Source organism: Amphiura filiformis, chromosome 18 (genome assembly GCF_039555335.1).
Source record: "Amphiura filiformis chromosome 18, Afil_fr2py, whole genome shotgun sequence".
In the NCBI taxonomy this organism is placed as follows: Eukaryota; Metazoa; Echinodermata; class Ophiuroidea; order Amphilepidida; family Amphiuridae; genus Amphiura; species Amphiura filiformis.
Genome location: NC_092645.1, coordinates 6,892,504 through 7,162,359, shown reverse-complemented (window position 1 = coordinate 7,162,359; position 269,856 = coordinate 6,892,504). Strand labels below are relative to the sequence as shown.

Here is a 269,856-nt window from a genome sequence, read left to right as displayed (position 1 = left end):
TCTTCTACACGCTCGCTATTAAATGCTCGCCATTCGCAAGATGCTGTGAACTACCAAATTCACAACAGTTTAAAATATACTGCGCCAAAAGAGTATCATTACACTTGGAAGAAAAATCCTAATTTTAAAACTAAACCATATTTAAATGCACATGGATTAAATCTAATCCGGCACGTTATGACAACCTGTTGAATCCAATGTAACTTCAAGAAGCAACATTACAAGCAATAGACGAAGGTCCAGTTTTAAAAGTGACAAACTGGCCTATTCAAAACTCCACGGACTAGACATCTGGTTTGAGAGTGGCTAATTTATGCGTGCCTTTAATTTAAAGGAACAAAAGAAAACTGAAACAAAAGAACTGACAAATAAAATGAAAGTAACAACTGACTTAAAAACTCCTTTAAATATAACGCTTCATTGCAGAAACTATGTTGTCTCTTTGTTGCGTTTGTTGGAATCGTTTTGCGCCTTGTATAGGCCAGTTTGTCACTTTTAAACCTGGACCTTCGTCTATTCAATTATTTGTAACTTTACTTCTTGAGGTCACATTGGATTCAATATGGTGCAGATTAGATACAGCGTCTATTAAAAACATATTAACCCCACTATTGTTTGAAATTGTGATTGATTTTCCAAGTGTAAGGATACCTTTTTGGCGCAGTATAGTTGCTGCCCTTAAATGCTTCACTGGGAAGTGCAAATCTGGATAATTTTGAATTTGAAATACAAAAATCTGGATAATTTTGAATTTGAAATACAAATACAAAGTCGTTATCTTGCGAAATTTGCACATCACTTATCAATAGAAATGTATTGACCAAAGTTCAATTTTTTTTTTACAATAAAACTTAAATTTGAATACGTTATATATAATCTACATTTTCTTTTTCGTCTGCCACTTATTTAAAATCGTGTATCGCACACCCTTTGATATCCCCTCTTAATAAATCAATACTACGGTGTCCTATCGACGCCAACAAAAAATTAAAATTTAAAAAAAATCACAAGAAAAGAAATAAAATGTCGTCAAAAAAAAGGATTTTTTTGGGTAATTTTTGGCCTCGATGGGGTACCGTACAAAACAGAAATTCGATACTATATCAAATATGTGATGCGATCAAGCAAAACCAGTCGGAACTCGGAAATATAAATTTTTCAGTTTCTTATAGGATAGTAAAAAGCATTTACAAAGCTGTATTTTGTAGAAAACCCCATTGAAATTGAACAACCAGTTCCGAAGGTATGAGCAACTAAAGAGTTTCTAAAACAATAGGAAACAAAAGCAAATATTTCCTTTCTTTTGCTATATCTCAAAATCAATATCTCCGAGTTCCGACTGATTTTGCTTGATCGCATCACATATTGCTTTAAGGGATTGATCAAAGTCCAAATCTGATAAAAAAAAGACAAAGCCGATATTGTTTATAAAGGTTATCACACTGTGCGTGTTTATCAATTCGAAGTTCCTTTACTGTCTTCACCAAGTTGATACTAATGTGATAGGCTATTGTACTGCATCAAAGTTTGTGCGCAATTATACAGGTTTGTGTTACTATGTTGTATTTTGAAAACATTTTTGTGCTAATTATGGCTATTATTTACTGGTATTCATCTCCGGACAATCATCGGTTTGCTTTAACATGCTTATTGTACGGTGCTTATGAGCCTTACGCATAAGCCTGTGTAGCATAAGCCATGCAACATGGTAATGCTTTCTGTCATAGCTGCTATTATCTGTTCCAACTCCAGTGACACCTCATGCATGTTGCTCTTGGTAGAATTAGGCTATGTTCACTGGAGGGGCATGGAAACCAGCACTGTGACAGCCCTGTATATCGATGTTCCTCGCACGTAAACTGTAAGTACTTGATCATTGTCATTCTTGGCTCAAATGTTCTTTGGAAAGTTAAAATATAACATATTTGCACAACCTAAAGAGTTAAAGTTGGACATACTGCAGTTACTGTCTGTTTTTCTTATACACAATACACAGTGCTCTTTCCCATTGACGCGTGACCTCTACAAATAGCCCTACGTTAAAAGTATGGGGATATGACTAGTTAACGTCGCTGTGTGAAAAATAACCGGCCAATATTAAAAGTACTCTTCTAAAGTTCTAGAAAATATAGTTTTTTAACATGTCCTAAATTTTTAGCTAATTTAGATGTTTGGAAATATTCGTACTTTGGTGTTTTAGTTAATGTTATAGGTAATAGTACATTGCCTAGTTAACGTCGCTGTGTGAAAAATAACCGGCCAATATTAAAAGTACTCTTCTAAAATTCTAGACAATATAGTTTTGTAACATGTCCTAAATTTTTAGCTAATTTAGGTGTTTGGAGAGGGTCGTACTTTTGTGTTTTAGGAAGGATATGTAAACGACAGATAACACCAAAAATATGAAGAAATTATTTCCAAACCGTGTTAAGTCAACAATCATTATGTTGCTCATTTTCAAGAATGCTGGTTTACAAAAAGCACGCCATTGTCTCATTTCGTGAACAAAAGTACACATACCATTGTTTCCTTTCGTTTCCTTTATAATCGGTTACCCAACTGAAGCTATGATACAAACTTTATTGCGATATCGCACATGAAAACAGTCACATGTGCACAGCCAGAGAAGATCCGATTTAATCAGTTGAGCTGTTTCAATGAGTGTTATCTTGGTTTAATAGCTTTTAATGGGGTTAAGTCATGCAAAGGTCGAGATGAATTCTACTGTAGACATGACTGTATCATGAAAGCTTCCAATTGCAGAAATCAAAGTTTTCTCGGACAAACTGTTATTCATCTTCAGTGAAAGCATGAATAACATAACACCGTCGGATTATAAAATAAATAATGTGCACTAAATTTAATGAGATACACAAACTTTAGGAAGCGGTGAGCGAGTAAGAAAAAAGCGCCTATGATCAAACTTGGAATTGTGACATGTGGTTTTGTCACATTTATTAGGCCTTAAATAGCCCCCTCATTTGGCATCCTTGCTTGGAAAACTTTGTTCCTTAGCCTAATTTGCATGTCAATGTACTTCTGCTTTGTGTTCGTTCAACCCTGGGCAGTCACCATCTCACCTCAGAGGAGTCAAGAAGTGAAAAAGTTTACCGTATAAAGTATCTGGCCAGGGTAAGTTAACATTTCCTTTAATTATATTGTTTTTCATTAAGAAAGTTGATCAAGTGAAATAGCACTGTTTGATTCATGGTTTAGAGTAAATCAGTTAAAGTTTGGTTATTTTTACCACTATTTGTGTTATAATCTAAAACTTGGTGCTGAGTCATGTTGAAATCTGTTAGTATCAGATTTGCAAGATTTATAGTGAAAAAGTGTGCGCGCACGGTTTGTAAGTTAAAGATGATGATTTTGAATTCTAATTGCAAAATTAATCTAAATCATCAGATGCATTGTTTTGGAATAACAATGGTATTGTATTGTTTTTGAGTTAATAACCATGATCAAACTATGTGTTTCCACATGATCTTCCGTTAATTAATTGTGTATGTTAATTGTGTATGAACTTGGCCTAGTGCTTCGTAAAAATAGGCCTAAAGTATGTTTGCAAGTGTTTTGTAACTTACCAAAGTTAAAGTTATGAAAGTTTTTTATAATAAAAGATAGGCTAGCCCTATCTGTATATTATTTAGTGATTTTAACAAGGAAGTAAACATAGAATCTAGGTGTGGTATTATTGAGGAGCTGGTAATAGTAGTTCCAGATCTTTCACCCAAATCATGCCAAATTAGAGGTATTATTGTGAAGTAAGTTGTTCGATTAAGCATGTTAAACTAGTTGTTTACCATCCTTATTATGTTCCCAAATACTGAATTGGGCCTGAAACCAACGAACCGTAGCCCAATATACACCCAAACCAGTAGATCTTTTGAGTAAGATAAATTAGCATAATAGGTCTATTATGTCAAGATTTAGGAATTTTTAGCCTTTACAATTTGATCATTCTTGTGCAAACATTGGCCAACTCTTTTCATAGGATTTGCATATAACATGCATAATGCTACCTGTAGTATATACAGGGTGTCCCAGAATGATTTGTACCGTGTTTGCAAAAATAACTAAAAATAGAAGACGGGCAGTGTATCTATTTTTGATACATGCATTATAATGCTGGACATGTCTCCTACTTATTCTGTGAATTTCAGTACGCTACCTTTATTTGTTTTGGCGTGGCATGCAATAATGTAAAATCAATGAAAAACTGCTTTTCATTTTCAGCGCAAACGACTCGCATACCCTTGAAAATGGCACGATACGATTAAATAAAGAACGTGGGATGTTTGGCACAGCATTTCGACGACAACTACTGTTGGGGTTGGGCCCTAAAGCTTGCCAGACAGCTGCAATCTTCGCTCTAGTTCTTACAGTCTTACGAGCACCTGAAGCTTCACTCTGCCGATTCCTGACAGTTCTGTGCTCGTCAAACTTCTTTACGTTATACACTATCGCTCCTTTGACTGGAACGCGTGCTCGCGGAAATCGTCTAATGAATCTTCTTTGCGTCGCAACATAGCTGCCGGTTTGCCAGTAAGTTTTTGAAAGGAATCTATGCTGCTGCACAATAAATTGAGGAGCCATCTTTTCTGTACCACAACCAGTTCGACCTCTGCAAGCATTTCAAATTACATGGACCTCACACCACAATAACTAAAACTACCGCCAAAGAGAGAATGGGATTAGGCCGCAAATCCTTAATTCCATGTAATGATTGCTTCGTAACGTCATAAATAATAGATAGATATCGGCTATTTAGTGGAAATATGAACAGGGCACAACTAAAATACCTGCATAACTTTTTCCAAATAACTTTGTGCTGAACGGTTAGTAATGTTACAGATTTTCAAAATAGGTTGCGTTGTCAAAACTTAGAATTCACCATTTTTACGCAATCTTCTATAACTTCTACTAGAAACGTCAAATTTTTAAAATCTAAAAAATCTGAGAAAGCTAAATATATGTAAAACTTAAAATGTAAAACAATATGAACATTTAACATGCCCTTCATACCTAAAAAATTCCATCTTTCCCGGTACAGATCATTCTGGGACACCCTGTATAGGCAGAAACCAAGTGATTTTACTCATCATTATTTTGGAAAGTAAAAGTAGAAATATAAATAATATAATTGTATTATTATTGTTTATAGGCATTTCAGTAGATTTGTTTTAGGATATTAAGATTCCGTATCAAACCCTAAACATTCAGTGCTGAGTAAGAGAAAGGCCTATATAAAGAGAACTTTAAATTGATTTGTTTTTGTTAAAATCAAAGATCATGATGTTGTGCATATCTTAAGTCATGTCATGCTTTGTCATCAAGGTATAGGTAATGTGTTATTTGAGATAACTATGATTTAAGATTAAGATAATATTGCATTTTCTTTATTGTCTTTGTGACATTTGTAAATAAAAATACTAATACACCCAGGTGGATTTATGTATTATAATAGACTGTGATTGATTGTATGATAGCATAAGGATAATATTATAGGTTCATTAGGCTTTACACCCAATTGGCCATATTGATAGTTTTGTTTGATGAATGAAGTTCAATGTGCATGATATGGTACTAGTAGAATTAACTATAGTAGTATTTTAATTTATCATCAAAACATATTCATTTATTATGATTATATATATTAAAATCCAATTAGGCCTACAGTTTCTTAAACGATCCGTACTTGTATTTATAGCCGATATTGTTGCTTATTATTTTGCTGTATTCAAATGTAGTTATTCCGATAAAACAATGAATACCTGTAACAGAATTCAACCTTTTCAACTTCCATTTAAATTAAGGTATTTTCAGAAAGAATCCTTTTTATAATTTATCATAAACAGATGATAAAGATTCATTAACGATGAGTAAGCTAATGTTCCGATTGTGCTATATTGTGTTGTATTTGATTTCTTGTCAATAAAAACGTTTAATGCTTGTATTTAGAATAGTGTATTAACTGAGGTCGGCGATTGATATTTTCTGTATTCCTACTAGGTCTATATGAAACTGAAGACAATTGTGATAGTGATAATTGGTAGACTTTGTATTGTATGAATTTGGAAATATCATGATAATTAATATCAATAATTGCATGTTTGTCAGAGTGTTACGATTATTTGATTATTATGTTAATTCATGTTGTAATGCAATGATTATCGCTTGATTTAGAATATTGAACATATTATTGTTGATTTATGTAAATTGGTTATCGAGTTACATAACGTTCATTATATTCTTTTTTTATATTTTAAACCGATATGTCGTTTATTAGTATTTTTCGTGCATTTGTAAGCTTAAGGTTATCCTTACTGTATAATGAATTATATACATTTTGTATGCATATGCGTTGTTAAGTTTGTTAAGTATTTGTTTTGTATCACTACAGCTTTGCTCGACATGTAGACTTAACTTGTATTCAATTTGTTTTGTTTATTTTACAGGGTTTTTTATGCCGCATGTATAAAATAAAGAACACAAACAGATGTTAACGTAGAATGCTGTGTGCTGTTTTCATCCGTTACAGAATGAACTGCATTGATGCGCGCATTATGTAATCGTTAACTTCTTCGCAACCAGTCAACCGAATCAAATACAATTTGCGTACGTGATGCACAATAAAATAGGCTATGCACTACATTTTAAATTGTTTGATTCTGATGTCTACTTCTCGACTTACGTTCAATTTTATTCACTCGGGGATTTTTTCTGGGACACCCTGTATGTGATGCGATAAAGCAAAATCAGTCGGAACTCGGAAATATTAAATTTTCAGTTTCTTACAGGATAGTAAAAAAAACATTTACACAGCTGCATTTTCCAGAAAACCCCATTGAAATTGAACAACCAGATATGAGCAATTAAAGAGTTTCCAAAACAAGAGGAAACAAAAGAAAATAGTTTCTTTGTTTGGCTTGATCTCAAAATCAATATTTCCGAGTTCCAACTAATTTTGCTTGATCGCATCAGATATAGTCGCAACTTTTAACACAGAAAACATGTCTCTATGGTTCCATTATACTCCTTTACAACCCAAAAATCTCATTTGAAGCCAATCTTATTCATATAGTGATAACCGACGCGACGGCGTGTACTCGTAGAAATGCTATGACTTATTTATAAAGCTATCTATCATATAATTTATTTTAGAGTGTATACCGACTACAATGTTGACATTATTATTGAGCCCCTCCATTCCAAGATTATCACCTGCCCAAAAGTAATGGTCGCTCCAAATAGCTATAAAATGTTAATACCTTTTATAAATGCTAATACCAGGGCTACGACACTGGAAAATTTGCATAGCAAAATGACCCGTTTCCTCCGCAGCCAATTTGGTTTCGCTCTATCAAAATCAAGCTGGCCACGGAAGAGACTACCCTCCTTTGTGTTTGTTCATTTGTGTATGGAGAGCCATTTTTGGAGTCTATAATGACTTAGGCTACGCTCTCAGCTAGAGTCCGACGATGCATTGTACTAGAAATACCTTTTCTGTGACATCGCTGTAGAGCCAACCGGGAACACGTATTCATTTTGAAAATATAGCATTAAATTTAGTATCACACTTGTGACCAAAGTGCAGTGAAAAACCTTAATTCTTTCATTAAAAAGAAATAAAAAATAAAAAAAAAACACGGATCCACCTGTGCACCTATAAAATGGGCACATCAATTTGTCTCAAATATGAATGAATTTTAAGAAACATACGGGATATCATGATATGATGAACCATTGACTTGACGCCATGATAGTAGGATCTATTAGTCGTTTTATATACAATGTATATACCGTATTGTCATAATCCCAATATTTGTCATAATATATAATGAGTAATATTTAGCAACGTAAATGTGCAGTTCATATGCACAAACGAATACTGATCTTTATGATATTCAGGTTTTTGTACACCACGTATAACATGTTACATAGGAGGTCAAACGTGTTGACCTTCATCTATTGTATTTGTTCATTTGTGTATGGAGAGGAGAAACGCCATTAAACACCATTAAAACTCCATCAGTATTAGGGCGTAGTTCAGTGAACTCACCGGATTGCTATTCCAAGTACTTTGACAATACAGATTATATGTATTAATGGTTCGAGGCGATTGCATTGAAAAACCTAATAAATTATTCATATCAGTTACGTAATCAATCGATAGTGCGGACACTTTTCATTTGCAAACCACCAAAATTCGTGATCTTTAAGCGTTAGAAAAGAAACCACGTGAATAGAGTGCCCTCTCAAGAATAACTACTCTCTGCTAATACCACAGAGAACCTATTCTTGAGACGGCACTTTTAATGGCGTTTCTCCTCTCCATACACAGTTGAACAAATACAATAGATGAAGGTCAACACGTATGACCTCCTATGTGACATGTTATATGTGATATACAAAAACCTGAATATCATAAAGATCAGTATTCGTTTGTGCATATGAACTGCACGTTTACGTTGCTAAATATTACTCATTATATATTATGACAAATATTGGTATTATGACAATACGGTATATACATTGTATATAAAACGACTAATAGATCCTGCTATCATGGCGTCAGGTCAATGTTCATCATATCCCGTATGTTTCTTAAAATTCACTCATATTTGAGACAAATTGCTGTGCCCATTTTATAGGTGCACAGGTAGATCCGTGTTGTTTTTAATTTTCATTTCTTTTTAATGAAAGAATTAAGGTTTTCTACTGCACGGGGGCCACAAGGGTGATACTAAATTTTAATGCTATATTTTCAAAACGAATACGTGTTCCCGGTTGGCTCTATAGCGATTTCACAGAAAAGGTATTTCTTACGGAAGTAACTAAGGGCCATGCGGGTTGCTTTGTAACGCAACAAGTCAGTATCTTGTGATCACAAATCCCGACTTCTTGTGTTCCTGACTTAGCCAGTTTGAAATAAAGAGAAAGTAAAGATATCAAAATAAAGAAATAGTTAAGACAACTCAGGATCTCAAGAACTCATGAAATTTGTTCAATTTTCACGGCGTTAGTATTTCAAATGTAAGCCCATCCACTTCAGTTATCTCGAGATCCTATTTTCTTGACTTAAAGTCAGGAACTCCTGAACTCAAGCCACGCTTGAGTTCCTGACTTCCTGACTTCAAGTCAGGAACACAGGATCACGAGATCCTGACTTCATGACTTCAAAGTCAGGAACTCGTGAACTCAAGCCGCGCTTGAGTTCTTGAGTTCCTGACTTCATGACTTAAAAGTCAGGAACTCGTGAACACAAGCCGCGCTTGAGATCCTGACTTCACGACTTTAAAGTCAGGAACTCGTGAACACAAGCCGCGCTTGTGTTCACGACTTCCTGACTTTGAACTCAGGAACTCACGAACACAAGCGCGGCTTGTGTTCCTGACTTCCTGGCTTTAAACTCACGAACTCACGAACACAAGCGCGGCTTGTGTTCCTGACTTTCTGACTTTGAACTCACGAACTCACGAACACAAGCGCGGCTTGTGTTCGTGACTTCCTGACTTTGCCTGGACTTTAGCATGTGTGTTGCTAGCGCCATCATTTGATATTAAATACATGCATTTAGGTTCTTTCAGCCGGGAGGTGACACCGAACCAGAATTACAAGTATCGAGTCAGCCTGTATCGAGTTTCGCCCAACCATAAAGGAAGATGTATCAAACAGGTTTATGACCTGACGGGTGTGATGGCATGGCGGTATGTTTTGATTTGTTTGTTTGTTTTAAAAACGGTCGCTCCGTGTGGAGACACGCTTAGGTCCTGATGGGACCACGCTCAAACAAAATTCTCAAGCCAGGCTTAAAAGCCTATTTAAGCATGCTGGCCTGTATGAAAAGAGAAGTGAGAAACCGAGTGAATTTATTATAGCAGAAGCCCCCTCGGGGGGGGGGCTTTTTGGACGGTAGGCCTATAGGCCTATGTGCCTGTCAATAGGCCCCCTCTTTTGAAGTCAACTATACCCGATGACCCCTTTTTTTAAAAGTCAGACCCGATGACCCCCCCTTTTGTTTTTATAGTTGCGGCTACCCGATGACCCCCTTTTTTCTAGATTTCCTAGAATAGCATCAAAATTCAACAAAATAATGCCGAAACTTTCCAATTTTGCTCCATATTTTTGTTAATCATGCCGAAACTTTCAAAATATAGGCCTACTACCCAATGACTCTTTTTTTGAAATCTTATAGGCCTACTCAATGACCCCCCTTTTTCAACCTGAATATTATACTCAATGACCCCCATTTTGATTTTGTTTGTCAGTACCCAATAACGCTTTGTACCCGATAGGCCCTTAGCCCTATACCCGTCACTTCTAAGTTGAAAAGCTCCGGAAGATTTTGAATATTGAGGCCGTGGGTGGGGGGCGGGGTGCTCCGAGGTGCGGATCCTTCTTTTTTTTAATGCATAGGCCTACGCTTATTTTAGGAATTGTCGGCCTATGAAGTTATGATTTTTACCTTAATATTATAAATTTTATTTTAAAATTATGAACTTTTATCCTAATTTATGAATTTTATCCTAAAATCATGAATTTTATCCTAAAATTATGACTTTTACCCTGAAATTAGGAATGAATTTTACCCTGAAATTCAATAGGAATTTTATATCAGATTATGCTTGTGCCGGCCCCGCTCATCAAAATTATTGTGCAGACTGGAGGCGTTCCAATATCTGTGCTGGAGGGTTCTCTTCAGCTCTTTTTCGCAGAGAAATTTTATAGCATCAACCTGGCCTGAGCCTGAGGGTCAAGGTTTCCCCCAGTCAACCTCGAAGCTGCAGGCTAGTATGAGGAACTGGTCGATGGCATTGTAGGCTATGATACCGGTATAATTATGTGTCATATAAAACTTGAGTAGAACCTAAATGCATTTATTTAATATCAAATGATGGCGTTAGCAACACACATGCTAAAGTCCAGGCAAAGTCAGGAAGTCACGAACACAAGCCGCGCTTGTGTTCGTGAGTTCCTGAGTTCAAAGTCAGGAAGTCAGGAAGTCATGAACTCACGAACACAAGCCGCGCTTGTGTTCGTGAGTTCCTGAGTTCAAAGTCAGAAGTCACGAACACAAGCCGCGCTTGTGTTCGTGAGTTCCTGAGTTCAAAGTCAGGAAGTCGTGAACACAAGCGCGGCTTGTGTTCACGAGTTCCTGACTTTAAAGTCGTGAAGTCAGGATCTCAAGCGCGGCTTGTGTTCACGAGTTCCTGACTTTAAAGTCATGAAGTCAGGAACTCAAGAACTCAAGCGCGGCTTGAGTTCACGACTTCCTGACTTTAAAGTCATGAAGTCAGGATCTCGTGATCCTGTGTTCCTGACTTGAAGTCAGGAAGTCAGGAACTCAAGCGTGGCTTGAGTTCACGAGTTCCTGACTTTAAGTCAAGAAAATAGGATCTCGAGATAACTAACGTGGATGGGCTTACAATTAAAATACCAACGCCGTAAAAATTGAACAGATTTCATGAGTTCTTGAGATCCTGAGTTGTCTTAACTATTTCTTTATTGTTATATCTTTACTATCTCTTTATTTCAAACTGGCTAAGTCAGGAACACAAGAAGTCGGGATTTGTGATCACTTCTTTTGTTACAAAGCAAACTCACATGGCCCTTAGTTACTTCCGTAATTTCTAGTACAATGTAGCGTCGGACTCTAGCTGAGAGCGTAGCCTTAGTCATTATAGACTCCAATAATGGCTCTCCATACACAAATGAACAAACACAAAGGAGGGTAGTCTCCTCCGTGGCCAGCTTGATTTCGATGGAGCGAAACCAAATTGGCTGCGGAGGAGACGGGTAATTTTCCCATGCAAATGAGCTGAGTGTCGTAGCCCTGCTAATACCTTTAAACGCAGTGAGGTGTGTTTATGGAACTGCATAGCATGTGGCCCGGTTGTGCTTTGTTGTTGTAAAAAGGTAATGGTTGAAATAAAATCAATATCATCACAATTCGTGTCTAGATTCCAAACTTTGAGGCACAATGGGCCTGCTTGATTTTTCCCCGGCGTTGATGTCAGCATCTGCAGCTACCCTTGCAGTCATCTACATGTATCTGTATAAATTGAAACCAAAGAAACCCTTAAATCCAAGTTATGATTACATCGTCATTGGTGCTGGTAGTGCTGGATGTGTGGTTGCAGCAAGGTTGTCAGAAGACCCGACAAAGACCGTCCTGTTGCTGGAGGCAGGTCAAGAGGCAGATGACCATCGGATTAGTGTTCCTGACGCTTCGCCCACCTTGCAGCAATCAGATGTCGATTGGAATTATCAGGTACGTCCTCTATACCATTTTGCTCCTTTATGTGGCAGTGACATCAGTGCGCATGTCAATAGGCGCAGCTTCGAGTAGCTAGTGGACGCTGAAAGTGCTGGCGTACACACGCACGATGCGGACAAAGATACGGACAAGCTCCATTAACATCAACAGCGACAACTGATATCATATTATCACTGGTTTGGAAGCAAACCGTATTTCCAATATTTATTTGTAATCGCTTGACACAAAATCAAGGGTAAATATTTGATCACTTTAGCAAATAAAATGTGGAAATACCATCCGACAAATGCAACTAGTTGTTCATTTTGAGCATTGTCAAAGGACTAAAAAAGTATTTTATTTGGTTAAACCTGATAATAACGAAGCCACTGCTACCTCTCACTGATTTGTCTGGGCTAGGCCTATTATGAGATTCAAAGGGTACAAAACCCCCAATCTTTGCGGCGCCACACAGCGTCATCATCCCTATATCTTCGTATCAAAATTGCCGTAATAGTAGGTCGAATCCACTAGTTCTCCATCAGTCACGCGTGGCGATTTTGTTCGAGATAGGCCGAGCGACTCAGGCTAAGCACACCACAAATACGTATCTTTCCCACTACGAATGCGGTGATGCCATTCATCAGCTGAAATGACTCATTTTTAGACATGCGCAATCTCATTACGCTTTTTCAGCGTTTCAAAGTTAAGTAAATTCGATTTTGTCAGCACTGATAAGAGCTTACTAAATTATTTCAACACATATATTCAACTGCAAGTCCAACAATAGGTTTTTACATAAACTAAAAAATAACGGGATATATTCAAGTATTTGAGATAATAATCATTTTTTGAATATCAAAAGAATGTACATCACGTATGCATGTATTCACTAGCTTAATTCATCACAATACAAACCAGGATCTGTGATTACTATGTCCTTGAGAAATAGGTCTTTTGACAATTGAATTTTCAATTCTATACAGACATTTAGACACTCGACGTCTATCAATAGAATTTGTCATGGATATATTAAAAGACAACTCATAGCTGAATTAATTACATCCCTGAGCTAATAGCTATTGGTTTTTAGCCAATGATAGGTTTTAACCAATCGATTGCCGAGCGATGAATATAAATTCAGCTAATCTTGTAATATCAGCAGCGGCTGGGAAGTTTACAAAGACACGTACGTGCCTTGCTTCAAGTTATATTTCTATTGCTTCGTTTACCGCCAATACAAAAATAATTATTTACCTGGTGTGCCCGCTGTGCCCCGCTCATTCCATTAACCATTGAACAGCTAAATCACGCACAGACATACCACAAAAAACCTTCACTACGAGATTATAGTAGTTGTTACGAAAAACTACGTCATTAAAAATGCGACATCACTCCTTAAGGGTATACGAGTTATTGTTGGTCGAAGCAGCCAAAAAAAAATCGATATTCATTATCTGAATCAACATATTATTGACACTTTGGTGTTTTGCAAAAGTTCATTCTACAAATCATATACTTTTAAAACTTGCTTAATTTATTGTTGTTAATGAGTTATGTACGTTTTACAAAAGTGTTGTTGTTTCAGCCCTCTTTACAACATAACTCAAGAACCACAGTATCTACAACAGTATATCTGTGATATTTGAATTCTTCTACACGATCGCTACGAATTGTGCAATGCAATTATTACTAAAGCTCACAGCCATTCGCAAGATGCTGCGAACTACTTTTTTGGCTGCTTCGACCAACAATACATCGTATACCCTGAAACCCGTTTCATATTCGTTTATTTTATAAGCTTTGAAATGTTCTGCTTGTTTGTTTGTGTTTATTTAAACCCGGGATTTAAACCCCATTCTTCCTTTAGATAAAACCTCAAGAGCATGCCTGTCACGGAATAAAGGACAATTCTATCAAATGGCCTCGGGGAAAGGTAAGAGTCTCCGGCAATCATATAATTATGTCTTTTATGTTATTATGTTTTTGGATAATGAATCACGTGGTTTTATTTAAAACAAACTCATATTGACCATGAAAACGAATAAAAGCAGTCGGCTCTCAACACGCGATATTCAAAATTCCTGCGCCAAAGTTGTCTAAGTGCAATGATGTAACGGTTATTGTGCTAAATTGTCGTCATTTTTATTCGTTTTTATGGTCACTATACAGTGGACTTCGGGTATATATATAAATGCGCTTTTATAAATGCGCACGTGACATCTACAAGTCGCCATACCGTGTTCAACGATGTAAGGTACCCGGATGTGCACAAATTACACACGCAAAAGTATAGGCGAAAATGACATGTTACAAGGAAAATTGTTTTTGCAAAATAGTGGCATTGACTGCAAAGGGGAAAATAATTTGACCCGAAACATGAACTCTTTATTTGGATTTTCCATCACGGAAAAAAATTTATGACGGAAAAGCTAGATATAGCTGATTAAAAAACTTATATTTCATTATTTCCGTGCTAAATGGGCGTGGCAATTGGCCATATTGATGACGAAATGTGATTCTTACTGGCATTAAGGTCAGAACTGAGTAGCTGCCGATGATGTTATTTGAAAATTTTTGTACGTGATGATAGGGAACTTAGGGGGCTGTCATTTTTTCGGAAGGAATGGGTCATGGATTTATTTATTTGGGAGTCACGATAAATACCCCCCCCCCCGTAGTTCCGCCACTGAACAATAACTCTGACCCTAATTTTAACTCTAATTTTAACGTCAATTGACGAAACTATAACTTTAGCCCTTTTCGGAATAATGACCCTCTCGAACTAATAGGCTAGATGTCCCCGCCCGACCTCCTCAACCCTAACTTACTCATTCATTCGCTCGCTCATATGACAGATGCTCACATCAAAAATTGACAAAAAACTAATTCAAAATGTGTTTTTAAGCACCTTTTTGTGTCCCCCATGCTAAATCGGTGATCTGTACACCCTTTGACCATGTTGACGTACAATTTAGAGTATAAACACGTAGATGACTGTACATGATCTAATCATCCCGGCTGGAAGATGTTGAGGAAGACTCGTATATACATCACGCTCATACGTTATATGACAATTTGACGTACAATCACGTATGTGATGCATGGTTTGAGGTTTATTCAGCTAGTAAGTTAGATCTCGTCATACACATTATTGTCATGGTATTATATTGTATTTGTATACGTCAATTTTGTTCAGTTTGATTCAACCGGCTTATAAAGTTTTACTTTACACGGAAGGGGAAAGTTAGCAAAAAACAATTATTTTATGAGTGTAAAAGGGGGAGGGTGGTTTTGAGGGAAGGGGGGGGGGGCAAATAACATTTATAAAATTATAAGTAAGGCGAGAAAAAAAGAAACCCTAATCTACGGGCGGACGGACCTTTCAAGTAGGGTCGGTCTGTCGGTTGGTATTTTTTTAAAAATTTTTAAATAACCCAAAAAATCACAAAAATCTGTAAATAAATTTCAATTTGAGGAAATATCAAAAAAAATTATCCTGAAATTTCCGAAATTTGGGGTCGGCATTCATTTGTACAGGAAAAATTTGTTTCCCAATTTGTTCAACATTGTTCGTCGCCTAAGTACATAAATAAATAATTAATTAAATAAATAAATAAATAAATAATAGCCACTCCTTCAATGGTTGCCATTTCAGTGATTGACAGTGATGTAATGCAAATATGGCGCTGGCCATCTGGTCACGTGCGCATTTATAAATGCGCATTTATATATACAACCGAAGTCTACTGCTATAAGCAATTTTGTTTTAAATAAAAACCACGGATAAAACCACTTGATTCGTGCTTGATAATTATTTTCCCACATATAAGGCATAATGTTGTGATTGCCGGAGACTCCATTTAATAGTTAGTCTTATCCTTTCTTAAAAACATTGTCATGGTGATTGAGAGGGTATATCATTAGGCTATGCGTGTTTTGAAAAATATGCAGCATGATGCCACCCTCTCTCAGCCAAATCGATGGTATCTCATTGCACGCCTGCAGCTCCATACGCGATGAAGAGCTTTGTTTCAAAACCACTTACATCCACTTGAGCAATTTTGAGAAAACATCAATAAATCATTTAAAAAATTACTGATATATGGGGGTTTTCAACAAAAGCAGTTTTTGGCTTGGGTAGGTTGAGCATCCTGCCATAGACTGCTTTTGTTGAAAACCCCCTTATATCAGTACTTTCTTGATGATTTATTGATGTTTTCTCAAAATTGCTCAAGTGGATGTAAGGGGTTTTGAAACAAAGCTCTTCATATATTGGGCCAAGAAAGTATCCTTACACTTGGAAAAAATATCCTAATTTTAAAACTAAACCATATTTGGGTACATTTATTTGTTTAATAGAAACACTATTTAATCCGGCACATCATGACACCCCAGTGAATCTAATGTGACTTCAAGAAGCAAAGTTATAAGCATTGGGTTAGACGCAGGTCCAGTTTTAAAAGTTTTATTCTGAGCTCACCGATCGAGTGCTGAATAAATGATCGCCTACGTGTGTAGACATATTAAAGCTGAAAAAATGACTTAGTTCAGCTAATTAATATGCAAAATTGATGCCAATAGAAAACCGTACATTATATCAGGGTGCGGTTATTTGCACACATATGTATACAAAGTTATTTCAATTGATAACAAAATATACACAAAAAGTAATCAATTATGCAAATTAATTACAGCTAGTTATGTATTCATGATGTTATTATGTAAATAAGTAATTTAAAAAAAAATTTAATGAAAGTCTATTCATTCATCATAAATTTGTCAAGTATGAACCTGTTATGATGTTGAATAAAGAAACTGCAGTTAATTACTTAAAATAATACAAAAAAATAAAAGTCACCATTTCCTGATCAGGCAGTCGGACCGGACTGATGAGGTTGTCAATCAGGTTACCCACCTTTAAGTACTGAGACCGCTTTTGAGTGTATGACGGTTTTAATAAACTTTTTAATAAACTTTTGAGTGTATGACGGTTTTAATGAATAGACTTTCATTAAATAAAATGCCAAATCCGAAAAGTAAAAATAAAAATTCATTTGCAATGCGATCAGAAGCTATCAGTGAAAACTAACATTTAAATAGGAATCTATTTTTTTATGCAAATCACACATTATTGCTTTAAGTTTGTCGCTGTGCGTATGACTGCACAAAGTACATTTCGTTGACTATAATACGTAAATTTCTGTCACATCTGTAGGTGCTTGGCGGTTGCAGTTCAGTCAACGCAATGATATATATGAGAGGCCACAAAGCTGATTACGATTCGTGGGAGAAACTAGGTGCTGTAGGATGGGGATGGGATGACGTACTGCCATATTTCCTAAAGAGTGAAAATAATACGATGTAAGTTGAGTGGAGCTACAACACTATAGATGAGGTGACTTCTGACGTCAATGCCTGACAGTGTGCGCACACATCATCACAATTTCCATTGTTTTTTGCCTGAAAGTATGTGCGCGCATTATATTTTGTTCAGGGCTCGTGTTTTTAAAACTCCCGCCACATCACAACAATGCTATTGAACAGTGTAGTGGTTGCGTAGGGCTCATTCAAGCATATCGATATACCAGTCCCTTGCCTTTGTTGATAAACATTGAAGTCACCTCATCTATATAACAAACAATTCGCTGTAGAAATGGTGATAACAGGATTTTTTACTATAGAGTAATTTCAGCAGTTCAAGCTTGCCTTATCCGGAATCTCACAATGTATTACTCTAGTTTAAGTAATTTATTCGCATTTTCTTGATTTAAAGCTGCAAAGAAGTATGAACTAAATAATTTATTCATGGAGTAAATACATTGAGTGATAATTTTACTTAAGAAATGAACTTAATTGAAGTAAGTTTAAAATTTAAAAAACAATTAAAATGTGTTTTTTATTGAAATTTCTGTTTAGTTGGTGTGGGATCAAAGGATAATAATTGTAATTTTCTGTATGTTGTAATTTTTTCCCAGACCGAATCAAGTATCATCTCCATACCACGGTGCTGGTGGACCTCTTACCGTGACAGAACGTCCCTATACATGCGACATGTCTTTGCAATTTGTCTAAGCAGGTATATATATGCCTCATAGCGTTTGTTTATTTGTTTTAAAAAGTATCTTGCCGTAGGAACTCGACAAAAACTGTCATACACTCAAAAGCGGTCTCAGTACTTAAAGGTGGGTAACCTGATTGACAACCTCATCAGTCCGGTCCGACTGCCTGATCAGGAAATACTGCCGAGTCAGGCAGCATGTTGCTAGGCGGCGGATGACATGATCGAGCCGGCAACTTGTGAAACCGCCCGGCCGTATGGCATTTTCCAATATACTCGGTTAGTTTTGAGGGGTTCATTATCGAACCCCAACGGTTTTAGCTTGTATTTATATTATATATCAACATAGGCCTATTTGTTTGTGATATTTCAAGCGTTTTAAAATTTTAAAATAATCCCATTCAATTACACGGTTGACGATGAAAATATACTGAATTTAGATAATGCAATGCGGCCACCACGTGCATGTTGCCTGCGCAGGCAACATGGTATCCCACAATGCAATGCTCTATTTCAAATAGAGCATCTTGTAATATACGGTTATTTCTTGGTTTAGAGTATTTAAAAGAAGTAGGTAAAATATATAAAATTATCAATGGATGTACAATCAGTAGTATTTTTTCATCAATTTTAGTTAAAATAAAGGTAATTTGCATATTTAAATCAAATTTTAAAAAACCCGTCATTAATAAACACTGTAGACTACCAATATCACGCTGTATAAATGTCGGTAATTCCATAAGGAATTAGTTACATTTACAAAACAAAAAAACATTTACATGTTCTTTTTGCATGAGTGCTTGAAAGGGATGACATTTTTTAAAACTTAAAAGTTTTAAAGAATTTGATTTTCCAAATTTATCAGGTCACCTTCCTTTAACAGCAGATTATTCCACTGCCACAATGTAGCCCTTGTGGAATGCCAAGTTGGGTGACAGACAAGACCCTCAAGTTGAGATCAAAAAGAGATGCAGCCAAGAAGACATATCTACTTGTTAGAACTCACCACGCCAGAGAAGTGTGGAGAACGCTCAACACCCAGCTCAACGAGTCATATAGGGCTGATGAACTTGCCTCTATACACAGGCAGATGGAAGACCTGCAAGTAGCAAATGAAAATGGCAATTACAACACCACATGGAAAATAATCCATGACATCTCTGGGAAGAAGAAGAGATCAAATCCCAAAGTGAAGAAGAGAGATGGGACAATCCCCTCAAGTGACAAAGAACTACTTGCTAAGTGGATGGACTACTTCTGTGCCTTGCTGAACAATGACAATGGACCACCAACATCTGATCTCCCACCACCCGCCGACCAGGACTTGCCTATTTGTGCTGATCCCCCTACCTTGGAAGAGACAAGAAAAGCCATTAAAGCAATGAAAGCAAACAAAGCTGCTGGTCTGCGTAGAAGTTTTTACAAAGCTTACGCCACCGGAACAGTGGATTACCAATGTTATTGTTCCCCTTCCAAAGAAACGAGACCTCAGCCTCATGAACAACTATAGAGGAATCACACTGATGTCAGTTGCAGCTAAGGTGTATAATAGGATCCTATTGAATAGAATTAGGGACCATGTTGATCCTGTAATAAGAAGTAACCAGGCCGGATTTAGACCAGGCAGAAGCTGTGCACAGCAAACGCAATACCTCCGTAGAACCATGGAGGCTTTCCATAGTTACTAACTTCCACTATTAAACTATAACATTCATTGACTTCAAGAAAGCCTTTGATTCAATCAACAGGAAGATGATGTTTTCTGTTTTGCGGCACTATGGTATCCCATAGAGCATCGCAAAGGCAATACGTGTACTGTATACAAATTCGCAAAGTGCCGTATTGGTAGATGGCAACATCTCGGATCCCTTCCTAGTGACTACTAGAGTATTGCAGGGGGATGTTCTAGCCCCATTCCTATTCATTGTTCTCATCGACTATTTGGTGACGATGGCTACCGAGGTGACTAACAGTGGTGTTGAAACACACTCGCGTCGCTCCAGGCGTTATCCTGCCAAGGTTTTGAACGACTTGGATTTCGCTGATGATATTGCCTTGCTTGAATCTTCCAACCCGCGAGCACAGGCACAGCTGACCAGAACAGCGGCTGCAGCAGAAATCCTGGGTCTCGTCATCAGTGTTCCCAAAACTGAGTACATGACCATCAACTGCAATCCTCAGCCACCACTCCAAGTATTCGGAGAACCCATCAAGTATGTCACTGACTTCAAATATCTTGGTTCCATGATGGGCTCTAGCACCAGTGACCTCTCCCGACGGAAGGCGCTTGCTTGGTATGCATTTTGGAAACTGGAACACCTGTGGAGAAGTCCAACAATCACTGTTGCAACAAAAGTCAAGCTGTTTCACACCACTTGTGTTACAGTATTGCTCTATGGCTGCGAGTCCTGGGTGATATCTACTGACATGGAAAATAAGATCAACGCTTTTGGTACATCATGTTACAGGATAATGCTGAACATCAAGCGCACTGACCATGTTAGTAATGAAAGGGTCTATACCATCACCAACACTGTGCCTCTTATCAACTCTGTCAGATCACGACAACTACGATTCCTGGGACATATCCTGAGGATGCAGGAAGATGAACCATGCAGAAGATATGCTCTCTACACCCCATTACATGGTAAAAGAAGACCTGGAAGGCAAAGAACATCCTACTTGTCTTATGTGCAAAAACTGTTGGGGGATTTCGACAACTTTCTACTGCCAGATGCCATTGCCACTTTGGCCTCAGATCGTAGTACATGGAGAAACTTTGTAGTCGCCTGCTTCGCAGCCGAATGAAATGAATGATTGGTACATCAGCATCCGGTTTTATCAATATCACCGTGAACCTTCCTTGCTACAATAACTGACGAAAGCGTTCACATACTCGTTTCATTACATGTATTACCTTCGTACTTTATATGTAATTACTTCCCCTACCCCTGAGCCCGGGAAATGTGGGGCACGTACTGGTGGTGATTGTAAGCTGGTTTAGTGATTAACCTCTTGGTTCGCTCCAAGGGTAGAGGCGTGAAGCGTTTTGTACTTTTCCCGGGGGATTGGGTGGTAGAAACAATGGGATAGTGGGTCATGTACCTAAAGTTTCTGTAGATTAGTATTTATTTTCCATAAAATGTTAGATTTTACTGTCAGATAAGTCCCCTTTTAATTTTGAGCCGAACAAGTGAGGTAAAGCATAGAAAATTGGAATTTACTACTAGCGCCCATGCATGTTACTCCCGCGGTTGTAATACGATACGATCCTCGAGGTGTGTGTGTATGTGTATCCCGCACGCCGTGTACGTACTGTGCATACGTGTTCGACTAATATTTCCATCGTAATTCGCCGGTTACATCGTTTTATTCAAAATCTCGGATTTTGACAAAACTACAGCACCTAAAGTCTTGATTGTTGCAGAGTATCTTTATTGACTAAAGTACATTACAATCGTGTTAAAAACAGAATTAAAAAAGCGGATTAGTCCGAAAATTACACATTACAAGCCCCATCTTTTCTTAATTCCCCAGGATAAAGAATATTCACCAAATATTTTGCATTTGAGTGTTTCGCGCAGCAATTTGGAATTTTGTAGCAAAGAATGGTTCTTGAAGTGGAGTTATTAAAGGCCATCAGAATGTTCATAACATATAAATGATCCGATAAACCCCCCTTTAAAAGAGCAAGACTCGAAGTAATTCTTATATTTGCTCATATTTCTATTTATATACCATTATTATATGTGATTATAACTATTGTAAATTACCAAATACAATACCATATAAAAACCTCGTATACAAGCATATAGAGTGTTTTTGGTGAAAGCTAAATTAATATAAGACAGCCGTAAATATGCCAACACAATAGATTGGTCTTATAATAGTACTTGCATACATATGCTTGTATCAGTGGATGGCGTCTGCATTAATTTAGCTTTCATCGAATGACTGTAGACGAGGCTTTACGGTATTTCTTTTGGAAAATTTGACACCGCCAACACTGATTTCTTGTTGACAGGAGTTGAACTCGGCTATAACGAAGTGGATTTCAACACGGGCAACAACGTAAGTTAATCAGCATCTCAAAGGAGATTATCTTATATTTAATATTCTCGTAAAATGTGAAAGGTCGATCCTGGGGTCTACATTTGTAACTTGTGGACCATTGGTTGGTCTGAATTTCTGGATACACGTATTTTAGATATACGTTTATAGCCCTACACAATCCAGGTTCAAATTCAGGGTATATATATATATACATGTTACCTCTGCGTGTCCTATGTTTATTTTTTCACTTTCAAGCATGACAACCGTCTCAAAAGTTCGATAATAGGAAACTTTCTTTTCGAAGACACCGTGTCAAAAATGCCTATAAAGGTTGTCTTTGGCCTTTAAAAAGGTACCGCAATTTGTTGCCATTTACTGCTATTCCTTTTCTCTGATGAAGGCACCAGATGTATTAACTTTCCTTTTACGCGTTACTAACCAATCAAGGGTCGTAGGGAGTTTGATTGGCAGTGACGTCAGACACAAACTATTCTTTTTAATTCTATCCCAGATTGTAGTATGAAACGTATTGATTTTATCATTTTGCATTTTTCATAGATTGGGTTTGGAAGGACAAATACAACTATAACTGAAAAGGCTCAGAGATGTGACACATCAAGAGCTTTTCTTGAACCTGCCAGATCCAGACCTAATTTGACCATTGTGCCGAACGCACACGTAACCAAGGTATTCGACATAAGATCATTTATATCATGAACATGATTAAACGAACGATGTTATACTTTTTTTCTCGATGGAACCAATACACTAAATTTTCTCAGGTTTTTCTAGTTGAAGCATTCTGACACTTATGGTAATGTAGACTTCCAAAGTGAGGATGTTTTGAACAAATGTATAAAACACGCCTTGTCAGCATTGATGTAGAAAGTATTAATTGTTTAACTTTCAGTCACATGTTCTTCCTGTGTCTACACTTAAGATGCCAATAAGCATGGACTTCTATTCTTTCTGTAGATTGTTATTGAAAACAAAAAGGCTGTTGGTGTTCAGTTTTTAATGGGAAAAGAGGCGAAATCTGTGACAGTGACTAAAGAAGTGGTACTTTCTGCTGGTGCAATCGGTTCACCCCAGGTAAGTCCCTGCTATTAATAAATACGAAACACCTACTTCGTAGACTTGTCCACGGTCTCCATTCTTTACAGAGCTCTGTCCATCTATTGTCATTTGATCGTGCTACGTGCCATGTACCCTGCCCATATATATCTATTATTTTCTTGCTTTTTCGAATACTAGTAGTTCAGGGATGTTTTGAATATTGTTTGATCCTACTATATCCATTTGCATTTTTGGCACATTGGCATCTTATTTTTCATGATGTCGGGTTATTGTTTGATAATTGAAAATAATGCTGTAACTCAACAGCAAAAGAACACACTCTATCAAATAGCATATACATTCAGTAAAAGCATGTTTGATAGAGAGCTAACAATAATGCATATGATTACGCTCCCTATTAATGCTACAAACCATTTCCAGATCTTAATGCTATCTGGAATCGGACCCAAATCTCACCTGGAAGACATTGGTATTGATTGCATACATGATTTACCAGTTGGTGATAACTTGCAGGTAAGAAAACACAGCACTGTTTATTAAATTAAATTCACACATGCATATAAAACAGCACGCCACTTGCAATACTATTTCGAGGACATGAAAATTACGAAAAGTAGCCAAATGGATTATGTTCTTCGGTATGTTGTGAAGGCTTCACAAAATCGGTATTTCAGAAATACCTCATAAGGTAAACTCTAAGAAAGATACATGTAGCGACAGTGAGGGTACTAATGTATCGTTTTTTGTTTCTGTTTTTGTTGTTGTTATTGTTTAATTCCGAAGTTTTCAGATAACTTATGTTTCGAGGACCTGTGTTTAGGTCCTCGTCATTCTGGTGTTCCTCATTGAATATGTTTATTGGTACATGCCCAAGTCCTCGTAAGTAGTATCAATCAATACACACGCATCCCAACAACCACCAAATTGTTTTCTTAAAGAATACCAAATATCTCTTCAATTTCGTCGTTCAGGATCATAATGGAATACAAGTCAGAGCCGATGTAGACACGGATAGTGGTGCGTTGACAATAGCAGAGTTGGGGTCCATCGTAACAATGGCGAAATATCTATTTGGTGCACAGGTGAGTGTGTATTGTAATCTTTTTATCTTGTCAGGTTTCGTTTTCTGGTAAATGCCAAACTTCCCTATCATATGACGATACCCAAATTGACAGATCCCGGCTATGTACAAAGTAAAGGCTAAAAGTAGATTGTCGCAGAAATCACAAATCACATATCTAATCTATATATAGTTTGAACTCAATGTTACTTCAGTTGGAATATTTTTACAAAAGCAAAGTGGACACAAAAATTTATATCGATAGGCCTTAACAGCCACCTCTCTAAAACTCGAACTGCGATCAACGACCTACATGGTACATGTGGATAACAATGTATTTCACTAAAATTAGCGTGAGGTGGACATATATGCACCAAGCCATTTTGTGCGCATTTTGAACGTTTTAGTACACATTGGTACACCCAGGAAAAATAAGATGGTACAAAAGACAGAAGAGGAAGAGGGAGTAGAAGAACTTCGATTTACTAACTGTTTACCTTTATATTTGTAGAGTGTTCTTAGTACAAATGGCGTTGAAGCATGCGGATTTTACAAAACGAAAGTTGAGGTAACGTATAATATTAATTATTTAAATATGCTATTAACAAATTAAACCATAATTTACTTCTTTAACTCCAGAAGAGACTTAGTCTTCTGGGGTTTTTCCAAAAATACATTTATAATTGTATTATTACATAAATTCTATAGACGATTCATATGTTAGCTAAATTTATATGCAATTCAATATTTTGGTCACCAGACAATGTTAACAACGTGGTTGTATTTTAATTTTGCTTGTCTCAAGTTTTGTCCGTGCCGTATTGGGTGGGTTAAACTGAGTCTTTTCTACTTTTATGGTTATATTAAATAACTTCTTTAAATTAAATTGATCGCTATAATGTGGTATTAATTTATTAACATGATATAAAATCGTATCATCATTTCTTTGTCCAGGACGACATCGAATGGCCTGATATGCAGATTCACTTTGTGTCAACTTTTTATATCACCGGTGATGATGAAGAACAGTTTATACCATTGTCAAACAAGAAGTATGTTGACTACTTATTCTCTCTGTGTGTTTCTTTCTGTGTCGCTTTCGTCATAAAGTGCGTGAAACGAATAATAACTAGAGAGAGGTTGCGATTTCCATGTAGCATCGAACGTACGTGGAATCTATTCAAAATCCCGTCACAGGAGAGTGATTTTAAATTGATTCCACGTATGTTCAATACGTACGTACGTTTGGAAATCGCAATCTCTCTTTTATTTCTTTATCATCCTACAGATTTTATCCATTCTTTGGACATGATGTACCAAAGCGACAACGTCTGTCACGAGAAGGCGTTACATTTATCCCTACTCTCCTGCATCCACGAAGCAATGGTACCATCCGACTGAAGAGCAGTAACCCACTTGATCCTCCCACCATAGACCCAAGATATTTTAAAGATGACCACGATGTCAAAGTCATGGTGGAGGTAAATTGATAACATGTATTTTGCTATATTACGATCAGCTCGTAATAGGCGAGAATTATTCGTTTTTTGTTACTGCGCGAATCAATAAAGTACTAAGTTACTAAATTCACAAAGCACGCGTCAGTCACGCAATACGCAAAGATTGTGCCCAGCTGCATGTACGTCATTCTACATCAATCCACGATGTTATGAGTTCCGTTTATTACGAGCTGATTAGAGTATTAAATAGCATTAAAATCACTCATTGTTGTCCGTAACTTGAAAACCAAATATTAGGGAGCATGATAATTGCATAATAGTACCATCCTACAGGTATAGGTAATTTGTTGGCCAAGCTCGAACACTCGGATCGCTAGTGATCCACGATAAACATACGCGGATATAGCGCGGTACAGAAGAAAGCATGCGCGCCTTACATTGCGTACACGCTTAGTATGTTACATGGACGCAACAGGTACGTTCGGCAAATCGCACAAATTGACTGGGAGGTTGAGTGTGACTGTAAGGCATAAGGGAGGAAGCTTCATTGTTGGATTACTAAAGGATTACTATTGAAGTGGAAAACAGTTTTGTCTTGCTGATTTTGGTAACAAGATTTCGCGGGCCTGCAGTGATTTTCCCAGGCATTTGGCCCAAGGGCCCTTCTTATAAGTTTGATCAGCTTGGAATCGAAAGGCCTTATAACATCGCGGATTGATATCAATATATCTTATTTCGAGAATTGTCTTGTGATATCTCGCTAGATGTATCACGAAGTATTATACTTTATCTACTTTCTTTAACACGTAAAATATAGACCGGGCAAGTCAGCTTAAACACTCTTAACAAGGTCCTACTTTGTAGTGATAAAAGTCTAACAATTCCCGCCGATTACGAGCTGATCAAACCATAGTTCCAAGATTGTGCAATATTTAAATGCAACGGATCATGATTTGCTTTGGATTTCCAATGGTATAATTATTTTCATCTTGAACAGCAAAACGTCTCCAGATCTGTTTGTGATAGATATACCACAAATAATTATCAAACCATGTCAAATAATCATAGGAAATTGAATTGTTAGTACGTTTTGATATCATATCCCTTATCAAAACAGGTCTAACATCTAAAAAAGAGAATACTAAATCAATAAATGCTCAGCCAGTGCTAGGAAAAATAGTGTATTTCTATTCCTTATAATTAACTCAAAAGTAAAATATTGACATATTCCGAGTTTCCTAATATCTAATTTCACTTACGACCTATATGTACGTGTATGTTATTTATCCCTTGTTTTTCATATAGGGTGTTCGAATGTGCAAAAGGCTCGCAGAGACAGATGCAATGAAATCCAAAGGGTGAGTTGTATAGCTTAAGCAGTTCTGTACCTACAGTTTCGTCTGAAATATCCAATACAGCGTCCGTTAAGCCTAGAACTAAGAAGGGGATGGGTGTACCACTCCCAGATTTTTTATCCGTCATAAATAACGCGCCTGTTTACGCCCAAATGACCTGTGCTTATTGTAGATCCATCCTTGCACTCATTTCAGTGATGAGATTGTTACCTCAGCACCTTATCTGGGGGTAAGACCAGGCCATCAAAAATGACCATGGATGGGGTGAGGCCCACTATAGGTTTCTACAGTAAAATCCATGATTTTCTTTTAAACTTATTTGAAGGGCTACTGACATTTTACTTGTTAGTTACTTAATGTTTTGCAAAGAATAACACAAATAAAAATTTGACCGAAATCATAATGTCATATTATCAATATGGCTTTAATTGTGTACATTGTGTAGTTGTATCAATTGTATTTAAAAAAGCTTTTCGGGGACAAAGTGATTAGAAAAAAATCTCGTCACCTTTGATACCCTTAAAAGATGTAAAAACAACGGGATAATGAGGCATGTAACTTTTGTGGACCACAGGGTTCGGGGAACAAATGAAATACTTAAACAGTGAATATTATGCAGTGAAGAAAACCAGATTCCTTGTATTGGAGGTGGCGAACTAATCCCAGTCTCCTCTAGCAATACTGAGAAGTATATGTCCCAACGACGAAACAGTGATCTGGTCTGTAGCTGTAGCTGTCAATTGTTCTTTGTTAACAGGACTCAGATTGTAAACCTTCAAATGCCTGAATTGCCTGAAGACGATGAATTTTCAGACGAAAATCTCTCGGCATATTGCCGCCATTTTTGTTGTACCATATATCACCCGATTGGGACGTGTAAAATGGGTGCTGCTGATGATAACACGGCTGTAGTTGATCCACAATTAAGGTATGACTTGATTTGATCTTATTTGATTGAAAGAAGACTCGAATATAATTATAGGTAAATAGAAAATAAATCAACAACAACGACAACTTAACGTCATCAGATTATAACCGAACAAGTGTCAGTTCACACGTTTTTTATGACCATTGACTCTGTATTGTGGAAATGAATGACGAATAGAATATAAAGATATGAAAATAAAATATATAGAAGTGAACGTGGCATGGGTAAAAAGACGAAATGTCCTTATACCCTGTGGAATTCCCCAATGGAAAGCAAAAATGAATCCATGCCTCCATAAAAATCTTGATTGGTCTAATCTTGACCATAATGCAAGCTTCATATGTTCGTGCATATTGAGTGTACGTACAGTCCCCGCTTGAAGGACGCTTCCGCCAAACACTCCACTCCAGCACCCGCCCAGACCAGTAGCGTAGCCATGATTTTAGTGTGAGGGGGCAAAGCCAAATGTTCGTCCCCGTTTGTCAATTTTTGTCCTATTTTTAGTCATTAAGACACTTTGCCGTCCCCATTTTATCCCTGAAAAGTCGATTTGTTTATTTAATTTGCAATAGATGTAATTAAAGACAAGCGAAATCGTTCATTATGCATTTATGTTACAGAGTACACGGAATTGACGGGCTACGGGTGATAGACGCATCGGTGATGCCCCATCTCACGTCGGGAAATACAAATGCGCCAACTATAATGATCGGCGAAAAGGGAGCTGACCTGTTGAAAGATGAAGTTTACTAGTCTCTAATACCAGTAATACAGCAATGATGAAAAAACATTCGTGGTGGAACCAGGGGGGGGGGGGCGTCTAAAAATTCAGCCCAGAAAGCATCCGCCGTCCAAAACACAACGCTTGATGAAGAAACGTTTAAATTTGATTTTCAGTGTTGTCTTCAAATGTTCAAGAGTTTTCTTCTTCCTTTCTTTCTTGAGTTTTTGGCCGTATCAGCTACATGTCTCATTGGATTATGGAATACCACGAGAAAAAGAAACTCACATTCAATACAATGATCAAGATCCTATTCGCAATTTCTGAGCGATTCAACGTGAATCCATATCCCCGATACATACCGTATTACAGTGTGACCAAGATCAAGATCAAGATAATCAGGAAGATACAATGTCGCAAAAGATTATACCTTATATCACCAGTGATAGCCATTGTACTGTCTATTGCAGCAGATTTTACCATTGTTACCATGGTATTAATGTTACCCTGTCTCCATTTCGCATTATATTTGACTCCAAACCTGTAAAGACTCTAGATATTATGTCAAAAAATTGTGTGTTTGGTTTTATGCGACCGACCCTAATTTTGAAAAATGTGAAAAATGGTAATTTCTGAAAATCTAGAAACACTTTCTTTTTCCATTCTACATTTTTTGCATAGTAATTGACCAAAAGTACATGTTTTTAAACAAAATTTATCACTTAAAACCTGCTTTAGCATGTAAATTAAACCCAAGTATATTTAACCAGTTACAGATTTTACTTTATAATGTAAAAAACCGAAATGACCGACCGACCTTTTTTGTTAACGCCAAGTGAAGCCAAGCATACATTTTCGTGTTTTTTTTTTTTTTGGGGGTGGCTTGTTCCTAACACCATTATGTGTGCGGTTTTTGTACTGTTGTTAACTCTTTGTCTGATATCACTTTATAAAGTACACAATAATGACGAAAATTTCTCGAAAATACACACTTACACAAGTAGTGATACTGTTATTTTCATCGGCTGCAATTTTGTCTATAACATTTTTTTTAAATCATTGCTTGCATTGGAGCAATAATAATCGACAATGACTATTTAGTCTTTAAACTCAGTTATAAGTACGTTGTAAGCTGCTTCCATAAAGTTTTAAAAATCATTGATGTATTGGAGCAATTATAGTTATAGACAATTATTTGTTTTCAAACTCTTATAACGCTGTATACTTGCTCAACTGCTCAAGCTGATATTGATATATGTTGACATTAATTATGTGGTTCGAACTTACGGATACACCAATGGAAAGTTTATAGTTTTCACTCTGCTATTTAAATGTCGGTAATTTAACGTGTGCTACACCTAAGTACCAGCACACTTCAACAATTATTCCGCTGCCATTAGGATATATCAGAATCCTTTCCGCTTCCACAAGTCCGCAACTGATGCGCAGGTACTCTCAGCGACTTATATTGTGATTACCCCCAGCAGCTCCCCATTTTACACTTGGGTGGAGTGAAGCAATTGGGAATTAAGTCGTCTTGCTTAAGGACGCAACACACTGACCGTGGTGGGGCTCGAACCCGCAACCTTTCGATTATGAAGCTCGCGCCCTAACCATTAGGCCACCGTGCTATTTTAGCATTTCGGCCTAAAAAAAGAGTAAAACCCAGTGGCATACTGGAGGGTTCGGTCCATTATTTCCACTTCTGGATCATCATTTGTCCTATAAAAATGTTTCGTCAGCGTTGTCTCCTATATTTCAGCTATTAATGCCTAGATATGTTTGACATAAAAAATACTATTATCATATCGAAACAAAATAATTCGAGTGTTACAAGAAACACCTATGTGTATCTTCTTTGGCCAAAAAGAAAAGCCCCAAATAATTTCAATTGCCATGCGCTTCGCCATGCGTGGACTTTGCTCGGTCAACAGGACGAAATTACGTAGGGGATAACTTGACCTCGTAAGTCACGCTACATTAAGTGAGTAAAAAAGAAGAAAACCAAAACCAAGTCAAAACAGATAGCATTAGAGAAAAGTTTAAAAGGAAGTAAATGAACGATAAAAAGTATCTCAATTGAATGAACTAATTTTGGTAAACATTGATTACACTAACCAAAATTCGGCTGGAGTAAAATACAATTAACTTTGGTAAGATTTATGGAGATTAGTTTATATTTGTGTTTTATAAACATACTGTACGGTTTTTATCATATTTATGAAATGCTAGTTCTTATGTGCGGATGTGTAAAGATTTAGTTTTGGGGTTATTATATACTTGGTCTATAAATACTTAAAAAATAGGACATAATGATTAAAAGCAAGACACAGATCAAAAAACATATACTTAAGAAATAGGAGATAGTGATTAAAAGCAAGATACAGATAAAAAAGAACCTATACATTTCAATCACACAGAGTGCTATGTTTTGTCTTGATCTAATCATGAAACAGGTAGACAAAGTGTGTATTGCAGTAGAAATTGGAAATGCATTTTTATAAGCAATGGGCTATTCCATTAAATCCATAAACCCCCTATGGAATACACGATCTTAATCTTCTACACAGGGAGTGTGAATTTCAAACAGGATTACCTGAATGGGTGACTCCATTTGAAATCTACACCCCCTGTGTGGGGAGATTTAAGGTCATGTCTTTCATAAGGGTGTATTGATTTCGAATGGAATAGCCCAATATAGATTTAACTAAAGCTTTTGATAGCATAGGTCATGATATATTATTCTATACATGGACTATTAATCATGGTCTAGTACAGACTATTCACCAACAGTCAAATGCTGTTTGTGATTAGTCTGTGCCTCTTTAGTCCACGCATATAATACAATAGTATGCAGCTTTTGTTTTATACCAATCAGAAAAGCTTTGATAATTACACATATTATTCAAACAGAGAGAGAGAGGGTGGAGGGAGAGGGGGAGAGATGTGAGGGAGGGAAAGATGGGAGGGGGAGAGCGATGGGGTGGGGGAGAGAGAGGAGAGGGAGAGAGAGGGACGGAGGGAGACGGAAGAGAGTGAGAAAGGAAAAGGTGTGTGGTATGTGTATGTGTGAGAATAGAAACTGGGTTGATGAGAATAAAATGACAAAACCAAATGCATATGATATGACGATATGTTTAATTGCACGCATTTTCAGGCATCGTTCTCTGCCATGTGAGTATGGACATGATAATAGTTGCTGTAAAATCCCACTGAAGTCAAAAATACAAACAGGTTTTCCCCAAACAATAAGGATATATTCATTACTCAAACCTACCCATTATAATATATTGTCATAAATAACCTATTCTGTAAGTTCAGGTCAGGAACAGGAAATGTGAAACAATTTTGCTATTTATTACCGTCATTTTGGTAGCCTCCGTTTTTCTAAGGAAAAGGAAAAAAATAAATATATACACAATGCGACAATAACAGAAATGCTAAAAATAGATAGTGACGATTATGGCATGATTTGGCGTGTACACTGAACCGGCCAGTTTATACCCCTGGCTGTTGTGAGCTGTTAAAGCCAATGAAGAACATTAAAAGATGTCACTCAATGTATGCTCTTCAGATTTTGACCACTAAATTGAAGGATATTTCACAACAGGTTAATGTACTGCAATTTCCGTAAGCTGAGGAACTCTCTAATTTCTTAAAAGTTCTCAAAAGTATCGAGGTAAGTCACGTTACCTTTCTGTAAAAGTTACTGGTATTTTTGGTAAATCACGATGTCCCAGTGTTGGCTCACTGTTATGCACGTTAAATCCACCTTAATATTTAAACACTCTCCGTAATCGCTACGTTGACAGAACAATGGGCACCTACTAAATTGTGATGTATTTTTGGAAATTGTGTTTTCAGTTTAACCCTCTCCCCGCGGATGTCAATAGCAAGTTTTAAATTGCCTTAAAAAATTCAAAAATGTCTGAATTTAACACATTCATAACCATCTTTTGGAATCAGCATGAAAAATGCATTAAAATTGCTACAAACATGACCAACAAGTCTAGTATTGGTTCAGTGGTTTTTGAGATAGCTCTTGATATATCAACATTTGGACTTTTTATGTTGAAGCCTATATTACCAGCACACCGAGCATTAAAACAGTAAGGTAAGTTAGCCCGATATAATTTAATAAAACAATACGGTAATAGTTGTAAAAAAAGTTAAAAATCGACATAAATAATAATTTTCATTTCATGTTATTGTTTCCCAGATGGAGACCACGGATTCAGGATACAGACAACCCTTCCAACCATACAACAACCATGGTAATTCGTATTCAGCACTCATACTCGCATTCTTTCTTGGCAGCTTTGGGATTGCTATATATTGTGCCCCATTTCTCTTAAAATCCGCACCGGAGTTCAGCTTTTTCAAATACTACATCATTACCGCTACTCAGTATTTTGGCATCGTATATACCTTATGCCTGACCTGTCTCTTGTTGTGGTTTATTTTGAAACGCAAATATTTAGTGTGCAAAGGGTTGCTTTTGATGCCACACCGATTGCTTAACTCATATACTCCGTTATTAGACTCATATAATGACGAAGTACAGGTTCATGAACGTCATTTGTCATCCTTTCAAATTGTGTTTTTTGGCGTTGGTAGTGCTGCGTTTCTCATCAATCGACTAGTAAAAGAAATCTTTGAAGGCCATTTAGATGCAATTCATATAGGAAATATGAGTATGTTACTTATATGCAATATTGTATTAGTTATTTTTCTCGGAATGTACAATGGAGCTTCAATGCAAGGTTATAAATTGTTTCATTATACCATCGCGTTAGTGATTGGAGCTGAGGCTAGCTTGTGGATCGCTACCACTGTTAGCCCACTTTGGAACATTCAACAACACAACTCATCCACGTACCGAAATAAAACGTTTCACGATGACGACGAAACCCGTCAATTTGATACTCGGTTTTGTCTTCAAATGTTCGAGAGTTTTCTTCATCCTTTCTTTGTTGAGTTTTTGGCCGTATCAGCTACATGTCTCATTGGATTGTGGAGTACCATGAGAAAAAGAAACTCACACTCTAACAATGATCAAGATACTATTCGCAATTTCGGAGTAACTCAACGTGACACCTCAATCCATATCCCCGATACAGATTTACAGTGTGACCAAGATCAAGGACATGAAAATCAGGAAAAGACAATGTCGCAAAAGATCATGACATACATCGTCATTGTACTGTCTATTGCAGCCGGCTTACTGTATCTGCTTAGTTCGGTGTTAATGTCAACTCCATCTCCATTTCGCATATTTGACTCCACATCATCAAGCGTGCCAGATATCATCCCAAACACTATTTTGAGTGTGGTATTTATTCTTTTGCTTACTACGTGTCTAATATCACTTTGTAATGTACACAGTAATGAAGAGAAGATAGTGAAAATAAACACTTTAACAAGTAGTGATTATTTGCTATTGTTTTCATTGGCTGCAATTTATGTCTATAACGTTTTAAAAATCATTGCTTGTATTGGAGCAATTACAGTCACGACCCATGTTGATATACAATATTTAGTTTTAAAACTCGCGTATAACGTTGTAAGCTGTTGCAATGTATGGATTCAAACACAATTTATAATAACGGCTCACTATATTCATCGATCTGTGGGTAAACTTTCTCAACTGCTGACGCTAACATTGATATATGTTGTTTGCATCAACTTGTCTGATTGGTTGACAACTTCCATTAAGCATCAGTGGTTTGTGGATGACGCAAACATAGACATTTACTATGTGGAACTGGTTCGAACATTTGGATATAATAACGCAAAGATACTACTCTTTGTGTTTTTGCCGATCTGGAATGTTTACAGTTTTCATTCTGCTATTTTAGCATATAACGCACTTCGGCCTAAAACCAAGTAAAACATAGTGGCATATCGAATGGTAATACGTTTGCATTTTATGCTTCACCGAATTTTCAGACCTTATGTTTGTCTTTCTATTGTATTCATATGCCTTGTATTTATTTATTCCGGGATTTATTCATACTTTTCTAGCATTACATTAACGTTAACATTTGCAGCTTCATTTATAACTGGTTTATATCCCTCTTTTTCTTTTATCTGATATTTGCTGCAATATTAATATTATTTATCTTTTTTATCAAGTATACTTTCATAATTTTGTTACCTTATTTACACTTTTGTATATTGCAATAATAGACTTATTCTGTAACAACTAAATGGGTGCCACAACTCTACACACCTTGCGTTTCTGTGGCATCCACATCTCTCACGCCACATTATTAAAGTGTTATTTTGTAATATTAATATTAGTATCTCATTTGTATATTAATTACTTTGCATTGCAATGTGTATAATGATACTAATACTAATTTATTATAAATGTTGTCTTTGTAATATCGTCAGCCTGCTACGTTAATTGCCTAAGTCGTTTTTACATGTTTCTCATTTGCAATTTTGATTTTCTGAGTAATAAACCCATAATTAATCATTAATCATAGCCGCATTCTTCACTGGAATTTTTTTTATAATTATGGGTTTATTACTCAGAAAATCAAAATTGCAAATTTGACGATATATTATTCATTCATTCATAGGTTTTGTTACCTGGGAATGATAATCAGTTTCAATAATTATGAGTGTTGACAGATTGATAGTGGTGTGGAAGTTGAAGTTGAAGTTAGCAAGTTACATACTATCCATGAACAGATTTTGTTTTATGGACAGCTAGCTAGGTCAGTGTGCATGGTCAATATACCAAGTTACCAAATGTCCACATCCATGAACTTCTTAAATTGTGTCCTGACTGTTCTGGATTTGCCAGAAGTTCACAGTGGTCATCTCAACCAGACTATATACAGCGGTCATCTCATCCACACTCTACACAACAGCCTTCCACAGCATCATCTTCAAGACCAACATAAATTGGTATAGAAAAAGAAAAGCTGGACCAAAGCCCAGAATAGCAGCCACAAGGGTGCATAAATTCCACACTGTCCCACTGACTCCTACCTACAAACATGTATTACCACCGGCTTACATTGCACAACCATGTTTTCCAATCATGCCTGAGCACTCCCTTTTAAAGGGTTTATTATTGTGCTGGTGTTTTGAAAGCTGAGGGATACAGTTAGATCCCAGGGGTATATGATCAGATTGACACAGTGAACCGTATTTTTGATACAGCAAACTTTTGACACAACTTGCGGCTGTAACAGGTGGGATACCGAGACAAAATTGGGTGTCACAAGAAACTGCTATGCGGATTTTGCTCTTGATTGAGTCGGTATATAGCTTGAAATTAAAGGAGACCTGTATATCAAAAATATAAATTGTAATTCAAACTTTTGTAATGAAAGAAATTGCTAACAAAATGGTGAAAAGGGGTCCATTTTTTGCCAAAATGTCCAAAATCACAAAAAACATACATAAGAATTTCAAGAGATCATAATAGGTCAAAAACCAAAGGTCAGAGAAAAATGTTCTGATTCAAACATCCAACTTAGTAAATTGATATAATTTTTATGACGCATAAGTCATTTTTCAAAACATTTACTATGTAAAAATTAAATTTGTTGGTAAAACAATGCCCAAAAATCACCAAAAATGACATTTTCACCCATGAAAAAATTTCTGGAATTAAGTGATGGTTTTGTCTATATATGTTAAATTTCTATCTGTTAAGTATTCTGCACCAAATATGATGTTTTTACTCCATTTTATTTTAATGAAATAGCTATTTAAAATGTGACATTTTGGGGGGAAATGACAAACATCCTTAAATTGTGTGACCGTTGCTATGAAAACGGAATAGAACGCGCGGGCTACTAAGTTGACAACATGGTAGAAACGATTCTCCAGAAACTACTGAGCATTTTGACATATGACCAACATCTGTCCAAAGACGCAGAAATGTCATGGGGCTGGCCCCTATATTGATACACTAATTTCGGGCGGAATTTTTCTGGTGGAATCTCTCAATTAAACGCCAACCAGACTAGATGAAACTAGACGATAGATGCCAAATGATCAAAAATTCAACATAGGTTGACCTGAGACTTTTCTTGTTTTAACGCACAATATAACTGTAATTCTTAGTCAGTGGGAGTGGTCTAGTTCGTAGACACATTTCTGATTGGACAATCGCATGATTTCGGGTGCCGTCTATCAGGCCGTAGACGACCCCACGTCATCATGCGTCTTGATAATGCTTAACACTTAACAATGCTGCGCAGGCATCCACTACTCAAAATATTGGACCTGCCTGTCGTCTATCACACGGTAGAAATTAAAAATAAAAATTCCTATCGTTTATTCTCTCAATAATGGCAGTGCGCCCTCGAAGGTTAAGTTACATTTAGGCAGGGCGAACATTTACTAAAATCAGATGCTGTGAGGATGACGTTTGGTAATTTCTAAACAAACATGTCATACAATGAGAACAAAAATACCATTTCAAAGCATCAAAACCCAATAAGTACTTTTTATGCTATGGTCAATTTCAGGGATTTTAAAGCAGCTTTTTCAGGCATATTAATGGTATAACCTATAGGATGAACAGTGTACACAATTTTAAAAACAAGGAGTTACATGTCTAAGGCATGCAATAGAGAAATCATGACCAACACTGTCTGCAGTTTTTAAATTTTTAAATGTAGAGTGGTTTGATAACATCCACCACGCACTTCAGATTTCAAGCTTGAAAAATGTTCATAAACATTATGGTATCAGTATGTTGACTTGATGTTGTGTTGATTTGTGTGCTATCACCATGGTCACAGAGAAAGAAACATTTGTGAGAAATCCGCTTTGAAACTTTTCATTGTGTCCAGTGCTGCAGAGAAAGAAAGCTCAAGATATAGCATTTTTTAAACTTCTGTGCCAGCACAGAAATTTTTATTTAACAGTAGTGTGGTCAAGTGGTGGGAAACCACACATTGCGTGTAAAAATTTTTGTTTGTTCACTAACATGTCTATTAACAAAGCAAGAATTGACTAACCAACCTTGTTTATAAAGGAGAAACAAAGTGTAGTGATACCGTATTTTAACTACCAGCCGCCTTTAGAAAAAAGTATTTGTGATATATGTAAAAACAAACAATAACATCATCCTTTATTTACTGCAGATATCTCTCATTTTTTTATAAGTTTATATTTTTCCTAATAGAAGAAAAAGGATATCGAAATATTTGACATCTGTATATAAACTTTGATGACCTTTTCCCACCATTTTGGAAAGAAATTGTTTGTGGTCCATACTCCGAATTTTGTAAGCATATTACGGGATGGGGTATGAGCGTTTGGACAGTATTTTTTGTGGGATATGAGAGCACATCAGACATATGGTAATGCATTCGGAATACGAAGAATGTCAAGCTGAAAAGCCGACGATCAATGGAAAATTTTGACCTTTCGTATTGAAGATATGGATTATTTCCCCCAATACACACAAAAACCTTCAAAGGTCAAAATTTTCAATTGATCATCGGCTTTTACTCCCAGATATATACACTTTAAGTACATATCATTAGATTTATAAAGTTTACTTCGAGGACTGTTGTATATCAAAAAACTTTAAAATGTCAATTTTTAATAATTTGTCATAAAATTTGTATTGTATCGTGAATTTCAAAATATGAAAATTATTTGATATCAGAAGGACATTCTTCATATTCAGAATGCAATTCAATATGTCTGATGTGCTCTCATGTCCCAAAACATACGGTCGAAACGCTCATTCCAGAGTCCTTTTAAAAAAGCTACATCAGTGCCAAATTCTGTGCTTTTCTGGAAGAATGCAGAATAAATTTGATATGCTGCTCCATTTCAGCACTACTACTTTCTAGTGTGGCATATGACGTCCGTAAACAAAGATCCCTTATATTTGTTTACATTTTTTTTTGGATTGCAACATTTTTGAGAGATAATATGTATTTATTGGATAATTTCAAACTTATTCACACAAGAAATTTGAAAACTCAGTCAGAAGTTTTCGTGACTCATCCGAGTTCACTTCTTCAGCTATTGTGACTGTGACGCTAGCGGTACTGATGTCACGTGATTGATCATATGATATCGATCCATGTGACTAGCATTCCGTAAGAAAAGTGGTGTTTTGCATGTATTGTTAATATCATGCAATGTCTAACAATAATCGCGTGATACTTGACAGGTATACGATAACGCACTTAACTTATTTTCACATTAATTTATAGTCCGGCTGCAAACCATTGTTTAATCTGTTTAGATTGTTTTGCAAGTTAAAGTGTTTTTCTTCACTGATTAATAATCTATAGGTGGTACAAAATGAGATTGTGACGGTGTAAAAATGTCACCCGTATGCAATTCGAGATTTCCAAGGTCAAACACGGGAAAAAAGTCGAAACTGGTCAATTATTTATAAAAAACCCATATAAATATGTTCCTCTGATCATAAGGATTCAGAAAAAGCACTGTTTTGGAGTTATAAGCCAAAAGGTAAAAGGTTGAAGATTCATTGGGGCTAAAATATACAAAATGCTCCAATTTGTATGATCCAAATTGTTGAATCTCTAATCTCAATTCTAATGCAGAATAGCTATTACTACCTGTAACGACTTATTATCTACTGAGTAGGTAACCGTTAATGGAAGTAGGCCATCATCAATAGTACTCAAGGCTATTCTTTATTAGAGTTGTTATAAATGAAAGAACACTTTGAGACGATTTTCATCAAAATTGGAGACTATTTATATTTTAACTCCTGTGGAGTTCCCTATTTAAAATTCTACTTTTTTGCTCATAACTACGACAAGATCTACGATAAGTGATATATAGGTGAAACTGTATTATTTTCAAAATCCTTATGACGAGAGGAGTAATTTGGAATATGTTCAGAGAAATTTGGACCAGGTTTAATTTCGACCCATGTATAAACTTTGACCTTGGATATCTCGAATTGCCACTTTGCAAAGGGTGACACTTTTACACCACTCATTTTGTACTACTCAGAGAACAATGATCAACAAAGAAAAACACTTTACCTGGCAACACTAACCACCTCAAACTCCTGGCCCGGACTATTATTATTGTACCATATTAATGCCTTATTAAAATTAATAACTTAGATTTGCAAATGTATACATCTTGTAACGGCTGACTGATATCTGTTCTGTTTGTGCAACAAAGCAAACACACATAGTTTCGAGATATTACCCGCTATGTGCCGATATAATGTGCAACATGGAAAAGTGGTGTTTTGTACAAATTAGAAATTATTTTCTTCTTTTTGGGGGGAAGAAATTATAAGGTGAATGGTCATAACATTCATATACTAGGAGCAACTAGGACGTATTGACTTTAGATAGCCATTAACCAATGTTTTCTTTCGAAAAAGAACGTCGACAAATAAACCATTATGCTGCACACATAAAATGTTGAAGTTCAAAGTTCGTTAAGTGAACCTTCCTACACACAAAAAACAAACTTCGTTATGTACGATATTTTCGCTACGCATTTTCACAATCAACGAGCTTCGTGTATAGTTTTGTTTCATATACATTGTAATTATGACTTCCGTATGTAGTATAAACATTGTTATAAACTGTTTCTACAATTAGTTTCGTATGTAGTATGACAATCGTTAATCTCAAAGTAACAATATAAAGATGAAGCAAAGTTAATCCAAAAGCGAAAATTAAGAGCATAAAAATTGCATGTATATTCTTGGGTGATATTAGTGAACACGTAGACTATACCATTGAATTCGATTTTTGTTCCACACTGCCTGCCATATTTATAGACGAGGAAGTATTTAACACATACAAAATTAAGTAAATCATAAGACTTCATGCTGATTCATTATATTGCTTGAAATGTTGTTCAGGAGGAAGTAATGAATAGGCCTATTATTGAAATCATGTGAGTGCCAGTATTGTCACCAGTTGTAATAATTCAAAATTGTACCTTTTATATTATTCACATTTTATCTTCGGAAGTATTTTGAATACCACTGTAAAAAACGTGAGTACCATTCTCTTCAACAATGGATGAAGGGCCACAACTGTTCAAAACGTTCGTGAATCGCAATCGACACAAGTTACCAGTAGTGGTCCAAGTTCAAGAAGGCATCTATGGCGACCAGGAACTTGATTCTGAAGTTCAGGATTTCTCATGCGGAGATTACCTACAGCTACAGAAGTTAGTTGAAGAAGTCAACGTGACCTTTGAAAGCTTTTACGATCAACCTAGTCACCAAGGTCAAATAACGCTTCCGATCGATTATGAAGGGAATTTGGAAATCCAATCACGGTTTCCGATAGGTCACGTGTTTCCAAGAGCCGCTGACGTCCTGAAAGATTGTGTCACGTATGTTTACCCCCAGCTCCAATTTGAGGCACAGGACAGTATCGTTGTGAAACCAGGAGATCGATTACGTGTATTAAAGAAGGTAACCCTTCCTAAAGGAGATTACCTTCTCTGCATGCTCGTCAGAGAAGACAGAAATGTCATGGTACCGTTTCAAACAAAAGGGAACTTTGAGAAAAGGGAAGAGTGTCCGGAATGTCGTCTGAAGGACATTCTCGATCGTCTCCCTCAGAGAGTACGAATTCTGAAGGATGAGAGTATGAAGGTCAGGGGAATTGGACATAGGATTGAAGGGCTTCATGAAGAGTACTTTGGTGATCTTCTGCTTTCTAAGGTAAGTACTGATATCCGTATTATTATTTTTGGAAATTTTGTTCCTTAACAACAAGAGGATGCCTTTGCAAATATAAAAAAGAGGATCCCTTTTCCTTTATGCAAGCGCATGTCAATAGGTGGACTTAGTTGTGTTTTCAGGTTGTTATTCTAAAATAAACATGATAAACGAAAGATCTCGCTTGTTCACCGAAGTACTGTTTAAACATTGTAATAATATAGGCACTGCAGTTTAGTGTTACAAGCTACATGCTTATATTAAGTCAACTTTTCTAACATCTTAAACTGCTTGACCTTCTATAATCGGATGAAACAGCATTTTTGCAAGACATTGGTATAGTAGGCCTATGTGAATTGTCGTAGTGTTTCACAAAGTTAGCTTCTTGCACCTGTACTTATTATCATATAGGTAGATGGAAATTTGGATCTATTTTTCGGTTGGATATGTTCCTTTTTTCTCTCTCCCTCTCACTCACCATCTCTGGCATGATATTTTATTAAACAAGAAACACAAGGCCCTGTGTCACAACCTGGGGTACCTTTGTGTTACATATTAAAAAATGAAATGTTTCAAACATAAAATGTTACACGTCTCATTTGAAGTGGTTCATCCTCCTGAACATGTTGACACCTTTTTTTTTATGGAAATCGGTTAAAAAACTTTTTTCCACATTTACAATCATCTGTATTATTTTATTTACTTGGTTTAGATGTCTGGGAGTTCATTTAGACATTTTTTTACTAGATTCAAATTTTTAATTTGGGTTTTAAATCAAATTTACGATACGAATCCCTCCTCCTAATCCTCAACCACCCTTGGCACATTTCATGCCAAACGTCATAAGAAAATAATTAAAAATTATTTTAAAACAGGATAAAAACATGAGTAATATAGAATTAATTAGCCTCAATTTAAGGCCTAATTGAATCTTCTAAGTGAAGGAATACTCAAGCGACACTGTTTTGAAGTCCAAGCTGGCCATCAAAATGTAACAAAACCACTTTTTTGGGTACCTCAGTATATGACACAGGATCACAATTAATATCATCACTGTGTTTTACCCAGGTGGAGTTTGTTGAAGCATGTCTGTGGGATTCACCCGGTAATATCATCAAGATACCGTGCTCAATAAACATCAACGTCATGGCTGCTCCACAAATGGAATCTCAGTTTGGCGACGCATGTGATATCCATGCGCTTATACAACGTGACGTCTTGGGGACAAGCACGAAAGTAGTCATCGCAGATGGTACGTGTATGTTTAATACGCATATGTATGCTTTGCCATGTTTGAGGCACCCAATAATAGAAGTATCACGTGGTAGTAACATGGGATGCTGGCTATTCTGTCCTCTGTGTGTATTTACATTTACTTAATATCAGCCAACTCAATTAACATTTTGTTAAGGTTCGAAATATTATTCCAAACCCCGTTTTGTGTGGCGGATGGAGGGAGGGATAGAGGGCTGTAACATACCTATGATTTCGTAACCACAACCATTACATCCAGTTGCGTAAACATACATCAAAAGAAATAAGGTACCAGTTATGTTCACCCCTGTATATCCTAAACAATGATTTATGTTAACATTAAAACCGCTAATTACTAATTGGGAGGTACACCATGCCATAAACCAAATGAAGACACAATTAAAGGAGGGGACGTCATAACCAACGAATTAGCAAAGCTATATACAACATGTATGCAAAAGGGAAAGAACAGTGGAAAGAAGCCACTATGATTATTCTGCACAAGAAGGGGGACAAGCGAGACCTAAAGAATTATAGTCCATCAGTCTTCTCTCAAACTTGTACAAGCTGTACACAAGGATACTAACAAACCGACTAGAAAGCATCCTAGACAGCAATCAACCAAGGGAACAGGCAGGATTCAGGAAAGGCTTTTCAACCATGGATCGCATCCACACCATCAACCAATTAAAGGAGAAATGCCAGGAATACAGCATTCCACTATGCGTAGCTTTTATAGATTACGAGAAGGCATTTGATTCTGTTGAAGCCAACTCAGTTCTGAATGCACTTAAAGACCAAGGAATTAGCAACGCATACCTAAAGATCTTCAAAGACATCTACTCAGATTGCTACAACACAGTCAAAATGCACGAACACAGTGAAAAAAACATGATAAAGAAGGGAGTGAGCCAGGGAGACATTATTTCACCAAAACTCTTTACAGCCACCCTAGAAGGAATTTTTAAAACACTTGACTGGAGCCAAAAAGGAATCAACATTAACGGAGAACACATGAGTCACCTACGCTTTGCAGATGACATTGTCACTATATCAAGCAACCTCAAGGAACTTGAAACAATGCTACAAGAATTGGACGAGGCAAGCAGGGCAGCTGGACTAAAAATGAATATGAAGAAAATAAAGGTTATGACAGGACCAGAAACAAACCCAAAGATAGTGTATGTAAAAGGGGTTGAAATTGAGCAGGTCGAGGATTATGTATACCTTGGACAACGCTTCTCTCTTCGAGACAAAAAAATTCGAAGGAGAATTAAAGCCGGATATACATTGGTAACAATAACTGGTACTTTAATTCTTTTGCAGTCTGTATTCCTTTTAGACTTTGGGGAATGGCGGAGGGTGCAAAATCTGTGAAGCGGAGCAAATTAAATGGGGGGGGGGTGACTACCAGAGGCGCTTTGAGGCAACATTTGTGTTGTTGATGTTGGAAACAAAATTAATGTTTGAACCTTTTTTTTTTATGTCTACGCATAATGCACGATATTCGGGGATTATTGATTACAAGGCCCCAATTAAATTGAAGCCATAATGTACGATTTCCGTCAAATTTTAGTTTTTGTTATTCTTTATTCAAAATGTTGACATAATATTAGTAATAACTGCCAGGAAGGGTTGGTGTCCATTTTAAGCTGAAATAGCAAGATAAAGTAAATGAAATCCCACTGGTTATCTTGGCCATTAAACATTCAGTTCTATGGGAGGACAAAAATTCATAATAAAAAAATATGACATTATGTCGAACTTTGCTCTGTTGACCTACAAAGACAACAAATTTGGCCGATTCCATTTGGGTGCAAGTTGGGGCATGTGTAAATATTACAAATAAGGGGAAAAAAGATCAGGTTAATGTCATATTATAAGATCATTCATTATGGCTTTAATATGTGGGTGGTCTGGGTGGATATGCCCATGTATGGACCCTGCTTTTTGGGATCGGAAGTCAAAGAAGATCCGAAAAAGTCAAGGAGAAGAAGAATTTTTGACTTGGCACCCCCGGGATTCGAACCTTTGACCCCTCGCATGCCAACCACACGATCACGGTCCGGTAGCTACACGGGTTATTGCTGCCCGGCCAGCAATTCCGTGCGCATATGACACTTATATAGGCTGATTGCGTCATCGCAGACCCTGGGATTCATGCATGCGCATATTTTTTCATCGTAAGATTTTGTAAGATTTTTGGGTGTTAGGGTTAACATTCGTAGCTCGAAACAATTTGCATACCACAGATTTACAAAACGTCCATTCATAATCCTTTTAGATGAAAATAAGGCTGAACAACTTGGGCTCACAATGGACACGATCTTCAACATACGGGATCATAGACAAGAGATATGTGCACTAGCGGAAACTGACGGATCATTCCTACTTCTTCCGCAACACTTTGAAGGAAACTTTATGGTATGTAATTCGCCGTCGAAGTCATTATTTAACTACCATAGCAATACGTTTTTGAATAGATCGCCCTGCACTACAACGTTCATGCGGTACCTATGCATTGAACCATAGATGTCAAAGAAATGCTGATCACTCTCACCTGTAAGATTAGTATCTTTGAAAAGAGCGGTATTGTATTCAATCTATGATTGCAGACATAGACAGGTGATGAGTGCAACCTGTTTGTAGTACAGTGCGATATATTCAAAGATTGTATTCATCTATTGCTATGGTAGTTAAGGGAACAAACCAAAGGCACATTCTCCGATAAAGCGTTCAAAATGCCAAATATGTGTCGCCCATAGTTTCAAGTCGTATTCAGACTTGTTTCGCCAGAAAGAAATAACTTTTATTAATATAACTTATACTTAGGAGTTGCTTTTTAAAATGTGTGAGGCTAGAGGTTGTAACATGCCTAGAAAGAATAAAACAATAGAGCTGATTATGCATGTCCACTGTTTTCCTCCATGTCGCCAGCCAAGGTGTGTTCTGTATAATGTGTCCCTGCTCTCTAAACATGCGCGCATATAATGGATTATAGGTACTTTTCATTAGCTGGTATCATGCCCTAATTATAAAGTATAAATCATCACAACACAGATTATTAAATTTTTCCAACAGGTCTATCAGACTATGTCGCCAATATTGTTCACAGATACGTTACCATATTTCTAATGGATAATAATCTGTGAAAATAATTGGCTAGATGAATGTTCTCATATGTGATGGATCAAGCAGTCTCCATAGTTATATTATATATATGGAACAAAACATAATGGTTTCAAAGTCTATTAATGGCAAAAAGTCCTGACGTTACGTTCATGCCTTCACAGATACGTTACCTAAATTCTACTCCCCTCGGAAAAAACGCTGTGATAAATGAAGCTAAATACCATACCAGACTTTAGTACATTGGGTAATGACTGATCAAGTATGGGCATTAAGTCGGTCAGTTTTTACACTTGCACGATTAAGACAAAGATGGGAAAGGGTTTCACAGATACGTTACCACTGATACGTTACCACCAATACGTACAAGTAATATTGCTTAAAAATGAAGTATTGTTGAAAAATCACCCATGCACTGTTTTGTGTTCTTAAACTATTAAAGTTTACGATTCTGCATGAATTTTATGAATTCTTTGTGGTTGGCATTTTGTCATTCCTGAGACCAAACTTGGACGCTTTAACGGAGAATGGGCCCAAAAGATCGATGACGTCCTGTTAATGAAACTAGGGGTAAAATACTTTATTATGTTTGTAAAAAAACCATTAATCTGAAGAATGTGTCTTTATATAAAATTATACTAGAGCTATACCCCTATGCGTAAATGATTATTAAGCTCAATATGCCGGTATCTTACTATAAAAATGGTATAGGCCTAATGCTATAGGGACATTTGTTGAGACCGATTCCTCCCATTTATTGCACCAAGTTTAAGCCCAATCCAGCTGATAGGATACTGTTTCACCCCATATGACCTTTGACTGCAGATGACCTGTTGGATGACCTGTGACCTCAGATGACATTACTTAATTACAGGTAGTTAATTAAATTAATTAATTTATATATTTACTTGTTTTACTGACTACTCATTCTTTCTTCCTTCAAAACCCACAGTGGAAGACAGTGCCTTAATATAGATTTTACCAAGTTCAAGTACATACATGTATCAGAATGCATCAGAGCTATTTATAGAACACAGGCAGCAAGTGCAATTGTTTATACCATGGTCACTGACTTGGGCACTGTGGATTTTTGGAAAATTCACATTTTCGCGGATTTTGAGCCCAATCCTTTACCGATCGCAACCAAATGTGATCCCCGCATTCGACCGAAAGTAGCTTAGGACACTCCCCATATTTTCCTTGATCTCCCGTATAAATTACAGCCCAATCGGACCAAGTTAAAAATTTGACCTTCGACCTCCGATTTCGACCGACATGCCGGTATCTTACTATAAAAATGGTATAGGCCTAATGCTATAGGGACTTTTGTTGAGTCCGATTCCTCCCATTTATTGCACCAAGTTTAAGCCCAATCCAGCTGATAGGATACTGTTTCACCCCATATGACCTTTGACTGCAGATGACCTGTTGGATGACCTGTGACCTCAGATGACATTCCTTAATTACAGGTAGTTAATTAAATTAATTAATTTATATATTTACTTTTTTTACTGACTACTCTTTCTTTCTTCCTTCAAAACCCACAGTGGAAGACATTGCCTTAATATAGATTTTACCAAGTTCAAGTACATACATGTATCAGAATGCATCAGAGCTATTTATAGAACACAGGCAGCAAGTGCAATTGTTTATACCATGGTCACTGACATGGGCACTATGGATTTTTGAAAGTTCACATTTTCGCGGATTTTGAGCCCAATCCTTTACCGATCGCAACCAAATGTGATCCCCGCATTCGACCGAAAGTAGCTTAGGACACTCCCCATATTTTCCTTGATCTCCCGTATAAATTACAGCCCAATCGGACCAAGTTAAAATTTGACCTTCGACCTCCGATTTCGACCGAAGGTAGCGTAGGACACTCCCCATATTTTCCTTGATCTCCCATGTGAATTTCAGCCCAATCGGACCAAGTTTAAAATTTGACCTTTGACCTTCGACCTCCGATTTCGACCGAAGGTAGCGTAGGACATTCCCCATATTTTCCTTGATCTCCCATATGAATTACAGCCCAATCGGACCAAGTTTAAAATTTGACCTTTGACCTTCGACCTTCGACCTCCGATTTCAACCGAAGGTAGCTTAGGACACTCCCCGTATTTTCCTTGATCTCCCATATGAATTACAGCCCAATCGGACCAAGTTTGAAATTTGACCCTTGACCTTCGAGCTCCGATTTCGACCGAAGGTAGCTTACGACACTCCCCGTATTTTTCTCCATCACCTGTGCGGATTTGGCGAGGCTGGGATCAAAACTGACGGAGCCTTTTACACACACACATACATACACGCATACAACATTAGGCAAATTATAGTAAGATAAATCTAATGAGATGTACTTAAAGTGTATGTAGCTGGGATGAAAAGCCGTCCATCATATGAAAATTTTGACCTTTCGTATTGACTATATATAATTTTCCCCAAAACACCTAAAAATTATATGGCTTTTTGGTAATAATCTTAGCTAAGCCCTTTCACAGACGAACTTTTCATAACGAATGAAAAATGCTTACAGTGCAAAAACGGTTTCTTATCTTTGTAACATTTGTGACCGTACGCCACGAATGAGGTAAAGTCTGCAAATTTTATTCTGAGTTACAGTGTAAAATGTGCATGAAGGTCGTATTCATAGGTACCTCAAGTTGATGCTTCATGTATCTCAGTCAAACACCTTTTAAACCAATCAATAATGTTATTGTTGTAAAGGATAATAAGCTTCAATTCTTAAATAGCTCTAGTCTTTCTTTGCTTTGGCTAAATCCTGTTGGTGGGATACAAAGCATTGTATTTTGTCTAGGTATGTATAACCAACAATTAACAATGAGAGGACATTCCTGAACCTCGTTGGCTTGAGGATGATTTGAAATGACCGATAATTATGATATTTAATACCAGCAATGTGGAAAAAAGAGACACATGTAGAACCGAAATAAGGTACCAATTTGTTGAAGGGGCAAAGTTCAACAAACCATAACCCCGCTTCTGGATATCGTTTGAAGTCAAATGATATACCATTTTATGATGTATTATATTTTCTAAACCTAATTGACCCGGGCCGGCCTTACGGCTGGTTTGTGGTGGACGGTCACATTTTATTCTGAATTTATTTCCTCTAATTGCAGTTCATCACTCAAGAATTCAAGACTGCCATTGATCTACTTGAATCAAACTACAAAGAGCAGGTCCGAGTTACGCATGCGCATGTTTCTGCAGATCCTCGCGGAGACTCATTGTACCACAATGACAAGGTAATACAATGGTCCTATTGAATGATCATAACTATGTAACTTCACATTCTAAAAACTTACATCACTTTTTAGCTTCCGCCATCTTTGACCATATTTAGGAGGCTTAATCTCACGAAATGCTTATTCGTAAAATAGCGTGTGAAATTGGTTTTACTGCTTTAAAGAGGCTGTATCATCAGAAGAAACATTAAGGTCATGAAGGTAGATGCACAATTGATACCTTTGGTCAATCGCAGGATTTCAAAGTTTAACGATTCAGTATATATATGGCTGACGAATCCAATTTCACGCATTCCTACACCTCAATGGCAGCCAGAGCTGGGTCCCCGTTGGCTCCATCTCACCTAAAATGTGAAATGATGCGGCCTTGGAGTGGGATTTTAAACTGCATTCTATCACCCGTGTTACACGTAGACAAAAGAATGATGACAGTTTACAGCACAATAAAATCTAACATCGATTTTTAAGCGGCTTTAATCCACCCAATTGGGCAGTCACAACACGAGTTTGGTGTTGCGGGGACCCAATAATGGCCGACCAAATCCTGACCATGACTTGGCTCGTTGGATTCGTCTATACAACACACCAGTTTGAAGTTATTAGCGGAAATATCGAAGTTCAACATTGAGCCCTGTCAGTAAAGTACTGTAACGGGATTTCCCCTCTATAAATAGCTTGTTTTTCCACTATTTTGCAAGCCAAATAATCACGTGTTTTGCCACATCAAGGTATTTTTTGTACCACACTTAAGTTGTTATTGTAAAGTTTGCATTGTATTCAGCGCGTATAAGCACCGTCAGTCAGGAAGCGGCTTCGCCCTTTGTGAGGATTTGGAAATCGCGGACGCTGATTGGACGGAGGTCAGCTGATCCAACTTGGCATGGGTTTTCATGTGGGCGATTTGAGAAACTTCTCAGACCAAGACGAGAGACTGATTTAGGCAGACCAAGACTGATTCAGGAGACTGACGACGACTGCGGTGCAGACCGTGTTACGTGATGGATAGGCGAGTAGAAAGCGACGAGAGAAGACAATATTTCGACAAATGGACAGATAATATTACTTTTGTATGTTTTTCTGGAGGAGTAAGACGAGAATTTGGAAGAGATGGAGATTACCGTGACAATATTTTCGTGTGTACAAGACCGAGCAAAATTGACAGCAGCGAATGGACGATGCAAAGTTACCAAGTTGACGAGTTGTAATTGTGACGACATTTTTAATTCGTAGTATGCTGAGAAATGGAGGAAGATTCACATTTTCCCTTTATATTTGAGTGGATATTATCGCCTGGATTGGAGTTATATCTTCAATGGAGTTTTGGCAGCTCATGACGCACGCAATGGACATGATATTTTCAAGTGATTTAGCGAAGACGCCATTTTCTTCTAACGCATGTATTTCTGCAATGGACATTTCGCAATTAAAAAGCTGGCCAGCAAAATGTCGGATTTTAATTCAGTGCACTGCGCGACAACGTCGGACAAGCATGATCGACAGGCGACGACATTGGACATTGTGTGTATATTTATAATGTGAGTTTATGATTTTGATGATATGCATATTTAAATGTAAACAAACAATTTGTGCTTCTTGAGAGGAATGAGTATGATAAATGTTTACCTAATTGGATGTGTTTTGAGCAATGTTTTGGCTTGTATTTGTTGTGGACATTGTTTTGATGAGTAAAACAGTCTGAAATTGGGTCAGAGTTCAAGTTCAGGTCATTGTTTGGCAGGGATTGAGACAAAACCTTGTACAAGTAAATTGGGTTAAAATATTATGTTTTGTAAAACAAGTAGCACAGATGATTGCAAATTGTTATAACATTTTGTGTACAGAAAGTCAAACTTTGTGTAAATAAATATTTGAAGCTATTTCATCATGTTGATTGACATTTTGTAGCTAAAGTATGGTGCGCCGAAAGCGTCATAATTGCGATTTTGAGCATGGTTCAGATATTGTGCACTTTGCGAAAAGGTAGGCCAGGTTGAAATAATGTGTGACTTTAAATAACATGTAGTTGCATAATTTACCAGATTTGTGCATGCTAATTGCGTAATCATATTTTGGGTTTGGCTAAATGCTTTGTGTAGGGGTATATTAGTGCATCATTTGATTCAAGATTTGTAGGCCTATAAAAATGTTTTGATAAAAATGTGTATTCATGCTTTGTAAATAACTTGTGTACAAGTAAGAAACCATGTTGTGTACTTTGGCAAAACACTGGTAAATACGATTGTGTATTTATAACTTGGTTATGGCAAGCCACTGCTGACAAAATTAGCATTGAAATTGATGATTGGTGTGTGACAAAAATAGATCATTAAAAATGTGATAAATGATGCAGCCATTGTTGAAATATTGTACAAGTGTGTAAAAGCTTGTTTTAATTAAAAGATTGTCTTTCAAGTGGAAATCTGCGCAGTGGTGCAGAATGTGTTGATGTGGCTCCCAGCATCAACTCCCGAAGGTTGTGCGCAATATAGATGTCCATGAGGACATTCACTAAACATGTTCAGTGTGTAGGCGTAATATGGTTTCAAAAATAATGCTTGCAGTGTGCATTCATAATGTCATTTGTGTGAAATAATTGTAAAATGTAATATTAATGTTGGCAATTGCACTTTTGTGGCTTATGCATTTAGGAGTTGTAGATTAGACGAGTTGTGAGAGAGCTTTAGTGAGAGTTTAGAGACGCGAAGGTTTGAGGCGCTCAAATTGCGAGTTAACATTGTGTACAGTGTTAGAGTCGTAATGGATTGTGTGGTATTAAAAGATTTTACATGTACGTGAAAGAGTCGTAATGTAAATGTATTGCATGGGATTGTGGATTAAAACAGTTATCGCGGGTACGGATTTAATAAGTGAAAAATGGTTTGATTCATGTGTTCGGTAAACTTTCGGGTCATGTGACCATTAAAAATGATTCAACCTACGTGTTTTAATTAACTTTCAGGTGTGACATTAAACATGGTTCGACCCACGCATTTTTGCCAACTTTCGGGTGAGACCATTAAAATAGTTTAGGCCCAGGTGTTGCGGGTAAAATTATTAAAGGAAAGAAAGGTGATGAAGTTTCGAAACAAGGGTTTCGGGCGAGAACATTGGGAAACGAGAAGTACAGTTGTAGTAGAAGCCATATTGGGTATAAGAGTAAGGTAAAAATCAATTGTTGGAGGTTTGGCATTTCAAATAGTTTGTGCATGAAGTTAATAGTGCAGTGACCTTTGTTTATGTATTTACATGTGTAAGATGCTTTGATGAAACTCTTTAAAAAAGTATTCTTTGTTTATGTAAATTGTGAAACTTTATGTAAAATGATGTAATCCGTTAATCATAACAAGGTATGGCAAGCCATTTGCGTCATAATAAAGTATGGCAGGCCATTTGTGTCATAACATAGATAAAACACACTGTTGCTAATTGTTTAATTAAACAGTTGTGCATTGTAAAATCAAATCATTCCTTTCAGCCAGGTATGGTAAGCCATTTGTGACATAAACTGTTATTCATGTAGTAGATTAAGATGCATTTTGTAGAGTAAGAACATTTAATAAAACTTGTTAACAAATAATAATATTCATTGTTGTTGTGTTTTTAAACCTGACCTGGATTCCTTTGACGGATACCTCGGTGTGTTCTGCCACACCAACTTACCCTGATGGTGGCAGTATTTTTGTTCGCATAAATCTGCGCTTTTAGAAACCAGTTTTCGCTACTTTTTATTTTTCCCCTAAAAGGAGGGGTGGCGCTGCTCCAATTAATTTGGCAAATCCGCTCGGCCATAAAAAAAAATGGGTCAGCCAGCGACCGCCCCTATTCTTTTTACAGTACCATGGGACACTACAGGGGCGTAACTATGATTTCAAAGTGTCTTTTGGGGGACCGGGGACCAAAAATCCATCATCTGAATCAGAAACCTTGGCATATATGGGGATAAAAAAGGGTCAATTTTCAGGGTATGGGATCATTTTCCTAACCATTAATTTGCCCTTCACTACTTTTCGTTGCTGTGCTTTTCCGTTCCCTTTCGTAATTTTTTCTTTATCATTTAATGTTTTTTCTTTCAAGTTTTCTTTTGTTCCCTTCCTTTTCCGTTTTGTTTTATTTGTATGCCATAGCGCCATATGTTGCCATGTGCTCGTGAGAGTAATTTTAGGGTGATTATTACATCATTTAAGGGGGTACTACACCCCTGTGGTAAATTTGTGACTATTTTTGCATTTTTCTCAAAAAATAATAACACACTGGTAATAAAAGTTACGTATATTATTGGGGCAAGGAATCCAATTACTACACTTAAATTCCTGTGACTCAAGACAAGAGGTTCATTATATACGATAGGAAACGAGGTACATCCTAGCGGTACCTTATTTCTTATCATAAATAACAAACCGCTTGTCTTGGGTCACTGAAATTCCAGTGTAGTAATTTGATTCTTTGCCCCAATAATATACATAACTTTTGGTTACCACTGTGTTATTAGTTTTTGAGACAAATGCAAAAATAGACACACATTTATCGAAGGGTGTAGTACCCCCTTAAAGGTCTTTTACTTTAGTAAATTATGATTTATAATAATTATAATGACAAAAATTTACAAGAAAAGTACGGCAGAACAAAAAGATTTAAAAAAATCATGACGATTAAAAAATAAAACCCTCAAAAATGAAAACACCGTTAATTTTTTGAAAAATATTGAAAAACTGAATTGACAACACCAACCTCTTTTCAGTCATGTGTTTGGTCCTTCTTTGCAATGTGTCATTCTTGAAATGAAAAGGCATCCTTGGTAACGTACTTGATAAAAAAACTGAGTGTTGGAATTATTTAAAATCTTTTTTATTATCTTAAAAATATGTGCGCACAGGAAACTGAGACAAACCTTTTTAGCCTAAGATATAAAATGGATTTATTTATCTTTTCTCAGGTCAAAATACACGCAAAAGAGTTACTCCTCGTCCCACAAATCCCTAATACTTCATATGAAGAACATGAGCTCATTCTCTTGGATCGGCATTTTTCGACACAAGGTCACGTGGGTTTGGTGAAAGTACCAACATATGCGTTGGGTTGTTTTCAAACAGATGTAACAGAAGAAAACGAATTTCAATTGGCCAAGGTTAGTGGATGAAGATTTGAAGACTAGTGGATGAAGTAACCGTGTGTTTAGAAATAGTCTTTTTAAAATGTAGAGATCACATATGTGACTGTACAGCACGAATGAGCCGTAAATGTCCTAAATTGTATTCTGAGTTACAGTGTAAAATGTGCATGAACGTCGTATTCATCGGTACTTCAAGTTGGCGCGACATCTATCTCATTTAATAGTCAAACACCAATCAATAATCCTATTGTTGAAGAGGATAATAAGCTTCTACCTTAGATGACTTTAGAATTTTTAATAGCTCTGGTCTTTGTAGCTTTTGCTAAATCCTGTTCAAGTGGTGGGTTACCAGGCATTGTATTTTGTATAGGTATGTATAACCAACAATATTAACAATGAGAGAACTTTCTTAAACCTCGTTGACTTGGGGATGATTTGAAACGACCGCCAATTATGACTGTTTGATATTTGGAAAAAGAGACACATGTAGAAACGAAAAAAGCTACCATCTTGTTGAAGGAGCAAAGTTCAACAAACCATAACCCGGCTTCTGGATATCGTTTGAAGTCAAATGATATACCATTTAAAAGCTTATGATGTATATTTTCTAAACACGAAATAAAACAAAATTGACCGGGTGAGGAATTTACGGCTCATTCGTCGTGTACGGTCACATATAGTTATTCTTTCAAACTATAGGCATAATTGCAAATGACACAAGAGCTAATAAAGGCATGCAGTTTAAGCATGATTTATTTTTTTGGTGAAGTGTCAAATATAGGTAAAAGTTATAAAGAATTAATGTGGCCGAACGTGTTAAAAAATGTCACCGAAATTTATACAGGTTACAATTCCTCTAGAGTTAAGGGAACTGGAATGAGCGTTTCGACAGTATTTTTTGTGGGACATGAGAGCACATCAGACCTATCGATTTGCATTCTGAATACAAATAATGTCTTTCTGATATCAAATAATTTTCATTTTATGAAATTCACGATCTAATACAAATCTTATGACAAATTATTAAAATTTGATATTTTTCACATTTTGAGATATAACAGTCCTCGAAGTAAATTTTATAAATTTAATGATATAGTCTTAAAGTGTATGTAGCTGGGAGGAAAAACCGACGATCAATTGAAAATTTTGACCTTTCATATTTGAAGATATGGATTTTTTCCCCAAAAGACCTTTTTATTTTGGTGTTTTGGGGAAAAAATCCATATCTTCAATACGAAAGGTCAAAATTTTCAATTGATCGTCGGCTTTTCATCCCACCTACATACACTTTAAATATAAATCATCAGATTTATAAAATTTACTTCGAGTACTGTTAAATATCAAAAATATCAATTTTTAATGATTTGCCATAAAATGTGTATTACATTGCGAATTTCATAAAATGATAATTATTTGATATCAGAAGGACATTCTTCGTATTCAGAATGCAATTCGATATGTCTGATGTGCTCTCATGTCCCACAATAAATACTGTCCAAACGTTCATACCCCACCCCTTAAGGATTCGGAAAAAGTATCTGATCTATGTGTGATATATAGGCAACAAAAAAGGTGAAATGGAGAATTTTCCACTCCTCAGGAATCCAAAAGTAAAAAAATGCTCCGATTTTGATCAAAATAATTGTCCTTTTTCCGTTTGGAACCACATTTTAACATTTTAAACAATGAATATAGTTTGCCATAAATCGAGTGTTTTGATACTTGGGTAACATGGTCACAAATGACAAGGTTAATTCTATGGGCCCTTTTTGCCCTGTTACACCTGAGATTCATGAGATTTGACACACTATCCGTTGTCTAATATGTTGTTCCAAGTTCTGTGATAAAAAGGATAGAACCTGAGCAAAAAATGAATTATAATTGAAAATGATTGCCTATTCGTGATATTATCATAATATATTTATACAGTAAGAATGTACCCGCAACAATTATGTACAGGACGATGATAACGCTTTCTGTGTTAAACCGGTACATTACTACCGTGGAAAGTTAAGCTTCATTAAGCTTTTTGATTGCGAATATTGTTAATGTGACAACACTCTCTTCTTCAGGTACTTGAATCAGAGTTACCACAAACCGTAGGCTTCGCTGGATGTCCAAACCCCTCATCAACAGAATGCCATCTGACAGAAGGAAAAGCTGTCACATTTCACGGTGTGCATGCCTTCAATATGGTGTACGTATCCCCAGACGAAACAAACAATAACCCCAATGAATGCATCCGGGTGATTCCTGATTTTGTCTCACTTAAAGTTCGACCTCTACGTCCAGATTTACCAAAATCAAAGGGCAGAGCTCACAACAAGGGTCCGGGTAGAAAAGAAACATTGAATCCATTGAAGATGAATGTCTTCAAACTTGAAAAGGAACAATTCGAGGCTATTTTGAGCAATATTGAGAGCGCTAAAGATCCGAGTACGGGAATATACGTAGACGCTGTTATTGAAGGAAACAAGGATAGAAAGCTTCCAGCACCTCCACCAGACGACGGAAATTATGACCAGTTAACACAGTCTGATATAAACCAGTCAGTTATGTCTTTGGACAGTCAGAGAAATAAAAAAGTCGTATCTTGTGTTGAAGGCTACGAAAAGTTTCGAGGACAAGACGTCATTCCCAAACAATCACAACAAGAAGACTTTCCTCCACCAATCTTTACACCAAGTTCAGGACCAAAGGATGGTTCTAGGTCACTTCCCTCGTCTCCACTGGAAATTATAGACGTTCCACCACCTATCTTTACACCAAGTCCAGGACATAGGGGCGGTTCGACTTCAGGTCCTTCATCTCCCCCGGGATTCGCCAGCTTACGCTCTGAAACAAGACAAGGGAGATCAGAACCTGGTGGGGCATCTTGTGATCCAGAGTCTCCAGCGCCCCGTACTAAAAGGAGTTCATTTGCAAGACTCCGGTAAGTGCGTAAACGGTAATACAGGGTGTCCCATATTTTAAACTGCTACGTCTTTTCTTTCTTATAAACAACGTGTATGGAGTTTTGCAAACCGAAAATTAGTGGAATAATTTTGAGACCTGAATTGTTCAGCAGTTGTCTTATCAATCTAAACTTTATAAAAAAATGGCAAAGAATGCATTTCTTAGATCTTTATAAATAATTCAGGAACACTATTAACAAACTCGTGGTTATGTTTATAGGCGTCACGTTTAGTTTTGGCCGATAGTGCTATTGGTGCCACGATCGGTTCTATCGTACCCTGGACATTTGCATAGTGCTTTCGTTATTCTTTTTGGGAAAATGCAAATGTTATGCTCAATACAAGTTTATTATATCCAGGGCATGATAAAAAGAGTCATCGATACCTAACGAAGCACCGATAAGAATCAAGGGAATCAACTTAACTTACTGATTTTGGAATAGGAAGAAATGAGAATAAAATTCTCGCAAAACAAAATAATTTTAGAAGAGTCGTCGCGAGAATAGATTCTCTGTGAGCCATCATGAAGTAAAGAGTTTTTGTTATAACATGTGTACGTGCATATAGCGTTACCCCAAACAACAGAACAAATTTCTGTCTCTTTAATTTAGAATAATTATGTATATATGATGTTAGCTGCATTGTTAAGCTGTTTTGTTTTTTAATTAACAAGCCACGTAAAATTTATACTGACAATTGCAACGTGCCTACGTACCATCACGTCTGTGGGGGAAAAACAGTCGATGCATAATGTACTGTGACGCAGCAGCCATGGGCTTACGGGTGGACAAACTCAATTTTGACCCTTTGACTTAGAACTGCCGCCACATTTGCAATTTAAATTCTTTTTCATTTATTTTCAAAATTTGAAACAGACTTTCCAACTTTGAAAACTTTGAATGTGGCTAAAGTTGTTTTTAGACCACCCTGTACATGGAAGTACTCAAAAATTTTAAAACCCTGGACTTAGACCTACATTGCACCCTACTTTCGTATTTTGCATTATACAGACGCTCAATATCAGGTACGTTACCAAGGATGCCTTTTCATTTCAAGAATGGCACATTACAAAGAAGGAAGAAACGAAGCAGATCAGAGCCGGAACTTAACAAGTAACTGAAAAGAGGTCGGTGTTTTTATTGTTCTTTGTTTTCAATATTTTCAATATAGGGACACTTATCCCAGCAAACACAAAACGTTTTCGACATCATTCGCAAAAGGTTATAAAAGGTTGTTTGTCAGAAAACGTTTAAATGTCGGGTTATGTAAAGGGTATATTAAGAATATAAAACGTTTTCATAACCTTAAAAAACATTTTTGATAATCTACTGCTCAGCAAACAAAAATGTTTTACAGAAAACGTTTAAATGTCGGGTTATATAAATGGTATAAAAACGTTTTAATAACATTCCATAAACATTCTTGAAAACTTGATACAAAACATTCTAAACAGAATGTTATTTGGGGGTTGAAAAAATATTTTACGAAAAACGTTTGCCCAAAATATTTTCAATAACGTTTAAAAAACGTTTTCACGACCTTTATATAACCCGACATTTAAATGTTATTAAAAGGTTTTGAAAGAAACATTTTAAGAACATTTCTGTGTTTGCTGGGTTCAAATATTTTAACATAATGTTATTTAAGTATAGACACAATATTTGGCAAAAATGTTTGCAAAAATAGTTAACAATAACATTTGTTGAAAACATTTAAAAATATTGTTGTAGTGTGTTGTCATACAAAACGTTTTAAAACGTTATCATGACCTAATTGACCTTTATATAACCCGACATTTTAATGTTATTAAAACGTTTTTACCTGAACCAAAACGTTTTTGTGTTTGTTGGGCTATATATGTTCATCACGCGTGCTTCTTTATTAGAAAATATGCCAGGGCCAGCTGCTAAAATGACTTTACCGTGACAAATGCTCAAAATCATGATAATTGTGGCCTAACATCGACCCAAAAGAAGATGTCATTTTCCCTCCTTGTTCTCGGTCAGTATGCCTCTATAGCTATTATACATACTACAGTTACTGTTCATTTTCCTATATACTCTCACCATTCACATGTGACCTCTACAAACAGTGTATGTTAGAGGTATAGGCCATTGCGTAGTTAACGTCACTGTGTAAAAAATAACCGACCGAACATTCTAGAAAATATAGTTTTGTAACATGTCCTTAATTTTTACCTAATTTAGATATTTGAAAATATTCGCACTTTGGTGTTTTAGGAAGGAAGGGCACGGCATGCCTGCAAAATTCCCTGTGTAAATCGAATGCAACTTTTAGTGACTATCACTCACTTGTGTAAGCAAGCTTGACCACGCTTAGCAATTTCGACCGCGTGCATCTTTTTGATTTGCAATCCACCAAATGTCAATATCAATCTCGGTCAGTTTAGAGTGTTTGGTAGCAAATTTCGTATCAAATATTGGAGCTAACAAGATTCAGACTCATCCGGTATCAATGGAAATTGATGGGTACAAAACGCTTAGCAATTTCGACCGCGTGCATCTTTTGAAAAAATCCACTAAATGTCATATACTGGTATCAATCTTGGTCAGTTTAGATTGTTTGGTAGCAAATTTCGTATCAAACTGGAGCTAACACGATTCTGCATACGACCGTATCAATCGAATTGTCAGAACAAGATCAGATTTTGGTGTAGGACGTGTTACATCACTGCGGATTTTCTTTGTTTGAGGAGTTTATATAGTCAGGGACCTCGTGTTATTTCATTTTATACAGGTTGTATCAAAATGATTGGTAACCTTCAATTTTGATGTTTATTGAAAAGTCTGCGGACTGCGACATTGGATATTCTTGTAATGTCATGAATTTATTATTTTATGACTTATACTTTAATCTACACATTATTTGGACCTTGTGTTTTTGATGTGTCAGACTCATCCGGTATCAATGGAAACTGATGGGTACCAATTATTTTGATACAGCTTGTATTTCTATATTTTTATTGAAGTCGTTGCTAGAAAGCGCGCAACACAACGGATAATCTATATGACATATAATTACAATTCCTGTTACAGTGTGTTCTCTTTTTCTTTTCTTTTCATAGGTCTCCAAAACCAAGAATACGATCGGCATGTTTTCCTGCAACTTCGCAACGCGTGGTATTTGTCTCTGAAAAATTTTCTTTTTATAATGTATAGCTATGGATAAAAACTTCAGATTGTTTAGATAAAAACTATATTTAAAAGTTATCATGTCACTAACAGAGCAATTCATTACCAAGCCAGCTCCAAATATGGAAAAAAATTGGCAAAGAATAGCATGCTGCAGGCCCAATCTTTGACCCATTTTTTCAGCTTCCTTCGACTATAAGAAAAGGATATGAACTCTTTAGATAAATATCATCACATTTAAGTATTAATTGAATAGCAAAATTATTGCGCGAAAACCGGTTTGATGGCAAGAAATTACTTTTCGCAACCATTTTGAAATTTGACGATCAAGCTGTCCATTTTCATTTTTAATAATTGTTCAATCAGAAATCGGATAATGTTTAGTTAACCGTATTATTAAACTGTGTTGACCTTTGACACGCGTATTCTGTCCATAGCGTCATAACTAAACTTTGCAGATACACAGGGAAAATATGCCACTTAGTGCCTTGGTAACTGATGCCACACGGCATATTCCAGGTTGGACTTAGGTGAATGTGCAAGGGGTATGCACAACCAGGCATTTGCCGGCCGGATGATCAATTGCCATAGTGTCAGAAATGTTGGGACCTACCTGTTGTGCCAGGTTGGCAAGTGCCAATCTGGCAGCAGTTGCCATTTTAATTTTTTAGTGATTTACAGATTGTTATATTTTTGTACAAAAATGAGATATTTAGATGGTTCCCAGGGTTTTAGGCTCCACATTGTTTTGACCATACAAAGAAATTGCCTGATCTTTGTTTTCCTTGTTTTTTTATTATTATTTTGAATACATTAAATCATTTTAGTACAAAACGGGGCTATAACGTCACTAAACTGTGCAGATACAGCAAACTATTGATACATCTGTGGATTCCTTATGACAAGACAAATAATTGTACATAATTCAACAGGATTGGGATATTTTCGAATTGTGACCCCTGTTTGACCTTGGCCCCTACCTACAATTACCAGAACTTTGAAGAGGGCAGCCCAAACCAATTTTGTCAAAAATACTTTCAAAATTTTGTTACAATGATCTGGGCACGGGAAATTAGCGCTGTTTCTCTACTTAAGCAATGATGTATGACGTAGTGATAAGACTTGTTCTATATTCTTCATTATTCATAAGAGGAGTTGGTCATAAGAGAGAAGGTAGATATTGCACTTACCCACTTCTGGCACTGAACAGGCGATATATATATGGTCGAATCCAACCAAAAGTGTCCACGGGCCAAAAATAAAAGTCCGAAATAAAAATGTCTCCACAATTTTTCCTTTTGCCCATTGATTGATGACATATTGGCCTTATAGGAACCAAAAGTGCCATTACTAATCTTGAAAAATAAATCCAGGACGTGTGATAGTAAATGTGATATCAAAACCCAATGTTACCTACGAATACCACTAGGATGCTTTCACTATCGCAATACTAATCAACCTAAAACAAATGGAATATTCCCATTAACGCTTTTTTCGTGTAATGTAGACCACAGGGTGTCAGGAAAATGCTAACTCAACCAGAAAATATTTGTTTTTATTTTTATAACGCGATCAATATGATCTTAGTCAATTTATGCTAGTTTATTTTTGAAAATGAAGTTTAGGTCAGTTTCTGTATTTTATTTATCAAATGAGTATGAATCAATTTACACATTGTATAAGAACGAGTAGGATATATGTTTTCAAGAATAATAGGAATTATACGCATACACCTAACGCTTTATACAATGAAAAGGTGAAGAAACCCGAGTATTCGTAGGTAACATGAGCGATTTAACAATATCTATATTGAGTTTAGAGGTTTAAATTTTGCTATTATGGTAATGAATTAATAAAATGGTAGTTTTAGATCTCTTTCAGATGGTACGTCCAAATGAATAAATGCTATTACCTTAGATCAAAAATTTTTGATGCTTTTAGCAAGATTTTGACCACTTCATTTTGATATACAAGTAGTTAATCAGCAATTTTACATAATAAATAATTGTTGAATGAATCCGTATATGGGTAATAATAGTGTCCTGGGGTACCGCTTAAAGTTTTTGACAATTAATTTCCATTGGTAGGGACACTTCATTACACATGTCATGTATTATGCTGTATTCGTAAGTAACATTTCAGTATTTGTAGGTAAGAATTAGACTTTTGGTGGATATCGCAATCGAAACTTCATTTTATAAAGCACTTTGAATGTATTATTTTCTTTATGTGCGTTTATTGATACTTTAGACCCTATCATGTATTAATAATGTCGGTTCACAGCGGTTGAAAGAGGATTGAAGTAAGAAACAAAGGCACTAAAGTGACTTTAATTTGCTTAATTGCACACAAATCGCTTAAAACCGTTATTGCAGACTTGTGAAGTCCATCTTGGAGTCAGTTATGTCTTGTGGCCTTTCGTTTGAGGGCAACTACAATTAGCTTTATACCAGGGTCCATCACTGTGTTGTCTCGATAATGAGACAATGAGAACAGTCGTTTTTTCCATGGTATTCGTAGGTAACCTTAGCGAAAACGTCAAAAGTTACCTTCGAATAAATCAATTTGGACACAAATTACTCAGAAACCAGAAGGTTGGTAAACATTTAAAATGAAGCACACATGACAGTTGACAAATCCAAGTATTTATCCCTTCTAATCTTCTTTGAATCTGATTTTTCTTTCAAATGAGCAGACCGTCGTCTATTTCAGTACATATTTTTCAACAATTAAGCCGTATTCAGTTTTGCATGGTGGGCATGTATGTGAATTCGCAACTTTCATTGACATATGATTTGATAGCAAACATACAGGCCTTCGTTATGTACCAATATGGGCATTGGCGTGAATAGCAGTGTTTCACAATACTGTCATGATGTCAAATTGTATTCGTAGGTAACATTCGGTTACCGAAATTTACCTACGAATACTTGCTTTTATTGTTGACATCTCAGAAATATTTAAACGCAGGCTATTGAAACTTGGTAGAAATAAAGAGTGTATTACCCTGCACCTATTGCTTAACTATTGTTTACTATTCTCTCACTTTGTGGAAATGACACAGCTTTTAACATGTATTCGGAGGTAATGCATATTTTTTACCAAACCTACCTTTGTGCCATTTAGAATTTCTGGCAGCTAAACACAATAATAAAGATGTTCGAATGCAATGCATTTCAGTATTTGACATATCAAAGCTTGTATTAATTGCGCATTTATTAGTGAATTCCATTTTTAAAGATATATCTAGTGCTATGAAAAATTGTATTCGTAGGTAATGTAAAAAATACCACTCAAAAAATTAGCACAAAAATTCATAATTATGTACAAATATGTGAAAAATTGAACAGGCAATCTTTGAATACACACCTTTCAGGAAATCAATTTAGATTCAATCCAATGACTTCTTTTCATAACTGATTTAGATGTTTTTAAAACCACCTTAAGAAATATTTTGAAAAAATGGGTAAAAATAGCATGTTTTGGGGTCTCTGTGTCTAAGTTTTTCACAGAAGGGGTCTTATTATATATGGCGCGAAGCGTACGATCAAGGCGAATAAACACAATACAAAAACGAATGCCAATTGATTAATACTTTTAAGTTATGGCCCTGAACATGCCGTGTACACTTTTCGTTGGATTCGACCATATGCATGGATGAAAATAACTGGTATCTTAATTCTTTTACACTCTGTAGGCCTATATCAAGAATCTAAAGACATGTCGGTATATCATCTAATATCTATGTCATGGTAACCATCATACGGCTACTTCGTTTGTTTAAGTGGTTTTCCAAGTAAAGTGTTGGATGCGTGCCGTTAGATAAATAGGCCTATAAAATAAACGCCGTGTCAGACAAAAGTATTTATTTATTTATTTATTTATTTATTTATTTATTTATTTATTTATTTATTTATTTATTTATTTATTTATTTATTTATTTATTTATTTATTTATTTATTTATTTATTTATTACATGTATAACAAAATCGGGAATATTTGTGTAATACTTAGACCTACACAATGTGCATAGAAGCTTTTAATTTCTTGTTAATATGAAACCAACGCACAATGCAGCAATATCATCCATTATAATATGATTAAAGGAAGTCTCTGGCAATCACAAGATTATTCCTTATGTGTAAGAAAAATAATTATCACGCACGAATCACATGGTTGTATTTAAAACAAACTCATAGTGACCATAAAAACGAATAAAAACATCCGTCTCTCAACATGCGATATTCAAAATCCAAAGGCGCCGAAATTGTAGAGTGCAATGGCGTTCCGGTAATACAATGAAGGCTGACGACAATTGAGCACATTACATGTTACGTCATTGCACTTACACAATTTCGGCGCGGGAATTGTGAATATCGCATGCTGAGAGCCGACTGTTTTCGGGGTTTTTTTTATGGTCAATGTGATCCGTGCTTGATAATTTTTTCTAACATAAGGCATAATGTTATGATTGCCGGAGACCGCTTTAAAATACTGGTACGTAGTTGTAACTTTGGACTTTTCGTGTATGTAAACAATTTAGGGAGTGTAGCCGCTTCCGACGGGGATTTCCCTATTCAGTTGTAATCTGTAAACAATCGTCCGTGCAAAACAGTCACTTGTCAATCTTGATCAATTAGGTGATAAAAGGTAATATAGAGACACCTCGGCCTACTGAATAGGACAGGCGTAGATCCCAAGGGGATGGGGAATAATTCCACCCCCATGGTTTGCCAGGGGGATGGTCCATACAATCATCCCCAATGTTGACGCCTGTATGTGGGTTTCTGATCAAATGAACCCCATAATTGGCCGTGTTATCCCCAAAAGTGCTTAGCGCAAACATTCCATTTTGCACCATATTTCATCATTTTAGCCTCAATATGGCAAAATTGTTCAGGCGCTTCGCGCGCACTTGTACCATAAACTTATTTGCTCGCAAAAAGGAGATGGATTCACTATACTTCCAAGAATTTTTTTCCAACCCCATCCTCTCATATCCAAAAAAATCTACGCCACTGGAATAGGCTTAAAAAGCAAACTTTTATTGGGAGAACTGCATTTTATTACAGACAAATCAACTAATTTTTATCTGAACTATATCTTACTCGATTGTACATCTTGGTATGTACCATACCGTAAACGTTCGCCTATTTAATGGAGCACCTGGGCTCCTTTGCCTTGGGGTAAATTTCATGTAGAACTATAAAAATCCCAAGAAGGATTAACATGATTAAGGGTATGTGCCTATATTTGCTGATGGGATTTTTATGGGAGGGCACTTTTACATTGTGTTTAAAATTCCAGTTATCATGGTTATGTAAAGGGAGCCGATAGCGCCATTAGACGAACGTTTACGGTAAGTGTATTAGCGAGTTGAAAGTTTCAAGTGTATGCACTACGCGATTGTAATGCACAAATCGCATTAGTCATGTACAGAACGTAAATCAGTTACACAGTAAAAAATATTTTAAACAACTGTTTACAATTTTTAAACAACACTGTTTACGCCGGTCACTCTAACAACTTCTGTTCAAAGTTTAAACAACCTTGGGTTGTTTAAACCTTAAACATCCAATTGTTTAAAATTTAAAAAAAAATTTTAAACAACAATTTTTAAACATCTGGGTTGTTTAACTTTAGTTGTTTAAATGTACACAGTTGTTTAAAGTATTTTAAACAACAAATGTTTAAAACAAACAGTTGTTTAAAACTGTTTATGGCTGTTGTTTAAAACAATTGTTTAAAACATACATAGTTGTTTAAACTTGTTGTTTAAAAGTTTGAAAAATTTTTGTTTGTTGAAATCGATTTACTTGGGAGAATGGGCCAGAAGAACTGACTGTAAAACATGCACATCAGCCCCATGCATCTGTGCATGAGCAAAGTGAACTGTGACGCATTCAGAGGTAAGTGTTTGGTTTATTGTTTGATGTGGTTAAGCTCACACTGTACTTGTCACGGCTGCATACTACTGCACAGCTTGCATCATTTAGCATGTACAACACACAACTGTGTGTTCATATAATACTCCATCACATCAAACAATATTTAAACCAAACACTTACCTCTGAATGTATCAATTAGGTCTGGTATTTCCCACTTTTGGAGCAAGTCAATCACATAGTCATCCGCCATGATGATGAATCTGACCCTGATTTCAAGGAAGGAAACCCCTCTTTTGCAAAATTCGATCTTTTTTAAACAACGTTGTTTAAAAGTTCCTTTTTTTGTATTATTCATGAGTTAAACACACACTGTTTAAACAATGTTGTTCAAAGTTTGAACAACGTCGTTTTAAACAGCGACATTTTAAACACTGTTTTTGCTGTGTAGGGGGCACTAGTAATTCACCGACGTCTCTGATTTCAAAGACGGGTAGTGATATCACATACGTCGAGCTTTTTTGACAGCTGGGGAATCGATGCAGTACATCGGAACGAAGCTGAGTATATTCGAAAAAGCTTTACAACAGTTAGCAAATATCTACCTTTTGCAAAAATTATATCTATCTGTGCAAATTCTGACAAATGGTTCCAAAACACACTTAGATTGCAATGGCCAAAATCAAATGTTTTGAAGTAAAAAAGAGTACCCGAGCCTGAATTGGATAGTAAAATTAGCAGGCACTCAACTCGGGCTAGCTACAACCCTGAAAAGGCCTACTCACAATATTATTCCCACTGCGCCGGCAAGTTTACCAAAATTACTAATATCGTTTGCGACTGGGTTTTGAAACTAGGGAGTATGTGATTTATGAGACGTCTCTGAAATATGATACTGTTATGTGACATGACGCTTCAAAAGTATTTATCAGAGACGTCCGTGAATTATGAGTGCCCCCGAACTAAAATACCATGTATATATAATATTAAGTCTGGTTGCAATGTATGTTTTATTTTAGAAATAAATGGCTTTTGGACTTTACACACTATCGTTGGGATTTATGCAAATATTGATTATGATTACTTGATAGCATTGTCATTAATGTATTATTAGTATTTGTTTCACTTCGTTTTGAAACAAAAGAGGAACTTCCGTCTCACAAACAGATTAAGAGTGGCTGACAAAAGGTCACGTGTTGGGTATATTAGACTTATAATCAATTCGGAGTGAACTTTTAACCGCATATGTTGACAATGTTTACCACTTCAGATTACATTTGCCATTTTGGCAGACCAACCTGTCATTTCATTGGTAATCTTGTGGTTCCGATAATGAGGCCAAGTTTTTGATCGTCAAATCCAGTCGTGATGACGGTAACGTGAAGATCAGCACATACTAAAATTGGTACAATTGCTATATCGTGTCAGTTGCTTTTGAAGATTGTTTGACATTTTATTTATATAGCATTGAAATAATGTTGGGTTGATTGATTTAACCCCAAAATCAAAATGGCGGTTCGAAACAGAAACTTCACCATCAAAGACCTCGTTACTGATACATCAGTTGAGCTCCCTATGGTCGTGGAGGTTAAGGACAAATACAAAGAACATTCCCTTAAGAAAGGAGATCTGTTATGGCTAACTCAACTAATAGAAGAAGATGAAAGGAACACGACGACCACCGTAGAAGGCTCTCGTTGGGATGCACCAGATTTTCCCATCTCTTTCAAAATGGATGCCAAAATTACGCTTTGTCAAAAAACGTATTCGTCAGTGAATGACAAAATATCTTTTGGTCCTGTTATGGATATTAGTGGACTTGCAAATCTTGGGGAACCGCAGGCACAGGTGTTTGGGATTGTAGCAGAGGTTGGGGAATCGGAGGGGATGTTGAAAATAGCGGAAGGAGCTGGAAGGATTGTAAGTCACGGTAAAGAACACATAACGGGATATTTGGCGAAAGGGGTGAATAATCCGCTGATGATACCTGGTGATTACAAAGGTCTTTTTACAAAGGTAGGTTTATGATTCCTATTACAACTTGTATTCTAATATTAAAGAGAACGAAGAAAGTGCGCCTTTAATGAAACGGAAGTTAAACACTGCACCGGTTCCGACGAGAAAACGTTATTCTATGTTTCTCAACCAAATCCTAAAACATTTTATGGCAAACCATGCGTGTATTTGACTATTTCAGTTGAAACCAAAGATCTTCCACAAAGGGGTGTATATTTCAAATTGAATTACCCATCGAGGTAACCCCATTTGAAATTCACACTCCCTGTGTGGAATATTACGGTCATGTCTTCCATAGGGGGTGTATGGATTTCAACTGGAATAGCCTATTGTGGTAGATGTACATAGGCTATATACGAAACAAGGAAATAATTGGTAAAAATCAATGAGGTTACATGAACATGGAGAAAATAGATCCCGTTACGCATTGTACCTTTGAAGTGGTGTCTTTTGTTTCAGCCATTAAATTGGTAAGTAACCTGGCAGCGTATTTTAAACGCTTAACCATGTACGCTACTGTGAATAAGTCTTCAAAAGAAAGTCATATGAAAGCACATTTGAAAAAGTGCTATGGGCGTTCATCGAACCAGTGTCAGGGGGGATATGACGTGATTTTTCGTCGCTTTTTTCATTCTATCGGATGAAAAATTTAAGGTCCGCTTTGGAGCAAAGTTGGATCAATAATAGACGCTACAGTCAAAACAATAACATCGCTATTTAAATTTTTCTAAAACACCTGTAACTTAACCATTCCTGTTCCTCAGTCTCAATCACTAGGTACAAAATCAATAGGCAAGCGGCCTATACGCCTTATGGATTTAGATCAGCTACCGACGGATGTGATCTACATGTACAGTGCAGAATCAACCAACAAAGACCGAAAAGGACTGAAATCCCTAGATGAGGTTACACTCCTAAAAGAATCACCCATCACTATTCTTGCCCTCTGTAGGTAAGCGGCACCCATTCTTGTTTTGGGGAAAGACAAAATATTATTTCACCCGTCAATTTGCCCTAGGTAAGCAGTGTGCTTCGGTTATATATATAAATGCACTTTTGTAAATGCGCACGTGACCACCTCCGCGCTGCCATAACAGCTTATAGACATTACGTCTAGAAGTGACCTTCTACATAGCGAGTGGTCTTTCTATACCTTTGAATGCAAAGACGGAACAACATGAGACTGTTGTGCAGTAAAATTGTCTATTTTTTCAACTCTGTGATTATATTGTAAACGTTTCCGTCTTGAAATACTTTCAAAATGTTGTTTTTGATAACATATTACAAATTCGGAATTGCAAAATGTTAACGGTAGCGTAAACGTGAAACAAGAATGTAATCAGTTCAGAAAACAACACAACAAGCCTATACTATATCCCAGCCCGATGCTCGTATAGGCCTACCTTTCATGATCCCCAACCAGTCAGACCGACCCAACTACCTGATCTGGCAACACTTGCAGAGCAGCATAATGTAGCATGATCCAGAGAAATAGTATTCAACAATTCATTGCTCTATTTCAAGTAATATACCGTAGAATTCAAGTTACAAGCATGCCTCTAAATGATATGAGCGTTTTTTTGTTTATGTTTTTTGTATTTGGAGTTAAAGCAACTATATTACTGATACAGACGGTTGTACAAACATTATTGTAAGACCAATCTATTGCAATGTTTTGTGGAGGGTATCTGACTTTGTTTCATTTAAATAAAATCTGCTTATTAGTTATCCATGCAATTTACATATTAAAACAATGAAAAACCTTTAAAAATGTTTCGTTATTTAAATTTGAATGTTAAATATTTTATATATATAAATCAGATGAATATTTTGCTCCTGGTGAAATTGTTTCAACTAAAATAAAGTGTGCAAAAGAAACATACCGCTCGATCAGCTGAAGTGCTGAAAAGCCTTATCAGGAAACATGTTACTTGGTCAGGAAAGGCTTCCTAAGGGTTTCATAACCAGGCAGTTGGCTCGGACTGACAATCATTTAGTACTGATCTATTAACGCTAAGACAATGTATAATAACATTACCTTTGTCTCATCCAGATACACAGCAACCCGTTTTTCGTTACATGATGATAATTCCAGTCACGCTCCATTCCACGCTTCATGGCTCTTCCCTGACTACTGTAAACTTCCCGTACGACCTGCCTCATCAATCCCACTGTACCCATGGGCAATAGAAGACAACCCTAAGCCATCACAGACAGTGCAAATCCTTACCACTGAACAATATCAAGAGATGGATGACCGACTGAAGCAGTCACCACCTCCGATCCCGGGACACTCGACTAATTCCAGATCGTCCACCGTTTTCTCTTCCCCTGATTATGAGCCAATATATGAGGTACCGCCCCAAGATGCAAGACTGCCAGCAAGTGCAGCGTCCTCTGGCGGTAAGGTCTTTGACGTACCACAGAGGAGGAGCGTTAAACGAAATAAACGACATGAGCGAGGAGGACGAAGGGCTGTATCTGATTTGGGACTGGATGAAATGTCACGCAAGTACGTTAACTAGCTCTTTTGTTCATTTAGTACGCTCTTAAAACATAAGCCCCGTTTAAAATAAAACGTAAGAATATTGTCGTATTATTTAAATCCTCGTCATACGAAGGAAACTCCTCTTTTCATCCGTCATATTAAAAATGATCTTATTGTTAAAAATTAGGTCCTTTTGGAACAAAACTGTATACCTTCAATACAAAAGGTCAACATTTTCAAATAGTTGTCGGCTTTTATCCCCAGCTACATATGTATCATTAGATTTATAAATTTTACTTCGAGGACTGTTTAATATGAAAATTAAAAAAATACATCAATTTTTAATAATTTTCCATAAAACATATAAAATGTGTATTATATCGCCAATTTCAAAAATCAAAATGATTTCATATCAGATGGACATTCCTCATTCGATATGTCTAATATGCTCTCATGTCCTATAAATATACTGTACAAACGTCGTTATTCGATCCCTTAATAATTAGCCATGACATTTGTATTATATCGCGAATTTCAAAAATCAAAATTATTTGATATCAGAAGGACATTCTTCGTATTAAGAATTCAATTCAATATGCCTGATGTCCTCTCAGGCCCCACACAAAATATTGTGCAAAGATGGGTGACCGACCCCTTAACATTGCCCTTGATTTTACAACTTCTCGATCCGAATACTAAAATTTTGTTTGTTTGTTTCACAGGGAATATGTGAATATTGGCATTGGGCCTGCTAAAGGAGCCCGCAGGTAAGGCTGATATTTTATAAATAGTTTATAAATAATTATCTTAAAAAACAACATCCCTGAAAAAGCACTTGAAGACCTGAGCGCAAGAAGACCGTAAGTCCACTTGGCCCCTCAACATGTATACACTAAAGTTACGTATAGTTTCTTAGGGTTTTATAATGTTTAATACATGTTCCAGGGTGAAAACATCATGAAAGGTTGTGAAAGATTTGTTTTGGCCCATGAACATGTATAAAACATTACTAAACAATACGAAACTATACGCAACTTTAGTGTATACATGTTAAGGGGCCAAGTAGACTTACGGTCTTCTTGCGCTCAGGTCTTCACTTGAAGGCCCATTAAGTGATTTGCTCGCATCCGGAGGATCGTAAAAATCATAAAAATTCAGACTTTGGCACCTTTGTTAGTGATGTGCTAACATACCTGCTAGTTATTCAGTAATGTCATTACAAACTTAACACTTACTCAGATTGCAATTTACTCAATTAACGCATCACTCAAAATTAACGTCATTAATAAATCTGACGTATTATTCGTTAAGGGATCGTTCACAAACACTTGTTACGGGGGCTGATGCAAAAAAGGGGGGCCTTAAAAGTTTTGACTCCTAAGAGGGCCCTGGGCAAATTGAGTTTATATGCTGACCCATAATTTTCATGTCAATGATTTTTGAGATCTGAAAAGGGGGCCCCGAAAAAAATTTGCGATGAAATTGTTTTACATCAGACCCCCCTAAAAAAGTGTTTGAGAACGGTCCCTAATGAGAACACAACACGAAATTAGAGTAGAATATCAGATAACAAGTTGAAAGTACTCTTATTCTCTTTGGAGCAAAACTGACCCATGCTTAGTCTAGATGGTGTTGTTCTGTTTGACTGCTATAGAAAATGTTAACATGTTTTACTTTGTTATTGCTTTAAATAAAATAGTGATGGTTACATGAAAATGAATGCTGGCGTACCATCTAGCCCCAATGGAGCTCCAGTGTTACCACCAAGACAACAAAATATATTGTCACCACCGGATGACCAAACAAGGTAATTAAAAGATCGTACTTTATTCCCTGCGTCGAGCAAAGAAGAATTGGCATCATTGTCATCCTTGGCTAGGATTTGAACATCCTAGATAGATCGAGCGACACATATAGTGTTTACTCTTTCCTCGCGAAGACTGGTCGCTGTGCATCATGTCATTAATTTACAGATATACGACTCAGATCTCGACGTGTTGAATCACGACCATTATATGAAGAGCTTAGTTACAAGCAGTGGCGTAACCAGTGGGGTGGCCGGGGGGGCAAGCTGCCCCCCCGGACACAAAAAAACTGGGAAGAAGACCACAAAATTGGGAAGGGAAAAGGGGAAGGAGAGAAAAAAGGGGAAGAAAAAAGGGAAGGAGAAGAGAAAAAGGGAAAAAGAGGGAAGAAGAGAAAGGGAAAGAAGAAAAGGAAAAGAGGGAAAAAAGGGGAAGGAGAAGAGAAAAGGAAGGAGAAGATAAAAGGAAAGAAAGAGGGAATTTGAAATTCGTACTCTGAAACACTGATTTTTAGCTTCTAATATGCCAAAAACCAGGAGCTTCAGGGGCTCCGCCCCTTGACCTTCCAGGGCTTTGCCCTGGACCCAACCAGGGCCCCTAAGGCGGGCCCCTGGACCCCACCGTTTAACGCTTCGCGGCAAGCCGCTCGCGACTTTTGGTCAAGAATTGGGAAATTTTTCAAACTTGCCCCCCCCGGAACGTCAGGTCTGGTTACGCCCCTGGTTACAAGAGGAAAAGCCGTCCATCATTTGAAACTTTTGACCTTTTTTATTGAAGATATACATTTTTTCCCCAAAAGACCTCAAAGTCTTTTTGGGGAAAAAATCTATATCTTCAATACGGATGGTCAATATTTTCAAATGATGGAATGATGTGCTAGCGTTGCTATCTGATTCCACACCATTTTTTCTTACCAGGAGACCTATCCCTAAGCCCAGATCCAGCGACCAAAACAAAGCGTCAACTTTACCTTCACGTAGACCTTTGGTAAGGCGTTCCACTGATGGCCAGATTAGCCAAATTTTTGACGATGACTTGGATTATGGGTAGGTATTCTACACTTGATTTGGTTTTTCATTGCGCGTTTCAATAAATTCACAACTTCCGCTCACGTAAAGTCACAAAAGCACACACTCTTAGAAATATTTTACTCAACTTGAGTAAAAAGGGTCACAACACAACAAAATGAATAAAACATTACTCAAATTGAGTAAATAATAGTCAATATTGAGCTCAGTTTAATAGATATTACCCTCAATGTTGGGTAATATTTATCAATATGAGCTCTATGTTGAGTAATTTTTTACTCAACTGTTGAGTTGTGACCTTTTTACTCAATTTTAAGTAAAATATTTTTTGCAGTGCACATTACGTCATTACTTAAGACAAATTACTGATTGTCTATGCAAAGACGGGATGGTAATATAAGAGTTTGAAAAGCAATCAGTGTGAATTGTTTGGATTTTGAATTTCTATGCAAAAAGGGCAGAAGAAATGGTAGCTTACTTCATTAAATGAAATACGATATCTGTACTTAAATTAGCATTATGTTAGATTTTATACTTCCCTTATTGTTTTTGACAATGTGCTTATATCTGATCTTTTCTTTGGGTCACATTAGGTTTCACTGCCTGAACAGAATTGATCACGTCTCACCGTTTTCAACCAAATCGATGGTAATAACTTTTATAGTGAGGGATCAAAATTACAAAGGCAAAACTCACTTTCTGGGAACTAAATACCACACACGGTCATTATTATGTAACTCATTGATCCATGTGTAATATAGTGCGTCTAGCTATAATGACAACCTGGTGATCTGGTCAACTCATTGACTGATACTAACCTCATTAGGGAATTTAATTTTGATCAATTCTCTTCAGGTAGTGAAACGTAATGCACAATCAAGTGAACCAGTGAACATGAACATTTCATGCATACAATGATTAGCCAGATGTTGACGATCAAAGATGTTGATTATGATGAATATTACAAGAAACCATTTATATTTTCAGCCAAGAATACACATTGATACCAGGAGATCAAGGCAGCAAGGGTGCGAATGGTAACAGATCGAAAGACCCATGGGGGTAAGTCAGTCGAACACAGTGACTTTGTAAAAACATTGAAAGCCTATTAATTTGTCGTTGCATTAACGATAAACAGAAGGAAAGGACCTTTGACCTTTTTGGCGTACGTGCTGAAAATATTTATCACAATTTACTTGTTTTTCTAATTATGTTGTAAAATAAAACCTTTACTTCATTTGTAATTTATTTTTTAATCTCAAATTTTGTTTCATCCTCCATTCATTTACATATGTAATATGAGGCACTTTCTCGTTACGATTATTACATTATGTGGACATTGCCTTACACAATCGATGCAGAAAGACCTCTGAAAAAAACCCTGAAAATCACAGGTCATAAAATATTCGTCATGCTAATATTCGCCATGCTAAGGGCAATGACGTCATGGTTATTTGTACTCAACTGTCGCCAGCCTTCATTGGCTTACTGGGACATTGCACCAGAAAATTTCGGTGCCCGGTAATTTTAAATATCGCGTGTTGAGACACGGCTGGTTTTTTTTCATGGTCAATATGAGTTTGTTTAAAATAAAACCATGTGTTTCGTGCTTGATAATTATTTTCCGAACATATAGGCATAGTGTTGCGATTGCCGGAGATTTCCTTTAACACTAACCTTAAAATATGAGGCTGCCTATTTCACTTATGTTCTATCATTGGTTCTCCTTTATTGACAGTGCCCGAAGCACACCTGATAAGAAAGCTGCCGGGCAACAAGGTACGTGTCAAGAGTAAATGTAACTGGTCATCATAATATTAAGAAAACATGTGCTATGATAGCACATATTTGGCTATCTTGAAACAAAGTTTTAAAAATCTACTAAAAATGACCTTGACCTACCTTGACCTAAGGCGTCGGCACGGATGCTGATTCACTCTGCCTTGCCATCTGATCCATGGTGAATCCATGCCATACCACTCGGTCTTTGGCCACACTTCCTGCTGCTGCTATGGAGGTGATATTTTGAGCTAAGCAGTCTGTTTTGATAGTGTCCATCCATCTTTTGGGAGGTCTTCCATGTGGTCTTTTCCCATGTACATTGCCCTTTATCACAATTTTGGGGTATCTGTCATTTCGCATTCCCTGTATGTGGCCAAAGAAGCGGATCCTTTTTTGGGGTGATTTTATCAATGATTGTGTGCTTCAGTCCAAGTGTGTCCCGTATTGTGGTGTTGCGTATTCTGTCCAGACGTGACGCCCATGATCTTTCTCAAGCACATCATTTCAAAGACTAGGAGGCGATTTTCGTCTTCTTTCTTGATGGTCCAGGTTTCGGCTCCATACATTAGGATGGATAGTACTAGGACTCTGTATAGTTCAATCTTGGTGGCCTGTTGAATGTCCTTGGCATTCCATATGCTATGAAGTCTACTACTAAAAATGGCGCTTATATTAATGTGTTGCGGTAGCTAGTGTTGATCTTGTTTGAAGCAATAAAGATGAATATTATACCAAACTGAAGGCGTGTTTATAGAGCTACATGTGTTCCAAGACAACAGGGGCGCAGATGGGATTTGTGGAGCACTGGACAAAGCTAGCGAATGGCGCTGTCTTCTAGAAAAGGATTGCAACTGACCTACTCATATATGATTCGTCCTAAACACAGCACGGAGCGTGCAAAAATGGTGTCGGCCCATTGTTCCAAGTGTTTTTCCGAATTGAGGATAATTCCCAAAATTTTAGATATGGCATGGATTAGTATGGGTTATGGTTTTACTAAGACTTTTGCTCAATTCGAAATAAAGCTCCTTCAGAATAATGGGCGGAAACCGCAAATAATTTGCACAAGTATACTAATTTGGTCATATCAGGGTACATTTTGGTCTTACTTATCTGACATAATGACTTTCACCGTTTGGGGGGGGGGGTTGAATTGATCAATCTATGACCAGACTTTAATCGGTCGATTCTACACCCCATGGACACGTGTCCCCCATCCCCTAGCCATACGCCCCTGTGTTTTAAAAGTAAGCGTAAATTAACCAATCCCTCAACTAAATACTAAATGTGCACTTGTCTTTGTGTTGCAGGAGGTGTTAGACATTATGCTAAAGCATATGAAAACACGCCATCGCGGGGTTGGACTAAAGATGCAGTTGATAAGGATGGGTATCTGAAAGTTATACGTCATGAGTCATCAAAGTAATCAGGATACGACTAGAATTGGACTTCCCTGCTTAAAACCGAACACTTACGGTATATGAATCAAAACAGAGGACCTTATCGAGACAAATTGACATATAACAGGCTCTCGATAATCTATATTTTTATTGTTACAGATTTCTATCTACAAAACTTTCATTGTCGTCTTCAATTATATTGCTGAGAGTGATCTATGCAAAAAGGGACTCATAAATTTATGTAACAGAAGAAAGTGCTGTATAGACAAACGTCAGGCGAGATATATATAGTTTGGATTTACTTATTTTTATTTTTCTCCCTTTTAAAACAAAAAATCGATTAAAATTAATTGATCTCTTAGCATTTATACTATATTCACAAAATGTCAGCTTTCTTGTGCGATATACATGAGCACATGTTATGAAATCCTAATTTGTCTTGCACTTATATTCTGCATGTTCTTTATTCATCATTTTTTTCCTGCTTAGTTCGTTCTACATGAATGTATGAAAGAGGGTCGGGGGGGGTGTTTGTATGTATGTAATTGTATTTTATTAGACAAATTAAGAAACTTGGGCTAAGGTTAAGGGGGTGCTTGTTCAGGCCTTTTTGGCCTTCTGAGCATCTCCTCATTCAAATGTGTTGTTTTGCTGTTATTGTATTGTTGTATTTTGAATGAAATAAAGATTGATTGATTGATTGATTGAACGAACACGGCCCTTTTTTTATGTGCTGAACTGACAAAATGTCACGTTTTCTAAATCGAATGAAATAAAATGCGTGTAGATATCACCGTATATGCATGTATTCACTGTGGATTATATTTCACGAACTAGCTGTCATAGCCATATTATCTGAAACATGCACTCTAAACAATGGATTATCTCAGAGGATGATTTATGAAAGCCCCATCATGCACTGTGAAAGTGTTATCACTAGAGTTTCAACTGCCACTTTACTTTTCTACTTTTCAAATCCCATTGAACTCTGTGCAAAAGATGTTGTTTTAGAATTGTGCGTGTGTCATTATTACTTGGACGATTTCAGAACAAAAGTGATGTGTGTTTAAAGGATAATTCACACCTTCTGTAGATAACATAAAATGTGAAATCGACCAGCATCTTCATAGCGTTTTTCTATGTAAATATAACTGTACAATTTCAAATTTACCCATGCATTTCTATGCAGCATAGCAAAGCAGTGGTGTCATGTTACTCACACTGCTGGCCTGCTGCACAGTAAAACCGGTGGGGTGGTGGGTAGTACTTAAATCATCCTCTGTGATTATCTGAAACCAACACGTTAAGTCAAGTCGCATTAGCTGTATTTTAAAGTTATGTAAACAAAACAAACTTAAGATAAGTCGAATTTGCACCCAGAATGGTAAATTATTTCGATATTTTGGTATATGTACTTTTTGAATAATTGGTGCAAAAAATATGCAAATTAAGGCCATGCACTAAATACAGCTTTCGCAAGCGTGACATTTTAACTGTTTTCAAACAACAAGGACGTTTTGTGCATAATGTTGATACTTTTATACCAAAAATTCGATTTTGTCAGCGTATTTTTTTTCATAATATTGCCTAATTTTTGTGACAAGAGAACTTGAATAATATGCAAATAAAAGGTAACATTTTCCACTATCGTTTAGAGCATATCAAAGTCTCGGGGTTGTTTTCTCAATTTTTCAAAATACTGTTTTATACTTAAACATACACCATTATGTGCAATTGTTTGTAGAAAATTGCTTTTTTGGTATGTATTTTCTTCGCAAAATGGGGATAATTTCTAAAAACATAAGTCAATATATCAAGTAAGTTGTTTTGGTATAGTGGATTTTGTGAATAAAATGTTAACAGGAATTTCAAAGGATACCTTTCTTTTTCCAAAAATATATTTTTTTTAAATTAATTTTAGCTTAAAAGAATAGGCTTTCTTTGTGGACAAATAATTAATAGGCAATACGAGAACTTTTAATCATCTAATATCAATGCTGTATATTATTATACTTAATTAGTCCACCATACACATACAATACAATGTATTTGAATTATATTATGATGAATATGTATCTCGTACATGTATATAAATACTAAAAATCTATACAATAAATTACAATCATTTATAAATGATAATAAGCCATAATGTGTGATTTGCTCCACAGCACGCCCTCAATCTTGTTTTACTCTGAGCTCACTGACTGAGTGCTGGAAACACATCGCGTGCGTGCGTACCATTGAATCAGTCAGTCACTCTGCCAATAATCATGATAATAATACGATCAGCAAGATTATACACACATTGTAAGCGCTGTCCGTCTTGGACGTATAATCTGTGTGCATATCGCTATTCGTCTTACGTCTTGTTTGTTCGTTCTAGTTGTGTAATACTGCGCCAATATTCATGACAATAATACGATCAGCGAGATGATACACGCATTGTTGGCGCTTGAATGAAATAGCAATTTTATTCGTTTTAACCCATTTGTTTAAAAGGGGACAATGTGAGTAGTAGCTATTAGTGAAAACTAACATTTAAATAGGAATCATGATTCTTTATGCAAACCACACATTATTGGTTTAATTACTAGGTACTTTTATATCCTGTTTTTACTTGTTTTACTTCTTTACTTACTTTCATTCATTACATTTCATACTTACACCAAATTCATTAATTTACATATTATTATTTAATGAGTTTACAAATTATTTCTGATTTTTGATTCACAATATAATAGCCTAATCGAATTGATATTTACAATCGATATTGACTAAAGTTCGGTAGTTCAAAATATTTATGTGACTAAGGAGGAAAAACATTTAAAAACAATTTCAAAAGCTTAAACTTTGCAAATAATTACTATGTCAGAGATCAGTAATTTAAGTGCTAGACATGTTGGTAATGGTAATAACTAAATTTTCAAAATGTCCTACTATTGATCTGAGCGGATCAGATCGTGTCACACATTTGTATACCGTATCCATATCATATCCTGCCCGACAATAACTACAGAATACATCCGTGTGTGATACTTTTTAGCCTACAGTTTCAAATGCATTTTGTCTCTTTGGCCTAAAGTTTATTATAGGCAAAATGAAAATATTCAATGTAGGAAATTCACTTTCTTATTTTTCTTTTGTGTGGGTAAATATAAATAATAATAAATTAAATTTTGGATTTATAAAGCGCCTTTCTCCAGATCTTAGAGGACTCAAAGCGCTGTAATTTCGCTGCAATGGTGAATCATCACAATCAGATCGCATCAACTAGGTTGCCGCCGAACGGCGCACACCTATCCGCATTTAGATTGTAACATCCAATAATTATCTGTGCAGCTCCCCAAATTCCATTGGGTGAAGGAAGTTTTGATAACCAAACAACTAATCACCGATTTTTGCGATACAGGAGGAAACCGGAGATCCCGGAGAAAACCTGCGAGAGCGAGCATGGAATCGGGATAAACCAAGTGCACATGAGTCCTTGGGCCGCGCCGGGGCTTGAACCCTGGACCTCAGTGGTGCAAAGCGAGGGAATTACCGCTGCGCTAACTCGCCCACCTAAAACACTTTTGTGTAATTTCACTCTAAGAACACTATTTTCCCAAATGTTGTTCCAATTAAATTCAATAATGTATTTCACCACATGACTTGGTACATATTATGGCTATTAGTATTTCTGGTTTTAAAGTTAATATCATTGATCTCATAGCTATTCTAAATAAGTTTGTTGTGTATTTTATAAATGTAACTAAATGATTTCACTCATAAAACAATAAAATGTTAATACAGGTTGTGTACTTATTTGTACATGGTGCGATTGAAGTTGCTTGTTTTAAGCAATAAACATTAAATTATTTTATTTACAGTAACCATTGTAAACAAACACTGCCTGGCTGTCGTAACCTTCTTTTTAATTTCATCTACTCCAGATTGCGGAAAAATAAAGGAGGGCTTAACACTTCGGTGATATATTCCTGTTTTGTTAAATAAAACATAACTCAGTCTGATGAGTACTCAGAATCTTGAATATAGACGAATCCAACGAGCAAAGTGCTGGTCAGAATTTAGTCGGCCATGACTGGGTCCCTGGCGCGCAAAACTGGTGTTGTTACTGTCCAATTGGGTGGTTTAAAGCCGCTTAAAAATCGAAGTTATATTGTATTGTGTTGTAAACTTTCATCATTCTATTGTCTACGTGCAACACTGGTGATGAAATACAGTTTAAAATCCCCGCCAAGGACGCATCATTTCTTTAGGTGGGATATACCCGACGGGGACCCAGCTATGGTTGCCATTGAGGTGTAGGAATGCGTGAAATTAGATTCGTCTATGGGCATATATTACTATTTCTTACCTAATATAATACTATTATTTTTACGTAATCTTACTAGACGATAATTGCTTATAAATTAGAATAGAACTGTTTTGGCTAAACATTAGACAGGTATTATACTCGAACAGGTCTGTAATATGTGGGATGTTTCAATACCTAGATTTCGCATCAAAATAGGTCAATGACCAATAGAAACACATTGACCTTGACATTTTTGGTGCCTACATAGGTAATAAAACATCCTACATTTTGCTAGTATAACTATATATAACTAGTATTATTTAAGATCGTTTATAAATACGAAGATTTTGACACCATTGTCATCAAAATAGTACAAGTTTAAAATTTTGACCCTTAAGGGGTCAACGGTTGACCTTTGTCCTTTTGGTAATAACTCAAGAAAGGTACATCCTAGATAGGTAAAACTATACATTTTCTGAATGCTTATGACAGAGGAACACATTAGTAATGTTTCGACACAATTTGATGAAGTTTGAAATTTGACCCATGTAAAGTTCATTGACCATTCCCCCAACAATAATATTTTGTTTTGGGAACAATAAAATTTGTGTACTAAGGACTATAAGGATTACGAAGAAATACGATAGATATATGCATCATTCAGGTGCATGCAAAGCCATCTGGTGACTAAGTCTTGTTCGGTCCGAAGTACCTATTATCAATGGCGGCGGATGCCGCCACATTTAGGGTGGTGACATTTAGGGTGGTGACATTTAGGGTGGTGACATTTAGGGTGGTGACATTTGGGGTGGTGACGATCATAGTTTAGACCTGTTTCACTTGGACAATTCACCTTTTCGGTAAATCCCATAAGCCTTTGCGAGTACACCTGAGAATTCGTCATTTGACGTCACGCCGACTTGCAATGTGCAGTAACGATGTTCGATAAACGATGTGCGCATCGGCGCAGATCGGCGTGACGTCAAATGACGAGGTCTTAGGTGTACTCGAAAAGGTGAATTACGCGCGAAGCCAGCAAAAAGTTTTCAATCTCAAACTATTTTCCTCAAAATAAATGTATTCGGTATTCAATAAATTGGACACAATTTTTTGTAAGGATTTTTCAGTGGATGTCTACCCATGGAAACACGTAGGGAGGTGTCCTCTCCGTAGCCAACATCACCACCGCCTATGCCTATTATATCTTAGGTCAAGTATATTGTTGTTGCTGTACTCCTCATCAGAAAGAGGTCAAGTGTTGTTCATCTAATATGACCATTTTCTTGCAAATGTATGGAAATATAGCGTCACATTCAGCGTCATCCCACGCACCAGCACCATTCCATACAACATACCTTCCACAATTCTGAGGTGTGCCTAAGTAGTTATCAGGTTGGAAAGCATGCCAATTATTGTAGTTAACCTACAAATAACATAACATACGTATGTGGTGAGTCAATCGATTGCGATACGTAGAAAAAGTGAGATGGATGTAAGCAGTGGAGGTTTGCGATTTTTTACCGCTTTATTTTTTAGGTGTAATTATAACAGGTGTGAGAGCTCAAACCGGCCTCACTGTACTGCGGCCGCCCACACCAGCCCCACCCATAAATGATGGATATTTATCAAACATAGTATACAGTATTTACCCAAGTGGATTCAACAGTTCACAGATTGAGGTAAGGACAAGCTAACCCAGTGGGCACAGGTTAGGATTTCGACGTTGTATCAACGTAAATACAACGTCGAAATCTAACCTAACCTGATTTCAACCCGATTTCAACCTAGAGATTGGTTGAAATCAGGTTGAAATTTCAACGTCGATACAACGTTGAAATTTCAACCTGATTTCAACCATGTTTCAACCAACTTTCAATGCAAAATTAGGAGGTTGAAATCAGGTTGAAACTTCAACGTTGATACAACGTTGAAATTTCAACCTGATTTCAACCAATGTTTCAATGCACAACTTAATGACCTTACATAAAATATTATTAGGACGAAATATGCATATGCCTAGTATAATATATGTTTAAAGGTCGATAGCATTGAAATTTTACCCAAGCTTTTCTATATATCCAGGCCGCATGATCTAACGATTTAAACCGAACTTCCGTTCCCTTCTTCAAGTGGCGCGCGCGGCGTGCACTACCTCAAATACTTACGCGAAAACACCGGGTGGTACGGGGTATGCTATACGGCCCCGTCGCCGCTCAATTGGCGGGCTGATGTTGATATGGGAATTCCTACAACATGGTGAAGTTGGTGCAAGAGACGTTCACAAACATTTGTTAGGGGGGGGGGGGCTGATGCAAAAGGGTGGGGAGGGGCTTTAGTTTTGACCCTCCTAGGGGTAGAGGAGGGGCCTTAAAAAAATGACCAAAAATTTCCCCAGGAAAATTGAGTTTATATGATTTTCTATGGGATTGACCCATAATTTTCATGTCAAAGGGGGGGAGGCTGAATTTTTAGAGATCTGAAAGGGGGCGAAAAACTTTCGCGATGATTTTTTTTGCATCAGCCCCCCTAACAAGTGTTTGTGATCGGTCCCTAATATGCCTATTCGCATATCTTCTAACTATTTTACTAACCCGATCATATCGCCCCGGGTATTGCCGGGTATCGCCGCGGCGGCATAGCCGGCGTCAGTAGCTACGAGGTCGGCAGATCGAGGTCGGCACCCATACGTGGGTGGGCCGGCCGCATCATAGGCCTATGTTGTCGATCATAGTCGGAGAAAGCAGGGGAGAGTTAGGGGGGCATGCCCTCTCTAATTTTTTTCATGGGGGACGGCAAGTGTTTATAGGTAGGCCTATACCGCACGTTTGCAAGATATTGTGGGTGGGTACGTACACGCGTGCACAATTGTGTTAACAAGCGTTCGCAAATGTTTGCGAGTACGCACTCATGTTTAACGTTTACAAGTGTTCATGGGTACGCTTGCGTACATTGCCGGTACGCACACACGTTCGCAAGTGTTTGCGAATACGCATGCGCGTGCACAAATGTGTATGGGTACGCATGCACATGTTCAAGTCTTTATAGGTACGCACATGCGTTTGCAAGTTATTGCGGGTACGCACGCGCGTTCGCAAGTGTTTGCAAGTATACACATAATGCATACACAAGTGTTTGCAAGTAGGCCTACAAACGCACGTTCCCAAGTGTTTGGGAGTATACGCACGCACGTTCGCAAGTGTTTGCGTGAATACACTCGTTCTCAAGTGTTTATGCGTACGCATGCACGTTCGCAAGTGTTTGCAAGTACGCAAGCGTATGCGCAAGTGTTTATGGGTACGCACACGCATGCGCAAGTGTTTATGGATACGCACTTGCGTTCGAAAGTTATTGCGGGTACGCACGTGCGTACGTTACGCAATCGAGTTTGCAAGTGTTTTCGAGTACGCATGCCCGTTCGCAAGTGTTTATGGGTACGCGAAAGTTATTACGGGTACGCATGCGAGTTCGCAAGTGTTTGCAAGTGCACACTCGCGTTCACAAGTGTTTATAGGTACGCACGCACATTTGCAAATTATTGAAGGTATAGGGGCCCCACGTACGCGCGTGCACAAGTGTTTGTGAGTACGCACACAAGTGTTTGATTCCAAGTGTTTATGGGTAGGCCTACCCACACGCGAGTGCAAAACTGATGCCACTGCCACGAGCGGGATGGCGCATCAATCAATGACATAATGCCTTGAATGTGTCCGTTTGTTTGAACTTGATGTAGGATCTGGATTTGGATCTGGATAGGCAAGCAGTGAATTCTGCATCACGCTAGATTTGTAGGCTAGTCGGCCTAGGCCTAGGCCTATATCTGAAACACGTTGAAAAACAATTTCAAATTTTTGAACATTGCTGGATGTATATTTCAACTTGGTTTTCCATTTTGTATCATCAGGATATGTTAAAATAGTTAAGCTTACTGAGCAGTTAAATTACATGCCTGCTGCACACGGGGCTGCACATGACATGCATGCTGTACAATCATGAATGCACCATTCGACAGACACGAAACAGTGCCTTGAAGTTGACATGCTTAATGGCTTGTATTTGTACAAGACCCAGTCATGCTAGTTTGGAATATTTGCTGGGGCAATCAGGCCCGTAATCTGGATTGATTGGGGGGTATTGATTTTGAAAAAGTGGATTTTTTCAAAATTTGGAACTTTTGGACTGGGCGGATTTGGACATTTTGGACGGACCAAGATACAGAAGGCATAAAAAACCTCTATTTTTCGCTCGCTGTGCTCGCAAATGGGACTTTTAAGGTTTAAAAAAAGGGGAACTTTTTGGGCCTTTAGCATTTGGGCGGGGGGTGGTGCTGGCTACAGGCCAGCTGGGGAAATGCAAATGTTTATTGTATAATTAAGAAACTAGGCTCCTAGGCCTAGCCCTATAGTACATGGTGTTACGTAACCCAGTGCAAAATTTGCTACATTAGTAGAACCAATGCTTTTTAGCTTCTGAATACCCCTACAAACAAAACCTGAGTTGGTTCCATTTTTTTCGAATGTGTCTTCGGCGGCCATTTTGAAATTCAAAATGGCCACCATATTTAGCCTTTTTTAAGTGGTATTTGTCCCGAAAGCACACAAAGTCATATTTTTCTTAATGATTATTTATACTTTTGATTGTCAAAATCCACTAAGAACGTAATTAGGATCATTTTCTAGAATCCAAGATGGCTGCAAAATCCAAAATGGCCGCCAATTTGTCTAAATGGTCTGCCAGCTATAAGGACATTGATTTCTTTCCATTTTTCCTGATTATTTTCACTACTTATGTTTCTGAGAATCCACTGAGAAATAAAAACTTAATTTTCTTCAATCCAAGATGGCCTCTAAATCCAAAATGGCCGCCTTTTATTAAAATATGGCATACCGCTTTAGGCAATTACTATCATTGAGAATAAAATATATTTATCTCATTTCTGTCAGATATGGATAAGAAAATGATTCTAAGCATCTTATAGTAGTGCAACAACATTGTCTAAGGAGAATATAGGTGCATTTCACCTTGAAATTGGCTAAGATTAATTTTTTCAGCATTTATGCAATGAAATGCAGAAAATCATGTTTTTAAAAGTTGAAATTTCAATATTGTAATTCAACTTTTATGATAGAGCTGACCTTGAGGTATTAAAATGCCTAGTTGTCATCATCTATGTTATTAGTATTTTCAAGTTCCTCAGTTTGGTGCACAGCTGTATTGGTACATTCTTCATCTGCTCCACAAGCACATGCTTCTGTACATGTCAGATTGTGTCGTCTGCAGGAACATCTTCTGGAGCATTTGCTTATTCCATATCCGCACCTAACAAGCTAGACAACAGACTCATAAGCTATTGCAATGTCTGACAGGATAGGTACTGGAATGTTATCTGCATCACTCGACCATCCTAGCTTGAACGGGTCTGGAATATTTGGATTTACAACAAGGTCTTGACTCCAAACATATGCTTGCATATGCGCCCGCAGAATGTGTTGATGCCACGCACCAGAAGTTGGAGGGATTAGTGACTCTTGAAGCGTTTCCATCTCAGTTTTTCAGCTGTGTTGGCCTGTAGGTTTTTTGTGCCCATGAGCCTGCACAAAAACCTCTCACAGCCTGAAACAACACTTTGAGAAGGCATTATTGCATCACCAAGTTGACTCAGTGCTGTGAGTTCTACAGGTGTTGCTTCTTGCCTATACCTCTGATATGTCCATATGTGTCGCATCCTGTTAAACAATCAAATCCCGGAAGCGCTGCTGCTTTTGATGTCCCAAGACGGATATGTATTGGTTTCAGCAAGATTTTCCTTCTGTTGTCACCTGTTCCCATAAGCATGGTTGTCTGAAGACCAAGGACTGCGAGTCTTCGAAGAGCAAGGCCCATAACATCTGTATCTTGGGTCATGATGTGGACATTCTTTCCAGCTTCAGAGATCTCTGCTGCATGTAGCATGATTAGAGTGTCTGCTTCCTTTTGTGTACTAACACCATGAACACCTGTCGATGGCTGAACATCATTCATGTTGCTTTTCACATGCAGACGTGTTACAGTGACTACTGGAATCTTCAGCTGCAAAACTTTGTTTGCCAGATAGATTGTGAGGGAGTCCTTAGTTTCATTGTTAGCCAAATATAGCTTTGAGTCATGGATGGGGGCTGTGTCAGCAACAATGTAGGCTCTCGGTGATGATTGGACGCCTAACTTGCGACGTCTGATTATATCTTTGATTGAGTTTTCTCTTCCATAATTATCAAAGATTACACGGCAACCTTCATAGTTTTTGCATCTACTTTATATAGTCGTGGTGAAGGCATCTGCTACATCTTTACATGTTTTTGGCGACACTGCAGACATTATTTCATGAACTACTGACATGTCATCAACAACCGCGAAAGTTTTCAGATGTAAATCAGTGTAATCTTCACTGTTGGTTTCCTTTTCTGTAGCCAAGCTTTCTAACGCATGTATCAGATTACTTTTACTGTCTGACGTTGGCCACGATCCATCAGGTTTCATCAGCGTTGAATTGATGGCTGTGAACTCATAATTGGAGATAACCTCTTGAAGGTCGATTTCACGACTCGATTTTGCTATCATTAGCAATCTGGCAAAGAGAGTATTTGTTGCTTTCAATTCGATTTCCCCCTTTATTCCTTTTAGTTTAAGGGTTTTGCACATGTCGTCCCATTTGAGAAACAGTTTTTAACTTTGGTCATACGGTCCCATAGGTTTGTTGATCCACAGATGCGCTGCTCAACAAAAGATTTGAGTGCTTGCTGCCCGCTAACCTCCATCAGTATGTCCTTCTTGATGTTTTCACGTACCACCTGTTTTGTCATCAGATTGTTTTGCAGCTGAAGATTCCAGTAGTCACTTTAACACGTCTGCATGTGAAAAGCAACATGAATGATGTTCAGCAATCGACAGGTGTTGGTACACAGAGGAAGCAGACACTCTAATCATGCTACATGCAGCAGAGATCTCTGAAGCTGGAAAGAATTTCCATAATTTATCATGACCCAAGATAAGATGTTATGGTCCTTACTCTTCAAAGACTCACAGTTCTTGGTCTGCAGACAACCATGCTTGGGAAAATCTCGCTGAAACCAATACATATCCGTCTTGGGATATCAAAAGCAGCAGCGCTTCCGAGATTTCATTGTTTAACAGGATGCGACACATGTGGACATATCAGAGGTGTAGGCAAGAAGACTACCTTCAAGGCCCTCACTTAAGCAACATCTGAAGAACTCACAGCTCTGAGTCAACTTGGTGATGCAGGAATGCCTTCTCAAGGTGTTGTTTCAGGCTGTGAGAGGTTTTTGTGCAGGCTCATGGGCACAAAAAATGACCTAGCTACAGGCCAACACAGCTGAAAAACTGAGATGGAAACGCTTCAAGATTGATAAAATACCTCCAACTTCTGGTGCGTGGCATCAACACATTCTGTGAGCGCATATGCAAGCATATGTTTGGAGTCAAGACCTTGTGGTAAATCTAAATATTCCAGACCCAATCAAGCTAGGATGGTCGAGTGATGCAGATAACATTCCAGTACCTATCCTGTCAGACATTGCAATAGCTTATGAGTCTGTTGTCTAGCTTGTTAGGTGCGGATATGGAATAAGCAAATGCTCCAGAAGATGTTCCTGCAGACGACACAATCTGACATGTACAGAAGCATGTGCTTGTGGAGCAGATGAAGAGTGTACCAATACAGCTGTGCACCAAACTGAGGAACTTGAAAATACTGATAACATAGATGATGACAACTAGGCATTTAAATGCCTCAAGGTCAGCTCTATCATAAATGTCTAAAGTTGAATTACAATATTGACATTTCAACTTTTGAAAACATGATTTTCTGCATTTCATTGCATAAATGCTGAAAAATTAATCTTAGCCAATTTCAAGACACTTCGACGGTCATTTTGAAAGGTGAAATGCACCTATATTCTCCTTAAACAATATTGTTGTACTACTTTAAGATGTTTAGAATCATTTTCTTATCCATATCTGACAGAAATGAGATATTTTACTCTCAATGACAGTAATTGCCTAAAGCGGTATGCCATATTTTAATAAAAGGCGGCCATTTTGGATTTAGAGGCCATCTTGGATTGGAGAAAATGGACCAAATTATTTTTTTATTTCTCAGTAGATTCTCAGAAACATAAGTAGTGAAAATAATCAGGAAAAAAGGAAAGAAATCAATGTCCTTATAGCTGGCAGACCATTTAGAAAGATTGGCGGCCATTTTGGATTTGGCAGCCATCTTGGATTCTAGAAAATGATCCTAATTATGTTCTTAGTGGATTTTGACAATCAAAAGTATAAATAATCATTAAGAAAAATATGACTTTGTGTGCTTTCGGGACAAATACGGCTTAAAATAGGCTGAATATGGTGGCCATTTTGAATTTCAAAATGGCCGCCGAAGACACATTCGAAAAAAATGGAACCAACTCAGGTTTTGTTTGTAGGGGTATTCAGAAGCTAAAAAGCATTGGTTCTACTAATGTAGCAAATTTTGCACTGACCTATGATAATTCTACGTAATACCATGTACTACTATAGTCATATCGTGCAGCAATGCTCATGTGCTAGTTCATTACAATCGCAAATTTTCAATTTGCGATTGTACTGTTTTTGGTCAGTTCTTCTTCTTTCTTTCTTTCTTTCTTCTGTCAAACCTATAACGAGCCATCGTAGCCATATGCTCTAGGCCAGTGTCCAACTCGGGGGGGGTCAAAGGTCATCGGTCATTAAATGGCTAAAATGTGATTTTCACTAAAAATGCTTCATCTTCCACAAATTACATAATACAATGACGTCACTTGCATACCTGCATCGCCTTAGCCAGTGTCTAAAAGTTGTACAAAGAATTAGGGTCAAAGGTCATTAAGGGGGTAAAATCTCACAATTGCATTCTCTCGACATCCGCAATGGGTATGGGGCTCAAACTCGGTGACAACAAATCTCATGACCAGGGGAACATTTTACAGGGGTCAGGTCAAAGGTCAAATTTTAGAAATGCATTTTCTGTACATCTGTAAGGGGTACGGGACTCAAACTCTGTGACAACAAACTTAATGACCAGGGGAATATATTAAACACTTTGCAGGGGTCAGGTCAAAGCTGAGACGAATATACCTAAATTTAGGTATATTCGTCTCGGGGTCAACGGTTATCTTGAGTCAAATCTTATAATTTCTTCTTCTGGACTCAAACTCAGTGACAGCAAATCTCATGACCAGGGGAACATTTTGCAGGGGTCAGTGAGTTCAAAGGTCATGCAGAGGTCAAATTTTAGTAATGCATTTTTGGGACATCTGTAAGGGGTACGAGGCTCAAACTCTGTGACAACAAAATTAATGACCAGGTGGATATGTTGGAACACTTTGCAGGGGTCAGTTCAAAGGTTAACTGGGGTCAAATCTTATACCGTAATTTCATTTTCTGTAATGGATATGGAGGCTCAATTTCGGTGACAACAAACCTCGTGACCCGGGAAACATTAAGGTCAAAGACTCAAAGTTCAGGTCAAATGGTCATTAAAGAGTTACATGCCTTGCGATTGTCTGCGCTCTGTGAGCGCAAATCATTATCTCTAGTGTATTTTTTTAAGACATTAAGTTACTGGTAGGGCAGACTAGATGTGTCTTTGACGATTTGACATGAATTTCAATGTCAAAATGACAATTATTTTTAAAAATAATATACTGAGTGATAGTGATACCAAGTTTGTGGAAGTCCACATCCCACTGACAAAATGATATTTTAATAAGCGCAGAATTATGAAGAATACAGGGCCCAGGGGCCTAAAAATATGGCTAGGCGTAAATAGTAGTACCAGTAATATTTAGTTAGTAATCTTAGGACTAGGCTAGTGGAATTTGTGGAATAAAGTTCTTTTCAAATAGATAGAGCTTAAGAGCTCGGATAGCAACGTTTTCACGTATTTTGTGTGGGACCTGAGAGCACATCAGACATATCTAATTGCATTTTGATTTGAATACGAGGAATGTCCTTCTAGTACGGTATCAAATAATTTTGATTTTTTGAAATTCGAGATTAAAAATTGATATTTTTGAAACAGTCCTCGAAATAAATTCTATAAATCTAATGATATACTTAAAGTGTATGTAGCTGGGACGAGCGGCCGTCAATCATATGAAAATGTTGACCTTTCCTATTGAAGATATAGATTGTTCCCCAACAAAACTTAGGTCTTTTGGGGAAAAATCTATATATGAAAGGTCAAAATTGTCAATTGATAGTTGGCTTTTCATCCCAGCTACATACACTTCAAGTAGATATCATTCGATTTATTAAGTTTACTTTGAGAACTGTTAAATGTCAAAAATTGCCATTTTTAATAGTTTGCCCCAAAATTTTTATTGCATCGCGCGAATTTCAAAAAATTCAAATTATTAAATATATCAGAAGGACATCCCCCTATTCAAAATTAATCATGTTAATGTTCGCTTGTGCTTCCTTGGTAGGCCTAGTTGCAACCGTTTAGTAAACATAACGGGTAGGCCTATATGTAATCTTTTCTGAGAGACTTAAGGGTAAATTACAAAGATATACATCATAGGACCCTAATATTAATAATCTACTTATCTTCGTTTTTAATAGGCTAAATGAATTATGAACTTTATTCAGTATTTGTATTCACGGGATTTAAGCCCTTAAAGCTATTATAGGCCTATACCTTCCAAGTTATTAAAGGTCGTAAAGATCTTCCTCAAATAGATTCAACATTAAGGTGCAATCTGCAGTTCTCTAGAAAGAAAGTGAGGGTATTTTTAATTTTTCATTAAACTTATCACTGCTCTTTGTCAAAAATATCATGTTCTCTGAGTATGCCTACTTTAAACATGTGCAAGCATGAGCCAATTAGTGTTGAACACTTTTTAGGCAGATTTTTTAGGCAGAAGATTTTACATCCCCAAATAATGTCTCTAGTCTAAAGCATGTGTCTAAAGGAGTAAAAATAAGTTATACTTTCCCTCTTTTTGGTCCCAAGAATGGCCCTAAGAATTGTTCAGCAGAATGACCCTAAACAGTCAGGAGTAACAGGTCTACCTTCAGTAGGCCTATGCCTATTTTACATTAAGCATATTAATCGTACTGTAAGTCTATGTCAAATATAATGTTTTTGCATGTGTAAATTATGGAAATAATTGTATTTTAAATCCCTAAATTGTTATTTTGTCGTTACAGCTGACGTGTTGTTGTGCCACGTGACAATGGAATCAAAACAAGATTGGCCATGCAATAGACAGACTATAGTCCATGACAATGTACAATGTATAAAGTATCAAGAAAATTGACTTAACGAACGTTTAGATGCAGCCAAAGATTTCGGATGATCTGACAACTTGAGAGAGCCATAATTTTAATACAAGAGCATGGTCAAATCAAAGATGGGGTAAACTGGCACGGCATGGCATGGACCAACTCCTACACTGAATAAAGTCCATCGTTGAGCAGTTGCTGCCACATACTACTCATCCGTTCAAGATCTAACTTAAGTTGTTAGTCATCATTCATTCCATATAGCCCGCAGATGAATGAACTCACGCCTCACATTCCAGGAACTGTGAAATAGACCAGCTTCAAAAAGTGTTTTGGTCAAAAATGTGATTTTTGGTCAACAAATGTGCAAACCCATCGGCTTAATGATATGTAACAGCTGTTATTGCCTTGATATGTGTCTTGACATAGAAAGAACTAAGCAAGCAAATACAGATTCTGGTCGAGATTTTCTTAATATTGGTATTGATGACATCATCAATGCGATATAAGCCTACTGATAGGGTTGACGTTTTCGATGCTTATCTCCTTCAGCTAAAACTGAGCACGACAAGGATCCTTTGAATACGTTGAAGGGTGGATTGATGTCCTATGATGTTGTTACTTGTTACATATCTAAACATGTCACTTAGCTAAACGTTAGCAGTGTTGAAGACGGGATATAAGTGTTCAGGATGCGTTTAGATACAAATTGTATCAAAGTATGATACATGTAACCATGGTAACGTAACTTGAAAATCAAAAGGACGGAGCTGATTTTATTTTGGATTTGCGATGTGTAGGAGAATATGTTTCAAAATATGAAACCATAACTTACCCTGAATTCAAACTCTATTAAGGGATGGAGTATGAACGTTTGGACAGTAGAGCACATCAGACATCGAATTGCATTCTGAATACGAAGAATGTCCTTCTGATATTAAAAATTTTTGATTTTTTTAAATTCGCAATGTAATACACATTTTATAGCAAATCATTAAAAATTGATATTTTTGATACATGTATTTAACAGTACTCGAAGTAAACTTCATAAATCTGATGATTTATACTTGAAGTGTATGTAGGTGGGATGAAAATTAGGTCTTTTGGGGGAAAAATCTATATCTTCAATATGAAAGGTCAAAATTTTCAATTGATCGTCGGCTTTTCCTCCCAGCTACATACACTTTAGAATATATCATTAGATTTATAAAATTTACTTCGAGGACTGTTATGTTATATATCAAAAATGTGAAAAATATCAAATTTTAATAATTTGTCATAAAATTTGTATTATATCGTGAATTTAAAAAAATGAAAATTATTTGATATCAGAAAGACATTCTACGTAATTCAAAATGCAATTCAATATGTCTGATGTGCTCTCATGTCCCACAAAAAATATTCATTCCAGATCCCTTAAAGTTGCATATTTATGTTCTTAAGACACAAAATAAACTTAGAAACAATTTTCTCAATTTCTTGAAAAAGGACCTTAAAATATATAGAGTCAAATTTTGATCCTTTTTGACCCATATTTTTGATTATTCAAAAATTATTGAGAGAACTGTTTCTAGTTTTGTGTCGTTAGAACATAAATATGCAGTTTTTTTAAGACACAAAACTATTTAAGTGTTTTTGGTGTTTTGTTGGTGCTTTGTCAACTCTATAATAACATGTTAAAATATCGTGCATCTATTTTTCAAAAGTGTTTTTAGAACGTTATTAAAACGTTTTTATACCCTTTATATAAACCAACAATAAAACGTTATCTGTAAAATGTTTTGTGTTTGCTGGGCAACTCAACTTGCAGGTTGTACGACGACGTTGACAAATTGATATGATGATGATATCAAAAATAAATTTCAAAGTTCAAGGTAACTCGACTTATGGCCTGAAACGCGACGCTTACTTTGCACGTAAAATCTATGGAAAGCTATTTAGGATTTGAAGGTTAAAAATAGGTAAAATCATCAAATTGAGGCTTTTACGATAAACTGATATAAAAAGGTGAGAAATTAGCAAAATCGAATACTAAGAAGATTACCCAAAGTTGCATGTTTACTCAGTGGTCTTTCTGATTTTTGACAAAATGTGTTTTTTGGTAAAAATGTTATTTTTTGAAATAAAAAAATGTACTCTTGGTCAAAAATGTGATTTTTGGTCTAAAATTTATTATTTGGTCAAAATGTGATATTTGGTCAAAAATGTGATATTTGTTCAAAAATGTGATTTTTGGTAAAAAATGTGTTTTTTTGGTCAAAAATATTTGGTCAAAAATGTGATTTTTGGTCAAAAATAGGATTTTCGGTCAAAAATGTGATATTTGTTCAAAAATGTGATTTTCGGTCAAAAATGTGATTTTCGGTCAAAAATGTGATTTTCGGTCAAAAATAGGATTTTCGATCAAAAATGTGATATTTGTTCAAAAATGTGATATTTGGTCAAAAATGTGATTTTCGGTCAAAAATGTGATTTGGTAAAATTATGATTTTTGGTCAAAAACTCCACACCCGTTTGCCTCCCGCGTTGCGGTGCCGACTGCACCGGCCCTCCGACTCCGACGCATGCTCCACTGCACGCGGCCAACCAACACCACACCCGGTAGACTCCCGCGTATGGTCCCTCTGCACCGACCACTGCGCGCGGCTCACCACGACTCCACACCCGGTTGCATCCCGCGTATGGGTGCCGACTGCACCGGCCCTCTGCACCGACAACGACGGCGATACCAGTTACCCAGGGGCGATACCAAGCCTAGCCTATAATCATGAATTCATGATAATATTTTCCCAGACGGACCACAGCGGTGAGGTTCTACACGTGGGTACGTATAAATTTATTACTATATAATAATTATATCTAAATAAATATCAGGTTAAAATCGGATTGAATTCAGGTTGAAATTAGGTTGAAATTTCGACGTTAATACAACGTGAAATTCAGGTTGAAATTAGGTTGAAATTTCGACGTTGAATCAACGTTGAAATCGGGTTGAAATCAGGTTAGAGTCGATTTGCAAATACAACGTGATTTCAACGTCGAAACGTCAACCTGATTTCAACGTGATTTCAACGTCGGGTGTGCCCACTGGGTAATATAGTTTAACCTAACGTTGCCCAATAATTCGGTGAACATTTCCTGGATTGCTAAAAAATCGAATTCTATTGGTCATATTATGTTTATCATTTAACTACAAATCAAGAATAGGCTCCTTATAATATTTTACGAAATAACATGAAATAGAATATTTATCCAAGCTGCATAATTACCGTGCTGCTGTCAGTCCATACAAATGTGCCCTCTATTGTTTGGTCTGTGAATCCAATCCAGTAATCCCCTGTAGTATCTAGATCTATATATACAAATGAAAATAAATAATAAATAAATAAACAAACAAACAGACAAACAAACAAACAAACAAACAAACAAACAAACAAACAAACAAACAAACAAATAAATAAATAAATAAATACACGAAAATGTTATCACAAACTGCTGCCAAAGAGTGCTCGATTTCTAAAAAAAGGTCGTAGTATTACACATTGGACTCTGTTCCACGCTTAGCTGTCAAGCGAACATCAGGCGGATGACTACGGGTTTTTTCTTCCTTGCATGGCGAGTTATGACGCCACCACTGTAAAGTCCGTCAGCTCAGAAATGGGAGGTATGAGAATAATTATTTCAGTGCAATGCGTGTGTAAATGCTTCTTTGGCGCGCCAACTGCAGCGCGATTTGTACTTTTCGAGCGTACCATGCTCTCTATGCGTCGCGTTTTCAACACGCTTTGCGTGTGACGCAAAGCATCGACCTCCGATGCCACAAATTTGCTTTGTACTTCTAGGTTGAAGCAGTATTGCTAATCGTTCGTTGGTATTGTCACAAAGTGATTATCAGAGGGGGAGGCAAATATCTGAAAGAAATACAAAATATTGGAGTTTTAAACGATTTTTGTTTAGACTGTGGGTGACATAAGGAAACATTTCAAATCTGCTGTTTCAATATTGATGTTCATTCTCATCACCATAGTGATAACATACCTTCAAGAAACATCTGCTCCTCTTGGCTATGTACACTCGTCAAATGGCCACCAAGATACTGACATGCTGTTTCGGCATCAGTAAAGGATTTGCTCTCGTTGCTCGCTCGGTAACAAAACTTCTCAAACAGATTCCATCCACTTTCACAGGTTGCTAGTTATAAAATGACATCAATTAAATCAGATAATTACTGTTCATCTTTAACAATTTTATTATTATTAAATTGTTATCGAAAATATTTATCGAAAAGAAAGGGCGAACATAAACATTCACAGACGGGTGAGGTTACACGACTAAGTCGCCAATATTCGACTACTCACTAGTCGACTACTAAATATGGTATTGATCTCCAGTGTCCTTAATCCTTACATGAAGACCTGAGCGCAACTTGGCCCCTCAACAGGTATACACTAATAGGTCTGTCACACTACGACGGACTGGATCAACGTACATCACCGAATACAAAAATATTTTATTCGGTGGAAAATCACCAGTCCGGCAGAAGATTCGGTGGGATTTTGGGTCCGATTCCCGTTCGTCTCTCTATGCGTTGTGGCCGCTAATAATCCTGCAGTCGTCTTATATCCGATCGTTCAACGTCCGACAAATGTCCGGATTTGGGGGTCCGATTCCCGTTCGTTTCTCTATGCGTTGTGGCCGCTAATAATCCTGCAGGCGTCTTATATTCGATCGTTCAACGTCCGACAAATGACCGGATTTGGGGGTCAACGTCCGACAAATGTCCGGATTTGGGGGTCCAATTCCCGTTCGTCTCTCTATGCGTTGTGGCCGCTAATAATCCTGCAGGCGTTTTAAATTCAATTGTTCAACGTCCGACAAATGACCGGCGAATCCGTGGCATGTGGCACCAACAGGGACGTCCACCCTATCAGAAAAGTAGGGGAGGTGAGGGTGTTTGAGAGGGTTTTTGACCCCTTAGAGGCAGTGACGTAGCAAGCACTTTTTCAGAGGGTGAACAAAGTGGGGAAAGACAACTTTTAAGGGGGAAAACTTTGACGAAAATGGTCAAATATTGGCTAATAAGTACAAAAGGGCTGCAAATCTGATATATCAGGGCAACCAGCGTCCGGGGGCAATTGAGGTGAGAAACCTTTGGACAATGAAGGCCCAATTGAAGCCATTTGTCATTTTTTTGATCAATTTTAGCACTATTATTGGGTACTATTTTAGTTTGAAACAGCCGCAAATTGGTGAAACGAAAGCCTAATTGAAGCCATTGAAAAGTTTTCACCATTATTGTATAATATAAACAATTGTTTTAAAAATAACACGTGGATGTCCATAGCAGAAGCAAAAAGGAAGACTTATCCATTTTTCAAAATGGAGATCTAATTGAAGCCATTTGCATGGGGACTGTAGGGCCTATTTACATTATTAGGCCTAGGCCTATTGTGTAAAAATTTAGTTTTAGAAATGGAAAATTTGGAAAATTGTTTTTGGTGCATCATTTTTACACTATTATTGCCTTAAACAAAAAACAAAGAAGGCCCGAACTGAATTTGCAAAATTTAAAATGTTACACTGATCCACTGACACTTAGATATAAGACTTCAGGCTCGTAATTTCAGGTAAAGCATGCATGTATTGATATGTTAAAGTCAGTAATAGACCTAAGTCCGTCTTAAATACTGACTTTGGTGACAAAATGTCACGGGCCCTACATATCGACGGGCCGGCAGTAATTTTCACAGGCTTTTGGGCCAAGGAATCACATTTAAGCACTGCCTATAATAATCACAGGCCTATACTTTGGCTTACTATATACTATCCTGGGCCTACTCAATAACGTACAATTTAACCTTTTCCATGTTTTCTCTTCTTTTTTCTTTCTTGTCAATCACTAAAACTGGTAGGAATTTGATATTGCGTCCTCTACCCTTCAGAAAGTGCCCCTCCCTCAATACTACTTACATGCATAGGCCTACTAAATTACGTGCAATTTAACTTTTCCTCTTCTCTTCTCTCTTCAATTTTCTCACTTTCTTTTCTTTTTTCTGTCCTTCCCCCTTTTTTCTACTTGTCAGTCACTAAAGTACTGGGGGAAATATGATATTGCGTCACACACCCTTCAGAAAGTCCCCCCCCCCCCATGATCGATGCACATGTTCGCCATAGGCCTACATCCGGCACAAGCGCCTGCGAAACCCCGCAAACACCTGCGGTATATAAACGAAAGAATAACGAACAAACCCAGGGTATATATACAGAACAGTACGAACACACATCGGACAACTTCCGAACATGTGTATTCGAGCACATTCCGTTTCAAGTTTTGTGCATGCACAAAACTTGAAACGTATTGTCGACGGACTAAACAAACATCACCTAACACGAAACGCATTTGGCGGATAATAGCAGGACATATGAAGAACATAAAACGAACATTGACGAACACTAACGGATTTGCTAAAATACCATCCGTTTCTTATACGGAAGACCGATCCGGTGTAGTGTGACACTAACACGGTCTGGGTCAACGTACATCACCGAATGCAAAAATATGCTATCCGTTGGTGAAGGCCTCACAGGAACGTAATTGCAACGAACACGGGCCGAGTGCAACGAACAAAGAACGAACATGAACGAAAGGAGAGCGAACAAACTCCGGCAATATGCAGCACCATACGAACACGCATCGGATAACTACCGAACATGTGTATTCGGTACACTCCGTTTTAAGTTTTGTGCATGCACAAAACTTGCCGACGGACTTAACGAACATCACCTAACACGAAACGCATTTGGCGGATGATAGCAGGACATAAAAAGAACATAAAACGATCATTGACGAACAACAACGAATTTACTAAAATACCATCCGTTTCTTGTACGGAAGACCTATTCGGTGTAGTGTGACAGGCGCATAAAGTTGCGTATAGTTTCGTATAGTTTGATAATGTTTTATACATGTTCATGGGCCAAAACAAATCTTTCACAACATTCCTTTCATGATGTTTTCACCCTGGAAAACTTTATGACATGCTATCGTTTATTCCAGATCATTTCTACCATTCCTTTTCTAATAGCCATGAGTTGACTGGAAGTATGTGTTCATGTGATTTACTGGAAGTACATGTATGTGTTCATGTGATTTTAAGCCCTAAATGAATATCCTTAAACTGTGGGTGGACGGAACACCCAGTCAGGTGTCGTTTTCCGGTGTAGGGCTCAGGAGGGTTTTACCATTTTGGTTTAAATATTCGCTGAAATTCACACCATTTTCACATTCTTTTACCTCTTTTTTTATTTATCATTTTGTTTTAATTTTGACAATGTATCTGTACTGAGTACTAATCATAACCTAATTATTACGTACCATTGTTGCAAATGACAACTGCATCTTCAAAGTGTCCGCAGTTATGTATTCCCCATCCATTATGAATGCATTCATCTAAGCTGTTTTCTGATCCTGTACACCCTACATTATCCAACCATATTTGTCCTGTACCCTCTCCAAACTGAACACTGTAAATAGCTTCTGCATTAACAGATGGCAATCCAAGTTGACGACAAACCACCATTGCATCATAATTATCCCATGAATCATCACACACTGTACCCCAAGTATCGTTGTGCAATACCTCCACTCTTCCTTCATTGAAATTCCTGCTACCAGCAAGGCGGACTGAAGAACAAATCCCAAATTAAAAGAAATTTTACAGAGACTATAAAATAGTCGGGAGATGACGCTGAATCCTCGGTTCTTCTATTACCAGCGCAAACAAATTTCGGTTGATTTCGAGCCAGATTTGATGAAAAAAATCGATCGGCTACTAACAAACCAAAAGTTTTATGCCGTCTTGTATACGAAAGTCAATTCTTTAATAACCTGACCCCTCCCTGCCTCTCTTAATGGACACGTAAATAGGAAAAATTAGCCCTTATAGTGGGCGCGTAAAAAGAAGAGATACCTAAATTTGCCCATAAAAAGCCAACAAAGGGAACCTTAGTTGGTCCGTATCATAAAGCAAAGAAAGGATGCCATAATTACAATGAATCTTTTCTTTACAGGCCCCTATGTCCCCTTTCTTTGCCTTTATTGGCATATTAAGGAATATTTACTTTTTTACGACCCCCTTACTGGCAGTTATATACACGTACTTTTGTGTATATGTTTTTAATAATTTATTCATGCAATAACTGTGTGCTGAGGCTTGTGGGTAAGTGCCTGTCTTAAACCTCACAATATATCAATGTGCCTTTTCTTTTTACAAGCGGTTTGCAGCTGCTTGCATTGTTTGCATACTGTTCACATTTAACCACTGGTAAATACTGACTTGCAACGACATGCAACGACATCATTTGCATCTCTTTCGTAACTACTTGAATGTCGGTAGTGTCGTTCGCGGCTACTTGCATTACTTGCATACCGTTCGCCACTTATTGTCGTAGCCGGAGGGGTACCAACAGTCTGTACATCATTACCCTTCGGTATATTTCGCTACATGCCAGCAAAAACGTTGGTACGTTGATTTTTTTAACGAGGTCAAAAACCAGATACAAAAGTCTAGGTGCAAATTTATTGTAAAATCTCTGAAAAGTGACGTAAAACATGTGGACATTTTTAGGCCATCGGTACATTTGCAATTATTTTTGTACATCTATGTTTGTCAAGCCGTGACTACAGTATGACTGGCCAGCCCAACCCCTGACGGGTTCGTTAGCCAGCTCCGACAACCGCCATGTCTGGGATTCTGCCTTCTGCCCCAAATAGCTTAGAGCACAGTTGCTTAACATGCACATGCGCACCCCTGTTAGCCAATGTATATGGTGTGTATAACTTTCGGTTTCAACGGTTATTAGGCAGGAATTTCTAATCGCTGCCTAAATACATTTAGATGTCTCTCCTCCAAAATGATACACAACATAACCCAGTAACACTATTTTTACATTAAAGTTCACATAATGGGACAATTGTAGTATAAACAGTGCGGCTAGGGTTGAGATCTGTTACCTTGGCAATATCTGGTAAGTATTAGTGCCTTAGGGATGAAATCAAAACTCGACCGGCGGTTGACAGCCGGTTTCGTCCGGTCTACATTGTTTAGAACAATAGAAACCGGACGGAACCGGGCGAGTTTTGATTTCATCCCTTACCTGCAGCTGTAACCGTAGCTTCAATGGAGTATTCCCGCTCCACACCAGAATTGATATCAACTATTTGATTGACTTTCAAGCTAGCATGTAGATTCCCGAAAACATATCGGACGTTGTGGCTTCCTCCACCATTATATGTTATCACACCATCTCCAGATGACCATCCAATCACATCTCCATATCTGACTGTAATTCGTTCATTTTCAGGAACTATATAATTGACTGGAGTGTTAACTGCACCTGCTGGTATGTCATTAATGCCGATAATTCGAATTCAGTAACAAGGCCCTCAGTCGGTCTGAATACTATAGCTCGCCATAGTTTTGAAACCTTTCCTTGATATGTCCACCTTGTAACTTGACCGCTACAAAGAAACTGTTGATCTGGTGATACCATCGTCAAGCCACTGCCATCTGGACCTCCACGGTCTACTATTTGCCAACCTGTTTGGCATGCATTGGCTATAAGAATGATTTAAACAATGCACACGTGATTCAAAATGATAATATCACAAAGCAGGATTTTGAAGTTTTTCGTGATCATGAACAAACCAAGGGCAGGTTAATTTTCAAATAAGTACACAAATACCTAACACAATGTCGCTATGACGTCATAAAGTGAGTGGGCCCTCCCAAAATGGGGGTGGGGGGATTCTAACATACAATGTGCAAAAGTATCGGCAACTTCAAATGTCTGCATAAAATGCCATCAACGTGCAATTTTCACTGGATTTCTGCTAAATAAACCGTGAACGTAAATGTCACATAAGTTCACCATAGCAAAACAAAAATCAGAAGAAGAAACCTATGAAATCTATTTTTGTGCATTTTCTGGCCATAATTTGATAATATTTTCTCACATCATATACTGTCATGTCTCACTACATATTTTTCAATAAAAGGCGATTAAGATTCTTTCGAAATACTTTTGAAATTTGACAAGACGGTTGTAGTACCAACCATAACCTAATCAGTAAATACCATTTTTGCAGATGACTCCTGCATCTTCATAGTGGCTGCAGTATTCTATTCCCCATCCATTATGAATGCATTCATCTAATCTGTTTTCTGATCCTGAACAGCTTACATCATCCAGCCATATCTGTCCTGTACCCACTCCAAACTGAGCATTGGTAATATAGCTTCTGCATCACCAGATGGAAATCCAAGCTGACGACAAACCACCATTGCATCATAATTATCCCATGAATCATCACACACTGAACCCCAAGTATCGTTGTAAAATACTTCCACTCTGCCTTCATGTATATTTATACCACCAACAAGGCGGACTGAAACAGGCCAAAATATTAGACATGTATTAATGTATCTTTTGTAAAACTATAAAGACTAATTCCACGTTTTTTTATTTTAACAGGGCAAACCTATGCAAACTCCGCTGGTTTGCAAACCATTATTGATACCAGCTATCGATCGGTTATTAATAAAATAATTTGAAATTTGTTTTCAGTGGATGCTTATTGATTTGCCTGCTAGACATTTTAACTTTTTTTCAGTCGATATTTATTGAAGCAGTATAATTGTACAATATGCGTTATCAGTGTGTAAAATTCAGCCAAAAAGCAACTAGTCTAAAGGACAGGCTGCGCCTAAAATTAACTTGTCCGTCCTGAAAGTTTGTAATTTTAATATGAAATCGGCCGAAATAAGGATAATTGTGGCCTAAAAAGGCCAAACGGAAGATAAGCATCACATTTTATGGTACGCCATTACTAGTTATAGTGCCAACATGTCAAGGCGTCCGTTGGACGGCTGTTTATAAAAAGTTTCTCGTCTCGGACGTACGACGGGCTCTATTTTACACCACACTGGGTGTTATATTATTTAAGTATTCTAAAGAGATGTATTTATGTAGGATTGTACATTTAATATTAGGGATTTATTGCATATCACATCTAGAATGTCGCAGGATTTTCGGAATTTCGGTAGCTGTGCTTACCATGTTGCTTAGATCTTTTGAGCAGCGTAAACACGGTATATAAGAGAGTAACCACTGATATCCTCATTGGCTGTTTTTCCCTTTGTCTCCGGTTCCAATTTGCCTCTATGATTTTTGCTGTTTGCTTGTTTCCATCAATTTGAGTATTTTTTTGTTATGATATTTATATTGCAATGTGATCGATTATCGATTATGGCTAACTTGTGCAACTCTGTAGTTGAAACCTACTATTTTTTCTAGTAAATTCTCTGTTGGCAACTGTTTCAGCATCATTTTGTTTGATTCTCTTTGAGGCGAATGGTCTTCTTGTCTCGCCAATGTAATACTTGTCTCACTCTTTGCAATCGATCTCATTAGCAACCCTTTAAACATATCTTTGTGGTATCCATTTTGTCGTTCGTGTGTAGCAATATGTGGTTTCAAGGTATTTTTCCAAATATGGAATGATCACATTTGGTTTAGGTTGTTTCCTATTTTTAGGCTGTATTATTTTTATGTCTTTTCGTCTTGTCCAAGTCAGTTTTCTTATCAACATGTTGTTTTGCCTTGTCAAATGCCCACTTTGGACATCCGCAACTAGGGATAGCCTTCTTAATTGCTTCTTCCTCTGTGTCGCTATCTTCCATCACGATGGAATGTATGCGGTCAAGTATTATGACGCCAATCTTTTAATGTAGAGGGTACTTTAATTCAAAGTTTAGGTACTGGTCGATGTGCATCTTATTTGCATTCCAGAAATTGAACTTAGCCTACATCCTTCCTCACAATCAAATGTATGTATAAGTAAAAGTCTGTATACGAGTATCTTGAGTATATTTCTGGATTTGGCATGCAAAAAAATATTTTGATTTATCTGTTTTTATATTATGTATAATATACACCCATACCCGCAACCCTCACCCTACACAACCCTATCAATATCATGCCTACATTCTCATGATTGAGTTAATGAACCACTTTCCTATCCAGTTCGTTTACCTTGTCCATCACCTATTGGGGTACTTAAGCTGACTCCTGGTGTGCTTTCGTCACCGACTGTTGTGGTTTTGTCATCAACTGTTGTGCTTTCGTCATCAACTGTTGTGCTTTTGTCATCAACTGTTGTACTTTGACTCTTGCCTCCTTCAGGATTTGACGTTGTCGTATCACTTTGAGAGCCTAAAATGAATGTTTAGACAATGCTTCAATGTTTCACACTTTCCTGCCGCTTGCCGCTTTGCCGCTCTGAAGATAATTTTGCTACACTGCGCAGTCGCACCAGAAACGCTAGCGGTAACCAGCGGCAACCCGGTATATCGATCTCTCTACCGCTTTGCCCAAGCGGCAGCATCGCTGGGAGTTGAATTCAAGTCAACTCGGAGCGAAGCAGTGCCGCTGTATTACGTATGACAACAAAATACGATTTTGGAGCGTTGCTGAGCGGCACGGCAAAAATGGCTTTCACAGTCATGCCGCTGCAGCTCAGAATATGCCGCTCCGCTTGCAGAAAAGTGCAAGCGGCATGATGAAGCGTCACGCCGCTCAGCGGCAAGCGACAGAAAGTATGAAGTCAGCATTATAAAACGTAACTCAGCCGTTATAAATACGCCTATAGCTTCAGAACTATTAATCGTGTTGACAATATTTTAACATAAAAATAATGATGGTTTATTTACGAACATTTTACTACACCATTCTTTCAATGTCATTAAATATTAACAACAAAGTAGTGTTTTAGAGAAATATACCCACATTTAAAAGTTGCATTTTAGTACTGCAGATTAATCAATTTTGGAGTCACAATTGAGCCCAGGGTGATACAAGCAACATACGGTAATTGGCATATAACTTCCCTGTAGGTCACTTATTAGGAAATATTCGTTAGCCACCAATTGACCATTGTGCAATCCCAGAATATTATAGAGGAGGAATATTTTGGAATTAATTTTAACCAAATTTGAGCAACGTTAAATTTTGACTCCTGTATATATTTTAATCTAAAACTTTGGCTAACGTAAAAAAGTTATGATTAAAATAATTTTCTTGTTTTTAACATAATTTTGTAGTCTTTCAACACTTTCAAAACTTCAGCTGTGTAACTTACGTAAATTCCCGCTAAAAAGGGGTTGTTATAATCGGAAAATAAATTAAAAATCTCTCTGGACTTTTCGTCCAGTGGCTTTCAATCTCACCTATATTTGTTAAGTTGCGAATTTTACTTTATGAGAAATAAATTATTTTATCGGAAAACTTTAAGAGGAATCGTCACCATTAGCTCCAAATTCCTTAACGGCAAGCTTTATAAGTTTCTACTTCAATAATTGCAATCAGTCCTAATTACCTGGCCCCAGATGCTGTGTAGCGAGTTTTAATTTGAATTCAAATTATAATCTCTCATCATATTATTATCATTATCATCATCTTTGTGATGACTATGATGACTTTGTTACTCTCATAATAATATTATTATTTACATTGGTTTTATTATTACTATTCCAATGTGTTAGTAGTGCTCAGATATGGCAAAGCATATCGAGGGCTTAGAGCAAGAAGTAGCTATGTCCACTTTTGGCCAAAATGAGTTAAGTCCACTGTGAGGTATGTTTCTTGATACTCTTTCTCTATTAGGAGTGACTAAGCCCAAAGGTAAACAAAAGAGGGCGCCCTAGCAATGTCAATAGTGTTTATGTCCAAAAGCTGTTTTATATTTATGCCAGAACTGGCTATGTCCAGTTTATGTCCATAAAGTTTGGTACTGCCCAGTTTTGTTTGTAAAATAAACTTTGAAACAGTACTGGTAACAGATATCTGGAAGATTATTGTTTATGCTAGATTTTCTGATTTTTCAGCTGTGATCAAACTTTCAAACTCGTTTTTCTCAGAATGCCATTTTTGGACATAGCTATTTCTTGTTCTAAGCCCTCGATATTATTGTATGTATAGACTGTCCACATGTCATGTTCAGTTAAATCTAATTTTGTACATTTCTGTTGTTGAATCGATCTAGAGACCTGTCCTTCTGCCATCTTAGAACTGTTCTGATACATTGGCTTTATGTCAATTCCGGTTGGTTTATTACATTGTGTCTACATTTTATTATTTTACAAGGACGTTACGAATGATTAATTATACTTCATTAATTGCAATCAGTCAAAATTACCCGGTCCCAGCTGGCCAATGGTTTTTCAATTAAGATCCTATCATCCTCTCTCATTCTTGATGATTATGAAGATGTTGATTTTTTTCGTCTCATGATTATTATTGATATTGTTTTTATTATTACTAGAACAGTTTGGGGCAGAAGTATCGAGTATCTTAAGATACCGCTAAGCTTGAATAATTCAAGTAAGGATTTGAGGCATTTGAGACAAATAAACAAACTTACCACATTCTTTGCGCCAAATGTGATCTCTGTTAATAACTGTTGAAAATGTTATGCCATCAGGAAACCAGAAGTAATTCAGAACTTTCCTAGAATCTATCACAGCCACACCTCCTCCTTGGATTATGTCCGTACATTCACAGACAGAATTGGGAAAGGCTATGCCCCACTTGACAACGTTGGTTGCAGGATTTATGGCTTGCCCAATGTAACACGTGCTAGCTTGGGTCTCTGAAATAAAGATATTCGATAAATGGGTTGATACATATCAACATTGATTGAACAGTTTTCAAACACGGCATTTTATATTCCAACTATAATTTTTTGATCTTTTCTATCTATATGTGTTTTTTATTCCATTGATACGAAACAAGTCAAACAAGTGAGAATGAATCATAATGTATTCAATGACGTTAATACTTGAAACGCTATATCGTTACTTGAGGAAAGAAAATATCGGTGCTTTACCCAACGAGACCACTAAAAAAATACGGCGAATACATTTTAAAAACATTAAACCAATTTTGTGATATTTTTCCTTCAAAAACGTTTCCATGAACTTTATACAACCCAGTAAGATTCCTGTATAAGTTTTTATGAAAAGAATACAATAGCGGATACAATAGCGGATTCAATAGAACTCTATTTCGGGTAAATAAACCTCGTCGTGTTGTTAAATTTCACTTCTTCTTTTTCATTAACCAACCGTAATTTTTTTTAATTTGGAAAACCTCGACCGAGGTTTTTAAGCACATAATATTGAGCTAGTATGAACACGTTATAATATCGTAGCCTTACCTGAAAATATAATATGCATTACAAAAACCAAAAACAACTGCATGTCCATGGTAGAGTACTTTTTTGGTTTTCCTCTGTATTTCCTTAAGAGGAAAATGATGATAAAGAAACACTTTCGTTTCAAGTCATTCTTCTATCTTGAAGTATTATGAGTATAATGAGCAGAGAACAGTACGCGTCATTCACCCAATACATGCCACCGCATGAAAATAATTCTGTTTACCGATGTAGCTTAGCAACCGGGTATGATTAATCTTAAGGTGGTGTTGCCGAAGAAGTGATGAGTATTTTCCATTTGTCAGTTAACTCTGCATTTTTCAAACAATTGCAAGTCTGCTTATTGAGTTTCATTGGTTATTTTTGGTCCAAAGTTTGAGAATGAACTATATAATGTTTCTAAATGTGGTGCATTTATGAGATATGATGAACAATCTTTCATGAAAGTGGTAAACATTGTATCACATATTTTAGTGTTACTAGATGAAAAACGCCTGATTTTGCCGATTTTGGCATCTTTTTGCATGAAACCAAAACGGGGATTTCGAGTTGCAGAGCTGTCATTCTCAAAAACTATTTTGTTTACACTTCATCAACAATCTTAAGATATCTCCACCACTGCATGTAAATTATACATTATACCATGTACAGGGTGTAACAATAACATTTGTACAATTTTGGAAATAGAATGACACAGGGATGCCGCTTATTTTTGGGTTTGATATTTATATATCTATCAAGATAATTTCTTTAGCCACCAGATAAACTTTGTTCCAATAAAATTAATGGTATACAAGTGAAGATATGGGCAATTATGTAACCTAGTCTTAAAACTGCATGGGCCACTTTTGTCTAAGTGTTACAAAAGTGACTGAATAGAGTTGAACCATGGACCAGCCTGAACGGTGCTCTTATAATAGGTAGTTTTAAACAATGGGGTATTCGAAGTGGTAGGAATGATTACATAATATAATAGCTTCTTGAGTTTTTGAAAGTCACAACTAAGCACTGAAATAACAACTTCATTTACTAGAAATTGTGGCTACAGCTCAACAACTTCAACACTAATTCTCGTTGGAAGAGCGTATCTTTATGGTTGTGACATTCGGTATCACATGGAGTCAAGCAGTAACCATAAGATCACGTCTTCCATCAAGTCAAACAATTACATATAACAATGAGAAGTATGTAAAAAGTATGAAAAATTTGTTAACAGAATTTCTGGCAATAGTGGTCGCCCCAGAACAGCTAGAAGCCCAGTTGAACTAAGTTCAAAATTGTATTGTTTTGTACTAATGGATGCAAAGACTTTTATCAGCTTTACTAATGAAATCTCAGGGATATGAGAAATCTATAAGATAATTTGAAAGAATTTTCATGACTTCATTTATAGAGTTTAAAGAAATATCATAATTAAGTTGGTGTTAATTATACAAACAAACGCCACTTATAATTCTTTTGTGTCAGTTCTTTGATGTTTAATGCACGATAAGCATATCTACGCGGTTCAAACTTGATATGCACAAACCTGGCAAAAGTGGCCCAACACGTTTTCTGGACGATTTAATTAATCGGACATAACTTTTGAACCCAATCTAGTAAAGAGACCAACTAAACGTCTTCTTTTAGCCAAGATATTACTAATTGCATTACATATAACCTTTGTGCTTGAACTCTTTTACTTCGTTCCTGAGAAGTCAAAATGCAATTGTACAAATTTTATTGTTACACCCTGTATGTACGCCACCACACAGATACTGCCTCTCATAAAAATACTAGAATATTAAAATTTTTAATATTTTCGAATACGTCATTTGGTTGGTCCTCCTAGAGTGTACTTCGGATATATTTATAAATGCGCTTTTATAAATATGCACGTGACATCTACTCTTCGCCATACCATAGTCCACGATGTAAGGTACCCGGATATACACAAACTCCACATGCAAAAGTATAGGCGAAAATGACAGGTCGCAAGGAAAATTGTTTTTGCAAAATAGGGCATTTATTGCAAAGGGTAAAATCATTTGAACCGGAGGAAAAAAAAATAACGACAGAAAAGCTAGATGTAGTTGATATAAAAACTTATAATTTCATATTTTTGTGCTAAATGGTCGTGCCAATTGGCCATATCGATGACGTAGTGGGATTATTACGGATATTAAGGTCAAAACTGTGTTGCTGCCGATTATGTTCTTGAGGACAGGGAACTTAGGGGGCAGTCATTTTCTTCGGAAGGAGTGGGTCATGAATTTATTTATTTATTTTATTTATTAATATCAGCATAATAAGAACACTGTTCGCTGCACAATCCAATGCCCATGTAGCAATACTGCTGAGATTTCGAGTAACACTCATGACGTCACAGTGCGTTGCCGGTTATGAGTTATCCGCGCCGAAATACAGTGTGGGCCAAAACAACTTTACCCAATTTCAGAGGGTGGTTGCTCAAATTATAGAAGAGCCATTCATGATAATGTTACATATTCTAAATGTATATCTTTCTAAGAGTATGTGATGAAGAAATGAAAGCAAAAGAAGCTAAATTAACAAAATGGTGCTACTTTTACGTCCGAGGTCCACTTTTATGTCCACACGTAATTCAATGGGATTTGTCCGATTGCTAAGAGTAAGGCATACATATGTGTTAGGCATACATGTAATTAGTAAACATGTTTGGCTTGTCTTTGAAAAGTGATGATTGTTTTATATGCATGATAGAAATACAATCGATTTTAATCCCCATTTACTTGTCATGTGTTCAAACTTCACTCCTGTCATTGACCAACAATTACCATAAAAATGACACAATTACAAAGGCTTCATCTGGCGCAAGTTTTGAATTTTAAATAGGTCTTCGTGCATTTTGAGACTGTGTGGCTTATTTCTAAATATGTTTGCAAGGTGTCAAGATAAAGCAATTCACAACACAAGAGAGGACTTTTATGGCAGAGGTATACTTAAGAACAGAAAGCTTTTTGGAAGTGCAGCGTCAATTTCGGATTCGTTTCACAAACGTAAGAGTCCCGCCAAAAAATACCATAACTCTACACATGAACAACTTTCACAACCTCAGAAGTGTGATGAATAGATGCAACGCACGGAGCGGACGTCCAAGAATGGACTGTTCAGCTGCAAATATTGCAGCGGTTCAAAGGGAACTTGCAGCTAATCCCAGAGTCAGTTGTCGATGCAACATTTTGCCGGCCGAACATACCACGAACGCAAAAAGTGCAAACTTTCTTGTAGATAACATTTGACAAAAAAATGATAAAAATGTGGTCTGAGGTTACAATTGCTTTTGCGCATATTTGAAGAGAATTGTTTTTATATCTTTGCAGCATGAAAGCTGCATATCATGACGAAATATCGTAGCTTGAAATTCAAATTGTTTATGTTTGATTTATTTGGTTGTGTTATATAAAATTACTCAACAAATTTGTGCATATACTGCGTATACTAAGTGATGCGACGTGACAGATAGTAGGCCTTCGCGTGGACAAAGTTAATTTTGACCTTTTGATTTAAAACTAGCGTCACGTTTTTAATTGAATACATTTTTGGATAGTTTTTTCACCGAATACTCTTAAGAAAATGTTCTTTACGAATATGTAAAACCTTTTGCAATCAATTCTTGATGGTTTTCGCGACATTTTTATGTATAATTACCATACCTTTTAATGGGATCTTTAAGAAAAATATCCCCCCCCCCCCACGTTATGCTGCCACTAAATCTAATTTTAACGTAAATTGACGAAAATATAACTTTTAGCCCTTTTCGGAATAATGACCCTCTCGGACTAATAGGCTAGCTGCCCCTGCCCGACCCCTTCAACCCTAACTAACTCATTCGCTCGCCCACATTCAATTACGTAACAAAATGGACAAAAATCAAATTCAGAATGTGTTTTTAAGCACCTTTTGTGTCGCCACGTGCTAAATCGGTAATCTGTACACATCCTTGCAAATTAGCATCGAACCTCCAGCCAATGTTTCATGCAGTGTTAGCCACGAAACAAAGTCACAACTGTAGCCACTCCCTCAATGGTCGCCATTTCAGTGATTGACAGTGAGTTTCAATGATGTAATGCAAATGTGGCACTGGCCATTTGGACATGTGCGTATTTATCAAAGCGCATTTATAAATATACCCGAAGTACACTGTTCTAGATAAACTATAGTATGTACCGACAGGCGTTAGAAATTTGTTTAAAAAGAATGTTGTAATTATTGTTATTATTTTAATGTGGATATGGTGTTGTCTTAGGACTCCCTACAAATGTTAACTAAACTTTGTTCCAACATCTGCTCGGGAAGAAGAGGACCACCGCCACCACCTTGCCCATTAACAGGAGTATCGGAGACATTGAACACTTAAATGAACACTTACACGTTATTTTAGGTAGTTAAACAATTTCTCTGAATTTAAAGATTCAAATAAACAGTCTTTACAGTTCTTTTTGTTTCATTTTATTGATCCTCATTACTCTATAGTCATACAAATCATTTTACTACAGTGCAGTGTAAAGTGTTGCATCTTCCAATTTTTTAAATAGTAAATAACCGTATCGTTCTGGCAGATTGTGTTTAAATTCTATTTCGTATAATGTACAGTGTATAGTTACGGTAACAACAGTTACTGCTATTTTAACGGTTAAATGTTCAGTAAAGCATACGTGAAATATATTGTATTTTATTCAGGATTGTGGACATTCTACCTTACTTTTACGGCAATTTACCGTATACAGGTATAAATACTAGTTATACGGTGAAATGCTTGTAAAATCGTCGTTTTTACGACACTTAGTTGCCAGGTATATTACCGGTCTAATTTTTACAGTGTAACATTTTGGCTTAAGTAGGTAATAACTTATCCAACCATTAACCATACTATAGGCTATATTACTTCCAGGACACTTCGCCAGTCATATCACATACAGAGCTAAAGGTTTAGTATCATTTTAAACAAAAACGTTTCACATACAGAGCTATAAGTTTAATAAGTTTAATACCATGTTAAACAATGTTACTCGAAAGATTGACATGTAAATTTCACCAAAATTGAAGCTTCGAAGTGCCTTCTTCATAATACTCTGTCGAGGAAAATTAATTGAGCAATAAGCCAAATCCAACACCAAAATCGTATTAAACTTATAGCTCTGTATGTGAAATGTTTCGATTAGATCAGTAAGTGATGTGTCCGACGACTTGTAACCAACTGTCAACATTTGAGAACCAATTACACCGGGCGTGCGTCACTTTCTGGAAAGCTGGACTGAACAGTGTCATCTGATGTAACCTATCCCCCATCTGGGTCATATATTATCTTCAGGGACAGAACAGGAATTGAAGCTGAAAATTGAAAATCATCTTTTCCCTGGGAAAACAGCAGACATCAGGCCAGACCATATATACAAACTTCAGAGCCCAATGTTTAAAAAAAATAACAGTTAATCCCATGGAGCCCATACCACCCACCCACACCTTCTTAGCTACTAAGTGTTAATCAGTGGTATATGAACTTTAAACTTTAACTTTCCTCTTCTCTGCTAAAACACATTTTCATGTCTTTTAGGGCTTTGATTGAAAGTTTTAGACCATATAAAACTTGAATGAATGTTTTTTTACTATGATAAACACTTTATTTCATTGTTTAATGAGACAATCAAAGGAACTTATACCTCAATTGTAATCAATATTTAGGAATCAGATTCCTTCTATAATTTCTATAACTTGAAAAGTGTCATTATAATTTACAGAAACAGATTGCTCTAGACAATAATAATCTACATGATCTACGTATGTCTACTTTTATCAATAAGTGGAATATTTTGGAAACATGATGTTGCAGAATATGCAAAATATTTAGAATATAGTTTCTAATTTTCTTGTGTAAGCCGGCCAACTTCCAGAAGGGAATTAAGTTATGGTTGGATTCTGCATGGCTTCCTTCTTGCAGACGTATGCCATATTTCCGAATTGGTCAGAATAATCGCAAGCCACGTCATGCCAAAGACCACTATATTGATTAAGAACCATAACACAATCCTGTTCATACACATCGGGCTGCCCTGAATTCCAATATGTGTAGTCGACCTGTAAAAATAGCGCACCATTTATTGAGCTAATTTTGATTATGATATCGTTTTACAAATTTGGCTGAACTCGTTTTCTTTTCTATTTTTTTCTTTCCATCTTACAAATCCATCAAAAACAAAAATAAAAATACATAATGACAATCAAAAACAAATAAAAAGGACGATATGAACTAGCCTGGAGAAGTCAGAACTCAGAAGCATCAAGCAGTGTGACTTTTCCAACTCATAGGTATTAAGGTATATAGTATTGCGCAATATAGATAATAATAGGATGCAAATCGGCAAAGTGACGTCTTCCAGTCAGACATGTGAATTGACCTTTACCCAACTCAACCCCACCACCCAAGTCACAACTTTCACACCCACCCACCCAACCTCTTATTATTATTTCCGTTATAGGCTACATGTACGATACGGGTAATGTTATGAGTAGGGATAACCATCAAAATTTCATGTTGCCCCTATTGCTACAAAAGATAGTATTTTGGTGGTTAAATGGTCAAAATCGGTCAAAAACTTTTCGAATTATGAATTTTCAAAGTTTCCCATTCTGACCGTTCATTGGAACGAAATAAAATGACACCAAAAATAGCAATTGGGAGCAAAATTGGCATAAGCATATATTTACCTTTATATATTTCTTTATTTTAACATATATGCAAACATGAAACAAGCATATTGTGAAAGTATCAAAGAGGTTTCTTATGAAATAGCACTTTAAAAGTCAATGGCATAAATTATTTTTTCAAACCGAGGCATTGAAATCATGAATTTAAAGAACATTTGCCAAAAATCATCCAAGATGGCCGATATGGCACAAAATCAAAATTGCACTAAGTCCAGGTGAACTTTTTTTTTCACAACCAAAAACTTCAATGTTAATGGGTTTAATATGACCAATTAGTAGGTGTATGCAAACAAAATTTTAAAGTGTCACTGAAGGTCATTAACTCATTCACAACAATAGAGGTTATCCACTTCACTCATGTTTGACTTCTAACAAAAGGGGCTGGTTCCCGTAGTATTCCTCATTCAAAACAATTCAATGCATGACCTCGGAGTTACCTGCATGACTTTCGCGGGCTATTTTGAAACAGTTATGGTTGCACATTCAGGTACTTCTTTTGAAAGTTCTAAACAAGGCATAGCCACCAGCAAGTTGTAGATGGTATAGGCCTAAATATAAGAAAACGTTTAGGGTTGAAATCAGGTGAAAAATACATCGAATGAGCACGAAACTTCACATTTATGTTCAGAAAGGTGTCTTCTTAGCATGATTTGAAAGGAGTATGGAAATTCAAAGGAAGCTGGTGATTTAATTTGTAACTCGAGATCTACTTGTTCAATTGTTTAACCTTTTTACAGAGGGTATGATAGAGGTATTATTGGCAACTCTGCCAAATTACAGCTCAGTCTAGTAGGCCACGTTTTTCACCTGATCTTATTAATCTGAATATGTTGTGCCATTCTTGAGCAGTGCTGAAGCGCACTGTGGCGATAGACCAATTTTGACTCGCACTTACAGGAAAATTAAATAACTTATGTTGCTGTAATTTGCAAGATAGTTATAACATATAATTGGCATTAACTTCCTTAATTTGTACAGAAAAATATAAATTAGCCCCCATTTCCCTCGCGAAAATCCCGGCATTTTTCGCTAGAGGCCAAAATCCAAAATGGCCTCCGCCACTATTTTGAAAAATTAAGTTTTGAACCAGAGCACCTATAATCATGTAGAAAGACACTTTTTCGGGTATGTCGAGCACAAGGATTCCGATTCTGACATTAGTTTGACATTACGGCATCATTTTCACCCAGAAATCCAAGATGGTGGCCGGCACCATCTTGAAAATTTTAGTTTTGAACCAGAGGACCTAAAATCGTGTACAAAGACACTTTTTTGGATAAATCGATAGAAGAGAGCCCCTAGATAAGGAGGGAAATATCAGTGTTGAATGTTTATGAGTGTAATGATAAGAATATTTTCACGTGGTGAAATATGGACTGTTCCATTCAACAAGACTTCGAAATATTGAATGGAACAGTTCATATTTGACCGAATGAAAATATTATTTCCATTCACAAACAAACATACAATCTTTGTTCTTCCGCACTTTTTTTTATAAGGCAAATGAGAAAAAAACATCTAAAATATATTGATTGATTTTAGAAGCAAAATCCTGCACCTACAATATAATTGACGAGTCGAGATAGAAACTGAGCGTTCGTCTGTCAGCGTTGCCAGGATAGCTCAGCATCAGGGCAATGGAAAAATTAGTATTGCACTCTTACGGAGCGCAATAGTCTTTTTGCAGTTGACGCGAAAAATAGCAATTACAGTGACCAATAAAATGACAAAAATCTTTGATATGAATGAGTTACATATATACGACTGTTTTTGTTGCTCTTACCGTGCTATTATCAGTCCATACAAATGTGCCTTCATTCAATGCATCGGTGAACCCAATCCAGTAATTATCAGCGATGTTGTGTAGGCCTGTGAAAAAATACATACATTTGTAGTAAATAACTCAATAGTCAATTAATCATTAAACTACATGTTGTATCACTGATTTCATATACATGTATTTTTCATATGAGTTGATAAAAGAAAAAAAAATTAATGTAAATACATTTCATTCATATAAATTATTTGATGAGTGAAATCTTCATATAATATTATTTCGTCGAAGTGATTTATAAGCACCTTATTATCATTTAGACTGCATCATTATCATCATATTCAAAAGTTGGGTCAAAACCGATAAATCGGCAGTACTTGGAAAAAAATCGTGTCGCACACATTGAATTATAATTTTCACGAATGCTTTAACTTTCATTGTTAATTTCTTTTATATAATCAAACATCTAAACTACACTCAGAAAAATGGTAATGTATTTTAATTTCGCATCAATTTCTTTTATAAACCACGGCAGGTTGTTTGAGGGATTTATGGTTAAAACACTGTGTCGCAGGTGATATATTTTTGATATTTCATGTTGCTTATTCTTAACCAGACTTGCATTCAATTGGAACATGGCTCATATTTGAAGTAAAAATCTATACTGATACAAAGCAGTGAAAAATTTAAATGCCATGGCCTACTTTGAGTTTGTAGAAGTACCATCGAAATATGTCGCAAGGTTGAATGAAACCTACGTTACCCCAATATGTTACCATGTACCTTAGTCGTTGCAAACACTGAAATGGAACCAAAGTGTCCTTAAATATACTGTTTATCATGTTTTCAGGTCCATATGATTTATGTATTTGAGAAATAACTCTTAGGAAATTCGAAAATTCAGACCGTATTTTTAAGAAATGAAACATACTTTACCATAATGCGCAGGATTAAAACCAAACAGTGACTATAAACTGATGAGCAAATTATGGCCGCAGGTGCACTTGATAAACTTTATTAACATTATTTCGTTAGCGCATTTCCAACATACTTGTCGGGCATTTTGAAGTTAAAATGTAACGTACGTGACAGAAACATACGTTACCATTAATTTTAAAACCCTATTAAAATGTACTAAAACCGCGCCCGATTACCCGTGTTTTGTTTTATTATAACGCTTCCATTTATTATAAGTGCTTAGGAAAGAAAATTACAGAAAAACCGGCTCAATGAAAAGTATCCTAATTGTAAGTTTCATCAAAAATTCCAATTCTTTTTTGAGGCAATCAATTCCCCTTTAACAAAAGTTTCTTTTTGAACTAAAGGCGACATTGCATTGTGTTATGCCAAAACAATTAGTTTTTACATTGTCAACAAAAGAGCATGCACTACTTTTTTCAATCTAATGGTAACATACGTTTCCCTTAGTGTCCCAGAGAAAACACACGGGCATTATTGAAATTGATGTAAAAATAAAAGTTCATAAGATTTGATCGTCATATTTTCCAGAATGAAACTTCGAAGGACTGCCTTTGATATATGAATAAAAAGGAGTAGTTTAGAGATACTTTGTTTTTGCCGATTTTTCAATTCCAAGTACTGCCGATTTATCGATTTTGACCCATTTTATACGTTGGGCCTACCTTCAATAAATTTCTGCTCGCCTCGGCTATGGATACTCGCTGCATGGCCACCCTGATTTTGACATGCATCTTCCGCGGCATCAAACGTTATGTCTGCAATTATGGTTTGGTAACAATAATATCCAAACAGCACCCAATCACTTTCGCAAGTAGCTTGTTATGAAATGTTATAAACAAGAAAACGTATCAATTGTATTCAAAATTATCCTTATCTTATTATATTTGCTTTTCAGTTCCGTTGAGGCGTATACAGTGATTCGTCTCATGGGTGAGGCGGAGGACACTCATATGCGCTTTGGAGGGGTCCTGGGGAGTTAAACTTCATTGGGCGGCATAGGTAATCATTTTCCCGTCTTCATATAAATGAACCTATAGTTTATTCAAGTGTCTATGTCAATATAATAATGTTTAGTGTTTTTTGCGATGACGTCCGGTCAAGTCAACATCAAAAATACATTCTTTTATTACACTATATTAATAGAATGAATAACAACTTTAACTTCGACACTGCACTATTCTTCGCTCACCTGGAAAGTTTTTTCACTGGTTCGACTCATTAGCGTCGTCAGCAGATGGTGGTGCTGAGATGATATCTTGTCTACAATCAGGATACTCCTCACTGATGAGGTCATGTGATTCACAGTATGACGTCATAGGATGTTAGGATGTAGTGCCATAGTGCAGTTATGTCCACGGCAAATTCACCGTGACCTTTCCAGCCATAAACAATAGTGAAGATTAAACCGAGATATGCAGTACTAAACAATTATAGTAATCGATTGTCCAATGCAAATTTATTACCACGTGATAATATTAATACAATGAGCGATCGAATTGTCCGCTGCGGTCGACTAATTCAATCGATAATGACGCTATTGACATGTACAGGCGGAGCTCCACTGACCGAGTTTTGGGGTATTTTTCACTGGTTTGCTTTCATTTACCCATCAAGGCGGTCCCCCGTTATTATAAGGACTATGTTATGGATTTAAAAATTGACATGCAGAGAATAAACCATGCTTGATTGACAGAAAGTACTAAATTTGTACCTATTACGGTTTCGTGACACCCCTCTTCAAAATGCGACCAAGCAAGGGCCGCCCGGTGAAGCAAAATGTACATTGGAATAACACGGGAGTTTGGATAGATGGTAGGATTTCTTTCTCATACAAATGTATGGTCCCCCGTTATTAAGCTTTTACCGGATTAAAAATTTAGAATATTGAAATGAATAAGTAATTGAAACATAGAGCAAGTACTAAAATCATAGCTTTCATACTGTTTGATATATGACGCTAACTAGTTCATCTCCTATATCTACAACACAGCGCTACCAGTAGGGGTCAATTGCCTATTGTGAGTGCCCCTGTGTTGTGTGCATACATGTAGGCAACAATAACTGCATGATGCCTCTCTCAGCAGGCAGAATCTATTTCTAATCATTGGTCACGGCTCAGTCATCAGTGAGGAATATACCGATTATAGACAATATATCATCCCAGTACCACTATCTGTTGTAGACGCTAGTCTAACTAGTGAAAACGTTCCATGTCAGCAAAAAATAGTGTATTGTCGAAGTTAAATTCTTTATTCATTTTTTCTATCACTACGCATGAATATCCACTTGTATGATATGTTAGAAAGTTAATAATTTCTATGAATGATATAATTGTTTAATTACATCAAAACGATTCGCAGAAATCGTCAAAATGTCAATTTATTCTAACCTTCAAATGGCTTCACATTAGCATGGATTGCGTAATTACGATTTCCACTACCTCCATCTACTCGATAGCGGACATTAACGTCTAAAGAAGAAACATCTGCAGAATAGATCCATTGAGCAAAGACGTCACCCTGGAAATCACATGCCAGAATACCATTCTGAGAAGCCCATCCAATCATATCTCCTGCTTTTACTCGGATGCGTTCACTCTCAACGACTGGGTACGTTACGGACTGGTTTATCTCATCTGTTGAGATGCCGATAGTATTGATACCAACCACTTGAAAATAATCCCCTGAATTATGTCTCCATACTATGGCTATATCAAAACGATGATAAACAAAATTGTATTGTTTGTTCTGATTCAAGAAAGGAATATTGACATGATTGATAATATTTTCACAATTTACTTATCATCTAATATGTTTTAGTTTTAAACAAGTTAAAATTAACGTCATCAAAATTTTGCCCCTTGTTGATAACAATATGGTGCTCACATTTATTAAATGTTTATTTTGGTTATTTTGGACACAACGTCTGAGTGTGTCCTTTTGAGCTCGCTGCACCTGTGTGTATGTAGGTGCTCGGGATCATTTCGGCTGATGGAATTCATGTCAGCACTGGAATATGTTCTGAGGGAAGCGGGACGGTTGGGCCCTTAAACCGGTTTAACCCACCAGAGTCTGGTCCTAAGTCCAGAGACCTCAGAGAATTGATTGATGCCTACCCAAGACAAGGAGATATGCAGTTCAAGAAATATTTCCCAAGACACCTTCAAAGAGGCATTATAATGGAGTGCTCATATGTATAAGGTGGAAAATAAGGCTCCGAAGGTGACTGCGCTGGTGCTCTACCAATGAATTACTTCTCAAAATGAGGTTTAAAACTAATCTATAATGTAATGTATAATACCTTTGAGAATGCCAGCCGCTTTCGCATATAACCGCCATTCAGTGACGACACCGTTACATAGGATGTACATATCAGGTGATACCATAATATAGCTGCCGACATCAATATCAGGATATCCAATGATATCCCATCCAGTTGAACAATATGTCTCTGTAAATTACATATCGGGAAGATATGATTCATTTATACTAGTATCTGCCATTGTGTCATAAACGATCTACAGGTCAACAATTTTAGCCGGCAAACAAAAATTCCATCTCTTAAAGCCATATTATAACATTTGCTGATTTTTACACGATTATATTGTACTTGATTAAACCAACATACCCTGCAAACAAATCAAGACTCTAGCTAGGTGATGCAGTTTTGTCAAAATCTGAGCTTTTTAATAAAACGCAGGAGCCGTCATTTTATTTTTACGATGGAATTATTAGTGGAATGCATACATGATGTTCATAACACAGCATAAACATGGCGTGCGAGACGGTGATCAACACAACAAAGGATCGTACCACAACAGTGTGAAAACACGACCGAAGGTGTGATACGTATTGGCGACATTGGCGCTGGTCGTAAATTCCTTCTTTCAAAATTAAAAGGGAATATATCTGAGAGTAAAAGTTAACGTTTTATGGCAAAGAAATGCTTATCTAATTTGTATAAAAATGTTATAATATGACTTTAATTTCATTCTTGTCTAGTTAAATATTGCTCTAAGAAATTAAAAGATACTTTGCACATCCCCTAACAATATCCCCGTTTCATGACAATCCAGCATTTTTTACTTATTTGACCTTTGATGACCTTGAAATAACGATGTAAAATGATGGATTTAACACTTGGTCCTAGGCTGTGGAATAGTTTGCCAAGTGAAATTAAAGAAGCTAAACTGGTAAATGAATTCAAACATAGTATGTTAAGGTATCTAAAAGATAACAAATAATGTCACAATTCATATTGTGCTGAATCTATGTTATTCACTATACTATTTGATACTACACTACTGCTATAATATTTGCATACTTAACATTGTATTATGGTAAATTAAAATGGGTTCTTATAATTCATATTGTGCTGACTCTATGTTATTCACTATACTACTTGATACTATACTACTACTAAAATATTTGTTTGCTTGAAATTGTATTACGGTAAATTAAGATGGGTTCTTATAATTCATATTGTGCTGACTCTATGTTATTCACTATACTACTTGATACTATACTACTGCTAAAATATTTGTTTGCTTAAAATTGTATTATGGTAAATTAAGATGGGTTCTTTGTTTATTTATTTATGTTTATGTGTATATTCGTTGTTTTGATTAAATTATAATTATTTGTTAATTAAAAGGTGGTACATCGTTATCAGGCCTCGGCTTTGTGATGTATCTACCTTCATCAAATCTTGTTAATACACAATAATTGTATATAATAATGCTATAATGTTTGTAATGAGATAGATGAAAATAAAGATTGATTGATTGATTGATTGATGGCTTTGAATGTGTTGCTGCTTTTGAATATTCAAAATAAATGAAAATATTTACACAGATAAATGAGCTGCTTTTAAACTACTTACTAGGCACACAGTCGGTTGAAATCATTATTGCTGCATTACTTACTTGTATACATTTGGTGTTATGTTTATTTTAGTAAGTTTGATGGTTGACTGAGTTACTAAATTTGTCTTGTTCGCGTCAGTTTTCAGAGACCAATTTGGTCACGATATTCACCAACAATTTATAGAGCACCATCTATAATAAAAGAGTCCACCATGGACCTAAATATTGCGTATTTCGGTACCTCGTGGGCTAGAAATATCTCAAAATGCAATGAATATCTCCAGTTTCCTCATATTGTCCCAACAATGGTAATTGTGGGTCAAAGAAGCTGTTCTTTCAAGCATTACAAATCAAGGAAGACGTGCAATTTTCAATAAGAATTAATACAGAGTGTTCGTTAAAGAACTGTATCGTCAGAATCCTAACGCCCAAACCAAACATAACTTTACTTGATGTGGTTGATGAATAAATCAGCTAGCTCGTGCTTTTTTTAAATTTTGACAATTGATCACACCGTTCTTGAAATATAACAATTCTACAAAGCTTCCTCATTTTCTTCATCATTTTGTAGTGTAGAGACATCTGAGATCTGTGGAAAATCAAGACTTCGACGATGCCACGGTGGGAGGGTGTACATACACACAGATCTCCTCAGTGGCGTCGCATGTGTAACCCCATGAGATCTAGTATGGGTGGAGGAGAAATATTTTCCACGGCATTGACACAAGGTTAGGTATCCAGGAAGGGGTTTGTGTAAAGACGAGACTACTGCTGTTTAGGTTCAGGAATGGTTCACTACTGTTGGCACGGCCAAGATCTGACCACCCACCGTATCTAAATGGCTTCGAATGTCATCTTGAGAGTACGAAGTCTAAGGAAAAGAGAGTATCGGATGCACGTGCGACCCGCAGGCAGAGGATACGTCAGCTGCTACTGGCGTAAGGCCCCAGCATACTTTCCTGCCGCTTGCCGCTGCGGCAAGCGGCAGGGCGTTTCAACCAATGACAAGCCTTGATTGTGTCCGTTTGTCTGCAATGCGCGTGCGCCACGCCGCTCAGTGGCAAGCGGCAGGGTAGTATGAAACCAGCTTGAGTTCTTTTCAGATCACATTCTATTTTTTTCAAGATTTAGAAACATTCACTGTAAACAGTGACCTGTGAAAGACCGGTCACTGAACAGAAATTTCAACATGGCTTCCAATACTTATTTGCTGTTTATGTATAACGGTTGGCGCTTTATGATAATCATGGATTACCGCGACTAAACTGGTCACTGAAAACTGTGTTAACCATAACAAACTGTTCACTGAAAACAAGACTGTGCCATACGGTCTACTAAATTTGGACTTGCCTTCAATTTTGACCTGAAAAGAGCACGTCGCGCTATTCCCACTGCTATCTCGTGTTTCGCAAGTGACATTTGTTTGTCCTATAGGAAACTCATATCCAGATGGTTGATCACATACTACGCTCACTTCACCAGAGTTATCAGTAGCCGGGGAGTCTGATATACAACCATGGCGGTGGCTTTGCCTGGGTTTGTCTCCGATTGTCGATCTGCAGGACACGAAACAATCATTGGCGCTTCTGTGTCTGGATATTTGCAGAAAAAACAAGATTGCAATTAAACACATAAAATTAAATACACAATACACAATGCAATATCGAGGGAAGTGTAAATTAATAATAAACACTTAAAGGCATATATTGGAATGTCATCTTTCCCTGGGTAAGATCTGAGTGCAGACCAGACCATGGCCTGAGGGTAACAGGAGTAGGTTTCTTTCACCTTGAAGGCAAGGATAGTCTTGCAAATATGGGCTAACTTTCCCCAGGTCATCCTATATGCCATGAATTAGTAGGACTACAACTGGTATCTACTGGTCAGTTTATACTCCTATGTTCACATATGTTATTTTTATGTGTGCCTTTAACGAACGAAAGTTCAACTTGTTTTAGTATTTATAACGTTGAACATAATTCAAGGAAGTGAAATTGAAATGAACATGAGGATACCTTCAGTATGTTGCACTTGTGTAAAAAAATCGGAATGATTGAAAAATTATGTATTAATTAAATGTGGTGCGACTTAGGGTCAAATGGAGTAACATGCTAAAACTAACTTAATTTGAATGAAAATTGATACCCGTGACAAATTAGTGATGCTGATATGATGGATGTCAATTCAAGGTCACTAGTGGTCAAATAAAGGTCATCTTACGATATTAGACGGATTTTTTAAAAAACTATATGCATCCAATTCTTCATGAAACTTTCACGCATTTTGAAAGCAATTCGTTGTCGAAGTTATGTAGTAATCGGATTAACTACCATAACAATAGATGAATACAATTTTGAATATATCGCCCTGCACTACAAGCAGGTTGCACTCATCACCTGTGCATGTCTGCAATCATATATTGAATACAATGCCGCTTTATTCAAAGATACCAATCTTACAGAGTGATTAGCATTTCTTTCACATTTATCGTTCAATACATAGGTACCGAATGAACGTTGTAATGCAGGGTAATTTATTCAATAATTGTATTCATATATTGCTATGATAATTTATATAATGTTACATCGTCACTCGATGGCGAATGATATTGAAGACCGGGCAAAGGTGCGGCGTGATAGGTTAGTGATCTTCGCAGAACGGCAAATTTGGTCTGGTTGACAGGACGTCATACGCAAACTAATCTTTTCAATTCGGTCTTCAATCAAATTGCAATGGATGTGAGAGAAATTTTGTTAGCTGCATGCAGTATGATGTAGTACTTGTGTAGAAAATAATGTGATCAAGAAATTAATGATTCGGTGAAATGTGATGTGACTGGAAAAAGTACACACATTCTTCTTAAAAACACGTTCTTTATGACTGGATTTGGTAAAAGATACTGTAAATTAATTGGACTAGACTTGCCTTCAATTTTTACTTGAAAGGCGCACGTAGCGCTATTGCCACTGCTATCTCGTGCTACACATGTAACATGTGTTTGTCCTACATTAAACTCAGATCCAGATGGTTGATCGCATACTACGCTCACTTCACCAGAGTTATCAGTAGCAGTAGGAGTCTGGTAAACAACCATGGCGGTGGCTTTGCCTGGGTTTGTCTCCAATTCTTGATCTGCAGGACACGAAACAATCGTTGGCGCTTCTGTGTCTGGATATTTGCAGAAAATAATTAAATACGCAATAGATAAACTCACAATACACAATACAATGCAAATTGATAACAAACACCTAACATACGAAAGTTTTAGTATTTGGAAATTTCTCGAAAACACAAGATTATAATAAAACACTGGTATTAATTACATGTATATTGATACCACAGGTGAAAACGACTCGAAGGGGAAAGGCAAATTAATAATAAACACCAAATGAACGATAGTCTCACTTGTTTTTTCTTTTTCTGGGACATGAGATCACATCAGACAAATCAAATTGCATTCTGAATACGAGAGATTTTTTGAAATTCACAGTACTATACTTTGTCTAAAATTCTTTAACACGCACAATATAGAACATACAGGTCAACTATATCATTCTTAACGTCGATCTACTTTTCGACGTAGTGGTAAAAGCCTAATAATTTCCGTCGATTACGAGCTGATTAAAGTATAGTTTTGTCTGAATATCCGTTTTGATTGCACCATTTTCACTTCGAACTGCTAATTTGTCAAAATCAACACATGAATATGCCCATGAATTGATGATTTTCCATGCCACAATATAAATTCTGTTATATCTATTGCATTAAGACCGGTATGATGTGCTTTCTAAAGTTGGGAAAAATCTTTATTTGGGTAAATATATTAGTTTGGAATCCTTAAGAGCCCCCTTAATCCCCCCAAAAAAAAAAAAAAAAAAAAAAAGCTCACGGGCCAAGCTCAGGTCTGTAAAATTCCAAATTTTTAAACTAAAGGACACAATTTCTTTGCTAATATTAACACCGGGATATTTAAGGTGTTATCTGACACTACTGACAAAATTATAATTATTGTTTTTATTTGACTGAGAAAAAAATTTCAAAACAAAAAGGCGTATCTCAGAACTGTGTTGATTTCAATATGTATTGATCGACTTCCAGCACGACTATGCATAACAATAGAGGGTAGTCAGTAGCGTTTTGAGTGGGTAGTATGTGCAAGGAGGATAGATAGAAAGGAGAAGAAATAGATTACGTAATGCTTTGTTCCGTTGGTGCCGATTAGAGATTGCGACAGGCTATTCATAAAAGTGGTACCATTGTTTCGAACAAAGGGCAGTGAATGGGTTCCGCCATTAAATTGGTCACTGATCCGGCATCATATTAACGCTTTAAGGCGATTTAATACCCTGATTTTCATCAGTACCCATCTTCTTTTTTTGGTTGCAAATTTATAAAGTATATAAATATGTTCATCATCTCATGTCCTGAACTTATAAAATATCTCTACATACAAAGTGGTTTTAAACCATTGTAGAAAATCCTTTTAGCCCTATATATTTTTTTTGTTTACTGTATCCTGGTAACTGAGATGTGTGTTTCATAACAAACCATAATTTATTCTATTGAACATGTCCAAGTAGAATGCATGAATAGAATACATTAAATCCTTTGTTATACTATCTATAGAAATATACTCACTGATTATAACACTGAATAAATTAAATAGGCCTAAATAATCTCTTCCACATAGACAATTTAATACAACACCATGTACATGATGTATGTATCTTCTATAATATGTTGTTAGGAAAAGAGATTAAAAAAGGCTATACGGTCATCAAAGGTCAGGTTATAGGTCAATTGGTTCAGGTCAAATTCAGGCATCAATTTTGAATACATGTGATAGTCTGTGATATCATACATGTCATAATGAGGCATCAATTTTGATATTTTGTCTGTTACTGGATATATAATGGAAATGTGTGAGGTGGATATACTAAAATACCTTGGGATGTAAATGGTGAGTACAATTTAGATTGCCTAGTTGAGTTGGATTGGGCAAATAAATATAAAATAGTTACCAAAATCACAGAGTTACCAAAAATGAGAGAGGGCAGATCACAGGTGTTGTCTTCGTCGACCTTTCTGCAGCTTATGACACCGTCAACCATCGCCGGCTACTCGCCAAAGTGCTTGAGATGACTAAGGATGTTCACCTCACCAGGCTTCTACAAACCCTGCTCCAGAACAGAAGGTTCTTTGTTGAACTAGGAGGGAAGCGAAGCCGATGGCGCAGACAACGGAACGGACTCCCCCAAGGAAGTGTCCTAGCTCCTCTGCCATACAACATCTATACTAACGACCAGCCAGTTGACAGCCAAACCAAGCGGTTTATATATGCAGATGACTTGTGCGTAACCAGCCAGAGTACCAGCTTTGAGGTGATCGAAGACACACTGACAGATACACTGACTGGACTAGGAGAGTACTACGACGAGAATCAAATGCGCGCAAACCCAGGGAAGACCCAGGTCTGTGCCTTCAACCTCATCAACAAGGAAGCCAAGCGACAGTTGAACATCACCTGGTCTGGTACCAAGCTCCCTTTCTGCCCTAACCCAGTGTACCTAGGGGTCACACTAGATCGATGCCTATCCTACAAGGCCCACGTGGAGAAGACCAAGGCCAAAATCAGCACACGCAACAACATCTTGCGCAAACTTGCCAACACCAGATGGGGTGCTAGCCCAGATACCATCAGATCAACAGCACTGGCCTTGAGTTTCTCCACCGCGGAATACGCATGCCCTGCTTGGGAGAGATCATCACATGCTAGGAAGATAGAATCTGCACTCAACGTAAGCTGCCGCTCCATCACAGGATGTCTAAGGCCTACCAACATGGACAAGGTCTACCTCTTGGCAGGTATCGCACCACCTGACATCCGGAGAGCTGTGGCAAGCAAAGAGGAACGCCGTAAACAGACCACGGACGTAAGACACCCCCTCTTCAACCACACACCACCAACCAGACGGCTGAAGTCAAGGAAAAGCTTCATCACAAGTACCCTCCCTCTGCAAACAACATCATCAGAGGCTCGCACCCAGATGTGGAAAGAAAGGCTTTCATCTGAAGCAGTCACCACTGAGATGGGGATTCAACCCACAGAATCACTACCTCCAGGAGCAAACGAAGTCTGGGCAAACTGGAGATGCCTTAACCGCCTCCGAACCAGTGATGGACGTTGCAAGGATACCCTTCACAAATGGGGATACATCAGTGGCCCGACCATGTGTGATTGTGGACAAGAGCCACAGACGATGCAGCATCTGCTGGAATGCCCGCTTTTGGAAGATCCTGTGACGACAGACGATCTGGCGCAATTTTCTCAACGGGCAAACAAGTGTGTTTCTCAGTGGATAAGTACAGTTTGATGTAAGGACACGAAAGAAGAAGACCAAAATCACAAAAATGAAGCTTACGGAAAACTACCTAATATGGTGGTATATGTGACAAAAAATACAATCTTTTTCAACATTGCTGTAGTGTGGATGTGGTAACCTGTTACCTATGGCTTAATTAAGTTTCAGTGACATAGTGTTGCAAGTTCAAAATACAAAATATAGCTCGACATTGAAAATAGAAGCATTTTAACCGGTACGTTGTTTGATAGTTGTAGAGCACCAAGTTCATGAAGTCATAAAAGAAATCAGGGACCACTTATTCCCATTTTACATATCAACATTATTTCCCTAATGTGTTAGCAACACATATCCAAAATTTTAACGAAATCCGTTGATAGTAAGCTTTCCAAAATGAAGTGAATTTAAATCATCAGTGATGTACCTCCTTTTGGCTTCTATCTTCAAAAGCATGTAAGCTACATTGATACCGATGCCACCAATAAAACGAGAAGATTTGCCCCTTCATTTTGAATACCACTTTGTCCAATTTTTTTTTGTAATTTCTTCACAAAATGCAAAAAAATGCAAAAAAAAAAATCAATGGGTGTAGTACCCCCTTAACCAACAGGCGAGTATAAATAAGTGACCACAATCATAGACCGTGAAGAGATGGACGGTCGTCTGGATCAAAGAGGATTAAATAGAAATAGAGTCGCAATAGATTATATAATCTTTTGTTCGTTTGATGCCGATTAGAAGTTGCGACAGGCTATTCATAAAAGTGGTACCATTGTTTCGAAGAAAGGGTTCCGCCATTAAATTGGTCACTGATCCGGCATCATATTAACGCTCTACACAACAGGCGAGTATCAATAAGTGACCACACTACAGTCATGTGTAAGGGCAGTCATGTGTAAAGTGGTACCATTGTACTCAATGTATCCCAAATGTGTGCTTGTGTGGGTCTGAAGACTATAAGGAGGCTTTAGCTGTCGATGCAATCATCTTTACCACCCACCTGACGATAGGTGTTTCATTTAAATAAATTGAATGCTCTTGGTGATCGATTACACATTAGAATGTATGAAGGCTGCCATTTCCAGTCCATATATCTATATTACACTATAATGGTAATCGCTATACGTATACATGTAAGTATAAGTATAGGCCTATAAAGGTTGTTTTTAAGAAATTTCCATTTAATTTTATTTTAAAAAGGAGATTGGTATAGAAATAGTGGCGTACCCAAAGGGGGGAGGGGGTTGGGGAGGGACAGATTCACCTCTGTGAGAAGTCTTGGGAGGGGAGGAGGAGGGGAGATGGAGAATGAGAGAGGGCTGGAGGAAGGGATAATAAAGACAAGTAGATAAATAGAAATATAAGGAAAATGATGGGAATGAGAGAGGGAGGGTGAGAGGGGACAATGAGAGCGTGGGAGTGATAAAATGTAGGCCTAGGAAAGAATAAGTACAGAGAAGGAAAAGAAAGGAATGATGAATACATTTAATAATACTTATTAGGCCTATATAATAACTAAACACATAACAGCACTGGGCAGCCATTCGACGATGTCAATGCCTTTATTCGTTACGTAATTAAAACGCCCAGTCAGATGTATTTCACACCTACCAAACACAACTCACCCAATTTCGCAAACTGGACGTTGAATGTACACTCTCATGAATATTGATTGGCAACATTTTCCAATATGTCAGCGCTCTAATCGGAAACAATAGAACAATAGACCCTGCAGAGCGTTGGTCTGGATAGTGATTCTATAGAAATTTCACATTATGCTGAAACCATGTACGTCTCACTCGCACCTGTTGGATTAGCGTGTTTGAAAGAAGCGGCATTCAATCGAAGTATACACGTTGTCTCTGACACAGTTACGACTGCAATGTAAACTCTGTTGTCGCAAAACAATTATAGTTACAAGAAATGAAACGGTAAAAACCCCTTATTTGCTGCAGTTTCAAGTTAACTAAATAAATACATATATTCACCGTTTCGAATTTATCTAACACTACCTGTTACTCTGGCATTGAATGAGTTTCAATTTGCGTTATATAAGCCTTGGTCTCAACGTCACACTTACACGGATGCTCCGAGCGCAAAATTCAGTTGGATTGCGACTGATAATGCAATTGAGTGGACGAGAGTTGGGTTATTGACCTTTTGTACGGTAAATCGATTCGATGGCAGGTTTGAAGTAGGGATGACCATCAAAATTTCATGTTGCTATTGTGAAACAGTTATGGTTGCACATTCAGGTACTTCTTTTGAAAGTTCTAAACAAGGTATAGCCAGCAGTTGTAGATGTATAGGCCTAAATATTAAAAAAAACCGTTTAGGGTTGAAATCAGGTGAACAATACATCAAATGAGCACGAAACTTCACATTTATGTTCAGAAAGGTGTCTTCTTAGCATGATTCGAAAGGAGTACGGAAATTCCAAAGGGAAGCTGGTGATTTAATTTGTAACTCGAGATCTACTTGTTCAATTTTTAACCTTTTTACAGAGGGTATGATAGAGGTATTACTGGCAACTCTGCCAAATTACAGCTCAGTAGGCTACGTTGTTCACCTGATCTTATTGACATGAATATTTTGTGCCATTCTTGAGCAGTGCTGAACTCAGCCACTGGCAATTAAGCGCACTGTGGCGATGGACCAATTTTGACTCGCACTTACAGGAAAATGAAATAAGTTATGTTGCTGTAATTTGCAAGATAGTTACAAAACATAATTGGCATTAACATCCCCAATGACAAATAAAAGAATGAGCTCACTTTAGAAATGTCTGTGCAAGCAGTGCACAGTTGAGCTCCCTGCATGTCTATGGGAGTGTTTTAATCAAGTTGATGGTTCATTGGTCATCCCTATTTGAAGACTATCTTGCCTTTGTGTTTGTGCGAGACGATCATAGCTTCCAAGGATATGCCGCAGATGACCGTCCATGTCTTCACGGTCTATGCCACAATACAGTCATGTGTAAGGGCAGTCATGTGTAAAGTGGTACCATTGTACTCACGTATCCCAAATGTGCGCTTGTGCGGGTCTGAAGTCTGTAATGGAGGCTTTAGTTGTCGATATAATCTTTTTTATCACCCACCTGACTTTAGACGCTTCATTTAAATAAGTTGAATGCCCCTGCTGATCGACTACACATCATAATGTATTAGCTGCCAGGTTCACATTTCTATAGTATTCTATAATTGTAATCGCTGCGTATACATGTACGTATATAAAGTATAGGCCTATAAAGGGTTTTTGTTTCACAAATGTCCATTTATCTTTTATTTTAAGAAGGAGATTGGCATAGAAATAGCGGCGGTGGAAGGGGGTGGGGCAGATTCTCCCCTGTGAGAAGTCTTGAGAGGGAGATGAGGGGAAAAGGGGAGGAGGGATATGGAGAATGAGGGGCCTACAGGAAGGGAGAAAGAGGACAAATGAAGAGAAAGAAATAATGAGAAGTAAATAAAATAATAGAAAGATAAGGACATATTTATATTGGAATGACAGGGAGAGTGAGAGAGGACAAAAAGAAAAGAAAGAGGGGGAAGAAGGCAAGAGAGAGAAGGATAGCGAGGGAGTGATAAAGTTAGTGTTAAAGAAAATAAAGGAAATAAATGTAATAATAATTATTATAAAACTTAACACATAACAGCACTAAGCAGCAATTCGATGACATCAATGCCGTTGTGCGTTACGTAATTAATGAGCCTAGTCAGATGTATTTCGCACCTGCCAAGCACAAGTCACCCAATTTCGAAAACTGGACGTTGAATGTACACTCTCATGAATATTGATTGGCAACATTTTCCAATATGTCAGCTCTCTAATCGGAAACAATAGAACAATAGACCCTGCAGAGCGTTGAGTATGCGCAAATATTTGTAGAATCGATCTATAAACCTGTTTCCAACATGGCCAATTCTATTATTATACCGTTCCGGTTGGATTATTGAATATGGTCTATTTTGGCTACGAACGCTTGTGTTCATAGTTCAATAATTACGATCAGTAATAATTACCTGACCCCAGCTGGTGAAACGGGTTTTAATTTGAGTTCCTGTCATCATCTTTCATCTTATTATCATCATTATCATAATTACATTCATTAATTAAAGGATGACTCGGCAATCACAACATTATGCCTTATATGAAAGAAAATTAATTATCAAGCACGAATCATTTGGTTTTATTTGAAAGAAACTCATATTGACCATAAAAACGAATAAAAACAGCCGACTCTCAGCACGCGATATTCAACATTCCCGGGCCGAAATTGTTTAAGTGCAATGACGTAATGGCTATTTGTGCTCGATCGCCGTCAGCCTTCATTGTATTACTGGGACGTCATTGCACTCGACAATACCGGTGCCCGGGAATTTTGAATATCGCGTGTTGAGAGACGGATGTTTTTATTCGTTTTTATGGTCACTATGAGTTTTTTTCAAATAAACCCATGTGATTCGTGCTTGATAATTGTTTTTCTAACATATAAGGCATAATGTTGTGATTGCCGGTGTCTTTTTTTTTTTTTTGCCTTTAAGACACTTGGATCGAGTAATTAAATTATAAGGATTAAGGTATCGGAGAAGATTAATTTCAAATTACCGCAATCTTGGCGCCAAATTTGTTCCCTGTCAGGATCCGCTGAAAAAAATGCTATGCCATCATCAAACCAGAAGTAGTTAAGAACTTTCCTAGAATCTATCACAGCCATACCTCCTCCTTGGATAATGTCCGTACATTCACAGACAGAATTGGGAAAGCCTATGCCCCACTTGACAACGTTGGTGGCAGGATCAATGGCTTGCCCGATGTAACACCTGTTAGCATTGGTTTTGAAATAAAAATATCTGGAAAACAAATAATATGAGAAACTTTCGCATTTAATGTTGTAGACCAGTTGCAAAGTGTATGGTTTTCATATGTCGTGTATTTTTTTGTGATTAAGGCTGGGAACTAAGTTATAACTATGTTGAAAATCTTGAAATTCCAGAACAACTTTATGGACCTTGCTCCAACAAGAATTAGGCAGGGTCACACAAGGGTCAAATTTCAAATTGATTAGATTTGATTTTTGGTTAAATGTTGTTCAAATAATACAAATGTATTAATCTGGGATTATTGATCCTAAAAAGTATAGTTTTGCCTATCTGCGACGTATAATTATCGAGTTATAAGCAAACTTGGTATCAAAATCATACAAATAAAGACCATTGTTATAAACATTGGAGCGTTTGTGAGCTTTTTTAAAACCCCTCTAGAGCCCAAAATGCGGCCTTTAACATATTGCTTAAAACCATCTAGGAAACATGAAATATAATAAAAGTAGGATACAAATTCATTATTGTACAGTTCTACTCGAGCATGCAGATAAGGTTGTCGAATTCTGAAACCAGAGTACCATGCAATAGTAGATTTTGAATAGGGATAAACAATTTGCGTGTTTCGACTAGGGACAGGTTGGCGGGTGATGCGGTTTAAGTTTTAAAGTGTTTCCGGTTATGTTCCAATGGAAGCAGATCGGTTCGGAATGATGCGAAGTTAAAAGCCTCCAGAGATGTTTGATACCGTTTGACACCAGACATTTTCCGCAGTGGAAACACGACTACGGTTGCTGGGTGTTGTACTTCTTTTATGTACATATTATGTATCCGATGGTTGTTCTTGAATCGGATTGTGGAATACCCGGTAATTGAGACGCAGATTGATACCAGGAAGAGTATTAGCAATGACTAAAAACTTACCCGAAAACATATGCATTATTAATACTAAAAACAACCACAAATCCATAGTTGCTCATCACTTTTAGTTACTTCTGTATTTCATCAACAAAATTATGAAGAAACACTCTCTCCAAGTTGTTCTTCTGTCTTGAAATATTATCAATTTGGCGGAGAACAGTCCATTCCGTCATTCATTTAGTAACTCCCATCGAATGAGTATAATTCGCTACTTTCTCATTTCTAAATTTGAAGAGCATAGAAATTGGTTTTGTTTGATTAATCTTAAGGTGATGTTGCCCATGTTTTTGCGAAGATGCGATTAGTAATTTATTTTGTCACTTAATTCTGCACTTAGAAGAACCTCAAATTAAAAGTCTGGTTATGGTGGTTAATTGGTTAGCCTATATTGTATAACTTCTACACAAGCCATAAATGGATTCGTTTGTTGGTTCGTATGTTTGTTACTAACCTTTTATATTTCTTCCTTGTGTTGGATATAATACATGCACTTAATACTCAACATTGCATACACATATGCAGGTGTGGTTCACGTATTGCAATTAACTCGAAATTGTGACCTGCATGTCGTTTGTGAATGGGGGCACAATGGGGAATTCACGAAGGATATACTACTGGCTTGTACATGTGCGCGACAAACAAAAAACATCAACTCAGTCACACAGGATGTCTCAAAATATACCAACTTGATACTTTTCGCTCGTTTCATGATAGCAGGTCACAGTTACAGTTTATAGTTAGTGTCACCTAAATGTACGCCTGCAACCTAAATAATAATTAATAATTAGTTTTTTTTCTTTCCCAAGCTTTGCAGTCAACCAGCAGGCTACAAATAATCCTGCCCAGTACAAACAAAATTGGTTATAAAACGTTATATACATGTTTTGGTCAAATGGTCATAAAAACGTTTTCAAAACGTTTTGTGTGAAAAACACTACAGCATTTTCAGAATTATTTGTCAAAATTGTTATTTTAAAATGTTTTTTGGCAAAGTTGTTTGAAAAATATTTTGTCAATTATGTTAAAATGTTTTGCAGCACGTTTATAAAAATGACTATTAAAGCCTTAATGTATACGATCTTTTTAAATTTTTGGATTTTTTTCTTCCAAAATGATAAAAGAGTTAATATGCAATCATTATGAAAGTTCCCAATACATTTGGACGCGAAAAACATTGGAAATTTGCAAAGAAATAATATCAGAAATTTCACCTCTATCACTCGAAATATCTCGCATTTTTGGATTAGGACGGCGAGTGCGACCAGAGTTAGTCTCCTATGCAGCCAGTTTGGTTACGCTCCCTCCACGTGTGATAATATGTCGGACAAAAAGAAAATACTAGTATGCCAAAAAATCGATTTTGAAACAAAATAAAGGTATATTCTGAAAAAAGATCGTACATTTTAATGTACGATCTTTTTTCAGAATATACCTTTATTTTAAAAGGCTTTACAGGCGAACCACATTGAAAATAAAGTTATATATCAATGGAAAGCTTATGATGTCAGGATACTAAAAATAATTTTTTGATGGCCAATAAAGCTGAAAAATTAAAAAAATGAATGAATTTTTGGTCTTTTTTAAGGCGCCCAAAAAGCACCCAAATCAATCGTCTATGACCTTGAGAATGCTCGTGACGTAAGCTCAGGGTTCGCAGTCACGTGATCCTACTCGGAAACATGTAAACAAGACTTGCTTCCTGTACTTTGCAAGCTGCCCGGCAAGTCTGATTTTCACAATAAAGCTTGAAATTAGAGGAATCTTCAAGTTGCTGGTTCCTTCTATATATATATTAGAAATAATAGAATTATTGTCAGCACACAAAATCAGTCATAACTCGCTGGGTATAATTGGGTAATTGAGTTTGAATTTCGCGCCGGGATCAAGTTTGTTGTGTATAGTATAAATAGTATAAATGTAACTAAATGATTTCAATCATAAAACAATAAAATGTTAATACAGGTTGTGTACTTATTTGTACATGGTGCGATTGAAGTTGCTTGTTTTAAGCAATAAACATTAAATTATTTTATTTACAGTAACCATTGTAAACAAACACTGCCTGGCTGTCGTAACCTTCTTTTTAATTTCATCTACTCCAGATTGCGGAAAAATAAAGGAGGGTTTAACACTTCGGTGATATTTTCCTGTTTTGTTAAATAAAACATAAGTCAGTCTGATGAGTACTCAGAATCTTGAGTATAGACGAATCCAACGAGCCAAGTGCTGGTCAGAATTTAGTCGGCCATGACTGGGTCCCCGGCGCGCCAAACTGGTGTTGTGACTGTCCAATTGGGATATACCCTACGGGGACCCAGCTATGGCTGCCATTGAGGTGTAGGAATGCGTGAAATTGGATTCGTCTATAGGCATATATTACTATTTCTTACCTAATATAATACTATTATTTTTACGTAATCTTACTAGCTGATAATTGCTTATAAATTAGAACAGAACTATTTTTGCTAAACATTAGACAGGTATTATACTCGAACAGGTCTGTAATATGTGGGATGTTTCAATACCTAGATTTCGCATCAAATTAGGTCAATGACCAATAGAAGCACATTGACATTGACATGTTTTGGTGCATGCATAGGTAATAAAACATCCTACATTTTGCTAGTATATCTATATATAACTAGTATTATTTAAGATCGTTTATAAATACAAAGATTTTGACACCATTTTCATGAAAATAGGACAAGTTTAAAATGTTGACCCTTAAGGGGTCAACGGTTGACATTTGACCTTTTGGTAATAACTCAAGAAAGGTACATCCTAGATAGGTAAAACTATACATTTTCTGAATCCTTATGACCAGAGGAACACATTAGTAATGTTTCGACACAATTTGATGAAGTTTGAAATTTGACCCCATGTAAAGTTCATTGACCATTCCCCCAACAATAATATTTTGTTTTGGGAACAACAAAATGTGTGTACTAAGGACTATAAGGATTACGAAGAAATACGATAGATATATACATCATTCAGGTACATGCAAAGCCACGTGGTGACTAAGTCTTGTTCGGTCCGAAGTACATATTATCAATGGCGGTGGATGCCGCCACATTTAGGGTGGTGACATTTAAGGTGGTGACAATCATAGTTTGGACCGGTTTCACTTGGATAATTACGCGCGAAGCCAGCAAAAGGTTTTCAATTTCAAACTATTTGACCTCAAAATAAATGTATTCGGTATTCAATAAATTGTACACAATTTTCTTTGTAAGGATTTTTCAGTGGATGTCTACCCTTGGAAACACGTAGGGAGGTGTCCTCTCCGTAGCCAACATCACCAGTATATTTTTGTTGCTGTACTCGTCATCAAATAGAGGTCAAGTGTTGTTCACTTCATATGGCCATTTTCTTGCAAATGTATGGAAATATAGCGTCACATTCAGCGTCATCCCACGCACCAGCACCATTCCATACAACATACCTTCCACAATTCTGAGGTATTAAGTAGTTATCAGGTTGGAAAGCATGCCAATTATTGTAGTTAACCTACAAATAACATAACATACGTATGTGGTGAGTCAATTGATTGCAATACGTGGGAAAAAGTGAGATGGGTGTAAATAGTGGAGGTTTGCGATTTTTTACCGCTTTATTTTTGAGGTGTAAATATAACAGGTGTGAGTGCTCAAAACCGGCCTCACTGTACTGTGGCCGCCCAACACTAGCCCCACTCAACTAAATGGTGGATATTTATCAAACATAGGATACAGTATATACCCAAGCGGCTTCAGCAGTACACAGTTTGAGGTAAGGACAAGCAAATATAACTGGCCTCTAAAAAAAATTTCACACGGTCTTATCTTAAAACCCTGTCCATGAAAATAAACAAAAATTGCACACATGATTACTTCAATACTCTACTCTAAACACTGGTCAGTAACCAAACAGTTGTCCAACTGACACAACAGCAAAATGCACTAACATGGAACAGCTTCCTGGACCACATTCACAGCGCAATAATTGGCACCCAACACAAGAAATCTGTGAGTAAATGGAATAGTGTGGAACAAGACATGTTTCTTGAAGAAAGTTTGTGAAAAGCAGAAGCAGCCCAGTTCCACACTATTCCACTTTCTCTTTTGAAATAATCACCTGTGTAAGGATCTTGTAGGCATTCTCACAGATTTATTTTGTTGGGTTCCAATTATTCCCCTGTGAATGTGGTCCCGGAAGCTGTTCCGTGTCAGGGCATTTTACTGTTGTGTCAGTTGGACAACTGCTTGGTTAATGACATGTGTTTAGAGTAGAGTATTAAAGTAATTATGTGTGCAATTTTTGTTCATTTTTATGGACAGGATTTTAAGATATGACCTCGTGAAAAATTATAAGTTTCTTTTTGAGGCCAGTTTAGTTTAACCTAACGTTGCCCAAATATTCGGTGAATATTTCCTGAATTGCTAAAAATCGAATTCTATTGGTCATATTATGTTTACCATTTAACTACAATTCAAGAATAGGCTTCTTATAATATTTTACGAATAAGCATGAAATAGAATATCTATCCAAGCTGCATAATTACCGTGCTGCTGTCAGTCCATACAAATGTGCCCTCTATTGTTTGGTCTGTGAATCCAATCCAGCAATCCCCTGTAGTATCTAGATCTATATATACAAATGAAAATAAATGAATAAATAAATAAATAAAAAAATAAATAAATAAATAAATAAATAAATAAATATATAAACAAATAAATAAATAAATAAATAAATAAATAAATAAATAAATAAATAAATAAATAAATAAATAAATAAATAAGACTGCCAAAGAGTGCTCGATTCCGAAAAAAAGGGTAGTAGTATAACTACTTTGGACTCTGTTCCACGCTTAGCTGTCAAGCGATCATCAGGTGAATGAATACGGGTTTTATTTCTTCCTTGCATGGCTAGTCCTGCGCCACCACTTTAAAGTCCGTCAGAAATAAAGCTCCTTCGGAATAAGGGGCGGAAACCGCAAATAATTTAGTATTACTAGTTTGGTCATATCAGGGTAAATATTGGTCTTACTTATCTGCCATAATGACTTTCACCGTTTGGAGGGGAGTTGAATTGATCAATATATGACCAGACATTAATCGGTCGATTCTACACCCCATTAACACGTGCCCCCCCCAGCTATACGCCCCTGTGTTTTAAAAGTAAGACTAAATTCACCAATCCCTCAACTAAATACTAAATATGCACTTGTCTTTGTGTTGCAGGTGTTAGACATTATGCTAAAGCATATGAAAACACGCCCTCGCGGGGTTGGACTAAAGATGCAGTTGATAAGGATGGGTATCTGACAGTTATAAGTCACGAGTCATCAAAGTAATCAGGATACGACTAGAACTGGACTTCTCTGCTTAAAACCGGACACTTACGGTATATAAATGAAAACAGAGGGCCTTATCGAGACAAATTGACATATAACAGGCTCTAGATAATCTATATTTTTGATTGTTTTAGATTTCTATCTACAAAACTTTCATTGTCATCTTCAATTATAATGCTGACAGTAATCTATGCAAAAAGGGGGAGTCATTAATTTATGTAACAGAAGAAAATGCTGTATAGACAAACGTCAGGCGAGATAAACTGCTCAAATAAAGAAAGTCCGCAGTCATGTAACCCGTCCAACACCAAAACCTGATCGTGTTATGAACATTTAATTGTGCAGAATCTTGTTAGCTCCAACTTGATACCAAATTTGCCACCAAAAACTCTAAATTCAGAGCGATTGAGACCAGTAAATGAAATTTGGTGCATTTTCAAAAGTTGCGAATTAAAAATGGACCACGCGGAGCTGTAGAGGTGAATGGCACAGCGCGACCATTGACATAGCCCGAAACAACCGCTAGGTCATATCAAGGGGGTGACACTAACTTCACGGTTGTTCTATTATCAACGCAAACCTATGACAAATCCCGCTGGTTTGCTAGTTAGAAAATGAGGCCAGTTATCGATCGGTTGTGAATAATTAATTTCGATCCCTTTTAGGGTTGGCAAATAACGACGCCGTTAGTTTTGCGAACTCTGTCTGTTCAATGCGAGTAGCAAGCTTGAAAGTGCGCCAGCTAGCAGAGCAGGGAGCAATCCGGTGATGGCGCACTAGTATTTCCCATCAGGCACCAGTGATTTGTTTTTACAGAAAGTCTAATAATTTGATAATGGAATAACCTTTCGCAATAGTAATGTCGAAATTAGGAATTGGTGTCAATAATACGACGGTAGTGTATCACTTGAATTTGATACGATATTCAGCCAGCGATTTAGCGATAAAAAACCTTTGACCACTGACCTGACCTGAAGCACGTGAGGCGCCATATTCGTTTGTTTTATTTCCTCGTGTGATAATAAATATCATTCAAACTATAGTTGTCGGCCGTGAACGTAGTTTATTACTGGCCTAAGAAGTTTGTTTTTAAAAACAAGTAAATAATCATCACTCACCGTTTTATTTGATCTTGTGGATTTCCCAACACGTAATAAATTGAAACGCCACTACCGGATTGCTCTCAGGTAGTAAAGCGGGCGCACTTTCAACCTTCGAAGCTTGCTACTCACTACCTTTAGTAATATTAATTAAGTGATGTCACTGATGTGCAGCGTTTCTGGAATAGCACTTGCATCGTGCATGTATAATTTGAATGTAGCTTGCTGTATTTAATATGTGCATGCATATTACAGGAGTTTAGGCCCATCGAAAAAACAATTGAATAATTTAGGAGATTATCAGGGGCTGTGAATAATTATGAGTCCTGAGGCGGGTACAATTGGGGTGAGAGGGGTGGGATTTGGACCTTAAAACGCTTTAAAAGGCTTAGGATAACCAGGGGGCGGGTACTTGGATTATTTTTCGACGGAGATGTGCGGCCCGAGCTTCCGAACCCATAACCATTTCTAAGGGTCACGATTTTACCGAAAATAGGTAGGCCCCCTACCCATATCTAAGGATTGTCAGGAAAGTAAGCACCCATATCTAAGGATTTGAGCTTGAAAATAGTAAAAGACATAGCACGGAAAATCTAAAAGGGAGACCCATGTCTAAGGATTTTTCGTGGAAAACCTTGTACGTGAGTACCCCCCCCCCCTGGGGGGAGGGAGAGGATAATAGTAAAGGTCCGGAAACGCTTATGATATGGAAATTTTATTTTGAACAAAAATTCTTTAATCACTATTGACGGTTTCGCCTACCATGGTCAATAATGAGTAAAATATCGGTTTAGTTTTAAAAAAAGTTTTTTAACTGTAGGCCTACATCTACAAATCTGATGTATTTAATCATTATTTGGGATCCCAATAATTTGAATGTCCAACAGGGGGGTGGTCACAATATTTTTGGCAGGCTGAGAGGGGGAAAGCGATTTATTTATTTATTTATTTATTATAATTATTAAGGCTTGTTCAAGTAACTCACCTCTAACATTTCACGCACTCACTTGCACCGGCTCTACATATCAATCAATCAGTTAATTAATCAATCAATTCACAAACAATGAATATGAATAAATTATATGATATTCAATTTCGATCAATAGACATATCATATCAAACCATCAATAAATGAATAAATGAACTGATCGACCAAAAGCCCTTTTTTCTAAAGAGTGTGAGTGAGTGATTAAACAAAATAAATACATGCATAATTATTTACATAAATAAACAAAGAAAGAAAGAAAGAAAAAAAAAGAAAGAATGAAAGAAAGAAAGAAAGAAAGAAAGAAAGAAAGAAAGAAAGAAAGAAAGAAAGAAAGAAAGAAAGAAAGAAAGAAAGAAAGAAAGAAAGAAATAAGAAAAATTTGAACAAATGGTATCGTAGCATTGCATTCACAAAAACAAACATTGCTGACAGGAGGACTCGAACCAACAATCTTTGCATTACCAGTCTGATGCTCTACCACTGTGCTACGACGTCGTCTAGTGGTGAGGATCTAGTTTTTTAGCCTATACAGTGTTCGTCTGTGACAATGCCGCCTCGTGAAATGAATTTAAAGTTATTTTGATATCATTCTTTTTTTTTTTCAATAGAGCCGTAACATTTTGTTTAATTTTTTTTTTTTTTATTTTCTTTAGAGCAGAGACAAATATTTCCCCTTTTCTACAATTTGAGCCCAAAATAAGAATCTACTTCTTTTATTACTGATTTAATGTTACACGTCCCACAACAGATATTTAGCTGGCTTAGTGGTTTTGCACTGTGCTTTTTAACCGGGAGGTACCGAGACACACCGTCATCATCCCTATATCTTCGTGTTAAAAATTGCCGTGATAGTACGATGAATCCTCACGTTTTTCAACAACTACGCATGGTGATTTTATTCGAGATAGGCCGTGCAACTCAGGCTAAGCATACAATTTGAGATTTTGAGCGCCTGCCACACTGTTTCTATTCTATGTTTTACGATTTTCGCGTGATCAATATATGGCTGGCCGTAACCGCCACAACGTGGAGCTGCTACGCGTAGCTTACTTTTCTCGGAGCTAAATTGACCAATCATGTTAGATCTTTTCATTACGCGGAGCCAGTGGATGCATCCTCGTTCCAGAGAGAGAAAACTCTTGCCAAAATTAATGTTTACTATGGGGATTTTAAATGAATCGATTGTAAATAAACCACGACCAGTTGTACAGGATCAATACCATTGTTTGATTAGTGTATAGTCAATGTTACCTTGCATGCATGTGTAATGTGTGTGGCGTGTTTGTTTGTTTGTTTGTCTACTGTGTCAGGCCAGGATCACTGACACCCACGGTACTGATACTCTCATACTATCACGGTCATCATATTGTTGAATGTTGTTGACTTAAAAATAATCATGATGCAGTCATGTCTACAGTAGAACTCACCACGACCTTTGAAGGACTTAAACCCTATTAAAAGCTATTAAACCAAGATAACACTCAATGAAAACGGCTCAACTATGTTACATCAGATCTTCTCTGGTTAAATACACACTGCACTTGTGTCTGTTTTACCTGTGCAATGAGCAATGAGCTGGTATTATAGTTTCAGTTGGGTGAACGATTATAAAGCGAACGCAAGGCAACAATACTGTGGGCTTTTGTTTACGAAATGAGACAATAGTCTGCTTATTGTTAACCAGCGTTCTTGAAAATGAGAAGCTTAATGACTTAATACGGTTTAGAAATAATTTCTTCATATTTTTTGGTACAAAAGTACCAATATTTCCAAACACCTAAATTAGCTAAAAATTTAGGACATGTTACAAAACTATATTTTCTAGAATTTCAGAGAATACTTAAAATATTGGCCGGTTATTTTTTACACAGTAGTGACGTCAACTAGGCAATGGCCTATACTTCTAACATACACTATTTGTAGAGGTCACGCGTCAATGGTAAGCGCACTGAGTATTGTGTATAGGAAAACGGACAGTAACTACAGTATGTATGGCCTACTACTAGTATATAAAGTAAATCCGAACTGGTTTGCAGTTTGCTGAAGGTCGAATTCCGCAGGGACACCGCGCAAGTTATACAAATTAGCTCCCGGCGATACACTGCAGGTCGCAGAACTGTGTGCATAGTTTACCACCACTCTGCCTAGCTATATAGTTATGTACAATACTGTATGAGTTTCTTATGAGTGCATGTCCATCTTAATAATAAGTCAGTTCGTACTTTTCATAAACTACTTTTTGAATCATAACTTTCGTGACCGAGGATATCTTGCAACTACGTGACGCTCGTCTGGCAAATTCTTAATGAATAAATTCGCTTCACGTAATGAGTAAGTCGTACTTAATTAGTCAGTTTTACCTCCGAGTAATGAAAACTCTAACATGATCATGATTGGTCAATTTGGCTCCACGGAGCAAAAAGTCAGCTACGCGTAGCAGCTCCACGTTGTGGCGGTTGCGGCCTACCATATCAGTATCCCATATGATATTTCTATTGCAAGAAAATTTTATTTGTTGTCAGGTTTTATCTTAAATACACTAACTGGAAATTAAATACACTAATTAGTGAGGACCGGTATTTTGCTGTGGATATGTTTAACTGCAATTTGCGGGTAAAAATTTGAAATCCTGAGTAAAAATTTTGATCATATTCAACTCTTTGAGAAAAAATTTATATAAAAGAATGCATGTAAAATCCAGCTGCAATACAATGTACATTATTGACACACTATCACTCTCTTTATCTACGGCAATAATAGAATATCGATTTCAATCGAATTGAATACGATGCTCAGTTTTGAGTTTGTAGTTGACTACTAAGCGACCTAAGCGATCGATTGCTAGCCAATCAGATAGAACTCCTTTTCTTGCGTTCGGTGAAATACCAGTCGCCCGTCGCTCACCAACGGAGTATTAAATTTATATTCATCGAATAGGAAGTCGACACTGTGCGAGATCGATTCCCACCTCTGCCTGTAATTTTTTTCAAGCCTGGGAAATAATAAGTTTATTTGGCTTCACAACGCTAAATTATTCATGACTTGCCCAACCTGGTGGTGTAAAGTGCTCCCCATAACATATGAATATTAAGCAATAACACAATGGCTAATTTAAATAAGAAAGCGTCACATGCAAATGAGGGATTGCCCTCTCTAGGAATTGCTTCATGGTCATATCGATCGCATCGTGCCCTATTCAGCATCAAAGTGGTTACGTAATTCTCTTGGTTACCGGATCACGCTATTTTGGTATGCCTTCGAGTGCCATATACTTTGTGTGGTGATCGTTTCGATCGTGGTTCATTACTCAAGAGCGTGATCCCGTTGACATAGCAACATTACGTAACTTCGATACTGAATTATTCATCAGTAAAGCACTGTAGCAATCCATGCGTTTTAAATTAACAATTGAATAAAGCGCGCACTTGGGATAGTCGACATGGGTTCATCGTGGGCAAGCAAGCTTGACCGCATTGCCACGATTTGCAACTTTTGAAAATGCACCAAATGCCATAAACTGGTATCAGTCTTTGTCACTTTGTCACAAATTTGGTATCAAATTAGAGCTAACAAGATTCTGCACACAACCGTATCAATCAAATATTCATAACAAGATCAGGTTTTGGTCTAGGACGGGTTACATGACTGCGGACTTTCTTTATTTGAGCAGTTTATATGAACACACACGGCCCTTTTTATGTGCTGAACAGACAAAATGTGACGTTTTCTAAATCGAATGAAATATAATGCTTGTAGATATCACCGTATATGCATGTATTCACTGTGGATTATATTTCACGAACTAGCCGTCATAGCCATATTATCTGAAACATGCGCTCTAAACAATGGATTATCTGAAACCGACACGCTAAGTCAAGTCGCATTTGTTTTGTTTTAAAGTTCTGTAAACAAAGCAAAGATAATATTTCGGTATTTTGATACATGTACTTTTTGATTAATTGGTGCAAAAAATATGCAAATTAAGGCCATGCACTAAATACAGCTTTCGCAAGCGTGAAATTTTAACTGTTTTCAAACAACCAGGACGTTTTGTGCATAATGTTGATACTTTTATACCAAAAATTCGATTTTGTCAGCGTATTTTTAAAAAATAATATTGCCCAATTTTTGTGACAAGAGAACTTGAATAATAATTAATATGCAAATAAAAGTTAACATTTTCCACTATCGTTTAGAGCACATCAAAGTCTCGGGGTTGTTTTCTCATTTTTTCAAAATATTGTTTTTATACTAAAACATACACCATTATGTGCAATTGATTGTAGAAAATTGCTTTTTTGGTATGTATTTTCTTCGCAAAATGGGGATAATTTCTAAAAACATAAGTCAATGTATCTAGTAAGTTGTTTTGGTATAGTGGATTTTGTGAATAAAATGTTAACAAGAATTCCAAAGGATACCTTTCCTTTTCCAAAACATATATAGTTTTATACTTTGGACGCAGACGTTCTATTTTACTGTTCTCTCCCTTACTCTGCTCTTAAACTTCCGCAGCGTAAAATCAAACGTGCGGCATCATTAAGACATGTAATTTATGTTAAATTGTTTTTTAGCTTAAAAAGAATAGGCTTCCTTTGTGGACAAAAAATTAGTAGCCAATACGAGAACTTTTAATCATCTAATATCAATGATGTATACATTATTATATTTAATTGGTTCACCATACACATACAATACAATGTATTTGAATAGTATATATGATGAATATGTATATTGTACATGTATATAAATACTAAAATATCTATACAATAAATTACAATCAATTTAGAAATATGATATTAAAGCAATAATGTGTGATTTGCTCCACAGCACGCCCTCAATCTTGTCGAATTTCTACTTTTTGCCCCTAAATGTGTACCATTGGTGTACATAAATGCCCTGTGAAAGACAAAGCCTGAAGTGCTTTAATTACAGTAAAATTTAACATTCTGAGCTCACTAATTGAGTGCTGGAAAACACATCGCGTGCGTGCGTACCATTGAATCATTGAATCAGTCACGTACCGTAAATATTGTATGCAATTGTATTGTATCCCTAATCGTCTTACGTCTTGTTTGTACATCACAGCAGCTGCGTGTAGCTCTGGCAATAATCATGATAATAATTTCAAATTGAATACCTGAGTGGAAGAAGGGCCCAACTCCAATTTTTTACAAAAATGAGTTAGACCCAGCATTTTATTGCCAGCAGACTGTTCTTCCTTGTGTGTGAAAGATGAGCCAAAATCTACGCTCTAAATAGTCTTCCATGTACACTTAATCATGGTTTTCATGGAGGAAAGGCCCAACTCCATGGAGTTGGGCCCTTCTTCCACAAAATATTGGGTTGAAGAGGAATTTTGTTCATCCACGAAATCTGCTTTTCACTACAATAAACTTTCTTGCTAACATATTACATGCTTCTATTTGTGCAATTAATGGATTTCTGTAGCTATTTATAACACATCTGCTTACGGAATTGGTACTTGCAGTATATTAGTGGAAGAAGGGCCCAACTCCAGTTCGTATTAAGACCTGTACCGTTGTCATGGAAACATCATATATAATTTCGAATGTATGTAATATTGTATATTCATGTATTGAAGGTCCCCTGAAGATGAAAACATTTTTGATGGAGTTGGGCCCTTCTTCCACTCAGGTATTCAATTGAGTTATCCATCGAGGTAACCCCGTTTGAAGATCACACTCCCTGTGTGGAATATTACGGTCATGTCTTCCATAGGGGTGCATGGATTTCAACTGGAATAGCCTATTTTGGTAGATGTACATAGGCTATATGAAACAGGGAAATACATGGTAAAAATCAAGCAGGTTACATGAACATGGAGATTCCGTAGCGCATTGTTCCTTTGAAGTGGTATCTTTTGTTTAGGACAAAAGGGTTCCGCCATTAAATTGGTAAATAATATGGCAATGACAGCGTATTAACGCTTTACCATGTAAGCTACTGTGAATAAGTCTTCAAATGAAAGTCATATGAAAGCACATTTGAAAAAGTGCTATGGACGTTTATCGAACCAGTGTCAGGGGGGGATATGACATGATTTGTCGTCTCTCTTTTCATTCTATCGGATGGAAAATGTAAGGTCCGCTTTGGAGCAAAGTTGGATAAATCACAGATGCTATGGTAAAAACAATAACATCGCTCTCTTAAGTTTTTATAACAGCTGTAACGTAACCATTCCTGTTCCTCAATCTCAATCACTAGGTACAAAATCAATAGGCAAGCGGCCTATACGCCTTATGGATTTAGATCAGCTACCGACGGATGTGATCTACATGTACAGTGCAGAATCAACCAACAAAGACCGAAAAGGACTGAAATCCCTAGATGAGGTTACACTCCTAAAAGAATCACCCATCACTATTCTTGCCCTCTGTAGGTAAGCGACACCCATTCTTGTTTTGGGGAAAGACAAAATATTATTTCACCCGTCAATTTGCCCTAGGTAAGCAGTGTGCTTCGGTTATATACAGTAAGTCAACAAATTAATTAAAAGGTACCAGTTATGTTTACCCCCTGTATATCCTAAACAAAGACAGATATGTCATAATTGGAACCAGCAGCCAATAGCTGCATCTTTTAGCTCGAATTTAAGACCTCATTCGTTGAAATTGTTCAAGAAATAAAGACACGACGATCCAAAACCCCAAGGAAGGTGCCAATTTAAAAGTTGCAGTTTCTTCCATTGCATGTGCTATTGATTTGTACACAAAGTGTTCGCGAACAAGGGAACTACATGTAGCGCCGTGTTTCCATTGATTAGAACACAAAAGTGCAACTTTTGATTTCGTCTCTTCGGTAGGTTTTAGATCACCGTTTCTTTAATTCTCAACCAATTTCAACAAATAAGGTCTTCAATCAGAGCTAAAAAGTTCAGGTATTAGCTGCTTGTTTTAATTTTGACACATTTGTCTTTATTTAGGATATACAGGGGTGAACACAACTGGTACCTTAATTTTTTGGCTTACTGTATATAAATGCGCTTTTATAAATGCGCACGTGACCACCTCCGCGCTGCCATAACAGCTTATAGACATTAAGTTTAGAAATGTAGAAGTGACCTTCTACATAGCGAGTGGTCATTCTATACCTTTGAATGCAAAGGCGGAACAACATGAGACTGCTGTGCAGCAAAATTGTCTATTTTTTTTCAACTCTGTGATTATATTGTAAACGTTGCCGTCATGAAATATTTTCAAAATGTTGTTTTTGATAACATATTCGGAATTGCAAAATGTTAACGGTAGCGTAAACGTGAAACAAGAATGTAATCAGTTCAGAAAACGCCACAACAAGCCTATACTATATCCCAGCCCGATGCTCGTATAGGCCTACCTTTCATGATCCCCACCCAGTTAGACCGACCCAACTACTTGATCTGGTAACACTTGCAGACAGCATAATGTTGCATGATCCGGTAACATAGTATTCCACAACGCATTGCTCTATTTCGAGTAATACATGTATACCGTAGAATTCCATTTACAAGCATGCCTCTAAATGAGTGTTTTTTGTATTTGAAGAGCTTATTTCCAAACCGTGTTAAGTCCACAAGATTCACTTTGAAGAAAATCAGGAATTTTCTTTATGGCAATGAAAAAAAGTTCGATTTCTATAAAATTACAGTGAAGTGAAGGTGACATATATAGGACCATAAAAACATGTTAAGTTAAAATCTAGAGACTTTTGATTTTTTTAAATGAATTAATTTGTTTTAAAAATAGCATGACACAAAACACAATTTCTGGCATGGACTTAACACATTTTGACACAAAACATAGTATCTGTAACACAAAACTAACCATATTTTTCTCAAACTAGTCTTAAAACATAACAAATTTATTAAAAAAATACAAAATGTGATTCTCTCTACTATAAAACACAATTTTGCCACAAAACACCTTGCATCTCGAACCCCCTCCTCCCGCCCATTTTTTACCAAAAGTTGACGTTTAAAATAGTTCAAAATTCAAAACTTAGTTGAATTGCATTTCTCAGAATTGAATAAACATCATAATTTCACTGACAATAAGTGATGACCTGAAATATCCACTTGTTTAATCAAATTATCACAATACCCCCCTCCCCCATGCTGCCACCCTAATCTCATATTGACAGTCGTACGTTTTTAAGTCTTTTTAAAAGTTTTTTATACCTTTAACTTCAAAATTATACCTTGAATTTAGTAGCACATTTTGATAATCATACAAAATAATAATATCAAAAACTAACTCTACCACCATCCTCTAACATTAATTCTACCATCACAACCTCTCCCTCTCCCCCCTTCCCACCCTGTTCATGTCTTTCTGGAGGTATCTTATTCTATCAAATATTTAAGAAATCCCATACAAACTAGGCCTACTAATATAAAACAAAAACAACAACAACAACAACAACTTTTTATGCAGACCAAATTCAGGTAGGCCTATACTAGTCTGAGGACCAAACAAGAACGAAGACGCAAAGCAAAGCAGTGTTTTCAATCATGCAGAACTTGGGCGATTAACTATTGGAAGCCCTATGCCGTGCTACTTGCCTACAAGCTGCCCACAAGGGCAGTGTTCGTGGACTTAACACAGTTTGCTACAAAACTGGATTGGACTTAACACGTTTTGGAAAAAAGTCAATACTTTGTGTGTCAATATTTCGGAACTTGACTAATTTTGGGAAAAAACACACATATTGCTGGATAGCCCTAGTTACTCGCTACCCATTTTCATCAAAATCTCAATTTTGAAGGTGGGTGGACTTAACACGGTTTGGAAATAAGCTCTTCATTTGGAGTTTAAGCAACTATATTACTGATACAGGCGGCTGTATAAACATGTATTATTGTAAGACCAATCTATTGCAATGTTTTGTGGAGGGTATCTGACTTTGTTTCATTTAGACGCATGCATGTAGACGGAATTCGTTATTTTTAAGCTTCAAAGAAATATAAATAGAATCTGTTTATTAGTTATCCATGTAGTTTAATTAAAACCCGTTAAAAATTGTTTCGTTATTTAAATTTGAATGTTAAATATTTTATATATATAAATCAGATGAATATTTTGCTCCTGGTGAAATTGTTTCAACTAAAATAAAGTGTGCAAAAGAAACATACCGCTCGATCAGCTGAAGTGCTGAAAAGCCTTATCAGGAAACATCTTGCTTGGTCAGGAAAGGCTTCTTAAGGGTTTCATAACCAGGCAGTTGGCTCGGACTGACAATAATTATTTTCACAATATTTAAACATAGAAAGAAGGATAATTTACTTACGCGCATTTTGATACCCCATTTGTCAAATGTCGCTCAATATTAACAACACAGTAGTGCTTTTAAAGTAAAACACCTGAATTAAAAAGTTGCAGTTTACAGCGATCAATGGGTATTACACAAGAGCATTGTGGCACGTATAACCCTCCATTATCTTCGCGCTGACTTCAAATCAATACAAATAGCTGCAACTTTTAAATTCGGGTATTTTACTTTGAAAACACTGCTGTGTTGTTAATATTGAACAAAATTGAACAAACAGGGTATCAAAATGCGCGTAAATAAATGATCCTTCTTTTATGTTGAAATATTGTGAAAACGATTAACAGTTCTAAAGCTATAGGCGTAATTATAACAGCTGCGTTACCTTTTGTGCAGACTTTATTAACGTATAATAACATTACCTTTGTATCATCCAGATACACAGCAACCCGTTTTTCGTTACACGATGATAATTCCAGTCACGCTCCATTCCACGCTTCATGGCTCTTCCCTGACTACTGTAAGCTCCCCGTACGACCTGCCTCGTCAATCCCACTGTACCCATGGGCAATAGAGGACTACCCTAAGCCACCACAGACAGTGCAAATCCTTACCACTGAGCAATATCAAGAGATGGATGACCGACTGAAGCAGTCACCACCTCCGATCCCGGGGCACTCGACTAATTCAAGATCGTCCACCGTTTTCTCTTCCCCTGATTATGAGCCAATATATGAGGTACCGCCCCAAGATGCAAGAATGCCAGCAAGTGCAGCGTCCTCTGGCGGTAAGGTCTTTGACGTACCACAGAGGAGGAGCGTTAAACGAAATAAACGACATGAGCGAGGAGGACGAAGGGCTGTATCTGATTTGGGACTGGATGAAATGTCACGCAAGTACGTTAACTAGCTCTTTTATTCATTTAGTACGCTCTTAAAACATAAGCCCCGTTTAAAATAAAATGTAAGAATATTGTCGTATTATTTAAATCCTCGTCATACGAAGGGGAAACTCCTCTTTTTCATCCGTCATATTAAAAATGCTCTTATTGTTAAAAATTAGGTCCTTTTGGAACAACACTGTATACCTTCAAATAATTGTCGGCTTTTATCCCCAGCTACATATGTATCATTAGATTTATAAATTTTACTTCGAGGACTGTTTAATATGAAAATTAAAAAAATACAGGGTGAGTCAAAAAAAGTGCACTAGAGAAAAGAATCCATTTTTATTTAAGAACCGATTTGAACCTTACAGGTTTTAAAACATTTTATGAATGATATATCCATTAGTGACCTTGTGTGAAAAAACCAAGGAATTAGCTTTTACCGTTTTGTTTTTATGACACATTTTATAGCGATACCCAGTTTTAATGTTTGTCCAAGAAACATCTGAAATTTGAAAGTCAGCCCACTCTGTGTAAGGTGGATTTGGAACAACTGCTATTTTCTCAACCTCATTGGCATTGAAATAAAATGGAGCACCCAAATTGTTATTGTCCTTGGTCTTGTTTAAGGAAAAGAAACATTATTTGTTGTTATTTTCATTTTACCTTTAATGATGTTTATTCTCTATCAAAAACATACACATTTGCAGGCGGATTTTTTCAAATGTCGAAATGAAATGCGCGTAAATTGAAGTGGAGCGAATTATAAAATATCCAGTAAGTTGGACATACTGGGATTTAAAAAAATGGAGTTGGAGTCGAGTGAGGTATGAAGGACTTAAAGTAATGTTAAAAAGTTTGTTTGAACAGAAAAAAGAAATGAAAATAACGCAAAAATCATCCTTATTTAAGTTAAAGTCAGTTTCAGAGCTGGTGCCTTTATCGTGCATTGTGTGCTCTCATTCAAAATACATGGTACCTCGTGGACAAATAATGAAATTGGGTATCGTAGCAAAAGGACTCATAAAAATTAAACGGTAGATGTGATTGACTTCAGTTTTTCACAGAAGGTGCCTATTGAGTGTGGCATTTATAGAAACTTTCAATAATTGGAAAGTTCAAAGTAATTCTTACGTAATTATCGATTCTTTGCTCTATTGCACTTTTTTTTACTCACCCTGTACATCAATTTTTAATAATTTTCCATAAAACATATAAAATGTGTATTATATCGCTAATTTCAAAATTCAAAATTATTTCATATCAGATAGTCATTCCTCATTCGATATGTCTGATATGCTCTCATGTCCTATTATACTGTACAAACGTTGTTATCCGATCCCTTAATAATTTGCCATGAAATTTGTATTATATCGCGAATTTCAAGAATCAAAATTATTTGATATCAGAAGGACATTCTTCGTATTAAGAATTCAATTCAATATGCCTGATGTCCTCTCAGGCCACACAAAAATATTGTGCAAAGATGGGTGACCGACCCCTTAACAGTTAACCTTGCCCTTGATTTTACAACTTCTCGATCCGAATACTAAAGTTTTGTTTGTTTGTTTCACAGGGAATATGTGAATATTGGCATTGGGCCTGCTAAAGGAGCCCGCAGGTAAGGCTGATATTTTATAAACAGTTTATAAATAATTATCTTAAAAAACAACATCCCTCAAAAAGCACTTGAAGACCTGAGCGCAAGAAGACCGTAAGTCCACTTGGCCCCTCAACATGTATACACTAAAGTTACGTATAGTTTCTTAGGGTTTTATAATGTTTAATACATGTTCCAGGGTGAAAACATCATGAAAGGTTGTGAAAGATTTGTTTTGGCCCATGAACATGTATAAAACATTACTAAACAATACGAAACTATACGCAACATTAGTGTATACATGTTAAGGGGCCAAGTGGACGGTCTTCTTGCGCTCTGGTCTTCACTCGAAGGCCCATTTAGTGATTTGCTCATCCGGAGGATCGTAAAAATCATAAAAATTCAGACTTTAGCACCTTTGTTAGTGTCCGTGATATGCTAACATACCTGCTAATTATTCAGTAATGTCATTACAAACTTAACACTTACTCAGATTGCAATTTACTCAATTAACGCCTCACTCAAAATAAACATCATTAATAAATCTGACGTATTATTCGTTAAGGGATCGTTCACAAACACTTGTTAGGGGGCTGATGCAAAAAAGGGGGCCTTAAAAGTTTTGACCCTCCTAAGAGGGCCCTAAAAAAAATGACAACCAATTTTACTGGGAAAATTGAGTTTATATGCTTGTTATGGGGTTGACCCATAATTTTCATGTCAAAAAGGGGCTCTGAAATTTTTGAGATCTGAAAAGGGGCCCAGATAATTTTTACGGTCCCTAATGAGAAAACATCACGATACTGCACTATCATGATACAGTAGAATGTCACAGCTGTGAGTCTATATATCCTATGAACAAGTTCAAAGTACTTCAAATCCCTTTGGACATAGGCCTTGCTTTGGAGCAAATCCGACCCATGTTTAGCTGTCTAGATGGTGTTTTGGTATGACTGCTATAGAAAATGTTAACATGTTTCACGTTCTTATTGCTTTTTTTTTTATACTAGTGATGGTTACATGAAAATGAATGCTGTCGTACCATCTAGCCCCAATGGAGCTCCAGTTTTACCACCAAGACAACAAAATATATTGTCACCACCGGATGACCAAACAAGGTAATTAAAAGATCGTACTTTTCCCTGCGGCGAGCAAAGAAGAATTGTCATCATTGTCATCCTTGACTAGGATTTGAACATCCTAGATAGATCGAGCGATAGAGTGTTTACTCTTTCCTCGCGAAGACCGGTCGCAGTGCATCATGTCATTAATTTACAGATATAGACGAATCCAATTTCACGCATTCCTATACCTTAATGGCTGCCAAAGTTGGGTCCCCGTCGGCTCAATCTCACCTAAAATGTGAAATAATGGAGGGTATTTTAAACTGCATTCTATCACCCTTGTTACACGTAGACAAAAGAATAATGACAGTTTACTACACAAAAGAATCTAACATCGATTTTTAAGCGGCTTTTTGGTGTTGCGGGGACCCAAAGATGGCCGACCAAATCCTGACCATGACTTGGCTCGTTGGATTCGTCTATACGACTCAGATCTCGACGTGTTGAATCACGACCATTATATGAAGAGCTATAGTTGCAAGAGGAAAAGCCGTCCATCATTTGAAACTTTTGACCTTTTGTATTGAAGATATACATTTTTCCCCAAAAGACCTCAAAGTCTTTTTGGGAAAAATTATATTCATGCTGTGTTTTTTGGTCCACCAGCCCTGTATATTTTGCTTGTGCTCTCATTCGACCGAGGAGTGTAGGTGTGACAACACCTATACCAAACAGTGCTGTATCGAATGATGGTTTAAATACCAAGATTCACTACATTTAAATATATTTCTGCTCCTTTTTAGTTGAGAACTTTATCTGTAGTGATGGTGTCATACAAGTTTACTCTTGTTATTATTATATTTATAAAGTTTAATTCGAGAACTATTAAATATCAAAACTATCAAATAATATAAATTTCTAATATTTCAAAATTAGTATTATATCGCGAATTTCAAACAAAAAATCAAAATTATTTGATATCAGAAGGACATTCCTCGTATTCAAAATACAATTTGGTGTGTCTGATGTGCTCTCAGGTCCACATAGAATACTGTGCTAGCGTTGCTATGTGAATCCACACCATTTTTTCTTACCAGGAGACCTATCCCTAAGCCCAGATCCAGCGACCAAAACAAAGCGTCAACTTTACCTTCACGAAGACCTTTGGTAAGGCGTTCCACTGATGGCCAGATTAGCCAAATTTTTGACAATGACTTGGATTATGGGTAGGTATTCTACACTTGATTTGGGGTTTTACTGCGCGTTTCAATAAAGTCACATCTTCCGCTCACGTAAAGTCACAAAAGCACACACTCTTAGAAATATTTTACTCAACTTGAGTAAAAAGGTCACAACACAACAAAATGAATAAAACATTACTCAAATTGAGTAAATAATAGTCATTATTGTTCAGTGGGTGTGTCTTGTAAAGTATTCACGTAATTTGATTGGTTTTCTGGTGTATATTATCACACAATAGTGAATATTAGGCAGGGCGCGGGCCGCCACGCAACGGCGGCACTCTTGCTGCACCTCAATGCACCTCAACTTCAATACGCGTTAGCGTAATACATGTTCGCGAATTAAGAACGCGGTTCGGCGTCTTAGATGTTTGTGACGGTTTCGTTCATTTAAAACAGCGGGGATGTCCTCACAAAAGTAACTTTAATTTTTTCTGAAAAAAGATATCGTGTCATAATGGATGGGCTAGCCAATATTTTCATCGTAGTGGATACCGGCTGCGCCGGCATCCACTACTCAAAATATTGGTCAGCCCATCCATTATGACACGATACTGGATAGGCAAAAGACAAAATCCTATCTCTTATTCTCTAAATATTGAGCTCATTTTAATAGATATTACCTTCAATGTTGGGTAATATTTATCAATATGAGCTCAATGTTGAGTAATTTTTTACTCATTTGTTGAGTTGTGATTATGAGCTCAATGTTGAGTAATTTTTTACTCAACTGTTGAGTTGTGATCTTTTTTGCAGTGCACATTACGTCATTACTTAACATATTAAGACAAATTACTGATTTGTCTATGCAAAGACGTGATGGTAGTATAAGAGTTTGAAAAGCGATCAGTGGGAATTGTTTGGATTGAATTTATATGCAGAAAGGGCAGAAGAAATGGTAGCTTACTTCATTAAAATGAAATACGATATCTGTGCTTTAATTAGCATTATGTTAGATCTTATACTTCCCTTGGTGTTTTTGACAATGTGCTTATATCTGATCTTTGGGTCACATTAGGTTTCACCTGAACAGAATTGATCATGTCTCACCTCCTTTTTCAAACAAATCGATGGTAATAACTTTTAAAATGAGGGATCAAAATTTAACCACAAATTACAAAAGCAAAACTCACTTTCTGGGAACTAAATACCACACACGGTCATTTTTATGTAACTCATTGATCCATGTGTAATATAGTGCCTCTAGCTATAATGACAACCTGGTGATCTGATCAACTCATTGACTGATACTAACCTCATTAAGTTCTCTTCAGGTAGAGAAACGTAATGCACAATCAAGCGAACCAGTGAACATGAACATTTCATGCATACAATGATTAGTCAGATGTTGACGATTAAAGATGTTGATTATGATGAATATTACAAGAAACCATTTATATTTTCAGCCAAGAATACACATTGATACAAGGAGATCAAGGCAGCAAGGGTGCGAATGGTAATAGATCGAAAGACACATGGGGGTAAGTTAGTCGAACACAGAACGACTTTGTAAAAACATTGAAAGCCTATTTGTCGTTGCATTAACGATAAACAGAAGGAAAGGACCTTTGACCTTTTTGGCGTACGTGCTGAAAATATTTATCACAATTTACTAAATATATTAAAATTCTTGTTTTTCTAATTATGTTGTAAAATAAAACCTTTACTTCATTTGTAATTTATTTTTTAATCTCAAATTTTGTTCCATTCATTTGCATATGTGATATGAGGTACGTCCTCGTTACGATTATTACATTATGTGGACATTGCCTTACACAATCGATGCAGAAAGACCTCTGAAAAAAAAATCCGAAATCATAGGTCATACAATATATTCACTATCCTAATATTTTACCTGTATTAATCAGTCAATACAATAATAGGCTCTATAGGGGGCCATTGTGCTACTGACTGGCAAAGACAGGTGAGAGATTAGGATGACGAATATAATGACCTGTGATTTTAGTTTTTCACGGGTCTTTCTGCTTCAATTTTTAAGGCACATTCCACGTAATGACAAGAAATTTATGAAAACTCGTTTTTATCCAAAATGAAACAAAATACACTATTCCCTGACACGATTACACCAAAAGTTTATACTACTGCACACATGAGTTCACAGAACGCGGGTTATATCATCTGGATTACCAGTTTCTTAGCGGCTAATTATAATAACTAAATAAATAAATAATAGATTTATATAGATTATATGTTAATATATGCATTCTTAAACCAAATTTTGTATTGTTATATTTTTTATATTTTTGTGCGTTTCGTGTAATTCTAGACCTGCTTATTTTCATGTATCACATGCTCAAAAACGGTGCATAAATCAGAAGGGCCATTTACCTGTCGTCCGGCTAGTACGACATTATGCCTTATATGTTAGAAAAATAATTATTAAGCACGAATCACATCGTTTAATTTAAAACAAACTCATATTGACCATAAAAACCAAATCAAAATACGCGATGTGTTTGGAGACTATTCAGAATTCCCGAGCCGAAATTGTCTAGGCAATGACGTCATGGTTATTTGTGCTCAACTGTCGCCAGCCTTCATTGCATTACTGGGACGTCATTGCACCAGAAAATTTCGGTACCCGGTAATTTTAAATATCGCGTGTTGAGACACGGCTGGGTTTTTTTTCATGGTCAATATGAGTTTGTTTAAAATAAAACCGCGTGTTTCGTACTTGATAATTATTTTCCGAACATATAGGCATAGTGTTGCGATTGCCGGAGATTTCCTTTAACCCTAACCTTAAGATATGAGGCTGCCTATTTCACTTATGTTCTATCATTGGTTCTCCTTTATTGACAGTGCCCGAAGCACACCTGATAAGAAAGCTGCCGGGCAACAAGGTACGTGTCAAGAGTAAATGTAACTGGTCATCATTGCAAAACATATTAAGAAAACATGTGCTCTGATAGCACATATTTGGCTATCTTTAAACAAAGTTTTAAAAATCCACTAAAATTGGCGCTTATTAAAGTGTTGCGGTAGCTAGTGTTGCTCTTGTTTAAAGCAATAAAGATGAATATTATACCAAACTGAAGGCGTGTGTATAGAGCTACATGTGTTCCAACAGGGCGCACATGGGGTTTGTGGAACACTAGACAAAGCTAGCGAATGGCGTTGTCTTCTAGAAAAGGATTGCAAATGACCTACTCATATATAAACACACAACGGAGCGGGCAAGAAATGGGGTCGGCCCATTGTTCCAAGTGTTTTTCCGAATTGAGAATAATTCCCAAAATTTTAGATATGGCATGGATTAGTATACAGGCTAGGGTTAGGGTTTTGCTTAGACTTTTGCTCAATTCGAAATAAAGCTCCTTCGGAATAAGGGGCGGAAACCGCAAATAATTTGCACAATTATTACTAATTTGGTCATATCAGGGTAAATTTTGGTCTTACTTATCTGACGTAATAACCGTTTGGAGGGGAGTTGAATTGATCAATCTATGACCAGACATTAATCGGTTGATTCTACACCACATGAACGAACACGTGCCCCCCCCCCTAGCTATACACCCCTGTGTGTTTTAAAAGTAAGACTAAATTCCCCAATCCCTCAACTAAATACTAAATGTGCACTTGTCTTTGTGTTGCAGGTGTTAGACATTATGCTAAAGCATATGAAAACACGCCATCGCGGGTTGGACTAAAGATGCAGTTGATAAGGATGGGTATCTGACAGTTATAAGTCATGAGTCATCAAAGTAATCAGGATACGACTAGAACTGGACTTCTCTGCTTAAAACTGGACACTTACGGTATATGAATCAAAACAGAGGGCCTTATCGAGACAAATTGACATATAACAGGCTCTCGATAATCTATATTTTTGATTGTTACAGATTTCTATCTACAAAACTTTCATTGTCGTCTTCAGTTGTATTGCTGAGAGTGATCTATGCAAAAAGGGAGTCATAAATTTATGTAACAGAAGAAAATGGTGTATAGACAAACGTCTCTCGAAATATATTGTGATGTGCCCTGAGTAATTTAATTTGATGATTTATCTTTGTTTACAAATTTACATGAGTGGTGACATTTTGGGGGAATTCCCCTCTCAAATTGAGCAAAACAAGTTGAATCATATCTAATTTGGAATATTTGGAAACCCCCTTCAGATTGTAAATTGAAAATGACATCATATATGGGATTCCCCTCAGGAAGTGATGTAATGGGATTCCCTTCTGGAAGTGATGTAATGGGATTTCCCCTCAGGAAGTGATGTAATGATAAAGGTTAATGTTATAATTAAGGCTTGGGAATTCCCACAGTCACATTTGGCTATTAATATTTTTTGGATTTCCAACTGCTTGGTATATAAGAAAAGGTAAACATATTTCTTCACAGTTTATAGTGTTGATCTGGGCTAGCTAGCTAATATGCTTAAAGTCCAATTCCTTCAAAGAAAGGAAATTGCAAACCAGAAATATTTTATGTAGTCAAAGTACTACTATTTACCAGTGTTGTCGGAGAAGATCTAGAATACGTCAAAGAACGTTATTCTTCCAAGAAAGGAATATATATTCTTCTGCCGATTTGCTGAAGTCTGGTGTTTTGATTTAACGCAACTGTCAAAATAAGTGGGGACAACTGCATCGCAGTCCTGCTTCCTGAAGATATTGTGTGAAAGGTGGAAATAGCACCAAGTTTGGAGAAAGCAGCGCAAGGAGTTTAATATTGGAGAACGGCGCAAGGATAAAGTGATTTGGAGAACTGCGCAAGGAGTTACGAATGTGTTTGGAGAAGAGAACGACACAAGGAGTTTAGTACTTGGGAGAAAGTAACACCATTTTCGTATGAGGATTTTATACGCAAGGATTTATCAATGCAAGTGTACAAAGGACTTCGCTGATTTTCACAGGACAAGTGATTAAGGATATATACATCAGCCGTCCAGAACATTGCAAGAATTCTGTTATCGTCAAAAAGAAGAAAGCTGGCTAAGTACTAAATAGATAAAGAGTGATTATATTTGATTATTGTGTATGTGCATTGTTGTCATATATTGTGCCAATAATAACGTGCTTTCAATTAAAGACTTGGGTTTTGTTAGCTTAATAAACAGTGTATTTGTGTTGTGCATTCGTGTGAATTTGGGTAAAAGGTGATTTTGGCCTTGAGTCAAGTACGACTCGTAACAAAATGAACACACACACGGCCCTTGTGCTGAACAGACATAATGTGACGTTTTCTAAATCGAATGAAATATAATGCTTGTAGATATCGCCGTATATGCATGTATTTACTGTGGATTATATTTCACGAACTGCCGTCATAGCCATATTATCTGAAACATGCGCTCTAAACAATGGATTATCTGAAACCGACACGCTAAGTCAAGTCGCATTTGTTTTGTTTTAAGGTTCTGTAAATAAAGCAAAGATAATATTTCGGTATTTTGATACATGTACTTTTGTCAGCGTATTTAAAAAAAAATTAATATTGCCTAATTTTTGTGACAAGAGAACTTGAATAATAATTAATATGCAAATAAAAGTTAACATTTTCCACTATCGTTTAGAGCACATCAAAGTCTCGGGGTTGTTTTCTCATTTTTTCAAAATATTGTTTTTATACTAAAACATACACCATTATGTGCATTTGTTTGTAGAAAATTGCTTTTTTGGTATGTATTTTCTTCACAAAATGAGGATAATTTCTAAAAACATAAGTCAATGTATCTAGTAAGTTGTTTTGGTATTGTGGATTTTGTGAATAAAATGTTAACAAGAATTCCAAAGGATACCTTTCCTTTTCCAAAACATATATAGTTTTATACTTTGGATGCAGACGTTCTATTTTACTGTTCTCTCCCCTTACTCTGCTCTTAAACTTCCGCAGCGTACAATCAAACGTGCGGCATCATTAAGACATGTAATTTTTTTTAATTGTTTTTTAGCTTAAAAAGAATAGGCTTCCTTTGTGGACAAAGAATTAGTAGCCAACACGAGAACTTTTAATCATCTAATATCAATGCTGTATACATTATTATACTTAATTGGTCCACCATACACATACAATACAATGTATTTGAATAGTATATATGATGAATATGTATATTGTATATATAAATACTAAAATATCTATACAATAAATTACAATCAATTTAGAAATATGATATTAAAGCCATAATGTGTGATTTGCTCCAAAGCACGCTCTCAATCTTGTCGAATGTCTACTTTTTGCCCCTAAATGTATACCATTGGTGTACATAAATGCCCTGTGAAAGACAAAGCCTGAAGTGCTTTAATTACAGTACAATTTAACATTTATAGTAAAACTGGAGATCTCCGGTTTTCCTCTGAGCTCACTGATTGAGTGCTGGAAAACACATCGCATGCGTGCGTACCATTGAATCAGTCACGTACCGTAAAAATTGTATGCATATCCCTATTCGTCTTACGTCTTGTTTGTTCGTCCCAGTTGTGTAAAACTACGCCAATATTCATGACAATGATACGATCGGCGAGCTGTTACACGCATTGTAGGCGCTTGAATGAAATGGCAATTTTATTCGTTTTACCTCATTTGTTTAAAAGGGGACAATGTAACTAGTGGCTATCCGTCTAAACTAACATTTAAATTTAAACCACACATTATTGGTTTAATTACTAGGTACTGTTACGAGTCGTACTTGACTCAAGGCCAAAATCACCTTTTTCCCGAACTCACACGAATGCACAACACAAATACACTGTTTGTTTAAGCTAACAAAATCTAAGTCTTTAATTGAAAACGGAGTATGATTGGTACATATAATAACAATATCGCATATACAATAAAATCACACAATGACAGTTTTACTATATCAGTACTTAACCAGCTGTCTTGTTGTTGGTGATCCTAGAGTTCTTGCAATGTTCTGGACGACTGATGTATTATATCCTTATTCACTTGTCCTGCGAAGTCCAGTGTATTCTTGCGTTTATAAATATCCTTGCGTATGAAATCCTCACACGAAAATGATGCTGCTTTCTTCTATTGCTTATCTTCTTGCGCTGCTCTCTCCGCAATATATCTCTTTGCGCTGCTTTCTCCAAAAATGGTGTTTCTTTCACCAATCACTCTTTTTCCAGGGAACAGGTTTCGTTAACACAGCTCCGCTGTTCTTTGACAGATGCGTGGCCTTCACAAACCCAGCAAACTCCAGCAATTTGACAGAAGAACTTTTAATCCTTTGATGAGGAAGAGCACTTTTGTGTGCTCGCTGTCTTCTTCGTTGCTGTATTAAAATTAGCTCAATTATTGGCTATATAAACTGGTTAAAATGTACTTCTTTTTGAAGCACGAAGACCATCACACACATGTGGAGTTTTCAATCTCCCATGGCATTCTGTAAAGTCCCAACAAAAGTCTCCAGCTTTTTATATCAGTATTCATGCAAAAACCCATCATCTATTAATAAACCATTACTTCAATCACATTTTCACAACATTGCTGCAATCTTGGGATTTCCCAAGATTAATTATACACATTCACATTACACATTACCTCACTTCCTGGGGGGTTTTCCTGATGGTGCAATAATGAACTGGGGCTTTCCAAGTTCCAAACATAGCTCTGACTTTGTTTACAATAATTTGGGGGAATTCCAAAATGACTTTCCACACCATTATCTTGCACGTACAAGGGGCTTTCCCATCTCATGACATACTTTCAGCTTGTAAACAAAGTTAAATAATTAAATTAAATTAAATTACTCAGGGCACATCACACCCTCCCCTTAAAAGAAGAAAGTTCGAATGTAATGAAAACTTTCTTAAATGTTTTCTTCTTTTACATCAACTTCAACATTTTATCAACTTTGAGTATTTAACTCATCATACACAGTGACTACTTGTCACACACAACTTCCCTTTTAAAGGAAATTTTTGTTTGTCAAGTTTTATGCAATTCTGGACAGGGCATCAGCCATTACATTGTCTTTTCCCTTAATATGTTTGATGTCCAGATTGTACTCTTGCAAGGTCAAACTCCACCTCACCAGTCTTTGGTTTTTGTTCTTCATCCTGTTGATGAAGGTGAGGGATTGTGATCTGTGAAAACAAGCACAGGGTATACTGTGGTACCCAAATACACATCAAAATGTAGCAATGCTAATAGCAATGCTAGACACTCCTTCTCAATTGTGGAGTAATTTCTCTGGTGCTTGTTGAATTTCCTTGAAAAGTAACAAATGGGGTGATCTATTTGATCTTCACCCTCTTGCATCACAACACCTCCACAGCCTATGTCACTGGCATCAACAGTCAACTTGAACTGCTTCTGAAAATCAGGTGCAGTAAGTACTGGTGAACTCATGAGTATAGATTTGACTTTGTGAAAAGCATTTTCACACTGTTCTGACCAAATGAATTTTGCATCTTTCTTTAACAAATCAGTCAAAGGACTTGCTATCTCTGAAAAGTTTGGACAGAACTTTCTATAATAGCCAACCATTCCTAGAAATCTCATGAGTGCCTTCTTGTTTACAGGTGTGGGGTATTGCTCAATTGCTTCAACTTTGGCTTTGATAGGTTTCACCTGACCTTGACCTACAACATATCCTAAGTATGTGACTGTGGCATGGCAAAACTCACTTTTTACCAGATTGACTGTCAATTGTACTTCAGACAGCTTCTCAAACAATTGATGGAGTTGTTCCATGTGTTGTTCCCAAGTTTGACTGTAAACAATCAAATCATCTACATACGCTTCACATCCCTCTATGTCTGCCACAATTTGGTTCACCATTCTCTGAAATGTTGCTGGTGCATTTTTCAAACCGAATGGCATAACTTTGTACTGGTAAAGACCAAATGGTGTACAAAAAGCAGAAATCTCTTTGGCACGGTCTGTGAGTGGAACCTGCCAGTACCCTTTCAAAAGATCAAATTTGCTAACAAATTTTGCATTCCCAATTTTGTCTATGCAATCATCAATTCTTGGAATTGGGTACGAGTCTGTCTTTGAATGAACATTTGCAGCTCTCATGTCTGCGACCAATCGGTATGAACCATCAGGCTTGGGAACAAGAATACATGGTGAACTCCACTCACTACTACTTGATTCTATGATATCATTGTCTAGCATATAATTAATCTCATTTTTGAGATGTTCCATTTTCAATGGATTGACTCTGTAAGGATGCTGCTTGATTGGTTTTGTATCACCAACATCTACATCATGAAATGCAGCATTTGTTCTACTTGGCGTATCAGGAAATATATTGTCAAATTTGTGAATCAAATTTGCAATTTGACTTTGTTGATCTTGAGAAAGATGACCTAACTTTGAGTCCAAATTAGTGAGCACATCAGAATTGTTCAATTTTACATTATACTCTTTGTGCTCCAGCTCTTTATCCTGGTCAAATGTGACATCAGAATTGTCATCTTTACTCTTGTCTACATTGGCGATTTTGTCTACATCGGCATGTTTGTCTACATTATCAGCATGTTTTACTGTACACACAGGTTTTGGAATGCCACTGTCACTTCTTTCAACATACTCTTTGAGCATATTTATGTGGCATAACTGCCTGCTCTTGCGTCTACCAGGAGTCTTGATAATATAATCTACTTCACCTACTTTTGACTCTACCTCACATGGGCCATGATATCTGGCTTGTAATGGGTGTCCTGGAATTGGAAACAGTACTAGAACTTTGTCACCTGGTTTGAACACTCTCTCTTTGGCATGTTTATCATACCATTGTTTCATTTTGGCCTGACCCTGTTTCAAGTTTTCTTTGGCAATATCAGTTACTCTGTTAAGCCTATGCTTAAAATTGGAGACATAATCCAACAAATTGATATCTGATTTCTCATTGAGCCACTTTTCTTTCAACAACTTTAAGGGCCCGCGCACTGTGTGTCCAAACACTAACTCAAAAGGACTAAATCCCAAAGTTTCCTGAACAGCTTCCCTAGCAGCAAACAACAACAAGTGTACTCCCTCATCCCAGTCCCTCTGAAATTCCAAACAGTATGTCCTGATCATGTTTTTCAATGTTTGGTGGAACCTTTCTAGTGCACCTTGTGATTCTGGATGGTAAGCACTTGAGGTATACTGTTCTATACCTAATTGATACATGACCTGCTGAAATACTCCAGAAGTAAAGTTTGATCCTTGGTCTGACTGTATGGACTTGGGGAGCCCCACAAATGTGAAGAACTTGGTTAAAGCTTTCACTATTGTCACTGCTTTAATATTTCTCAAGGGTATGGCTTCAGGAAAGCGTGTTGACGCGCACATAATTGTCAGAAGGTATTGATTACCTGACTTAGTCTTTGGTAGGGGCCTACACAATCAATAATAACCCTACTAAATGGTTCATCAAAGGCTGGAATTGGCTTCAATGGAGCAGGAGGTATTTTCTGATTTGGCTTCCCTACTACTTGGCATATGTGACATGTTTTGCAATATTCAGAAACATCTTTTCTGAGAGTGGGCCACCAAAAATGTCTCAGAATTCTTTCATGAGTTTTCTTAACACCCAAATGCCCTGCCATGGGACTATCATGTGCTATGTTAATAACTTCAGTGTGGTAGACTTTTGGTACCACAATTTGGTGCACTACCTTCCACTCTTCATCGGCAGGTACATCAGGTGGGCGCCATTTTCTCATTAGCACACCATCTTGTTTGTAAAAACACACAGAATTTTGTTCTGCTTCTTCTAGGGTCAATGCCCTTTGATTGATCTCTTTGAGTTCTGGGTCATTTTGTTGCTCCAGAATCAGCTTGTCATGACTTAATGGGTCTTTCATGGTTTCCCCAATTTGTTCATGCTCAGAGGCTGTGTCATTTTTAGGGGTCTTTTTATCCCCAGGAGAAGGAAGTTTATCTTCTTTCTCATTCAACTTTGACACAAATGTGTCTTCCAAATTGTAGCCTAAGTCATCAATTTGGTTGTCCTCAATTGTTTCTAATGAGGCTCTTTTACTCATTGCCCGTGTCACTGCACATGCAGGAAATATCTCCTCTTCCTCACTATTATCATCCTGTATACAGGGCTTATCTGTGACTATTGGGTCAGGAAAAACCTTCCCCCTGCCAAGTCATTTCCTAGCAACATAGACACTCCTTTGACTGGTAATTCATGTCTAACTCCTATGGTTACAGGACCAGAAACTAAGTCAGATTTCAAGTTAATTTTGTGGAGAGGTACACTAATTATTTCCATCCCAATACCCTGGATCAAAGCATTACCAGCTGAACTATCCTCATTAAAGGGCAAAGTTCCTTCCAGAATCATAGACCGTGCACAACACGTATCTCGCACAATCTTAATGGGCTTTGGACTACCATTATCACCAAGTGATACTACTCCCTCTAACACAAATGGTTCAAATTCTTCACACACCTTGTCTGTCTCACCTCCCTTTTGTGGGAATTCTTGTTTCTTGATTTGACTGACTTGTTTCTTTGACTCAAGTGACACTGCACATCCCACAGTATTACTAGCAGTTTGCTGCTGTTTTTGTGCATCTTGTCTGCCTTTTAAGAAATAACACTGGGTCATCGTATGCCCTGGTCTCTTACAATGACTACAAGTTACTTTGGCTTTAAATTCAGTTCCAAATTTTGCTCTGTTACCTGAACTCCCTGGGGTCCCTCTACCACCAGCACTATGCTGTGAATTAGACTGAGGTTTCACTTCTTGTGTACCACCCTGATTTGCTCTAGGTTGATTATGGCTGAACCTGTTTGAATAACTTCTGTTATGACTAAATTTACTCCCATTCAATTTGTGAGTTAAGCCATAGTCGTCCGCCATTGTCGCCGCTTCGTTTAGCGTCTTAATTTTGCTAGCGCTTTCATCCAAATGGGTTTTAATGTCAACGTGGACACATTTCTTGAACTCTTCTATAAGAACTAATTGCTTAAGTTGGCCGAAATCATCTTTGACTTCTTTTGACCCAAGCCATCTGTCAAACATTTGTTCTTTTACTCTAGCAAATTCTACATGGGTTTGATCTGCTTGCTTTCTTGAATCTCTGAACTTTTGTCTGTATGCTTCAGGCACCAGCTCATAGGCCTTAAGAACTGCCTGTTTGACTTCTTCATAATTATTACACTTCTCTATTGGTAGAGCTGAGTAAGTCTCCTGGCCTTCCCCACAAAACTACTTTGTAAAAGTAGGGTCCAATGCTCTGGAGGCCATTTCAAATTTGTAGCTACCTTTTCAAAATGTTGAAAGTACTCATCAACTTCTTTCTCTTTGAATTTAGGCACAAGCTTTACATACTTTGTAACATCAAACCCTGACTTTGAGGAGAAACTTGATGAGTATTTGTCACCTAGCTTTGCCAACTTCTCTTGTTCAAACTTGTACTTTTCTTCAATTTCTTTTTGTTTCAAATTTTCTTCCATTTCCAACTTTTGTTTTCAAGTTCCAATTTTGCTACCTTTTCCTTTTCTTCTGTTTCTAATTTGTGGTGCTCAAGCGCCATCTTTTCTTGGCGTGCTTTTTCTTCCATTTCTAATTCTTTATTTTGCATATCTAGCTTTTGCATGTCCAACTGCAATTGCATTTTCATTTTTTCCATTTCCACCTGAACTTCTAGTTCTTTCAACTTAACTGCATCCCCGATTTCAGTTTTGACCTCTTTTCTCTTCTCCAAAATGGATTCCTCAAAATACTCTTCATCAACCAAAACTTCAATCAAGGCATTTTTGATTATTTGTTTTCTGTTGGCTTGCTTTACATCCAATTCATAGTATTTTGCAAATGCTAATAAATCAGGTTTCTTCAACTTATCAAACTTCTCCCAATCTATAGTTTCAAGAAACTCTTCTGCTTTGAACTCCATACTGTACTTTCACTTTTAAGACTCAGTAAATTAATGTCAACTTTTTTACAGTGTATATCCCGGACGAGCCCCCAATTTTTGTTACGAGTCGTACTTGACTCAAGGCCAAAATCACCTTTTTCCCGAACTCACACGAATGCACAACACAAATACACTGTTTGTTTAAGCTAACAAAATCTAAGTCTTTAATTGAAAACGGAGTATGATTGGTACATATAATAACAATATCGCATATACAATAAAATCACACAATGACAGTTTTACTATATCAGTACTTAACCAGCTGTCTTGTTGTTGGTGATCCTAGAGTTCTTGCAATGTTCTGGACGACTGATGTATTATATCCTTATTCACTTGTCCTGCGAAGTCCAGTGTATTCTTGCGTTTATAAATATCCTTGCGTATGAAATCCTCACACGAAAATGATGCTGCTTTCTTCTATTGCTTATCTTCTTGCGCTGCTCTCTCCGCAATATATCTCTTTGCGCTGCTTTCTCCAAAAATGGTGTTTCTTTCACCAATCACTCTTTTTCAGGGAACAGGTTTCGTTAACACAGCTCCGCTGTTCTTTGACAGATGCGTGGCCTTCACAAACCCAGCAAACTCCAGCAATTTGACAGAAGAACTTTTAATCCTTTGATGAGGAAGAGCACTTTTGTGTGCTCGCTGTCTTCTTCGTTGCTGTATTAAAATTAGCTCAATTATTGGCTATATAAACTGGTTAAAATGTACTTCTTTTTTGAAGCACGAAGACCATCACACACATGTGGAGTTTTCAATCTCCCATGGCATTCTGTAAAGTCCCAACAAAAGTCTCCAGCTTTTTATATCAGTATTCATGCAAAAACCCATCATCTATTAATAAACCATTACTTCAATCACATTTTCACAACATTGCTGCAATCTTGGGATTTCCCAAGATTAATTATACACATTCACATTACACATTACCTCACTTCCTGGGGGGTTTTCCTGATGGTGCAATAATGAACTGGGGCTTTCCAAGTTCCAAACATAGCTCTGACTTTGTTTACAATAATTTGGGGAATTCCAAAATGACTTTCCACACCATTATCTTGCACGTACAAGGGCTTTCCCATCTCATGACATACTTTCAGCTTGTAAACAAAGTTAAATAATTAAATTAAATTAAATTACTCAGGGCACATCACAGTACTTTATATCCTGTTTGTTTTTACTTCTTTACTTACTTTCATTCATTACATTTCATACTTACACCAAATTAATTAATTTACATAGTTCATTCACATCATGTTATTTAATGAGTTTACAAATTATTTCTGATTCTTAATTCACAATATAATAGCCTAATCGAAGTGATATTTAAAATCGATATTGACTAAAGTTCGGTAGTTCAAAATATTTATGTGACTAAGGAGGAAAATTTAAAAACATTTTCAAAAGCAAATAATTACTATAACAGAGATCAGTAATATAAGTGCTAGACATGTTGGTAATGGTAATAACTAAATTTTCAAAATATCCTACTATTGATCTGAGCAGGCCAGATCGTGTCACACATTTGTACATCCACAACAAAATGATGTACTTGTCGAATATAGCAGCCGACAAGTGCTTCCTTTTGATATGGATGTACTATTATGTATTATATATATTTCCTGTCTGACAATAACTACAGAGTACCTCCGTGTGTGACACTTTTTAGCCTATAGTTTCAAATATATTTTGTTTCTTTGGTCTAAACGTTATTTAATTAGTTTATTATAGGCAAAAAAATTCAATGTAGGAAATTTCATTGTAAACTGTGCATAAACTACTTTCTTATCTTACTTCCATTCACCACAGGACTTGGTACGTATTATGGCTAAGTGATATCCATCATGAAACAATACAATTGACCTTTTCGGTATATCCCATAAGCCTTTGCGAGTACACCTAAGATGTCGTCATTTGACGTCACGCCGATCAGCGCCGATGCGCACATCGTTTAGCGAACATCGTTACTGCGCATTGCAAGTCGGCCTGACGTCATACGACGACTTCTCAGGTGTAGTCGCAAAGGCTTATGGGATTTACCGAAAAGGTCAATGTTAATACATGTTGTGTACTTATTTGTACATGGTGCAATTGAAGTTGCTTGTTTTAAGCAATAAACATTACATTATTTTGTTTACAGTAACCATTGTAAACAAACACTGCCTGGCTGTCGAAACCTTTTTTAATTTCATCTACTCCAGATTGCAGAAAAATAAAGGAGGGCTTAACACTTCGGTGATATGTTGCTATTTTGTTAAATTATAAAACATAACTCAGTCTGATGAGTACTCAGAATCTTGAGTATAGACGAATCTAACGAGCCAAGTGATGTTCAGAATTTAGTCGGCCATGACTGGGTCCCTGGCGCGCCAAACTGTCCAATTGGGTGGTTTAAAGCCGCTTAAAAATCGATGTTATATTGTATTGTGTTGTAAACTTTCATCATTCTATTGTCTACGTGCAACACTGGTGATGAAATGCAGTTTAAAATCCCCACCAAGGCCACATCATTTCATATTTTTAGGTGATATATGGGGACACAGCTATGGCTGCCATTGAGGTGTAGGGATGCGTGAAATTGGATTCGCCTATAGGCATATATTACTATGTCTAATATAATACTATTATTTTTACGTAATCTTCCTAGCTGATAATTGCTTATAAATTAGAATAGAACTATTTTTGCTAAACATTAGTAGACAGGAATTATACTCGAACAGGTCTGTAATATGTGGGATGTTTCAATACCTAGATTTCGCATCAAAATAGGTCAATGAATAGAAGCACATTGACCTTGACATGTTTTGGTGCCTACATAGGTAATAAAACATCCTACATTTTGCTAGTATATCTATATATAACTAGTATTATTTAAGATCGTTTATAAATACGAAGATTTTGACAAAATGTTCATCAAGTTTAAAATGTTGACCCTTAAGGGGTCAACGGTTGACCATTTACATTTTGGTAATAACTCAAGAAAGGTACATCCTAGATAGGTAAAACTATACATTTTCTGAATCCTTATGACCAGAGGAACACATTAGTAATGTTTCGACACAATTTGATGAAGTTTGAAATTTGACCCCATGTAAAGTTCATTTACCATTCCCCAACAATAATATTTTGTTTTGGAACAATAAAATTGTGTACTAAGGACTATAAAATTACGAAGAAATACGATAGATATATGGTCGAATCCAACGAAAAGTGTACACGGCATGTTCAGTAGTCTCCACAGCAGCCAGTTTGGTTCCGCTCCCTCCACACAAACAGTCTGCCAATGATCACGAACTGGTCCTTTTTGATTCGCTAACGGTTTTCTGCCGACGTCATCCATCTTGACGTCAAACAAAGCTTTCAATTGGTCGATCGGCTAGACGGCTACTTTATTATTCATGAGCAAGTTTGACCCGCCATCTCGCCACACTGACTGAGGTCAATCAAGTTCCCGTATGTACAGCTCTACGGCTACAAACGTCTAGCCAATCAGAAACGACGTTATAAGTGGCCATTGGCAGACTGTTTGTGTGGAGGGAGCGTAACCAAACTGGCTGCGGAGGAGACTACATGTTCAGGGCCATAACTTAAAGGTATTAATCAATTGGCATTCGTTTTTGTATTGTGTTTATTCGCCTTCATCATACGCTTCGCGCCGTATATAATAAGACCCCATTATGTGAAAAACTTAGACACAGAGACCCAAAACATGCTATTTTTACCCATTTTTTCAAAATATTTTTTTAAGTATTTTTAAAAACATCTAAATCAGCTATGAAAAGAAGTCATTGGATTGAATCTAAATTGATTTCCTGAAAGGTATGTTTTCAACGATTGCCTGTTCAATTTTTCATATATTTGTACATAATTATGAATTTGTTGTGATAATTTTTTGAGTGGTATTTTTTTACATTAGCTACGAATACAATTTTTCATAGCACTAGATATATCTTTAAAAAATGGAAATCACTAATAAATGCGCAATTGATACAAGCTTTGATATGTCCAATACTGAAATGCATTGCATTCGGACATCTTTATTATTGTGTTTAGCTGCCAGAAATTCTAAATGGCACAAAAGTAGGTTTGGTAAAAATATGCATTACCTCCGAATACATGTTAGAAGCTGTGTCATTTCCACAAACTGAGAGAATAGTAAACAATAGTTAAGCAATAGGTGCAGGGTAATACACTCTTTATTTCTACCAAGTTTCAATAGCCTGCGTTTAAATATTTCTGAGATGTCAACAATAAAAGCAAGTATTCGTAGGTAAATTTCGGTAACCGAATGTTACCTACGAATACAATCTAAAGTTGCGAATTCACATACATGCCCACCATGCAAAACTGAATACGGCTTAGTTGTTGAAAAATATGTACTGAAATAGACGACGGTCTGCTCATTTGAAAGAAAAAGCAGATTCGAAGAAGATTAGAAGGGGATAAATACTTGGATTTGTCAGCTGTCGTGTGTGTTTCATTTTAAACGTTTACCGACCTTCTGGTTTCTGAGTAATTTGTGTCCAAATTGGTTTATTCGAAGGTAACTTTTGACGTTTTCGCTAAGTTTACCTACGAATACCATGGACAATGGTGGACCTTAGTATAAAGCTAATTATAGTTGCCCTCAAACGAAAGGCCACAAGACGTAACTGACTCCAAGATGGACTTCACAAGTCTGCAATAACGGTTTTAAGCGATTTGTGTGCAATTAAGCAAATTAAAGTCACTTTAGTGCCTTTGTGTCCTCTTTCAACCACTGTGAACCGACATTAAATATACATGATAGGGTCTCAAGTATCAATAAACGCACATAAAGAAAATAATACATTCAAAGTGCTTTATAAAATGAAGATTTGATTGCGATATCCACCAAAAGTCTAATTCTTACCTACAAATACTGAAATGTTACTTACGAATACAGCATAATACCTGACATGTGTAATGAAGTGTCCCTACCAATGGAAATTAATTGTTAAGCGGTACCCCCGGACAATATTATTACACATATTCGGATTCATTCAACAATTATTTACTATGTAAATTTGCTGTTTAACTACTTGTATATCAAAATGAAGTGTTCACAATCTTGCTAAAAGCATCAAAACAATTTTGATCTAAGGTAAAAGCACTTATTCATTTGGACGTACCATCTGAAAGAGATCTAAAAACTACCATTTTATTCATTCATTATCATAATAGCAAAATTTGAACCTCTAAACTCAATATAGAAATTGTTAAATCGCTCATGTTACCTACGAATACCCGGGTTTCTTCACCTATCATTTTATAAAGCATTAGGTGTATGCGTATAATTCCTAATATTCCTGAAAACAGATATCCCACTCGTTCTTATACAATATGTAAATTTATTCATACTCATTTGATAAATAAAATACAGAAACTGACCTAAACTTCATTTTCAAAAATAAACTAGTATAAATTGACTAAGATCATATTGATCGCGTTATAAAAATAAAAACAAATATTTTATGGTTGAGCTAGCATTTTCCTGACACCCCGTGGTCTACATTACACGAAAAAAGTGTTAATGGGAATATTCCATTTGTTTTAGGTTGATTAGTATTGTGATAGTGAAAGCATCCTAGTGGTATTCGTAGGTAACATTGGGTTTTGATGTCACATTTACTATCACACGTCCTGGATTTATTTTTCAAGATTAGTGATGGCACTTTTGGTTCCTATAAGGCCAACATGCCATCAATCAATGGGCAAAAGGAAAAAATTGTGGAGACATTTTTATTTTGGACTTTTATTTTTGGCCCGTGGACACTTTTGGTTGGATTCAACCATATACATCATTCAGGTGCATGCAAAGCTACCTGGTGACTAAGTCTTGTTCGGTCCGAAGTACCTATTATCAATGGCGGCGGATGCCGCCACATTTAGGGTGGTGACATTTAAGGTGGTGACGATCATAGTTGGGACCGGTTTCACTTGGATAATTACGCGCGAAGCCAGCAAAAAGTTTTCAATTTCAAACTATTTTACCTCAAAATAAATGTATTCGGTATTCAATAAATTGTACACAATTTTCATTTGTAAGGATTTTTCAGTGGATGTTTACCCATGGAAACACGTAGGGAGGTGTCCTCTCCGTAGCCAACATCATCACCGCCTATGCCTATTATATCTTAGGTCAAGTATATTTTTGTTGCTGTACTCGTCATCAAATAGAGGTCAAGTGTTGTTCACTTCATATGGCCATTTTCTTGCAAATGTATGGAAATATAGCGTCACATTCAGCGTCATCCCACGCACCAGCACCATTCCATACAACATACCTTCCACAATTCTGAGGTGTGCCTAAGTAGTTATCAGGTTGGAAAGCATGCCAATTATTGTAGTTAACCTACAAATAACATAACACACGTATGTGGTGAGTCAATTGATTGCAATAAACGTCAAACGTAATTGGATCAAACGTTATCCATGTCCAGTCACATCAGTGAAGTTTGCCGTTCATCATTTTTGTCTTTAAGACGTATTGGGTGTATTCGGCCTTATCTGTCTGATAGAGCTACATCATGTCTTGTCAATTCAATTATAACTTCACGTCTTGACTTCTGTAACTCGTCCTTGACTGGTATCACCACTGACCAACTTAACAGACTTCAAAGAATACAAAATTGCGCTGCCCGTTTAATCATGAAGAAAAGGAAGTATGAGCATATCACCCCCGTCATATATGAGCTTCACTGGCTGCCTTTAGAATTTCGGATTCAGTATAAGTTAGCTGTTCTTGCTTTTCGGCATTTCGAAGATACGTTACCAACTTATCTGTCTGCTACGCTCTGCACGTACAAACCAGCTCGATCACTTCGATCTTCTACTGAAAGATTATTAAAATCTCCCCGTGTTCATCTGAAATCGGCTGGTGAACGCTCTTTTCATTTCGCTGCTCCGGCTGTTTGGAATTCGCTTCCAAACAGGCTCCGTAACACACAGGCGCTTACGCAGTTAAAAAAGCAACTTAAAACTCATCTTTTTCTTCGTGCTTTTCCGGATTCACATATGTATCTTGTTTGTCTTTATTGTTTGTGCGCCTTGAGTTCTTTTGAAGATTGTGCGCCTACTAAGAACCCTCCATTATTATTATTATTAATACGTGGGAAAGTGAGATGGGTGTAAACAGTGGAGGTTTGCGACTTTTTACCGTTTTTTCTTTGAGGTGTAAATATCCCAATAACAGGTGTGAGAGCTCAAACAGGCCTCACTGTACTGTAGTCTCGGTCTCAGCCGATTTGTGCTCCTTCGTCACTAAACAAAGCGTCTGGCGACAACCTCATAGTACGTCGTTTCTGGTTGGCTGACATCAACTCACTAAAAAATTGATTTTTTTTGTTTGGTTGTCAATCAGCGCTGGGCTTCAACGCATGCAGCGTTTGATGGACAGCTATACGGTTAAAGCCACACAATAGAGAGATTGTGATTTCCAAACGTAGGTATCGGAGGTACGTTGATCTATTCAAAACCACTGTCCTGTGTCGAAAGCGAGGTCACGTATTTAGTCACTGGTATTTAGCCAGTTTTAAAGATTTTCCACGTGGACTGCGAAATAAACGTAGATACATCGTTGAAAATGCAAAAAATTTGTCCATTTCACAATATGTTAAAGACGGTCAATGATAATGAACATACGAAGGAAAGTCTAATTACTATCATGATCCTTTTTGTTGGTAACAAATCATTATAATAAAGGTACAGCGATGTGTTGACAATCGACTAAATTTATACGCGATGTCCATACGCAGAGATTGCCCATTGAAATGTGTTTGATACTTTGCGTACAAAAAATGACATTGCGATTTCCCATTTTGGATTCCAACGAAGTATAAAACGCAGATCCTACGTTGAAATATGCTGATTTTACCTCCTGTCGAAGTTCATGCAACGCGCCTAATTTTCAGGACGAAAAAGTCTCATTTTGAATGAAAAAGTCATGATATATGGATGTAGTGATCTTTAATCTACCAAAATATATGTTTTTGGGCAACTATAATATTTGGGAGCACAAAAATACAATTAAGTTTAAGCAGCATGTTAACAATGGTTAAGTCAACATTTTAGTCAAAATCAAAAGAGGGCTGTTTGAAGTAGCCTGCGCTTACTATTAATTTTTTACTCTCTATGCCCTCTATCGATCTAGATTAGATTAGATCAGAACTTATAGTCCTTATTCCAGCCGACTTGTTCTCCTTCGTGACGAATGAGCACAATCCAGTTTGGAACCCAGACTAGCAATATTTTAACACCGTATTGACGTACGTAAAAACGTACGTAAAAACGTACGTGAAAACGTACGTGAAAACGTACGTGAAAACGTACGATTCACGTGCTGCGTTTGGAACATCGCAATCTCTAATGTAAGGCGAGTTGCTGTCATGAAAGGCGATATAACGACTGGCACCTCAGTGGCTGCTAAGCTAGCGTAAATTTTGCGTTTGCGGTATCTAGTGGAGGGCCTTTGATGTTTAGCGTCACTTACACAAGTCACGTCCTGCAGCCAATTGAAAACAGTTGCATATGGAAATTCATTAACCAGCGATCGTCATTTCACGGGTTATCGCTAGAAAGGTTGTTTAGTGACAGGGGAACACAAACCGGCTGAGATCGAGACAAACTGTACTGCGGCCGCGCCACACTAGCCCTACTCACATATGGTATGTAGATATTTATAAAATAAATGGTGGATATTTATCAAACATTGTATACAGTATTTCACAAGCGGATTCAGCAGTACACAGTTTGAGGTAAGGACAAGCAAATATAGTTTAACCTAACGTTGCCCAACAATTCGGTGAACATTTCCTGTATTGCTAAAAAATCGAATTCCATTGGTCATATTATATTTACCATTTAACTACAATTCAACAATAGGACCCTGATAATATTTTACGAATAAGCATGGAATAGAATATCTATCCAAGCTGCATAATTACCGTGCTGCTGTCAGTCCATACAAATGTGCCCTCTATTGTTTGGTCTGTGAATCCAATCCAGTAATCCCCTGTAGTATCTAGATCTATTATATACAAATGAAAATAATAAATAAATAAATAAATAAATAAATAAATAAATAAATAAATAAATAAATAAATAAATAAATAAATAAATAAATAAATAAATAAATAACAACTGATACATAATTACACCAATATTGAGGTTTTTTTTTTTTTTCAAAAGGCCCCATCAGAAATTTTAATTTTGAACTCGTTTATTTTACTGATCTTATTGTTCCTTAAACAAAAACGTATGCCTTAATTATTACCACCAGCACAATCGCCATTTTGAAATGTAGATTATTAAAGGCGGCGGAAGAGGGATCTGAGGGTTTGTGGGAATGGGAACAGGGGGATACGCCCCTATATGTTTCCATGGGAGGACGTTCCTCTCCTGAAAAATCCTAATAGAACAAAAATAAAGCGTGACTTGCCCGTGCATGCGTGCTTCGAGGGCTCTGGCTCATCAAATAGCAGCATTCACCTTCATTTTAGGCTAAAAAACTCTGAAATTGAAACTTTTTAACGCACTTAGCGCGCAAATGTCCAAGTAAAACCAAAACAAAATAGACTAGTCATCCCTAAATTTTAATGCTTTCGCCACCACTGTAGATTATCGTTAGATAAAGTATTTATCAGAGGAAAGGCATACATCTGAAATGAATACAAAAAAATGGAATTTTAAACGATTTTTGTTTAGACTGCGAGTGACATAGGGCGACGTTTCAAAGCCGCTTTTTCAACACCTTTGCGCATCATCATCATCACCATAACGATATACAGTAAGCCAAATAATTAAGGTACCACTTGTGTTCCTAAATAAAGACATATATGTCAAAATTAAAACAAGCAGTCAATACCTGTACTCTTTAGCTCTGATTTAAGACCTTATTTGTTGAAATTGGTTGAGAATTAAAGCGACGGTGATCTAAAACCTAATGAGGAAACGAAATCAAACGTGGCGCTTTTGTGTTCTAAAGGCGAGGTTAGTTTTAACGCGCATATCAAGGGAAACACGGCACTCGGTCTCTTGTTCGCGAACGCTTGTATACAAATCAGTAGGACATGTATGGAGCAACTGCAACTTTTAAATTGGCATCTTGCTCTGATTTTTGGATCGTAGTGTTTTTATTTCTTCAATAATTTCAACGAATAAGGTCTTAATTTCGAGCTAAAAGATGCAGCTATTGGCTGCTAGTTCCAATTATGACATATCTATCTTTGTTTATATATACAGGGGTAAACATAACTGGTACCTCCATTTTTTCAACTTACCTTCAAGAAACACCTGCTCCTCTTGGCTATGGACACTCGTCAAATGGCCACCAAGATACTGACATGCTGTTTCGGCATCAGTAAAGGATTTGCTCTCGCTGCTCGCTTGGTAACAAAACTTCTCAAACAGATTCCATCCACTTTCACAGGTAGCTAGTTATAAAACAACACTAATTAAATCAGATAATTACCATCCCTCCACGGTCGGGAGAGCACGACCCAGGTGGGGAAATATTCAACATTTCCGCTTCCAACAAAAAATGAAGCAACAACTTTTCAGTACCAATGGAACATCTTTTCAGTACCAATGGAACATTGCTGGATCTTTTCCAGCAATTTTGACAAATAAGTGTTGGTTGGATTAGAAAATGTAAAAACTTAAAGTTGAAAGATTTGAGTTGTGGATTTCTAAAACCTATTTTGGTTAATCAAACACCAGTTCCAATTTCCATCAAATATTTCTTACCATGTTTCATAACAGAATATTTAAAATCTCCTTCCCGCATGCTTAATTTCTTTCTGCAACCATAATGGGCCGCTACAATAATAATGGGTCGTAATCATCATCATCATCAGTCGGCTGCGGAGCAGGCGACTACAAGCTTTCTCCAACTGTTGCGATCTTGGGCAAGTGAAACAATTTTGTTTGGCTGTAGCATCCCTTCAGTATCTCCCAGGAGGTGCTGTACATACTGTAAGTACAGTGTCCGCGGCCGTCCCGGTTTCCTCTTCCCATGTGGTGGAATATAAAGGGCATATTCTTTCACAGGCTCGTCATCTTCAATACGCAGTATATGGCCGAGATACTTAGGGTTAGGGTTTATGGTTAGGGTTAGCGATTTGCGATTTGCGACCCATTATGTTTGCAGAAAATAAATACGCATCCCGCACTCGTGTATCATCCATGTCTTAGGACTTTGCTAACTTATTGTGACAAATCATTCTTGACAGCTACGTCTAGAGAGTCGAGCCAGGTTAATTTAGTAGGCACCAGCGATATGAATCGGATACTTGTTACCAGCAGTATTCGTTAAATCTCGCTGCTAGACTACTAGTCTTAGTCTAGCCTACCATGCAACCGATCAATAGTGATACTGTTTTAGTCTCATTAGGACACTGGCAATGCTACGAAGTTGCTGCCAGCCACGATGATGTGCTCTGGCTCATACCAGTAAACATGGTAAACAGGTACATGAGTGTCCGATTTATCAGGATTAGCCTATAGGCCTATATAATATAGTAGGCCAAGGGTGTTCATCCTGGTTGCTCATGTATACGTTAATGGTGGAATTTGGCCGCTTGGTTTAGCTGGCATTTTAAGTATAATCAGTTAAAATTACGTGGCCCATTATGTGACCTATTTTTGTAAGGGTGTGTGCAATAAGCTTGGGGAGGATAAAATTGGCCAAAAAAAGGGGGGTGCATTTTGTCATACATTCATGGGGTGCCTATTAAAGAAAACTCTTTAAAAAGGCTTCGGAAAGCAGTACGAAAAAGCTTAACATGCTAATTTTCCTGCTTGCTGCGCTCGCAATATATATAGGCCTATCGAGTAAAAGTTTGCAAATTGGGATCCCAAATATTTGACATGTGCAAATGGGGGGTGGGGGCAATATTTTGGTGGACCAGGGGCTGAGATTAGTATACCTCAGCGGGAGGGGCAAGCGAATTTTGGCAGGCCGTTTAGAAATGTATCCCTCGGCTCAGAATTATGGCACAGCCCTTACAAGTTACAAGAAAATATCAAGGAAAAAAATATTAAAACATCAGCTCATAATGAGGCAATCATTATTATTTTCAAGGTTTCATTATAAAGCGGCCTTTCACCGATGCTTATTCTATTTGGGTATCGCCAGCCCCAATATGATGTCACGAACACACATAGACGTTAACGTTTGTAAAAGTATAGGCCTAATTATCTTGCTTTTTGTTTAAATCAAGTTTTAAAACAAACTCAATATATCTGATATTCCGAAGTATATCAGTCGTCTACACTCCAATTTGTACAAACCTCTCCATATACATTTGAGGATATAGGGGCGGGGGTGGGGTGACTCATTTATACAAAAATAACACAGTATGAACTATTTATTATTGGCACCAATAAACACTATCTTGTGTTAAAAAACATAAACATCTTCATATTTCTAAACGTGTTTTGGTGTTTATAAACTAACATCCCTGTACCTTCACTGTACAAACAAGTGTTTATGAAGTGCTAAAGTGTTTTGCTCTGCTGTTTTTGCAGTGATAAGTATGATGATATGTGGGACTGGGATGAAAAGCCGGCATAATTTTGACCTTTCGTATTGAAGATATGGATTTTCCCCAAGAAAACACCAATTGCTCGTCGTCGGTCTTTCCTCCCAGCTATGAGGTCATGCAGGTCATTGTAAACTACCCACAAAAAAATACGCGACATAGGCCTATAGCAACATGTTTATTATTAAACTAAGGAAAACAAAAATGACACCAAAACGTGAATTTTCTTGCATTATAGGTAGGCCTATACCCATCAACATATTCAAGTAAGGTTTTAACATGGGTAATGTTGTTTTATCTAAATTGGGAACGTGCGGGTTTTGTTAAAAATTTTATCAGACAAAGATGTGCACAAGAAGCACGTTCGCCCTATAAGGATGGGGCATGTTCGCCCCATGCTTGCCCGAGGCGGACTTACCCCAAACTCGAGGGCAGACTGCCCCATCCGTGTCCGTGTATTTATGCAAAATATTGATAATAATACATGTACCATTTTAACATGTTAAAACCGGTAAACCTGCTGGAAAGGCTGTTTTTAAATATTCATTTGGTATCAGTATTATACCTGTGTATGTCCTAAACCATTATCCCCCTGAAGTTGTTCAACAAATATGTTTTTGTTCACTTTGGACCCCCATATATACCCTCCAAGTCCCCGGAAGAGAATTTTAAACTCCTATAACACACATATTTTTATATGAAATGTGTTATTGTTACACAATTTTTGAATAGGGTGAACTTACACCACCATATGCAGTGATATGGGCGAACTTGACATGCCTCAGCATGGGACAAGTTCTACACTTTGAAAAGTTTTCTTTTTGCTTTACGCTGCTGCTATGGTAAGACATGTAGTCCTGAGAATGTGGTGGTATTTAGCCAATAGCTTTCACATGAGCCAATCAAATCCGTCCAAAACTTAATTTTGACATTCGCTAGTCGAAAAAAAAAAATAGGGCGAACACTCGCTGCTCTCCCTGAATGGTTCCCGGAATTGTGGATTTGAACTAGAGACCTCGGTGTCCCTATGTCATCTTAGAACTGTGCCCCAACCCCGGGCCCCAACATGGCTGTCATTTCAATCAATAATATACTGGTCCGGTTGATTTATTGCATAGGCCTATTTAGGTCTATTATGATTTCCCAATTTTTCACTTCCGATGAGAAATATGCAAAATCAAGACGTAAATATACCCATGGTTGAATGATTCTGCAAGCCACTAGAAAAATATTGATTATTAATTTCTGCTGGTAGCTTTCGAAATTCAAGTACTGAGTTCGACATTTTAGCAGCCTGAAGTGAAAAAGGGTGAAATCAAAATGGAAATTCTGACACAACTATACACTCTAATTCGCGATTTACGTATTTTTTAAACAATCTTATACCGGTGTGTTATAAATACGCTCCCTTCTAGTAGTTGTTAAAAAGCCTTAAACTTCAGTTGCCATTTTTTAAACGTTCAAGCAATTGTTGTTTAAATCTTTAACTCAAAACCCCATTATAAGCTTTAATCCAAAACAGATTTAACAGGTTTAACTCTTGCTTGGTTTAACAGTGTTCAAAACTTAAACACTCGCTGTTTAAAAAGTTAAAACATTAATTGTTCAAAACTTTAAAACATTAAACTAGAGGCGTTTAAAAAGTTAAAATTGTTAATGGTTAACATCCAACCCTTAACATCTAGTTCTTTAAAAATTTAAAACATTTATTGTTCAATGTGGTTTAAAAGTCTTTTATATGTTTGCAAACACTTTTCTCGCAGAAATAATACTCACTCCATGAGTCTGAATGAAAAACTTCACACAAATTTTGCTCTATTTTCTTTTTTATTAAACTTCTAACAAAACAACACAACATAAGTTTACAAAGTACACTGGGAAGTTAACTACTCATAATCACAAATCAGATTTGATTCTTGATTGGGACAAGGTTCAAAATTCGCCCTGGTTTGACTGCCAAAAGTTTGAAAAACTTAGGGATGAAAATATCAATTCAAAATGAAAACATAATTCTTTTAAGGGGGTACTACACCCCTGGCCAATTTTGTGGCTATTTTTGCATTTTTCTCAAAAATTATAGCACATTGGTGATAAGTAAGATATGTATAGGGCAAAGACTACAACTACTGTACTGAAAATTCAGCAACTCAAAGCAAGTAGTTATTGATTTATTGATCAAATATTGGTTTTCCCTCATTTTTGACTGTAACTCCACAACTGTTATCTGTGCTGAAATAAAATTTTCAGTGCAGTAGTTGTAGTCCTTGCCCCTATATTATACATATCTTACTTGTCCCCAATGCGCTATAATTTTTTAGAAAAATGCAACAATAGGCACAAAATTGGGAAGGTGTGTAAAATACCTATAAGGGTACAAGCTGTCTATAGTTTCTTATTTTGCAACCGAAAACCTCACATTTTATGTTGTTATTCCGTTAAAAATACGGTTTTCGGGTTGTAAATGGGCACTTTTTGGTGACAATTGTTTCTACCAACTATTACAAATTGTCCACCATACTCTGAAAATAAAATTGCAATGATCTTTCCGATCTTTTTTTATGATAATTTTGGTCGACTACTTAAAACAGTTTCCAAATAAATATATTAAATATTTTGCTTGTAATGGTCTCTTAAAATTGATAAAAATCTCCATAAAAAATTAATTTAGATTTTTCACAAAACTTATTTAGATTTTTCACACAATTTGGTAGGAAGGGTCTAGAATGCAGATTGACCCCTTAATCCAACTATTACAAATTGTCCACCATACTCTGAAAATAAAATTGCAATGATCTTTCCGATCTTTTTTTATGATAATTATGGTCGACTACTTAAAACAGTTTCCAAATAAATATATTAAATATTTTGCTTGTAATGGTCTCTTAAAATTGATAAAAATCTCCATAAAAAATTAATTTAGATTTTTCACAAAACTTATTTAGATTTTTCACACAATTTGGTAGGAAGGGTCTAGAATGCGGATTGACCCCTTAATCCAATTGTGTTACCCCTAGTCCATTACCCTTTATTTTTTGAAGGCTGAAAACAATACAGGCATTTGTTTAAAAATGTAGAACATGAAAACAAAAAAAGCTAAAGACCAACAAAACAATTGCTTATGCCTAGTACAGTCGCCAATAAGCCATTAATTTTGTAGAGCTGTAGCTAATTTTGTTTTGACAAGCTACTTTTTTAACAAATGAATTTTACCAATTTCCACTATATTCAGACATTTTGGGCATGTACAATCCAATAGGGAAAAAATCAAGTTCAAGATTTTGCATTTTTGATGTCATATTCTGAAAGTAAATTTATACTTAAACTTTAATATCAACTACATGTACCTTTGGCAGTAAAACCGGGGTCAGATGTTGAACCTTGCCATAAGTGAACAAGCATAATCACAACCAGCCTTGTTTCTTGATTGGTGTAAGCCTAAGTGAATGCTTGCTTAAAGCCATGTGTGATTTGCTTCACAGCGATGCCCTCAATTTTACTCGGATTTACTCGGACAGTAAAATTTAAGTTTTTATATTAAAACCGGGGAGACCCAGTTTTATTTAGAGTTCACCGATCCAATGCTTGCTAACATGTCAGCTTATGTGTACACACGTCAAGCGCGATGCAGTATTACATGTAATACGATCGGCGAGCGATACGCACATTGTAGGCGCTGGAATGAAATCGCAATTTTCTTTGTTTTACCTCATTTGTTTGGCTCAAAATTAAAAGGGAATAATGTGATCATTGAAAACTAGCATTTAAATAGGAATCTATTATTTATGCAAATCACACATTATGGCTTTAAGGTTCACTCAAAACTACTCATAATGGTACAAGCATAAGTGAACAAGTTTTTAAAGTTTACTCAAAACTCAGAACCTTCGTTCTTGATTGGTTCATGCCAAAGTGAACACTTTTTTAAAGATTCATTTAAAACTATACTCGTACTCACAACCAGCCTTGGTTCTTGATTTTCGCAACGCTAGGGGAACGCTTTTAAATGGTTCAAGCAAAAATACTCATAATTACATCTAGTTTTGGTTCTTGATTGGTACAAGCATAAGTGAACAAGTTTACAAAGTTTACTGAAAACTACTCATAGTCACAAGCCTCGGTTCTTGATTGGTTTAAGCCAAAGTGAACACTTCTTTAAAGATTCACTCAAAACTTCTCAAAATCACAACCAGCATTGGCTGTACAAGCACAAGTGAACAAGTTTTCAAAGCTTACTTGCAGCTGCTCATAATCACAACCAGCCTTGGTTCTTGATTGGTGCGAGCCGAAGTGAACACTTTTTAATGGTTCAATCAAAACTACTCATAATCACATCTAGTTTTGGTTCTTGATTGGCACAAACATAAGTGAACAAGTTTCATTGGGTTACTCAAAACTACTTATAATCACAACCAGGCTTGATTCTTGATTGGTGGAAGCCTAAGTGAACACTTTTGTAAAGTTTGATTAATCAAAACTACTCAGTTACAAGCTTTGGTTTATGATTGGTACCAATTGAACAAGTTTCAAGGTTTAATCAAAACTACCCATAATCACATTCAGCCTTGGTTCTAGATTGGTGCAAGCCTAAGTGAACACCTTTTTTTTTTTTATAGATTCACTCAAGCTTTAACAAGCTCTGATTGGTACAGGCATAAGTGAACAAGGTTTCCAAGTTCACTCATTATTACGCTTTGAGAATCTTCCATCCTATACTTTATACACATTTTTCAAAACCAATTATTCTGGATATCTGGCACCCGCTAGAGTCACGAACTGAAATTGGTGCCCAATTTCGCCCGATATCGTAGGTCTCTGCATCTGCTTACAGTCCACGATCACCGTACATGTAGCGTGTAGATATCGTAACACTGTTTAACAACCCACTTTAAATGGTTACAAAATGTAATGGAGAAAATCACATTTTTGACCAAAAATCACAATTTTGACCAAAAATCACAATTTTGACCAAATATCACATTTTTGACCAAAAATCTCATTTTTTGACCAAAATTAGATTCTCAAAGCATAATAATGATAAAATCGAATGGATCCTGTCACACGATACTCAAAGATATTGGTCTCGCTGTGAGTTTAAGAGATATCTTTAACTCGCAGCTTGACCAATATCTTTGTGTATCATGCTCAATCCATCCAATTTTATATCAAAACTGCACACTAAGATTCCTATGGCTAGTTATTGGGTGCTACTATAGCAGTGTCTTGCCAACAGGGTTTACTTTAACGCACAAAACACGCGTATTTACGCGTTCAGGCACTTTTCTGACTCCTTCAAATCCATAGTCCCAAAGTCCAATGCGTACAAAATCTTGAAAACGTACGCGTTCAGATAGGCCTATTGCAAGATTTGAATAGAGAAACACCCGATATTGTGCATTTATTCTCTGCTTTTGGCATTTAGGACCTACTCCCGATATGTAGGGCCCATCACATTTTGTCAGCATCGATCCATGTATGTTTTAGTGATTGCGAGTCTCTAAAATTGTATAGTGTCAGTTTGAAATCTTGCAAATTGGGTTCGGGTCCTTTTTTCTGTTTAAATGATGCACCAAATATGTCTTCAATTGGACTTTAATTTTGCAAAATTTTTTCCCTCCCAGGGGGAACATCAGACACCCCATGCGTAGTGGATAAACAAGTGACCACTGATTTCGCTTCTGCTTTTGACATTTGCCAATTTAGGCCCTATGTTTAACACGATTTATAGGTCTAATGGGGAAAACGTGACAACGAAAGGCTGTATAGACCGTCATTTCACTATTTTCGGCTTTTCAACTGTTCAAACTTCAATTTTACACAGTAATAGTTCCAAAATGGTCCACCAAATTGCTTTCAATTAGGTCTTCATTTTGCAAAGTTTCTTACTTCTCAGGGGCATTTTAAATATTACTACTTTCTTCTAAAATTGGCCTCACCCCCTTCTGACTGCTCTAGATCCGCCACTGCTCCAAACAGTGGCGTACACATATTGTTTAAAATGTCTTCAAAAATAATATTATAAAAATACCCCTTGGGCAATGTTTTTGACTCCTTCAGAGGAAAATTCACAATTGAAAGGGTCCAAAAATTTTGAAAATACCCCTTCAGCAAAATGCTTAAAGAAAACCCTGCTTGCCAAGGCAACACCACGCTGGAGTTGCGCTGGTGGTACTTCAGAGCTACTCTGGTGCTACTTTACAATGAGGTCGCTCATGGCGAATTAGCTGCACATGCCGTAGCTCATGGTAGACAAGCCGCAGAGTAGCTCTGAAGTACCCCAGCACTATTCTAGCTTGGAGTAGCTATGCAGGTACTCTGCTATAGAAGTATCCATTAACTGGCCATAATGATCTTGGTATGTATTCATAATCACAAGCTTTGGTTCTTGATTATGGTTATTTGGTTCTTGATTGGTACAAACCTTTTTGAGATATTCACTCAAAACTATTCATAATCACAACCAGCTTTGTTTCTTGATTGGTAAGTGAACAACAAGTGTTCATGGTTTAAAACTACTCATAATCACAAACCAGCCTTGGTTCTTAATTGGTGTAAGCCTAAGTGAACACTTTGTAAGGTTCAGTCAATTTCACTACTCATAATCACAACCTTTGGTTCATGATTGGTACAAACAAGTGTTTACTCAAAACTACTCATGATCACACAAGGTCCAGCCTTGGTTCTTGATTGGTGCAAGCCTAAGTGAACACTTTTTAATGGTTCAATCATAACTACTCATTATCACATCCAGTTTTGGTTCTTGATTGGTACAAGTGAACAACAAATTATCATGGTTTACTTAAATCCACTCATGATCACAAACCAGCCTCGGTTCTTGATTGGTGGTTGCAAGCCTAAGTGAACACTTTTTAATGGTACAATCATAACTACGCATTATCACATCCAGTTTTGGTTCTTGATTGGTACAAGCATAAGTGAACAACAAGTTATCAAAAACCAGCCTCAGTTCTTGATTGGTGCAAGCCTAAGTGAACACTTTTAATGGTTCAATCATAACTACTCATTATCACATCCAGTTTTGGTTCTTGATTGGTACAAGCATAAGTGAACAACAAGTTTTCATGGTTTACTTAAAACTACTCATAATCACAACCAGCCTTGGTTTTTGATTGGTTCAAGCCTAAGTGAACACTGTTTAAAGATTCACTCAAAACTCTTCACAACCACAAGCTTCGGCTCTTGATTGGTACAAGCATAAGTTAACAAATTTTCATTGTTTACCGAAAACTACACACAATCACAACCAGCTTTGGCTCTTGATTGTGCAAGCCTAAGTGAACACTTTTTAATGGTCCAATCAAAACTACTCATAATCACAACAAGCCTTGGTTGTGAACACATTTTAAAGATTCACTCAAAACTCTTTATAATCACAAGCTTTGGTTCTTGATTGGCACAAACATAAGTGAACAAGTTTTCAAAGTTTACTCAAAACTACTCATAATCACAACCAGCCTTGGTTCTTGATTGGTTCAAGCCTAAGTGAACATGTTTTAAAGATGCACTCAAAACTCTTCATAATCAGAAGCTTTGGTTTTTGATTGGTACAAACATAAGTGAACAAGGTATGTAATCTCTGCTGCAGGATATGGTGCCCAAACATTATAGGCCCAAGGTGAACTCATTATTGAGTTACATAGAGGTTTGTACAGTACTTATTAGGTGCGGGAGTTGTAAGACTGAACAATGTTAAAAAATGCATTGAACTCTCTCACGCAGCTATATATCTCCTGTTTAGGAGCCATCTGAAACACCACTGCCTCCCTGAATTGCCACACTGCCTGGCAATGACTTTGATATTTCAATCCCAGGACGTAGTAGTGAGTCTTAATTTAAAACAAATGTCTATTGCCTTCAATACAGGTGGAGTGGACATGGCCCTACGTTCAATTATCACAAAGACCTGTCTAGCTATAGGTGTCAGTCTGTTTCCCAGTAACAAGACATAGGGCTGTGGCTTCTCTGTTGCACTAATTGCACTCAAATGTGTCAATGTTGGAATTTTCCTGCAGAGGAAATAAAATAACACATTATTGTATTAATATAGTGTATAATAAATAAGGAATTTCAGAACAGGGTTCCCACAGCTTTCTACGTTCTCTGGATTTTCCAGGACTTAACTTCATTGACCTAAATTTAAAAAAATTCAGATCAACACTTAATAAAAAACAAATTTGAAATTGGCATATCAAACTTTTGCTAAATCTCTGGCATTTGTTAACTCATTTGAATACAAAATTCTGATATTTACTGAATTTGGTCATCAATATTCAAGACTCTTGAATTTTCCTTGACCAAATAATGAAAACACCTCGGCCACCCGATGCACGCTGCCGACGAGGAAAGCTAACCGTTTAGCTTTTCCTCCTAATCATGAGCGAGGATCATGACGTCATCACACGTGCACGCATGCGCAGATGTCATTTTCCAGTGAGACATAGTGAGATACAGTACGGTTAGGGCTATTGCTCTACACATGTGAATTAAAATAACCCTAACCACATAAATATGTGTTTTTGTCTGAGTTACGTCAAAACCGATTGGCATTGCAAACTCGGATGTAAACGACACCATAGCAACACTAGGACAGACCACTCTCTGCGGAGGTAAATTGGTTCTATTTAGACAAACTAATAAAACCTTATTAAAAAAATCAGCAACCCTATCAGTACATGTAGTAAAAATAAGATGTTTTTTGTCTTTACTGCAGCACTTACACTCTTTTGGTCTGTAAATGAAGCAAGTGATGCTGCATAGCCGCACCTTCCTTTCCCACCTTTAGACCTTCCTTTCATGATTAAAGGTAACAACTGCAGAGCAGTGTTTACTTGCTCATCTGAAATGAAAATTATTAATGGTAACAAATCTTTTGTTGAGGTATATTTAACAATGTAATTAGGATACACTGAAGCATTTAGATTGATAATAAAAGCTAATGCTACGAGGGGCGGTCAATAAGTTCGTAGAACAAGGTACTTGAAAGAGTACTAGCCAAATCCTTTCTATCTCTCTCTTGAGCATGGTCACTACATACCGTAATGTACCCGTCGCAATTTTTCTTGAAACCTTTTATGTCAATAAAATGGAAGTCTTCCGATAGCTCCTTGAGCCATTCTTCAGTGAAGGCTCACTAGCATTGATCACCACCAAACCTGATATTATGAAGGTAGGACTTAAAATTCTAAAATAGGTTTCACTAACTGGAAGTCATGCCTGAACCACAATATATGGTTACTTTAAATAACTGGCCCTCTGTCGTGAATGGCAGCTTGACAAACTAAGAATAGTGTACAGGACACAATCCGAGAACAGCCACATTCCTACCATCAACCTCCTCCACATGATTGTTTGCCTCAATTTTGCTATCAAAATTTGTATGATATATGCCTATGATTTTACTTTCATTTGGCAAATGATCTGTCATCAAGACTATCCCTGGATGTCAGAAACAGCGATGAAGATCTTGCACTACGGTGACCGAGCGATGATCTTCTGAGGGGTGTCATAATTCCAGTGATTAATGTATGCCTTATCACCTTTAGCCACATATAGATTAAATTTGCCTTGGTCCTCATTCTAAATGTATAGAAGGTGTGGACCTGAATATGTCAACTGGTATTATTTTGTGCATGAAGATTCTGGGACCCCATCGAGAAGACACCCTGGAATACCCAAATGTTAATGGATTAATATTGAAAACACATTCATCCGAGTTGTCATATTTTGTGGCTATCTCATCTTTCTTATTTGGCTCTTTATTCATTATCAATGCCACTGTACTACCAGCACGTATATCACTAGTGGTGACGTCAGCAAGTCTTTTGGACCTTGGATGATCTTCAAGCACGCTCACTCCATTCTTGAACTCTAAAAATCATTTTGTTGCTATTGAATACCAAGTACTTCATTACCATTTACAATAACTGTACATTGTTAAAGTTCATTTGAGTTTTCTCCACCGTCGGGAGAAATTTCCATGATGACCCTGTATTCATTTCTGGTAGTACCGGGAATTCATGGAGGTAGGCTTCCTCTGAACAGTGTCCTGCCCGTATACAGTGATGCAAAAATATAATATCTTTGCAGTAATGTTTTGAAGGAACAAGCTTTCAAATGAGACCAAATGCAATACCGTGCGACAAAGTAGCATACCGAGTTCTACAAACTTTTTGACCGGCCCTCGTATATTATACCACATTAAAACATTCTGCAACAGTTATTGTTATCCCTAGCTATAGTAAACATACAATCATATTCACATGCATGTAGATTAAAATGATGCCCAATACAACACAATATTGATGTTGCTGTCAAGAATTAAGTTACAATACATTCAAGAAAATAGAGGTACTGGCCTATATTTATAGAATGACTTGGCCTATTTTATAGACAAGATGTGTGTTCTTTACAAAATCGAGCACTCTCTATATTTCCTTGAAATCACTATTTTTCACTTCATTGTAATGTACATAAAATAACAATACACCAGAAACATGAGTCTACAATTTGTGCTGTAGATTTGACAAAATCTGAATAAGTTTGCTTTTCTGTTGTTTCATTCAAATGCAGGCATCATAATACACATGTACGTACTAAGCATGTTTGCAAAATTCACGTTTGCAAAATGCATGTACGCTCATCTTAAGCATGCACACCAGGGCTCAAAAAAATGTATTTCCCAGGAAGCAAAATTCAAGCATGCTAAAGTAATTCCACAACTTTCTATAGATTCTTACATTGTACGAGCATATGTAGGGCCTACCAAAAAGAAAAATTTCCCTCTCTAAATTTCAAGATTTCCTCCAAATATCAAGATTTCCTGGGAGCATCCAAAATTCCCCACTTTTTTAAGCCATGGCAAAGACATGCCTAAATTAATAACATTTACATGTACAGGGGCATTTATAGGAAAAATGGGGAATTTGGAGAAAAGTTAGAGAAATCTTGGAAATTGGAGGGAATTTTGCCTTTTTGTACATGAAAATTTGGCTTGCTGGAATCTGGAATTCTTGCTGGAATCTTGCTTGAAATTACCTTTTTTGGAGTCCTGATAGGGGGCAACATTAAATGTTGGCAACAATCTTACACTTCAGTCATCTTATATACTCCTGAGTCCTGACAAAATCTCATTAAGGGGGTACTACACCTGCCAAATTTTTCTCAAAAATTATAGCGCATTGGTGACAAGTAAGATATTATAGGGGCAAGGACTACAACTACTGCACTGGAAATTTTATTTCAGCACAGACAACTGTTGTGGGGTTACAGTCAAAATGAGGGAAACTCAGTATTTGATCAATAAATCAATAACTACTTGCCTTGAGTTGCTGAATTTTCAGTGCAGTAGTAAGTAGTAATGCAAAAATAGGCACTAAATTGGTCAGGGGTGTAGTACCCCCTTAAAGGGCAATTGAAAGATCCCAAAAAGCATGTTACATACCCCTTCATATTCTCCAGAGGTGATAATGTTTAATGACGTTAAATGTAGGTCAACATTTCTTACAAATTTCAGTATATCGTTTTCGTCTGGATCTAGACAAAACCCTATTGAAACTATAGAACATCTCCAGTTTACGCTCAAAGTATAGTTTTTAGTGCAATATGTATAGGCAAAGTTAGGCAAATTTAATTCTAGGCTATGAATACCTGTTGATGCATGACCCGTCTTCACTCAGTGTAATGCACCTGTTTTCTTATTTTAGTTCAATTATATTCATGAAATTGCAAAACAATATATTTTTCTGCTTATGATAAAGACTAATGTTGTTTTATCATTTTGTTAATTATGGAGACAAACCAAGTTTTTTTTCCAGACAACCCTGTGATGAGCTCCTTTAAAAATGTACTAGAAAAGCTTACCTTTCGTTCGTTTTCCTAAATCATCTTTATCAACTCAATCAACAGTCCATCCAGGCTCTTTGGTGTTCAAGTATCTCAAATAAACACCAGACACCTCGGGCCAATGCTTTACTTGTCTTCTCAGGGTACATTATTGTGAATTCCTGCTCAATCTGCAAACCAAAATATAACATGCATCATTATTTATTTACATTTTCTGTCTGTAAATAGGCAAATAAACAATTATTTTGGTTGTCAGACCTCGTCCGATCGAACCCTCTCCCGCCAATGAGGATGTCTTCAAATTTTAAAAGGTCCAAGGAAGCAGGGGAAACCAAAGAAGATGTAGAAAAAACAAGTAAAGGAGGCGAGGAAGTAGGTTGGTTAGAGGAGGGATGCGGTCAAAGGCTGGAGTGAGGATGATTGTGTATGGTGATGTGAGTGAATCTGGTGACAAACCCTGATCAAAACAGGATTACTACATGCACATGTATCCTGTCACTGTCAGGTAAAAGGCCAGTTATGCCTGCCCGTGGAATGCAACATTTAAGGGGGTACTACACCCCTGGCCAATTTTGTGCCTATGTTTGCACTTTTCTCAAAAGTTATAGAGCATTGATGACAAGCAAGATATGTATATTATATGGGCAAGGACTACGACTACTGCACTGGAAATTTTTATTTCAGCACAGACAACAGTTGTGGAGTTACAGTCAAAATTGAGGAAAACCAATATTTGATTAATAAATCAATAACTACTTGCCTTGAGTTGCTGAGTTGACTTTTCATACAATAAAAGTCAGCAATAAAAATGCTGTTTTCCTTTCACATGTCATGATTGGCATCACTTTACATTCTTCTGTTGAATTCTACCATTATTACTACCATATTTGTTTTTAAATTGAATTGAATAAAATAATCTAAAACAGGCACTGTAAATTATACCTAATTATAAATACCTATTTTAAATATTGATACTCTTGCCCTGCAGTTGTGCAAAGTAATATAAAAACATGTGAAGTGGTCTATATAGAGTACATACCATTCCAATACTCAGAATTCTTGGAAACTGAGTTAATATTTCTGCCAAAGATGAGCTTTTCACCTAGTTTTGTTGAGCTTTAGCCATTCTATTTTTCCTGAATTTTGTCACTTCTGATGTATCTTCTCCAGTGTCGTTCTCAGGTTTCTTTTCTGTTTTATCTGAAAGACAGAGAGGTAATTTACAATTGATATTAGTGTATTCAATTGTTTGTTTACACAGTTGGTTCATCCAGACCCAACCAGTGAATGCAAAATGCACAAGCACAAGTTCACGAGTCTTACAATAATTCTGAACAAACCCTGATCACACATAATAATAATAATAAAAGACATTTATTAAAAGCGCACTAATGCATACAAAGGCGGCCTCTAGGCGCTATAAAAACAGGTTTTTAAAACAACAGCGAAATTCAAATTACAAATAAATTCTATAACAGTATAATACAAAAGTAATTAACTACAATAGATAAAATCATACAACATGCCACACATAATCAAGGCAGTAATAGCATCAAAACATTGCTTAAAAAAGTTATACCATAGAATAATATTTCTTATACAATTGCATTCAAAAACATACATATAAGGCAAGCATATATAATATTGTAATAACAATTAAAAAATACTACTGGAAAATGGTTATGCGAGGAACGTTCACATTGTGCTGATGCATGCAAAACCCATCCGGGGAGGAACAAAACCACTGGGCGATGCATGCATTAGAAAAAGCGAAACGTAAAAACATTAATAAAATGCAATGCACCAAAACTTAACTGGTCCCCCGCATGGGTGCCTGCAACAATTAGCCAAATAAATTGTTTCCGAGTAGAAAAAAGGAACAACAAACAAACACCAAGGAGCAGACACCACGAACAAGGGAACAGAAGCATAATAAAAACAAAGCTATTACTGATAACTTGAACAGAAACAATTGAGAAACAATCCGAAAGCTGCATAACACACGATCTTCATGCAGAACAAGAAACAATTACATAAAATATTGCTCAAACAAATTTGTTTTTAGAACTGATTTAAATTAATTGTCCAATGGTATTCTGATGCCTGATACTCGTAGGAAGCTCATTCCACAATGCAGGAGCGTACGCAGCAAAAGCTCTTGCGCCATAAGTGAGACTCTGCGGCATTCGAGACGGTTGCTTCAGAAGGTTTTGAGATGCTGAGTGAAGAGCATGCGCGGGCTCGTACCAATTGATCAGTTCCTTCAAGTATGATGGGCAAGATCGTGAAGACACTTAAAAGTCAGAAGTAAGACCTTGTACTGAACTCGTTTACAAACTGGCAGCCAGTGTAGTTCAAGGAGAACTGGGGTGATGTGCTGGCACAGCTTAGTACACGAAACAAGTTTGGCAGCGGCATTCTGGAGTCTTTGAAGGCGATGCAATTGTTTTGTGGGTAGTCCAGCAAGTAAGCCGTTGCATGAGTCAATACGAGATGTTATGTATGCATGCACTAGCCTTTCAGTAGATGAGCGGTCCAAAAACATCCTGATCTTGCCCAATTTATAGATGCATGCCCACCCTGCACAAAGGATGTTGGAAATATGAGATTCCATCGTGATATGTTCGTCAAACACTACTCCAAGGTTGCGAGCCTGCGAACATGGGGTAACAACGGAATCGCTGATAATTACTGGATCGATATGTTACAGCTGGTGTCCTTAAAGCGTGTGGTTAGGTGCAGTACCTCAGTCTTAGAGTCATTAAATTGCAACTTGTTAGTGACAGCCCAGGCTTTTATGTCTTTCACGCACTGTTCAACTTGGTGAATGGCGGAGTCTTAATTGTCATCTGAATGGAAAAGAAGGTCAACTTGGGTGTCATCCGCATACATGATATGGCTGGTGTTGTGGCTCTTTATAATGTCACTGAGTGGGGCACTATAGAATGTGAAAAGTGGAGCTCCTGCAACCGAACCCTGAGGCACACCATAAACAAGATTTCGAGGACGCGATTCAGAATCACCAATGATAACTGTTTGAGTTCAACTATCCAAATAAGAGCGAAACCAGGAATGAACTGCACCGCAAATACCATAGCGCTCTTGAAGTCTGTCAAGGAGAATGGTGTGGTCTTACCTGGTCTATGCATGGTGTCAAAAGCAGCGCTTAGGTCCAGTAGGATCAGCGCTGCTTCCTGATGTTTGTCAAGTCCTTGCAAGATGTCGTTTTGGACACATAGTAATGCCGTTTCTATTGAATGATTGGGCCTGTACGCAGATTGGGCTTCCGCGTTAAGATCATTGGACATAGAGTACTCTTGAACTTGTGTCAGGCAACACCTCTCCAGAAGTTTACCCATGAACTGCAATTGAGAAACCGGGCGATAATTCTTGAAAACGCTCTTGTCCAAATTTGATTTCTTCAGCGACAGAGACACTCTTGCTGTTTTAAAACTCGAAGGCACAGTTCCTAGAGACAGCGACTGGTTGATTATTTTGGTGACTACAGGGAGTAGGCTCTCCATGCATTTTTTGAAGAGATCAGTTGGGATAGGATGAAGCGGACAGCTTTTCGTGAGAGAATCCATAATGATTTCGCGGATGTCATCACCTGAAAGGTCACGAAAAGTCTCAAATGAGCTAACACAGGAGCCTCCAGTTGCAGAAGATGTCTTGATCAACCAAGTGCAAGTCATTGCTGATCTTCCGGATTTTTTCATCGAAGTATGTAGCAAATTTTGGGAAGGGCTAGTTTCAGCAGCGGGATTACATAACTTGTCAACAACGCGAAACAACTCCTTGCTGTCACAATCCTCTATCTTGGATCGGTGATGGTTACGCTTTGCCGTCTCAAGCATAGTCTTGTAGCTTTTGCTATGATCGGCATAAATTTGCTTGTCTATTTCAAGTTAGGATTTGGTGTACTTTCTTTCCTCCTGACGCTTCTTCTGCTTTGCCAATCGTAGTTCGTCGGTGTACCAGGGACAGTGCGGTCTGACAATTACAGACTTCTCAACAAGCGGAGCGTGCTTATTGAGGAGCATGCCCATTACCGTTTCATATTGGTTAACCAGTTCTTCCAGATCAGATGCAGGATTAGTATAGAGTGACGATGACTCAATATCACGCATGAATTCAGTTGTGTCTATGTCTCTGATTTTGCGATTATTTCGTAGTCTTTCTGGGTGCTTTGGGGGGTTGTAGATTGAGGTAGCAGCCAACAGGATAATGATCAGAGAATATCTCTGGAATTATTTCAACTACACCTATGATGACATTAGATGTGTCACGACTGATCATCAAATCTAAGGTATGTCCTGATTTATGCATTGCGCCATTGATATGATGTTGCAAACCAACCGCGTCCAACAGATCTTGGAAGGCTCTGGCAAATCGGTCGTCTGCGTCGTTAACGTGGCAGTTGAAGTCCTCTAGGAGAATTATCACGACAGGTATGGCTGAAATGGTCTCAAGGAATGTCCCAAACTCCTCGAGAAACATAGACTGAGTAAGTTTATTTTCCGAGGAGGGTGGTGGGCGATATATATTAAACACCCTGACAGAAGATCCTTGGGAGATTGTCATATCCATATATTCGAAACTCGGGTACACTGTACCCTTATTGATAACAGGATGGTATCCTTTTTTGAGGATGAAACAAATTCCACCGCCTCTTCCGGATTTTCTAGGCGACTCGAAATAGTCAAAGTTAGGCAAGGTGTAACATATGTCCGCAAATGTAAAATTGTCTCGCTCGTCACCACATAGCCACGATTCTTGAATGGTGAGAATATCAATTTCCTTTCTGATTATAAAATCACATTGAATGTAGCAACTTTAGTTTGAATATGAGGTTTGGTTGTCTTACGGAAAGTTTTCAGCAGTTTTACATTCGTTTAGAGCGCTGCTGATTATGGTTGATAGGGATATATTGGAATGATTCACTGCAGGCCTGCTCGTCTGGCAATCGGGTATTGAATCGCGACTAATTGTAACAATCGAGGGGATTTTTTGCTGTTTATTTCTAGATTTACCCGCTCGACAGCCGCGTCTGGTTTTCTTTCTGGCAGATATACCAAGCTCATTGATGATGTTCCATGTCTGTGCATCAACCTTGTTCTGAGGTGTTTATCACACTTTCCGCAATATTGATCAGCGTGGAATTGGTGTATTGCAGAGTAGGAATTGTTAAAGTACTAGTTATAAACAAATCGATATGTCGATACTTTTTCGATACGGTAAATATGCGGAGATTGTACACACGCAATAGCTCAATGTATAAAAGAGCACAGTAGTCGAGACGAAAATGAAGTAAAATACACCAAAACATAACAGTTAAAACAGTTTCTGCAGCACAAAATATTCTTGATGATCAGATAAATGCAGCAATAAAGTAAAATTTAAAAATTCGAGTCAAATACGGTAAAACAATCAAGTTGATTTCCAGCCCGATGTGATGAGCAGCCAGACGAGCGCCATCCACACAATATGGCACACACACCCCTACCATGTACTGTTATAATGAAAATAGGTACCCGTGATTGTTTCCAATATTGCTGTCAACTGTCAGCACGCTCCATGAAATTCTTTATAACGGGGTATTTTACTAAAGTACGCAAATGTGGTTGACCACATTGTTTCAAACATTTTTGTTTATAATATCTGAAGGAAATATTTGACTAGGGTAATAAGAAGATATGGGCTTTCTTCTGATACCAAATTCGTCCTTTTGATGGTGAAAAGTTGGGGATGATGCTGTCCTTCAGGTCATACACTTTTAATTAAATAAATAGGTTAAGAAATAACCACCGGCCCCTATCCTCCAAAATAACAACAACAACAACAAAATGTTAATGTTATTTTTTTAAATGCAGAAAAGTCTGACCTGCAGATGCTTGACTAGACAATGCGAATAGTCTATCCATATATTATTGATAAAACTATTACACAGGAGAATATCCCTAGGCAAACACATTCATAATTAAGGGAGTATAGGGTCTATGTAAGGTTCATTATGCTCTTTGTTCTCCCCATCTTGAAATTTCCCATGTTTATATACAGTGTAATGGGCTTTAAGAGCCAATCTCCTTATTATGTACCCATCTGTGATACAAAAAAATAGAATTTTCTCTAAAAAATAATTTTGGTACATATTAGCACCAACAACTCACATGTAAAATATGAGCGTGCACAGCGCCCTCGTTCAGCTTAAAAAAATTCTTGAAATTTCAGCCTCTCTGAGCCTTACTTGCAAATGGTAAACTTTGGAGGTGCATAACATCGTGCACCATCATCATCCCAACCTGCATTTTGCATTTTTTTAAAGTACCAAATGGTTACATTACAAAAACCAAGAAAATAAATTGGGATCTTGATGGCGCACAAAATCAGCAAATCCAATGATTTGATGAAAAGCGCCCTCGTGCAAACTTCAAAGCATCATAACGGGCTGCGCCATCAAGATCCCAAGTCCGAACAAGTTTGAAATTAAAGACTTCCATGGCAAGTTTCATTTTTCAGCAAAAAATTTTTGGGATTTTGTTGGCGCACCGAGTTAACAGAGGTCAAAGGTCAAAATTTCCTATTTTCGCACATTTTTGCACGCCTGTATTATTGCGCGCCAACGTCACACGACTCTCCGAATAGGATTTCATCAAAGAAGAGGTAATTCTCTGCAAGAACTGAAAAAATTAGCTTGGGATCTCTTGATCTTCATATTTTTCTGATTTTTTGAAAATGGACTTAGCCTCATTTTTTACTATCCTCTACCTATGATAGACGACAGGCAGGTCCAATATTTTTTTCGTAGTGGGCAGGCCCGTACGCAGGGGGGGTGCGGGGGGTTCGACCGCACCTCCCCAAATGTGCAAAAGTATACAAAAAGTCCCAAAATTGAAGAATTTGCGAGCGTAGCGAAAAAAAATCATTTTTTACGGTTTTTGGTCAAAAAGGTCCAAATTTGAGGGAAAAGTCCACTTTTCTCAAAATCGCCCCCCCCCCTGGAAAAAAAGTCCACTTTTTCAAGATCAGCACCCCCCCCAAAAAAATTCCTGCGTACGGGCCTGGTAGTGGGTACCGGCTGCGCCCGCATCCATTACTCAAAATATTGGACCTGCCTGTCATCTATCACACGGTAGAGGATACAGTAGTAAAAACAAAAATTCCTATCGTTTATTCTCTAAATGAGGCTTCATTGGAGTGGTGTTTAGCTAATTGCAAGGCTTACTTTTTTTACCATTCTTGCAAGTCCTGGCATATTTCAACTGTATGTGCTTCAATTCTTCCTCTCCCTGGCCGGCCACTTGAACCTTGACAAAACCATGCTTCCTAAAATGAATAGAAATTATTTATACTAGCATTACTTAATATGAGTATAACACTTATACTTATATGAGTATAAGTATTTTGCAAGATTGACTTTTGCTGTACTCGAGTAGAAAAATAGTTTGCTGTAGCATAGTGATTGCATAATGCGTGGTGTACGCACAGCATGCCTAAACCCTGCAAAACAGCAAAAGGCATTCTTGCAAAATACTGTACACAGTTATGCATGTAGCATTGTAAGACCAGCCGTTTTAAGAGGAAGATTAAAATCCCATGTAGGGATGCAATGAAAATCATGAAGACAAACCCATTTGTAGTTCTAGAAAACAGCTAATCTGTGTGCCCATAGACACTGAAATACCTTTCAACTTTTCGGTTCCTTCGTTTTATTCAAAATTTCGGATTTTGACAAAACTCCAGTACCTACAGTCTTGATTTTTGCAGAGTCCCTTACCAAAGTGAACAGCTAATTAAGCCTTCACTAGGCTGTTAGGGGCTGTGCAATAATTATGAGCTCTGGGGGAGGGTAAAATTGGGGGGGGCAAGAAATTTTTGGCGAGCCGAAAGGGGGGCAAGCAATTTTTGGCAAGCCGAGAGGGGGGGGCAAGCGATTTTTGGCACACATTCACGGGGCGCCTTTTAATAAAACGCTCTAAAAAGGCTTAAGAAAACAGTACGGAAACGCTTAAATATGCAAATTTTCCTGCTCGCTGCGCTCGCAACATACATATAGACCATTTAAAGTTTGCAAATTGGGATCCCAAAAATTTGGCATGTTCAAAGGGGGGCAAAGATTTTTGGCGGGCCGAGGGGGGGGGCAAGCGATTTTGGCGGGCCGAGAGGGGGGCAAGCGATTTTTGGCGAGCCGTTTGGAAATTTTCCCCCCCCCCCCGGGGGCTAATAATTATTGCACAGCCCCTTACTTAGCAGAAGTTTGAACAGCCAGTAGCTTAGCTTAGCTAGCTGTACCTAATCTGCACTAATTCGTCATTTTGAAGGCTGTTTGAACATGCAGCTAATATCTGAAGGCTAAATTACCTGTTCAGTGAAGGCTTTCAAACAGCTATTTGAAGGCCTTCATTTGTGGTAAAGGGTTTACTTAAGTACATTACAACCATGTAAAAACCAGAATTTAACATTTTTTAGGGCGTTCTCTTCAGCAAATGTTATAATATGGCTTTAAGTTTATAATGGACATGTGCGGATCCCAGAACTTCATTTGTGCAATGTAAACAGATCATCAGAGCTATGAGAGATCAGTATATGAAAATATTAGGTGACGAAAAAAAAAACCATGTTCTACGAGGCCCAACCGACCCAGATTTGGCATTTGGGAAACTTTTAATGTAAAATCCGCCATGGGTGCTTAAAAAAAAAAGAATTTTGCGGTTCTCAGCTTTAGCGTTTGCTATATTCAGAGAATATAAACCTGTGGGCCACTTCACATTTCCCACTTCTATCCAGAAACCAATTGTTATATTACTATGAAGTAAACAAAAAAATATAATTTAGGCCAACTGAATCTACATGTACAAACAGACTGTCTATACAATGAATTGAGCGGCATAGTGGAAGCTAAAATTAAAAAATACAGTGGTCCCTCCTTGATCTAGACTGTGACAGGGCTTCCTGTCACTATCTCTGAGGACCCGGAGGATGCTGAAGAGCACACATGTGCACCTGTGGCGTGAGCGGAGGTCCAAATGCCGCCTTGGACCAGATCCCCTCAAGCAGTTGCAAAGATACAGGAACAGCAAGGGTGTACATTGCAATGTACAAGCACAACTGTCTCAATCAGAAGAAATATGCAAATGAGCTCATTAATATGCATATTTTCTGTCATCAGTTTGCATGGGTAACACTTGTATCTGTCACTACCCACATGCCAAGCGGCATCAAAATCAGACTTTGCTTTCTTGGTTCACCTTTTTTGTGTGAAATGTTTGATGGGGGACATCTGTACATACATCCAAGCAAAAGCTAAGTGTCAACATGCTGGCGACCCACAAAAAGTAAAGAAAAAAAGTATGCCAACTGACCGACCGACCTTACTTCAAAAGACTGCTTGCACATAGAGCAGGGCTTTCTTTTTCGTTTGACACCTAATATCGTTGAATAAGTTCATCAGGTTTGTTGATTAAATAAACAAGAGACATTTTTGTGTGACAAAACCAAGTGAATTTTTACTCACTACAATATTTCGTCCTTTACATCGGAGGACTTCATCTGGTATGACTGATATGGTCATCTGATCCACTTTCCCGGGAGATGGGTTTCCGGTGATGGAGTCTTTAAAAGCGGATCATATGTGTGGCCATATACGTGGCTAAGGCCACTAACAAAAAGTACACTCGCTCTGAACGCAAGTTATCAGAAAAAGAACGGACCAAATCAGCAATTTCTGATCATGTTGCCCGGGCCAACCATGTTATTAATTGGGATGATTCAAAGATCCTTGGGCGGGAGCACAACAAGACGTCTAGAGAAGCCATGGAGATAAGAAGAAGGGGGAGCAAGACCTTAAACAGAGAGTAGGGCACATATTTCCTTAGCCACGTATATGATCCGCTTTTAAAGACTCCAAAAGAGTCTAAGCATCACTGGAAACCCATCTCCGGGAAAGTGGATCAGATAACCATATCAGTCATACCTATTGTAGTCAGAAATATTGTAGTGAGTAAAATTCACTTGGTTTTGTCACACAAAAATGTCTCTTGTTTGACACCTAATAATATATACTTACATAGCCTGTATGAGCTGTACATCCGGGCAGATCCTTAAGAAAGGAAAGGCCCTTACAACAGCTTGAGCCATTGCATCCTTGATAAATGAGCCTGGACTGCAAAAGAATTACAATATGTAATTATATATAGTGGATGTATTTTGTTTCCACAGAAAGTGTCGAGTATTATTTCTGCCATATCCTCTCAAAAACAAGTTTTATAAGTATTTAGGTATCATTTTCTGCAACTTTCATCTCACCATGACCCCTCATTTTACTGCCATTTTTGGCAAAATTGAGCTGTGTGGCGCTTTCCAAAAAGGTTGCACTTCAAATATTTCCTAAAAATCAGACTGTAATTATAACGATGTGCCGCTTTAATACTACATGCATGCTTAAAAGTTTTCAATGAAACACACACAACTATTATAATAAGGTCCTTGCTGACCCTTGTATGCATGAGAGCATTTTATGAAACTTAGAACTTGCCACCAAAATTTAGCACTTTTTCAGATTTCTCCCCAAAATGATTAGTACCCATCAATTGTTTTTGAAATGATCTAAAACTACATGTATAACCTAATATGACCCATAATATAGCCCACCTCTACTATAAATAGCTTCTTTGCAGGGTCATATTTCTTTGCACATAAGGCCTGATATATCTTTTTATTAATTTGTATGCTATAATTTTCTGAATATATATAATATACCATTCATATAAAGAAATGTTGCTTACCTATACCCATACCGTGAAATTATATGCTGTACCAGAATGTTGTTTACAGTGTTATAGTTTCATTGATGGTGAAGAGATGCTTCTTTTATGTTGCCATTTTGAGTAGTTTTCGGCCTTCTGTTGAGGTGTTCAAAATACTACCAACATCCTGTGAAAAGAATTTTGAAAAGACAAAAATTACACAAATTTGCAATTCAGTGTGCAGTCATGTCTGGAACGCACCAATTTCATACTGTATGTGCACTTTCTGTGTACATGTACAGCTGTCCGTCACCTGACAACAAGCGCCCTACGCCCAAGATGCGCACATTGATGCACTTAGCGTATTTCACTGCAATTGCTACGCTCAGTAAAATATTCACTGCGATCTGTGCTGTATGATGTGTCCCAGATTAGACTGAAGACATAGTAAGAACATTTTTCACCAGCTACAATAAAATATATCATCTTACGATCATCATTATTTTTTTCTCTCCATATTCCCCATTCCACACCTGCATACTCAGTTTGATACAGCATGCAGTTTCATCTCCTATGCTAAATTACGTCATATTTCGTATTTAGGCTCCAAACATGCAAAATATTTATCTAAATTTTGTTTTGAACTCACAAAATTTTCAACAACGGAATGTCATATGAACTTCATATTGCACACAATATGGGAGTATACCATATGCTTTGGAAATTGTTGATAAAGGAATTGGCTTTTTTTAGGGAGTGGTCAGTGAAACATAACCTAACCTACACAAATTTTATGATTAGTTGGTCTAAGCTGTCGCGTGCAAAGTAAGTTTTTTGTGCTACATCTCAAAAACAGGAAATCATATCAAATTGTTGTTACTCACAAGTTTTAGGTAGTTATTCTCCTTTTGAAATATGTTACAAAAAATTTTATGGCAAAGAAATTTGTTTATTTAGGGAATAGTTATTGAAAACATCCATAATGCTGAGTTTTTATAGGCCAAATAAACATGTTTTCTAACGAATATTAGGTTGTTCTAATTCAACGCCTATAATTATTGTTGAAAACAAATAATATAACAAAGTAATAGGAATTTGTCATAAATCATTCATTACATAATTATGTATTAGTTATCTTCAGTAGACAGCATGGTTCAATGCGTACACGTAACCGCTTGATAAGAACTTGAACTGTTAAACAGTTGAACTGTGCACATTATACGTTGGCGCTAATTTTTAATACAGGGTAACCTGCCCATAGCAATATACAGGGTCAACGACCTTTGTATCACATGTAAGTCAATGGAAGCGTCTCTATACATTTTCAAATGGATACCACGCACAAGTGAAATAAGGTCAAATTTGGACAGATGCTGTTATTTATCTGTAACTTTGATTTGATAATAAGAAATTATACAATTTTAGTAGGGGGGATATGTTACAGCTATTAGGCTGAACAGCGCCCTCACATCCTAAATTGGCTCTTAAACTTGCATCAAAACATACGATTTGTGTAAAAATTGCACAAATATATCCAGGGGCCCAAAATCATGTAAATAATCATTAGAATCCAACAAATAGGCAAAGAAAACGCCTATAATTGTCAAAATAGTGAAAATATGGGGGTCCCAAGAAATCCCCTTTGTGCGTAGTTTTTTGGGTCGGCACTGTCTCATTTTTCAACCGATTTTTTTTTAAAGGTGTCAAAATGCTCAGGAGGATTAGCTGCTTCAATTCAGCTGGTACCCTAAGCTTTTTGAAACATCACCCCTTTTTGGGGGCTGTACAGCCTATCACTATTGTTAATAACATTCACCATTTTATCTTAAATATATAACTGTATTGATGAAAGAATAAAAGGTATAGTTTCCATCCACTTCAAACATGACGAACGGGTAATTTAAGTTATCAATAAGGAAACACCAGAAATATTAATTCATTTAAAAGACAATCAAAGAAAAAATAACAACATTGTCATTCAGATAAGTTTGGCCAAATTAAAATTAACAATTCCAATACAAGTGACCTTTTGAGTGGGAAACAAACAAAAAATTGAGCCCAGTTGAGTTTTGAACCGTGTACCTCCCGATTGTGAAGCGACATCTGCTACCATTAAGCTACACGGATGGACGTGAAATTGGTCTTTCATTTTAAGCCATAATGGTTGTCATCATAAAGTTGCAGGGTCATTCAAGCAAACGGTATACCAAAACAAACGCTATTGAATTCAATGGAAACTGCATGGTAATCCATTATATGACAAGTTTTTTTGGTGGATTATCGAGGAATATCGTCAGTTACTGCACAACACACTGACATCACCTGGCTAGTAATTATACTTTGTCAGCAGTGATACTATAAAATACCCAGGATCGATACACGTGAATTTGCTATGCACGAGTTTGATATGAGAAGAAAATCTTTGGATACCGGGGTAGAAAATGATGAATATCTCCCGTAAATGATTTCGTATAAAGAAACCAGATGTGGTTCCTTTTACACTTGAATGTATATTTTGAACAGATATGATAGTCGTTAGCTTGCGTCATGAGAGACTGGCTTGCGTCTTGAGTCAAAAACTGAAAGCCAAATTATATAGCGCAGTGTATAGGCTAATCGTGTAGGTAATCTAAAAGCATATGACCTATGGTGTACCATGCTCGACTCGATACACAGCGAGGTCAGTCACCAAGCTAATCGGGACTATTGTCAGTAGCCTTAGTCATATGTCCTTCAGCCCATTATGCAATTCAAAACTATTAAACAGATCGATACAAAATGGCCATGCGTGGCGGTGGATTCAACCTACCATGGCGATTTCTGCCATGAAGATATCGGGGCGATGACACTGTGTGCAACGCCATTATATTTTGAGGTGTTTCTGCACACAATATGAATATATATCGTGGATTAACCGAGTCAATTTGTAAAACTTCATGCATAGCGAATAATTTATTCAGTTTACACAATAGTTACAGAAAAAAGTATTCAATACGCGTCATGGTTTAACATCTTCTACGTATTAGTACAATGATTCAAGTCGTTATCACAGTTGCACATAATAGTCCAATGGTGTGATTGGCCCATGATCTGGAGTTTCACACATTTGTAGACTTCATGCAGATATCAACATGATGCGTTACTCTGCAGCATATCCACATTATCCAAATATAAAACGCTCTTTTCACACGCAAAATGCATATTACGAATAGACCTCTCAGCTCTCACTTTACACAAGTATTGTCCGATTTTTCTTGGTCTGTTTTGCATAACAACCCTATGTCAGTCTTATTATTACAACCCTATGTTTTCAACAATCCTCGAAGTAAACTTTCAGTTTTTAAGCAATCATTTGAAAATTTTGACCTTTCATATATTTTTTCCCCAAAACAGACTTGCTTCTTTTTTGGGTTTTCTTCGACAACTGTTAAGTAGTCCTATAAACAATATCAATATTTAATCATTTGCCATACAATGTAAATTATATCGCGAATATCAAAATTATTTGATATAATAACGACATTCTTAGTATTCAGAATGCAACTCAAATGCTACCTTAAATGTGTGATATGCTCTCATATCATGTCCCACCAAAAATAATATCCAAGCGCTCATACCCCAACCCTTAAGTTCTTTGTGTGTGTGTATGTGTGTCCCAGTTCAGTCATTCATACCATTATTCCCAATACTTATGTTAAACATTTACAATACCCTAAATCATTGACAGTTTTCTTTGGTAAGCCCATTTCCTTTTTAAAGGAATTTTTATTACACCTCCTCTCTACATGCCCAAAAACCTTTTGACACCCCTGTTCATACACCCAAAACATTTACCCCCACCCCCTCCTATTCAGGACTCCAAAAGTGTTATGTCCCCCTACATTTTTACCCCCCAGGTATTTCTGAGCACTCCTGCATGTATAACCATAGACCATATCATTTCTTAAATCCAGCTTAGGCCCTTCACATTAAATTTTTAGTTTACTATTAACCGCCCGCATCCAAAATAGAAAATCGCAAAATATTTAATTATTTTATTTTTATTTTCCTTATAGTTAAAAATAACTTTTAATGCATTTTACTTGCTACTTTATAACATGAATCATATCAACAATAATGATGAATAAACAAACAGCATAACTGCACCTTAGGCCCTTAGTTTCCTGTTTCATGGTTGAAAACAAGGGATGAGGCGACTTTTAATTATTAATTATTAATTATCTATTATTTTCTTTATTTTTAAACAAGTGGTCGCATCCTACATCATTCTGTTTTGATCGGAACATGCATTTAATTATTTTACAACTATGTTTGATTTTATACTTAAAAGTAATGGTACAGTTTAGTCATCATTTATACAAGCAAAGTCAGCAGAAAGTAGCAAATGGAAGTCATTAAAAGTTATTTTAAAAGAGAAAATCCAAAATTAAAATAAAATAATTAAATATTTTGCAATTCTCTACTTTGGACATGCGCAGGAAACAGGAAACTAAGAATTAATTGTAACGGGCCTTATTCCTTATAATATGTGTAAAAGTAAGCATAGTAATAAAATAATTAAATGCCGACTCCTGTCAAAACGGGTTGATAATTGGTTGTGATAACTAATACTAAATAAAGAAAATAATAGATTAATAATTAAAAGTCACCTCGTCCTATTTTAAAAATCTTGAACAGTAAACTCGGAATCAATTGTGAAGGGCCTTAGCTAGTGCCTAAAATAAACAATCAGAACATTGTACATTTTTGAGAAGTCCCCTCACTATAAAATGTCAAGATGTTTGTCATACAGTTTGTGTAGAGTTGTGACCTTGTGAACTCATGCATGGCTATTTATATCACATGGTTGAACTGTACAGGTACATGTATGTTTATAATGTACAATATAGTCTACAGGCAGATGAGATGGGTAAACATTACCTAAAATTGCATGCAGCAGTATAATTGTGCTACAACTTGTAGATTAAAGTTTTGACCCTATTTTTCATAGCTGAAAACATCAATTTTAAGATGAATGGTATAATAAAATTCCTGGATACCATTTTATGTACCAATTACACAGGCTTAAAAGTAGGCCTATATTCATTGCTGGAAAGCATATTATTGATGTTTATATTTTACAGGGTTATTTATCATTTTGTGTTTATTTCACCATCAATGCTTTTGAAGATACATAGGGGACGCAGTGAGAAGGGTGTCCGATATTCTTTTTCATACCAAATATAGAAATATTCCTGGGATTTTACTATTGATTTTGAAAAAGCATACGATGCTATAGACTAAACTTTATGTATTAAAGTCATGAAGATTTTTAATTTTGGAAGTTCAATTCAAAAATGGATTGGTACTTTCTATAAAAACATATTAACCATGCAGCTGTGTCATGAACAATGGTATGTCTACAGGATATTTTGATGTCATGCATGGTCTTAGACAGGGAGATCCCCTCATCAACTTTTTAATCTGGCCATTGAAATTCTGTGTATTCAATTAAATAACAAAGAGGACATAATTGGGATACAATCATACAACCACACATTTGAAATTGTCCTGCTATGCAGATGATTTGTGCTTGTTTGTTAAGGATATTGATTCAGTTAAACAAGTTTTGAAAGTACTCAGTGATTTTGAATTGTGTTCTAGCTTTTATAGGGATCTGGAATGAGCATTTTGAGCGTTTAGGCTGCGATCACATAGAAGTATACGGTATACGGTATTCGCTATTCGCTATACGATACGCTCATTCGATCAGGCTGAGTTCACATAAGAGTATACTATAGTAAACTCAGCCTGATCGAATGAGCGTATTTCGTATAGCGAATTAGTGCCCTCTTATGTGACCCGGTACTATGAAATTACCTTGCTCGATTCAAGCTATACGCGTGCACCTGCAAAACGTGCACCGTATACCCGAATAGTATACTTCTATGTGATCGCAGCCTTAGACAGTATTTTTTGTGGGACATGAGAGCACATCAGACATAGCGAATTGCATTCTGAATACGAAGAATGTCTTTCTGATATAAAATATGAATGAATGAATGAATGAATGAATATCAAATAATTTTCATTTTTTGAAATTCACAATATAATACAAATTTTATGACAAATTATTAAAATTTGACATTTTTCACATTTTTGATATATGTGACGTGTCATGTCAAAAGGAGACACTTTTGGGCAGGATCGTAAATGGAGAAATAGCCAAAAATCTGCCCGCGGGTGATTTTTTTCACAATTTGGGTTTGTTGCGAATTTGTGATGTTATTAATGTTAAAAATATTGTCTGATAGTTTCAGACCCGAATATAACTAGCATCTTGTATTTTTGGACATATTTTTCAAGGCAATTCCTACTCTCAACATTGTCAATAATATTTTTAAAGGTCGATATCTCAATTTCCAATTTTATAATACCATAACTTATAAACTCAATATCTTCGCTTAGGAATGTCCGATTACATTGGGAAAAACGGCATTGTGGAGCAAAATATCTCTTTATTATAGATATGTAAAAACCTCCAAATTGATAACCTGCCCAAAAGTGTCTCCTTTTGACATGGCACATCACATATAACAGTCCTTGAAGTAAATTTTATCAATCTAATGATGTAGCTGGGAGGAAAAGCTGACGATCAATTGAAAATTTTGACCTTTCATATTGAAGATATGGATTTTTTTCCCAAAAGACCTAATTTTTTTTGGTGTTTTGGGGAAAAATCCATATCTTCAATACAAAATGTCAAAATTTTCAATTGATCGTCGGCTTTTCATCCCACCTACATACACTTTAAGTATAAATCATCAGATTTATAAAGTTTACATCGAGTACTGTTAAATGTCAAAAATATAAATTTTCAATCATTTGCCATAAAATGTGTATTACATTGCGAATTTCAAAAAATCAAAATTATTTGATATCATCAGGACATTCTTCGTATTCAGAATGCAATTCAATATGTCTGATGTGCTCTAATGTCCCATTAGACCTTTCGTATTGAAGATATGGATTATTTTCCACAAAACAATAGGTCTTTTTGGGAGAAAATTCCATATTCTTCAATATGCATGATATGTCAGTCAGTATTATGCAGCCTACCATTTTTCTTGTAGCTTCTTGTATAATACACGTCAATGTTTTTATAATTTATACAAGAAATCCACATTAGACCCTTAATTTTATTTCAGGAAATAAAAGATTAGATTACCATAAAAACGAAACAGTAATCTTTGGCGGGGTCTAATGTAATTTTTACATGGAATTTTCAACGTTTTTTCTATCGCCATTCTCGCTCAATTAAAAAAATATTTTGGCGTATATAGCATTGAAATAAAATTCTCTGCCTCATAAACGACATCAAATGTGCCACAATTGGGTATCACGAATCATTATGATGTGCAGTTAATATTCATATTTTCTCTTATACAGAGGATGCTTCAGTTTTGACAGGAAAAATATTTGATTGAAAACCCTCTCACTCGGTTATCCACGCTTCCCTAGAATGTGCAATAAATTACCATTAAAACTTTTCTTATTTTAACAGCATTCAAGAAACTCTTGGCGTTTGGCGAAAAGAGTAGGCGGCTCCCGATCCATGGGCGCTGCCATCTTTGAGCTTGTTACACCGAAAGTAGCCGGATCACTGCTACCCATTGTGTCCATACTTTCATCACAGAAGCTTAATGATTTTGCAGCCTTTTTGCTGTTTTCCAGCTGACTTTTCATGGGCGAACCCGCTCTCTTATTTGTCCCTGAGTTTTTATTGTTTGGCATCTTGGGATAAGAGTAGTAAAAATGAAAGCTGAACGGTTAAAATGATGAAAAATTCGGGAGCATCCGCCAACAAACGTGCTCACAGACTGACGTTCATCACGTGACCATTTTTTTAAAAACAATTAACCAGAAAAGAGCTATTTGAAAAGAAAGGGAACCATACCTTTGTTAGCAAATGACTCAACCTGTTTCCTGGATGGCTTGCCTGATTCCTTTTAAAACAATCTTTTTGAAACTTTACAAAGATTCGCAACTTGTTCTGGCTGCAAGATCAATCTCATCAAATCCGAAGCTATTTGGATTGGCTCAATCAAAGGTTTAAATCGTCCCTTTTCTGGGCTGGGTCTTCTTTGGAAAACTAGAGATTTTAAAACTTTGGGTATTAATTTTTCATTGAATTTTAAGTTAATGTTTGATCTCAACTAGAAGGTTAAGCTTAAACAGATAGAGGGAACCTTAAATTGCTGGCGCGCTAGAAACCTTTCTTTGATAGGAAAAACTTGTGTTATTAAAACACTTCTTTTGCCTCAGCTGCTCTATCTTTTTCAGTTTTGGGTATTAAAATTCCCAATTCTTTATTTAAAGACCTTAACAAACAGTTTTTCAAATTCATTTGGAATGCTGGTAATGATAGAGTCAGAAGAAAATGTGTGTGCAATGATTTTTTTCTGTGTGGCCTTCGTATGATAGACCCTTACACTTTTGCCTTGGCTCAAAAAATGTATTGGTTTAATTTACTGCTTGAAGTTGATGATGATATTTTACGGAAATCATATGCTCCTGAAAGTATTTTAAATAAGCTTAATTGTACCCAATTAGCTGATTCCCTCAGAACTTGGTATGTTTACCTAATCTTGGTGCCTGCCAATCTTTATGGTTTTTTAGAAATATTCATTCAAAATCTAAACAGTACTTTTACTATGAAGACTGGTGTGATAAAGGTAATGTGTATGTTGATGATTTCCTTAACCCTCCCCAGGTAGTAAATTATTTGAAGAATTGATTCTTGATTCTGATATTTCGAATCATGACAGAAAGAAATTTAATTTTTGAATGAAAAATGTTCCTGTTCCTGATAATCCAAACATTGAAATTTCTAGTGTGGAGATTTTTGATAAGCTGGTTTAGTGGTTGATAACCTTATCCAAGCTCCATGCTAAATTCTATTATGATTGAGAAATGTGTTCCTGAAAAACGTATTAGTTTTTGGAATGAGTTGACCCTGAGGACTTGGATTGGGACCAAATTCATCTTCGTAATAGTAAATGTTCAATTGATTCTCGATTTCGCTCATTTTATTTCAAAATCTTCCATAAAGCCATTGCTTTTATGATTTCTTGTTCAAAAAGAAGGGATTTCTCCAAATTGTGCATTTTGCAATAAGATGCTTGAAACAATTACCCATGTTTTTTGTGAATGTGAGAAAATCAAACCCCTTTGGGAAGATATAATTAAAATTTTTAAAAATAAAGATATTGATTTTGATATCTCAACCTTTGAAAACAATTTTGGGGTGCTCACTGCTCAATGATATGTTTTTGACATACTTGTTTTTGAGTGTCAAATACTATATCTATGTGTGTAAATTTATTTCAAACAAAACTCCCAATACAATTGGTCTTAAGGCTTTTATTAAAATAAACAGAGATACAGAGTATTTCATTGCTAAAAAGAAAAACAAACTCGCATGCCACTTTCGTAAATGGAGATTTGACATAGTATCTAGATTTTTTGTTCATTTTTGTATTATTTATAAAACTTTGTAGACTGTGTGACTGGATTATATTGTGACCTTGTGCATATGAACAGGTTATTTAATAGCATGATTACATCCGGGGGGTCACTCTCACACAAAAGTGCTACCCACCCGCGTCCGACCACCTCTGAAATGCACCCTTAATGGCCTGTTTTTCACTCAAACAATAATATTACTAACCCTTATAAGGATCTGGCTGAAAAAGGACCCCTAAATTTAAAATGGCGATGCCTTCTGAAATGTACCCCTTTTTCAAAAAGACGTCGACAACGCTGTGTGGTGAAAAACATACCCTTTTAGACGTTTTTCTTGGACGCGGGTGCGTAGCAAGTCAAATAGTGAGTGACCCCCCCCCAAGGATTACATGTAGTGTATCTGGGTAGAAGTGTCGACTGCATAATTTGTGTAACCATTGTTGCTACCTTTTGTCCTTTTTTGTGTATGATTTGATGTTAATTGTCATTTATTTTTGTTTATGAAAAACCAATAAATATTGAAAGATAAAAAAAAAGAACTATATATCAGTAGCGTGTCCAGGGGGGGGGAGCTTTGGGTGCTGAAGCCCCCGCACTTTGTTAAAAATCATGTAAAATCAGCCGTTTTTTGGCCATTTTTGCCCTAAAGCCCCCCGCATAAATCTGAAAAAGGGTCTGAGCCCCCCGCAGGAAAAGATCCTGGACACGCCAGTGTATATCTTCTGTAAAACTCCAGGACCAGGGGTAAAACTGTGCCGGGGCGCCCCTCGGGATATTCCTCGGTTCCAAAGCACAATGTATAGATATATCACAATACCCAAACAACTGATGCGCAGTCATTAACCTCTATTAAGTGGCGGTGCCAGGAATTATTTTCGGGGGGCATTGAGGGGGCAAAGTGAATTTCAGGGGGCAAAATGAAAAAATTGCCCAAAAATGTGGTAATAAGTGGGAATTTTCGTACCGTATTTTACTGGGGAAACAAGGTGGGAAGGGTTCTGACTGGGGTGGGCATTTTTCCACCATGAACCCCCCGTGGCGCCGCCACTGCCTCTAATTGAGGTACAGCATCACATGATCATGATGATCAGCACGTACAGCAGTGGCGTAGCCAGTCGGGGTGGGGGCAGGGGGCCGGCTAACAATAGACTATTTTTTATCCACGGTGACAGAAAAAGGGGCGAAATTTAAAAAAAAGCATGAAAAATTGTGAATTAAATTGAATTATACATAAAAAAAATTGTGTTTTTATGTCGGTACTGCTTATATTCCCCTTTTCTTTTTTTCTTTTTTGCTCTTCACTTTTTCAAACCATGCAAAAAAAATTGGGTCAACAAATCATAACTTCCGTCGGCAAAAAATATTTCCGTCGGTAGGCCTACAATGTACATTTACAAGTTCTTTTTGTGCCCCCTCGGTTCCAAAATCCTGGCTATATACGCCACTGACGTACAGTACAGTACCCGGGTAACGTAACAGAGAAGTAAGCTTAAAAGTCTGAAAGTAAAACAATCATGATTTTTAATATAATATGATAATAATAATAATATATGAACAATAGAGATAAGTTACATACCAGCTTACCTTAGAGTAGACACACTCATGTCGGTTGACGGAATTTGCTACCTCGATTACTACGGTAATATCCCGGGGGTCACTCCCATTGTGGCCTGTACACCATCCGCGATAATGAAAACGCGTAAAAAGGGTCGTTTTTCGTGGGTAGGCACGATCCGCGCGTATCGCGTTTAGGGTGTCAAAAACATGAAAAATTGGAAAAAAAGGGTAGCAAAATTGCAATTTCTAAATACGCGGAAATGAAATTTAGGGTATGAAATTTGATGTTAGGAATGAAATCCCTGTTTAGGGTGTCGTTTTAGCCAAGGGTTAAATCCTTGTTTAGGGTGCTTTTCAAAAGTTGATTATCGCGGATGGTGTACAGGCCACAATGGGAGTGACCCCCCCGGGGGTAATATATGTAGCATTCCCAGGCATGATGTTCTGCACTACGTTCTACCATGCCCATGGACGTAAAAAGAGACACACGAATAACACACTCACACAGTCGACAAGGTCAAAGAAAATGTTCACATACTTCTCAATGCACTGCACACAGGTACATGTACGGTGACCAGTACAGGAACTGAATGCTGATCGATGTGGCTTATAAGCCAATTTTGTGAGACGACCCCTTAATTGGACCTATACTCTTACGTAAATTACTATCCTCCATAATATGCCTCGCTATTCATGAACGAAATATAGAATCATGTGATAGCTGTAAGCCTGTAACAGAGATTTCATGAGGGCGTTTTTGCAAGAAGCGACTATAATATAAACAAAAATCATTCGTAGAACTTACAACTTCAGATTTTTTTCCAAATCTATCATGACTTTATACTTTTCCTACAGGGAAGTTTTCTCCTCATCCACACTGTAAAATGTTTAAAAGGCAAGCAAGCGTAACCTACAAAGAAATATACGCAAATTGATAAACACAAAATACATTTTTGACACACAATTAGACTGTGCAACCATTTTGCACCTTTTCATGCCCGACTTGATCAGAATGTGATTTTCTGGTTGTGCAGATTTTTTTTTTATAAAAAAATTCAGACATCCAATTGATTAAATTTAGTTTAAATGACAGCAAAACACTATTATCTAACTACCTGTGTCAAAAAAATCGAGAAAAGCGGTATATTTTTTCATTTGAAGCATTTCTGGGAAGTAAAATACATGTTACAAAAAAATGAAGTAATAATGCATAGTAATGAACAGCTTCATTTTTTTGAGATACTAGCGCCCAGAAAATAAAAGGGAGTAATTTCTTTGATTTCCTTGATGAAAGATAGCCTATTTTTGTTTTGCACTTGTATTCTACCCAAACAGCTTTTTCAAACAAGGGTTAAATATATTTTGTATGGTTTTTTCTGCAAATATGAGCAACAAACTACTGTTTTTGAATAAAAATGGCAATTAGGCCTATACAGTAGGCCTATATGCCCAAACATTAAAATATGGTGAGGTAATATCATGATATGTGCTGGATCGATGCAGTGGCATAGCCAGGATGTTTTCGGAGGGGGGGCAAGAGGGGTTAGACAAAGCAACTCAGAGGGGGGGAGTTTGACAAAAATGGTCAAAATGACCGAAAATGTACAAAAAGGGTTTGAAAATCCAAAATATCAAGGTGGTCAAGATCCTGCGGGTGGGGGGGGCTGGAGGGGGGTCGTTCGAGACTTACCATAGAGCTACCGGAATGCCGGATGAGTAGGCCTGGTGAGAAAGGCTGGTGCGATTGGCTCTTCAATTTTTTCAACTGAGGGGCCGGGCTGTGCAATAATTTGAGCCTGGGGTAAAATGGGGGGATATTTGGCCAACCAGGGGAGAGCAATTTTCGGCAAGCCGAGGGGGGGGGATTTTGGCTATAAAATTATAAAAAATGTTTCTCGTTAGGGGCCAGATTTTTCTTTGAAATGTGGGCTCATGAATATACTGGGGGTCATTGAATTTTTATACCAAAATATGGGGGTCGTGATTTTTTGACACCAAAAATACAGGTTTAAAATTATTAGGTGCTGTGACTCAAAATATTTGCGCACTACACACACATTTTTTTAACTTGCATGCATGCAATTAAATTGTGTGCACAATGCCACAATCTTTAGGTAATCAAAATTTTTGTACACTCAGAATCTTTTCTTTACACTTATGATCAAGCCTTGAAATAAGTAGACTGAAAACAGGAGCAATTTGTTTTTGAATATTGCTCCTGGTTCACTGCAAGTGCAATCACAGGGAACCAGGAGCAATTTGAAGAACGGGCAGCAATTTTCAAATAGTAAATCCTGTTCTGCATATACAATGCAGCATATCAGCACTGCTGCATCTACTGCATCATTTGCTCCCAGCACCTGCTTATTTCAAGGCTTGCTTATGATCAAAATTTTTGTGTACTCAATTTTTTGTGTGCATCCTTTGTCCTTACAAATTAGACATTTTTGAGCGCTCCACACCTTCGTTCCAACAAGGAATAATTTGTTTTGAGTCTTGTGGGCAGAAGGGGATCATAAACATTTTCAACCTGAGATGGGAGGGGGTCCATAAAATTATTCAGCAAGAAAAGTACACACCAAAAATCCTGCTACAGTTATAGCAAAATCAATCATGTATATCTGAAGCATGAAACAAAAGTGCACAAAAATCCTTTCCTACTTAGCATGGCTTAGTAGTACCGTTAGTTAAAGGTTCTACTCTCTCAAGTTCCATTTTGCATTCTCTTCCTACATCAGCTGTCAAATTATTTATCTCAAATAATGAATTATTTTGGGATTTGGGGGTGGGCACTGGGCAGCAACAGGAAATCAAACATTAATTATGTAGAGCCTCATAGCCAGTATCCCCGGCCAGTATCCTAATTGATTACTCTTGTACATAATATACATTTTTTGAGCCCAGTACCCCACTTTGAACACTATAGTGGGACCCTAAAAATTCATTATTTTGATTCCCGGGCAATCTCGGCAATTATTTCAAACAACTTTGGTGCCCACTTTTAAGAAGAAACAGTTTTACATTTCCATTGTTATTTTGTTTTCTTGTGCCATAACAATCACTTACAACTAAAGGTTCCTCGAAAGTGCTCGGAGACTTCATACATATTTTCTAAGGTGGGGAAATTGAAATATTGGTGAACCCTGCATAGGCTATGAAGAACAAAACTCTAGTTTCAGTGTTGCATTTTATTTAATGTACCATAAAAGTATGCATACACACATACTATCATAATAGCATATTATGACACTTTATTTTTTTTCATCCATAGGCCTATAAGTGCACCAAATTTCAATCAGTTAGGGCAGAAAACATGACACACACAAAAGAAAGACAAGTTGGAGAACATAAATTTATTATTTCTGTAGTTTATCAGTATATGCTGTATATCTGTCCAGGAGAAATATTATTGATTTATTTCGAATCCAGGGGAGCGTTAACCCCCGATCGGGGGTGAATGAAACCCCTAAATTAAAAAAATATTAAATTTTCACCCTCTATATTGAGAATATGTGCATGCTCGGGGGTGAACTATGACCCTCTACTTTTGGACCTTACTCCTATCCCTGACTACACTGCAAAATATTTGTCACCCCCGAGATTTAATTTTCACCCCATGTATTTGGATTTTCTCCAATCTCGGGAGTGAAAAACACGGGAAATCAACCCCCGACTTTCGGGCCTTAATGCTACCCCTGTTCGAATCTATGCCAAGTTTACATTTTTTGTTATACCTCATTTCACCTGGAGTTTGTAGTGACTTCATAAAGCATCCACATGTGCAAGAGCATTTTGATTGCCCCACCAGTACTGGCTCGATGAGAATTATGCTGCGAGATAAATTACCACAGCGATAGGTGAAAAGGTCGCTGTCGGATTGTGTTTTTTGATGTGTCGCCCTACATTATATAAAGTAGGCACACTCATCACCTGTCATGTCTGTGAATGTGTGCAATCATAGATTAAAACATTACCGCTCTTTGCAAAGACACTAATCGTACCTGTGCAAATGAAACGTACATGGACCAGGTACAGGTCTTTATGCATGTTCTTTGATCATTAATGGTGCGATACAGAGTTACCATGTATGTCTAGTGCAGGGCAATACGTTCAAAAATGTTTTCATACATCGCTTTGGTAATTAATCCTGTTACATCACTACTTGAACTTCTACAGCAAATTAGAATGATCATACATAACGATTATATTATTTTACTCCCACAATGTCAGACATTGTCAGCTTTCTACAGAATATGTATATTCTGATGAGAAATCAGATACAGATTAGCTATGTACACTACATGGAAAGCTCAAAATGTTCCTAAATATCTTGATGCACTTTGTAAAACCACGAGTCGCATCATCAGGCGCAGGCACATGTAGTCATCGCTGTTGTTATTACGCTCACACCATTCATCTCATGGACAAAATCCCAGGTGACATGTCAGGATTTGATTGGATTTGACAATTTCTTCGAACCGGACATGTTGTGTGTGGGAGATTTCAATTACCCAACTCTACCAAAACCAGTGGGCCAATATTGACACTGGGATTAGTAAGGTTGAGCAATCCTTTTCTCCCCAAGCAGTCCCAAGCAGAGTCCCAAGTCAATGGATGCTGATCTCTTCACCACTTCGAGTATCAGTAATGGATGGTGTCCTGAAATAAAAAAAAACAATAATAAAAAAATTATAAAAGCGACGATTCGCATTATTTCCTTGAGTCGCAAAAGTTGTTATCAATAGCAAATCACCACTGTCACTGAATTGGATAATTCTACCGGCATTTGAATTTTGATTACCATGATTACGGTACCATACTTTACTAGCGATTTTTAAATCGCACATTTTACTCAAGAACTTTAGCTTCAAATTTGTGCACGATTGTACGCATTTGATACTGGAGTCCATTCTGTCGTTTTCCGGTCGATCAACATCAACTGACATTTTAGGCAATGGATGTTATTTTGTTATGTAGAAATGCAGATTGCAAGTTATTTACAATGATTCAAGTATATCTTTTGTGTAAAGGTTGCCTATTTTAGCAAAATTGTAGTGTTATGATCGGCTGTGTTTACTTCTAAACTTTCACTGCTTTACAGTGTCATGCTTCAGTAAATTCGACCAGATTTCGAGTGCAATGATCTCTAAGCTTGAGTTGCTCGAGATGTCTAGCCACGAATTTGCTCACTGATAGCTTCACATTCGAGGCTAGAGACCATTGCATTCAAAATCTAGTTGCATTCGCTGAAGCATGGCACCATGTAAAGCAATGGAAGTTCAGAAATAAACACAGTGGGTCACGGCGGGCGATCACATCAAAAATGTTGCTAAAATTGCAATTCAACAAAATTTTCGACTTCAATAATAGGTAAATTTATATCAAAAGGTCCCGGCAAAAGGTACAGACTCAGTTGACTCATTGAAATAATGCACAAATCAATTGTAGTCCCGGCCCCCCCCGGGGGCCGGGGACCTACCCGGGGATGTAATTTTGGAAACTGTTACAAACATGTTACAGTCCCGTCTTAATCCCTGCAGGGCGGGGCACTATTTCTGTACATCCCGGGGTACATCCCCGGCCAAGTCCCCGCCCCCTAGCCCCGGGCACCATGTTCGAAGTCCCAGCGAGTGTTTCCCCTGCATACGACCCAGCACAGTTATGAGTACTCTTCTATTACGTCCCAGGTACACTCCCGGGGTAGATCCCGGCCACCAGATCAAGACACAGCATTTTATTGCCCATCATGGCACAATATCAGAGCATCTCTGCCAAATAGAAGAATGATCTATTGATCTTGTTACTGCAGTTTAATACTTACCCTGGTCTCACTGTGCTTCTTCGCCTTTGCAAGAGGAATATTAACTTTGAAGTCCTCTTCTGTGAATATGCTGCCTTCTCACAGCTACGGCATTTCTAGAATGAGCTTGGTTTTTTTAACTTTCCCTTTAAATCTCTGTGGAAGGAAGGGAAAAATTTAATGATAAAAATAAATTTCAATTATAAATAATCACAGAAACATTTTGATGCATATTATAAACTCTTCATAAACAAAAATGTGATTTTCATTTCACAATGCTTCTTCCACAAAATTTGCATAACAGGTGATAATACAATATTGCTTTTTAAAACTTGTCTTAAGGTCATTAAGGGGTCAATAAAGGGGTCAAAGGTCAAGTTTTCAAAATGGTCCATTTGAGCTGAAATTTAAATGCAATGATCCTTATGACATTCTAAACATGTTTGAAATATTTTAAAATGCATTTAAGGTCATTAAGGGGTCATAAAGGGGTGATATATACATGTACCACAATATACTGCCAAAGCCCCATGGTTCAGCTATTGTGCGGTAACCGCTCTAGTTTATACATGTAACAAATATTGGGTTACAAGAATTAATGCATTGACACTCGAAAACCAAACACAAACAGGCCCTGCTTTTAATATTGATAACTTTCTTGTGAAAAACTCTACACTTTTTAATATGGAAAGCTTTAAAGACTTACAAATTATGAACAAAAATGGAAGAGAAAATTGGGAAGATTGTTTCCCACCAAAATTCGCCCTGATTATGGGTCATAATTTTTGAGTGCTTCATGCACACATTGCCCGAATAAAGCCCTTTTTTGGAAGCTCGAAGACTTACCATACATGTAAAAAAAAAAAAAAACCAGTATGTATATATCGCACCGATAATACCAAAATGATGCAACCGGGAATTTTGTTTTGCCTTTCCACTCAAATATTACCCTCCGGACTAAGAAAGCTGGCTACGCCCCTGATGCTGCTTCGAGTTGGTCTCAATGGAAAGAGGAAGACTGGTACCAAAATCATTTAAGTATCTGGTGCTCGAGTGGGTGGTAACCATCCACAGGTAAACAAAGGCTTGGTGAGAGGAGGGTTAAGACTTTATAAACTTAAAAACTAAAGACTTGTGGGTGGGGTGTTTAGGTGTAGTGTTGTGGTGGCTTTGGAACTCAACTCCATCATAGTTAGATGGCAGTTTGAAAATAGGGTGGAAAACCTGCTATTTCTTGTCTAAGGGTGTTGAATTCAGCTACAAAAATGGGTGGTTGTATTCAACCACCCAACTTGAGTTTGCTGTGAGCAATTGCAACAATTGTTTTTATTTAGACGTGTAGAATTTGCTCTTTCCAGTGGTATTTTCATTTTTAGCAGATTCCTTACAGATCTCGAGTTACAGCCCCTCAAACATGAGTTTACTTCTTTTTGACTCAACCTGTAGAATGCAACTTTGCAGCTCTCTATCTGACCAGAAAAGGAAGTTGCATGTATGAGCCACTTAAGTTGGTAAAAATCACCACTGACACTCACAAGTACACCCCTACATCGAATGTATGGAGCCAGCAGGCGGTGGATGACATCATGAATAGAGAGAGACAGCAAAACTGCTCAGCCGTATGGCACTTTCCATACAATCGGAACACGGAAGTAAATCAGGACTGAATTTCGCAGCTGCCGTGATCATGGTACGCGCCATTCAATTTGCACACTGAGTGTTCGGAGCTTAAAACCAACACGGCAAATTTAAAAACCATCACAGCGACTCTCACCCAGTAATAATTAAATTTTACTGTAAAATTAATTTGAAGGTTAGTTTTGAGGGTTTCATTAGCGAACCCCAACGGTTTTAGATTCTATTATTTATTAACATAGGCCTATTTGTTTGTGATATTTTAAGGTCATGCGCCATGAATTGGGGTATAGGAAAAGGTGGGGTGTTACATTTTTCAGTTTCTTTAGGATGTTCTGCCTCAGATCTCAAGAATGAAGAGGGTACTGAACTTGTTTTGGTCTATTTTGTTGCTAATTTATCTAGCTAAACTTGTGGAAAGTAAAAACTTCACACTGTATTTACTTTTTGAGATATTGCAATTCAAATGATGCAGAGTCAGGGGTGGAGGTGCCTACGGTTGAGGTGCTTACGGTTGAGGCATGTGTTAAAGTATAGGATTATTGATTTTTGTGCCTCCCAAATTTATTTTTTACTGTAACTTTGTAACCCAGCAAGGTATTGAGATGGATGAATAGAACCCTGTTCATACATGTTTACGTAACATTCTGCGTGCTATTATTTTCCTCCACGACTAAAAAATATCGTCATTTTAGACTAAAAACTACCAATTTCTTATCCTTCCATTGCTAATTGTAAGAAAACGTTTACTTGCATAGTCCACCGTGTTTGGACGCGCGCCAACATCGCGTACGTACATCATTCGCGCTTTGCGTAAATAGCTCGCAAGCATACGTGCGTATATCCTACTCGCGGCTTGTTTATGACCAGAAAGCAGGGCATAAACGTTTATGCCCGCCTATCGACCAATCACATATGCTGTTATATAACGCGTATGTATGAACCATTGTTTTGGTATTGATGTCTAGTTTAGGCTACAATGTGACCAGTTTTACTCCAAGCTAGGTTAATGTGTTGCAAGTGTGCTGCATGATCTATGTCATGGGTTCTAGGTTTTCCTATACGTTTACTATAAAGTACGTAGGGACAACAAATTATTTTGACGATGCGTGAGATTTTACTCATTTTCCAGCATTTTGCGTGAGATTTACTACCTAGGAGTGAGATTATACTACCTTGGCGTGAGACCGTGAGAAAGTGACCCAATGCGTGAGACTCACGGCCAATGCGTGAGACTCACGGCCAATGCGTGAGAGTTGACAGCCCTGGACTCTAGCCTCCCCAGGTTGATTTGACATGGACTGACCCAGCTAGCCTATTCAATTCTCTCCCACTTCAATGCCAGGCAATGGACATGGTGAATCATGGAACAGAAATGATGGCCATCGAGGTCGCGTACATGCTCAAATGCTGAATATCATATGAATAAATGTATTTAATTATTCATAACCTCATTAATATACAGATATATGTGATGTGTTTAATCCAATCACTGTATAACATTAACAACTTTTAAATACGCTGACGCAAGTGCAGGCTATTAAAAAGGATAATGTGATGGCTGTGTCTCGTGACGTAAAAGGTTTTCTACCTATTGCGCCCCAGCTGAAATACAGCAGTGAGATAATGTAAGATAGTACTGTAAAATTTACTTCATGCTGGTTTCATACTTTCCTGCCGCTTGCCGCTTTGAAGATGATTTTACATCACTGCGCAATCTCACCAAAAATGCTAGCGGTGACCAGCGGCAAGCCGGTATACATGTATCAATCACTCCACCGCTTTGTCGCAGCGGCAGCACCGCTGGGAGTTGAATTCAAATCAACTCGGAGCGGTGCTGCTCTAGTCTTTGTCAAAGACCTCGCGATCCTAGGGGGCGAGCGGCGAAGCCGCGAGCTGAGCGCCGAAGGCGCGACAGAGCGGCAAAGCCTTGCCTTCAGTGGAATATTACCCAGACAAACAAGTACCTAGACCTAGAACTTTGGTTTGCGTAGTGTAAGTCAACACTGCTTAGCAACGATTTTGACAAGGACGCAACCCGGACGCAAACAAGCAGACATGTTCGCGTCTACAGAAGTGTTGCATTTGACGCGGGCGATAACGGCGCAGCAATCACGCAAACGATCGCGTTTTTCGTTCCAGACATGAACGCTTATTTCTCCGCGGCCGACCACCCGACCAAAATCACCTTGGATACGTGGCTGTAACTACTGCCATGGTTAGGGATGGGCAGTTATAGGTCTAGGTGGTATGTGACATGGTAGTATGAAACCAGCATAAGATAGGCATGATAGGGTACCTCGAGCTAAAACATGATATACAAGCACTAAGGGACCGATCGTTATTTACGGCAGGGGGGAATGGGTGTTTTGGCAAAATATCGACAAAAATTTCGCGTTCCCCCTCGTGTCCGCTCAAAAATTTCGCGTTCCCCCTTGTTTTCCCAATTTTTTCCATTTAAAATTTAACAATCCCCCCTCCTGGTTCAACTAAAAATTTCAGGTTCCCCCTCAAGACCACAAAAAATTTCGTGTTCCCCCTAAATTTACCCATTCCCCCCTGCCATAAATAACGATCGCTCCCTAATTATCTGATTTATCTCGCCATCATGGCCATGGCGACTGAGCGGAGTCAAATTCGGCAGGCTTGTGCATGCAACAATGTCATGTCGATGACACATCCCCACTACATTCATGACCTAATTAACTACTGTTACGAATTCAAGCGGAATACAGTATAAATGTTCAACAGGACAACACTCTGTACGTGTTTTATCTTACCTTAAATGTTGACGAAGTTCAAGAATTTGACCCTAAACCAGCTGCAGAATCACCACCCGATTTGCCTAGATGCTATGGTTGAGGCCACTCGCAACTTCGTTTGTCAACAATTAATGCTCCCGGTGCATTACATTTAATTAATAATTCGCCCATACGAACGTTAAATAGCACCAACAAAATGCGAAAACTTGCCCATGGAAAATGCAATAAACATACCATACACCATATCATGTAAAAACTAACGAAGGAAGTGTATTATTAAAATGGTCCTAGAGCAAAATATGTTGACAAAAGCTCAAACTCACGTAAAATCCTCTGTTGTCATGTATTATCAGGTCGTAGGGATTTCTGAATAAATTGAGTTATAACTTTCAAGTTTGGCAACACGCCGTGCTCTTCTAGTCTGGAATCGATACATAACGATATACTGGTTAGCCTGGACTAAGACTACTCTGCTGGTACCAACATATATCGATACTGTTTGTACACCAGTAACCCTTATATATGGACACTGCTATATTCGACGGGTGGTCGAGCACTCTTAATGCTCAAACTATGCAATGCATCAAAAGTGGTTTGAAGTACTACTTTATTAATTTATGCCACCTTTATCCTTTATTCCAAATCATTCATACCATTCCTTTTCTAATGACCATGAATGGACTGGAAGTTTGTGTTCATGTGAGTTTTAAGCTTAGAATGAATAGCCTTAAATTGTGGGTGGACGGAACACCCAGACAGGTGTTGTTTTCTGGTGTAGGGTTCAGGAGGATTTTACCATTTTGGTTTAAATATTTGCTGAAATTCACACCATTTTCATATTCTGTCGCCTATTTTTTTTATTTATCATTTGTTTTAATTTTGACAATGTGTCTGTACTGAGTACTAATCATAACCTAATTAGGACGTACCGTTGTTGCAAATGACCATTGCATCTTCAAGGTGTCCGCAGTTATGTATTCCCCATCCGTTATGAATGCATTCATCTAAGGCGTATTCTGATCCTGTACAACCTACATTATCCAGCCATATTTGTCCAGTGCCCTCCCCAAACTGAGCAGTGTAAATAGCTTCTGCATTAACAGATGGAAATCCATGTTGACGACAAACCACCATTGCATCATAATTATCCCATGAATCATCACACACTGTACCCCAAGTATCGTTGTAAAATACTTCCACTCTGCCTTCATTGAAATTCCTGCTACCTGCAAGGCGGACTGCAACAGGTTCCAAATTACACATGTAAGAAACATCAAATATTTTGGCGAAAAAAATGTAATAGTCGGGAGATGACGCTGAATCCACGGTTCTTCTATTACCAGCGCAAACAAATTTCGGTTGATTTCGAGCCAGATTTGATGAAAAAAATCGATCGGCTACTAACAAACCAAAAGTTTTATGCCGTCTTGTATACGAAAGTCAATTCTTTAATAACCTGACCCCTCCCTGCCTCTCTTAATGGACACGTAAATAGGAAAAATTAGCCCTTATAGTGGGCGCGTAAAAAGAAGAGATATCTAAATTGGCCCATAAAAAGCCAAGAAAGGGAACCTTAGTTGGTCCGTATCATAAAGCAAAAAAAGGATGCCATAATTACAATGACTCTTTTCTTTACAGGCCCCTATGTCCCCTTTCTTTGCCTTTATTGGCATATTAAGGAATATTTACTTTTTTACGACCCCCTTACTGGGAGTTATATACACGTACTTTTGTGTATATGTTTTTAATAATTTATTCATGCAATAACTGTGTGCTGAGGCTTGTGGGTAAGTGCCTGTCTTAAACCTCACAATATATCAATGTGCCTTTTCTTTTTACAAGCGGTTTGCAGCTGCTTGCATTGTTTGCATACTGTTCACATTTAACCACTGGTAAATACTGACTTGCAACGACATGCTAACATCATTTGCATCTCTTTCGTAACTACTTGAATGTCGGTAGTGTCGTTCGCGGCTACTTGCATTACTTGCATACCGTTCGCCACTTATTGTCGTAGCCGGAGGGGTACCAACAGTCTGTACATCATGACCCTTCGGTATATTTCGCTACATGCCAGCAAAAACGTTGGTACGTTGATTTTTTTAACGAGGTCAAAAACCAGATACAAAAGTCTAGGTGCAAATTTATTGTAAAATCTCTGAAAAGTGACGTAAAACATGTGGACATTTTTAGGCCATCGGTACATTTGCAATTATTTTTGTACATCTATGTTTGTCAAGCCGTGACTACAGTATGACTGGCCAGCCCAACCCCTGACGGGTTCGTTAGCCAGCTCCGACAACCGCCATGTCTGGGATTCTGCCTTCTGCCCCAAATAGCTTAGAGCACAGTTGCTTAACATGCACAGGCGCACCCCTGTTAGCCAATGTATATGGTGTGTATAACTTATAAACATTCGGTTTCAACGGTTATTAGGCAGGAATTTCTAATCGCTGCCTAAATACATTTAGATGTCTCTCCTCCAAAATGATACACAACATAACCCAGTAACACTATTTTTACATTAAAGTTCACATAATAGGACAATTGTAGTATAAACAGTGCGGCTAGGGTTGAGATCTGTTACCTTGGCAATATCTGGTAAGTATTAGTGCCTTAAGGATGAAATCAAAACTCGACCGGCGGTTGACAGCCGGTTTCGTCCGGTCTACATTGTTTAGAACAATAGAAACCGGACGGAACCGGCAGAGTTTTGATTTCATCCCTTACCTGCAGCTGTAACCGTAGCTTCAATGGAGTATTCCCGCGGCTCCACACCAGAATTGATATCAACTATTTGATTGACTTCCAAGCTAGCATGTAGATTCCCGAAAACATATCGGACGTTGTGGCTTCCTCCACCATTGTACGTTATCACACCATCTCCAGATGACCATCCAATCACATCTCCATATCTGACTGTAATTCGTTCATTTTCAGGAACTATATAATTGACTGGAGTGTTAACTGCACCTGCTGGTATGTCATTAATGCCGATAATTCGGAATTCAGTAACAAGGCCCTCAGTCGGTCTGAATACTATAGCTCGCCATAGTTTTGAAACCTTTCCTTGATATGTCCACCTTGTAACTTGACCGCTACAAAGAAATTGTTGATCTGGTGATACCATCGTCAAGCCACTGCCATCTGGACCTCCACGGTCTACTATTTGCCAACCTGTTTGGCATGCATTGGCTATAAGAATGATTTAAACAATGCACACGTGATTCAAAATGATAATATCACAAAGCAGGATTTTGAAGTTTTTCGTGATCATGAACAAACCAAGGGCAGGTTAATTTTCAAATAAGTACACAAATACCCAACACAATGTCGCTATGACGTCATAAAGTGAGTGGGCCCTCCCAAAATGGGGGTGGGGGGATTCTAACATACAATGTGCAAAAGTATCGGCAACTTCAAATGTCTGCATAAAATGCCATCAACGTGCAATTTTCACTGGATTTCTGCTAAATAAACCGTGAACGTAAATGTCACATAAGTTCACCATAGCAAAACAAAAATCAGAAGAAGAAACCTATGAAATCTATTTTTGTGCATTTTCTGGCCATAATTTGATAATTGTGAGTGATATTTTCTCACATCATATACTGTCATGACTCACTACATATTTTTCAATAAAAGGCGATTAAGATTCTTTCGAAATACAATTTTGCCATGTGTGTTACATAGACGTACATCATAGTAACAGACATTCTTCAAAGGCTTCAAATGTTATGTTTTGTTTAAAAATTGTATCAATTTTCTCATAAAATGCATTTAAAATGGTATGAATCTCTAGGTGAAACACGCTATTTCCCATATGTTCCCGAGTTTGTAAATACGACGCTAAATGCGACACTATTTGAAACGTGGGAGTAGGGCGATTGCAATAGAGATACGACAGTATGTGAAACGCAAATTTTTTTTAATCCAGCAATTACCTAATCAACACTATACTTCGGGTTATAATTGTCGAAGACTCATAACATCATGGCTTGATAAATCATTAGAAATGCGTGCACGCAGATGGTCGCAGAATCTACGCCAGTTTTAGATTAATTGATTCGGCGATTTAGATTCACTGCTCTTGATAGACATCAATGACGTGTCATAAAATTGAAATTACTTTTGAAATTTCACAAGACGGTTGTAGTACCAACCATAACCTAATCAGTAAATACCATTTTTGCAGATGACTCCTGCATCTTCATAGTGGCTGCAGTATTCTATTCCCCATCCATTATGAATGCATTCATCTAATCTGTTTTCTGATCCTGAACAGCTTACATCATCCAGCCATATCTGTCCTGTACCCTCTCCAAACTGAGCATTGGTAATAGCTTCTGCATCACCAGATGGAAATCCAAGCTGACGACAAACCACCATTGCATCATAATTATCCCATGAATCACCACACACTGTACCCCAAGTCTTGTTGTAAAATACTTCCACTCTGCCTTCATGTATATTGATACCACCAACAAGGCGGACTGAAACAGGCCAAAATATTAGACATGTATTAATGTATCTTTTGTAAAAACTATAAAGACTAATTCCACGTTTTTTTATTTAAACATGGCAAACCTATGCAAACTCCGCTGGTTTGCAAACCATTATTGATACCAGCTATCGATCGGTTATTAATAAAATAATTTGAAATTTGTTTTCAATGGATGCTTATTGATTTGCCTGCTAGACAATTTAACTTTTTTTCAGTCGATATTTATTGAAGCAGTATAATTGTACAATATGCGTTATCAGTGTGTAAAATTCAGCCAAAAAGCAACTAGTCTAAAGGACAGGCTGCGCCTAAAATTAACTTGTCCGTCCTGAAAGTTTGCAATTTTAATATGAAATCGGCCGAAATAAGGATAATTGTGGCCTAAAAAGGCCAAACGGAAGATAAGCATCACATTTTATGGTACGCCATTACTAGTTATAGTGCCAACATGTCAAGGCGTCCGTTGGACGGCTGTTTATAAAAAGTTTCTCGTCTCGGACGTACGACGGGCTCTATTTTACACCACACTGGTGTTATATTATTTAAGTATTCTAAAGAGATGTATTTATGTAGGATTGTACATTTAATATTAGGGATTTATTGCATATCACATCTAGAATGTCGCAGGATTTTCGGAATTTCGTTAGCTGTGCTTACCATGTTGCTTAGATCTTTTGAGCAGCGTAAACACGGTATATAAGAGAGTAACCACTGATATCCTCATTGGCTGTTTTTCCCTTTGTCTCCGGTTCCAATTTGCCTCTATGATTTTTGCTGTTTGCTTGTTTCCATCAATTTGAGTATTTTTTTGTTATGATATTTATATTGCAATGTGATCGATTATCGATTATGGCTAACTTGTGCAACTCTGTAGTTGAAACCTACTATTTTTTCTAGTAAATTCTCTGTTGGCAACTGTTTCAGCATCATTTTGTTTGATTCTCTTTGAGGCGAATGGTCTTCTTGTCTCGCCAATGTAATACTTGTCTCACTCTTTGCAATCGATCTCATTAGCAACTCTTTAAACATATCTTTGTGGTATCCATTTTGTCGTTCGTGTGTAGCAATATGTGGTTTCAAGGTATTTTTCCAAATATGGAATGATCACATTTGGTTTAGGTTGTTTCCTATTATTAGGCTGTATTATTTTTATGTCTTTTCGTCTTGTCCAAGTCAGTTTTCTTATCAACATGTTGTTTTGCCTTGTCAAATGCCCACTTTGGACATCCGCAACTAGGGATAGCCTTCTTAATTGCTTCTTCCTCTGTGTCGCTATCTTCCATCACGATGGAATGTATGCGGTCAAGTATTATGACGCCAATCTTTTAATGTAGAGGGTACTTTAATTCAAAGTTTAGGTACTGGTCGATGTGCATCTTATTTGCATTCCAGAAATTTAACTTAGCCTACATCCTTCCTCACAATCAAATGTATGTATAAGTAAAAGTCTGTATACGAGTATCTTGAGTATATTTCTGGATTTGGCATGCAAAAAATATTTTGATTTATCTGTTTTTATATTATGTATATATACACCCATACCCGCAACCCTCACCCTACACAACCCTAGCAATATCATGCCTACATTCTCATGATTGAGTTAATGAACCACTTTCCTATCCAGTTCGTTTACCTTGTCCATCACCTATTGGGGTACTTAAGCTGACTCCTGGTGTGCTTTCGTCACCGACTGTTGTGGTTTTGTCATCAACTGTTGTGCTTTCGTCATCAACTGTTGTGCTTTCGTCATCAACTGTTGTACTTTGACTCTTGCCTCCTTCAGGATTTGACGTTGTCGTATCACTTTGAGAGCCTAAAATGAATGTTTAGACAATGCTGGTTTCACACTTTCCTGCCGCTTGCCGCTTTGCCGCTCTGAAGATAATTTTGCTACACTGCGCAGTCGCACCAGAAACGCTAGCGGTAACCAGCGGCAACCCGGTATATCGATCTCTCTACCGCTTTGCCCAAGCGGCAGCATCGCTGGGAGTTGAATTCAAGTCAACTCGGTCATGCCGCTGCAGCTCAGCAATGTGCCGCTCCGCTTGCAGAAAAGTGCAAGCGGCATGATGAAACGTCACGCCGCTCAGCGGCAAGCGACAGAAAGTATGAAGTCAGCATTATAAAACGTAACTCAGCCGTTATAAATACGCCTATAGCTTCAGAACTATTAATCGTGTTGACAATATTTTAACATAAAAATAATGATGGTTTATTTACGAACATTTTACTACACCATTCTTTCAATGTCATTAAATATTAATTTTGTAGCCTTTCAACACTTTCAAAACTTCAGCTGTGTAACTTACAAAAATTCCCGCTAAAAAGGGGTTGTTATAATCGGAAAATAAATTAAAAATCTCTCTGGACTTTTCGTCCAGTGGCTTTCAATCTCACCTATATTTGTTAAGTTGCGAATTTTACTTTATGAGAAATAAATTATTTTATCGGAAAACTTTGAGAGGAATCGTCACCTTTAGCTCCAAATTCCTTAACGGCAAGCTTTAGAAGTTTCTATTTCAATAATTGCAATCAGTCCTAATTACCTGGCCCCAGATGCTGTGTAGCGAGTTTTAATTTGAATTCAAATTATAATCTCTCATCGTATTATTATCATTATCATCATCTTTGTGATGACTATGATGACTTTGTTACTCTCATAATAATATTATTATTTACATTGGTTTTATTATTACTATTCCAATGTGTTAGTAGTGCTCAGATATGGCAAAGCATATCGAGGGCTTAGAGCAAGAAGTAGCTATGTCCACTTTTGGCCAAAATGAGTTAAGTCCACTGCGAGGTATGTTTCTTGATACTCTTTCTCTATTAGGAGTGACTAAGCCCAAAGGTAAACAAAAGAGGGCGCCCTAGCAATGTCAATAGTGTTTATGTCCAAAAGCTGTTTTATATTTATGCCAGAACTGGCTATGTCCAGTTTATGTCCATAAAGTTTGGTACTGCCCAGTTTTGTTTGTAAAATAAACTTTGAAACAGTACTGGTAACAGATATCTGGAAGATTATTGTTTATGCTAGATTTTCTGATTTTTCAGCTGTGATCAAACTTTCAAACTCGTTTTTCTCAGAATGCCATTTTTGGACATAGCTATTTCTTGTTCTAAGCCCTCGATATTATTGTATGTATAGACTGTCCACATGTCATGTTCAGTTAAATATAATTTTGTAAATTTCTGTTGTTGAATCGATCTAGAGACCTGTCCTTCTGCCATCTTAGAACTGTTCTGATACATTGGCTCTATGTCAATTCCGGTTGGTTTATTACATTGTGTCTACATTTTATTATTTTACAAGGACGTTACGAATGATTAATTATACTTCATTAATTGCGATCAGTCAAAATTACCCGGTCCCAGCTGGCCAATGGTTTTTCAATTAAGATCCTATCATCCTCTCTCATTCTTGATGATTATGAAGATGTTGATTTTTTTCGTCTCATGATTATTATTGATATTGTTTTTATTATTACTAGAACAGTTTGGGACAGAAGTATCGAGTATCTTAAGATACCGCTAAGCTTGAATAATTCAAGTAAGGATGTGAGGCATTTGAGACAAATAAACAAACTTACCACATTCTTTGCGCCAAATGTGATCTCTGTTAATAGCTGTTGAAAATGTTATGCCATCAGGAAACCAGAAGTAATTCAGAACTTTCCTAGAGTCTATCACAGCCACACCTCCTCCTTGGATAATGTCCGTACATTCACAGACAGAATTGGGAAAGGCTATGCCCCACTTGACAACGTTGGTTGCAGGATTTATGGCTTGCCCAATGTAACACGTGCTAGCTTGGGTCTCTGAAATAAAGACATTCGATAAATGGGTTGATACATATCAACATTGATTGAACAGCTTTCAAACACGGCATTTTATATTCCAACTATAATTTTTTGATCTTTTCTATCTATATGTGTTTTTTATTCCATTGATACGAAACAAGTCAAACAAGTGAGAATGAATCATTATGCATTCAATGACGTTAATACTTGAAACGATATATCGTTACTTGAGGAAAGAAAATATCGGTGCTTTACCCAACGAGACCACTAAAAAAATACGGCGAATACATTTTAAAAACATTAAACCAATTTTTCCTTCAAAAACGTTTCCATGAACTTTATACAACCCAGTAAGATTCCTGCATAAGTTTTTATGAATAGAATACAATAGCGGATACAATAGCGGATTCAATAGAACTCTATGTCGGGTAAATAAACCTCGTCGTGTTGTTAAAATTTCACTTCTTCTTTTTCATTAACCAACCGTAATTTTTTTAAATTTGGAAAACCTCGACCGAGGTTTTTAAGCACATAATATTGAGCTAGTATGAACACGTTATAATATCGTAGCCTTACCTGAAAATATAATATGCATTACAAAAACCAAAAACAACTGCATGTCCATGGTAGAGTCCTTTTTTGGTTTTCCTCTGTATTTCCTTAAGAGGAAAATGATGATAAAGAAACACTTTCGTTTCAAGTCATTCTTCTATCTTGAAGTATTATGAGTATAATGAGCAGAGAACAGTACGCGTCATTCACCCAATACATGCCACCGCATGAAAATAATTCTGTTTACCGATGTAGCTTAGCAACCGGGTATGATTAATCTTAAGGTGGTGTTGCCGAAGAAGTGATGAGTATTTTCCATTTGTCAGTTAACTCTGCATTTTTCAAACAATTGCAAGTCTGCTTATTGAGTTTCATTGGTTATTTTTGGTCCAAAGTTTGAGAATGAACTATATAATGTTTCTAAATGTGGTGCATTTATGAGATATGATGAACAATCTTTCATGAAAGTGGTAAACATTGTATCACATATTTTAGTGTTACTAGATGAAAAACGCCTGATTTTGCCGATTTTGGCATCTTTTTGCATGAAACCAAAACGGGGATTTCGAGTTGCAGAGCTGTCATTCTCAAAAACTATTTTGTTTACACTTCATCAACAATCTTAAGATATCTCCACTGCATGTAAATTATACATTATACCATGTATGTACGCCACCACACAGATACTGCCTCTCATAAAATTACTAGAATATTAAAAATTTTAATATTTTCGAATACGTCATTTGGTTGGTCCTCCTAGAGTGTACTTCGGATATATTTATAAATGCGCTTTTATAAATATGCACGTGACATCTACTCTTCGCCATACCATAGTCCACGATGTAAGGTACCCGGATATACACAAACTCCACATGCAAAAGTATAGGCGAAAATGACAGGTCGCAAGGAAAATTGTTTTTGCAAAATAGGGGCATTTATTGCAAAGGGTAAAATAATTTGAACCGGAGAAGAAAAAAAATAATTGGCCATATCGATGACGTAGTGGGATTATTACGGATATTAAGGTCAAAACTGTGTTGCTGCCGATTATGTTCTTGAGGACAGGGAACTTAGGGGGCAGTCATTTTCTTCGGAAGGAGTGGGTCATGAATTTATTTATGTATTTTATTTATTAATATCAGCATAATAAGAACACTGTTCGCTGCACAATCCAATGCCCATGTAGCAATACTGCTGAGATTTCGAGTAACACTCATGACGTCACAGTGCGTTGCCGGTTATGAGTTATCCGCGCCGAAATACAGTGTGGGCCAAAACAACTTTACCCAATTTCAGAGGGTGGTTGCTCAAATTATAGAAGAGCCATTCATAATAATGTTACATATTCTAAATGTATATCTTTCTAAGAGTATGTGATGAAGAAATGAAAGCAAAAGAAGCTAAATTAACAAAATGGTGCTACTTTTACGTCCGAGGTCCACTTTTATGTCCACACGTAATTCAATGGGATTTTGTCCGATTGCTAAGAGTAAGGCATACATATGTGTTAGGCATACATGTAATTAGTAAACATGTTTGGCTTGTCTTTGAAAAGTGATGATTGTTTATATGCATGATAGAAATACAATCGATTTTAATCCCCATTTACTTGTCATGTGTTCAAACTTCACTCCTGGCGCAAGTTTTGAATTTTAAATAGGTCTTCGTGCATTTTGAGACTGTGTGGCTTATTTCTAAATATGTTTGCAAGGTGTCAAGATAAAGCAATTCACAACACAAGAGAGGACTTTTATGGCAGAGGTATACTTAAGAACAGAAAGCTTTTTGGAAGTGCAGCGTCAATTTCGGATTCGTTTCACAAACGTAAGAGTCCCGCCAAAAAATACCATAACTCTACACATGAACAACTTTCACAACCTCAGAAGTGTGATGACTAGATGCAACGCACGGAGCGGACGTCCAAAAATGGACTGTTCAGCTGCAAATATTGCAGCGGTTCAAAGGGAACTTGCAGCTAATCCCAGAGTCAGTTGTCGATGCAACATTTTGCCGGCCGAACATACCACGAACACAAAAAGTGCAAACTTTCTTGTAGATAACATTTGACAAAAAATGAAAAAAATGAAAAAAATGTGGTCTGAGGTTACAATTGCTTTTGCGCATATTTGAAGAGAATTGTTTTTATATCTTTGCAGCATGAAAGCTGCATATCATGACGAAATATCGTAGCTTGAAATTCAAATTGTTTATGTTTGATTTATTTGGTTGTGTTATATAAAATTACTCAACAAATTTGTGCATATAGTGATGCGACGTGACAGATAGTAGGCCTTCGCGTGGACAGAGTTAATTTTGACCTTTTGATTTAAAACTAGCGTCACGTTTTTAATTGAATACATTTTTGGATAGTTTTTTCACCGAATACTCTTAAGAAAATGTTCTTTACGAATATGTGAAAACAATTTGAAGCAGACTTTCAATTTTGAGATATGAACCTTTTTTTAACTGTAAAGTTGTTTTTGGCCCACCCTGTACACCTGTTGGGCGGATTTATGTTTTTCGCTTATAACTCTAAAACGAAGTACAAAACTCACACAAAACCTTTTGCAATCAATTCTTGATGGTTTTCGCGACATTTGTATGTATAATTACCATACCTTTTAATAGGATCTTTAAGAAAAATATCCCCCCCCCACGTTATGCTGCCACTAAATCTAATTTTAACGTAAATTGACGAAAATATAACTTTAGCCCTTTTCGGAATAATGACCCTCTCGGACTAATAGGCTAGCTGCCCCCGCCCGACCCCTTCAACCCTAACTAACCCATTCGCTCGCCCACATTCAATTACGTAACAAAATGGACACAAATCAAATTCAGAATGTGTTTTTAAGCACCTTTTGTGTCGCCACGTGCTAAATCGGTAATATGTACACATCCTTGCAAATTAGCATCGAACCTCCAGCCAATGTTTCATGCAGTGTTAGCCACGAAACAAAGTCACAACTGTAGCCACTCCCTCAATGGTCGCCATTTCAGTGATTGACAGTGAGTTTCAATGATGTAATGCAAATGTGGCACTGGCCATTTGGACATGTGCGTATTTATCAAAGCGCATTTATAAATATACCCGAAGTACACTGTTCTAGATAAACTATAGTATGTACCGACAGGCGTTAGAAATTTCTTTAAAAAGAATGTTGTAATTATTGTTATTATTTTAATGTGGATATGGTGTTGCCTTAGGACTCCCTACAAATGTTAACTAAACTTTGTTCCAACATCTGCTCGGGAAGAAGAGGACCACCGCCACCACCTTGCCCATTAACAGGAGTATCGGAGACATTGAACACTTAAATGAACACTTACACGTTATTTTCGGTAGTTAAACAATTTCTCTGAATTTAAAGATTCAAATAAACAGTCTTTACAGTTCTTTTTGTTTCATTTTATTGATCCTCATTACTCTATAGTCATACAAATCATTTTACTACAGTGCAGTGTAAAGTGTTGCATCTTCCAATTTTTTAAATAGTAAATAACCGTATCGTCCTGGCAGATTGTGTTTAAATTCTATTTCGTATAATGTACAGTGTATAGTTACGGTAACAACAGTTACTGCTATTTTAACGGTTAAATGTTCAGTAAAGCATACGTGAAATATATTGTATTTTATTCAGGATTGTGGACATTCTACCTTACTTTTACGGCAATTTACCGTATACAGGTATAAATACTAGTTATACGGTGAAATGCTTGTAAAATCATCGTTTTTACGACACTTAGTTGCCAGGTATATTACCGGTCTAATTTTTACAGTGTAACATTTTGGCTTAAGTAGGTAATAACTTATCCAACCATTAACCATACTATAGGCTATATTACTTCCAGGACACTTCGCCAGTCATATCACGTACAGCGCTAAAGGTTTAGTATCATTTTAAACAAAAACGTTTCACATACAGAGCTATAAGTTTAATAACATTTTCAACGAAAACGTTTCACATACATATAAGTTTAATACCATGTTAAACAATGTTACTCGAAAGATTGACATGTAAATTTCACCAAAATTGAAGCTTCGAAGTGCCTTCTTCATAATACTCTGTCGAGGAAAATTAATTGAGCAATAAGCCAAATCCAACACCAAAATCGTATTAAACTTATAGCTCTGTATGTGAAATGTTTCGATTAGATCAGTAAGTGATGTGTCCGACCATTTGTAACCAACTGTCAACATTTGAGAACCAATTACACCGGGCGTGCGTCACTTTCTGGAAAGCTGGACTGAACAGTGTCATCTGATGTAACCTATCCCCCATCTGGGTCATATATTATCTTCAGGGACAGAACAGGAATTGAAGCTGAAAATTGAAAATCATCTTTTCCCGGGAAAACAGCAGACATCAGGCCAGACCATATATACAAACTTCAGAGCCCAATGTTTAAAAAAAATAACAGTTAATCCCATGGAGCCCATACCACCCACCCACACCTTCTTAGCTACTAAGTGTTAATCAGTGGTATATGAACTTTAAACTTTAACTTTCCTCTTCTCTGCTAAAACACATTTTCATGTCTTTTAGGGCTTTGATTGAAAGTTTTAGACCATATAAAACTTGAATGAATGTTTTTTTACTATGATAAACACTTTATTTCATTGTTTAATGAGACAATCAAAGGAACTTATACCTCAATTGTAATCAATATTTAGGAATCAGATTCCTTCTATAATTTCTATAACTTGAAAAGACTTAGTGTCATTATAATTTACAGAAACAGATTGCTCTAGACAATAATAATCTACATGATCTACGTATGTCTACTTTTATCAATAAGTGGAATATTTTGGAAACATGATGTTGCAGAATATGCAAAATATTTAGAATATAGTTTCTAATTTTCTTGTGTAAGCCGGCCAACTTCCAGAAGGGAATTAAGTTATGGTTGGATTCTGCATGGCTTCCTTCTTGCAGACGTATCCCATATTTCCGCATTGGTCAGAATAATCGCAAGCCACGTCATGCCAAAGACCACTATATTGATTAAGAACCATAACACAATCCTGTTCATACACATCGGGCTGCCCTGAATTCCAATATGTGTAGTCGACCTGTAAAAATAGCGCACCATTTATTGAGCTAATTTTGATTATGATATCGTTTTACAAATTTGGCTGAACTCGTTTTCTTTTCTATTTTTTTCTTTCCATCTTACAAATCCATCAAAAACTAAAATAAAAATACATAATGACAATCAAAAACAAATAAAAAGGACGATATGAACTAGCCTGGAGAAGTCAGAACTCAGAAGCATCAAGCAGTGTGACTTTTCCAACTCATAGGTATTAAGGTATATAGTATTGCGCAATATAGATAATAATAGGATGCAAATCGGCAAAGTGACGTCTTCCAGTCAGACATGTGAATTGACCTTTACCCAACTCAACCCACCTCACAAGTCACAACTTTCACACCCACCCACCCAACCTCTTATTATTATTTCCGTTATAGGCTACATGTACGATACGGGTAATGTTATGAGTAGGGATAACCATCAAAATTTCATGTTGCCCCTATTGCTACAAAAGATAGTATTTTGGTGGTTAAATGGTCAAAATCGGTCAAAAACTTTTCGAATTATGAATTTTCAAAGTTTCCCATTCTGACCGTTCATTGGAACGAAATAAAATGACACCAAAAATAGCAATTGGGAGCAAAATTGGCATAAGCATATATTTACCTTTATATATTTCTTTATTTTAACATATATGCAAACATGAAACAAGCATATTGTGAAAGTATCAAAGAGGTTTCTTATGAAATAGCACTTTAAAAGTCAATGGCATAAATTATTTTTTCAAACCGAGGCATTGAAATCATGAATTTAAAGAACATTTGCCAAAAATCATCCAAGATGGCCGATATGGCACAAAATCAAAATTGCACTAAGTCCAGGTGAACTTTTTTTTTCACAACCAAAAACTTCAATGTTAATGGGTTTAATATGACCAATTAGTAGGTGTATGCAAACAAAATTTTAAAGTGTCACTGAAGGTCATTAACTCATTCACAACAATAGAGGTTATCCACTTCACTCATCATGCTCATGTTTGACTTCTAACAAAAGGGGCTGGTTCCCGTAGTATTCCTCATTCAAAACAATTCAATGCATGACCTCGGAGTTACCTGCATGACTTTCGCGGGCTATTTTGAAACAGTTATGGTTGCACATTCAGGTACTTCTTTTGAAAGTTCTAAACAAGGCATAGCCACCAGCAAGTTGTAGATGGTATAGGCCTAAATATAAGAAAACGTTTAGGGTTGAAATCAGGTGAAAAATACATCAAATGAGCACGAAACTTCACATTTATGTTCAGAAAGGTGTCTTCTTAGCATGATTTGAAAGGAGTATGGAAATTCCAAAGGGAAGCTGGTGATTTAATTTGTAACTCGAGATCTACTTGTTCAATTGTTTAACCTTTTTACAGAGGGTATGATAGAGGTATTATTGGCAACTCTGCCAAATTACAGCTCAGTCTAGTAGGCCACGTTTTTCACCTGATCTTATTAATCTGAATATGTTGTGCCATTCTTGAGCAGTGCTCAAGCGCACTGTGGCGATAGACCAATTTTGACTCGCACTTACAGGAAAATTAAATAAGTTATGTTGCTGTAATTTGCAAGATAGTTATAACATATAATTGGCATTAACTTCCTTAATTTGTACAGAAAAATATAAATTAGCCCCCATTTCCCTCGCGAAAATCCCGGCATTTTTCGCTAGAGGCCAAAATCCAAAATGGCCTCCGCCACTATTTTGAAAAATTAAGTTTTGAACCAGAGCACCTATGCTTACTTGCTTACTGCTTATTTCGGGTGGTTTTCCCGAACCACGACAGCTCTCCATATCCTCCTGTCCTGCATCGCCGTTCCCAAGTCAGATGCTTCCAGTCCAGTGTCTTGCTTGAGTACATCTACATATGTAAGGGTGGTCTACCAGGGTTTCTTGTACCATGTTTGGGTGCCCAGTTTATCAGGTTGGCGACAGGTTCACTCTTGCTCCTGAAGCAGTGGCCAGCGAAGCGTGTTCTCCTTTCTCTGATCTTCTCTGAGAGCCTTGGGAGGTCTCCATACAACTCTTTTGTTGCTTATGTGCTGTTTCAATGGATGTTGTACACTGCCCTTAGCATACAGGTGTAACAGCCATCCAGCTCTTTGGCTAGTTTGGGCGTTATGGTCCAGGCCTCACATCCATACGTTAACACAGACTCCACTGTTGCACTGAAGACCCGCAGTTTGAAGTTCTTTGGTAGAGCAGACTTCCAGATCTTGCTCAGGCTGTTGCATGCTCTCCAAGCGGCTGCCTTGCGTGTTTTGACATCATGCTCAGTGCTAGCCATCCATGCTCCTAGATATTTGAAGTCTTTCACCTCATCTAGCTTTGTACCGTTATTTGTGCAGATGTTAACTTGCTGTTCTTGGTTAAAGGACATGAACTTTGTCTTGGTGGCATTCATCTTCAAGCCGACTCTTCCGACTGATGCTTCTACCCTTTGTAGCAGTTCCTGAGCTTGTTTTATTTCTTCTGACAATAGGGCGATGTCATCAGCGAAGTCCAGGTCGGTTACCACTTCTGGCCCAACTCGTCTGCTTTTTCGCCTTTCAAGCTGGAATCCTAGTGCTTCTTCCTTGCCATCTATAGCCATTCTCAAGGCATAGTCAAGCACTATCACAAACAAATACAGGGCAAGAGTATCTCCTTGTAGAACACCGGCTACGATGTCAAACAGCTCAGTTTCACCATCAGGGGAGATCACTTTGGCTCTGGTTTTCTTGTATGTCCTGCCAATGGCATCCACAAGTTGTTTTGGTATCCCATATGCTCTGAGGATTTGTAGCATCTTGCCTCGATGAATAGTGTCGAAGGCTTTTCGGAAGTCAATGAATGTTATAATGGCTGGTAGATTTTTGGCTTTCACTCCTTCTAGTATCCTTCTAAGAGCCAGTATGTGGCTGACAGTAGTTCTTCCCACTCTGAAGCCATTCTGGTTGTTTCTCAGAAGTACGTCAACTTTGGGTCTTATCCTGTTGAGTATCAACCTATTGAAGGTTTTGGCCACTATTGAGGATAGGCTGATGCCACGGTAATTACCTCCTTGACTTAGGTCTCCTGACTTTGGTATTGGGATTATGTTAAGAATAGACCACTGATCAGGCATTCTTTCTTTCAGCAATGCATCGTTGCAAAATCCTAGCACCAGGTCATCCAGGTCACATCTCTTTAAGACTTCTGGTGGGATGCCGTCTTCTCCACTACTCTTTCCTTCTGCTATTGCTGTCTTTGCCTTTGTGTATTCTTCATGGCTAAAAGGACCAACCTCAATCGTGAGATCATCTGTGATGGGCTCTATCGTATCATCTTCTCCCTCTATATCTGGGCAACTTCCTAGTAGGTCTTTGAAGTGATGATACCAGTTGCTAACCCTTTCCATCTGAGTGTCTCCTTTCAGCTGGCCCCTCATTGACGATTTTCTTCCTGTAATGTCATTAATCAGTCTCCAACTCTGACTGTGTTTACAGTTGTCATGAGCCATTTCTACTTCTCTCAGCTTGATGTTGAGATCATCCTCTATTGCCTGATTATAGGCTCCTGCTAGATCAGACTTAGCCTGATTATAACTGAGCCTGTTGTCTTCGGTTGTGCATTCTTGATAGGTCTCATAAGCCTTCTTGATTTTCTGTCTTGCTGTTGTTACTCTGTGATCACTTGAGAAGCACGCCTTCCTGATTTTCTTTCTAACAGGGATGATCTTCTCTGTTGCTTCTGAGAGCACCTATAATCATGTAGAAAGACACTTTTTCGGGTATGTCGAGCACAAGGATTCCGATTCTGACATTAGTTTGACATTACGGCATCATTTTCACCCAGAAATCCAAGATGGTGGCCGGCACCATCTTGAAAATTTTAGTTTTGAACCAGAGGACCTAAAATCGTGTACAAAGACACTTTTTTTGGATAAATCGATAGAAGAGAGCCCCTAGATAAGGAGGGAAATATCAGTGTTGAATGTTTATGAGTATAATGATAAGAATATTTTCACGTGGTGAAATATGGACTGTTCCATTCAACAAGACTTCGAAATATTGAATGGAACAGTTCATATTTGACCGAATGAAAATATTATTTCCATTCACAAACAAACATACAATCTTTGTTCTTCCGCACTTTTTTTTTATAAGGCAAATGAGAAAAAAAACATCTAAAATATATTGATTGATTTTAGAAGCAAAATCCTGCACCTACAATATAATTGACGAGTCGAGATAGAAACTGAGCGTTCGTCTGTCAGCGTTGCCAGGATAGCTCAGCATCAGGGCAATGGAAAAATTAGTATTGCACTCTTACGGAGCGCAATAGTCTTTTTGCAGTTGACGCGAAAAATAGCAATTACAGTGACCAATAAAATGACAAGAATCTTTGATATGAATGAGTTACATATATACGACTGTTTTTGTTGCTCTTACCGTGCTATTATCAGTCCATACAAATGTGCCTTCATTCAATGCATCGGCGAACCCAATCCAGTAATTATCAGCGATGTTGTGTAGGCCTGTGAAAAATACATACATTTGTAGTAAATAACTCAATAGTCAATTAATCATTAAACTACATGTTGTATCACTGATTTCATATACATGTATTTTTCATATGAGTTGATAAAAGAAAAAAATTAATGTAAATACATTTCATTCATATAAATTATTTGATGAGTGAAATCTTCATATAATATTATTTCGTCGAAGTGATTTATAAGCACCTTATTATCATTTAGACTGCATCATTATCATCATATTCAAAAGTTGGGTCAAAACCGATAAATCGGCAGTACTTGGAAAAAAATCGTGTCGCACACATTGAATTATAATTTTCACGAATGCTTTAACTTTCATTGTTAATTTCTTTTATATAATCAAACAACTAAACTACACTCAGAAAAATGGTAATGTATTTTAATTTCGCATCAATTTCTTTTATAAACCACGGCAGGTTGTTTGAGGGATTTATGGTCAAAACACTGTGTCGCAGGTGATATATTTTTGATATTTCATGTTGCTTATTCTTAACCAGACTTGCATTCAATTGGAACATGGCTCATATTTGAAGTAAAAATCTATACTGATACAAAGCAGCGAAAATTTAAATGCCATGGCCTACTTTGAGTTTGTAGAAGTACCATCGAAATATGTCGCAAGGTTGAATGAAACCTACGTTACCCCAATATGTTACCACGTACCTTAGTCGTTGCAAACACTGAAATGGAACCAAAGTGTCCTTAAATATACTGTTTATCATGTTTTCAGGTCCATATGATTTATGTATTTGAGAAATAACTCTTAGGAAATTCGAAAATTCAGACCGTATTTTTAGGAAATGAAACATACTTTACCATAATGCGCAGGATTAAAACCAAACAGTGACTATAAACTGATGAGCAAATTATGGCCGCAGGTGCACTTGATAAACTTTATTAACATTATTTCGTTAGCGCATTTCCAACATACTTGTCGGGCATTTTGAAGTTAAAATGTAACGTACGTGACAGAAACATACGTTACCATTAATTTCAAAACCCTATTAAAATGGACTAAAACCGCGCCCGATTACCCGTGTTTTGTTTTATTATAACGCTTCCATTTATTATAAGTGCTTAGGAAAGAAAATTACAGAAAAACCGGCTCAATGAAAAGTATCCTAATTGTAAGTTTCATCAAAAATTCCAATTCTTTTTTGAGGCAATCAATTCCCCTTTAACAAAAGTTTCTTTTTGAACTAAAAGGCGACATTGCATTGTGTTATGCCAAAACAATTAGTTTTTACATTGTCAACAAAAGAGCTTGCACTACTTTTTTCAATCTAATGGTAACATACGTTTCCCTTAGTGTCCCATAGAAAACACACGGGCATTATTGAAATTGATGTAAAAATAAAAGTTCATAAGATTTGATCGTCATATTTTCCAGAATGAAACTTCGAAGGACTGCCTTTGATATATGAATAAACAGGAGTAGTTTAGAGATACTTTGTTTTTGCCGATTTTTCAATTCCAAGTACTGCCGATTTATCGATTTTGACCCATTTTATACGTTGGGCCTACCTTCAATAAATTTCTGCTCGCCTCGGCTATGGATACTCGCTGCATGGCCACCCTGATTTTGACATGCATCTTCCGCGGCATCAAACGTTATGTCTGCAATTATGGTTTGGTAACAATAATATCCAAACAGCACCCAATCACTTTCGCAAGTAGCTTGTTATGAAATGTTATAAACAAGAAAACGTATCAATTGTATTCAAAATTATCCTTATCTTATTATATTTGCTTTTCAGTTCCGTTGAGGCGTATACAGTGATTCGTCTCATGGGTGAGGCGGAGGACACTCATATGCGCTTTGGAGGGGTCCCGGGGAGTTAAACTTCATTGGGCGGCATAGGTAATCATTTTCCCGTCTTCATATAAATGAACCTATAGTTTATTCAAGTGTCTATGTCAATATAATAATGTTTAGTGTTTTTGCGATGACGTCCGGTCAAGTCAACATCAAAAATACATTCTTTTATTACACTATATTAATAGAATGAATAACAACTTTAACTTTGACACTGCACTATTCTTCGCTCACCTGGAAAGTTTTTTCACTGGTTCGACTCATTAGCGTCGTCAGCAGATGGTGGTGCTGAGATGATATCTTGTCTACAATCAGGATACTCCTCACTGATGAGGTCATGTGATTCACAGTATGACGTCATAGGATGTTAGGATGTAGTGCCATAGTGCAGTTATGTCCACGGCAAATTCACCGTGACCTTTCCAGCCATAAACAATAGTGAAGATTAAACCGAGATATGCAGTACTAAACAATTATAGTAATCGATTGTCCAATGCAAATTTATTACCACGTGATAATATTAATACAATGAGCGATCGAATTGTCCGCTGCGGTCGACTAATTCAATCGATAATGACGCTATTGACATGTACAGGCGGAGCTCCACTGACCGAGTTTTGGGGTATTTTTCACTGGTTTGCTTTCATTTACCCATCAAGGCGGTCCCCCGTTATTATAAGGACTATGTTATCGATTTAAAAATTGACATGCAGAGAATAAACCATGCTTGATTGACAGAAAGTACTAAATTTGTACCTATTACGGTTTCGTGACACCCCTCTTCAAAATGCGACCAAGCAAGGGCCGCCCGGTGAAGCAAAATGTACATTGGACTAACACGGGAGTTTGGATAGATGGTAGGATTTCTTTCTCATACAAATGTATGGTCCCCCGTTATTAAGCTTTTACCGGATTAAAAATTTAGAATATTGAAATGAATAAGTAATTGAAACATAGAGCAAGTACTAAAATCATAGCTTTCATACTTTTTGATATATGACGCTAACTAGTTCATCTCCTATATCTACAACACAGCGCTACCAGTAGGGGTCAATTGCCTATTGTGAGTGCCCCTGTGTTGTGTGCATACATGTAGGCAACAATAACTGCATGATGCCTCTCTCAGCAGGCAGAATCTATTTCTAATCATTGGTCACGGCTCAGTCATCAGTGAGGAATATACCGATTATAGACAATATATCATCCCAGTACCACTATCTGTTGTAGACGCTAGTCTAACTAGTGAAAACGTTCCATGTCAGCAAAAGATAGTGTATTGTCGAAGTTAAATTCTTTATTCATTTTTTCTATCACTACGCATGAATATCCACTTGTATGATATGTTAGAAAGTTAATAATTTCTATGAATGATATAATTGTTTAATTACATCAAAAACGATTCGCAGAAATCGTCAAAATGTCAATTTATTCTAACCTTCAAATGGCTTCACATTAGCATGGATTGCGTAATTACGATTTCCACTACCTCCATCTACTCGATAGCGGACATTAACGTCTAAAGAAGAAACATCTGCAGAATAGATCCATTGAGCAAAGACGTCACCCTGGAAATCACATGCCAGAATACCATTCTGAGAAGCCCATCCAATCATATCTCCTGCTTTTACTCGGATGCGTTCACTCTCAACGACTGGGTACGTTACGGACTGGTTTATCTCATCTGTTGAGATGCCGATAGTATTGATACCAACCACTTGAAAATAATCCCCTGAATTATGTCTCCATACTGTGGCTATATCAAAAACGATGATAAACAAAATTGTATTGTTTGTTCTGATTCAAGAAAGGAATATTGACATGATTGATAATATTTTCACAATTTACTTATCATCTAATATGTTTTAGTTTTAAACAAGTTAAAATTAACGTCATCAAAATTTTGCCCCTTGTTGATAACAATATGGTGCTCACATTTATTAAATGTTTATTTTGGTTATTTTGGACACAACGTCTGAGTGTGTCCTTTTGAGCTCGCTGCACCTGTGTGTATGTAGGTGCTCAGGATCATTTCGGCTGATGGAATTCATGTCAGCACTGGAATATGTTCTGAGGGAAGCGGGACGGTTGGGCCCTTAAACCGGTTTAACCCACCAGAGTCTGGTCCTAAGTCCAGAGACCTCAGAGAATTGATTGATGCCTACCCAAGACAAGGAGATATGCAGTTCAAGAAATATTTCCCAAGACACCTTCAAAGAGGCATTATAATGGAGTGCTCATATGTATAAGGTGGAAAATAAGGCTCCGAAGGTGACTGCGCTGGTGCTCTACCAATGAATTACTTCTCAAAATGAGGTTTAAAACTAATCTATAATGTAATGTATAATACCTTTGAGAATGCCAGCCGCTTTCGCATATAACCGCCATTCAGTGACGACACCGTTACATAGGATGTACATATCAGGTGATACCATAATATAGCTGCCGACATCAATATCAGGATATCCAATGATATCCCATCCAGTTGAACAATATGTCTCTGTAAATTACATATCGGGAAGATATGATTCATTTATACTAGTATCTGCCATTGTGTCATAAACGATCTACAGGTCAACAATTTTAGCCGGCAAACAAAAATTCCATCTCTTAAAGCCATATTATAACATTTGCTGATTTTTACACGATTATATTGTACTTGATTAAACCAACATACCCTGCAAACAAATCAAGACTCTAGCTAGGTGATGCAGTTTTGTCAAAATCTGAGATTTTTAATAAAACGCAGGAGCCGTCATTTTATTTTTACGATGGAATTATTAGTGGAATGCATACATGATGTTCATAACACAGCATAAACATGGCGTGCGAGACGGTGATCAACACAACAAAGGATCGTACCACAACAGTGTGAAAACACGACCGAAGGTGTGATACGTATTGGCGACATTGGCGCTGGTCGTAAATTCCTTCTTTCAAAATTAAAAGGGAATATATCTGAGAGTAAAAGTTAACGTTTTATGGCAAAGAAATGCTTATCTAATTTGTATAAAAATGTTATAATATGACTTTAATTTCATTCTTGTCTAGTTAAATATTGCTCTAAGAAATTAAAAGATACGTTGCACATCCCCTAACAATATCCCCGTTTCATGACAATCCAGGATTTTTTACTTATTTGACCTTTGATGACCTTGAAATAACGATGTAAAATGATGGATTTAACACTTGGTCCTAGGCTGTGGAATAGTTTGCCAAGTGAAATTAAAGAAGCTAAACTGGTAAATGAATTCAAACATAGTATGTTAAGGTATCTAAAAGATAACAAATAATGTCACAATTCATTTTGTGCTGAATCTATGTTATTCACTATACTATTTGATACTACACTACTGCTATAATATTTGCATACTTAACATTGTATTATGGTAAATTAAAATGGGTTCTTATAATTCATATTGTGCTGACTCTATGTTATTCACTATACTACTTGATACTATACTACTACTAAAATATTTGTTTGCTTAAAATTGTATTACGGTAAATTAAGATGGGTTCTTATAATTCATATTGTGCTGACTCTATGTTATTCACTATACTACTTGATACTATACTACTGCTAAAATATTTGTTTGCTTAAAATTGTATTATGGTAAATTAAGATGGGTTCTTTGTTTATTTATTTATGTTTATGTGTATATTCGTTGTTTTGATTAAATTATAATTATTTGTTAATTAAAAGGTGGTACATCGTTATCAGGCCTCGGCTTTGTGATGTATCTACCTTCATCAAATCTTGTTAATACACAATAATTGTATATAATAATGCTATAATGTTTGTAATGAGATAGATGAAAATAAAGATTGATTGATTGATTGATTGATGGCTTTGAATGTGTTGCTGCTTTTGAATATTCAAAATAAATGAAAATATTTACACAGATAAATGAGCTGCTTTTAAACTACTTACTAGGCACACAGTCGGTTGAAATCATTATTGCTGCATTACTTACTTGTATACATTTGGTGTTATGTTTATTTTAGTAAGTTTGATGGTTGACTGAGTTACTAAATTTGTCTTGTTCGCGTCAGTTTTCAGAGACCAATTTGGTCACGATATTCACCAACAATTTATAGAGCACCATCTATAATAAAAGAGTCCACCATGGACCTAAATATTGCGTATTTCGGTACCTCGTGGGCTAGAAATATCTCAAAATGCAATGAATATCTCCAGTTTCCTCATATTGTCCCAACAATGGTAATTGTGGGTCAAAGAAGCTGTTCTTTCAAGCATTACAAATCAAGGAAGACGTGCAATTTTCAATAAGAATTAATACAGAGTGTTCGTTAAAGAACTGTATCGTCAGAATCCTAACGCCCAAACCAAACATAACTTTACTTGATGTGGTTGATGAATAAATCAGCTAGCTCGTGCTTTTTTTTAATTTTGACAATTGATCACACCGTTCTTGAAATATAACAATTCTACAAAGCTTCCTCATTTTCTTCATAATTTTGTAGTGTAGAGACATCTGAGATCTGTGGAAAATCAAGACTTCGACGATGCCACGGTGGGAGGGTGTACATACACACAGATCTCCTCAGTGGCGTCGCATGTGTAACCCCATGAGATCTAGTATGGGTGGAGGAGAAATATTTTCCACGGCATTGACACAAGGTTAGGTATCCAGGAAGGGGTTTGTGTAAAGACGAGACTACTGCTGTTTAGGTTCAGGAATGGTTCACTACTGTTGGCACGGCCAAGATCTGACCACCCACCGTATCTAAATGGCTTCGAATGTCATCTTGAGAGTACGAAGTCTAAGGAAAAAGAGAGTATCGGATGCACGTGCGACCCGCAGGCCAGAGGATACGTCAGCTGCTACTGGCGTAAGGCCCCCAGCATACTTTCCTGCCGCTTGCCGCTGCGTCAAGCGGCAGGGCGTTTCAACCAATGACAAGCCTTGATTGTGTCCGTTTGTCTGCAATGCGCGTGCGCCACGCCGCTCAGTGGCAAGCGGCAGGGTAGTATGAAACCAGCTTGAGTTCTTTTCAGATCACATTCTATTTTTTTCAAGATTTAGAAACATTCATTGTAAACAGTGACCTGTGAAAGACCGGTCACTGAACAGAAATTTCAACATGGCTTCCAATACTTATTTGCTGTTTATGTATAACGGTTGGCGCTTTATGATAATCATGGATTACCGCGACTAAACTGGTCACTGAAAACTGTGTTAACCATAACAAACTGTTCACTGAAAACAAGACTGTGCCATACGGTCTACTAAATTTGGACTTGCCTTCAATTTTGACCTGAAAAGAGCACGTCGCGCTATTCCCACTGCTATCTCGTGTTTCGCAAGTGACATTTGTTTGTCCTATAGGAAACTCATATCCAGATGGTTGATCACATACTACGCTCACTTCACCAGAGTTATCAGTAGCAGTAGGAGTCTGATATACAACCATGGCGGTGGCTTTGCCTGGGTTTGTCTCCGATTGTCGATCTGCAGGACACGAAACAATCATTGGCGCTTCTGTGTCTGGATATTTGCAGAAAAAACAAGATTGCAATTAAACACATAAAATTAAATACACAATACACAATGCAATATCGAGGGAAGTGTAAATTAATAATAAACACTTAAAGGCATATATTGGAATGTCATCTTTCCCTGGGTAAGATCTGAGTGCAGACCAGACCATGGCCTGAGGGTAACAGGAGTAGGTTTCTTTCACCTTGAAGGCAATGATAGTCTTGCAAATATGGGCTAACTTTCCCCCAGGTCATCCAATATGCCATGAATTAGTAGGACTACAACTGGTATCTACTGGTCAGTTTATACTCCTATGTTCACATATGTTATTTTTATGTGTGCCTTTAACGAACGAAAGTTCAACTTGTTTTAGTATTTATAACGTTGAACATAATTCAAGGAAGTGAAATTGAAATGAACATGAGGATACCTTCAGTATGTTGCACTTGTGTAAAAAAATCGGAATGATTGAAAAATTATGTATTAATTAAATGTGGTGCGACTTAGGGTCAAATGGAGTAACATTCTAAAACTAACTTAATTTGAATGAAAATTGATACCCGTGACAAATTAGTGATGCTGATATGATGGATGTCAATTCAAGGTCACTAGTGGTCAAATAAAGGTCATCTTACGATATTAGACGGATTTTTTTTAAAACTATATGCATCCAATTCTTCATGAAACTTTCACGCATTTTGAAAGCAATTCGTTGTCGAAGTTATGTAGTAATCGGATTAACTACCATAACAATAGATGAATACAATTTTTGAATATATCGCCCTGCACTACAAGCAGGTTGCACTCATCACCTGTGCATGTCTGCAATCATATATTGAATACAATGCCGCTTTATTCAAAGATACCAATCTTACAGAGTGATTAGCATTTCTTTCACATTTATCGTTCAATACATAGGTACCGAATGAACGTTGTAATGCAGGGTAATTTATTCAATAATTGTATTCATATATTGCTATGATAATTTATATAATGTTACATCGTCACTCGATGGCGAATGATATTGAAGACCTGGCAAAGGTGCGGCGTGATAGGTTAGTGATCTTCGCAGAACGGCAAATTTGGTCTGGTTGACAGGACGTCATACGCAAACTAATCTTTTCAATTCGGTCTTCAATCAAATTGCAATGGATGTGAGAGAAATTTTGTTAGCTGCATGCAGTATGATGTAGTACTTGTGTAGAAAATAATGTGATCAAGAAATTAATGATTCGGTGAAATGTGATGTGACTGGAAAAAGTACACACATTCTTCTTAAAAACACGTTCTTTATGACTGGATTTGGTAAAAGATACTGTAAATTAATTGGACTAGACTTGCCTTCAATTTTTACTTGAAAGGCGCACGTAGCGCTATTGCCACTGCTATCTCGTGCTACACATGTAACATGTGTTTGTCCTACATTAAACTCAGATCCAGATGGTTGATCGCATACTACGCTCACTTCACCAGAGTTATCAGTAGCAGTAGGAGTCTGGTATACAACCATGGCGGTGGCTTTGCCTGGGTTTGTCTCCAATTCTTGATCTGCAGGACACGAAACAATCGTTGGCGCTTCTGTGTCTGGATATTTGCAGAAAGAATTAAATACGCAATAGATAAACTCACAATACACAATACAATGCAAATTGATAACAAACACCTAACATACGAAAGTTTTAGTATTTGGAAATTTCTAGAAAACACAAGATTATAATAAAACACTGGTATTAATTACATGTATATTGATACCACAGGTGAAAACGACTCGAAGGGAAAAGGCAAATTAATAATAAACACCAAATGAACGATAGTCTCACTTGTTTTTTTCTTTTTCTGGGACATGAGATCACATCAGACAAATCAAATTGCATTCTGAATACGAGAGATTTTTTTAAATTCACAAAGTACTATACTTTGTCTAAAATTCTTTAACACGCACAATATAGAACATACAGGTCAACTATATCATTCTTAACGTCGATCTGCTTTTCGACGTAGTGGTAAAAGCCTAATAATTTCCGTCGATTACGAGCTGATTAAAGTATAGTTTTGTCTGAATATCCGTTTTGATTGCACCATTTTTCACTTCGAACTGCTAATTTTTCAAAATCAACACATGAATATGCCCATGAATTGATGATTTTCCATGCCACAATATAAATTCTGACAAAACTATGGCATTAAGACCGGTATGATGTGCTTTCTAAAGTTGGGAAAAATCTTTATTTGGGTAAATATATTAGTTTGGAATCCTTAAGAGCCCCCTTACCCCCCCGAAAAAAAAAGCTCACGGGCCAAGCTCAGGTCTGTAAAATTCCAAATTTTTAAACTAAAGGACACAATTTCTTTGCTAATATTAACACCGGGATATTTCTTAAAAGGTGTTATCTGACACTACTGACAAAATTATAATTATTGTTTTTATTTGACTGAGAAAAAATTTCAAAACAAAAGGCTTATCTCAGAACTGTGTTGATTTCAATATGTATTGATCGACTTCCAGCACGGCTATGCATAACAATAGAGGGTAGTCAGTAGCGTTTTGAGTGGGTATTATGTGCAAGGAGGATAGATAGAAAGGAGAAGAAATAGATTACGTAATGCTTTGTTCCTTTGGTGCCGATTAGAGATTGCGACAGGCTATTCATAAAAGTGGTACCATTGTTTCGAACAAAGGGCAGTGAATGGGTTCCGCTATTAAATTGGTCACTGATCCGGCATCATATTAACGCTTTAAGGCGATTTAATACCCTGATTTTCATCAGTACCCATCTTCTTTTTTTGTTGCAAATTTATAAAGTATATAAATATGTTCATCATCTCATGTCCTGAACTTATAAAATATCTCTACATACAAAGTGGTTTTAAACCATTGTAGAAAATCCTTTTAGCCCTATATATTTTTTTGTTTACTGTATCCTGGTAACTGAGATGTGTGTTTCATAACAAACCATAATTTATTCTATTGAACATGTCCAAGTAGAATACATGAATAGAATACATTAAATCCTTTGTTATACTATCTATAGACACTGAATAAATATAACACTGAATAAATTAAATAGGCCTAAATAATCTCTTCCACATAGACAATTTAATACAACACCATGTATGTATCTTCTATAATATGTTGTTAGGAAAAGAGATTAAAAAAGGCTATAAGGTCATCAAAGGTCAGGTTATAGGTCAATTGGTTCAGGTCAAATTCAGGCATCAATTTTGAATACATGTGATAGTCTGTGATATCATACATGTCATAATGAGGCATCAATTTTGATATTTTGTCTGTTACTGGATATATAATGGAAATGTGTGAGGTGGATATACTAAAATACCTTGGGAGTACAATTTAGATTGCCTAGTTGAGTTGGATTGGGCAAATAAATATAAAATACAGGGTGTAACAATAAAATGTGTACAATTTTGAAAAAAGAATGACACAAGTATGCCGCCTATTTTTTGGTTTGATATTAATATGTCTATCAAGATAATTTCTTTAGCCACCAGATAAGCTTTGTTTCAATAAAATCGTAGGTATACAAGTGAAGATATAGCCAATTATGTAACCTAGTCTTAAAACCGCTTGGGCCACATTTGTCTAAATGTTACAGAAGTGACTGAATAGAGTTGAAACACGGACCAGTTGGACGGTGCTCTTATGATAGGTCAACTTAAACAATGGGGTATTCAAAGTGGTAGAAATGATTACATAATAGAATATCTCCTTGAGTTTTTGAAAGTCACAAGTAAGCACTGACATAACAGAGAGATTGCGATTTTCCAAACGTAGACGTAGGACGTACGTTTTTACGTACGTTAACACGTACGTTTTTACGTAGCTATGTATTGCAGTGAGGCCACATACTTTACCAACGCTCGCGTTGTGGCGCTATGTCCTATAGTCAGTCATCTGGTGATTTGTTTTGCATGAAATCAGCCCGGGGTAGTCGGTGGGGTCAGGGATCAATAAAGGGATCTTAATCCTCTCTACGTCATACATAAATTCGCCCAGTCTCATTTCCCTAATATTAAATTTTTAAAAAAATGGAATTTCAGTTCGGCACAGTCCAGCGCACTAATCCACTGGACCACATGACAGTTCGGTAGCCATATTGAATTTTAAACATATAGGCTAATAGGCAACTCCAACATTGATCGGGTATAGACCACTTGACATGTGACGTCATTGCCCGGCAGTATGCGCGCGAATTATGACAATTTCCATTGTTCTTTGCCCTGCAGTGTGCGTACGCATCGTAGTTTGCTCAGGGCACGTGCATTTCAAATCGTCCACCATATTTCATATAGTACAAGAAAGCCATTGAACAGTGTAGCGGTTTGTTTGAGCATATCGACAGACGAGTCCCTCGCCTTTGTTGATAAACAATGATTTCATATTAGCATAATGACAGTACTCATCAGTTAATAGCCACTTGGTGAATAGATGGGCATTATCAGCTGTCAAAGAGATGTCTTATGCAGCTGCCAATCACGATAGAGGCTTGAAAACATTTTGTTATAAACCCAAAAGTGATATAAGGACAAAACTGTGCATGTTGGTACTTGATTGTTTGGATTCTTATATGTTGAAAATCCCTAGTAGTAGTATTTTTTATGTGTAGTGTATATTGTTTATAAATTATACAGCTTTTCAATTTTGGGCATTAATGCTCTGTTGCACTGTTTTCATCAACCTATTTTATCGTAGTGCATTTCTTATGTGTGTGAGCCGAAATGTCGTGGTAGATTGCAATCATGCTTTTGTTGAACTGTACTCCGCCATAACTACGGTGAAGGACACCGGTTCAAATCCGTTGTTTGGCGCCAATCAATAAAAGAATGCAGGGCCTCTATAAGTTAAGAAGTGACGTAATAATCGCAATAGATGAATACAATGTTTGAATAGATCGCCCAACCATGCCAACACAAGCAGATTGCACTAATCACCTGTGTATGTCTGCAAACATAGATTGAATACAATACAGCTCTTTTCAAAAATACTAATCTTATAGGTGCGAGTGAACCGTTGCCTTGCCAGAGGTCTATACTTTGAATTTTGTGTAAATAAATAAATAAATAAATAAATAAATAAATAAATAAATAAATAAATAAATAAATAAATAAATAAATAAATAAATAAATAAATAAATAAATAAATAAATAAATAAATAAATAAATAAATAAATAAATAAATAAATAAATAAATTAATTAATTAATTAATAACCGATCAGGAATTGTGCATATTTGAACGTGTTCCTAATGTTCCTAAAATATCTGAGCCAAACTTTCCTTGCCCTCCCCCACCCAACTTTCGACCTGCAAAAAAATGCTTGCCCCCCTTTGACCTGCCAACCAATCTTTGACCCCCCACCCCTATAATACTTCACCACCTCGGGGATACACAAAGTTATTGCACCACCCCTCAGCTGTACAAAAAACACATGATATTTTGACTATAACATTCGTAGAGAAACACTCGTTCTCTACGTTTCCTTTACCTAGACTCGAGGTAAAATCAGCCTATTTCCACGTGGAACCATGGTGGAACGTACGTTTTAATGCTACGTTGAGTCCAAAATGTCAAATCGCAAGGTAATTTTTATACGCAAAGTATCACACACATTTCAATAGACAATCTCTGCGTATGAATATTGCGTTTAAATTTAGTCCATTTTAACACATCGCTGTACCTTTATTATAATGATTTGTTACAAACAAAAGGATCATAATAATAATTAGACTTTCCTTCGTATGTTCATTATCCTTGACTGTCTTTAACATATTGTGAAATGGACAAATTTTGTGCATTTTCAACGATGTATCTACGTCGATTTCGCACGTGGAATATCTTCAAAAATAGCTAAATACGTGACCTCGCTTCGATACAGGAGAGTGGTTTTGAATAGATCAACGTACGTCCGATGTCTACGTTTGGAAATCGCAACCTCTCTAACTACTTCATTTACTAGAAATCGTGGCTGCAGCTCAACACCTTCAGGCCCCATGGCACTTCGGAAAACGCGGTAAAAAAAGCTAAAATCGCCAAAGATCACTACAAAATCTGGCAGATAAGCTTAAAATCTTGAAAATGGTGGAAAAAGAGGATAGATTCTGCAAATAGAGGATAGATTCTGCAAATAATGTTGCGATTTACCGCGTTTTCCGAAGTGACATGGGGGCTACCTTCAACCCCAATTCACGTTGGAAGAGCATATTTTTATGGTTGTGACATTCGATAGCACATGGAGTCAAGCAGAAACCTAAGATTGTTTATAGCTCATTTTCCAAACTCACGTCTTCCTTAAAGGCATACAATTACATATAACTATGAGAATTATATAACATTTGTTGACAGAAATGCTGGCAATTATAGTGGTCGCCCCAGAACAGCTAGAAGCCCAGCTGAACTTAATTTCAAATTTTTATTGTTTTGTACTTATGGGTGCAAAAACTGTTCTCAATTTTACCAATGATATCTCAGGGATATGAGAAATTACTTTATTTATAAGATAATTCGAAAGAGATTTCATGACTTCATTTATAGATTTTAAAAAAATATCATATTATTATTAAGTTTATGTTAATTATATGAAGAAACACCACTTATAATTCTTTTGTGTCAGTTCTTTGATGTTCAACGCACGATAAACACAATCAACGCGGTTCAAACTTGATATACGCTAACATGGTAAAAGTGGCCCAACACGTTTTCTGGACGATTTAATGAATAGGACATAACTTTTGAACCCAAGCTAGTAAAGAAACCAACTAAACGTCTTCTTTTAGCCAAGATATCACTAATTCTATTGCATATTATATTTGTGCCGTAACACTTTTAGTTTTTTCCTGAGAAGTCAAAATGCAATTGTACAAATTTTATTGTTACACCCTGTAGTTACCAAAATCACAGAGTTACCAAAAATGAGAGAGGGCAGATCACATGTGCTGTCTTCGTCGACCTTTCTGCAGCTTATGACACCGTCAACCATCGCCGGCTACTCGCCAAAGTGCTTGAGATGACTAAGGATGTTCACCTCACCAGGCTTCTACAAACCCTGCTCCAGAACAGAAGGTTCTTTGTGGAACTAGGAGGAAGCGAAGCCGATGGCGCAGACAACGAAACGGACTCCCCCAAGGAAGTGTCCTAGCTCCTCTGCTATACAACATTTATACTAATGACCAGCCAGTTGACAGCCAAACCAAGCGGTTTATATATGCAGATGACTTGTGCGTAACCAGCCAGAGTACCAGCTTTGAGGTGATCGAAGACACACTGACAGATACACTGACTGGACTAGGAGAGTACTACGACGAGAATCAACTGCGCGCAAACCCAGGGAAGACCCAGGTCTGTGCCTTCCACCTTATCAACAAGGAAGCCAAGCGACAGTTGAACATCACCTGGTCTGGTACCAAGCTCCCTTTCTGCCCTAACCCAGTGTACCTGGGGGTCACACTAGATCGATGCCTATCCTACAAGGCCCACGTGGAGAAGACCAAGGCCAAGGTCAGCACACGCAGCAACATCTTGCGCAAACTTGCCAACACCAGATGGGGTGCTAGCCCAGATACCATCAGATCAACAGCACTGGCTTTGAGTTTCTCCACCGCGGAATACGCATGCCCTGCTTGGGAGAGATCATCACATGCTAGGAAGCTAGACTCTGCACTCAACGCAAGCTGCCGCTCCATCACAGGATGTCTAAGGCCTACCAACATGGACAAGGTCTACCTCTTGGCAGGTATCGCACCACCTGACATCCGGAGAGCTGTGTCAAGCAAAGAGGAACGCCGTAAACAGACCACGGACGTAAGACACCCCCTCTTCAACCACACACCACCAACCAGACGGCTGAAGTCAAGGAAAAGCTTCATCACAAGTACCCTCCCTCTGCAAACAACATCATCAGAGGCTCGCACCCAGATGTGGAAAGAAATGCTTTCATCTGAAGCAGTCACCACTGAGATGGGGATTCAACCCACAGAATCACTACCTCCAGGAGCAAACGAAGTCTGGGCAAACTGGAGATGCCTTAACCGCCTCCGAACCGGTGTTGGACGTTGCAAGGATACCCTTCACAAATGGGGATACATCAGTGGCCCGCCGACCATGTGTGATTGTGGACAAGAGCCACAGACGATGCAGCATCTGCTGGAATGCCCGCTTTTGGAAGATCCTGTGACGACAGACGAGCTGGCGCAATTTTCTCAACGGGCAAAAAGTGTGTTTCTCAGTGGATAAGTACAGTTTGATGTAAGGACACGAAAGAAGAAACCCAAAATCACAAAAATGAAGCTTACGGAAAACTACCTAATATGGTGGTATAGGTGACAAAAATACAATCTTTTTCAACATTGCTGTAGTGTGGATGTGGTAACCTGTTACCTATGGCTTAATTAAGTTTCAGTGACATAGTGTTGCAAGTTCAAAATACAAAATATAGCTCGACATTGAAAATAGAAGCATTTTATTAAACCGGTTCGTTTTTTGATAGTTGTGGAGCACCAAGTTCATGAAGTCATAAAAGAAATCAGGGACCACTTATTCCCATTTACATATCAACATTATTTCCCTAATGTGTTAGCAACACATAGTCAAAATTTTAACGAAATCCGTTGATAGTAAGCTTTCCAAAATGAAGTGAATTTAAATCATCAGTGATGTACCTCCTTTTGGCTTCTATCTTCAAAAGCATGTAAGATACATTGATACCGATGCCACCAATAAAACGAGAAGATTTGCCCCTTCATTTTGCATACCACTTTGTCCAATTTTTAATTTTTTTGTAATTTCTTCACAAAAAAAAAAATGCAAAAAAAAATCAATGGGTGTAGTACCCCCTTAACCAACAGGCGAGTATAAATAAGTGACCACAATACAGTCATGTGTAAGGGCAGTCATGTGTAAAGTGGTACCATTGTACTCACGTATCCCAAATGTGCGCTTGTGCGGGACTGAAGTCTGTAATGGAGGCTTTAGTTGTCGATATAATCTTTTTTTATCACCCACCTGACTCTAGACGCTTCATTTAAATAAGTTGAATGCCCCTGCTGATCGACTACACATCATAATGTATCAGCTGCCAGGTTCACATTTCTATAGTATTCTATAATTGTAATCGCTGCGTATACATGTACGTATATAAAGTATAGGCCTATAAAGGTTTTTTTTTCACAAATGTCCATTTATCTTTTATTTTAAGAAAGAGATTGGCATAGAAATAGCGGCGGTGGAAGGGGGTGGGGGAAGATTCTCCCCTGTGAGAAGTCTTGAGAGGGATATGAGGGAGGAAAAGGGAGGGATATGGAGAATGAGGGGCCTACAGGAAGGGAGAAAGAGGACAAATGAAGAGAAAGAAATAACGAGAAGTAAATAAAATAATGGAAAGATAAGGACATATTTATATTGGAATGACAGGGAGAGTGAGAGAGGACAAAAAGAAAAGAAAGAGGGGGAAGAAGGCAAGAGAGAGAAGGATAGCGAGGGAGTGATAAAGTTAGTGTTAAAGAAAATAAAGGAAAATAAATGTAATAATAATTATTATAAAACTTAACACATAACAGCACTAAGCAGCAATTCGATGACATCAATGCCGTTGTGCGTTACGTAATTAATGAGCCTAGTCAGATGTATTTCGCACCTGCCAAGCACAAGTCACCCAATTTTGAAAACTGGACGTTGAATGTACACTCTCATGAATATTGATTGGCAACATTTTCCAATATGTCAGCTCTCTAATCGGAAACAATAGAACAATAGACCCTGCAGAGCGTTGAGTATGCGCAAATATTTGTAGAATCGATCTATAAACCTGTTTCCAACATGGCCAATTCTATTATTATACCGTTCCGGTTGGATTATTGAATATGGTCTATTTTGGCTACGAACGCTTGTGTTCATAGTTCAATAATTACGATCAGTAATAATTACCTGATCCCAGCTGGTGAAACGGGTTTTAATTTGAGTTCCTGTCATCATCTTTCATCTTATTATCATCATTATCATAATTACATTCATTAATTAAAGGATGACTCCGGCAATCACAACATTATGCCTTATATGAAAGAAAATTAATTATCAAGCACGAATCATTTGGTTTTATTTGAAAGAAACTCATATTGACCATAAAAACGAATAAAAACAGCCGACTCTCAGCACGCGATATTCAACATTCCCGGGCCGAAATTGTTTAAGTGCAATGACGTAATGGCTATTTGTGCTCGATCGCTATGAGTTTTTTTCAAATAAACCCATGTGATTCGTGCTTGATAATTGTTTTTCTAACATATAAGGCATAATGTTGTGATTGCCGGGGTCTTTTTTTTTTGCCTTTAAGACACTTGGATCGAGTAATTAAATTATAAGGATTAAGGTATCGGAGAAGATTAATTTCAAATTACCGCAATCTTGGCGCCAAATTTGTTCCCTGTCAGGAAAAAAAAAAAAAAATGCTATGCCATCATCAAACCAGAAGTAGTTAAGAACTTTCCTAGAATCTATCACAGCCATACCTCCTCCTTGGATAATGTCCGTACATTCACAGACAGAATTGGGAAAGCCTATGCCCCACTTGACAACGTTGGTGGCAGGATCAATGGCTTGCCCGATGTAACACCTGTTAGCATTGGTTTTGAAATAAAAATATCTGGAAAACAAATAATATGAGAAACTTTCGCATTTAATGTTGTAGACCAGTTGCAAAGTGTATGGTTTTCATATGTCGTGTATTTTTTTGTGATTAAGGCTGGGAACTAAGTTATAACTATGTTGAAAATCTTGAAATTCCAGAACAACTTTATGGACCTTGCTCCAACAAGAATTAGGCAGGGTCACACAAGGGTCAAATTTCAAATTGATTAGATTTGATTTTTGGTTAAATGTTGTTCAAATAATACAAATGTATTAATCTGGGATTATTGATCCTAAAAAGTATAGTTTTGCCTATCTGCGACGTATAATTATCGGGTTATAAGCAAACTTGGTATCAAAATCATACAAATAAAGACCATTGTTATAAACATTGGAGCGTTTGTGAGCTTTTAACCCCTCTAGAGCCCAAAATGCGGCCTTTAATATATTGCTTAAAACCATCTAGGAAACATGAAGTATAATAAAAGTAGGATAAAAATTCATTATTGTACAGTTCTACTCGAGCATGCAGATAAGGTTGTCGAATTCTGAAACCAGAGTACCATGCAATAGTAGATTTTGAATAGGGATAAACAATTTGCGTGTTTCGACTAGGGACAGGTTGGCGGGTGATGCGGTTTAAGTTTTAAAGTGTTTCCGGTTATGTTCCAATGGAAGCAGATCGGTTCGGAATGATGCGAAGTTAAAAGCCTCCAGAGATGTTTGATACCGTTTGACACCAGACATTTTCCGCAGTGGAAACACGACTACGGTTGCTGGATGTTGTACTTCTTTTATGTACATATTATGTATCCGATGGTTGTTGTTGAATCGGATTGTGGAATACCCGGTAATTGAGACGCAGATTGATACCAGGAAGAGTATTTGCAATGACTAAAAACTTACCCGAAAACATATGCATTATTAATACTAAAAACAACCACAAATCCATAGTTGCTCATCACTTTTAGTTACTTCTGTATTTCCTCAACAAAATTATGAAGAAACACTCTCTCCAAGTTGTTCTTCTGTCTTGAAATATTATCAATTTGGCGTCATTCATTTAGTAACTCCCATCGAATGAGTATAATTTGCTACTTTCTCATTTCTAAATTTGAAGAGCATAGAAATTGGTTTTGTTTGATTAATCTTAAGGTGATGTTGCCCATGTTTTTGCGAAGATGCGATTAGTAATTTATTTTGTCACTTAATTCTGCACTTAGAAGAACCTCAAATTAAAAGTCTGGTTATGGTGGTTAATTGGTTAGCCTATATTGTATAACTTCTACATTTTTTTTATGGATTCGTTTGTTGGTTCGTATGTGTGTTACTAACCTTTTATATTTCTTCCTTGTGTTGGATATAATACATGCACTTAATACTCAACATTGCATACACATATGCAGGTGTGGTTCACGTATTGCAATTAACTCGAAATTGTGACCTGCATGTCGTTTGTGAATGGGGGCACAATGGGGAATTCACGAAGGATATACTACTGGCTTGTACATGTGCGCGACAAACAAAAAACATCAACTCAGTCACACAGGATGTCTCAAAACTACCAACTTGCTACTTTTCGCTCGTTTCATGATAGCAGGTCACAGTTACAGTTTATAGTTAGTGTCACCTAAATGTACGCCTGCAACCTAAATAATAATTAATAATTAGTTTTTTCTTTCCCAAGCTTTGCAGTCAACCAGCAGGCTACAAATAATCCTGCCCAGTACAAACAAAATTGGTTATAAAACGTTATATACATGTTTTGGTCAAATGGTCATAAAAACGTTTTCAAAACGTTTTGTGTGAAAAACACTACAGCATTTTCAGAATTATTTGTCAAAATTGTTATTTTAAAATGTTTTTGGCAAAGTTGTTTGAAAAATATTTTGTCAATTATGTTAAAATGTTTTGCAGCACGTTTATAAAACTATTAAAGCCTTAATGTATACGATCTTTTTAAATTTTTGGATTTTTTTCTTCCAAAATGATAAAAGAGTTAATATGCAATCAATATGAAAGTTCCCAATACATTTGGACGCGAAAAACATTGGAAATTTGCAAAGAAATAATATCAGAAACATCACCTCTATCACTCGAAATATCTCGCATTTTTGGATTAGGACGGCGAGTGCGACCAGAGTTAGTCTCCTACGCAGCCAGTTTGGTTACGCTCCCTCCACGTGTGATAATATGTCGGACAAACAGAAAATACTAGTATGCCAAAAAATCGATTTTGAAACAAAATAAAGGTATATTCTGAAAAAGATCGTACATTTTAATGTACGATCTTTTTTCAGAATATACCTTTATTTTAAAAGGCTTTAAAGGTGAACCTCATTGAAAATAAAGTTATATATCAATGGAAAGCTTATGATGTCAGGATACTAAAAATAATGTTTTTTTTTTGATGGCCAATAAAGCTGAAAAATTAAAAAATGAATGAATTTTTGGTCTTTTTAAGGCGCCCAAAAAGCACCCAAATCAATCGTCTATGACCTTGAGAATGCTCGTGACGTAAGCTCAGGGTTCGCAGTCACGCGATCCTACTCGGAAACATGTAAACAAGACTTGCTTCCTGTACTTTGCAAGCTGCCCGGCAAGTCTGATTTTCACAATAAAGCTTGAAATTAGAGGAATCTTCAAGTTGCTGGTTCCTTCTATATATATATTAGAAATAATAGAATTATTGTCAGCACACAAAATCAGTCAGAACTCGCTGGGTATAATTGGGTAATTGAGTTTGAATTTCGCGCCGGGATCAAGTTTGTTGTGTATAGTATAAATAGTATAAATGTAACTAAATGATTTCAATCATAAAACAATAAAATGTTAATACAGGTTGTGTACTTATTTGTACATGGTGCGATTGAAGTTGCTTGTTTTAAGCAATAAACATTAAATTATTTTATTTACAGTAACCATTGTAAACAAACACTGCCTGGCTGTCGTAACCTTCTTTTTAATTTCATCTACTCCAGATTGCGGAAAAATAAAGGAGGGCTTAACACTTCGGTGATATTTTCCTGTTTTGTTAAATAAAACATAGGTCAGTCTGATGAGTACTCAGAATCTTGAGTATAGACGAATCCAACGAGCCAAGTGCTGGTCAGAATTTAGTCGGCCATGACTGGGTCCCCGGCGCGCCAAACTGGTGTTGTGACTGTCCAATTGGGATATACCCGACGGGGACCCAGCTATGGCTGCCATTGAGGTGCGTGACATTGGATTCGTCTATAGACATATATTACTATTTCTTACCTAATATAATACTATTATTTTTACGTAATCTTACTAGCTGATAATTGCTTATAAATTAGAATAGAACTATTTTTGCTAAACATTAGACAGGTATTATACTCGAACAGGTCTGTAATATGTGGGATGTTTCAATACCTAGATTTCGCATCAAATTTAGGTCAATGACCAATAGAAGCACATTGACATTGACATGTTTTGGTGCCTGCATAGGTAATAAAACATGCTACATTTTGCTAGTATAACTATAATATAACTAGTATTATTTAAGATCGTTTATAAATACAAAGATTTTGACACCATTTTCATGAAAATAGGACAAGTTTAAAATGTTGACCCTTAAGGGGTCAACGGTTGACATTTGACCTTTTGGTAATAACTCGAGAAAGGTACATCCTAGATAGGTAAAACTATACATTTTCTGAATCCTTATGACCAGAGGAACACATTAGTAATGTTTCGACACAATTTGATGAAGTTTGAAATTTGACCCCATGTAAAGTTCATTGACCATTCCCCCAACAATAATATTTTGTTTTGGGAACAACAAAATGTGTGTACTAAGGACTATAAGTAGGCATGTCCACTAAAAATTGAAGTACTTTTAAATTGATTCAGACCTAACTTATTGACTGGGAATTGATAAAAGAAACATTTTGGCGTTTAAATAATCTTAATCGGACGTTTCATTCCAGAGATATGGCCTTTTGAGTGTTACGGTTTTATATAGGGCTGCTAGAACATGTTAAAAAGTTAAAGTCCAAAAGGATTACTAACAGAAAGTGCAATTTTAAGGTACTTTTTTTTATTGTTTTTATTAACTAGCGTTATCTGGAACATTATATTTGCTTATAACAACATGAAAATAAGATCATCCTGAAAATTTAATAGATTTTGTTGACATACAACAAAAAATATAAGACCTCAAAACCCATGGTTTGTTTGGTGAAACCGCAAGCATGATCATAGATGGCCGCCATGGAAAATATCTCCATAGAGGAGATGAACAATAAGTGCATTATTTCAAATGAATGGCGGTAGTCTTAAACATTGTTCAATCTTTTACGGTCAGCACATTTTATCTTCAAAAATTATTATATTTCATCATGGCATAAGTTTGGTAATATTAATCACTACCAATTTTGAGAAATTTGCTCCAACTCAAAGGTTATCTTTAATACATTGAGCAATACACTGTGTGTGCATGGAAGCCATGATGGATAGCATATGAAATGGACATGGTAGTGAGAAGTGCATGATTTCAGATGGGCCGCGGTAGGCTTAAACATTCTTAAATTTCTTAACATCCTGTACATTTTGTCTTCAAAAATAGTTACATTTTATGACTATGTATTAAAGTTTGCTTGTCTGATTCACTCCAAATTCGGAAATAATTGCGTTTGAACACCTGATGCACGGAATGGTGTCACTTCAACCTGTTGTAGTTCTCATCTCATTAAATTTTTCATTAAAAAAGTTCATCTCTGCATGGAAAAAGGTCCTCTCTATTTACTGACCAATCAGGAAAAAGTGTGGTTAATGTTTTCCGGTGGAATCAGGAATTTCTTGAAACACCCTGATATAGGCCTACATTTGGATCAAAAACAAGTATGTACGCCATTTAACAGGCCTGGGATTTCTTGTATCGATCAGTTTCTCCATAGACAATACGTGTGTGAGTGCACGCACACAGTAAATGAAAAATCGTACTAGTGGAAACTGTATGGACAGTGGGCATCCCTACTATAAGGATTACGAAGAAATACGATAGATATATACATCATTCAGGTACATGCAAAGCCACGTGGTGACTAAGTCTTGTTCGGTCCGAAGTACCTATTATCAATGGCGGCGGATGCCGCCACATTTAGAATGGTGATATTTAGGATAGTGACGATCATAGTTTGGACCGGTTTCACTTGGATAATTACGCGCGAAGCCAGCAAAAAGTTTTCAATTTCAAACTATTTGACCTCAAAATAAATGTATTCGGTATTCAATAAATTGTACACAATTTTCTTTGTAAGGATTTTTCAGTGGATGTCTACCCTTGGAAACACGTAGGGAGGTGTCCTCTCCGTAGCCAACATCATCACCGCCTATGCCTATTATATCTTAGGTCAAGTATATTTTTGTTGCTGTACTCGTCATCAAATAGAGGTCAAGTGTTGTTCACTTCATATGGCCATTTTCTTGCAAATGTATGGAAATATAGCGTCACATTCAGCGTCATCCCACGCACCAGCACCATTCCATACAACATACCTTCCACAATTCTGAGGTATTAAGTAGTTATCAGGTTGGAAAGCATGCCAATTATTGTAGTTAACCTACAAATAACATAACATACGTATGTGGTGAGTCAATTGATTGCAATACGTGGGAAAAAGTGAGATGGGTGTAAACAGTGGAGGTTTGCGATTTTTTACCGCTTTATTTTTGAGGTGTAAATATAACAGGTGTGAGTGCTCAAAACCGGCCTCACTGTACTGTGGCCGCCCAACACTAGCCCCACTCAACTAAATGGTGGATATTTATCAAACATAGGATACAGTATATACCCAAGCTAAAAAATCGAATTCTATTGGTCATATTATGTTTACCATTTAACTACAATTCAAGAATAGGCTTCTTATAATATTTTACGAATAAGCATGAATTAGAATATCTATCCAAGCTGCATAATTACCGTGCTGCTGTCAGTCCATACAAATGTGCCCTCTATTGTTTGGTCTGTGAATCCAATCCAGCAATCCCCTGTAGTATCTAGATCTATATATACAAATGAAAATAAATGAATAAATAAATAAATAAATAAATAAATAAATAAATAAATATATAAACAAATAAATAAATAAATAAATAAATAAATAAATAAATAAATAAATAAATAAATAAATAAATAAATAAATAAATAAATAAATAAATAAATAAGACTGCCAAAGAGTGCTCGATTTCGAAAAAAAAGGGTAGTAGTATAACTACTTTGGACTCTGTTCCACGCTTAGCTGTCAAGCGATCATCAGGTGAATGAATACGGGTTTTATTTCTTCCTTGCATGGCTAGTCCTGCGCCACCACTGGCGCCAAGTCCGTCAACTCAGAAATAAAGCTCCTTCGGAATAAGGGGCGGAAACCGCAAATAATTTAGTATTACTAGTTTGGTCATATCAGGGTAAATATTGGTCTTACTTATCTGCCATAATGACTTTCACCGTTTGGAGGGGAGTTGAATTGATCAATCTATGACCAGACATTAATCGGTCGATTCTACACCCCATTAACACGTGCCCCCCCAGCTATACGCCCCTGTGTTTTAAAAGTAAGACTAAATTCACCAATCCCTCAACTAAATACTAAATATGCACTTGTCTTTGTGTTGCAGGTGTAAGACATTATGCTAAAGCATATGAAAACACGCCCTCGCGGGGTTGGACTAAAGATGCAGTTGATAAGGATGGGTATCTGACAGTTATAAGTCACGAGTCATCAAAGTAATCAGGATACGACTAGAACTGGACTTCTCTGCTTAAAACCGGACACTTACGGTATATAAATGAAAAACAGAGGGCCTTATCGAGACAAATTGACATATAACAGGCTCTAGATAATCTATATTTTTGATTGTTTTAGATTTCTATCTACAAAACTTTCATTGTCATCTTCAATTATAATGCTGAGAGTAATCTATGCAAAAAGGGGGATTCATTAATTTATGTAACAGAAGAAAATGCTGTATAGACAAACGTCAGGCGAGATAAACTGCTCAAATAAAGAAAGTCCGCAGTCATGTAACCCGTCCAACACCAAAACCTGATCGTGTTATGAACATTTAATTGATAAAGTCGTGTGCAGAATCTTGTTAGCTCCAACTTGATACCAAATTTGCCACCAAAAACTCTAAATTCAGAGCGATTGAGACCAGTAAATGAAATTTGGTGCATTTTCAAAAGTTGCGAATTAAAAATGGACCACGCGGAGCTGTAGAGGTGAATGGCACAGCGCGACCATTGACATAGCCCGAAACAACCGCTAGGTCATATCGATCGCATCGTGCCCTATTATTCATCAGTAAAGCACTGTAGCAAGCCATGCGTTTTAAATTAACAATTGAATAAAGCGCGCACTTGGGATAGTCGACATGGGTTCATCGTGGGCAAGCAAGCTTGACCACATTGCCACGATTTGCAACTTTTGAAAATGCACCAAATGCCATAAACTGGTCAGTCTTTGTCACTTTGTCACAAATTTGGTATCAAATTAGAGCTAACAAGATTCTGCACACAACCGTATCAATCAAATTTTCATAACAAGATCAGGTTTTGGTCTAGGACGGGTTACATGACTGCGGACTTTCTTTATTTGAGCAGTTTATATGAACACACGCCGCCTTTTTATGTGCTGAACAGACAAAATGTGACGTTTTCTAAATCGAATGAAATATAATGCTTGTAGATATCACCGTATATGCATGTATTCACTGTGGATTATATTTCACGAACTAGCCGTCATAGCCATTTTATCTGAAACATGCGCTCTAAACAATGGATTATCTGAAACCGACACGCTAAGTCAAGTCGCATTTGTTTTGTTTTAAAGTTCTGTAAACAAAGCAAAGATAATATTTCGGTATTTTGATACATGTACTTTTTGATTAATTGGTGCAAAAAATATGCAAATTAAGGCCATGCACTAAATACAGCTTTCGCAAGCGTGAAATTTTAACTGTTTTCAAACAACCAGGACGTTTTGTGCATAATGTTGATACTTTTATACCAAAAATTCGATTTTGTCAGCGTATTTTTAAAAAATAATATTGCCCAATTTTTGTGACAAGAGAACTTGAATAATAATTAATATGCAAATAAAAGTTAACATTTTCCACTATCGTTTAGAGCACATCAAAGTCTCGGGGTTGTTTTCTCATTTTTCAAAATATTGTTTTTATACTAAAACATACACCATTATGTGCAATTGTTTGTAGAAAATTGCTTTTTTGGTATGTATTTTCTTCGCAAAATGGGGATAATTTCTAAAAACATAAGTCAATGTATCTAGTAAGTTGTTTTGGTATACTGGATTTTGTGAATAAAATGTTAACAAGAATTTTCTTTATGGCAATGAAAAAAAGTTCGATTTCTATAAAATTACAGTGAAGTGAAGGTGACATATATAGGACCATAAAAACATGTTAAGTTAAAATCTAGAGACTTTTGATTTTTTTAAAT

At 37.0% G+C, this 269,856-nt stretch overlaps 8 protein-coding genes across 10 annotated transcripts; 4 read left to right on the top strand and 4 right to left on the bottom strand.

Annotated features, from left to right (window-relative positions):
• The first annotated feature begins 11,983 nt into the window (after positions 1 to 11,983).
• Positions 11,984 to 18,334, top strand: LOC140139713 (alcohol dehydrogenase [acceptor]-like). Its single transcript, XM_072161416.1, has 3 exons — positions 11,984 to 12,274; positions 17,478 to 17,623; positions 18,238 to 18,334. Exons 1-3 carry the CDS (start codon positions 11,984 to 11,986, stop codon positions 18,332 to 18,334), a joined length of 534 nt encoding a protein of 177 aa, XP_072017517.1.
• Positions 18,335 to 19,239: 905 nt separating this feature from the next.
• LOC140139712 (uncharacterized GMC-type oxidoreductase Mb1310-like) lies at positions 19,240 to 30,160 on the top strand. Its single transcript, XM_072161414.1, has 12 exons — positions 19,240 to 19,729; positions 22,345 to 22,391; positions 22,932 to 23,060; positions 23,349 to 23,465; positions 23,871 to 23,963; positions 24,422 to 24,532; positions 25,022 to 25,078; positions 25,465 to 25,562; positions 25,799 to 25,991; positions 27,276 to 27,328; positions 28,083 to 28,253; positions 28,874 to 30,160. The coding sequence occupies exons 1-12, from the start codon at positions 19,240 to 19,242 to the stop codon at positions 29,004 to 29,006; spliced, it is 1,692 nt and encodes a 563-aa protein (XP_072017515.1). The 3' UTR covers positions 29,007 to 30,160.
• A 10,578-nt stretch (positions 30,161 to 40,738) lies between these two features.
• Positions 40,739 to 60,872, top strand: LOC140139804 (uncharacterized). Its single transcript, XM_072161537.1, has 8 exons — positions 40,739 to 41,644; positions 42,710 to 42,893; positions 45,180 to 45,319; positions 49,168 to 49,293; positions 54,227 to 54,418; positions 56,476 to 57,335; positions 58,368 to 58,483; positions 60,443 to 60,872. Exons 1-7 carry the CDS (start codon positions 40,988 to 40,990, stop codon positions 58,471 to 58,473), a joined length of 2,265 nt encoding a protein of 754 aa, XP_072017638.1. The 5' UTR covers positions 40,739 to 40,987; the 3' UTR covers positions 58,474 to 58,483; positions 60,443 to 60,872.
• Positions 60,873 to 66,775: 5,903 nt separating this feature from the next.
• LOC140139803 (uncharacterized) lies at positions 66,776 to 77,193 on the top strand. Of its 3 annotated transcripts, none has more exons than XM_072161535.1 (9): positions 66,776 to 68,410; positions 69,175 to 69,362; positions 70,464 to 70,922; positions 71,621 to 71,665; positions 72,598 to 72,705; positions 73,621 to 73,749; positions 74,719 to 74,793; positions 75,470 to 75,510; positions 76,827 to 77,193. In XM_072161535.1, exons 1-9 carry the CDS (start codon positions 67,904 to 67,906, stop codon positions 76,937 to 76,939), a joined length of 1,665 nt encoding a protein of 554 aa, XP_072017636.1. In that variant the 5' UTR covers positions 66,776 to 67,903; the 3' UTR covers positions 76,940 to 77,193. The 3 variants fall into 3 exon arrangements, with proteins under 3 accessions (XP_072017636.1, XP_072017635.1, XP_072017637.1); XM_072161534.1 differs by having other exon boundaries at positions 76,824 to 77,193; XM_072161536.1 differs by lacking the exon at positions 66,776 to 68,410 and adding an exon at positions 68,486 to 68,880 and having other exon boundaries at positions 76,824 to 77,193.
• Positions 77,194 to 78,868: 1,675 nt separating this feature from the next.
• Positions 78,869 to 233,978, bottom strand: LOC140139801 (putative DMBT1-like protein). Its single transcript, XM_072161532.1, has 9 exons — positions 233,850 to 233,978; positions 233,064 to 233,291; positions 231,107 to 231,286; positions 229,154 to 229,462; positions 227,700 to 228,164; positions 99,887 to 100,195; positions 96,550 to 96,702; positions 95,781 to 95,863; positions 78,869 to 82,633 (listed from the first exon to the last, which is right to left on the bottom strand). Exons 1-9 carry the CDS (start codon positions 233,896 to 233,898, stop codon positions 82,451 to 82,453), a joined length of 1,959 nt encoding a protein of 652 aa, XP_072017633.1. The 5' UTR covers positions 233,899 to 233,978; the 3' UTR covers positions 78,869 to 82,450.
• LOC140139802 (uncharacterized) lies at positions 101,917 to 107,957 on the bottom strand. Its single transcript, XM_072161533.1, has 5 exons — positions 107,786 to 107,957; positions 106,991 to 107,218; positions 104,605 to 104,784; positions 102,648 to 102,958; positions 101,917 to 102,128 (listed from the first exon to the last, which is right to left on the bottom strand). The coding sequence occupies exons 1-4, from the start codon at positions 107,832 to 107,834 to the stop codon at positions 102,750 to 102,752; spliced, it is 666 nt and encodes a 221-aa protein (XP_072017634.1). The 5' UTR covers positions 107,835 to 107,957; the 3' UTR covers positions 101,917 to 102,128; positions 102,648 to 102,749.
• On the bottom strand, positions 112,268 to 127,238 carry LOC140139570 (uncharacterized). Its single transcript, XM_072161275.1, has 8 exons — positions 127,166 to 127,238; positions 125,028 to 125,295; positions 123,478 to 123,719; positions 120,564 to 120,713; positions 119,653 to 119,970; positions 117,926 to 118,078; positions 116,292 to 116,377; positions 112,268 to 113,878 (listed from the first exon to the last, which is right to left on the bottom strand). Exons 1-8 carry the CDS (start codon positions 127,236 to 127,238, stop codon positions 113,702 to 113,704), a joined length of 1,467 nt encoding a protein of 488 aa, XP_072017376.1. The 3' UTR covers positions 112,268 to 113,701.
• Positions 233,979 to 238,578: 4,600 nt separating the features above from the next.
• On the bottom strand, positions 238,579 to 261,168 carry LOC140139711 (uncharacterized). Its single transcript, XM_072161413.1, has 8 exons — positions 261,143 to 261,168; positions 252,079 to 252,321; positions 250,501 to 250,743; positions 247,584 to 247,733; positions 246,672 to 246,989; positions 244,945 to 245,097; positions 243,314 to 243,399; positions 238,579 to 238,899 (listed from the first exon to the last, which is right to left on the bottom strand). Exons 2-8 carry the CDS (start codon positions 252,245 to 252,247, stop codon positions 238,723 to 238,725), a joined length of 1,296 nt encoding a protein of 431 aa, XP_072017514.1. The 5' UTR covers positions 252,248 to 252,321; positions 261,143 to 261,168; the 3' UTR covers positions 238,579 to 238,722.
• Between the last annotated feature and the right edge of the window lie 8,688 nt (positions 261,169 to 269,856).

Excerpts from the sequence above, each read along its gene's own strand:
- LOC140139804 (XM_072161537.1), top strand. The coding sequence starts at position 40,988 with ATGGATGAAGGGCCACAACTGTTCAAAACGTTCGTGAATCGCAATCGA. Across the intron at positions 49,294-54,226 it reads CATTGTACCACAATGACAAG|GTCAAAATACACGCAAAAGA; the intron begins GTAATACAATGG and ends ATCTTTTCTCAG. Across the intron at positions 54,419-56,475 it reads ACGAATTTCAATTGGCCAAG|GTACTTGAATCAGAGTTACC; the intron begins GTTAGTGGATGA and ends TCTCTTCTTCAG.
- LOC140139802 (XM_072161533.1), bottom strand. The coding sequence starts at position 107,834 with ATGGACATGCAGTTGTTTTTGGTTTTTGTAATGCATATTATATTTTCA. Across the intron at positions 107,219-107,785 it reads AATGCATATTATATTTTCAG|AGACCCAAGCTAGCACGTGT; the intron begins GTAAGGCTACGA and ends TCTTTATTTCAG. Across the intron at positions 102,959-104,604 it reads CCCAATAGGTGATGGACAAG|TCCGCCTTGTTGGTGGTATA; the intron begins GTAAACGAACTG and ends GGCCTGTTTCAG.
- LOC140139803 (XM_072161534.1), top strand. The coding sequence starts at position 67,904 with ATGGCGGTTCGAAACAGAAACTTCACCATCAAAGACCTCGTTACTGAT. Across the intron at positions 69,363-70,463 it reads ACTATTCTTGCCCTCTGTAG|ATACACAGCAACCCGTTTTT; the intron begins GTAAGCGGCACC and ends TGTCTCATCCAG. Across the intron at positions 74,794-75,469 it reads AGATCGAAAGACCCATGGGG|TGCCCGAAGCACACCTGATA; the intron begins GTAAGTCAGTCG and ends CTTTATTGACAG.
- LOC140139713 (XM_072161416.1), top strand. The coding sequence starts at position 11,984 with ATGGGCCTGCTTGATTTTTCCCCGGCGTTGATGTCAGCATCTGCAGCT. Across the intron at positions 12,275-17,477 it reads ATGTCGATTGGAATTATCAG|GTGCTTGGCGGTTGCAGTTC; the intron begins GTACGTCCTCTA and ends TCACATCTGTAG. Across the intron at positions 17,624-18,237 it reads AAGAGTGAAAATAATACGAT|ACCGAATCAAGTATCATCTC; the intron begins GTAAGTTGAGTG and ends ATTTTTTCCCAG.
- LOC140139711 (XM_072161413.1), bottom strand. The coding sequence starts at position 252,247 with ATGGTTGTATACCAGACTCCTACTGCTACTGATAACTCTGGTGAAGTG. Across the intron at positions 245,098-246,671 it reads TAATGTGAAGCCATTTGAAG|CTACTTGCGAAAGTGATTGG; the intron begins GTTAGAATAAAT and ends TTTCATAACAAG. Across the intron at positions 243,400-244,944 it reads CGAGCAGAAATTTATTGAAG|GCCTACACAACATCGCTGAT; the intron begins GTAGGCCCAACG and ends TATTTTTCACAG.
- LOC140139712 (XM_072161414.1), top strand. The coding sequence starts at position 19,240 with ATGCCAAGTTGGGTGACAGACAAGACCCTCAAGTTGAGATCAAAAAGA. Across the intron at positions 22,392-22,931 it reads ATTTCAACACGGGCAACAAC|ATTGGGTTTGGAAGGACAAA; the intron begins GTAAGTTAATCA and ends CATTTTTCATAG. Across the intron at positions 27,329-28,082 it reads GATGCAATGAAATCCAAAGG|GACTCAGATTGTAAACCTTC; the intron begins GTGAGTTGTATA and ends CTTTGTTAACAG.
- LOC140139801 (XM_072161532.1), bottom strand. The coding sequence starts at position 233,898 with ATGGACATGCAGTTGTTTTTGGTTTTTGTAATGCATATTATATTTTCA. Across the intron at positions 233,292-233,849 it reads AATGCATATTATATTTTCAG|AGACCCAAGCTAGCACGTGT; the intron begins GTAAGGCTACGA and ends TCTTTATTTCAG. Across the intron at positions 229,463-231,106 it reads CCCAATAGGTGATGGACAAG|TCCGCCTTGTTGGTGGTATC; the intron begins GTAAACGAACTG and ends GGCCTGTTTCAG.
- LOC140139570 (XM_072161275.1), bottom strand. The coding sequence starts at position 127,238 with ATGGTTGACGGTGTCATAAGCTGCAGAAAGGTCGACGAAGACAACACC. Across the intron at positions 119,971-120,563 it reads AGCGGCTGGCATTCTCAAAG|CCATAGTATGGAGACATAAT; the intron begins GTATTATACATT and ends GTTTTGATATAG. Across the intron at positions 113,879-116,291 it reads TATGGACTGATAATAGCACG|GTCGACTACACATATTGGAA; the intron begins GTAAGAGCAACA and ends CTATTTTTACAG.